General features: G+C 56.3%; 1 protein-coding gene and 4 long non-coding RNA genes across 9 annotated transcripts; 2 read left to right on the top strand and 3 right to left on the bottom strand.

The window, feature by feature from the left end:
* Positions 1-13,531: 13,531 nt before the first annotated feature.
* LOC139029953 (uncharacterized) lies at positions 13,532-26,596 on the top strand. Its single transcript, XR_011482296.1, has 4 exons — positions 13,532-13,786; positions 24,560-24,678; positions 25,100-25,159; positions 26,351-26,596. It is a non-coding gene; the product is annotated as an uncharacterized lncRNA (long non-coding RNA).
* Positions 26,597-27,977: 1,381 nt separating this feature from the next.
* On the top strand, positions 27,978-231,036 carry CMIP (c-Maf inducing protein). Of its 2 annotated transcripts, XM_020903714.2 has the most exons (21): positions 27,978-28,547; positions 156,260-156,385; positions 164,132-164,182; positions 186,181-186,342; positions 190,772-190,813; positions 195,222-195,284; positions 196,706-196,786; positions 200,972-201,075; positions 202,512-202,616; positions 208,072-208,425; positions 216,239-216,304; positions 217,522-217,548; positions 217,836-217,884; positions 220,323-220,430; positions 223,266-223,382; positions 224,461-224,601; positions 224,949-224,996; positions 226,006-226,152; positions 226,974-227,079; positions 227,397-227,467; positions 229,066-231,036. In XM_020903714.2, the coding sequence occupies exons 1-21, from the start codon at positions 28,251-28,253 to the stop codon at positions 229,117-229,119; spliced, it is 2,319 nt and encodes a 772-aa protein (XP_020759373.1). In that variant the 5' UTR covers positions 27,978-28,250; the 3' UTR covers positions 229,120-231,036. The 2 variants fall into 2 exon arrangements, with proteins under 2 accessions (XP_020759373.1, XP_070307593.1); XM_070451492.1 differs by lacking the exons at positions 27,978-28,547; positions 156,260-156,385; positions 164,132-164,182 and adding an exon at positions 180,908-181,047.
* LOC110143941 (uncharacterized) lies at positions 124,612-126,496 on the bottom strand. Its single transcript, XR_002315750.2, has 3 exons — positions 126,447-126,496; positions 125,786-125,860; positions 124,612-124,891 (listed from the first exon to the last, which is right to left on the bottom strand). It is a non-coding gene; the product is annotated as an uncharacterized lncRNA (long non-coding RNA).
* On the bottom strand, positions 144,041-146,817 carry LOC139029952 (uncharacterized). The gene is made up of 2 exons (XR_011482292.1): positions 146,420-146,817; positions 144,041-145,946 (listed from the first exon to the last, which is right to left on the bottom strand). It is a non-coding gene; the product is annotated as an uncharacterized lncRNA (long non-coding RNA).
* LOC110143942 (uncharacterized) lies at positions 210,610-219,115 on the bottom strand. 4 transcript variants are annotated; one of them, XR_011482294.1, is made up of 3 exons: positions 215,839-219,115; positions 213,183-215,252; positions 210,610-212,791 (listed from the first exon to the last, which is right to left on the bottom strand). It is a non-coding gene; the product is annotated as an uncharacterized lncRNA (long non-coding RNA). The 4 variants fall into 4 exon arrangements; XR_011482295.1 differs by having other exon boundaries at positions 213,365-215,252; XR_002315751.2 differs by having other exon boundaries at positions 210,610-214,705; positions 214,979-215,252.
* Positions 231,037-232,556: the final 1,520 nt, after the last annotated feature.

Below are 232,556 nucleotides of genomic sequence, written 5' to 3'. Positions count from 1 at the left end.
TTCAAATAATATCAAATAAGTAGGGGTAATAATTATAACCACTAAAATAATATTATTGCCGTTATCGTGGGCTATTGTGAATCCAGTAGCCGGTACAGAACACCCACTGAAAAAGAGTAGCAGTGATATTCATTAAAGCGGTTTTTAGAGTTTGTTTTATTTTTGGCTGTGCCAGCCTAGGTCTTCTTTGCGTTTCTCCAGCTGCAGAGAGCGGGGACTGCTCAGTGCCGTGGCCTCGCCCCTTCTGGAGCCTGAGCTCCGGCGCACAGGCTCTGGTGCGGCGCCGGGGCTTCCCGCCTCCGCACGGGCTCAGTCGCTCCAAGGCTTCTGCGATTTTCCTGGGCCGGCGATCACCCTGTGCCTCTTGCACCGACAGGTGGATTCTTTACCACTGAGCCACCAGGGAAGCCCCTCATTAAAATAATTTTAACACCGTGATTATCGTGGGCGACTGTGAATCCTAAATGAGAGATGTGATCAAAGACTTCCTGTGGCAAGGGTGGAGTCGGGGAGGGTCCCGCTCCAATAGCTGGCAGACCGCTATTGATGGGGACACAAAAATTGATATGAAAAGCAGGCCCTTCTGCCCTGGTCGGCTGGGGATCAGCCATCGCCCCTCTGTGACTGGCTCCCCTTCCCGACTTGAGGAGAAAGGAGAGCCTCTCTCTCCCCACGGGCGTGGCAACCGCGCTGCCACAAACACCCCAATACCCAATCCAGAGGCGGGTCCGGCCTCACACGGCGGACGATGGAAAACGACCAGCAGAGGGCGCCCCAAACCCGCAGGGCCGACGGCTTTGCTCTTGAGGGTTGCCCAGGGAGCCTTGGGGGGAGGGGCGGTTCTGGGTTTTGGCCTCGAGCTGGGTGCCGGGGCAGGCCTTCTACAGAAGGATCTCCGGACTGTGGACGAGGCTAAGGTGACTCGCTGGTGACGATGGAGAAGCAGGAAGGCAGGGGCGTTCTGCACCCTCGCTGGCCCCGATCAGAGCTGCTCATGACCTTGGGGGTGGTGGGAGGAGGGTCTGGTCCTTCCTCTGCGTAGGGGAACTGTGTCTACTCAGACAGGTGCTCTTGGCTGCACCCTCCCTGCTCAGCTGCCCTCCAAGAACACTTCCACCCACTTCTCAAGGAGGCAACTCTGCAGGGCGGCCTTCCCAGCGTGAGCAGGTTTGAGTTAGGGGCTGCGGGCTGGACAGAATATCCTGCATTCTTTGTTCCTGAATGAGGTTGGGCAGCGCCCTCCCCACCACCTCCCCACCCCACCCCCACCCCCGCCCAGATAAGTCCACCAATGCAGACAGCAGCCTTCCTTAGCACAAGTCAGTCATGAGACCTGGCCTTGCTGCCTCTGAAAGAGTCCTGGAATCTGAGAGTAGGGTCGCTGAGGTGAGGGGGGGGTCCCAGGGGGGGTCCCACCCAGGTGACTACCACAAGGGCTTAAGCTGTCTGTGTATCAGTTTCCTTGTGTGTAAAAATGACAGAGATAATCCTAATGGACCTGCCATAGAGGTGTGCTGGGAGGATGGGTGAGCAACGCCTGGCTTCAGCATGGGCTGCAAAAGGGCTGCACGTGCCCACTGCCGCTGTCATCTCCCTCCTGAACAATTCAGGCAACCTTTCTACCCCAAACTCTCTAGAGTCCTTAATCCACCTTCATCTCCCCCCACATGGCCCCCACTGTCTTCTCCTGCCCCCTAAACAATCTCCCCCTGCCAGACTCCCAACCTAGTCTTGAACCCTCCCACCCACCACCTACCCTGTGGCCAAACTGACTTTCCTAAAATGCAAATCTAGTCATGTTGCTCCCTGCATAGTATCCACCAAAGGCTCCCCATTAAATTCGGGATTAAGTTTCAACTCATTGACGTGATTTACGAGGCCTTTGGTCATCTGGCCAATGCCTGGGCTCCAGCCTCATCCCTGTAAGGGACAGCCAGGGTCCATCCATGGGGGTCCAAGGCAGGTTGGAAATTTGATACTTGATAGTTTTTAAATATTTGCACACTTTCCCAAAAGGAAACTGCATTTTTAAATGAATATTAAAGGCATCCCTCTCTCTCCTGGTAAACCCAGTGGCTTTAGATGCTGTCCTCTGAAGTGACCTGCCAGCTGATCTGGAGGTGTCTCATTTGACATTTCCTGCCCTCATTGGTGGGTCATTCACCCTCCTTAAAGGCTGACTGTACCTCAGGTGGATTTAGTCTCAAAGTCTTGTTTGCCATAAGGAACCTCTGCCTTGCTTCTCCAAATTGGGGCAGTGCTCAGAACCACAGTCCTTACCTAGATCATATGAGAACACAGATGGGTCAGTACCAGGCAGAGGTACTTTTGAAATCTCCACCTGAGGGCATTGTTTGGAGAGGATGGTACGAGGTTCTGATCCCCCGTCCTGACTCATTTCCACATCACTGACTCATTCCTGAGGTCTGCATGCTCCATGGTGGGTGCCCCAGGCGGGCTGGGCCCTCCACTCAGCCTGGATGACACCATCACAAAACCAGTTCCCCGTCTGTCTCCTCCTGACTCAGGGGCTCGCAAACATTCAGACCCAATGCTTCTTTTGTAAAACTTTTTACTTTGTAATGTGCCTCTATTTCCTGAAGTTGAATACACAGGTATGTAATTCACCTGTACCTGTGTTTTCCAAAACAGCAATATAATTCCCTCATTATAATACAAAGAAGGAGAATTAAAAGGAAGGTAACATGTCATAAAATCACACGAAGAGAATCAGAAGCTTGTCCTGTACCAGGATCACCAGGAAGGCAACAGCCACAAGTGCAGACGGTCACAGGTGTGCCCTGTGGGTGAGGCCGTTGGTGACGCGGTTTTCCAAAATGGTGACCAGCTCTTGGTTACTGTCCAAATGAAACAGAGAACAGCCTTCCCTTGATTGACACAGTGGTTGCACTCCTGGAAAATTCAGTGACTATTAAAATGGGACAGGAAAAGAAAATTTGCACTTACATGTTAGGTGAAGTTAGATTCTAGATGCAGATAATTTCAAGCCAAGTTTTCGCCTACATGAATGCCCGATGAGACTTTGGACTGTCATGGGGTGCGTGGGCTCATCTCTGTTATGGAGGCTACGGGACACTGCAGGACATCGGGCCTTCCCACGCACTGGTGCCTCCAAGTGCCAGTGGCTGCCCCACACACTTTCTGAGGACACACGTCCAACAGAGGCAGGGGCAAGTCTGCCCCCAGGAGCACGAAGGGCAAGTGGGCTAAGCCATCCCTTCCCAGGTCTTGGCTTATGTTGTTTTTTCCTTCTTATCATGAAGGGAGCATCTACTCTTCCTCCAGGAAGCTCGCCTTGATGCCACCAGGCTGGGGCAGTGCCCTTTCCTGCCCTAAGGCACCACCCATCAGACTTGGAGAACCTTGATAACTCCCACAATCAACCCATTCTCCCACCCACAGCAGCAGCTCCCTGGATATTCTGTATCTTTTTAAATTTAATTTTTATTTTACATAATGTAAATATATTTTATAAAATATACTTATATTTTATATTAGTGATTTTATATTACTATTTATTTAATTTTTATTTTATATTAGAGCACAGTTGATTTATGTTGTGTGTTAGTTTCGGGTGTACAGCTAATTTATTCAGTTATACATATGCATATATCTATTCTTCTTCAGATTTTTTTCCCTTATAAGTTATTAGAGAATATTGAGTAGAGTTCCCCATGCTGTACAGTAAGTCCTTGTTCATTATCTACTTTATTTATAATAGTGTGTGTAGGTTAATCTCAAACTCTTAATTGATGCCCCTTCCCACACTTCCCCTTTGGTAACTGTAAGTGTGTTTCTGAGGTCTGTGAGTCTGTATCTGTTTTCTGGATAAGTTCATTTGTATCATTTTTCCCTTTAGATTCCACATATAAGTGATATCATATGATATTTGTCTTTCTCTGTCTGACCTTCCTTCACTTGGTGTGATCATCTAAGTCCATCCATGTTGCTGCAGATGACATCGTTTCATTCTTTATGATGGCTGAGTAATATTCCATTGTACATGTGTACCACAGCCTTACCCATTCCTCTGCTGATGGGCATTGAGGCTGTTTCCATGTCTTGGCTATTGTGAATAGTGCTGCTATGAGGTTTTCTCTGAATATAAACCCAGGAGTAGGATTGCAAGATCATATGGCAGTTCTATTTTTAGTTTCCAAAGGAACCTCCATACTGTTCTTCTCAGTGGTTATACCAATTTACATTCCCACCAACAGTGTAGGAGGGTTTCCTTTTCTCCACACTCTCTCCAGTATTTATTGTTTGTAGATATTTTGATGATGTACATTCTGACCTAGGTAAGGTGATACCTCATTATAGTTTTGATTTGCATTCCCCTAATAATGAGTGATGTTGAGCATCTTTTCATGTGGTTTTTGACCATCTGTGTGTCTCCTTTGGAGAAATGTCTGTTCAGATCTTCTGCCCATAATTTGATTGGGTTGTTTGTTTTTTTATCTCGAGCTGCCTAAGCTCTTGTGTATTTTGGAGGTTAATCCCTGTTGGTTCTTTTGTGTGCGAATATTTTCTCCCATTCTATAGGTTGTCTTTTCGTTTTATTTATGGTTACCTTTGCTGTGCAAATACTTTTAAGTTTAACTAGGTCCCATTTGGTTTTTTTGTTTGTTTGTTTTTATTTTTATTACTCTAGGAGGTGGATCCAAACAGTACTATGTTGTTTTGATGACTAGCTTTGTAGTATAATCTGAAGTTAGGGAGCCTGATTCCTCCAGCTCTATTTTTCTTTCTCAGGATTTGGTTTGGCTGTTCTGGGTCTTTTGTGTTTGCATTGATGCAATGGACATGAACTTGGGCGGACTTCAGGATGTGATGAGGGACAGAGAGGCCTGGCATGCTGCAGTCCATGGGATTGCAAAGAGTTGGACACGACTGAGCGACTGAACAACAAGAAATTTAAAAACTGTTTTTGTTCTAATTCTGTGAAAAATGCAATTGGCAATTTGATAGGGATCACGTTGAATCTGTAGATTGCTTTGGATATCTGCATCTCTCTTATTTTTTCCATGCTCTGCGCCTTTGCCTGGGGAAACCCTTCCCTGACCCTTCCTTTCAAGCCTGGCACATCCCTGTTCTTCCTTCAAACCTTAACTCTGACCACCCTGCAGTGTCCTGGACCCCACCCGCTCCTGCATAGCAGCCCTGTAACTGACCAGGTGGTACCTGCTGTCTGTCCACCCGGCTGGCTGCTCCTGCAGGGCTCCTGTGCCCATGGAGAGGCTGCTGTCCTCACTGCCGTGGAGGCTGAAAGCAATTCAAGGTCAGCCCCAGTACCAAGTACCCATGGCAGGCATGGATGACACAGGCCCCCGGCTGGCAGGCAGACAGGCCGGCTGGCCACCAGCTCCCGGTGAGTGACCTGCTGTATGAAGGTGGGCCTGTCACTGACAAAACCCCATGTGCTTCTGGAAATTTCCCGGAAGTTTGTTGTACTGACTTTTTGTGCTGCACACAGATCTTTTTTGGTCACTCCTCATCAAAGCACTTTAAAATGAGGTGTCTAGCTCTTTATCAGAGAAGGCAGTGGCACCCCACTCCAGTACTCTTGCCTGGAGAATCCCATGGATGGAGGAGCCTGGTAGGCTGCAGTCCATGGGGTCTCTAAAAGTCGGACACGACTGAGCAACTTCACTTTCACTTTTCACTTTCATGCATTGGAGAAGGAAGTGGCAACCCACTCCAGTGTTCTTGCCTGGAGAAGCCCAGGGACGGCGGAGCCTGGTGGGCTGCCGTCTGTGGGGTCGCACGGAGTCAGACACGAGTGAAGCGACTTAGCAGCAGTAGCAGCGGCTCTTTATATGGGATCTCCTGTTCCCCCATAATTTTTAATCTTTGCTTTTAATTTTTTTAAGTGAAGGTTTAATTTATATAGTATAAAAAGAACAACTCATAAGGGTACACCTCCATGACTTTTTGCACATGTTCACTCTGAGAAACTACCCTTGAGATCAACATGTAGAACTTTACCCCAAGCCCCCAGCCCCCCTCCAAGGTAACTGCTAGTCTTGCCTCTACCACCACAGGTCATTTTTGCCTGTTCTTGAACTTCAGGTAAATGGTATTACACTGGGTGTCTTATGTGTGTCTGGCTTGGCTTTCACTCAACAACCATACTGTTTGTGAGACTCACCCATTCTGATGGATCACTAGTTTGTTTTCCTGAGCATGTGTTATTGTATTAATACACTACAATTGATTTTTTTCTACTCTGCTCTTGACAGAAGTTTAGGTTGAAATTTGGGACAATTATGAATAATGGTGCTGTGAATATTTCTGGGGCGGGGCACCATTTAACCCACTACCCACACCGACTGTGTGGAGGGGAGGTGAGCACCCTCCCACCCTTGTCATCCAGGCCCCCTTAGCCCTCCACAGAGTTCTCTCCTGAGACAGTCTCTGTGTGTGTAGGAATATAGATATATCTGAATGTGTGTGTGTCACTTCGACACAAATAGTCACATTCTCTACACACGTCTTCATCTGGCCTTTCTTACTCAATGCATCTTAATGATGGTCTCATTAACTACGGCTGCCTGATTCTTTTAAACAGCTATTGGAACTCCACTGTATGGATGTACCAGTTTTTATTTAACTGTTGCCCTCTTGATGGATATTCAGGTTGTTTCCTACCATTTGCTAGTTCCACCAGTGCCATAAAGACCATCTCGGTGATGTTTCTAAGCAGTTATATGCGCCTATCTGTGCGGAAAACTGCTTCTTTCTTGCTTTTGAAAAGATGATACAAAAAAAAAAAGATACAAAGGGATTAAAAACTAGCTTTAATTTTTGAAAATCTTCCCTTATCCCCACTACACCCACCGCTCTGCATATTCCCTTCCAGCCTGATCCTCAATCAAGCCTTTTGCCAAGTTGTAGACGCATCTTTGTTCCATCCCGTGAAACACAGCGCAAGTTGTCCAAGGTACTGCACAGCCCTCATGTTACAGCTCTGTGGTCCCGCAACAGTGTCCCTGGGCAAATGCGTCATGATGTACGAAGCCATTACCCTCTATGGACTGTTCAGGCTTATTTTCTCTTCTAGATAATATTGCAGGGAACATTTTCTTTCCGGTAGCTTTTTATTTATTTATTTTTTTGTTCCAGTAGCTTTTTAATGATAATAAAAAGAGAGATAATTTCCTTAGAATGGATTTCCCAGCATAGCATCGTTCAGTCAAAGGCTAGGAACAGTTTCACGGCACGAACTGCAAGTTGCCAAATTGCTTCCCAAGGAAACAGTCCTCTAGACGCCGACTCGGGTGGCAGCTGGGTCTACCCGCCTCACCAGCCCTGAGTCAGCGTTGAGCCTTAGCCATTCTCATCCCAAAGAGCTGTTGTGGGGCCTCGCTGCCCTTGATTTCTCTGTGCTGCTGTGAATTCTTTGAACCCTGTCTTGGTAACTGGGCCTTGATCTGACCACTTCACCTCTCTGATCAGATTTCCTCACCTGGAAAGCATAGGGTGACCCAACTGTCCCAGTTTTTCCAGGATGTGAGACTTTCAGTGCTGCAGTCAGGCATGTCCCAGGCAAACCCAGACAGGTTGGTCAGTCCAGTGATGGTCGGATCTTGCCAGGACCCTGCAGAGACTTGCTGTAAGTAGGAAACCAGTCGATTGAACGCACGGGCCCCCCGGGTTCCCAGAGCTGACGGGCACACACTGAGTGGCACTGTGTGTGATTCATGGATGGTTCAGATCCTGTGTGCCCAGGAGCTCTGCTTTTCCTGGTGCCCATATTCCCAGGACTGGGCGTTTTTAAAAAACTGGAAATAGAATAAAGTGGTGCTTTCATTGTTTCTGTGACAGTTACTCTGCTGCGGCTGAGACACCCACAAGTCATCTGTGCTTGAGACAGTCTCTGGGGAGCCCCCAGCCTCCCCTACATGGCCTAGTGTCCCCCACCTTCTTGGGCCTGCTCCCCATTGCTCAGTCTAGACACCTGGCCTCTCTGAAGGTCATTTGCTCCCTGTCATTTGTGAAGCCAGTGGGTAGGAACCCCCAGACCTGCCTCAGCCCCCAGGAGTCCCTTCAACCCCCTCCCCCATGTGTGCAGGGGTGGGGGTGGGAGTGGGGATTCTGGCTGCTCCTGAGGTTAACCATTTTCCATACATTTGTTTCCTGTTTGAATTTCCTCCTGGGCCTTTGTGGGTTTATGGCTTTGGGATTTGCATACCTTTTCCCGCTGGAAACTGGGTTTCTCTTGTCTTGCTGGTAGCTTTTCTCTTGGTATATTTTTGTTCTTGTTTTTCCTCTTATCATCCTGTGAAACACAGATCTGAATTTTTCTGTTTCTTTATGAAAAAAAAATAGAGAAAATTGCTACGTTGTTTTGTACCTTTTGAAGTCTGTGTGTTTGTGTGCATGCATGCTCACAGATGTGGGTAAGAAGCCACCTTCTGAAACTTACCTTGTGTGCTGTGCTGTCTGCTGGGGAGAAGGTGGGGGTGGATGCCAGAGAGGGGTGTGAATCAGGAAGCATTTCCCCAGACTCTTTTTTTTGCATGTAGTTTTGCATGGGTCCCACTCCTGCCCCTCACCTAGCAGGCACTCAGCATTCACTGAATGCATGAGTCTTACCTGATTTCTTTTGATCCTTGTAAAGAAATACTCCAGATGAGACCAAAGCTCCTATCTTCTGGGGGCCCTTTTGTATCCAGGTTTTCTCTTCCCTCCCGGAGATGTATCTCCACTATCTGTAGTTTCTCTTCCTATGCCTGTTTTCATACTGTTGGTGTTTGTTTATGCTTGCAAAAACTAGAGCTAGCATTTTGTATATTTCCCAACTATATGTAAATGGTGTGATGTTGTCCGTTTCACTCTGCAGCTAGTTGGCGCTGACTGCTTTTCATTTCATACAGGATTTCATCGGGTGGGTGTCCCACAATTAATGAGCCATTTTTTGGTTGGTGGCATTATGCCAGTAAATTTGGAAAACTCAGCAGTGACCACAGGACTGGAAAAGGTCAGTTTTCATTCCAATCCCAAAGAAAGGCAACGCCAAAGAATGTTCAAACTACCACACAATTGCACTCATCTCACACACTAGCAAAGTAATGCTCCAAATTCTCCAAGCGAGGCTTCAACAGTATGTGAACTGAGAACTTCCAGATGTTCAAGCTGGACTTAGAAAAGGCAGAGGAACCAGAGATCAAATTGCTAACATCCAACATTTGGATCATGGAAAAAGCAAGAGAGTTCCAGAAAAACATCTACTTCTGCTTCATTGACTATGCCAAAACCTTTGACTGTGTGGATCACAACAAACTGTAAAAAATTTTTCAAGAGATGGGAATACCAGACCACCTTACCTGCCTCCTGAGAAATCTATATGCAAGAAGCAACAGTTAGAACCGGACATGGAATAACGGAATAGTTCCAAATTGGGAAAGGAGTACGTCAAGAATGTGTATTGTCACCCTGCTTATTTAACTTATATGCAGAATACATCATGCGAAATGCCAAGCTGGATGAAGCACAAGCTGGAATCAAGATTGCTGGGAGAAGTATCAATAACCTCAGGTATGCAGATGACACCACCCTTACAGCGGAAAGCGAAGAGGAACCTGAAAAGCCTTTTGATGAAAATGAAAGAGGAGATGATGAAAATGAAAGAGGAGAGTGAAAAAGCTGGCTTAAAACTCAACATTCAAAAAACTAAGATCACGGCATCTGGTCCCATCACTTCATGGCAAATAGATGAGGAAACAGTGGAAACAGTGAGAGACTTCATTTTTTTAGGCTCCAAAATCATTGCAGATGATGATTGCAGCCATGAAATTAAAAGACACTTGCTCCTTAGAAGAAAAACTATGACCAACCTAGACAACATATTAAAAAGCAGAGGCATTACATTGCTGACAAAGGTCTGTAGAGTCAATCCTATGGTTTTTCCAGTAGTCATGTACGGATGTGAGAGTTGGACCAGGAAGAAGACTGAGCGCCGAAGAATTGATGTTTTCAAATTGTGGTTTTGGAGAAGACTCTTGAGAGTCCCTTGGACTGCAAGGATATCAAACCAGTCAATCCTAAAGGAAATCAGTCCTGAGTATTTATTGGAACAACTGATGCTGAAGCTGAAACTCCAATACTTTGGCCACCTGATGCGAAGAACCGACTCATCGGAAAAGACCCTGATGCTGGGAAAGAATGAAGGCAGGAGGAGAAGGGGATGACAGAGGATGAGATGGTTGGATGGCATCACTGACTCAATGGACATGAATTTAAGCAAGCTCCAGGAGCTGGCGATGGACAGGGAGGCCTGGCGTGCTGCAGTCCATGGGGTTGCAGAGACTCGGACACGACTGAGCGACTGAACTGAACTGTATTGGTTTCCCAGGGCTACCATAATGAAATATCACAGGCTAGGTGGCTTAAACAACAGAGATGTGTTTTCACCCAGCTCTGGAGGCCAGAAGTCTCAGATGAAGGTGTCGGCAAGGTTGGTTCCTCCTGAGGCTGGTGGCGAGAATCTGCTCCCGGCCCTTTCTTCCAGCTCCTGGTGGCCCCAGGCACCCCTGGCCTTGTACATGGCATTCTCCATGAGCCTTCCGGCTACTTTCTGTGCTTCTCTGTCTCTATGTCCAAATTTCCCCCTTCTTATAAGGATACTAGTTCTATTGGATGAGGGACCTCATTTTAACTTAATTACCTTTTTAGAGAACGATCTCCAAACACCGTCACATTCTGAAATACGGGCGTTGGGACTCCAGCATATGAATCTGGGCTGGGGCACAGTTCACCCCATGACACCAGTGGAGTTGTGGTGTTCCACCCTGGTTGTACCCACACAGGCTTGCCAGCACATAGACCTTCCTGCTTCTCAGGGTTCTCAGCTACTGACACAGTCAGAATTTTTCATCTTCTGATGAAGGCGCATGTCACTGTCATGTAATCTGTCCCCTCTTTTCACGTGTTGTATGTCTGCTTTGGTGAATCCCCCATTCATACCTTGGCCCATTTTTTGCCGCTGGAGTTAAGTGTGTCTTCCATACTGATTTATAAGGCTTGTTTGTAGATCCTCGATACAACCCTGCACTGCACAGCTTTTCAGCTGGTCTCTGGCTCATCTTTACACTCATTTATGATCTCCTTTGGTGCACAGAGGGTTTTTGTGTGTGTGTTTTTTTTTAAATCATCTCAATGTAGCCAAATGCTTCAAGCACCAATGTTTATCTTGTTTAAGAAATCTTCCCCTATATCACCATCATGGAAATGCTGTCTTATATTTTCTACTAAATAATTTCAAGCTTTGTTTCTCACATTCTGGCCTTGGTCAACCCGGGCTTTATTTGTGATGAATGAAAAAAAAAAATCTAATTTTGTTTTCCCCGTTGGATTGGCGATGGCTGGACCCATCCTAGCTGGTTTCCCTGGGGGGCTGAGGCCCCGGCATCCTGACCCCTGATGTCCACATCCATGGCACACTGGGATTTTCCTCTGGAGGGCTCAGTGCTCGGAGCAGGGCTGTCTGTGCCTGCTCCCAGGAAGAGCCCAGCTGGAGCCCACAGGGACGGCTGTGCCCTGCTGGAAGAGGCTGCAGAGATGGATTCTAGTTTCCTAGGGTGGTCATAACAAATGACTGCAAATTCAGGGCCTTGAAATGACAGACACGTTTTCCTGTCATAGCTCTGGAGGCCAGGAGTCTGAAGTCATGGCATCAGAAGTGTTGATTCCTTCTGGAAGCTGCAAGAGAGAATCTGTCCCAGGCCGCTTTCTGAGCTTCCTGTGGCCTTTGGAGGTTCTTGGCACTCATTGGCCAACGGATGGGTCAGTCCAGTTTCTGCTTCGTCTTACATGGTCTCCTCCTCCATGTCTGTGTCAGTTTCCCCTTCTCTCCTAAGCATTGTAAGTGGGTTTAGGGCCCACCCTAATCTGCAAGGATATCACCCTGAGATCCTGTATTATGTTTGTCAAAACCTTTTTGAAAGTCAGGTCATATCCACAAGTTCTAAGTGGACATGGCTTTTGGGGGCCACCATTCAACCCACTCTAGGTCTTATCTGTAGTGGGAAGGTGAGTTTCTACTCACTGGGGCAGCAAAAGTGGTCCTCCTTCAGCAGTTGCTTTCTCTCACCAATGCGCACTGCCTTCTGGATCCCTTGTTGGGTGATCTGGGAGCCCAGTCTGCCGTTTTTCTTTTGTTCCTCCCCAACTTCCTAGTCCAGTGATGAGTTATCCCACTTCTGGAAATGTGTCTTAAGGAACTGACTCAACAGCATGAGAGAAAAGATTTTGTTGTTGCCTTGTTGATAATACTGAAAAGTTGGACGTAACCCCCAGGAGAGGAGGTAATTACTTAATTATGTCAATAACACTTGTTCATCACCCAGACTAACTGAGAGACTTAGAAGCAGCTGGGGAAAGGAACGAGCAGGATAAGAGGGGACGGTTGCCGCCTCCCTGGTGAGGGGGATGTTCCACTTGTGATGACCCGGAGGGCCACATAATGTCAGTAAGGAAGTGGACACCCAGGGAAGTCTTGGGTGTGATAAGCTGTTCTGAATCCATGAGACTAAGCCATGAAGGATAAGTTTTCTCTGGTGGACCAGGCTGAGCCAGGAAGGAGGCTTCAGGAGGAGGGCAGCCTGCTGAAGTCTGCAGGAACCTCCTTACCTTGCTGGAACCCATGACCGGCCACCAAAATCACAAAACATAACAACACAGAAGGGTGCCTGATTAGATGAAAAATACGGCATAAAAATTGATTCAGGTAAGTGCCTAGAAAAGTAGAATTGCCCTGTGATCCAGAAATCTTACTTCTGGGCATCTACCCGTAAAGAAAAACAGGGATTCAGAGAGATGTGTGTCCATCTGTGTTCATAGCAGCATTGTTCCCAGTAGTCAAAAGGTGGAAAGAACCCAAACGTCCATTATCCCCAAATAAATGGATGAACCAAGTGTGGTCTATCTATGCAGTGGAATATTATTCAGAGTTAAAGAGGTAGGAAATTCTGACACACATTACATTGTGGATGAACCTTGACGATGTCACTCTAAATGAAGTAAGCCAAACGCAAAGGACAAATACTATATAATCCCCTGATATGAGGGACCTGGAGCAGTCAGATTATTCATAGAAACAGAAAGCAGAATGTGGTTGCTGGGGCTGGTGGGAAGGGGAGGGGAGTTAGTGTTTAATTTGGGAAGTTACAAAGTTCTGTACATGGATGGTGGTGATGGTTGTGTCACGATGAAAAACACAACACTGCAGAGCTTTGTTCCTGGAACAGGTGGTTAAGATGGAATGCATTTTATGTATTTCTCTACAATTTTTTTAGGGAAAGGATGCCTACTATAGTAGCTGACTGGCCGGGGAAAGGGGTGTTCAAATCCCAGCCACGCCTCTTTGTGCATTCCGTCTGGCTTTATTTCTCCTGCTCAGATGCTGTGTGGCGGTGGGGGTCCTCTGCCCTGTGGGAGGCTCTGGGCAGCAGGGGCAGGCAGGCCTTCACCAAGTCACACCATCAAATACGGGCATGGATTTCCTCTCAGTTATGAGGTCTGTGACCTTGCACAAGCTGCCTCTCCTTTCTGAGTCTGTTTCCTTGTCGGGAGGAACAGGGACAGTCACATGACTGATGATAAAGCATGAGTGTCCTCTGAATGGCCCAGGCGGGAATGCTTAGCTGAGCAGGCCCTCCACAGGGGTGAGTTCCTTTTCCGGAGTTCCACGTCAGAAAGAGACGCCTGTGGACAGCGCTGACATGATTCGTGTTGCCCATGATGGACTCAGGCAGTATATATCCAGGTATTTTAAGTCATGTACTATCCTTTTATATGCCCAGAAGGTCTGGCAGGATATTCACCAAGGTGTGAAGAACGGGTGATAAGATGGCAGCTAGGAATTTTTTTCCTTAATCTCAATTCAGGGAGATCTTGAGCAAATATCCTGACACCTCTAAACCTCAGTTTGGTTTTCTCAGATGCAAAATAAGAATGTGTTTTTCTTTTTAATGCTTTATGGTGGGGATGTTCAAGCCTTCGCCAAAGAAGAAGAAATAGTCTAGTGAACTCTACTACCCAAGAATGAAGATTTAGCAATAAATTGCCAGTTTTGTTTCATCTCTGCCTCCCCACCTTTTCTCCTGATGGTTATTTTTTTTCCCCTGATGGTTATTTTAAAGCAAATCCCAAACAAAGAAACTCTTTTAAAAAAATCACCACAATACCATTATCACACCTAAATTTTTTTTTTTTTTTTTGCTTAATTTTTTGGTCACACCACACAGAATGCAAGACCTTAATTCCCCAACTAAGACTGGAAGCCACACTCGCTACAGTAGAAGCTCAGAGTCTTAATTCACCACCAGGGAAGTCCCTAGGTAATTTAAGAAACTGATTTTTTAAAAGATTTTAGGCATAGGGACTTTGGTGGTCCAGGTTAGGGCTCCATGCTTCCACTGCAGGGGCGCAAGTTTCATCCCTGGTCAGGAACCTGAGATCCCGTATGCTGTGTGGTGTGGCCAAAAATTTTTTTTAAAAATAAGAAAATTTAAAAAAAATTATCTAATATCTAATCAGTGTATAATCATCCTTGATTGTCCTGTGAATGCTTTTTAAATTTGATTTGCTTGAATCAGGAGCCACAAGATCCACACATTACACTTGCTTGATATATCCATTTCCCCAGAGTTTTAATTGGACAGTTTTCAAATGTCCAGTGAAGGCAAAAGGATTTTACAGTGAGTGCATGCATAACACCCAGATTCAACCACTGACGTGTTACTGTCCCGTGCTCACCCATCTCCCTGTCTATTGTTAGTAGTACTTTTAAATCTTTTGACCTAAACACTATCTTTGCTCTCATGTTTTTTCCTTGCCATTTATCTGTTGAAGAAATCATATCATTTGTCCTGTAGAATTTCTCATTTGAAGATTAGATGCACTGTATGCATAGTCATAGGTACCTAATTAATATTCATTATTAATTGTTTTGTTCTTTATCTATATCTTCTGGTTTTTCCCAATGAAAATATATCCATTTTGTGTAAAAAAAAAAAAAAGGAGTTTTAAAAACATCCCTGGGCTGCTAGACTTTTCCAAGCTACATTGGTCTGTAGCCACAAGGGGGTCTGTCTTCACTTTGTTTGCTGGGCTTGCCCTGCCCCCTAGGCCCTCAGGAAGGACCGCCAGCCCTGGGCAGTGGAAGATGGCAGAATGAGGGAATGTGGAGGTGGGAAACAGAGCTGGAGGGGCTCAAAGGAAAGGTAGGGGGAAGTCTGGGGTCCAGCAACCTGGTTGGGCCCCTTCCCCTGGGCTGAGGGCAGTGACACCAGGAGGGAGGCCCAGAGGAAATGCTGCAAAGTGTGAAAAGCTGCAGAAATCCCGAAGAGCATGGAAGCAACAGCACACATCATTAGGACGCAGAGGGAGCATACAGCTTGGTTTCGAGGGGCTGGGGCAGATGGAAAAGAGAAAGATGAGCCTCTCTGGGGATCTGACTCTACAAACTCCGACACCAGGCAGACAGATGAGAAATACACAGGAACCGGCACCCCCCATGAGCCGCTAGAGGAAGAAAAGCAGACTGGTGGTAGGGAGCTCTAGGAGGAGGGGTCAGGAGCTCCAAGCCGGGATTTGCACTCCCCCAACACCCATCACCTGTGTGGTCCTGGGTAAGGCTCCCTCTCTCCCCTGAACCTCAGTTTCCCCCACCTGCAAAACAGGAGGGGTGAACCAGAAGCCCCCTAGAGGTTTCTTTTTGCTCAGGCAAGGCCAGTATCCCATCTCACTGACTGCTCCCTGGGGCTGAAGGAGGGGGTCATAGCTGCTGGGATCTGGATGTGTTGGTGACTCCTTTGGCACTTTTCCTTTCAAGAAGGTAAACAGCAAGTCCAGGCTCAAAACTGTGAGTCACCAAGTCAAAGTACCAAGTGAGCTCAGGTTGTAGCATACACCATCCTGGATTCCATTCCTCACCCTGCCCTTCCTGGCCTGTGATCTTAGGTAGCATTCCACAAGGGACTGGTGATGCCCGTCAAGGCTAAAGAAACGGGCCCAGCCGGCTTTTCCTGAACCCAGATCCCAGACTTCTGAAAAGCGGTTAATCCTTGCAGTAGATTTGGCTAATTCACCTCCAAGGAAAACCTGCTGAATATTTTTAGCCAAACCAAACCGAAAATTGAATAAATATAGAAATAAACCACTTGCCTGAATCCCTGGCCCAGGACCCAGCCACCTGTCAACCACCACCATTGTGAAACCACAAGGCCAGAGGTCACACCAGCCAACTTGCATGTGTGGGTCATTGTCATCCATGCTAATGAAATTCATGAGCCTATTGTGAGCTAGGTCTAGTGCTATTCAGGTCTAGTGCCTCTGAAGTTGCCTGATGACACTGGTGCATGGTGGAGAAGCTCAGACCATGGAGCCTGAGCACAGGTTCCCTAAGTGCCTCGCCCGGAGTTGAGTCATGCCCCACCCAGGGTGCCCCAGTGGATCCTCCTGAATCACGGCAGCTCCCTGGGAACTGCTCTCATGTGAGCTTGAGGACAGGAGGGCAGACTTGTGTCCATGCCCATTCCAGGGAAAACAGGATGAGCAATGCCCTCTGGGGCTGTAGGAGCCGGGAGTGAGGTGTTGTGGCGAGAGCTGGTTAGGGCAGAAGGTGGGAGCACTTAACGCGGCCCGCTTTGGGCTTTGTAATGGGTCACATTGTGCCCCTCCAAAAAGGTGGCCAAGGAGGGGTTCCCTGATGGACCAGTGGTTAGGACTCTGCGCTTCCACTGCCAGGGGCCCAGGTTCGATCCCTGGTTGGGGAACTAAGATGCCACATGCCACATTCATGGCCAAAAAAAAAAAAAGAAGAAAGAAAAAAAAACAAGTCCTAGCCCCCAGTACCTCCAAATAAAGACTGTCACTGTATTTGGAAATAGGTTGTTGTAGATGTAGTAAGTTGAAATGAGGTCATGCTGGAGTAGGGTGGGCCCTTTATCCAGTAAGACTGTGTCCTTATAAATAAAAGGGGGAAGGTGGGGGCACAGGCACGCGTAGGAAGGATGCCTTGGACCTGAAGGCAGAGCTTGGGGAGATGCCCCTGTGTCCAAGCCAGAGATGGCCAGCAAACCCTCGGGAGTGAGACGGGTGCAGAACAGACACTTTCCTTGGCCCTCAGATGACAGCAACCCTACTGAGCCTCCAGAGCTCTGAGAGAAGATGTCTCTGCTGGGCAAGCCCCCCAGTTCATGGTGCTCTGTGACAGCACCCTCGCACAGGGGTTTGGGTGGCGACGAGCCCGAATCTTGGGTTGGTGGCCTCATCTCTGGGAGCCCTGGGGCAGGTTACTTTCCTTCTTTGAGTCTTGGGCCTAGAACCCAAGGCTCAGGGGGCCCATCTGGATAAAGCCCAGCCAGGTCCCCCGGATGCGTTACCTGGACATCTGGAGGTGGTGGGAAACGGGAAACAGTGCCCCCTTGGCTCTGGAGACTGGACTGAGTTGGCCATTTTGGGCCCAATGCCAGACATACAGCAAAGGCAGCCAGAGTCCCATGAGGCACTGGAACAGAATTCCAGAGAGATCAGGACAAAAGACGGAGGAGAGAGGAGGCTTTGTGCAGACCCTGCCTCGACTCCTGTTCTTCCCGGGGCCTGGCTGTTCCGTGCTGGCTGGGTTCTGATGTGTATGTCCTTTCCGAAGACTCTCCTTCCTTGAGGTGTCACAGAACAGTACGCTAGCTGATCTCTTTGCCTGTCTTTGGAAGTGCTTTGAAAACTGTAAAGTGGGGAACACGTTTTCTCAGCGACAGCCACCTTATTGAACACCTGTTGCATGCAGGTAAAGAAGCTGTAAGTCCTGCCCTAGGTGGTCCAGGCCAGGGAAGCATCACAGGGCGGCATGGAGAGGCAGTGACGATGCTGTCATGCCTGCGCACCCCCCCGCCCCCGTCCGGTTCAGAATTTAGCAGAACTGCCGGCAGAGTTCCGGTGTTTTCTACTGTTGACTATAAGAGGTTTTGTGAGACGTCAGTGATGGCATTCATCCCCTTCCTCATCTTTTTCTCTCTTTTTGAGAAACGTGAGCTAACAGCAAAATTATGAAAAGCATAACTGGGGCTAAAACAGGCAGCACTGGGAACTCCCTGGCAGTCCAGTGGTTAGAAGTCCAGGCTCTCACTGCCAAGGGCCCGGGTCGGGGAACTAAGATCTTGCATGCCATGAAGCATGACCCAGAAAAATAAAATAGGCAGGGACTTCCCTGGAGGTCCAGAGACTAAGACTCCATGCTCTCAGTGCCAAGGGTTTAGGCTTGATCCCTGTCAGGGAACTAGATCCCACATGCTGCAACTAAGAGTACACACGCTGCAACTAAAGATCCTGCATCCTGTAAGATTCTGCACTCTACAGCGAAGATCTGAGTGCCACAGCTAAGACCTGACGCAGACAGATGAGTAAGTAAATAAATATTTAAAACAAGTAAAATAGGCAACATGGCAGGGTGGCTAAGAGAGGGAGTCTAGTACTAAACTGACCAGGTTCAAGTGTTACCTTGGGCAAGTTAATGAACCTCCCTACTCGTCAATTTCCTCATCCATACGATGGATACAATAAACCCCACCGCAATTTCGTGAGGATTATCTTAAAGGAGTCAGCACAGGCAAAGTGCTTACACCAGTGGCTGGCTCATAGTAAGACAAGTAGGTATTTGCTATTGTTAATAAAATAAATGCATAAGGTTGGGGAACACAATGAAAGAAGTGGTTATTATTTGGGATAAGACATTTCTTAGGGGACTGTCCAGCTCACAATGACCCACCTGACCATCCTCACCTCTAAGGAGTGGTCACCAGCATCCATATTCGGACAGCTTAGCTCAGACACTGGCTGGGGTGGGCATCTGGGCCACCTGAGCAACTAAATTCTTCCCTTAGAACTGGACCAAAGAAAGAACTCCCAGTAACTATATATAACTCTGTATATGTAATTTTTCAGGTCTCCTGGAAATGCGTTATCATATTTTCATAATTTAAAAGATAGAAAGAAAGAGCTTGTAGATTATTGATCTCAGTGGGTCTCTCGAGGGGTCCCCTTCTGTCGGGCTGAAGCGATACAGCGGAGCAAGTCTGGATGCAGGGTAAGAAGATGCAGAGAGAAGCAGGCACATGGAGCCGAGGGAAAGCCCCTGGTCTGGCTGTTTCTGAGACCTGCCTACCTTTATGCCCTTGGGGGTCCTGTGAGACAGTCTTGGTTCCTTCTAAGCCATTTCCACTCTTCTTGAGGCTACTCTGATTGGTTTCTGTTGCAGCTGGGGTCTTGGCGAGCACCTTGATGCTGCAGCCTGCCCTCCCCTCGTTTCTCTGAATCTGTGAGGGTCTGCTCACCAGAGCTACAAGAAAACGTCCACTCCTCTCCCTTCAGCCCAGGCAGACTGCAGTTTCAGTTTCATGGCTGCCATGAAGTTCAGTTTTGTGGCTGAAGAAAAAAGGAACCAGGAGTTGAGCAACCTGGCTTCCCTACCATGCATTGGGCACTTCTTCCTAAACCTTGTTCTGAGCACTTTACATGCATTGTCTCATTTGCTTGATTGTGACTATCAGATTGGATCTCTGTTTCACAGATGAAGAGATTGAGACTTCTGAGAAGTTAAGAGTTTCGGGTAGTGTCACCCAGCTAAGTCAGGTGGACCACTGGGATCCAAATCCAAAGTTTGTGCTTTCAGCCTCCTTCCCATCCCTCCTGGAGCCCCTGGATTCCATCCTCCTGTTCTTCTGCTCTGGGATCCTGGACAGACCCTTGATCATGTCTCGGCTGATGAAAGGGGGTGTGGCTAGGTTTTGGAAGAGCCACACATACTCCACACATGTTAACACGCCCCCGCCCCCCCATACTTCCTTTCCTTGCTTCTTAGCAACTGACTCAGAGCGGATGGAGGGGAAAGAAGTGAGGTCACATTTAAATTGGTCAATTTGAGCAGCTCACCGCAAAGGCTGGTGTGGGAGAGAGATGCAATTAATCTGAAAAACACAGTGGTTTTTATTTTTAAAAATATGATCCATGGCCTTCAAACCTCTGTGCGGCTGTGCCAGGCATCCATTTCCACGCGTCAGCAGCAGCCTGGCATTTCATAAAGTCCCTGTGAATTTTTAAAAAAATGAATGGCATTTGTCTTCTTTTTTCAAAAGTAAAACAAATCAATACATGCTCATTGTAGAAAATTTGGGCTTGGGGGGTGGGAAGAGAGTAGAAAGAGGACAACAGTATTTACCCGTAAGTGTTGCAGCCGTGTAATGGATAGATTAGTCAGCCACGAAAGGAACAGACCACAATACATGAACCAACATGGATGGATCGCCAAAAGTGTTACGCTGCGTCAGAGGTCAGACCCAAAGGAGGACGTATCTTCTGACTCTATTTATACGAAGTTCAAGAAGGGGTGAAACTATCTATAGTGACAGAAAGCAGATGGGGGGATGTCTAGGCCAGCAAGTGGGTGGCTGGGCTCAACAGCAGAGGAGCAGAAGCTTTGTTTGGGTTGTGAGAATGTTCTATATTGGTGTCTTGATTCGGGTGGTGGTTACCTGGTTGTAGACCTTCATCAACACTTATCAACCTGTTCTTTTAAAACTGGTGACTTTTATTTCATGTAAATTGTATTCTGATAATGTTGATTTCAAAAGACAAAAGAATGACTTATAATCCCACTCACTACAGAGATAACTGCTATTAAGTGTGTATATGTAAATCAATTGACTGATTGTGTGTAACAAAGATTAGTTTTAGATAAATGTTCAATCCTCTGTAATACATTTTTTAAAAAAAATTAACCTCAGGGACTTCCCTAGCAGTCCAGTGGTTAAGACTTCACCTTCCAATGAATCTGGTACAGGTTTGATTCCTGGTTGGGGAGCTGGGATCTCATATACCTTGGGGCCCAAAACACCAAAACATAAAAAAAAGAAGCAATATTGCGCCTCCAAATCCCCCAAACTAGAGGAGTAGGGGGTGTGGCAGGTCATCACTCAGCTACCCAGTATCACAGGCTGCTAAGTAGGAAACGGGGCTCCCATGCCCCCTCCCTCTATCCCCACCCATGAGCCTAGAAAATGGGCTGACTTCACATCAGCTCAGAAGCAAGAGGGGGATGTTCCCTGACTTCAGGTTGGAAACATGACTCCTCTCCTTATACCCAGAGAATAAGCACATTATTTGATCAGTACATTAAATGCCATCAGTACAGAGTGTGTGTTCTGTTATGCTGGTGTCTCATGCCTGTTAAAAATGAGGCTCAGGAATACTCTCCTGGATGATGTAATTTTGAGACAGAGTTTTCAATTGGAGCTTTGGGAGTGTTCCCCCAAAGCAGCAGTTCCATGGGGCAGCTATGAAATTAAGAACAAACAACTCTGCCTCTGGCACCGGGCGTATGATTACAGGCATAGCCTCATGCCATCAAGGGGCTCCAGAAACATGGCTCCAAACAGGCTGCATCTCATTTCATCCCGTGGGTTCCTGTGTTCCTTGACAGCCTGAAAAAGCTGGCTGTGAGTTTCCTCCGGCCCCTGGGAAGTGGCATCTGAGGAGGGACGTGCCGTTGCATGAGTGTGGACAATATAATCTCCCCCAGACCGTGAACCACAGGATGCCTGGGGAGCAGCCTGTACCGGCTGAGAAGGTGGGAAAAACATTTTCCTTCAAACCAGGTGTTCTCAATCAGGGCTGATTCTGCCTTCCCGGTGACACGCAGTAACGTCTCAAGACATTCTGTTTGTCACAAATTGTGTGGTCTTGGTATCTATGGGTTAGGGCTAAGCATGCTGCTTAACACCCTGCAGTGCCCGGGGCAGCTGTATGCTGCCAGAAACGATCCAGCCCTTAAATGTTCCTAGCAGCCATAGGTGACAACCCTGCAAAGACGCTGTATTGAGTGTCTGTGCTCCAGTTGTTGGGCAGCATGATCTTGAGGAAGGCTGTAATCAGGGCCTTGGAAACATGGGTTCAAAAATGGCAGTGGCAACATGAAAATACAATGCTTATTCTATGTGCTCACCCAGTGCTGGGCTGTGAGCTCATTTAATTCCTATGACTCTGGGAAAAGGTGCTGTTATAATCCCATTTTACAGTAAATCAACCAAAGATACACACATCTGGTAATGGAAGGGCGAGGAGTTTGTTTTCTTCTCGGCACACTTTTTTGAGAGGGCGAAGGGGGAGGAGGGGTGTCTGATTCCCCTCACTCAACTATGAGCCCTACGAGGGCAGCATCTTGTGTGATCTGGACCTACAGTCCCCAGCAAAGTCCTTGGCCCTCAGTAGGTGCTGACAGGGGTTTAATGGAATTGAATGAAGGCAGGCAGGAAGCAGGGCAGTGTTATCTAGTGGTTAGAATGTTGGCATTGCAGTTTGATTTCCAACCATTCAACAAATAACCGTCAAATAGAACTGCCATATGACCCAGCAATCCCACTTCTGGGCATACACACCAAGGAAACCAGATCTGAAAGAGACACATGCACCCCAATGTTCATCGCAGCACTGTTTATAATAGCCAGGACATGGAAGCAACCCAGATGCCCATCAGCAGACGAATGGATGAGGAAGCTGTGGTACATATACACCATGGAATATTACTCAGCCATTAAAAAGAATTCATTTGAATCAGTTCTAATGAGATGGGTGAAACTGGAGCCCATTATACAGAGCGAAGTAAGCCAGAAAGATAAAGACCATTACAGTATACTAACACATATATATGGACTTTAGAAAGATGGTAACGATAACCCTATATGCAAAACAGAAAAAGAGACTCAGATGTATGGAACAGACTTGTGGACTCTGGGAGAAGGCGAGGGTGGGATGTTTCAGGAGGACAGCATTGAAACATGTATATTATCTAGGGTGAAACAGATCACCAGCCCAGGTTGGGTACATGAGACAAGTGCTCGGGCCTGGTGCACTGGGAAGACCCAGAGGGATCGGGTGGAGAGGGAGGTGGGAGGGGGGACTGGGATGGGGAGTACATGTAAATCCATGGCTAATTCATATCAATGTATAACAAAAACTACTGTAATGATGTAAAGTAATTAGCCTCCAACTAATAAAAAATTAAAAAAACAAACAAACAAACAAAAAAAACAAATAACCGTCGTGCCGCTTCTATAGTCCAGAACAAGAAGGGACCTGTTGGAGCTGACCTGTGCTTGCCCATGAGAGCTGACTGTTTTTCAGGAATTTTGCAAGCTGGTTGTCAGAGCCATTAAACAGGATGGAATTAATATCAACTTACATTTAAATAAATTATATCTTTAAAAAGGTAATAAAACTCATCAGTTCAGTCCAGTTCAGTTGCTGTCATGTCCGACTCTTTGTGACTCCATGAACCGCAGCATACCAGGCCTCCCTGTCCATCACCAACTCCCCACTTCCTAATTATTTTACTAGCATTTCTGTTCTGAAGGTTATTTATGCCTATTTCAGGGGTCGCCAAACTTCTTCTGTAAAAGGGCCAGATAGAAATATCTTAGGCTTTGCGAGCCCTGAGCTGAGACCCCTCCGCCCCTGTTTCGTGTCCCCCGGAATGTTGTATCTGTAGGGTGGAAACACTCTGCAATGGGGTACATCTCTTCCCAACTCTCCACGTTCAGCAAGGCCTGCTGATAACCTGAAGATGGCCGTGGTGGGAATATTTCCACTAGGGAGATTGTCGAATGCTGTAAAGCAGCACTCCGCCGCCCCCCACCCCCACAAGCTGATGCTTGAACATTCACCAGCACACCGCTGGACACAGTGATGGGCAGAACTGGAACAGATCCTGCCCTCTTGGAGGATACAGTGTATTGGGTTTGTGAAGCATTTCGTGGAGAGGGGAGGAGGGAACTGGGCAAAGGACCTATGGGCGTGTGGTAGGTAGAAGCAGATGCCTAGGTGGCCCTCTCCCAGGGCTAGTCATCAACTCTCGTGCTCTCCTCCCCACTGGGGACTTTGCCACTTCCTCATGTCCCTTTGTGGGCTGCCAGGGCAGCAGGTCTGTCTTTCCCCTCTGAGTTGGCTCCAGGGGGTGACCTGAGGGACCTCAGGGTTGAGCTGCGAGCTGTTTCCTGCCCGCTCACTACATGCCCCCAGCATCTAGCAAGGAGTAGCATCTTTACCAACATGGCCCCGAGTGAACCCGTGGTATGCTGTCGATCCAAGTGGAAGAGGAACTTGTAGTGAGCGGGTGAGAGCAGAATGTTGCTCTTTGGGACAGGCTCAAACGAGGAGGGGCTGCCAGCAAAGATCGGAGAACATGGAAGCTTTGTCTGGTGATCTTTGTGAGTCAACCGGCCTGTGAGCCCTAGGAGTAATGGGGTCATGACCTTGCCTGTCATTCCTACTGCTCCATGACCCTTTCAGGTTTGATGCCAGGAGGGTGACCTCTAAGGGACATGCACTACTGCTGGCAGAATCTGGACTCCTGTGACACCGAGGATGACCTGGGTACCTGAGGCACTGGTGGAAACTCAGTGGGCTTGTGTCTCCTACAGAGGTTGGGGGGCTGCAGGGAGGGGGCTTCTGATGGAATCTGACAGCTGGACTTACTCATTTTTAGGTCAAGAACCCAGGCTATTGGGAGGCGAGGGACTCTGTGTATCACTGAGTATAAGCCAACCCATCTCCTCGCAGCCTCGCTCACTGACCTCGGTCTATGGCCTAAGCAACAGGGCACAGGTGAGTTTGACCACAGGTCACTGTGTATTTGCTTGCAAGCACGAGGGCTACTGTTGACCATGAACTCCTGCTTTCAGTTTCCAGGGAACTTCTTAAGAGTATCTTGTAGGCTCCATGTCACTGTCAAACTCAAACCAAGAAATATTATTGAAAGATATATTGATCAAATTCAACACTTTTCTTCCTGAGCCTCAGAAAACATTACAAAAGGAGTGGGAAAAACATGGTCAAACAGAATTTTGGGTCAAAATCTTGGCTAAGATCCTCATGTTTGTCTAAACCTCAACTTCCTCATCCTTAAGATGGGGATGGTAATTTCTATCTTCTGGGTTGGTTGAGAGGAAGAAAAGAGAACAAATATATAACACCTCCAGCATAGTACCTGGCACTTTATCATGCTGTTTCTATTCAATGCTTACAGATCAAGCACCGTATCAAGCAGTGCTGAGGAGGTCTGGATGAAATCTTAAACTGCATCCTGGTAAATCTCATTCTGCTGAAGTTCTGCCCCCTGAACGGGGAGAGGAGGGTCCACAGATGTCTGCCATTGAGCCTCCCCATTCATGATTTCCTGTTGCACCCCATCACCTCCATCCTGGGTACCTTCGGCAGCCTCTCCACTGGCCTCCCTGCCTCCAGGCTGCTGCTTTGCAAACCTTGCCCATGTCGTGCTGTGTGTGGCCAGTGGCCTGGATGGAGGTGACATCTACAAGTCACTCCCCTGGATGGCCCGTGTGGTGGCGTCCCACTGCTCTCAGGGGAGAGTCTGGTCTGTGGGCCTGCACTTCAGGGCACTGCTTGGTCTACCCCTGCTCACCTCTAGGGCCTTTGCCCTGCACCCCCCAGGCTCTCTGTATGCCGTGGCAAAATGCCTGCCATTTCCTGCACGGGTTGAGGGTCTTCCCTGCTTCCAGGAGCAGCTTTCCCTGATTCCTAATGACCACCTGGAGTCAGGACATGTCCACAGTGCCACAGCACATACCTGCAAACCTCTCCCCACCACCCCCCATTCCTGTAGTGCCATGAGCAGTATGGTCATTGTCTTTACATGGCCTTAGATGCTGAGCTTCGCACCTGGGCCAGGTCCTGATGAGCCACATGAGGCTGGCAGCCTCTCTGTATCCTTACCTGCAGGAGGGGATGGTGATGGGTCAACCCTGTGTCACAGTGTTGCTGTGAGAAAGAAAAGCTGTGTGCGTGCTTAGGACACTGGGAATTATTCCTGCAATTGGCAAATAGCAGCTCAATAAAGGTCTGAACAACAGATTTAACCCCTTTAAATGGGCTTCCCAGGTGGTAAAGAACCCGCCTGCCAATGCAGGAGATGTAAGAGACTTGGGTTCGATTCCTGGGTCGGGAAGATTTCCTGGAGGAGGGCATGGTAACCCACTCCAGTATTCTGGCCTGGAAAAATCCAGGGACAGAGAGGAGCTTGGCAGGCTACAGCCCAGGGGGTCGCAAAGAGTCAGACAGGACTGAAGCCACTGAGCACACACAAACCCTCTTAAAGCTACGGCCTGGGGCTGTGTCATCAGTTAGGGGCTCCGGCTTGACTCCTTGTTTGATGGTTTTCTTAAGGCTGCTGAAGTTCAGAACCTGAAGAAGAGAATTTGCCAGCAGGTTGTAGGGAGTCAGTGAATTCCCCATTTCCCCACCTCATTTGCCTCCCCAGGGCTCACGAGGGAACAGCTCTGTGCATCTATCTCCTGGGCAGCCTGCAGCTGTCTTCTCTGCGGAGGGACACACATCCGGCCCTGACTTCCACCCGGGTCGCAGCCCTGGCCAGGCTTGGGTGAGAGTCTTTTGGGGAGCCCTAATCTTGTGTGTTCTGGAGTGCAGGGGAGGGGAAAATCCCCACTGAAGGGCTGCTGTGGACAGACTTTGGCATTTATGATGCAATTAAACACATGCTGACACACCTGTGTGTCCACTTGCAGAGGCACCTTCACTAAACAAAAAGGCACAGATTGGGGGTTTTAATGCTGTTGACTGTAGAAGGGTGTGGATGTGAGGAACCCACCCCAGAGTTGAGCACTGGCTACCTCTCCCGATGGCACAAAGGGACCGTTTCTTGTTGCACAGCTGGAGTGCCCCTGTGACCTGGCAGTTCCTTCCCCGAGGGTGCATCCAACATGGTTCTCTCACAGCCCTGCAGGGCCTGGGGATGCAGAGAGAAATGCCCCGGACTGAAGGGGAGGCGAAAAGAGGTCAGGGCCTCTGGGGTGCAGGCAGAGGGGGCGCCCATAACGCTGGAGAGGGATTCTGTGTCTAGGTTCCTATTAGGAACTGATCAGACTCCAGGAGAAGGAAAGCAAGGGGGGATGGTGGCTGGGGAGCCTGTCCCCTCCCCGGAGAAGCTTGAGGACCCCAAGGGCAGACAGACATCTGTAAATGACCAGGAGCCCCGTGGAGTCCGACTGGTTGAGCCAGGGCTTGTGTGGCTCATTATTCGGACACTTGACGGGACATTTGCAATTCGAGGGAGTATCTGTGTCCCTTGGCCATCATCCAGGTGGGTGACCAGAGCTGAGCGGGGGTGGAGGGTCACCTGGCCATCCAGGTGGGTGGTCAGAGCTGGGTGAGGGTGGAGGGTCAGCTGGCCATCCAGGTGGGCGGCCAGAGCTGGGCGGGGGTGGGGGGGTCAGCTGGCCATCCAGGTGGGCGGCCAGAGCTGGGCGGGGGTGGAGGGTCACCTGGCCATCCAGGTGGGCGGCCAGAGCTGGGTGGGGGTCCCAGGTCGGTGCGGCCCTCCCCCAGCATCTCCGGCCCAACCTTCCCCATCCCCGGCCCCGGCCCCTCGGGCTGGCACCCGGCTGCCCCTCCGCCACCCGCGCGGACCGCTCTCGGGCCCGGGCCGCCTGGGCACCGGCGGCGGGGGGGGGGGGGGGGGGGGCGCGGCCCGGTGTGACGTCAGGCGCCCCGCCCCCGGCCCCCGGTTCCGGGCGGGGCGCCGGGGTCCCGCGGGCCAGGCCGCCCCCGCCCCCCGCCCCGGGGCCGCCGCTCCCGCCCGGCCGCGCCCGCCCCGCGTCCCCCCGCCGGCGGACCCCGCCCGCGCGAGGCCGAAGCCGCGGCGGCGGCCGGCGTTGCCGCCATTGACGTCAGAGGGCGGGCACATGACCCCCGGGGACCAATCGCGCGCGCGCCGCGCGGCTCCGCGAGCTCCCCGCCGCGCCGGCCCCCGCGGCCCCGCCGCACACTCGCCCGCGGACGGCCGCCCGGACACACGCACCGTGCACACGAGCGGGCGGCGGGCCCGAGACACGCCCGCCCGCGCGGCCGCCCGCCCCCGCCGCCGCCGCCGCCCCCCGCCCGCCCGCGCCCCCGCGCCCCCGCCCGCTGCCCGCCGAGCCGGTCCGGCCACCGCGAGCATGCACCCGACGAGCTAGGAGGAAGCCGGAGCCCCGCAGGAAGCCCCGCGCCGCCCGCCGCCCGGGCCCCGCCCCTGCGGGGCGCCCCCAGCCCCGCGCCCGCCGCCTTCCCGGGGGCTGGGGGGGTGCGGGCCGCCGCCCGGGGGGCCCCGCCGCCCCGGCAGCCCGGGCCAGCCCCTCTCCCCGCTTCCCTCCGGCCCGGCCATGGATCTGACCAGCAGCTCGGGCGGCGGCGACCCTCGGCAGATCGAGGAGACCAAGCCGCTGCTGGGGGGCGACGTGCCGGCCCCCGAGGGCACGAAGATGGGCGCCGTGCCCTGCCGCCGGGCCCTGCTGCTGTGCAACGGGATGAGGTACAAGCTGCTGCAGGAGGGCGACATCCAGGTCTGTGTCATCCGGCACCCGCGGACCTTTCTCAGCAAGATCCTCACCTCGAAATTCCTGAGGCGCTGGGAGCCGCACCACCTAACGCTGGCCGACAACAGCCTGGCGTCCGCCACGGTGAGTCGCTCTGCGCGTCGGCGCGCCCGCACCCCCGCGCCTCCCCTCGGGGCCCGGGAGGCGCCCCCTCCCACCGGCCGCTGCACCTGGAGCTCGGGGCCTGCCCGGCGCAGGGGGGGTGGTGGTGGGGGCACCGGGAGAACCGGGCACCCCTTTCCCCGGCTGGGCTCCCTGCTGCATTGTGGATTCTGGCGGGCCCCGGGAGACCCTGGAATTCTGGAGAGGATCTGGCCCTGTCCCCAGACTGAGCATTCGGGCACCTCCGGGCCCAGCGCTTGTGTTCCTTACGGCTGGGACCTTGGGATAGACCCGAGGCTGGGCCACGATGGTGGTGAGGGTTCCCTTTCTGAAGGCACATCTGGATCTGCGCCGGAGGGGAAAACAAAACAATTAAAAAAAAAGAAAAAGAAAAAAGCCCCAACAACCTCAAAAACCCAAAACCCAAAAAATTTCCAGAAGCCAGTTCCTTTCTTTGCTCTACCCGTCTTTTTCCTGCCGGGGCTGGCAGGCAAAACTGGGTGCTTCCCTTTCTGAGGAAAAAAAACACCTCGTTGGCAACACCGGGAGGGTGGAAGTGGAGGGGGAGGGGCGGGGGTCCCGGGTTTTCTCCTCCCCACCGAGGACGGTCAAGTTTCCCTGCGGAAGCTGGCTTGTGGGCTCTGGTGTTGCATTGTCTGTGTAGTATTTTGTACGTGTGTTTTGTTGCTGGAGGTTGTATTTATGTTATTGTTTTAAAATGTATGGTTGGGACTGGGTCACCCTGATGAGAGGGAGAGAAGTCGGGGATGGGTTTCTGAAATCAAATCTGCAAGGTGGAGAGAGAGGGCTGTGGTGGGGTCGCTGCGGGGGAGGGTAGCAGGCAGGAGGTGAACAGGATGCTTTGTGTTTTGAAACAAGGACAGTTTAAAGCACCAGTTCTGCTTGGGCCCGAGCCTTGCTGGGTGCAGGGTGGTGTGTGGTGGGGGGTGTTCCATCCTCTCTGGAGAGGTGGCAGGTCTTCCCCAGAATGCAGTCTTCCCTGGGGTAACCGTGATGCTGTTTACTAAGCCTGCGGGGTGGTGGGGGTGTGCTGAATCCAATGCCTGCCCACACCTGTGCCAAGAAAACCCAGCCAGGAAGCAGGGTGTCACTTACACGACATGTCACAGACGTGTAGTGTGTGCAGACGTCCCCCCGGCGTCCATGTTCCCTTGGCAGTGTGTCACAGGCCATGACACATGCTCCAAGGAATGGGGAGGGGGAAAAGTTAGCAGAAGAAACCATACTCCTTGAAACTGCTCCCCCCCCACCACTTCCCGAGAGCATTGAAACACATGAGGACTCTTATTCTGAATTTTGGGTCCGACGTGCTCAGAACACCTATTTTTTCTTTCCTGTGGGCACGCTGGTGCAATCTGCAATGACCGCCTTCTCGGGGAGGATCCTGGGTTGCCGTGAAGCCTTACAGCCCCAGTTTCAGGCTCGCGCACGTTCTCAAACCCCGTCCTGAGCCCCAGGCCGCGGCATTTGGCTTTTCATTTGACGAAGGGGGAGCCTCAGAAAACCCGCCAGCACACAGCGTTTTAGATTCAGCCCTTAGTGGTCCCCTGCCTGGAAGCCGCAGCCTCCAAATCTGGCTTCAGAATTTCCCCCTGGCTGGCAGGGGGTGGGGGGGGGTGGTCAGAGTGGGGGACTTTTATCTTTCTTTCTGCCACCCTTTATCATGAAGGGGAGCTGGGGAAGAGAAAGCGGCTGGGAGGCACAGTGGCACTCCGTGGGAAGGACCGGCCCAGCTCCTGTGGCCCCCTGGAGGAAGCCGGGCGCTGTTCTGTGCTGCCCCGCGGTTGGGGTGAGCCAGCTTGGGAAGCTCAGGGTGCCCCTCCCCCTCCCTGCCCTCCCCCAGTTTACCTCTGATTGCTCAAGAGGTGTGTTTTGTGGAGAGAGAGAGAGAGAGGGGAGGAGGCAAGGGTGAAGCCACTTGCGCTAGACTTCTCTAGCAGCCAGGGTGCCCTCACAGACCCCCCCCGCCCCCCGCCTCTGCCACCGCACCACCTTCCCCAGCTGAGGTGGATGGCACCTTCCCCTGCCCAGGCCCCTCCAGAGAAGAGCCGTGATTTTCTGGGCCTGGGGGCCAGGGGTCAGATGCGGCTCAGCAGAACCTTGCCCTGGCGTTGGGGCAAGGGGGGAGCTCCGGGCTGGTGTGCCATGGGCTGCCCCCCTTCTTCCCCTGTGAGCAGGCCCTGCTGGCAGGGGAGGGCTGTCCCTTACTTTTGCCATGGTGGGCTCCAGGGGGGTGCACGGGTCTCTGTGTGCCAAGGCTCGCAGGCACTGAGTGGGGTTGCTGAGGCAGGCCCGGCCACGGCGGCGGCCTCCAGGGCAGAGGTGGGGTTGACAGGCACCGTATCCCATCACCAGACACCTGGCCAGGGGTGGTGTCCAGGCCCCGGGGAGGGAACACAGCCCCCGGGGTTTCCCTGAGGCCCTGGGCGTTATGTAATCTGTCTGCGTTTTAGAGCACGGCCCTAGCCCTCGATTGAGAAACGTTAGCCCAAGTGAAACAAAGGTGAACTTGAGTGTAGTTCACTACGGTGGTGGAAAGCCCCGTGCGGCCCAGCCTCGAGCTGCTGGTGGGGCAGTGTTTCATATCGGTCTTAGCCTTCCATCAAATGTGCATCGTCCTTTTATTAAGCCGTCTACACAGCTCCTCTCAGAACCATTTGGTAATTATCTGGTTAACTGTGTGGGCTTCAGGCACAAGACTCGGAGTGATTGATCTGGATTCAAACCAATAAACAAACCAAATACACTCTTTGCCCAAACCCTCTTTGTAGTCTGTCTACACGATCCAATTAGCTGGATGGTGGTCAGAGATACAGACCAGGCGTCCAGGACCACAGCTGTCTCAGGCGGTGGGGGTGGGGGTGTGGGGGTGTGGGGTGGGGGAGGCGCCCAGGCTCTCAGTCCCACCTGGCGGCAGCTCCAGCCGGATACCCCCCGCCCCCCAGGTGGACGGCCCTCTCTCCATTCCCTTCTGGGGAGGTGGACTCAGCCCCGGGGCCCCCCAGGGGGGCGGCAGAGGATGGGGTGGAGGGTGGCAGCCTTCTCCCCTGGCCTGGCTGTAAACTTTGCCTTCGATGGGGTTAGGTTGGAGCTTGCCCCCGCGCCTATCTGCTGGGCCGGTTACTGATTAAATCCTTGCAGAGTCAACAGTGTGCCTGACATGGCCGGTGACAGCGTCAGGCCTGATGCACTGTGTGCAGGAGACTTTGGATCCGGAAGACTCATAAACAAAGAGGGGAACACAAAGGCGACAGTGACCCGCTGGCCGCCCTGGGGGGTGGGCGGGGGTGCTTGCGAGGCGCCTGCCCCTCCCTGGGGTACACATGGCCGCACCTTGCGGGGGAAGGGCCCATCTGCCCAGGCTGTGGCTTGCACACGGCGCCTCCTTGCCGTTTCATGTCCGGACTTCCCAGTCCCCCGCCTCCCTGGGCCTCTCGTGGCTGCTGCCCACGGCGTCGGTGGTAGCCAAAGGCCCGGAGTCCTGCAGAGGCAGGCAGGATTCGGGTCTGAGGTACCAGAATCCATTTTGCTGTTGTCTTGCCTGGGCTGAATTTGATCACCTGCTAGGCATGTTTGTCTGTGGGAAGAGGGCTTTGTCCCTCTGCTTTGTCTCCTCTGCACCAGAGAAGTGCAGATCAGCTGCTAACCTTTTATTCTACCTTTCTTTTTTTTAAAATAACATGTAGCATGTGGCATATCAGAATTGGGGGAGGTGGTCTAGAATTGGGGGAGCTGGTCTAGTCTGACCAAAGAGGGGTCAGAGCACAGGTTAACAGTGGCCTTCTTTATTCTTAAGCCTCGATTCATTGATGAGACTTGTTTTTAAATTCTCAGCCATTCTGCTGCTGCAACTGAAATGTCTCTGGGCTTTTTGCTGCAAAAGGGAAAAGAGGAGTCCCTTCAGTTTTCGTTGGTTTCTTTGGCCTGATGTTTTCTTCGGGGCCCGACCTTCTGAACTTGGACTCACACTTCCTAAGCACCTACTGGGTATCAAGTGCCAGGTTCGTCCGGATGGTGGTTTCTCTTGGGAGTTAAAATCCATGTCCTCCTGAGTAAGTCCCAGGTCCCATGGGAGCTTACCTGCATGTGCATGCACACGTGTGTTCATTTCTCCACTCCTGTCACTTGCACCTCCTCCTCGGGCCCATCCCGGCCTTTGATTTGTGCGATGCGTTTCGTGGCGTGAGTAAACACAGAGAATTCTTTTTTCTTCTTTCAGTGCCTTTTATCACAAGATTTTGGAGTATATCGAATTTGTTTCCCAGTAACTTGTCTGATTGGAGGCGGGGGGGGGGGGGGTGGAGGGGAGGGGCAGAGATAGAAGAGGAGTAGAAAATCTGAATTCTCTGTAAACAGCCCACAGGGTCTGCTCCCCCAGGCTGTAATAAATACGTGTGTTTTCAGGAGGGAGTAGTTTTGGTGCTGCCACTCGCCTGGTGCAATCTGAGGTGCCCTTTCTGGCCACAGGCAAAATTGCGCCGGTCCAGGTTGAAGTGTCAAGCCTGCTGCTCACAACTGGGCTGTGCTACTGAGCCAGCATGGGCTCCGTGCCCACAGGTGGCCATGCCCGGCGTGCCCACTCCTCTGTGCCAACTGGGGTGCCCGCTGACTCACCTGGCAGTGGGGGAGGGCATTTGTGGGGCACCGCATTCAGCCAGGCTTAGGGGGACCCCAGCAGCCAAGTCACCCTGAAAAACCGAAGCTTCCTGAGAGTACCTTTTTGCTGGCTTCAGCTTGGCCTGCGAGCGTGGTACCCACTTGGTAATGTGGTGGAATGCACCTCCAGACATGGTCAAGTTACACCTTAGATGAAAGGCTTAAATGAGATTCAGCAAGGCAGCCTGGCGATTCAGGCATCTCCACTGCAGAGCAGCACAGAAGGGTTTGCTCAGGGTCTGGATGGTAAACTTCCTGGCTGTGTGGCTTTGGGATGGTTGCTTTCCCTCGCTGGGCTTTGCTTTCCCCCAGAAGCGGGGATGATCCTCCCTCATTTGCAGGGTCCCTGTGAGCACTGGAGATCGCTCACATTGGCCCCTGGCAGGATGGCCAGCACGCAGCAGGGGTGTGATCCCCTTGGGCTTCTCGTTACCCTGAGAAAGCATCGTGAAACCCTGGACCGATGCAGGGGATGACCGCCGTTTAAAAACGGGCCGAGTCCAGAGGAAAGTCTCTGGGGACGAGCAGGGTGTTTGGGAAACTTAGGGGTATTTAGTGGATCTGGGGTGTATGAAGGAAGAGAAATTGTGGGAAGCAGTTTGTGAACAATTCCTCAAGGGGAACAGTCTAGTTTTTTTTTTTTTTAATACAGAATTCTCCCCGCCACCTTTTTTGTTTTTTCCCTGAAAACTGAAATACTAATACGCACGTCGAGTACCTTCTGATGGTACGGCAGGGCACATGGGGAAGATGACATGTCCCTGCAGCCCCCAGTTCTCCCAGGCTGGCCCTGCGTCCTAGCTGGGCGTTTGGGGCATCTTCACAGGGTCCTGTGCTGCCGTTCCTGGCTGGGCGGTGTGCTGCCTGTCGGTCCTCCTATATAGGCCCGTGCCAGCCGAGCTGCTCCTTCCTGCGGCATGGCAGAGGGGCACCGTGACGGTGTCAGTAGACCATCCCCCGCCACTGGACACTTAGCTTAGTCCCAGGCTTCTGCTGTTTCCAGCCAGACAACTTCCCATTTGTATGGAGTGGAGTTGCTCTGTTTTTATCATTTGAGTGCTCTTCGCCTGCTTTTCTGGCGAGTGTTAAATATTCAGGCGAGGCAGGGCCGTGCAGCTTGGGGTCACTGCTGTCTTGAGTCACGCCTGGGTCTGGCTCACTGTCACCGGCCTGCGCGCCTCCTGAGGGTCCGGCCGCCCGGCCCCAGCAGGAGCCGCTGACCTCCGCCCTGAGGACAAGGGTCTGCGTGGTCAGGCCGGCGGTTTCCTGCTCCACCTGGGAGCATCGTTGTTGTCCCCCGGCTTCCTGCTTCCCCAGGATGGAGGCCAGGCTGCCTGGCCCCGTGGTGGAGAAAAGGAGGAAGTGACAGTGTCTCTTCCCTGCTCCCGGCGCTGGGAACAAGGCACCAGTGCGTTCAGTGGGGCGCCGAGGGAGGCCTTGTGAGGCTGAAGCTTGGCTGATACCAGCAGGGCCCTACGAAGGGTGATGAGGCACACGCGTGTGCACGTGTGTGTGTGTGTGCGCGCGCGCACATGGGGGTGGTTTTTGTGTCTGTTGAGACTAAGGGGATCATGGAGGACATATTTTTTGGTGCGGAAATAGGTGGTTGTGCTGAAATTGAAAATGTCCAGTAGCTTTTATACCTGCCACATCCCGCTGTCGGGAGTGTCAGTGGGGTGGGTGGAGGGGAGCAGCCAGACCCAGCAGAGGGGTCAGACTGGCAGGCTTGAGTCCTGCCCCCACAGCGTCCTGGCTGGTAGGTGACCTCGGGCAGGCCACCTCCCCTCTCTCGTTATCTGTGAAATTCACATTACGGGGACTTCCTTCTAGCATGATGTCAGGGTTAGGTGAATGAAGGCTCAGTGGTTCATTCGGCAGAAATATCACTACCTGTAGGCACTTTGGGGAGAACCAGTCCCTGCCCTCCTGGAGTGTGTGTCGGTGGGGTGGGGGACGGACGAGAAACCACTGAGGAAATATAAAGTCTGCCCAGCCCCTGAGAAAACAGAGCAGCAGGCGGGCGAGCTGTGTGGGGCCCGGACCTTGCTGCTCTGCGTGCCCCGTTCAGGGCAGGAGGTGGTGTCTGGTGAGAGAGCATTCCTGACCGAGAGAACTGCATGTGCAAAGGCCCTGAGGCTGGCCTCAAGGCCAGTGAAGTGCCTGCATCTCAGTAAACGCTCTCCAACTGTTATCACCTCTGCCTTCCGGGCGCCGCTGTCATCTATTAAAAAATATCTGTGAGCGCCCAGGACGTGGGGCACGCTGGCAGCTCCCTGCCCCGGGAGCCCCTTCCTTTGTTTCTAGCACTTCTGGGGTGTGTGTGTTTTATTTAACCCGCTCCCTCCCTTAGTGAAGAATGGCAGTGCTCTAAGAGACTCTTAAATTATTCAGTACAAAACCCAGCCAAACTCTTCGAAACCAGCGCCCTTTGTCCACGCTGCATTACAGAGGTTCTCAGACCTAGAACCTACTAATCATTGAATTCGCCTCAGGCTTTTTTTCCGTTGAGTAAGCAGCATGTTGCCCAAAGACCCTTGCACTTGACTCAGCTGCTGGGCTGGAATTCACCCCAGGGGCTCCTACCTCCCAGCACCCCAGGCCGCTGCTGCTTGCTTCTCCTGCTCTCGGGTTGCTGTCAGAAAGATGTGACCGGAGAGTGTGTGCACAGACCAGGCTGAGCAAACTCCTTTCGGAGGGAAGGAGAAGGGCCAGGTTCTCCAGTTGCCTGCAGCACTCCACGGGGGCAGGGCAGCAGAGGCTCCTGGGGCTGGGGTCATCAGGGGAGAGGAGATGGCCCTGGCACGTTTCCTGGGGTCCTGGGCTGGTCCCCAGCTCTTCGAGGCCCGGGAGAGCTGCAGGTAGGAGCGCACAGCCTGGGGAGAGCCCAGACTGCCTCCCGGCCGTCTGCTGCCTCTCTCGGCTTGCTGTCCAGCCTAGGTGAGTCTGGTCTCCTCTGCGTGCCCGCGTGAGGCTCATCCTGCGGCGAGACCTCCCCATGGACGGGCCAGGGCGCTGTGGGGGGTGGGGGAGAGCCAGCCTGTGCTTCCCGCAGCACAGGTCCCTTCTGGCTCCTGTCCTGGGCCCGTGGGGGCTTTCTGCCCTGTCCAGGGCCTCACGGAGTGGGCGCTGGGGAGAGGTCATGAGCACCACGCGGAGGTTCTGTCTGAGTCTGGCCACTCTGGGCCACAGCTCAGTCACAGGGCGACCCCGGAGGGCGGGGGAGGCTGGGGAGCAGAGTCTGTCACACGCGGGAGACAGGAGCCCCTGGATCGATGGTGACTTCCGCCCCAGGGCCTTTGAGACGTGACAGTGGTCCGGGGGTCTCCAGGGCACCTGGAGCAGAGCTGCTGCCCTGGAAGGGAAATCCACATGACTTGGTCTCGCCTGGCTCTTGGGTTTGAGCGTGGGGGCCCGTCAGGAAAGTCTGCAGTTTGCTCTCTGGTGGGGAATAGAACGGGGTAGGTGAACCTATTGCACGGGCTGGAGCAGTACACTCATGATTACCGTGAGGCTTACCGTCTGTCCGCTGAGCACCAGGCACCGTGCTCATTGAATTTGCCAAACAACCCTGCAGGGCAGGTGTTACTCTTCCCATTTTACAGATGCTGCAGTGGAGACTCAAACGGGGAGAACTGGGGAGAGGCAGAGTTGCGAGGCAAAGGTGGGTCTGTGCCACACCTGAGGGTGCTTGTCCGTGAATGTCCGTGCGTCTGCTGGAGGTCCAGAATGACTTCAGCCTCTTGCAGAAGCATCTCAGTTGGGAACCAGTGGGCTTATCAGTTTCGTATTTGGCAGACATCCCTTTGCGAATTTGTCAAGTGAGTTCAGGGAACTGGTGTTGGAACGTGAATGCCAAGTATTTGCACAGAGTAAGCACCAGGTACTAGGTTTTTGGATGGAGTACCAGCTACTGTGTGTGCAGAGGGGTTTCCAGGTCCTGACCTTGGGAGCAGGTACCCCCCCCCCCCCCAGGTGCTGGGCAGACAAGGTGCGTGTTCACTGGTACCGCACGTACAAAGTCATGTGTTCCCCTAAAGACTCACAGTCAGATTGGGGTGCACTTCAGATGAGGGGGCACCATAGGAGCATGCCTCCTCAGAGAGATTTGTGCCTCGTCCTGCTGTTTGGAGGCAGGATGAGGTGCTGCTGCTGGAGGCCAGGGGCTTTCATGAAGGACTTTGTAGGAGAGACTCATCTCGATGGATAGGAGTCGGATTGGGAACCAGCAGAGAAGGGGGTGGGGGCGCGTTGGGGACACGGTGCCATCCTCCCGAGGTGCGCAGCATGAGAGCATGTGGGAATAAGGACAAGCAGAGTTGCTTCCCAGCGTGGGTTGGGGGGTACTCACTGGGGCGCGGGTGGGCCGGGAGGGCCCGGATCACGACTCAGGGGTGGCGGGGCCCGGCTGAGAGCCCAGGGTGCCCCCTGAGTGGGAGCTTCGGGAGAGTGGGGGTCTGCATCACCAGGGCAGGCTTCATCCCCAGCACGACTGCCAGACCACAGTCACTGCCCGGGGTTCACTTCCAGGAGCTGGGCTGGGTGGACATTGCCGTGACCCTCACACACCCCCACGCTGCTGTCACCCCTCCTTCTCACAGAGGGGGCCCCGGGGGCAGGCCTCTCGGCAGATGCTCTGTGGCTGAATGCGTGGATGACCAAGTGAAGGAAGGAGCGGAGGAGCTGGTGCAGGTGGGCCCTCGTGTGGGTGGGGTGGGGAAGACCGCCACCGTCCGAGTCCCTGCCTGTCTCCTTCGCCTCCAGTGAAGGGCAGCGCGTGCCCTGCAGTTGCCCCACAAAGGGCTGGACAGGCCTGTGTTTCCTGGCCCGCAGCCCCCAGGGCCCTCGAGTGCTTTCCAGATCCTGGGCCTGGGCTCTCCGCAGGGCACTGTGGCTCCCAGGGCTCCCCTTCTGGTAGCTGCCTTCCTGGAGGCCTCGGGGGGAGGCCAAGCCCGGCCCCGGGGCGCTGGGGAAGGGGGTCCCGTTGAGCAGAGGCTGGGCAGCAGTGCTGGCCCCCGGGGGCTGTCGTGGGCCGTCATGGACCCTCGGGCCAGCGGGCCGGGCGGTGGCGGGGGCAGGGCTGCTCACTGGAAAGAGGAATGGCGCCTCTCTGACGTCTGTCTCCGGCTGCCGTTGGTTTGTGTTTCCTGACCCGGTGACCTGCCTTGGGGATGGGAAAACTGGGGAGCTTGACCTGTTCCCGCCATCTGGTGACTCCTGCGCTTGGGGTCCCAGCAGGGTGGGCCTCCGGGGTCAGACGGCCCCAGCCTCCCTGGGCGGAGGGGACTGCAGGCCAGGAGTGGCGCTGAGCCCTTGGTGTGTCTGCGCGTCCAAACCAGCCCCCAAGGCGCCTGTTTGCACGTGGGGAAACCGAGACCCCGAGAGCCTCAGCGACACTGGGACCCAGACGGCCTGGCTCCACAGGCCCCTTCCTCCACGGCACGGTGCCCGCAGGGCAGCGAGGACCGCAGCTGGTGCTCACCCGCCTCAGTGCTGAGCCTTTCACGTACCCGAGCGGGTCTCTTTTTCTTCTTATTGCAGTATAGCCAGCTTGCAGCATTATGTTAGTTTCAGGTGTATCGGGTGCAGTGATCCAGTGTTTTGACAGCTTTTGCTCAGTTGAGCGTTATAAGGTAGCGGCTGTAATTCCCTGTGTCTTACTTGTCCTCCTTGCTCATCCATTTTATACTCGGTAGTTTGTGCCCTGTCCTGTCCTCACCCCTGCCCTTTCCCCACTGGCAACCACTGGTTTGCTGTCCGCGTCTGTGAGTCTACAGCTCTTTGGCTGTATGCATTCGTTTGTGCTGTTTTTCAGATTCCACACATAAGTGACATCATATAGTATTTATCTTTCTCTGTCTGATTTATCCCACTAAGCATAATATTCTCTAGGCCCAATCCCGTTGCTGCAAATGCCAGCATTTCATTCTTTTTTATGGCTGAGTAATAGTCCATCATACGCATGTACCACATTTTCATTATCTGTTTGTTGAGGGACACCTGGGTTGCTTCCATGTCTTGGCTATTGTTAACAGTGCTGCTCTGAGCATTGAGGTGCATGTATCTTTTCAAATTAGAGTTGTCCTTTTTTTCCCAGGTATGTTCCCAGGAGTGAAATTGCTGGGTCAGATGTAGGTGAACTTGTTTAAACTTCCCGACACTCCTGTGAAGTGCTGCCTTCATTGTGCCCATTTTGCAGATGGTCAAACTGGGGCCTAGAGAGATGAGGTCACTGTTCACCCAGCTAGTGGTGGTGGAGCTGGGATTTGCCTCCAGGGCGTCTGGCTCCAGAGAATGACTGCTTGCAACGGTGAGCAGGGCTCAGAAGCGGAGGCTGAGAAAGGCCCAGTATGATCAAGGCTGTGTGAGGGGGGTGGTGCCTGTGGAAGTGGGGGAGGGTGGAGACCGAGCGAGTGTCTCACCTTGGGTGGTTCACCGTCTCCCTGCAGACCTGTGGAGGTTTGCTTCTCACCTGGCCCTGGTAAGGTGTCCTGATCATGAACTCAACCTCTCAGAGCCTGTTTCCTCACCTGAGATGGCCTGTCCCCTAGAGCCGACTTTGATGGCTTGGTGGTGGCCAGCCTGGGGTCCAGAGCCCACCATGGAGCGTGGCTGGGCTCCCCCAGCCCCTGGGGCTCCAGCTTGGCCCCCGGAGCCTTCCCCGACTGCTGGTGGGGTGAGGAGAACCTTGGCCTGGTGCTTCCCCAGCGGGGGGACGATGGCGTCTGTGCCCGCCTGTCTTCTCTGTCAGCTGTTCGCCTCCACACTTGTAAAATAAAACAAAAATAATCCCACGGGGACAATGATGATCTTACAAAATACAGAAGGAAATGATTCTCCCATAATCCCGCCACCCAGAAACCATCCAGGTGGACGCTTTGGGGTAGAGGCATCTCTGCTCTCCCCTAGGTGATTCCATGTGACACACGCGGTCGTCTGCACAGCGAGCTGGGCCAGGCCTTCGTAGTCACGGGTGCTGAGCCATTCTCGTGCACGGCCTCAGAGTGTGTGCGCTCTGGCCCCGTGGTACTAGGGGCCCAGATGCTGCTTGCTGGTGGGGACTGTCCTGGGCCTTGTGGATGTTGAGCTGCGCGCCTGGCCCCGGGCCACTCGATGCCAGAGCTCTGCTCCCCACAGTTGGAACAGCCCCTGACGCCCGCAGATGCTGCCAGGAGTCCCCTGCGGGGCACACGGTGGATTGAGAACGCTGTGGTGACCCGGCGGAGGCCCCGTCTGCCCCCAGAGGTCCCACATGAGGAGCGGCCCTGGCTGCGGGCTGGGAGCCCCTGGCAGAGCTGGGAGCCTGCGCTCCCGTCTGTAGTCACTTTGCTCCTCTGGAACCTGGCACACGGTGGGAACCAAGAGCTAGCTGTGTGGGGCCGCAGGAGCTCTGACCCCGGCGTCTGTGGCGCAGGGCTGAGCCGAGGGCCCCCGGAAGGAAACCCCGAGCTCCCCACACCTTTGATCCCTGCTGCGGGGCACCCCCCGCTGTCCCTGCCTTCGCCTGATGACTCAGTACTTCAGAGATCTGGGTTGTTGGAAGGGGAATTGCATCACGCCAATAAAAAAAGAAGAGAAAATTGGCATTAGAAAGTTTTGGTGTGAGGAAACCAACTTTGAGACTCGCTTCTTGAATCCTGTCTAAGTTGTGTTTTAGGGGGACGGGGTGCAGAGAGGAGGGGGTGGGCGCGGCGGGTGGCCAGCGTGGCGGCTCTCCTGTAAAGGCCTCCTGTGCTTGGATCAAGCCCCACACGTGTCTGTGCTTTGGGTTCCCTGCTCTTTGGAGCCGGGTGACCACACCACCAGCAAGGATATCCAGAGGAAGCTTCTGGAGTCTTTGTGGGTCCTGCCGGCAGGTGCAGTGACAGGGTGAGGGTCTCTGGCCAGAGACTGTTGTGGAGGGCAGTGGTCTGGGGCCCTCTGATGCCCCCGTGGTGAGCAGGGCGCCCTCTGGGCTGGGACAGCCAAGCGCTGGTGGGTCTCAGCACCCAGCCAGCTGGTCCCGTGTCAGGCACGCCCCGCTCGGCGTTTACGGCGGGTCCTGATTGAAGGGGCCCCCGCTGCAGAGCGAAACCCGGGAAAGAGGTAGCCCAAGACCCTGCCTCCTGGGTCCGGCCTTCCCTAATGGGGATGCTCATTGTCTGCAACTGCTGCCCAGGGATTTTGGATCCAAGATACTTCTTAATTAGGCCATAGGAACAGTGGTGTGATGCAGCGCTCAGTATTCTTGTCTGTAAGCTGGGGCTAAGGGGGGCTGTCGCTGGGGTTCTCTGAAGAATGAAGGGACACGGCGCCTGCGTGGAAAGTGCCACGTGGTGTCACGCAGGGACCAGCGCTCAGCAGACATCCCCGCCTCGTCCCCTCCAGCTCCAGCCTGTCGCCGCCCTGCCCGCCGCCCTCCTGGTTCTGCTCGACCTTGAGCTTCTTGAAGGCAGGAGTCTCACCCAGCAACACCTGACAGTGTCAGCGCCAGCTTCTGGCGGGATCCAATCGCCTGACATGTAGAGGCCCGAGGCATTGCAGGCCAAGAAGGGATGGAACGGGTCTCAGGTTTTGTGGGAAGCCCCAGCCCTGCCTGGTGACCCCGGAGCTCTCGGGAGGACCTTCAGGGTGTGATCTCGGACCCTGGGACCTGGAATGGACCTCAGTCCTGGACTCAACCCCAGCCACCGTGTCACTAACTCGGGCAAGATGGGAACCGGCAGTTGGAAGGATTAAGCTATTATCGGTGGTTTTCACCTCAGCTTTCAGCAGCAGTGCTTGGGAAATAAGATTTTGATCTTGGAAAATATGATTTAAAAACAGAAATGAAAGTCGCTTTTATTTTCTCAACGAGATTGCCCCTGACACTTGCACAGGGCCTGAATGTTGGCATTGAGGCTGAGCCTGCCAGTGGGGGGGCCCCGTGCCGCCCTTCTGCGGGGCGCCCCTTGTGCACATGGCATAACCCCCGCATCCCGGCTTCCCGCCTGGGATCCCCCCACTTGGTTCTGCAGTGCAAGGGCGCGCAGTTTAGACAGGGCCTGGGGAGGCCCTTGTCTCTGGAGGTAGCTCACCGTGTGGTCTCAGCCTCGCCGACATGATCGGCGGTAACCCTGCTGCCAGGGGAGGGGGCACCTCCCTTGGACCCTGCCAAGAACTGAGCCCCTTGCTGAGTGGCTTCATAGGGCTTGCCTCTGGTTCTTCCCTCCCAGCGTGCCCATCTCAAAGCGGGCACTGGGTCCTCTCCCTGTCGGTTGAGGCCTGGGAGCTCTGCGTCCCCACTGGGCTTCCTTGGAGCCTTCTAAGAGGCGAGGTGTGGCCCTGGCAGCCCCAGGGCTGACACTCCACCTTCGTGCACGCTTCCACCTTTGTGCACTCTTCTACCTTCATGCACGCTTCCGTGTGTCAGCTCAGCCCTGGACTTCTGTGCCCTTGGCCTCCAGGTGGGTCTGGCCCATCAGTAGGGACCCTGGAGGGAGATGAGCCCTTCACCTTCTTCCCTTGGGGCTGCTGCGGGCAGGCAGAGTCCCTCGGCCACAGCCCCTGTCCCGTCACCCCCGTCCCGGCTTCTGCAGCTGCTGTTTTTCCATGTCCCTTCGGGCTGCAGGGTAGGAATGAGGCGGCCGGAAGTGTCCCATCCGTTTGCACTCGTTTCCTGTGTCCCAGGAAAGCCCCGGTCCCAAGCCAGTCAGGACAGAGGGTCACCCCAGGTAGAAGCCCCCTCGAGTGCTTTCCCCGTGTGCTGCCCACACCTTGGTGTGTTGTCTTTTTGTCGCAGTTTCTTCAGATGACAGCAGTTTGTGTCTGCCATCTGTTTCTTCCCGGGGCCCCAGCTGAGGCCCCAGCAGCTCCTGGAGGATGGAGCGGTTTGCAGAGCCTCTCTCCCCTTAGAGTTCGGAGTAACCAAAGGGGCTGTACTGCTTAATGTGGGGAAAGAAGTTACTCTTTTGCACTTAGACTTTTTTTTCCTGAAAATATGCCCCCTTCAAAGACAAGTGGTGGTGGTGGTGGTGGTGATAGCAGTGGCTCTTTGCCCACTTACTACGAGCTTGTTGTTGTGTTAAGAAGAACCCTGATGCACTCATGTGTTCAGTCATCATGACAACCCTCTGAGGCGCTTCCAGGATGAGAAAACTGAGGCTGAGTGAGGTGTAGTAATTTGCCTGGAGCTCAGGATGGGCCCAAGGTCGGGCCAGGGTCTGAACCCCAGAGGCACTCCCCGCGAGGTTCCCGTGCTCACTGGTGAGATGTTCTACAGGCCAGGCCAACCCAGGCAAGCCCACGGCTGCAGTCCTCCTGGCTTGGACGGGCTGGCTCGCTGGGTGTGCAGGCAGCAGATCTGATGTTTTCCACTTCCTCTCATGTGGCGGGGCTTGTGTGCATGGAGCACGCAGGACTGGCTGGGCGGCCGGTTTTGGCTTTGCTGAATTTAGCTATGGCCAATGTTGGAAAATGTTAGTCTGTTCTTTCCTTTTCCATCCCTCCCCCCTTTTAAAATTTTTGTAATTAAAATCAGAGGCGGCCAATATTGAAAGCGAGCCTGCAGGTCGTCTGGTTCTGGGATGGCAAATGTATGTGACACATGTGTCGCCCCTTCTCATTGCTTTGCCCCTGGTAGATATCGCTGATTGATGCTGGCAGAATCACTCCTTCCCTTTAAACCTGGAGATGGTCAGTACCAATCAGTCGCTGTTGGCATGCAGTGTGTGTCCCACTGCATACATTCGGAACCCAAGGCCCGGAGAAGTTAAATGGCCCTCGTGGGAGCCGCTGGGCTTGTGGAGCTCACGCTACAGGGGACTCGCTGGGAGATGACTTGGGAAAGCCTGCCGTCTAAACGAAGTGCAGTGTGGGGGAAGGACCCGGGTTTTGCATAGCAATGTGTGGGTCTGGGTTTAAATCCCGCTTCTGCTTCTGGCTGCAACTTGAGGCAGGTCAGATGGCTTCCGTGAGCCTGGGTCTCTGAAACTGGAAAGTATAGAACCTGCGCCGCAGGCTTGTGGGGGATAAATGATACGGAGGGCCCACTCTGCCTCCTGCAGATGCCGATTGAGGGCCCGGCTCTGGTCCCGGCCTGTGGTGTCAGCCCCATGGACGAGGCCCCGCCCTCCGTGACCTCAAAGACAAGGCCTGACTCAAGTAGCGCGGGTTTCTTCCTCTTCGCTTCTTGGAAGCCTGTGATATTGTACTGGTATGGTTATTTTTTTTTTTTTTAACAACTCTTCCGTCACATCCACTTAAATTTGGCCTGTTTATGCATCACAAGGAATTTATTTTTTCTTTCCTTCCTAGTTTCGTTTTTGTCCTTGTATCAAGGAGGGTTGGGTCAGGGAGACTGAATGGATATGCCAGGATACTAGGTCTTTTAGACTGTTTAGAGGGACACCCTCCTCTTGGATATCTGATGAGAGCTGTGGACCCTTCCTCAGGCAATAATGGACAGGAAATCTGATGAGAGCTGTGGACCCTTCCTCAGGCAATAATGGACAGGATCATAAAATTTGGCATCTAGAGTGTAGGCATTTTTAGGAATTGATTCATGAACCCCCCTCAGGTTATAAACCAGTCCAGGGGGCCTGTTAGACTCCACTAGCTGGAAATGGATCTTTGCCCAGAAATAAGCGTGTAAATGACAAAAGAAGGCCGTTTCATCATGAAAGGTCAAGGTTCTTATTTGGAGTTTCACTCTTTCGACTGGGCCGGTGGGTTTGTCCACGGAGCACTCTGTATGCTCTGTAAGCTGTGTTTAGTCTTCCTAGTTATGGTAAAACATTTTTTCTTTTATCCTAGTCTGGAGTTTCAAGGTTGGTACTTCTTGCCCCTAAAGTGTTTATTTTAAGGTTTAGTACAGTTCTTTACTCTCTGATAAGGCAGACAGCATCCCTGCAGACACACTGTGGTCAAGCCCAGGCCGATTCCGCTGGCATCGCAGGTGGTGGCCCGGCACTCAGCTCGCCCAGCGCACAGAGTGACCTTGGGCCCCCTCACCTCTCTGACCTGCGGAGCTGGGGACAGAATGACCTCAAGCCCCTGGAGGTCAAGAATTAAAGAAGAGTAAGCCGACAGTCTAGGCCTGGAGGACGTCCAAATAGGATGTAGTGGATTTTGCATTCACTTGCTTGGAATTTGGACTCAGAAGTATGGATCCTTTGCGCTGTGAAGGGTTGGTGTTTTTATATGATGGAGGTTGCCTGGCAGATTCAGCTGAAGGGAACTGAGTTCCTCTGTCAGGCGTGGGTGGGTACAGTTCGAACGCCTCCTCCCCTGGATATGGGGGACTTGAGGCAGGCTGACCTGCAGAGTGAGGAGAAGGCCAGGGTCTTCCTTGGTCGGCAGCTTGCAGAAGAGCCCCAGTCATGGGTTTCCTCATTGTCTTTGACTCTTGGATGCTGCCTCCCCCCACCTGGGTACCCTCTGAAGCATGATTTAGGTGACTAGAGAGAGAAGGTTCCAGGGGGGCATTTCACATGTAGACCTGGAATTTTGCCAGGCTGATTCCTTTGCCATGATTTTGCACTTGCGTGTTCTTACGCCAGAGAGAAGAGTTGAACTTTCCCTCTTGTTTGCTTCATTACTCCCACCACATTTGGCAGTTTGGGTGGGATGTGGTTGTGTTTTTTTATGACTCTCAGATTTGATTTTAGAAGTGTGCTGTGTGCCTGGAGGCCTCTCGCATCCTTGAAGATTTCGTCGGGAGTTCCAAACCAACTGTCCAGCTGGGCATAACAATGGAATCTGCCATTGCTTGAGCACTTGCTATGCGCCAGGCGCTTGGGCACGTGATTATGCCCTTGTAGCACCCCCCGCCCCTGGGTGGGTAGTGTCCCTATGTTACAGGGCTGTGGACAGCCCCTGGCCTCTGGACTCACACAGCTGTGGGCTGGGAGTCACACCCCGGTCAGGCTGGCCTGAGTCCGAGGGCTTTTCCCGGAGTCCCACGCTTCTCCTGTGACCTCAAGGGGCTTTCTGAGTGTTCTTTCTGTCTCCACCCTGGTAAGAGTCCATTGGAGGAATGATGAGTAGGCATCGGTTGCACAGCGAGGCAAGGTCTGGAGAGTTGTTTTTGCAGCTCAGGTGTGGCTGGGGTCGTCTCTGCCATCCAGCCGCTGGCCAGGCTGACCCTCTCCAAGTAACGAGCTCTGGGGTGAAGCTGGGGCTTCACCGTCTGCCTCACCTCTGTGACCTTCCCTGGCAGCCGGTGCTGGTGTGTAGAGAGGGCAGAGATCGTAGCTTTCCCATCAGTCTCCCTGTTCTACAGGTGACGTCTGGGCTCCGGGGGCCTGGCTTGGGCGTGGCCATGCAGACAGACAGATGGGAGGCCAGGCTGAGCCTGAGCTGTTCCTGGGAGGTGTGCACCGCCCGTTTACCTGGAAGGGATGCCTCTTGGGGGTTGGCGTCAGGACCTGGAGGCAGATACCTGCCAGCATCTTCCTCAAATCAGCTCTGAGTCACTGCAGGAAGGAACGGATCTGTGTGGTCACTCCGTCCATGTCTGGTCTGGCGGGACCATCTCGGCTGGTGCTTCCGTTTTGCAGTTGGGCAAACAGAGTCACCGTTCCTTCCCCAGCACAGCTTCTGGTTTTCTCTCTAGTTACCGTGTACCGCCTCAGTCTTATTTAGGCGTCTGAGTTCTGTGTGTGTGTGTGCTGTCACGTGCACACCCTTTATCATTCTAGACGTTTGTTGGGGTAATGGTGCCGTCACCACAACCTGCACCCTGGTCTTCACCACCCTCAGCATAAACCCTGCCCCTGCTCAGCTGTAACGCCCCCTTCCGCCTCCCCCCGGCTCCTGGCAACCGCCATCCCACTTTCTGTCTTTGAGGGTTTGCCTCTTCTAGGTACCTCATGTGAGTGGAATCCTGCGGCCCTTGTCCTCCTGTGTCTGCCATGTGTCATTTAGCTTAATGTTTTCAAAGTCTCCCCATGTCGTGTGCGCGCGCGCTCAGATGTGTCCGACTTTACCCCAGGGACTGTAGTCTGCCAGGCTCCTCTGTCCATTGAATTGTCCCAGCAGGAATACTGGAGTGGGTAGCCATTTCTTTCTCCAGGGGATCTTCCCGACCCAGGGATCGATCCCAAGTCTCTTGCATCTCCTGCGTTGGCAGGTGGGTTCTTTACCAGCTGAGCCCTCAGGGAAGCCCCTGCCCATACTGTAACATAGACCTAAATTCCATTCCTTTTCATGGCTGAGTAGTATTCCATGCTATGGGGAGGCCATATTTTGTTTATCCATTCACCTGTTGATGGACACTTGGACTGGTTCCATGAACGTTTAGTTCTATGACTGATGATGCTATGAACATGGGGGCAAATATTGGTTAGGGCTGTTGATTGCAGGTTCTTTTTTTTTTTTTTTCTTTTTTTTTAATGTTATTCACTTCAAAACTTTTATCAGAGACATGATTCTCTTCTGGGATGGGGTGTAGCCTTGACCTCCGGAGGAACTCTGATGTTTCCCCTTCCCCAAGCAGGACAAACCAGACCTCCTCCTCCTCCCCAGCAAAGGGACACAGGATGGAGGCCCAGGCCAGATCACGGAGGGGTCCTTGGGCCTCTGAGTGTTCACCGCAGATGGAAAATGCAGTTGATTGTTCACCCCAGATGGAGAGTGCGGTTGATTGCAGTTCTTTTGTCTCTGTATCTCGTTGTAGACGTTTATTATTGAAGGATGGTCATCTCCACCTCTCCCATTTCAAAGGGAACTCGGCTGCACTGTAGAATACTTAGTTGATATGGTCAAACAAGAGAAGAAATTAAAATTTAACCCAAACGAGAACATCCAGGAATGATAATTGACGTTTTTTTGGTAGGTCGGTCATTGGCATGTGCTGTTTTTTCCGTCCACATGGGATTACTCTGTATCTGCAGTCTTTGGTGCTGTGAATAGGTCTTCGTGCAGGGATGGGAAGGCTTCGGTGTGAGGCGCCGGGAACAGGGAGGAGGCGCCGGCCAGCTTCTGCCACCAGCTGAATGTACACTCCCTCCAGGAAGCGCCTCTCGGGGGACCCGTTCCTGCCCGTGACTGCAGGGCCTCCTTCACCTGTTCCCTTCCTGTCACCTGCCCCCTGGCCAGTCCTCCCAGCCCAGCGCCTGGTGGTGCTTCCTGTTCCGTAGAGAAGGGGCTGCATGAACGAGTGGGTGACACTGACAAGCCTGCTGACTTGGGGCTCACGGAGGTAAAGGGGGACCCTTCTGCCCGCACCCTGCACCTGGCGCGCTTCACAGCAAGCCGTCTCTCTTCTCTGTCCCTCTGCTGTGGATGCTCTCCCCCGAAGCTGCCTTCACACGGCCCATTTATTCCCCCTGTGTGTGTCCCCTCCCTACACACGTGTTTGCTGCAGGTCTCCTGCATATCAAGTGCCTGACTGGTGGCTGGGTGTGGGGTGGCCAGCACAGGGCCCCTTCAAGGACCTTATATTCCAGGGTAGGGGACACGTGCAAAAGAACATGGTGACTTCAGATAGTCGTTAAATGTGAAGAAAAGAACACATCCTTTTCTTTTTTTCTCCCCCCTCCCCACCCTTTCATTTCTCTTTATCTTAAGAAAGAAAAAAAAAAAGACTCCCATCTGGCAGTTTCTCGGTTGCTTGAGGCCAGGATTGTGTGCACTTTACTGGGTTCGAATCCCAGCTCCTCCTCTTGCTGGCAGTGCCCTCGGCAATGCCCTTACGTTACACTTGGCGAGCCTGCGTCTTCTCATCTGTGCACGAAAGATGGTGGTGTGTCTGCCTCCCCGGGCTGTGACGAGGCCCCCAGCACGCCGTGCATGGTGCCTGGCGTGCAGCTGCTCTCATCATGAACCTGCGATCCCAGAACCAAGCTGCCAGCTCTCTGGTTTTAAAACGACAAAACCAGCCCATCCAGAGCAGAGGAGCCAGAGGAGGGGGACTCAACACAGCTTCGCTTGCCTGGATGCTGAAGCTGCATCGCGTTTGTCCTGCCCGCCCTTCTCCCTGGGAGCAGAGACAGAGGGTCCAGCGTGACGGCCCCAGGCCCTCACCAGGCTGGGGAAGCCAGCGCCGGGAGTTCTGCGTCAGGGCCTGGCCCTTTGCCTCAGTTGGGGCCAGGGCCCTCTGGTTAGGTGGTTGGGATGCTCAGAGCATACAGGAGATAAGCAGAAGCCCCCGGAATGCCCTTGGAAGCACCCCCATCCTCACAGGGGGGGCATGGTGGTCTCCCTGTGTGCAGAGAGAGGTTTCTAAATTGAGCCAGTTGCCAGGTCGTCTGGCACACTGCTTGGTGAGATCGCAGGGTGCCCCCTGGCCCACATGGGCCAAGCCAGTGTGGCTGTCGGCCCTGAACCCGCGTGGCCCCTCACTTTGGGCCCCAGGTGAGCCCTTCGCTGTCTCTGAGGGTCCCACCTGCACAGGAGGCGCGGCACGGGGGTGGGGGACAGCGCGGCCCCAACAGGGGCGCCCCCCCTGATGTCTGCCGTGTGGATGCAGTCCCCTTGGGAGCACCACTTGTACCCCAGTTCAGGTCTGGAAAGAGCAGACCTAGGGGGCTTTGCTTCCTGGGCCTCCTCCTGAGGCCCTCTTCGAATCCAAGGGTTCCCGGGCCTCGGCCTGCCCCACAAGACTGTGAGGTCCACGCCGGGGCCGTGCGGTGGCTCTCGAGTCCGAGATGACAGGAGGGCGGGGAGGCAGGCGAGGGGTGCATGGGGCTCTGCTCCCTCCTTCCCAGGTCGGCTCTGAAAGACGCCCCGCTGGGCTCACCCCCTCCCCTCCCGCCCACCTCTCTGGCCCGGGCCACGGGTCTGTGCCAGCTCCCAGCCCTGCACCTCCTTCCTTCATGGGATGGAGCCTTCCACACAAGGGAGGGGGGAGCCAAGGGGGAAGACCCTCCCGCCTGTGTGCTGGGGGCTCTCGCTCGGCACTCAGGTGTCCGTGCCCGTAGCATGCACTTATGGAGCATCTGCTGGATACCAGAGAGAGCTGAGGACAGTTGGAGCTAACGCCCCATGTGCTGGGGGCTCGGGGGAAGCACCGGGGTGCCCCGAGGAGAGAGCTGCTGATCAGAGGAGTTGACTCTGGCCGGTTGGAGGAGGCAAGGGGCAGTGTTCCAGGCCTGGAGGCGCGGCAGGGCCAGCCCAGCTGGAGAGGGCGATGCTGCTTATGCTGGGACTGTGGTGAGCGGGGTGGGCCCAGGCGAGCTGTCCATGTGCCGGGCTCAGGACTTTGGACTAGAACATGGAAGCCCAATCTCTGGAATGTCCCTGAACATCTTGCTCCTTCGTGCTCAGCCTTGCAGGGACCTCGTTCTTTGCCCCGACTCGGTCATCCTCAGGCCTGAGAACCTGGGGAAAGCTGAGCTGGTGACTGGGGTGGGGCTCGATTCATTGCCAGCGAGGGAGTGGCCTTTCTCCCTGAACCTTTGGTGTTGGTGGGGAGACTCACAGGCCAGCCCTTGAGATCTCTCTGGGCCACAAACTTCTAGGCCCAAGACGGTGGAGAGAACTGCCTGGTATTTGAAAGGCCGGGATCAGTTTTCCAGGGCAAAGGGAACCCTGGGGCCAGTGATCAGAGCAGCAGGTCGGAGTTCTCCCCCCGGCTCCAGCTGTGTGACCTTGGGCAAGTGTCCTAACCTTTCTGAGCTTTCATTTCTCGTTGGTACAAGGGGGTGGCTCTCGGTACCAATCCTCTGGGCTTCAGAGAGGATTTGCTGAGAACAGCACACGTCCAGTTAGAGCTGTGCCCGGCACATAAATGGTGCCCAAGAAAAAGAGAGAATCTTACACTCCTGTCCCCAAGACTGAGGAGGGGTCTGACTCCTGCACCCCCGGAGGGAGGGGCCGAAGACAACTTCCCAGGGCAGGTAACTTGGCGCTTTGGGGACAGGCTCTGCCCTGTGTGTGACCCTGGGCAAGTCTCTGAGCTAAAATTGAGCATGTTATTTACAGCCTCATCCTCACCCCTTAGTCGTCTGGCTTGGAAAATGGGATAACAACCCTTTACTCCCAGGCCGCAGAGCGGGTGTGAGAGCCGCCAGGTTGAGGCTCCAGTCTGAACCACGTTTGAGGGGATGGCGTTGAGCAGGGCTTTCCGCAGCTCTCCCTGTCTCCTGAAAACCCCCTGCAGACGGTTGGGGGCAGGGAAGCCGAAGCTCAGCCCTGGTGGGAGCGCTGGCCTTGCTGACATTTCACCCAGAGCTGTGTGTTATCTTTTGCAGAAGTCATGAGCCGGAGGAAGGACAAACCACTTCCTCTACAGCCTTCAGATTTATCAGGCTCAACTTTTGACAGTTTCAGTTTGAAGAGAATTGAAAAAAAAAAAAAACGACGCCAGCAACGATGTTGAGAAGCTGAGAAGCGTTAGATAAATACAGTGGCCTCCAGCCTCTGCTCCCTGCGCCCCGCCTTTGGACAGGGCGCCTGTCTGCAGGGCTGCAGGAGGCTGCGGGGCTGCCCTCGGTTTGAAGGGCGCCCGAGTTGGGAGCCTCCTGTGTGCAGGCTGCTGGCTGAGAGGCCAGGGCTCCCAGCCTCTGCCCCGGTTTCTCATCCCGTGCGCCCTGGTGTCTCCATACAGACATCAGGTCGCGGAGATGATGTTCCAGAAGTTTGACCTCAAAGCAGCTTTTTTTTCCCCTCGCAGTGTCTGGAGAAAGTGCTGAAGATAAGCTAGGCCGCCCTGCAGTGACTGGCCGGCCCCCTGGGACTCTGGCCTGGGTGTTGTCCCCTCGGCCCCTGGCCGCCTGTGAACACTGCACACACGGGGTACTCTCGGGAGCCTGGGGAGACTGCAGGGAACTGCGACTTGGTGTCAGAAATGATTGAATATTGGTTTCACAAAGTTCAAACTACAAGTTTGCAAGTCAACTCAATTCCTGACTTTCTGGTGTCATTTCTTGGCTGTGGCCCCAAGACTCCTAAGATCGGTAACAGAAGGAGGCCCTTTCTTGGGGAGGAAAGGGGACCATAATGGTTGGTGTCCATATGTGTGTGCGTATACACGTGTAGATACACACGTGCGCATACACAGGCGTATATATACACAGACACCCACGGGTGTGTACACAAATGACACATGCGTGCATGAGCACATGCACCTATACAACTATACACACGCCTTCAAAGGCTGTCTGGCCTTTCACAGCTGTGTTCACCTACTGGGTGTCTGCGTGACTTGGGGCAAGTCGTCCAACCCCTGCCCTGAGTCCTCATCTCTGTGACGAGATGCGCAGTACTATTGATGACCCGGGATTGTGGTCAGGACGCAGTGAAAACACTCATGCAACAAGCTCGCAACAGGGCCCGGGGCCCGGAAGAGGCTCAGTGCAGACACGCTGCTGTGTTCCGTGTTCTTTCCGGGTCTCCTTGCCCAGCCCTCTCTGCTGTTCCCACGGCCCTCGGCCTGCCCACGGCCGGAGGATTTGGCCCATCCGGCCTGCGGTTCTCCTGGTTACACGCAGTGACTCTGCCACCCACTCAGCACCACCAAACGGCCGCTCCGTGCCTGGCTCTGTCCCAGGGCCACGCACGGCCTCTGCTCTCAGGAAGCTTAGAGTTCATGGTGGGGCTGTGATGACAGCAACCAAACTAGTCAGCATTCACCACGCTCCCTTCAGAGGTGCCGAGTGCTGGGGTAAAAACGGACGGGAGAGGAGCCACACTGGACAGTGTAGTCAGGGAGGGCCTCTCCGAGGCGGTGACACTGATGGTGAGCCAGTCCTGTGGGGTCTGGGGAGGAACGTTTCAGGGCTGGGAGCAGCGGGTGCAAAGGCCCTGAGGTGGAAGGCTCGTGGGGCAAGCGTGGTGACCCCTGCAAGGAGCTGGGATTTTGTTCCCACTGTCGTGGGGAGCAGGGGCGTGGTGAGGTCCGAGTCCTTTTTCTGAGGCTGGTGGTGGGACAGGGCCCGAGGGCGGCCCGTGGGTCCTGTTCTCCTGTGGCCCCTTTGGGCCTGCCTGGACCCGGCCACACGGCAGCTGCCTGGCGGCTGCTCTGGGCCACTGGAGCCCTCATCCTGAGGATTTGCGGACAGACGGTCCCAGGTGTCCGATGGGCCAGGCCTGTGTCCTCGGCGTCCTGACCTGTGCAGTGAGCCGAACGTGGGCACCTTCAGCCCCGTACCCCTCTGCCCAGGGGCCCTGCCCCCGCATCCTCTCCCGAGGTCAGCCCCGTGCCCGGTCTGTCCTGGGGGAGGGCGTCGCGGTGCATTCCTGCTGCGTGAATGGCACAGGGCAGGAGCATGTCTGCGCCGCTGCTCTGTAATTTTCATGTCTGGGACGGGCCCCGCGCCGAGCTGCTTTGCTCCGACAGGGCGGCTGTCGCCCGAGTCAACAGCAGTGCGTCCCCGGGTCTGCCTTTGTTGGTTTTCTTTTTTCTTTCTTCTTGTTTTAAGAGGTCTTCCCCCACCCCCCTGCCATGAAAAAAAGCTGGCGACTTGGATGTGGTGGGTAGGAATTAGTAGTTTCTGTCCTTTTGGTGTGGGAGGCAGGGGGCGGGGGGAGTGCTGATTTAAACATTTATTTCCCATTAAGAGGTTCACGGGCTGGAAGCTGGTGGTGGAAGTGGGGCGATCCCAAGGCCTGGCTGGTGGTTTGCGATGCCCACCGACCGGCCTGCCTGGGTGGGAAGCGGGGAGCCCGCCGCGTGGAGGTTATAGGCGAGGATCCATGGGCCAAGTCCAGTCTGCCGATCTGTTTTGTTTGGCTCACACAGTATTTTGGAAAAAAAAAGTCTCCAGTAAGTTGTCCACATTTAAAACTCGGGAGAGTTCCCCTAAAGAAAACCCGGATTTCCATTTTCTAATAACAATAACGAAAGCAAACATCTCTGTGTGGCTTACTGCGTGCGGCCCCTTGTCTCGGCTCCCCGGCCTCCCCGGGACGGTCCTGTGCTGCAGGCGTCTGTCTCACTGTTGGCTGCCGCCTGCAGCTGGGGTAGCCGAGGCAGTGACCCAGGCTGCGCCTGGTTCCGTGTGTGCCTGCCTGGCGGCCGTGGGCCCGGGCTGGAGGTGACCTGGGCACGCGCCCTCTGCTCACCCCAGCCTCGCCCGCTCTCTGTACTCAAGTTCCTTCCCTGCCCGGGCCAGGGCCTGGGGGTCATTGGACTTGGGCCCTCGAGCATGGAGAGGTCAGGACGGGTGCGGGGAGGAACGCTGCTCATCTCGGCACTGAGTCACTCATCACCGATCCGTCCCTCCTGCCCATGAGCTGGCAAGTCAGCCGCGCCACCTGGGCTGGCCGATCGCACACCACTGCCGCCCTCCCGCCCCGACCCCGGGGAGGTGCCCCATGAGGACCTCTACGGTGAAGCGGAGTCAGGTCCCAGGGATGGGGACCCAGCCTTCTTGAAGGGGGAGCCGGGAGGGTGGCCAGGAATCCGTGGCTCACCTGTGGAAAGAGCTGCATGGGGGCTGTGCTGGATTGGGGCACCTCCTTGTGGGGTGCCCCTGCCTCCCCCCCCGCCTCGGTGCCAGGGAGCAAGCCCAGGGCAGTGTCTGTCCCCAGGCCCCACCAGCCTGGCTGTCCTGTGTCCTGCTGTGGAGGGGGGTGGTGGCGGGGGACCACCACTGTTTGTCAAAACTGCCTGTGGGCGGAACGTGGTTCTGGGGTGGCCAGGCTCGAGCTGACTCATTCTGGAAGCTTTGAGATGGCATTGCACCTAAGGAGCCTTCAGCAACATGGAGGTGAAGTGGCCTTTTTCACAGAGCGCCTGTGGCTTCGTGGATGGAGCTGCTGTGGTCAGCGTGGCTAGCCTTCCCTGGGGCAAAGAGGAGCGTGTGTTGTGATGAGAAGCCACTGTGTTTGGAGGCCTTAACTCTTCCCTCCCTCCCTCCTTCCTATCCCCTCCACCCCCCGCCCTGCACTCTCCTTCTCTGGGTACATTAAAAAAAAAAAGCCTCTTTATTGCAGTGTAATTGGCATACAATAACTTGCACAGTCTCCCTCTCCTTATAAGATGCTGAACAGTTTCAGTGGTTTGAAGCAGTATGTAAAGTATTATGTGACTGTAGCCCCCCCAGCATAAGGGGTAAACCCTCTCAGCTTCAGCTCCCACTGTTGCCGTGTTTGGGAGCAGCCCCTCTCTGCCTTCCCTCCTTGGCCTTTCTCCAGGCCCTGAATTCTTGTAAATATCCCCCTTCACAGAGCGAGGCGTTTCCCCTGCTGATCCGTCCTCTCCTCTTCTTCCCACACCTCCCTTCCTCACGTCCGTACATCCCAGTGGCAGCTGAGTTCGGCCCTCTGGGCCTCTTGGAAATCTTCAGGGTATGGTGAAGAGTAATGAGAAGAGCTCCAGGCCAGAGGGCTGGGTCTTTGGACTTCATCTGTAACAGGGCTGTTTCCATCTTGTGGGGCTAAGATAATTCATGCGCAGTTGCGCAGAGCACCAGGGGCGTACAGTAGGTGCTTGCTAAGTAGTGGCTGGTTGTATTACTCTTCACTGGTAAAACCAGTCCATCCACTGACTTGGCAGAAACACGTCAACCTTGGAAACGCTGGCCCTGAATTCCCAAGGAGAAGATATTAGGGCATGGAGGGGGCTATATGTCGAAATCACATGGGCCTAGTGACTGGGGCTGCCCTCCCTTCCTGCTGAAGATGGCAGGGTGCTTGTCTTGTGTGAAGGCAGCCAGACTCTTTCATCATCTGCAGTAAGACTTGGTTTATCCTGCACTGGGATTCAGGGTTCATAAAATATTAAAGATCTCCCAGCAGCTTAAATAAACTGAAACTTTGTTTTTTTTTCCTCTCGTATAAAAGTCTAGAGTATAGGCTATCATAGTAGGACAGGCTATCATGTTAGAACTAGTGTGGTTGATCTTTGCTCTTCATGGACTCAGCTGCTTCTATCTTGCTGTTTCACTGTTCTTAGCACCTTGTCTCATGGCCCAAGTAGCTGCTCAAGTTCCTGCTATCACATCTGCATTCTGGTTTGTAACAGCAGGGAGTTGGGAGGGGGGAGAGTGGAAAAGGACTTCTGTTTTAAGGAGACTTCTGCTGTCATGTTATTGTTCATAGAGAGTCACACAGCACTTTGTAGCTGCAAGGGAGTCTAGAAAATAAGAGGAAGGCTTATGGTGAGCAGGGCACAGACATGCCCTTATGTTTCAGGCCATCCTTGGGAAACCTCACACGTAGAACAGTGGAAGGAACTAAGTCTTATCCTGGGGTCTCGGGATAAGCAGTAAGTTTTCATCAAGGGTAGTAGGCCAGAGAAGTAAAGTAGACCAGTAAAGTAAAGTAGTACTTTCCAAGTAAAGTAGACCAGAGAACTGTCTTATTCTTTATGGTATAAGAGAGTAGAGCTGAGATCCCTGAGAAAGGGCTGAAGGCAGAGATTTTGGCTTCCTGAGTGTGGAGGAGTAGGTTACCAGGTGAGGTAGTGAGCTCCCCCGGGAGAGGAAGTATGCAAGTGGAAGTTGAATGGGCATGTGTCAGTCAGGGAGGCCTCCGAGTGCGTCCCAGATCTGGGAGGAGGTTCGCTGTCCAGGGGATCTCGTCCAGGACTGGACCGCGCGTGCTCACCTCCCTCCCCCGTCCCACCCGCAGTGGTCATCCCTGGTCCCCTGGTGCCCCGCCGAGCCTTGGGCCCCCTGAGACCCCTCCCGGAGCCCCCTGTTGCTGGCCTTGGCTCAGTCACCTCTCCTGCAGGAGTCCAGTCTGTCGACTGAGGGCGCGGAGGGCAAGACAGGGCCATGACGTGCGCAGCAGTGCGCAGTGTGGGGCCAGCACACCCAGATTCAGGCCCCCGTCAGCCCCGCTGTCTGCCTCCTTGGTGCTTTACCTACCGGCCAGGAAACCCAGGCCTGCAAACACTGCCTCCAGCGGCTGGCGTGGCTGGGTCGCATTTGCCGGGGCCCAGTGCAGCCCCGTTCCCCCGGAGCCGGCTGGAAGGCCGCACCTGCCCTCACACTGAGGCTGGGCTGGACACCCGGACGCGGGGCGCCGGGCGAGCGGGAAGTGAAAGTGTATGCCGGCCCTTTTAGTTCTGCTACTGACCCGGCAGAGCCTTTCCTGGGGGGAGGGGAGGGAGGCACTGTTTTCTTTACTTAATCTGGCCTTGCCCCGGAGAGAAAACAAATGCACAGTCTCCATCCTGTTTGTAAAGAGGGCGTTTGGGCACTCGAGGTCGCAGGCCTGGAGAAGCTGGGACGGTGTCGCCCGGACAGAAGTGAGTTGTGTGCATCCACATCTTGGCCGGTCAGCTTGTGACTTCCGGCACTGTGGTTAACTACACAGGACATACAGTTTTTCCCTTCCAGCTATCTGTACATGTGTGCGGTTCTAAGTACATTCACTGGTGGTGCAAACATCACCGCCACCCGTCTCCAGAACTCTCTCCCTTGCCCAGCAGAAATGCTGTCCCCTCCAAACACTCTCCCCATCCTCCCCCAACCCTTCCCCAGCGCCTGCTCTCCCAGCAAGCGCCCTTCTGCTTCTGTCTCTGAATTTGACCACGTCAGGTACCTCGTAGAGGTGGAATCGTATATTGAACTGTGTTGGTCCTTGTGTGTCTGGATTATGATTTTTACTTTCTGGTGAGGTGAGATTGACAAAATCCAGCCGTGTTAAAGCGAACAGTTCTGTGGCATGTAGTGCATTCACCGTCTTGTACAACCAGCACCTCTGTCTAGTTCCAAACTGTTTCATCACCTCAGCCTCTGCCCGCTCACAGTCACTGCCCTTCCCCCTCCCCCAGCCCTTGGCCACCAGCAGGCGGTTTTAAACCTGAGTGTGCGTCTCTTAGACGTGAGCTTGGCACCCTACATACGAAATGTATGTTGAATGAATGAAGGAAAAGCCTTACCAGCTGATGAAATAGTGAGGAAGCTTGAATCTCCCGAGCACTGTCCATGTGCCAGGTCCGTGCAGGCAGTGGTGTTTCTCTGCCCTGGTTATGCCATAGAACTGTCCAGGCGGCCTTCATAACCTGGAGGTGCTGAGTGCCTTGGTCCAGGGGAGGCCTGAGCACTAGCATTTTTCAGACAACTCCTGGAGTGTTCAGTGTGAGACTGACCGATAATGCAACGTGTCATTGTGCTGTAGCACTCCTCTGGGGCTACGTACGATCTCCATTTTATAGAAAAAGAAACAGGTTCAGAGAGGTTAAGCAACTTACCTAGGCTCTCACAGCCTCCAGTTGTTGAGTCCAGAGCTCTGACCTGACCCTCTCTGCTGCCCCGCCTTCCCCTGATTAACCCTATCGTAGGTGATTTCAAAAGGGGGACCTGTAGCCACTGAAATGTGTACTATGGGCTAAAATAACTGAAAACTCCCTCACTAGCATCTTTGGAGCACCAACTGTATGCCAGACACTATGCGCTTTTCAGCTTCCCTGGTTTCACCCCTACGGGAGCCCCGGGCTGAAGAGACATTATAGTGACACATTTTCCAGGAGCTGGAGCTAAAGGGCATGTGATCTTCCGAGACACTCCTGGAGAGCCAGGTGGGACCCCGCCAGCTGTCACGCAGCTATCGGGGCTGGAGGGCAGCCTGAGCCCGGGCCTGAAGCCGGGCACGGCATTTTCACAGGAGGGCCTTGGTGGTCGATTTTCCCTCTGCCCAGTTGGAAATAGTTGGGGGCCATTGGCATCGACCCAGGGGAAGTCAACGTGACCTCAAGGGCCTGGCTTGGCTTCCTTCAGGAGCGTCAGGCCACGTGGTTTGTGTCTTAGCTCTTTTGATGCTGTGGGCCTCAGTTACTCATTCATTCATTCACCAAATAGTACTGAGGCCTGACAGCTTGGTGCTGCGGGGGGCTCTGGGGTGCATGGTGGGCAGGGCACAGTCTCCATTCTCCACAGACTGGACTAATTCCCGGGACGCAGATGGTCGTTGAGACCCTCGCCAGGTCTGGGAGCTGGGACCGTCTCCGCATGGGTTCTCACGGCCGTTGTAGGGACACGCTCTTGGAGTGGCTCCATGTGGGAGATGTGGAGGTGGCAGAGAAGTTGGGAAACCGTTTGCAAAGTTGCGCGGCTTGCGAGAGGTGGAGGCTGAAGCTGATCTGGCTGCCTGGCCTCCCTGTTCAGGCTCCCCACCGCTGATGGATCATTGTGAAAGAGGAAGTCCCCGGAGTGCCTGTGTGGGCTGAGACCACGCTGAGGGTGTGAGGGGTGTTGCTTTCTTATGGCCACTGTAACGAAGGACCACAAACTTGTGACTTAAAACAGAACCTGTTTATCTTCATATGCTTACGGAAGTTGAAAGTCCAAAAATGGTTCTTGTGCGGGCTGCAGGAGGTGTTTGCCCTGCTTGCAGCAGCTGTCGGGCAGTGTATTTCCCGCCTCTCCCAGGCCCTGGAGGCTGCCGGCGTTTCCTGGTCCCAGCACGGTTAGTCCAGCCCCGGCTTGTGTTCTCACTTCTCCTTCCACGACCTCCCGCCTCCCTCTTGTCTGGGCCCTCGCGATGACGTTGCAGCCGCCCAGGTGATCCCGGCTTAGTGACATCCGCAGAGTCCCAGTTACCACTGACAGTCACACGTTCCCAGCACAGGGACATCGCTGCTGTGCCTTCCACAGGCTGGCCTGGGGCCCTGGGGGAGAGGGGGAGCCTCCGCCCAGTGCTCTCTGGCCCGGAGAGTGGAGAGCTGGGGCATCGGTGTCCTGCGGGTGCCCGTGGTCTCCGAGGCAGGATGATGTCTGGCTCCATGGGGTCGGGCAGGCCCCCCGTGCTGCGTACGTCATCCGCTGCGACTCGCCGGGGCCTTGGAGCCCCGAGCTGGCTGGACGCGGGATCCGCCGCGTTCTAATTCGAGCCCATGGTGTAAAATGGGGGTGCGGCAGGGGCTGTCTCCCAGGGTCTCCTGCGAGCAGGTGCCAGACGAGGTGCATCTCGGGACAGCAGAGATGCAGAGCAGACGGGGCCCTGGGCCCCGCGGAGTCCCCCCAGCCACGGTGGGAAGGAGGAGAGAGCAGAGAATCCTTCCAGCTTCTGGAAAACATGCCATGGAAAAATGCAGCAGGATAAGGGTCGCAGTAGTGCTGGCTTGAGTGGGGAGGGGTCTGCGTGTCGTGGCACTTTAGATAAGGTGGCCAGGGGAGATGTGGGTGAGGGGACATCTGTGCAGAGACCTGAAGGGAGTAAGGGCACAAGCCGTGCAGCCGTCTCAGCACATGCCAAGGCCCTGGGGTGGGAGCTTGGCGTTCCCTGGTGGGGCCTGGAGGTCAGTGTGGTGGAGAAGCCTCAGCTTGTGGAGGGTGCTGGGCTTGGCGGTCAGGGAGGCCGTGAGGGGCCAGAGGGCCTAGGGCCCTGCGGGGAGAAGAGAGCCGTGCGAGAGCAGACGTCCGAGAACCCAGCAGCTCTCAAGGCCTGAGTGCCTGCCTCCCGCCCTCCCTGCCCCTCCGCGCCCCCTCCTCCACCGCCCGCTCTGCTGTGCGTAAAGGGCTGGCCCATCAAGGCCTTGCTCCGCTGAGCCGAGCCTCCCTCGCTCTCTGGTTTGGGGCCCTCACTCGGCCGTCCCTCCTCCAGCCAGCCTCTCACCCATCTGACACGGCTTTTGCTGTTGAGACAGCACGTGGTGTACAAGCTCTGCTTCTAGAACGTCACAGTCTCCTCCAGTACCTTCCCTCTCCAGGCACAGCACGGCGAGCTTTCTTCAAGTCAACGACTACAGAAAGACTTGTCTTCATTTCATGTTTCCCACCCATTATGTTTTCTCTTACTTGTTGGACTTGCAGTGGACTTGTGTAAGTCGCATGTGGTTTAGCTCAAGTCTGTATATAATCATGTCAAGATTACTGGATTGGTTAACGTTGGTTGAGCATCTACCCTATGTGCAGTTTTCTGGTAGATGCGAGATTTGACAGTGGACGGAAGGGTCCCTTCTCTTTTTCTGCCTGGCTTTATAGGAAGTGAGAAAACAAGTCAAAATAATTTTTGTCTTGTTTCAATGTCATCACCCCAATTCAGCTTGGAGGCCCTTCTGGCAGAAGCCATCCTCCCCTCGTGGACCCCGCTGGCCCCCATTCCTTCTGGCTGGCGGTTGCACTTGCCAGCCTGGGGCACCTTCTGTGGGTGCAGAAGCAGAAACTGCCGGGCAGCACTCAGCAGGCCTCCTCCTGGGCCAAGGTCTTGAGGGTGCCATTGCCATGGCTCCTTGCCTCCCTGAGGTCCCAGAGAGGGTGCATGTCCTCCTTGACTCTAGTGAGAAAGATTACTTGCTTCTAGAAACCCTCAGAATAAAAACCATCTCCCTCCCCCTTGGTCTGAGTGGAGCTGGAGGTGAGGCGTGTACACAGACCAGCTAGTTAAGGGCCATTGATCAGATTTTTGCAGACCTTTCAGTTCAGTTCAGTCACTCAGTCCTGTCTGACTCTTTGCGACCCCGTGGACTGCAGCATGCCAGGCCTCCCTGTCCATCACCAACTCCCAGAGCTTGCTCAGACTCATGTCCATTGAGTTGGTGATGCCATTCAAGCATCTCATCCTCTGTCATCCCCTTCTCCTCCTGCCTTCAGTCTTTCCCAGCATCAGGGTCTCTTCCAGGAGTCAGTTTTTCACGTCAGGTGGCCAAAGTATTGGAGTTTCAGCTTCAACATCAGTCCTTCCAATGAACACCCAGGACTGATCTTCTTTAGGATGGACTGGTTGGATCGCCTTGCTGTCCAAGGGACTCTCAAGAGTTCTCCAGCACCACAGTTCAGAACCTGTAAGTGATGGAGATGTTAGGCCGATCCTGTCCTCTGAGGCTCTGCATGCGGTTGAAGGTGCTAGGTGGCTTCTACAGCATGTGGGACTTCTCCCCCTGCTCCTGCTCCCCAGCCCGCGGGCCTTCAGTTGACTCCTGGCTACCTTCCTCTGTCCCCTCCTGGTAGTGCCCTCTGCTCAGGACATCCTCTTCCCTCCCCTCCTGCCTGCGGGCGGCCTCTGACGGCCTCCCTTTTCTGTCCAAGGCGGCAGCTTTCATCTTGGGCTGCCCTTCAGAACATCTGGGGGTTTAGGAGACTGTGCCGATGCCCTGGCCCCACCCCCAGGGACTGGGATTCCTGCGATGTTTGGTGGGTCCCAGGCATCGGTCTTTATGGTGACATCATTTCATTTAACAGCTGCAGCGTCGTCTCTTGCACGAATGTACCAGCATTGTTTCCTTTGACAGACATTTCAGTTGTTCTTAGAATTTCCAACTATAGTACCTTTTACATCCATCTTTTTCTGAGATCATGTCTGTCAAGAAACACTGTAAATGACTTTGAAATGGGTGGGGAAAAGATTCCTGGGTGTCTTGTCTGGCTCACTTATCTGAGCTATTTTCTGCCTTTCATTGTGTTCGAGCTATTTTACAACTCTATTGTAGAAAGCTGATGATAATGTAAATGATCCTTGTTCATAGACGTGCCAATTGAGCGTGCCCATGAAATGCAGTTGGTTACTGCTGGACACCATTGTTTGTAAACACGCCCCAGGTGACTTTATTGTGCATCCAGAGTGGCCATCTCCAGCTTAGAATGTTCCAGGTCATCTCCAACCACAGACTGTTGTCATCCCTCTGGCCCCGATGGGAACCAATGGCTTATTTCTTTTGCTGTAGGTTTTGACAGACAGTGGACGTAATAGTAAGAGTTCTCATTTGCTGAGCACTTAAACTACCCCAGACATTTTTGAGCATTTGGGGTATTGTCTAGTTATGTGGGTACCGTCTTACACAGGTAAGAAACGACCTGGTGAAATAGGTGCTCCCGTGACCCCTGGTGCAGATAGGGAAGTCAAAGCAGGAGCAGTGGCTGGAGGTGCTATCAGCCTTTGGGCCGCCGCACAGAGGCGGGGCCCTGGGGTCTGTCTGCGCCTGCCCTTCCTTCTGCCGGGTCACCCTGCTGCGTATGGGGCACAGAGCTCCCAGGCCTGCTGCCGAGAGGCGAGGCGTTGGGTGTGAGTCTGGCTCCGTGCCTGGCGGGCGTGGGGGCGCTCAGCCAAGGTCACGGTCAAGGTTGTCACCCTGTGTTCTCTGCCCGTTGGGTGTGCGTGCTCGTCCCCTGCCTGGTCAGAGCGAACACGTGTGTCAGGCCTCATGTGAGTGGGTGTGGGGGCTGTGCTCTGGGTCAGGCTTTCTCGGGGGCGTTCAGGAGCCCAGGACTCAGGCCGTGGGGTCTGGAGTGGACGGGCTGAGAAATGCAGGGGCGAGTGTGCTAACATGCTCTGCCGGGGCCTTGCATCTGTTTCCCTGTCTGCCCTCAGGACAGCCTTGGGGGTAGAATTGATCATGTCCCTTGGACAGATGCGGAAACAGAGGCCTGGGCGTTCATTCCCAGGTTCCTTCACTCATTCACCTCGCTGGACCCCTGCACACAGGGGCCACCTAGGATATGGCATTTTGAGTCCTTTCTGAGGTTCATTCTCCATTGGGAGAGGTGAGATGATTTGCCCCGCAGCCCAGAGAGGGCAGGAGAGGTGCCCAAGGCCACAGAGCAGGGAGTGCCCGGGTTGGGCCTGCCTGCCCTCTCAAGCCGCTGTGACGTGAGCACACGCTGGGACTCCAGGCACACCTGGAAGTCCATGCTCCCTAGCGAGACGGTTTCCAGGTGTCCTTAGCCCAGGGGGCCCTCACCCAATCCCCGGAGAGACCCAGGCTCCCCAGGAACTAATTTCTTAAGAGAACTTTATGGCTCTTAACTCCCTAAGCGGATCCAGATGCGCCTTGTGGCCGGCACTGCTGCACATGTCCTGGCCAAAGCCAGCTTGGTTTGGAAGCCCGGCCCCGGCAGCCGCCAAGTCTGGAAATGCAGTAAATGAGCGAGTTGTTCTTGGCCGTTTTCCCCTCATCTCAGCCCAGCTCAGATCAGGCTTGGGCTGTGACCTCAGGCATCGCACATTCCAGCCTCCCCCGGCCTCCTGGGGACCGGGGCACAAGGCAGCGGTGGCCCCGTCGGGGGCGCTGATTAGGGCGAGGGGCACGTCTGGAGGGAGCGTGGGACCTGGGGTGGGGGCAGCAGGAGGAGGCGAGGGGAGGCCCGCAGGGGGTCCAGGGAGAGTGGCCAGGCCCTCTCCGCTGGAGCAGAGGCAAGACCGCCTGAGTGGCCGGGTGTGGGGGCGCCTGGGGGCTCCCGTCCACACCCCCAGCATCTGCGCGGGAGCCCCAGCCCGACTTCCTGAGCCGAGGCAGTGTCCTGCTGCTCCCACTGGGCGGCTGCGCGGGCTGCACCTGGATTCCTGAGGTCCTGGGGAACCCGGTTTAAGCCTGGGTGGTCAGGGGTGAGCACGGCGCCGATTCCTCCACTCCCCGCCCTCGGCCCAGATCAGACCACAGCCCTCGAGGGTGAATCACTTTGAAGAGACGGGGTTCTGGGTCCCATGGCAGCCGAGGGGCCGACTGGGCGGGAAGGGGCACACGGGGCGGGCTTGTCCCTCTTGGCTTCCGGCAGCTCCTCCCCTCCATGGTGAAGGGGACTGGATCCCGGGGGCCAGGGGCCAGGCATGGGGGTCACAGAGGCTCCGTTCCCAGGTCCCTTCCTACCTGTGTGACTCCGGGCAGGTCCCTTGACCTCTCTGAGCCTCAGCTTGCTTCAATGTGCCGCACCTTCAAAGGAGAAAATCTACCTGAAGTGATTGGCTCCAAAGTTACAGTATGAAACAGTAGTTAGTGGGGGGAGGCACGAGCCACACTCCAGCTGACGTGCATTCCAGACAAAAAAAGGTGCTAGTTTTGCAGACAGCTCTTAGTCTTGTGATACCCCTCATCTCTCTGCCTTACTGCCTGCAGCCCCTCTTCTGTATACATTCTGGAGGAGCCGTTGTTGCACTGTTTTAATTATGACTGTTGTTGTTGGCCATGTGACCTTTGCACACTAAAGCTGAGAGTATTGTTAGATTATCGTGACCGTCATCTCCATGACCAAGCACCCTAAAGCTGAGAGAGACATCGACCATAGCGGTTACGAGTTCAGGTTCTGCGGCCAGCCTCCGTGGGTTTTAAATTCCTCTTCATCTGCTTCCCAGCTGGGTGACCTGGGGCCAGTCTCTTCGCTGACCCCTCTTGGTGGGCTCCTTCCCCCCCACCCCCCGGCCTGACCTCAGCGCTGGCGTGGCCCCTGGGATGTCCAAAAGTGCCTCAGGTGAGCCCCGGAGCCTCCAGACCCCGTTCTGGGAACTCTCCCTTGGGCCTGACTCAACCCTTGTGACCCAGAGTGATCTCCAAGGACAAGGAGGAGGTGACTGTCCAGTCCAGGTTGGCGCCGCCGTCGTGAGACACGGGCTCCTGACTCTGGGTGGCCGCCGAGGGCGGGAGACGGCCCCCGCGTGGTTCCTGCGTGTCGTTCCTGCTTCAGTCTGTCGTTCGTTCGTGGTTTTTTTTCTCGCTCTGTTCCCTCTTTTGCTCTCATTCACTCTCTTCATTTGTTCTTTCGTCGTCACTCACTCACCACCTTTCTGAGCGTCTGCTGTGTCCTGGCCTCACGCTCAGGTGTGGGGGCTGCGGGGATCCTCAGAGGCCGACTTGAGGGATCAGCGGAGGCTTCCTGGAGGAGGCAGCGTCTCAGTGGCTCCCCGGGGCTGGAGCTGGAGGCAGCCAGGTGAGGAGGGGAGGTGGCACTCGTTCCGTGTGGAGTGGGCCTTACTGCAGAGCCTCAGGGTCCCTGAGGCCAGGCCTGGGCTTCCAGAGCTGCAGGGGGCCGTGCTCTCCATTCCCCCATCACGAGAGGAACCACCGCCGGGTACCAGGGCTGCGGCGAGAGACCTGCAGGTGCGATCTGGTTTGTGGGTCCCTCACCCCCAAGATGCCACTGTCCTTCCGGGACGGCTCTGTCTCCAGGCCAAGCTGCACAGCGCCCCGCTCCCAGGACGCAGCCCCCAGGTGGCCTTGGGGGTCCTTTGCTCTGGGGTTGGAGCTCTGTCCTCTGTGGCGTGGCTCTCTAAGGTCTGCTCCGCGCCTGTCCACGCCAGCGTCGGGGGGGCAGAGCTGGGATGACTGTGAAGTGCCCGCACAGGGGAGGCTTCTGCAGATGCCAGCGCCCACGGGCCCGGTCCTGGCCTGGTGCCCCTTCCCCCAGCAGCAGGAGTCATGTGGGGGGCACGACCCCTGGGGAGCTCCCCCAACCATCCAGCGCCAGGGGCACGGCTTTGGCCTCCTCCGGGGGTTCTGGAATGCGGCGCTTGAAGTCTGTCATTCCCGCCGCAGCAAGGCAGCTTCTCATGTTTCTGGCCAGCGGGACTCGCGGCACCTTCTCAGTGGCAGCCTCTGGTCTGATGCCCTTTTGGTGCCTGGGGAGGGGGCAGGGAAGCAGAGAAGGCGTAGGGCCTGTGGGCAGTGTGGTGGCCTGGTCAGAGGCCTGCAGCGTCCGGGGAGTCTGGTACCCCTTGGGGGCCGTACAGGCGATGTCAGCCCTAGTTAAGTTGAATGTAGGTTCCTGTTTCTCTGGCAGAGTTATCACCATCCATGCTTGTTTCATCCTTAGCTAAGCCTCTGTTGAGTTCCTACTATGTGCTTGAAAGACACATCACAAAGAACAGGAACAATCTCTGTTCTCACGGTGGGCGGAGCCTGACCCTAACCTGTGAGCGCTCCACGTGTCAGGTGTGGATAAGGGCCACGAAGGAGACCGAGGCAGGATGCGGGGTAGACTCTCGGTGCCAGGGGAACCCTTGAGCCACAGAGAGGGCAATCACGCAGGTACCGTTCCAGACAGAGGGAGCATGTGCAAAGGCCCTGAGGCATGGAGGAGCACATGCTTTGGCCGGGCGTTGGCTTGGCGCGTGGCGCACTGCCCCCTTTCATCAGCGACCCTTGGGGTCCTGACCACGTTGCTCACGGTCACGCTGAGGCTCAGGGCGGCTCAGCAAGCGGAGGAGTCGAGACTTGCAGCCTCAGCTCCGCATTTGCGCCATCCTGCTCATCCGGCTGCAGGGCTGAGGTGAGGGATGCGTGGTGGAGGTTCCCCTGTCAGTCAGCCGCAGGTCAGCGGGTTACCTCTGTCGGCGGATGGGAGGGAGGGGTCTGGCTCAGAGTGGGGTCACGGCCAGAGACGTCCAGGGGCTGGAGCTCTGGTGTCTGAGGATGGGCCTGGAGGCCTGGTGTCGGGCCTGGCGTCTCCTCCTGCTGGCCCTGCTTGGAGCCCTGTCTCTGCCATAACGTGGCTGTGTGATGCTGAGGAAGTCACTCCGTTTCTGAGTCCTTGCTCTCATCTCGGTAAAAACCAGGGTCAGCAACTTCCCTGCCCTGCCTCCCCTTCCAGAGGACCAGGAGAGGGTATAGACGAGGACGCCCTTTGTCAGCCCTCAAGGTGACACGTGAAAATTCTGATGGTTTCCTTTATTTAAGAGCAAAAATGGTATCAAAGGAACATTAAAAAGAGTTTAAAAGGAAAAGAAGAATCCTTTACTTACAGTTCTACCACCTCAACATAGCCACGAATATCCCGTCCTGCCCAAACAGGCCCCAGCTGCGCAGATTGGGATGTGTTTTCACATAAATGCTGTATTTACCAAACTGCGCTCCTTACTATCCCCCGCCCAGAGCTGCACGGATTTCCTTTATCTGGTGTCCTCTCCCATCTGACCTGGAGCCAAATGGATTTGGCCATCAAGAGTTTCTTGTATCGATTTTCTAATTATTCCTCTTGGTTTCTCTGCATACGTGCCTGTGTTTTTGTGTCATTACAGGGCGAACACGCCAGCTTCCTTTTCATTTTTTCCTCCTCTGTTCCTGACATAGATGACGTTCTCACAGTCTCCACAGTCATTGTCATTGCACCATGTCTTTACGAAACCTTCTCCCTTTGGTTAGATGTTAAGGCAACTTCCAGCCGTTTTTCTTCACTGGAGTATGTCACCGTGCATATCTGCACGCTCCTACTTCTATCCCCCCTTTCCTTGTGATGATGAATAATTGTTTGGAAAAATTCCCAGGAGGGAGATTAGTTGGTCAAAGGAGTATGAGCGTTCTGATGGCTTTTGATAGCGGTGAGGCTCTGTCGCTTTCCAAAGAGCTGAACCCATTTGTAACGCCATCGGCGGTGACGCGTCCTCGTTTTTCCACAACCGAGTCTGCTCTGGGTGTCGTCGTTTTTTCTGTTTTTTTTTTTGGTCTTAAATTGACTTCAGGGTGGAAAACGGTGCGGTGTTGAGTGTCGTCAGCCAGCGGTCGGCTCTGAGACACCTGCTCGCGCGTCTCCGGCTAGCGTGCTGCCCGCCTTCCTCCTGCAGGTCGGTGCTCGGCCGTCAGCACTGCCGTGGGCGGCTGTGACCTGGACCCCCTCCCCTCCGCCTGCAGAGCAGGGTGGGTGAGGCACGGAGGAGAGGGCCTCCCATGGGGATCGCGGGAGAGGGTCTGGGCACAGTGGCTCCTGGGGAGGGCGTGCCAGGCAGGGAGGGCCCCGGGGAGACCCGAGGAGGGGAGCACAGGACGCCAGGAGTCGAGCCCTGAGCAGCAGCGAGGACCATGGAGAGGCGCGGGGCCAGCTGGGGTGCAGGCCGGACGGTGCTGTGGGATGGGCAGGGGGGTGGTTCCAGCGGGGGAGCAGGGGCTGGGGGGTGAGAGACAGACAGACAGACAGACAGACTGGCTGGGAGGGAGAAGAGAGAAACAGCGTGAGAAGGGCTGAAAGGCAGGGAGAGGTCTCAGCTGGGGAGACAGAAACCCGTCTCTCATGAGGTGGTCGCTTTCTCTGCAGGGGGTTGGGTGGCCTCTGAGCTGGGTGGGACCAGGGTGGGGGGCGGGGGGACGGGGCTGGGCACTTGGATGGGAAGCTCTGCGCCATGACTTGTGTCTGGGACCCGCTTTGCACCCCAGGCTGCCCCTTCCCAGGCATGTGATGCCATTCCCGTCTCCGGTGATGGCACCGCAGGGGGATGGGGCCCGTGAGCAGCTGGCACATGGGGACGCCTGCTTCAGCGTGACAGAGCCCCCTGCCAGGGGCTCCTGGACGCCCCGCCGGCATCAGAAGCCCGTCCGCGGGGTGGCGGGTGGGCGCAGGCCCTGTGGACAGGGTGCCTGGGCGCGCAGCACACTGTGGCTGCGGGCCCCCACCACACGGCGCCCATGCCGTCTGTCATCCTGCAAACCGTGGGCCTGACACACGAGCAGGCCGAAGCTCCAGGAGGTGCCTGGGCCGCTCCTGCCCCACGGCCACCCAGGGCTGGGACCCATGGGCAGGGTGCTTTCAGCCTTCCGGGCATTGATTTCGTCCCCAGGCCCAGAGCCGGTGAGCTGGAGCTTTTCAGGAAGGCTTAGGAGAGATGGTTTACCTACTGGCCATGTTTCGTGTTTTAATTTTTAAAAAAAGTCTGTGAGTCTGTGGAGCTGTGATTCCACGTGGGATCTGAGGGTGGAAGCCAGGGTTCCCGACCTGAGGGCTGCAGCCGTGCCCCCTCCGTGAGGAACGTTCCAGAAGCTTGTGTCCAGGCACCATCCTCAGTCGCCTGGGGATGCAGGGTCTGGTTGGGTTGGCACCAGGCTGTTGGGGCCGCCTCTTCTTGGGTCTCCAGCCCGTCTCTGGCCCCGACCTTGCACTCCAGCCCCCCGACCTCGGGCTGTGACACCCCTCCTCCCCGGCCCTGCGCTGGGGCACCTGCAGTGGGTCCGGTCATCCGGGGGTGTTTGCTGCCGCGTGCTGAGAACAGGGCAGGTGCAGGGGGAGGGCCCGGGCCGAGCTCCGTGCATGCAGAGGGCGGGAGGGGAGCAAGGCTGTAGGCAGGGCTGGCCCCCTCGGGAGCTTTCCAGGGGAAGGCCGAACGGCCCTCCTTTCACCCCGGGGAGGAAATGAGTAGGACGCACTTCCCGCAGGAAGCCAACATCAGAAGAGTGGGTTAGAGAGGGGCGCTGGCTGGTGTCCGCCCAGGCCGAGAGTTCAGGGCGGCCCCTGGTGCCCAGCCCTGCTGGTGTTTCTCTGCAGGGTCCCCGGGGCAGTGTGACCCGAGCAGCCCCCTCACCTTGCTCACGGTGCCCGGGACCCCGCGGTGAGGAGCGCCGAGACCAGATTCCAGCTCGTCATCCTGGGCGCTGTGTCCTGGGGTCCTCTGACTCCCTGTTGTTGCCCAGGTGCCTCTCGGTACTGGGTCCTCTGGTCCCCAGACAACACAGAATTGACTTCTGTTGTGAATATTCCTGTTCAGTTCAGTCTGTCAGTCGTGTCTGACTCTTTGTGACCCCATGAACTGCAGCACGCCAGGCCTCCCTGTCCATCACCAACTCCTGGAGTCTACCCAAACCCATGTCTGTTGAGTGGGTGATGCCATCCAGCCATCTCATTCTCTGTTGTCCCCTTCTCCTCCTGCCCTCGATCTTTCCCAGCATCAGGGTCTTTTCAAACGAGTCAGCTCTTCGCATCAGGTGGCCAAAGTATTGGAGTTGCAGCTTCAAAATCAGTCCTACCAATGAACACCCAGGACTGATTCTTGTTAAGAATAAATAACAGCTGCCGCTTATCCAGAGCCTGTAGACGTAGGCGCTTTCCTGCAGTCTCTCATTTATCCGCAAAGCCGCCCCTGACACGGGCCCCTTTATCCACCGTGATGCCTGAATCGCGTCATTAGCCATCCATCACCGAGCGGGTGTCAGAGACAGAGGGACGGGACCTCCCCCTTCTCTGATGACTGAAGTCCTGTCCCTGGGCACTCCAAGGCCCTGGGCAGGTCAGGTGACCTCTCTGAACCTCAGTTTCCTCTTCTGTACATAGGCCTAGCCCTGCCCCCTATGGCACAGCTCTGGATTCTGTGAATTAATACATGAGCAGCGCCTGGCACTGTGTCAGCTGGCATCTCTGTCGTCATCATCACTGTTACCATCATACAGGATCTCCCGAGGAATCCACACTGATGGTCAGAGTGGATCTCCCTGGCCTGGGCGGGGAGCAGAGGAGCACCCAGGGGTGTTCCCGGGCAGGCTGGGCGCAGTGGTGGTGGGGAGCCAGGCAGACCCAAGGGAGCGAGGCTCCTGGGGGGCTTGGGCACGGGTGGGCGGCGGAGGGACCTCCGGGAGAGCAGCAGACGGGCCCAGCCTGGTCACAGCTCCGTTTCCCGCGAGGAGGGAAGTTATGGGTTTCCGCCCTGGTGTCCAGGGAAGGATGGGACCGGCTGCAGGGGCGCGGTCTGTGTGGGGAGGACGGGGGAAGCCGGCCGTGCTCTGCCCTGCTCGTGGGCTATAGGGCCTGCCCCCACGCCGCTGCCCATAGGCTGGTGGGAGTCACAGACCTGCTCCTGGAGGGTGGGTCAGCTTTGCTCCTAGTCTCACACAACCTGGGCCCCCTTCCTTTTTGGGGGCTTCCCTCCTGGTGGCTCAGACAATAAAGAATCTGCCTGTAGTGCGGGAGACCTGGGTTCGATCCCTGGGTTGGGAAGATCCCCTGGAGGAAGGCATGGCAACCCCCTTCATATTCTTGCCTGGAGAACCCCATGGACAGAGGGGCCTGGTGGGCTACAGTCCCTGGGGTTGCAAAGAGTCGGACACGACTGAGCAGCAACTTTCAGTTCAGTTCAGTTCCCTTCCTTCAGTGTGTGTGAGGAGCGGCCGAGACCCCAGAGCTGTTGGCCCTGCTGTTCTCAGGCCACGGCCCGCTGCCCTCCCAGCTGGAGGAGACTCCGCTCCAGCCTGCCCATCTTGAGGTCCGCTGCCTCCTGGAAGCCCTCCCTGATGCTCGGTGGCAGGCACCCATTCTTCGTGGAGTGGGGTTAGCCCCACTCAGCAGCTTCACTTGTTTCCTTTCCACTTTGTTCCCCACCTAGAGAGGATGCTCCTAGTCGCACGTCTCCTCACCTCGGGACCTTGCACGTTTGCGTGACTGTTGCCCGCGCTCACCCCATCTCTCCTGCATTGAGGCTTGCAGGACCAGGGACAGTGGTGGGAAGGGGAGGGTCACGGGAAGCAGGGTCCTGTTCCCAGCACACGTTGGTGCTGGGCAAGAGAGCCAGCGACGGAAGGTGGGGGCCTTGCAGGCGCTGCGAGTCACCACTGTGGGTTCGCGCCCTTCGGGGCCTCGTGACCTGGCCAGCTTGGAGAGGTCGTGGCGCTCACTGGTCTTTCCTGTGACGTCCCAGCCCCGGCAGGGTGGCCAGGCCTTGGCAGCTGGAACCCGGCTAATCTGCAGTCCCAGGGGAGCCCTGGTGACCGGGATGCCAGTTTGCGGCACTTACACTGAGGCCTCGCTGTGCAGTTGCCAGGCCTGCGTGGGCTCTGGGCTGGTGGAGGCCAGCCCGGGAGCCTCCACCCGGCACAGGCTGCCTCCCCTGCTGCGTGGGCCCTGGGCTCCCGTCAGAACCACTGCCGGGAGCGGCCCTGTGCCCTTGTGGCTCCTCGAACGGGAGGTGCCCCGCGATGCCAGCCCTTCCCTTGTACCCGTCTCCTGGGTGCTGGGTTTTGGTTTCCTAGCCATTGTTCTTTGTTCATTCATTCCTGCTTGCGTGCGCACACTTGTTCATTCATGTTCACTCATTCATTCTCTGCTCAGAGCAGCCAGGGGCAGAGGGGGCAGGCCCAGAGCTCACAGAGCTAGCTTGGCGCCCCTGCTCCGAGCGGGGCATCTGGTCGCAAACCGCTCATCCCGGCGGGCGTGGTGCTCCTCCGGGGGCTGTTGGGAGGGTGGGGGGTTCTGGCGAGAGCGCGTCCAGCGGCCTGTCTGCGTCTGTCGTGTGTGTCCGTCCCCTGCTCGCGCGAGGCGCAGGGCCCCGTCAGCCTTACTGGAGCGGGTCCCGCCTTTTCCCGCTTACAGGTGGCCGACGGGTGCCTCTGGCCGCTCCTGGCCCAGGCCGCCCAGAGCTGCCGTCCTCACCAGCGTCATCAGGCCTTCACCCACCGCCATTCCCGCCGAGCGTGTCCACCTCATGCACACGTGCGCTCCCTGAGCACGCCTGCACACCCCCGCGTGCACACGGGCCCAGGAGCAGCGCGTCTCGGGCAGTCACACACACTTCCTCGGGCACCGTGGGGACACAGGACACACACGTGTGAGAACAGCCAGACGCACTCCACCGTTGCCCCTCGGGCACGCCCGCCCGTGCCTCCCTGCCCCGAGCACGCACGTGCCCCGGGCACCTTCTGCACCGCGCACCGCCCCGTGTGCACAGGGGCCCGTGCCCAGCTGTGTCAGCACCCACCCACAGGCCTGTGTTTGTTCTTTAACTCCCACGCAGGTCGCCTTTATTCAGGCCCTGTCTCAGTGCTTTCCAACTGGGGGTTGGCGCTCTGAGCTGGGGACTGCCAGGAGCCCCGTCCCCAGGTGAGGAAGCAGGCCTGGGAGGTTGGGAAGTCAGGTCGCGCGCCGGGGCACGGCAGGCCAAGACGCGGTGCCAGCCCAGCTCCCCCCAGGGCTCCGAACCCGCCAGGACGCTGTTCTCCGAAGGTGTGCGGCCTGCACTGCCTCCCTGTGTGAATGTATGCAGGCTGACGTGCACCCTCATGGTGGTGGTCCCACGTTCTCAAGGTCACGGGCGCACAGCCCTCCCGCGTGCATGGAAGGACTCGTGCTGGAGAACATGCTTGTGTCCGCACAGACACTCACTCTCACTCTCACACTCACACATACGTATTTTGCACCCGGGTCCCAAGCCTTGACCCCGTCTCCAGCTCCCTTTCCCAGCTTCTGGATTGTTCTCTGCTTCCTCCCACGCGCTGGGCTGGAGAGAGGAGCAATCCTGCAGGTCTTGACTCGCCCAGCGCGGTCCACCTGTGCTCCCCACCTCCTGGGCCTGTGGCCTCTGTACGGGAGGCGACCCTGTCCTGGGAGCCCTCCCGAGCACCCTGCGGCTCTTCTCTCTGCTAGGACCCCTCTTGGCCCCCCACGCATCCATCTTCTCGGCTGACACAGGAATCTGGGAACGTCCACGCTGGACTGGGCCGCGGACAGGACCACATCCCAGGAAGCAGGAGTGACAGGTCCAGAGGAAACTCAGGTTTCCTGCTTCCGGGCCTTCACTTCCTGCAGTTCCCCCCCGTCCCCCTGCCGCCCCGACCCTACCCCCCACTCATCCCCCACCCCCACCCTGCAGGGCCTTTGAATCTGATCTGACTGCCTTGGCTCCCGGCCCTGCCTGGGGCCTGCCGTTGTTGCCCGCTGTTCTCAGATTCAAGTCTGGGCTTGTTGGCCAAGGCGGGTCCCTCCAGTTTTGTTCTCATCAGAAGCATCCAGACTTCTGGGCCCTGAGCCGCTGGGCTCCCCGGCAAGGTCACCTGTCTCTGCACCTGGCTTGGCTGTCCCCACCCCCTCACCCCGCCATGGTGTGTCTCTTTCCTGCCACAGAACACCCCCAGCCTAGAAGGAGGGGCCAAGTGCCCCCCCTGCACTCAGCCGTCCTCAGCCCCTGACTGTCAGGGCTGGTGGTCAGTGCTGGCGCCGCTGGGCCCAGAGTTGATGGCTCTCACTGAGCTCGTAACTGTCCTCTTGGTGGATTTTGATTCTTCGTCCAGATGCCCATCCTTCCCCTCTCCCTCCGCCGTCCCCTCCCTCTTTCTTTCCATGTGCCCAGCACTGTGTCCAGCCCCAAGCACTGCCTCCCTGAAGCCCCACAAGTGGAACAACAGAAAGAAAACCCCAAGGAGCTAGGAAATCACTTGATTGTGCAGGTGCCCTTTGCCAATTGGTTAAAAAGTTTTTATGAGCAAATCTGGTGGTTATCCTTTGGAAAATAAGCAAAGGCAAACCACTTCCTGCCGCTTCCAGGAGCCCGGCCGCCTGAGCGCCTGAGCTTTCGAAGACCTACCAAGAATCTGAAACTTCAGGCAAGCTTCCTGCGTTTTCCTGGAGAACTCGGAGATTTGTGTTGGTGAAATTCCACTGGGCCTGATTGGGTTGGAGGTTGCATTTCAGTCTTGTCTTGCAGAGGAATTTCTGAACTCGAGTAATTTGGCTAGTGGAGGGGAAAGGGGAACTCTGGCTTGTGACTGAGGCGCAGTGCCCTTTCTACAGAAACGTCCTGTGGGACGAAGGCTGCTGGGCTTTGCAAATGGCCACCCAGCCTTGGGGGACCCAGGCCCCCTCTTCCGAGTCAGCCACCAGGCCGGGTGAGCTCAGGCAGCACCACCTGCCGTGAGTGGGTTCAGGCCTCCCTGCACGTCTTGCTTGACCTGTGTCCTGAATTCCCAGAGCGGGAGAGGAAGTGCTGTGCTCCCCACTGGGGGAGGGCGGGTAGGACTGCAGGTGGTTAAGACATGACCTGGGTCTCAGGTTCGACTCCTGAGACTGACGCTAACTAGCAGGCGGTGTACCCGCTCTGTGCCTTAGTCATCTTCTTGTTTGTCAGTGATGATTCGACTACGTCCCCTGGGAATGGTAGAACTCTGATTCAGCAAACACCCAAATAACGCACCTGCCACGTGCTGGGTTCTGCATCAAGGCCTCGCCAGTATTGACTAGTGGTGTCTTCACAGTGGCCCTCTGGGCGGCCGCTGCTGCCTAGCTCCATTGTGCAGGCAAGAGGTTAAGGGAGCCACGCGGCTGTGGGTGGCAGGGTTGGGCCTTAGGCCCAGGGTCTGGGCTGTTCCCCCAGAGCCCTCAGGTGAGGTGCTCTCCTTCAGCAGGGTGGCCCGTGTCCCGTTTCGCTTGGGACGATCCCACGTTGCACTCGCAGCCCGGGCATAACTACCACTTGTGCCTCGTGGCATCCCCGACTCGGGTGGACGTGAGTTTGAGTAACCTCTGGGAGTCGGTGCTGGACAGGGGAGCCTGGCGTGCTGCAGTCCGTGGGGTCGGCAAGTGTCAGACACGACTGAGCGCCTGAACTGAGCTGAGCTGTGCCTCATTTCACGTCATTCTCCAGAGTGTCCCGTTAGGAGGAGTGACGATGTGGTCAGCTTATGCGTGGGGCACTCCGTGCAGTCCCGGGCACTCGGCGGGAAGGTGACCCGGCCACCACCCCCCACTGGAGGCACAGAACAGGGGTGTCGTCCCCCATCGGTTCATCCAGCGGCCGTGCCGGGAATCTGTCACATGCCAGGCACTCGGGTGTCCTGCTGGGGAGGGGGTGCTGAGGCTGGAGGCAGACCGAGGGCACAGCCAGCAGCTCTGGAAAAAAGTCACGCCCAGGACTCGCCCTTGTAAGAAATGCAAAGCATTACCGTGGGGATCATACTCCCCTTGCTTTGTTTGGCAAATTGTGACAACATGTCACTGACCCAGCACATTCTGATTACCTATTGTTTGAATTTTTTTTTTTTTTTTTTAAAGAAGAAGCTGGCCAGAAGAATTGCTTCTGGTTATGTGATCAGTATTTAGAAGTTTCCATTCCTGAGCAGGCCTCAGGGCGGGGCCGTCCTGGCCCTGAGATGCCTGGTAATTGGTTTATCCTCAGTGTGTACCCACCGTGCCCTGTCTCCCTGTTCTCAGAAGTGTTTGCAGGATGTCGTGGGATGTGACTTTCCCGGTAGGTGTTTTATTAAAGACTTGGCGCAGCGCCGCACGTGCTAAATGCGGTGGCTCAAGAACACAGGCTCTGGGGCCCGGTGGCCAGCTCACCCATGTTTGCCCGCAACTAGCTCCCTTTTAAAACTGGAACTCCCCAAATCCCAGGAAAAGCCAGCAGTTGGTCACCCTCCTCTGGCGTGAAGCTATGCTGTGTGTGGGCAGATGCGTTGCTCAACCACTCTGAGCCTCAGTTTCCTCTCCTGAAGAAGAGGCTTATTGGCACCTGTCTCACGGGGTCACTGCGAGGTGTCAGAGTGACGTATGGCTCTGTACTGGTTATCCTCGTGGTGCTGAGGCAGTAGCTTTGTATTTGTTTATTTGTTTATTTTTGGCTGTACTGGGTCTTCATTGCTGTGTGGGTGTTTCTCTAGTTGCAGAGAGGTGGGGCTACTCTTAACTGCGATGTGCGGGCTTCTCATTGCGGTGGCTTCTCTTGTTGCAAAGCGTGGACTCTGGGCAAGTGGGCTTCAGTCGTTGTGGCCCCGAGCTCCAGAGCACAGACTCTAGCTGTGGTGCATGGGCTTAGTTGCTCCGCGGCATGAGGGATCTTCTGGATCAGGGATCGAACCTGTGTCTCCTGCATTGGCCGGTGGATTCTTTACCATTGAACCACCAGGGCAGCCCAGCTGAGGCAGCCATGTTTATCCTCTGGTCTTAGCGGACCCCCAGGAGGCCTGCCCAGTCCCCCTTTAGATGCCAGTGTCACCACCTTATCTCAGGGAGGGTGTCTGCAAGTGAATTCTGCATCTCAGCCCACTGCCTTGTCCTGGGAGGCTGCTTGCAGCCTGCGGCTCCGCCCAGACCCCTGCATCCGTCCCTGGGCCTGCATGTGACATGAGTGTCACTGGGGACAGGGCCGGATGTGCATGAGGAGGTGACGCTTACTGAGCCTTTCACACCTCGCATTGTGGTCTGTGCACTTCATCCTTAAATCCTCATGCGAAAATTCTTACCTTGCAAACGGAGACCTGAGACTTGGAAAGGTTGAACTGTATCCCCTTCATCAGAAAAAGGGGGAGCTGGGGCTTGAGCCCACCTTCGTTTTGATCCACAGGCAGGGTGGCCCAGGATCTGTGCTGCTCTGCAGGAGACAGTACAGTGAGTAAGCACGTAGACACTTTTCTAGCTTAACATTGGAATGATGTTTTTATTGTGTTTCCAAAAGTATCTGTCTGCAGCAGATTGGAAATTAAAGCTGAAAACTGGTCTCTCGCCCCAGGTATGTTTAGAAGTGCTGCTGTAGAATGTACTCTTTGACTCCTTGTATCAGCCAGTTAAACTAGGTTATGCCCCAGTAACAAACAACCCCGCCCACTGGTAGCTTTATGCAACTGGACCGCCAGTAGCTTTATGCAACTGATGTTTATTTCTCCTTTGTGCTAAACATCAGGGCACTTTAGCAGGGTTCTTGCTTACCTCTAGAATACTCGGGGCCCCAGGCTGGCAGAGGCCCCATCTAAATGTGCGTCTCCACCATCAGGAGAGGCAGGATAAGAGATGTGGCAACTTGCACACGGGCCTGCAAATGACACCCGTCCCTGTTCCCGTCGCACTGGCTGGAGCAAGTCACACAGCCACACCTACAATTTGAGGAGGTGTGGGGGGCCGGGGTAGGGGGAGTGGAGTCCTACTCTGTGCCCAGGTGAAGCAGGGGCCCTCTGTGTCTGGGGACCACACTGCTGCCCGCTCCCTTGCGGGGGGCCCAGTCCTCTGGGCCGGCTGGGCTCACACAGCCTCGGGGCTGCGGGTTCTGCCCCGCAGACTCTGTGCGCTGGTCCTCAGGCAGCGGGGTTTGTGAGCTCAGGGCATCTGCGGGGCCCTCTTGGGTTTTGGGCGTGTTGCAGGGGGGCTTTAGTGCTTTCTTGGTTTGGGAACTGAAAGTCTTGTCTACTTCCGCCAACCCCGTGTGAGGGAAGAGATGGTGAGCGGCATCAGGAAGCTGCTCTGACATGCTGGCCGAGATAATTTCCCTCCCCAGACCTTGGGGCTCTCCTTGCTGAGACGGGGGGGCGGTGTACACTGGGAAAAATATGAACTACCCTTTGTTGGGGGCTTCCTCTGTGCCAGTCAGCAGACTGAGCAGTTTGCACACATTGTCTCGGTTCATCCTCTGGCGACCGTATAACAGAGGGGAATGGTCCTCAGCCTCATTTTGTGGATGAGGTGATCGAGGCTAAGAGAGTTAAGGCACGTCCTCCAGGTTTCACGGCTGGCTGAACTGGGGTTGGGTCCTGGCCGCTGTGATGAGCTTGCACTCTGGGCTGATTCAGTGGTGTCCCAGTGACGGTGGGGGTCTCAGAAGATGGTATTGAGGTGGGCTTCACAGAGAAGTTTTCAACCTTTCAGAAAGAAAGCTTAGCGCAGTCTTGACGTTTATTCTCGAGACCTGGATTCTAGGTTCAGTTCAGCTGCTTTTTTTACACAGAGAATCCTGATCCTTTTATTGACATTTACTATTTTTTTTTCTTACTGTCTTTGTGTAATGGAAGTAACATTAGGAAATTGGAAATAAAAGGAAAATGAAAGTTAGTAATGGCTTAAGAACACCATTTGGGGCAGGGGGGGGGGGGTTTCCAAATACAAAGATTATTAAGCAGGAGGAGAATGAAGCGGGCCTTTGAAGCTGCAGCGGCTCAGTCTTTTCTCTGAATGTGCCCTGAGGCTCAGCCCCGTGGCCTGGCTCTTGGGGGTCTCGGCTGCACGCTCTGCCCCCCAGCTACTCTCACACAGCGTGCGTGTAGCCTCCCAGGAATCAGGAGTTCCAGAAACCACAGGCTGACTTGCTGTGTCTTCCCCACATACCTGCTTGACTTGTCAATTCAGAGGCTGATCTGCGATTGAAAACGTGACCTATCCTCTTGGAATAAGCATTTTACTTGAAGAGGGGAAAGGTTACATGATTTTACTGGTATGTAATTTCTAATATGGCACCTCTTTCTGGAAGCACCCATTTTAGTAGCAGACTAACTGGGCAGGGGGAAAGTGTAACCAGGGAGTCATCTAAAATATTAGTACACTGTTGGAGCAGGAGCAGGGATGGCGTGTGTGCTCAGTTGTGTCTGGCTCTGTGACCCAGTGGACTGTAGTCCGCCAGGCTCCTCTGTCCATGGGGATTCTCCAGGCAAGAATACTGGAGTGGGTTGCCATGCCCTCCTCCAGGGGATCTTCCCGACCCATGTCTCCTGTGTCTCCTGCCTTGGCAGGTGGATTCTTTACTACTGAGTCACCTAGGAAGTCACAGATATGGGGTGCAATGCAAAATTCATAAGTCTTCTTAGAAGCGAAGACTCGAGTGAGATTTCCTGGCGGAATGGATGTGGGTTAGTGAGTGTTTGCCCATTGTATGTGGGGTTCTTGGAGAATCAGGAGGCCGAGGTTCTAGGGAGGGTTTGTAACCACAGCGCCAGCAGTGCTGGGAGCGTGCCTGGGGGTCCTCTTGCTGCCCCAGACACCAGGCCGGCCTTGAGGGTCTCTGAAGGACAGAGTGATCCTTTCTCCAGAGGCGGTCTAGGTACACAGAAGCAAACGAATGCACATTTTTATTTTCTTTTTTGTTAAGCAAATGATGGAATCCCGCGTTCCTGTGTTGTTTTTTCCCACCCCCAGTCATCATGGCTTCCTCATTCTTCGTTCGCTGCTGCAGAGGATTCCCATTCAGGTTTACGGAACCCTTCCCTCTCGGTGGGTTTGTTTCCAGCCTCTTGCTCTTTCACATGCTGCTGTGGCGATCAGCCACGTACACAAATCTTTGAGACACGCAAGCTCATCTCCGGGATCGATTCCTAGAGGCGGAGTCGCTGGGTCAAAGATTGTGTGCCTTTGGAGTATTGATAGAAATTTCCAAATCGCCGCTGCCGGCAGAGGGTGCCCGCGAGGAAGGTGTCAGGACCATGGGGTGGCCCAGGGCGGCCCGTGGTACAGGCAGGCGCCAGGATGGGTGTGCCGGGTCCCGAGCGCCAGGGCCTGACATGTGCTCTGTCAGCCGAGCCCCACGGGCCTGGAAATGCTTAGAACACACGGCCCGGTCCAGAGCCAGCCTCCCTGGTCCTGCAGCCATTGGCTTGCAAAATTGAGCGCGTGATACGTGCATTCCGAAGAAGTGGAATTTGGATATTTGAGAGGTACAACCCTCTTCTTTTTTGGAAAGAAGTTCATCCCCCCAATGAACTTTTCCATCAAACCCTGGGTTCTTTTCACTTCATCCAGAGAGTGGCAACTTTCATGATGTGAAAGGAAATCACTGACTTATTGTTTTTCAAAGAAAGAGTGCCTTCAGGGAGAAGAGCCCCCAGGCCCCAGTGAAGAGCGGGCTCTGCAAGTCTATGAGGGTCACGCGTGCTCTTGGGGTTCCATCTCTGTCTGCCCCGCCGGGTCGGCAGCCTGCAGCAGATGGAGCGTGGCTTTGGAGATAGTCACTGGGTTTGAAGTAGAGGCTCCCCTGCTTCCTGCCTGCGTCACCTCTGACTTCTCTGAACTTGAGCCTCGTCAGCACTCCAGAACGGGAGTGGCTGTCACGATAGGGGCACCCAGGGAGTCGTGGACCGGCTGTCTTTCCCACCCTCTTGTTTGTCCATCTCCCTCTGGTCATCCTGAGCAGGTTGGGCCAGTGTGGCCCCAACACAGAGCTTTTCCCGTGAGTGGGGTGGGGCCACGTTTCAGGGTAGCTTGCAAACCTTGCCTGGGCCCCCCAAGGGCACAGTCTGACCTGCTGCACCTGCTCTTGGGGTGCTCCTGTCTCTGTGGCCGGGTCTCTCCCGGGCTCCAGGCCGCGGTCCCCCATCTCCTCTGACCAGATGGGCTGCAGCGCACAAGTGTGTTGGGAACACAGGGTGCAGGGCCTCCCACCTCTCTGCAGTAAGGCCATCTGCCTGGAGCTCCATCTGGCAGTCTTGCCCTGGAGGAACGTCTTCTCGGCCGGGTCCAGTGGGCAGACGCAGTGCGCTCTGATCAGTCGGCGTCACACTTGGGAAGGATGCTCCTACATCTCTGATGGGCCCTTTGGCAGGAGCCCGCCTGGCTGGGCTTAGATGATGGCCCAGAGTCCTGCCACCTTCCTGGTTCTCGGGGGCCGTCCGCGGACCAGCAGATGCTTGCTCCTCATGGCCACCTGGAGCTGCAGAGACCCTGTGTCCGGGCTTCCGTCTTCCAGGGTGAGGTCCCAGAGCTGAGGGTGGGCGTGTGCTCACGTAACCACCTCGTCTTTCATGTTCTCCCTCAAGGTGACAACGAGACAGAAAGCTGGTGGCGTGGCTGCTTAGCATCGCTGTGGGCCCTCGGAAAGCGCTTCATCTGGGTTGTTGTCTTCAGTCCTCATAGCAGTCTCCTCGAGGAAGCACTGTGGTGATCAGCCCCACTTAACAGGGGCGTAAACTGAGGCTTGGTTGAAGGGATACGTGCCATCCCGTGACCAGCCCCTGCCAGGGCCAGGCTTTTGGTCCTGGAGATGTGATTCCCGGGCTGGCTCTGGGCACGCCAATGCCACCCTTCTCTGCTACTACCCCAGATCAGCCTGGGATTTTTTTTTTTCTTCCCCTAATTAAAAAAGAAATAGATGAAAGCCAATATTTGGGGGAAACTTAAAAACATAAACTGACAACAGAGAAGAGTACAGTGACCCCCCGCGTACCCATCACTGGCTTTACCAACCCTGGGCTGGTCCAGTAACCCCTTCCTGCCGCCTCTTCCCTCCTCTCCAACCGTGAAATTATCTGGAAGCAGTCCCCTGACATCTTATCACGTCAATAGAAATGACTGAAACAAGTATCTCCAAAAAAATAAGGTATCTTTAAAAAGATACATATAAATGTAATACCATTTTCATGCCTAAGTAACTGACAATAATTCCTTGACATCAAGTGCTCAGTCACATTCCCCCAATTGTCCCATAAAGGATTTTGGTCGTGATTTGTTCAGTAAGAATCCAAACATGGGTTAGTACATCATGTTTGCTTGGTATGTCTCTTAAGGGTTTTTAAAACCGCTTTTGGAATCAGGACATGTAGCTTGTGGAATTTTCTGTATTCCCAGCCTTGCTGATCGCTTCCTCATGGTGTCATGGAACCCGTTCCTCAGTGCCCTGTAGTCCCTGAAAGTTTCCTGCTCATCCCACGACTTTCTGGTTCATCCTGCACCCGTGCTTCTGATGCAGCAGCCCCCAGCTGGCCTGCTGAGTTTTTAGTTGTCATCAACGACCATGCCTGGGTCCTGTATTAAATCAGGGTTGCAGAGCAAAGTTGTCTGAAGTCTACCTTTCCTTCTTCGTTTATTAGATGGAATTATTCTAAAGGGGACTTCGTCAACTGCTTGTTTGAACTGAAGCTCAGTTTACAAAGGGGAGGCAGGGAAAAAAGCTTTAGTCTTCCCCTTTATTGCTAAGTTTTAGAGCAATGAGCTGATTTTTATTTGATGTGTTTGAATCCAGGGTAGTTGTTTACTCTTGTTTCTGATGCCCAGATCGTCCCACCTGAGGCCGGTGGGAGCCTTTCGCTTTGATTTTAGTTCCTTACTTAGACCTTTTGTGAACGAATCTCTTAAGTTCTATCCTCTTTTCATTGGGACAAAGAGTTCCTTGCTTGTAGAAGGAGTCTTCTGTGGAGCGGGGACCGCCCGCATTCTCCGCTGCTCCAGGCTGAGAGGTGGGGGCTCCCTGCCAGCGGGCTATTCCTAGGTGCCACCTTCCCACCGTTCCCGCTGCCAAGGCCGCGGCAGGTGGCAGAGTGGCCGAGCCAGGCCAGCCCCGCTGGCTCAGGCCCCATGCGTAGTAGGTGTTCCGGAAGCGGCTGTCGGGTGGATGAAGGGCCCGAAAGCCGATCCGTCACGCCACCCGGCTGGGCTGGGCTCCTCTCCACCCAGGGATCCTCCCGGGAGGCCAGCTCAAAAATAGATCTGGCCCCCGCTTCCCCGCGGCCTCAGGACACCTCAGAGCCAGGCGCGCGGGGAGCAGGGGTGAAACCTCTAGGCTCACACCGAGGCTGCTGGTGTGGGAGCCACCTGCCCTCCGGTCCAGAGAGGAGGTGACGGCCGGCCCTGGACGCTTCCGAGACCCGGCCGTCCGGGGGCCAGGCCAAGCTGGAGCTGGTCCCTGCCCCACAGTAGGGCTCCTTCTGGGTGGGTTTCTGCCACCCCACCTCCCCGAGCCTCTGGGTTTGGCTTCGCCGCCCCGCCTTGCAGCCTCGGTCACTCGGTCAGCACTGTCAGTGTCTGCTCTGCGCCCCCCGCCCTGGCCGGGCTTGTCCCCAGCACCCACCACTGTTGTGGGCACCAGGAAGGCCCTGTGACCGGAGCCCTTGGTGGACCTCAGGGCTTCTGCCCTGGTTGCTGCTGCTCGTTTTAAAAACAAAAGAAAACAAAAAAGGGAAAACGCTGCCAGGTTTGTTGATGTCCAGAGATACTGAAATAATATGTTTGTTTATGGAGAATGACTTCATGTATTTACTAGACAAGAGGCTAGAATCCGGTGACACTCCTGGTCTATTTGAGGGTGGATTTGTGTTGGAGGGCAGGTGTTCCAGCCCATGCAGCTAAATCCAGGGAGGGCGTGCAGCGAGGAGGACCAGGAAAGCTTCCCCTCTGGGGAGGGGGGGTGTGTGACCACCCCCAGCGGATGAGGCTGAGAGAAGTCTCCGGAAATGGTGTGCGGAGAGCGGAAGGGGCAGCCCAGCCCGAACTTGGCAGCAAGGCTGAGCCCTCAGGCCCAGGGCTAGCTCAGGAATGAGACCGCGCGGGCCCCACGCTGCACGGCCACTTGTGAGCCGGTGACCCTGCACGGCGGCTTCACCTCCCCAAGCCTCCGCGTCTTCATCCACAAAGTGGGGAGCCCTCTGGTTGTTCTTGGCACATCGCGGGCACCCGTAATGGTCAGTGCCAGCGTGGTGCTTATTCATATGGGCTCTGGGGTACCTACAAACGAGTTCTGGCACCTCCTCCTACAAATGGTAAGCTCGTCGGTTCATTTCCAAATGTCTCTTGGAAAGTTCGTTTGGCACGTTTCCAACAATGCCTCAGTCTTCTCATCTGTAAAACAGGCGTGATTATATTTCCTGTCTCCCAGGCTCGTGAAGATTAAGTGCCTTAATAGATGCAAAGTCCGTAGGATAACACTTGGCACATGTCTGTGCTGGGTCAGTGCTGGCATTGTTACTCTGACTAATGAGGAAAAGAACTTAATTTTTCTCATCAGAAGTTTACATTTCTATTCTAACTCAATAAAAATACGTCTCCCCTACCATCTCTTTCTAATAACAGCTTCTACCCAAAAAGGCATTTAATCATTTAAATATCTCCTGTCCTTCTGTCCAAGGTGACTGCCGTAGTCCCACAACGGTACCCTTTGCTTCAGTAACAGGAAGTGCAGCGGACAGGTCACCCAAGGGTCACTGAGAACCAGGCACCATCTCAGTGAATTTCCCAACATCCCTGGAGGCAGATCCTACCCTTCCTGTTTCCCAGAGTTAGAGCCCAAGGCCTGGAGTGACCCATGGCCACCCAGTTGGTTGCTGGCAGAGCCAGGCAGCCCCAGAGCCCGAGGCCCTCTGCCCCTCTGTCTCGGCAAGCTTCACCAGGCCCCAGCGCTAGTCCTCCCTAGAACGAGCTAGCCTGCCTCCCCAGGCTGGGTGTCCTGTGGGTGGCGGGCACCCCGCGCTCACACTGGGCCCGGATCTGGCTGTGCACTGCTGAGTCCAGGGGCCCGTGACAGGTACCAAACCATCTAGGTGCCTGTTCCAAAGAAGTGCTCCCTCACGCGTCTAGAGACATGGCCGGGGACGTGTGAGGGAGCAGAGAGAAAGCTGGAGACCACCTGCAGGACTCAGAAGACGTCAGTCCGCTGGTTCTGCGGCCTGTGATGCATGGTAAAGAGCAGTGAGGACCATCCAGAATGCCTTGCCGTGGAATGATATCCAGAACGTGCTGTTGTATGAGACCCATTGTCACACCAAAGCATAAGACAAAAGATTTTTTTTTTTTTACATGCACATAAGTGCCAAGAGAATGACTCTAAGGAAGCACCTTAAACCGGCCCAAGGGGATTATCTCTGGGGAAGCCAGTGGGATTGAATGCAGGTAAAATTGTCTTTGTTGTTTTTCGCTTTTCATATTTCTTGGTTGTTTGAGTTTTTATGATGACATCATATTCACTTGTCAGCTGTGTAACTGTAAAATAAGTAGTGGTCTGTCAAGGGAAAGACAGCCCCACACATTTAAGCTAGTGTATCTTATCCTTAGAGTACCCCCACAAACAATGGGGGGAGCTTGGGAACATCTTCTCCAGAAGAAACATGGAACAGCCTTGACTCTTTGGGAATATGTCGGAAACAGTCCCATCCTATGGGTATGCCATTTTGGAGTCAGTTAGATCTTCCCTGGAGACTTGGAAGGTGCAGCCATGGCACAAAGTTGGCTTAAAACATGTCTTCAACCTTGACTTCCCACCCCAACAGTGGGAACCTCTTGTACCTGTTGGATTTTCTAGGAAAATGGGTGCCAGTGGGTCTGTGGAATTTCTTTGCCAGCAAAGTAAATGAAAAGCGTTGGCTTCGAGTGTCCCCTCCCCTCACTGCACCGTGGTTAGCCCTGAGTGTGTGTGTGCGCGTGTGTCTCTGTGCACACATGTGCACACACTCGCACGCTCTGGGAGTGGAGGCGGAATGGGTGATGCCGCTCTCGGAGGACGTGCCACCCTCTGGAGGACTGCAGTGGACGGGATGCTGTCTCCCGAGTCACCTTGGAAACTCCCGTGGCTAAAGCCAGTGGATCTTCTCACCCCTCCATTTCCTGTCTGGTGCTCTCTTTGGTCAGAAGGTCGCCGAGCACAGAGAAATCTGGGGTCATTTTTGAAAGTGTGCCTGGCCATCTGCGAAGGACTCCGCTGCTCCAGCCCACTGTGTGTCCTCTGGGCCTCTGACACCATGGACTTGGGGAAGCGGAGAGAGGTGTCAGGGTTGTGAATGAAAACAGTGGCTTTCTCATGGATGGAACACAGGAAATGCCTGGGCCTTTCAGGGAAAGAGGAGGGCACGGGCTTGGGAAAGGCTTTCTCCCGAAGTCCCCCACGGGACCGGGCTGGGCCGCCCCTGTCCAGCTTGGCGAGCGGTCCAGAGGCCAGCCGTGCACAGGAGAAGTACGCGCTCGGCGCCCCGCCCGCCCGCATCCCAGGCGCGGTGCTGGGCTCGCAGCTCCCAGGATGACGTTTACTTCCCCGCCAGCGTGTGCAGTGGGCGTTAGCACCCTCCCTTACTCACTGGCCAGCTGGGCTCTTAGCGACTAAGTAACTGCCTGCCTGCTTGCTGTGCTGTGGTTCAGTCGCTCAGTTGTGTGTGACTCTGTGACCCCATGGACTGCAGCACTCCAGGCCTCGCTGCCCTTCACCATCTCCTGAAGCTTGCTCAAACTCCTGTGCATTGAGTCAGTGATGCCATCCAGCCATCTCATCCTCTGTCGTCCCCTTCTCCTCCTGCCTTCACTCCTTCCCAGCATCAGAGTCTGTGTTGTGTGTCAATTGATACTGATCTAAAAAAGTGAGATTAAATCCCTGTAATCGCTGGTCTCACCTGTGTCCATGTGAGAGCGAGCTTGGATCCCTAGAGAAAGTCCTAGCCGCTGGCCCCCTGCGTCAGATCTTATGCAGCACAGCAGGTGGTTCCTCTGGTCTGTCTTTCCACTCAGTCCCACCCTCGCCTGGCTTCCCAGCCCCTGGGGCACTTGGGGAGACAGCAGGGCTTGGTGGAGGGAAAGGACTTTGAGGCCAGACAGACCTGGCTCCACTTCTGGAGCCCCTGCTTCCCGTCTCAGTGACCTGTTAAGACAGGTCATGTAACCTCACTGAGCCTCAGTTTCCTCATCTGTGAAGTGGGTGTGTGGTGAGGCTCAGATACTGAGACAAACCTTATGAAATTGCCAGCATTGAGCCATTTTTACTCTCTCATAAGGCAGTTTCATATGGCTGTCTGAATCTATGCAGCGTGGAAATAACCTTTGTGAGCTGCCGGGACTGACTAGACTCTAATTTCCTCCCTTCATGCCCTTGGCCTTGGGGGCTCTCTCTCCCTGGACTGTGGTGAATGGGAAGTGGCTTCTGAAATCGTTGCCTCAGGATGAAGAGGGAGCTCTGAAGCCGTGACCCCCTGGAGTGGGCCGTCATTAGGATGCACAGAAGGGCGCCAGGGACCCAGCCGTGGGCTGTGACCCACATGCTCCTGCGAGGCCAGGCAGGGTCTTTTCACCCGTGTCGTGGGGTGACAGGTGCAGGCCGAGCGTGGGGACCTCGGGAGGGTGGATGGATCCGTGCTTGCGTTTCAGCTGCTGGTGTCACTGGGGAGCAGGTGGCTGAGGGCCCGGCTCTGGAGTCTAGCTGGCCGAGTTTGAAGCCCAGGTTTTCCTCTGGCTTGCTCTCTGTGATCCCCTCAGGCAAGTCATGCCCCTCTCTGCACCTCACTTTCCTCTTCAGTAGTCATTTCTGCCTCATGGACTCATCAGCTGCCCCTTGTAAAGAATCTAGCACAAGACCTAGCACACAGTAAGCAATCGCTATGGGGTAGCTGTGAATGTTTATTGAAGATAATATTTGCTAAAATTCATCCATTAGCTGCCGTTATTAAGTAGGGCCTGATTCACTGAACACGGCATTGGAGATGATGAAGGTGACCAGACTCTCTCAGGGCGGGAGAGTCAGATCCAGACAGGACTGCCCAGTGTGCTGTGTGACCATACGCGGGTCCCTGAGCCTCTCTGAGCCTCATTCCTCTGTAAAACGTGGCTAGGAAATGGGACGTTCAGTTGATGAGCAGGGTTGTGAGGATGAAAGCAGGCGCTGCTTTTGGAAGGGCTCTCCCGGCGCCGGTCTGCCGTAGAGGCTGCTGCAGGGAGCCTGGGGTCTTACCCTGGGAGCCCCTGGGTGTCCCAGCTTGCTGTTGTCTCCGTTTGCGCTGTGGCCAGGTGTGGAGCGAGGCACCTGTGAAGTTCCTGTCTCAGGTGTTTTGCTCTGGAAATTTCTGCAGCTCAGGAACAGGAAGGTACTTTAGAAAGGATTTAATTTGGGGGGTACATTAGTTCCTGAGGAGCAGGAGGAGGGCTTTTAACTCCCAAGCTAGTCATTTCAAAAGGCTTCTGCCGCTTCCCGGCCCCCGTGACTGTGGACCGCAGGACCGTCAGCCCCAGGGCCCTGTGCAAGCAAGCCTTCCTGAGTGGCCTCTGCATCATTGCTTGCTGAGTGGATGGTACTGTGCGGTTGCCATGGTAGCAGCAGGATGTGGTTCCTATGGTGATGGTCGGCAGCGGCAGGAAGACAGCAGAGGTTTTAGTTATCCGGTGGCTCCGCGTTCGCCGCCCCCCGAGCAGCACAGCACGGACTGCCCCCACTGCCGCTCAGCTCTGCAAAATGGTTACTGCTGAGGTCACCGCCTCCCCGAAACGCCACTGCTGCTTCTTGGAAAGACGGGGTCGTGCCGGGGTGTTTCTGCTTCCAGAAGGGGAGGGTGCTCAGTGTCTGGGGCCCTTTCACTGGGGAGGGGGCTTTCTGCTCACCCCGAGTGTAGCAGGTAGGGCCTGTGGGGGAGCTGATAAGCCCCTCCTGGTGGCTTATCAGTGAGTTATTTCCCATCTGAGTCTGCCTTGGTTTTCAGGAGAAACTAGACGGTTTGGGAAACTCCCTCGGCACCTTGCACCCAGACTTCAGCACGGCCACACTGTGGGGGTCATTTGGGTTGTCGAGCCCCAGGGCAAGGAAGATGGTATCCTGAGTATTTCTCCCCCTCTGGTGTCTGAATCTTGCAGCTAGGATTTCTCCATAGAAGGGCGAGCGGATGACACAGACATAGCTCGCAGAATGTCACCTCTTTTTTATCTGGAGATGAGGGAGGCAGAGTGAGTAAGCAGGATTCAAGGGGCACCATTGCGATGCAAGAGGAAATCGAAATTTGGGAGCTCGGCGTGGGCGGGCACGGGGGCCGCCTGTTTCAGCACTGGGCAACGCGTCCATAAATTGCACATGCACCTTGATGAAGGCGCCCCGAGAGGAAGGAAGCGTCTGCCTCCAGCTGACAGCCCGTCAGCCTGGCGTGGCAGCATGGTTCGCTCATGCCGGCCAGCGCTCCGATTGGTGGCTGGTGCCGTCACAGGGTCTGCTGGAGCATGATTGGCGGAGGGGCCCCTGCCAGCAGGGGTGCTGTCCAGGTGGGCGCCCCTGGACTGCAGGCGGAGGCCTGGGGGCTCGGTGAGGCTGCCTCCACCGCTGGACACCCCGAGCCCCTCCAGGGTTCTGGTTGGGAGGACTGCAGTCTCGTGAGCATTTTGAAGGAGCACTCTGTGCTCTGGGAGACCTTTTCTTTTTGAATTTTGAGAATTAAAAATACAATTTAGGACACATACGATCAGGAAGATTCATTATTTGACCACACAGTGATACCCGGATGAGTTTCAGATTAGCCAATAATCGAACAAAGAGCATCAAGGACTAATAGTAAAAACCACATTTCTGTCACCCAGACTGACCACTGTTTATATTATATATCCTCTTTGATATAAGTAAAATGAATAAAACACCCCTGGAAAAGTGATAATTAATTACCTTGACCTCTGGCTCAGCACCGCCTCCAGGTACCCTTTATTATAAATCTGGTGTAGATCTTTCCGTAAGATGTTCAGTACTTTCACACACTTACGTAACCATAAGGAACCATAAACAGTATGTAGCATTGCTTCATGTGTGCTCTTAAAAGGTGCCTACAGCTTGCCTTTTCCCCTCTGCGCCATCTGCTCCCGGGTTTGGGGTCTGCAGCTGTTGGTTGCAGTTTACTTCTTCATTTTCCCTGATGCACAGGGGCTGTGCGCTTGCCCTCTTATGCAGATTCACCCCGTCTTATCTGTCTGTCTTTGCCTACGGTCACCTGGCTACAAGGTGTGCTGCATAACCCCCCACCAGCGCCCATCCCAGTGGGACCCCAAAGGCAGGGCGTCCCTCTCGCACCTCACACCTGCCTGGTGCCCGGCCCAGCGACAAGGAACCCAGGTCCCCGAGTCACCCAGCCCAGCTGCCTTGGCTGATTTAGGTCACTGCCACCCCCTCCCCTCGCCCACAGAGCACTGTGGCCCAGAACGCCGTCTGCACAGGAAACCCACTGACGTGCTTTTGGCAGTAGGGGGCCCAGCGCCCGCCTCCCTGACCACCCTCGTCCCCGGGTTGGGTGCCCTTGGCCTCGGGGTGGCAGAGGCAGCCTGGGGTGCCTGGGCCGCTGGTCGCCCTGGGCTGCCTCTTGTGCTGAGTCGCCGTCGGCGAACCCTGACCTTCTTGCTTAGGTGCAACCTCCTCATCCAGGGAGTGTGGCCGCAGGGCTGAGCTCGCGCCCTGGCGCTCTCGGCGGCAGGGCCCCTTGAACCACAAGCGTCGCCCTCACGTGCCGACAGAAACCCAAGGGCCGGCCCGAGTCATTGATGTCCTCTTGAGGTGTGCCTGGGCCGTCGCAGTGCGGGTGCGGCCCTGGAAGGGAGACAGATGTGGTTTTTTTTCTGTCCTGACTGTGGCTGACTCCAGCCCCACCTCTGCTGGAGGGTATCACAGCATATTAAAAAAGCGGAGACATTACTTTGCCAGCGAAGGTCCTTCTACTCAGGGCTATGGTTTTTCCAGTGGTCGTGTGTGGATGTGAGAGTTGGACTGTAAAGAAGGCTGAGCACCAAAGAATTGATGCTTTTCAACTGTGGTGTTGGAGAAGACTCTTGAGAGTCCCTGGACTGCAAGGAGATCCAGCCAGTCCATCCTAAAGGAGATCAGTCCTGGGTGTTCATTGGAAGGACTGATGTTGAAGCTGAAACTCCAATACTTTGGCCATCTAATGCTAAGAGCTGACTCATTGGAAAAGACCCTGATGCTGGGAATGATTAAAGGCAGGAGGAGAAGGGGACAACAGAGGATGAGATGGTTGGGTGGCATCACCCACTCAGTGGACATGAGTTTGAATAAACTCTGGGAGGTAGTGAAGGGGGTGTGTTGCAGTCCAAGGGGTCGCAAAGAGTCAGACATGACTGGGCAACTGAACAATGGCAGCAATCGCGGCTCCGCACAGAGACCGGAGCGCCCCGGCCCCGTGGTCGCCACTGTCCCGCACTTCATAGGGAAGCCAGTTTTGGGGCCAGACAGAACTGGATTCTTCCAGTCGCCGGGCAGGTATTTACTGAGCCTCCTGAGTGCGGCCCTGGGGACCGTGTGGCCAACGGAACAGACACGGGGTCTGTCGCACTGGAGCCTGCTGCCCGGCGGGAGAGATGGTAAACAAGCAGCAGGCAGATGACTGCAGCCAGACCTGGGCTCCTCTGTCAGCCTGGCCTTGCCGGCGACCTTGGGCAAGTTAGCTAAGTCCTCTGTCAGGGCAGGCGTCGTGCTACTAACCCCGTGGGGTCACGGCAGTCTCCGCACAACGGCGTACCCGCCGCCCTGCTGGCCTGGCACCCGTGCCTGACATGCCACAGCTGCAGTTGTGCCCGCGGCCCTCCTTCCGAGGTGGAAACTGAGACCAGAGCGGTGAAGCAACCTGCCCAGGGTGGCCCAGCAGCTCGCAAGCCCAGGCATGTGTGGCGGCTGGCCTCCAGCCACGGGGAGGCAGTTCCTGCCCTCAGAAAGCCAGTGCCTTCCATGTTCAGGGAATTTATTTACTTATTTATGAAAGTGGAAGTCGCTCAGTCGTGTCCGACTCTTTGCAACCCCACGGAGTATACAGTCCATGGGATTCTCCAGGCCAGGATGCTGGCGTGGGTAGCCGTTCCGTTCTCCAGGGGATCTTCCCAACCCAGGGATCGAACCCTCATTGCAGGTGGATTCTTTACCACCTGAGCCACAAATGATCGTGGTCAAATATGCATAACACAGAGCTCACCATTTTAGCTGTTAGTAAGCGTGCAGTTGAACGGCGTTAAGTACCTTCACCTCGTTGTGTGACCGTTGCTGCTGTCCATCTCCGGAGCCTGACTTGCATCTTCTGGTTCAGAAGCCCTGTCCCCATACGCCCTGACTCCCATGTTCTCCCAGCCCCAGGTCCCTGCACACGTTTTCCTTTCTGTCTCTATGAATCTGTGTCCTCTAGGCCCCTCATGCGAGTGGAATCAAACAGTATTTGTATTTTTGTGTCTGTCTGACGTCACTTAGCATAATGTCCGCAAGGTTCACCCGTGTTGTAGCATGTCAGACTTTCCTCTCTAAGGCTAAATGATATCCGTGTGTGTGTGTGTACGCGCGTGTGCACGTGCACACCACAGTCTTCATTCATCCATCAGTGGACGTGTGGGGTGTGTGCACCTTTCTGCTAATGGAAGTAACTGCTCTGTGCATGCTCGTGTGCAAGCGTCTGAGACCCCCTTTCAGCTGTCACTTTCTTTGTGTATACACGTGGGTTCAGGGAGCATTTTATCACCAGGAGTAGAATAAAGGGGACAAAAAGAAAACCCCCAGTTTCCAGTTCTTATCCTCAGGCCCATGGATAGAGTTCAGGATATCTGTGAACCTGGATGTGAAGAAACAACGACAGCTTTGCTGTCACTGAGCTGTGGCTGACTCACAGCGTTTCCTTCAGGGCTGCCCACCGGCGGTGCTGTTAGCCGTAACCGGGACCCGGCCACCAGCAGACAGCCCATTTTCCAGGCCCGTTCCCGCCGTTACAGACCATCTTGGAGTCTTGTTACCTTTGTCATTACTCCAGAGTTACGGTAGTTATCAGACCCTTGACTAGAGCTTGTTACTAAATGCAGTAAAGAAGTTGTCTTTTCCTGTTGCTCTACCACAGGTTTTAAGGAGTGTCTTGATAACCGTATTTCATTACAGTCAGGTTCCCTTGTGAGTTGTTCGTTTTTGTTGCCAGATCGTGTTTCGTCTTACAACTGTGCCATCCTACTAGTGGTGGGCACTCGGGTTGTGTCCATTCTCAGGAACACTTGCACACACCACTTGGGGATTTGTGCGTGAAGTTCTGTTGGCTTAGAGTTGAGAATGAGCTGGAGTCACAGGGTATGCATAGAGTCAACCTTTGTAGCTGATGCCAAGCCATTTTCCACAGTGGTTGTACCAGCTTACCCTCCTAGGAACAGTGTATGAAGTTTCCAGTTGCTTCACCTCCATGCCTGTATTTATTACTGTGAGTCTTTTAAATCTCGCCATTCTCATGGGTGTAGAGCAGTATGCAACTTTTCTTTAGGTTTGAAATTTTTCATAGTAAAAATCCCAGAAAAACACCATTCATACTCATGCAGCAACTTCACAGAAAAATTGTCTTTTTAAGGCAAGTGGTTGAAACTGGTGCATGCCTGGCCTTGATGTGAAGATGCAGCTCCTCATTGTTAATGGACAGGGCCCAGGCTGCCCTACGTCCTGTGATCCACCCCCCAGCCCCAGCCCCACCCCCACCCCCACAAGACACTGGCAGGTCCTGGGTAGCATTTAATAAAGCTGGATGTACACAGGGGTGGGGCCTGAGTGAGGCGAGGAGAGCTTAGAACTGTGCCCGCGCATCTAGTTACAGTGGCACAGGGCGGGGTGGGGGGGACCCCGAGTGGGTTTCTGGCCTGGAGGAGGTCCAGACACCTTCTGCTGGTCCCAGACAGGTGCGCTTATGAGTCAGCACAGGAACCTAGACTGGCTGATGGACTCTTGCAGGTTCTAGCTGACGGTGTCAGGGCCGCGTGCTCACTGGTGAGCTCTCGGACTCGGCACCGAGATGCCCGCGTCTTGAGTCTCTTCCTTAGGTTGGCCGCTGCGTAGCTGGGTTCTCCCGGCATCGGTGGTGCCCCCACTTCATGTCTTTTCCTCTCTTTCTCCCTCCGTCCTGGCTTTCTCTCCACAAATGTTTATTGAGTGTGTACTTTGGTGCCAGGTGCGGCCACAGTCTCCCTCCCTCCCTCTGTCCTTGCATCTGTCTGCCTGTCCATCCGTCCCATCTACCCATCCATGCCTCCACCCAGCACTGACTGGATATCCTGTGTAAGACAGGCCTCCGGATCGACCCGGATGAATGGACCGAGGTCCCCCCGGTAGCACAGGGCAGGGGGCACACGCCTGTTGGAGGAGTGTGACATGTACAGTGGGGTCAGAAAGCCGGCAGAAACAGGGTGTGGAGGCCAGGTAAGCAGCACCAGGAGGAGCCCCCTGGAGGTCACGGGGTTGAAGCTTCATCTTCACGGTGTCTTGGGATGGGCCTGGGGAGGGAGGGTGATGGAGTGAGTGGGCATTTGGCTTCCCTGGTGGAGGGACAGAGCCTGGGGCCCGGAGTGGACCTCAGGTCGCCCCTTGTGAGGTCAGGTGGGAGAAGGAGCTGACAGGGTCACAAGCAGATTAGTCGGGACCTGACGGTCCCAAAGGGGTGCTGGGGAAGTTTTACCAAGGGGTGGTAGGACAGACCGCTGCCCCCACCCCAAGGATGTCTGCAGCCTCACCCCCAGAACTGCGGCTGCGTGACCTGCCACGGCATGACGGCTGCTGAGATGTGATCGAGTCAGGATCTTGTGATGGGAAATCATCCCGGGTTACCCAGATGGGTTCCCTGCAGCCACAGGGGTCCCTTAGGAGAAGGGCAGGCAGGAGAGACAGGTCAGAGGAGGAGGCCGTGGGGGCAGAGCACAGGCGAGGGGATGCTGCTGCCAGCCTTGACGACGGATGGTGGGGCCCCAGGACCAGGGACTGGGCACCTCGAGAGGCTGGGAGGGCCAGGAGGCAGTCTCTCCGCTCGGGCCTCTAGAAGGACCGCAGCCCTGCTGCCACTGTGGGTTTTGGCCCAGTGAGACCTGTTTGGGACTTCTGACCTCCAGACCTGTCCGAGGACACGTTTGTGTTGTTTTAGCGCACGGAGTTATACTCATGCATTGCAGCAGCCTTAGGAACCTGATACGCTGGTGAAGTGTGGGCTCGTCTGAAAACCTTTGTACAAAGGTCTGGGTTAAGGGCGGGGGGCAGGACTTTTTGGCCTAACCCTGGCGGAGGGTGAGGTCATCACCATTACCTGGAAATGTTCTTAGAGAGTCCCTCTTCCATCCTGTGTTCTTGGTAGATAGATTGTGGTTCCACTCAAGTCCAGGGGGAGATTCACCTCCTTTAGGATCAAGGAAGACTCGCTGCTCCTGATACATTCTGCCTTTCGAGCCTGTTTCTAGGGGGATTCGGATAACACATCGTCCCAGGCAAATACAAGGTGAGCAGGGCCCTGCTCCGGGGCGAACATTGCAGGGACAGTGGCAAACCCCATGGGGGCCTTGCTGGGCGTCCTGTTACTCATCCTCCCGTCTGCTGAGCGGGAGGTGAGGTGTTTAGTGAGTATCACTGTAACCTGTACTTTCCTGAAGTCAAACAGATCTCTCTGGGTGGGAGTATCCTCTCTTGTGGGACGGGTGCAGCCCGTCTGACTCAGCGACTCCCCCAGCCGCACCCTCTGCCGCTGACACCCTGACAGTCGGTCCTCTTGCGTCTCCCGCTCACAAAAGCCTCCCTCCCCGGGAAGCAGAGCAGATCCTCTCCCGCCCCGCCCCCCTCCCACGGCTCTCCTCGAGCCATGCCTGTGTGGCTGCTACCCCCAGACGTCTGTGTCCCTGGCAGGATGTCAGCGTCACCAGCGATGGAGCCGGGAGCCTCCTCCCATCACCACCGAGGGCGGCAGCTCTAGGTGGGCCACATGCCAGCCGCCTTTCCATCCGTCACCTTGTTCAGCGGTGCACCCCCTGCCCTTCACATCCATCACTTTGTTCAGCGTTGCACCCCCCGCCCTTCACATCCATTACCTTGTTTAGCGGCGCACTCCCTGCAGTAAATGTTTTATCCCGACACCTCAGGGTTAATAATGGGGAGAGCCAAACCTGACACCCAGCACCTTTACCCGCTGACGGCCCTCACCCCTTCCACTGCTGAACTTCGGATGTTCACCGCTGGCTGAGGTCAGCTTACGCCAATACCGTCGTCACCGCTGTCGGTTGAACTGTGTCCCTGAAGCAGGTCTGTTCAAGTCTTTGCCTCCGGCACCTGGGAGCATGACCTTATTTGGAGGCAGGGCCTTTGCAGATACAGTCAAGCTCAGGTTCGCTGTCCGACCTTTGCTTGGAGAACTGAGTTCACTGGGTTCAAGAATTGCTCCCTCTCCTTACAGGCTAGCTGATTTAAAGAGGTCAAACCACGCTGTGGCTTTTCCCAGACCAGCTGATTCAAACTGTGCCACAGCCAGGAGAGAAAAAAAAAAGCCAACAGATTATTGACGAAGAAACATTCATTTCTGTTGAAAATTACTGGTTGGGGCTAGTTGTTGATTATCTCACCTCTGTTGCCGTTTGTATTTAGAAATGGCTCATAAATTTGCTTACGTGGGTCTGGTTTGTCCTCTACACGGAAACGGCTGCACTGCAAGTAGTTCCAGAACCATACTGTGATCCGATAGCTTCCATTTCCTGGCTCTCCAATGCTGTCAGCACAGCGTGGGTACTTTCCTTACTGTGTCTATGGTCTTCACAGTAACCTGGCGATGTCCACTTCACAGATGAGGAAACTGAGGCCAGGACAGCTAAGGAAGTTCGGATCCAAGGTCACGCACTTCACACGTGCGAGCTGGCTCCTAAACTGCAGTCTCCAGACTCAAGAGTCTGCCGTGCCCCGCCTGTCTTCCTGTTAACTGCGGGCAACTTCATAATTAGATGGCAGAGAAGGCAAACACAGGGTGTTCGCACTGAGATGTGCGCTGGGGAGAAGCGTGTTGTGAATGCATGTGTGTGCATGCTCCCGGAGGAGGCCACTGCAGACACGTGATGGTCTTCAAGAATGCCGACCGTCGTCAACTCGTTTGGAAAAAAAAATTCCACAAGTAGCCCTGCACTTCCCCAGTGACCAGGGCCGTCTGTCCTGCTCAGCCCTGCAGGTGCAAGGAGGCCCCTGGGTGTGTCCAGTGGCTGAGTCAGGAGGAGCGTCCCCGGGGCCAGGCGATGCTCTGGGACCCCACGCCACGAGGTGGGCTGGGGTGGGGGCATCGACAGGGCCCAGGGCTTCTGGCCACCAGCCCCTGAAGGAGGGTGGAGGCGGGGTGACCCCCTTCTCAGAGTGCCCTCGGCGTCTGGCTGGTATCTCCGTGATTCACCGTGTGACCTTGGGCTCAGCTCGCCACGCGGCCTCCCGGGCGGCCAGCAGAGGCGGCGTGGCCTGTGAGCTCACCTCGTCGCTCACCCTGGGACCGACCCGGCTGCACCCTGGGACACGCCCGGCGATGACCCTGGAGGCCTCTATCCCGGCTGGGCCCTTGGTCTGCGTCTGCCTGAGTAGCCACACTGCCCACTGCCTCACTTCCTTTTGATCTTTACTCAGAAGTCGCCTAGTCAAGTTTCCTTGGCTACCCATCTGAAATGTTGACAGCCCACCCCACCACCGCAGTGTTTTATTTCTCGTTCTCTACCTTATTCTCTCTCCTTAGCACTTACCATAATCTAACAGACTGTGCCTTTGTTATTTTGTTTATTTTCTCTTCCTGCTAGAATTTTATCTCCTCTCCTTCCCCTCCCTCCCAACTGCTGTATTCCCAGCATTTAGAACAGGGCTCTGTGCCTGTCGATGCCGGATAAATACCTTTTAAGTGAATGAATGAATCCATTTGACTTTGCAGGGCCTCACTTTACTCATTGGAGTGAAGTCAGCCTACTAAGTATGTGGTCGGCATTCCTGAAACTATAGACACTCGCTGAGTGACAGTATTTATGTATTAAGTGTTAAGTATTCTGTGCTTCACCTTTAAAATCGAGGGGCTGCAGCTGACGCCTCCGTAGAGACTGAGCAGGGGCTGTGTGCGTGCAGGACAGCAAGGAGCGCTAGTCTGGAGGCAGGGAGACCCCCTTCGTTCTCCCCTTGCCCATCGACCGTGAGCATCTCGGGCGTCCTCTGGGAGCCAGAGGGAGGGGAACATCCTGGAGACTAGCGTTTTCCTACCCCCCGCCCTGCCCGTCAGATTCCTGGCAGAGAAGAGGGGCCCCGTGGAAGCTCTTTTCACAACTCCGACGCCCCCCTTTCGTGGGCCTGCATGTCCCCACCAGACCGGGACTGGGGCTCCTGTCTCTGTCAGGGTTCCTGCACCTGGGCACGTCCTGGGCAGCCTGCGGTCAGCTGTGTCTCATGGCCAGGACTTTCAGGAATGCACCCTTTTGACCACACAGGCCAGGCCACACATGCCTGATTATAGTGAACTCTGAACTCTTTGAAGGAGCATGAACCTCACACGGTGCCTTCGTGAAGATTGGCCACCTTGAACCTCATTCTCTCCCCTTGCTCCATGAGTTCATCAGCTATCTGCATTTCTTTTGCGCATTGTTTAGGTGCCTACATATTTTATTTGTAATTGGAGAATATGCCTCTTTTTTTAATAAGAAAGGCTGTTTATAAGGGTTTTCATTTTTAATATAAAAAATCACTAATCTTTTTTCAAATCAAATATGTAATAGTTGTTAGCTTTTTCTACTTTTCCTCTGGCTTCTTAATTTCATATTAGGTATTTATTCATATGTAGATGTTTCACATTTTTTGGTGGTTGGATCTCAGTGCCTTTATTCATGGCTTGTTATTGACTTGTCTTAGTAGTTTATCAAAGTTCTTCCAGATTTCAAGCAGACATTCCCCATTTTTTTGGAACATATAACTGTAAAATTAATCTAGAATTAACTTTTGGTGTGAGGCAGGGCATAGTGATGTTCCAAATAGTTCACTGACTGTCTAGTATTATTCACTGAATAATGTTCCCTTTTCCACTGCTTTAAATTATCACTATATCATATACTAAAAATTTCAAATATGTGCTCGAGTCTCTCCTCTTTTAGGCTTTCTGTTAGTTCCTGCTGATTTACTGTCCTTGCTCCAGCACTGTGCTGTTTTGTTTATTGTAGATTCATAGTGGTGAAGAGTTAAACACCTTCATTTTTTAAAGATGAAGGAACTAAGGCATGGACAGGTCAAGTAACTTTCCCCAAATCTCCCAGCTGTTTGACGCTCCAAATCTCACATGCGTGTTATTTCCAGTATATTTAACCTCCTCGTCGGCCTTGTCTCATGATGCCTTCTTGAGCTTCTTAAATTATCGTCACTCTTACTCACAGTATAGCACTGAGATGTTGTTTTTTCCCTGCAGCCTTAGTTAGTCCTGTCTCCCCTAAGCGGAAGTAGCCATAAGTATCTGCCATGTAAAGTTACTAACAAGAATGAGAGCAGATGTGAATTTCATAGTACCATGCCTGGCACACAAAAGCCCTTAATCTATTAATAATAGTACAGTTATTTTTATTCCCATCAGTGTAATTGACTTTCTATAAGGTACGTTCTTACTTCTTTAAGAAGTAAGGGACTTCTCACACCTTTCACCTCTGGGCAGAATTCGCGGTAAATGCGCTGTAGTCACGTGTCCTTGACTCTAAAGGACACTCCCAGTGGCCAGTGTTTGACCCTGACGTCCACCTCCCTTTCCTCGAGCCAGTACGTTATTGAGGCGGCCCCACACTCTGAAGGGGCTGACAGGCTCTTAGGGTGATAAGAAGTCATGCTCTCGAACATTGCTGTGAGCTGTGGGCACTCCAGGTCCATCCGTGTCTCCCCCAGAGTGGTGCCCCCCAGGGGCGCAGAGAGCCTCCGTGACGAGGGTTCGCGTGTCTGCAGCGTCCCGGGCCCTTCTGGGCCCACAGGGTCCCTGTGCAGGCTGAGCTTGGGGGCCGGGACTCAGAGCACCCCCTCCCACCCCCAGGGTCTTCAGGGCAGTGTCAAAGGTTTGCACTCAGGTGGATGCTGGTTGCCTTCACACTGCACACAGGAGAGGCCCGCCCGTGAGATGGCTGCTTCCTGGAGCCCCTTTGCAGGGTGGCAGCCAAAGGCACTTGGAAGCGCTCCCCGTCCTTGTTGCCGAAGTCGCCGTCTTGCCCGTGGGCAGAGGTGCGTTCCCTCGGAGTGCCTGGACTCTGGAATGGGGACTGCTGTCAGTATTAACCATCGACAGAAGCCCCTTGCGTCAGGCTCTGGAGGAACCTGTGCTGGGCAGTTCCTTGGTTTGAAAAGAGGTGCCTGGTCAGAGAGGTGGTGTCCCCAGAGAGGCAGCCCACACAGGTGTGGTTGTTGAGTCTCCCGTCACCTCTGCCGAGAACCGAGACGTGGGGACGAGGCTAAGTGTCAGCACCCCGTCCTGCACTCACGTCCGGGGGTGAGGACAGTCTCCAGGAAACGGTTGTGAGAAGAGAAGTGAGGGCGAGTGTAATTAGAGATGTCAGGCGTGTCTGTTTGGGTGGCACTGCCCTGGACACTGTGTTGAGAGGGATTCTGAGCCTGGATTTCCGCTCAGCAGGAAAAGGGCTGAAACCTGTTTCCACGTGGAGAAGAGTGGCAGTGATGTCTCTTAGAGATGCAGGAATCCATAGAGATTAAAAAACAAAAATAAAACCAGGCTGAAAAAGACATTTTACGAAGGGGAGGAACTAGACCCTGAGGCACAATGGGTTGGTTATTTTCATGTAGTTTTATAATCAAGAAATATGAACGTAAAATATTCAAAGTGTCGAAAAGTAGAAAATCATCAGGATTTCTGCTCCCCAGAACAGTAAATGCTGTTTGTCTGTGACTCTTATTTCCTGCTCTCTGTCTAAATCCATGCCTATTTTAATGTACTTTTCCAAAGACATAAAAATTTGTACCCTGTTTTTTCTTTTAACAGCTATGGCTGTTAATTCGTTTTCCCATGCCTAAGGCAAGAGTTTTGAAACATAGACGCCCCAGGGTACAACCTGGTGCCTTTCCCTCCAGTCTTTACCTCTGGGGTATTAAAGATGGATCTTCAAAAAAAAAAAAGGATCTTCAGAATTAGGGTATTCCCTTATAGTTCATCCTAGCCCCTCCCTGATTGTGGTAAAATGCAGTGTAAAATTTGTAATCTTAACTGTCGTAAAGTGTGTAGTTTCATGGTGCTAAGTACGACCTCCCGGTGAGGTAGGTAGGATTTAGGATAGGAAGGAGAAGGAGGAGCTGCGCCGGCAAAGGCCTCTCCAGTAGGTCTGGTTACCTCCCTAGTCCCGCCCATTTTACAGATGGTGAAACTGAGGCACAGATTGTCATTCATTGCTTTTCTTTCTGGGGGGCAAATGTTATTGAAATATACATTGAAAAATGTGCGCATATACTGTACAGTTCAGTGAATTTTTGCCAACTAAACAGCTCTATAACCAGCATTCAAATCAAGAAACAGGCTAGCCTGTGTCCTCAACACCAAGCTAACCGCTCTCCTGACCTTCATTAGCATTCACTAGTCTTGCCTGTCCTGGAGCTTTACCCTGGTGCATCCAGCATGTACTGTCTCGTCTGGTGACTTTCGCATACGTGATGTTTGTGTGATTTATGCAAGCAGCTTACTGGAGCCCTCGGGGGCAGAGCTGGGCTGCAGACTCAGGCCGCTCCACTGGCCTGCCTTTCAGGGGGCATGCGGGAATGCCAGTTGGCCTGGGGTGTTGGGGGGACCCCAAGGAATAAAGTTGGCTAGATACGGCCAGATCAGGAGTTCCGTGAATGTTCAGCGGCGTCGGACACAGGTGTTCCAGAAACAGCTCCTGTCAACTAGGGAAGCGACCTGTGTTCTCGGTGAAGGCGAGACCCCGGCGTGATGAGAGCTGTGTGGAGGGAGCAGAGGGCAAAGGTCTATGAGAAGAGGGAGCGAGGATTCCCAGAGGAGCGTGGGATGAGTGTGGGAGTTGCGTGCGTCACAGCCAAGAGACCAGGTGTTCTGGATCGAACAGTAATAACTTTTAAAAGATGGTTAATTTATTCAGAGTGGTTGCTTTGTAACGATACTGTCTTGATTTCCTGTTGAACTTGCTTCATCTGTAATCATCCAACATTAGTATTTATCTTGTTCACTTAATCTGAAAGTATTCTTAAATTAAGTATTCCAGTATTCTTGCCTGGGAAATCCTATGGACAGAGGAGCCTGGCTGGCTGCCATCCACGGTTTCACAAAGCGTCAGAGGCAACTTAGCGACTGATCAACAAACAGCATTCTTAAAGCTGTTACTGCTGTTTGACTGAAGTTAATTCAGCCTAGACACCACCATGAAAATATCACAGAAAACATGAGTGTTACAGCTGTGATCTGGTTTAATAAACACAGTACTACAAACTGTTTTAGTCAATTAGCAAATAAGCATTAGAACGTGAGGAACGGTAATACTTGACCTTTGTCAGGGGTTGCCGTGTGCTGGACCCAGGACTGAATAAGCGTGTGACACGTTTTCCTGCCTCCCTGTATCCACCCTAGGAGGCGGGAGGTGTCATTGTGCCCATTTTCAGATGAGAAAACTGAGGCCCGGTGGGTGAGGTGACTTTTGCTAGATCAGATGTCCGCAAGGAGCAGACGTGGGGTCGGGGCGGTCTGGTTCTCAGGATTTCCTCCCTGACCCCCACACTCTGTGAGCTGCCCATGGAACTCATGGAGTAAAGACACGCAGGGAGTCAGCGATGGGCTTTCCTGCTTCCAGGAGCCTGAGCGCCGTGAACACCGAGAGAATATTCCCTGTCTGCCTACGGGGGGTTGTTGGGACCAAGTGGAAACGGTCAAAACCAGTTTCATCATCATTAGCAAATGTGCAGTGGGTTGGCTGGAGTTGTTTTCAGAGGATTTGCTTGAGGCTGGCATGTGTCTCCATGTTCTTATTTCATAAACGGAGTAAGTTGATAACTGCAATTTAAGAAGAGCCTGGTTTTGGAAGGAAGTTGATTTGATTACCGTTTTATAAGATTTTCTTGGTCTGGTCTTGATCCTGTGGATTTCTTTCGGTTTCGGTAATTTCGGGGTGGTGGCCTATCCCCTGCCGATTTGAGCCAAGTCCTGCTGAAGCCCAGTGTACCCAGAAGAATGTGCTGGGCTAGCCTCATTCCGAGGAAACAGAGGAGAGGCAAAACTGTGTGCCATCTCCAGCTAAGACTGTCATGATCTCGAATGATGATACAAGTCGTCTGATTCCACCACCACCACCGCCCCCCCCGCCCCCCCGCCACGGCAAGTTAGACTTCTTCTAAGATCATTAGTTTTATCCATATCCACTGGAAATTGTGTCCATTTTCAATTAAAAGTAATAGTGTTCCTCTGTTTTTGGAAACCATAATCTATCAAAGTCGATACAGTCAGTCTGTTTACCAGATCATCACAGGTCAGAACAACAGTATTTATATTCATGCACACAGGAAATTTGATTAGATAGAGCAGAGGAAGAGCACACACAGATGGGACGCAATTGCCCTGAATTCAGGCGGCCCAGATTTCTCCGGTTCACTCAAACATCCTATTAGCTGGGGAGATCCCCGTCGTGACGCAGAACCCCTGCAGCAGAACAGTTGGGTGTAGCTGCCTGCGAGGAGGAAACTCTTGCTTTGCAGCAGGGACCTTCTGAGCAGGCGTCTCCGCTGCACCGAGAAAAACTGTGGGAATGTTTCCTTAAGCCTGGTGGTCTGAGGATTTCTGCAGCCCCGTGAGTGGGCTTAAACCAGGCATCCTTGACCACGACGGGCAGGGTCAGCTGCAAAGGGTCCCGCTGTCCGTGGGGGCCCAACATGCACGTGGCAAGGCCCACGGTGATAGAAGAAAGTGACGGAAGAAAAAGGGGCCGTGCTGGCAACGCAGGCTGCAAAATCAGTGCTCGGCTAGACAAGGACGGCACGTGCATGGCGAAATGCCACCCTCCCGCTCAGGAACCCTGCTCAGGGTCCCCCAGTGCATTTTGGGAAAACCTGCATAGTTCCTGACCTGAGCGTCACGGCTCTGCATGCTGCCATCGAGACCCATCTCTTCCCACTGTTCACAGGCTGTGGAGTTCACTTCCCCGACCGTAGCCAAGGGGTCCTCTGCTCAGCCAGGCCAGCCTGCTGACCGCCCGGGTGCACTCTGACCTCTCTGCAAAGACTGAGTCTCTCCCCCACCTTCACTCCCCCCACCCCCCGGTTCTCACCAGGTCTCTGGCCGGTGAATGCCTCTGACACGCCTTTCACCTTCTCACCCTCACTGAAAGGCGGACAGCTCCTTCTCTGAAGCCAGTTGAATGTTCCCACTCCGATTCCCCTCCAGTTCTCAGCTTCAGGGGCCCCTCCCCCAACCCCCAGGTGTAGGCTAGGTCGTTATCCTCATGGGCTTTACACTGCGAACACTGTTCTTCTGGAATAGTTTGTCCATAGTTTTGGGTCCCTCTGTGCCGAGATACAAGCTCCAGGTTCACGGCCGGCCTGCGGCTCCGAATGCGGTGCCTCACATGAACGAGGGGCCCACACAGATCACTGGGGGTGAAGGATGGAAACACGTTTGCAGTGAAGGAGGCTGACAGTGGTTGTCTAACTCAGAATAATCTCTGCCGCCTTGAAAGCTCCCTTTGAGCGCCGCTTCTTGGTGGACTTGTCAGATGTACAGCATATCCAGCTAAACGGAGGAACAAATCAAGGGTCAACGCTGCGGCAGCCGAGCGCCACCAGTGACCTTGTGTCTGGTCTGAACCCTCTGGTTTGATGAATCTGCCGACTGTTACTAGTCCTGCCCATTGAGGACCTCTGGCCGGGGAATGTCGCTGACCACCCCATTCACTTTCTCACCCCGACTGAGGCAGATAGCTGTTTCTTTGAAGCCAGTTGAATGTTTCTTATTTTGAGTGTTATTTTAATTTCTTTTTCTAACCTGCATTCATATCAGGCTCTGGGCTTATTTGTCTAACGCGCTGTAGTTTTCTGTTAAATCTTGTTGCTTTAAAAAAAAAAAAATCCAATCATGTCTTTTAGAGGTAAATCCTTTTGAAAGACAGCACCTTACAGAAAAGAGTAATGTTCCCCTTCCTCTGCCAGCAGTCCCATTCCTGTTCCCACATCCCATCCTCCCAGTGTTTTCTGTAGGTTTACATCTAAACAGGTAGTTCTGTAGAGAGTATATAAACATAAGAGGAGTCCGATTGTATGTGCACATCTTCAGTTTGCCTCTCCTCCTCCTAAGACTGTGGGTATGTGTCCGTGTTCGTTCAGTAGAGCCGCGTGAACTGTGCTAACTGGACTCCTGAGTGTAAATGTCAGAAGCCTTGCTTAACAGCTTGGCAGGGGTGACGACCCCTCCTCTGTGGCTGGTGTACCCTGATAGGGTGATGCTCCGGGAAGCCCCCGAGCTTTTCTCCTGGCAGATCACGTAGTGTGTTTCCAGGAGCCGGTGTGTGTGTTCCCTGGCCTGATTATACTGGCTATAGGTGTTACCATAATTACCCAATTTACTTGATGTGAATGTGAAAGGAGAGTGGTTGTTGTTATGAAAGCCAAACGGGAATGCTTAAGAAAGTCTCGTTGAAACAATAGCTATTGTGATGGCTATTAAAGAGTGAGAAAAAGCCATAACAACCAGATGGCCTTGTGGAGGTCTTTAAAGAAACAGGAACTGCAAATTGCCAATTGCAAATTGTTTGGGGTTTATGTGAAGAAAAAAAAAACCCCAAACTGGGGGCACTTCAGGAGTGGGGGCTATCTTCAGGGGCAAGACCCTGCTGCTGCCACAAAAGATGGAGAACAGATACCTGTTTCATATACTTTCAGTGGAAATAGAATGTCTGTTTCATTTTATTGCGTTGGCAAAGAGTTTGTTCAGATTTTCCCCAAAAGACATTCTGGGAAAACTCCCAAAGAAGCTCTTTAGCCAACCCAAAGTGAGTCTCTCCTTTAGTCGTTTTGGGCTCATCACCCGACCACTGGTCCTGCTAGCTGTAGCCCTTTCTCACTGTTCCTTTCTGCTGTCCCCTTCCATAAACGGCCTTTCCTCCAGCCCCGCGCCCTTCTGCCCGGTCCTCGACGGCTGAGCGAGGGTGCTCTGGTCTCTTTCTCGTCGTGTGAGGACACTGGTCCGTTGTCGGGGGCCACCCTCGTGACTACACGTGATGGCCTGCTGAAGGTCCTGCTTCTCACCACCACCACACTGGGGGTTAGGGCTTCAGTGTGGGGGTTTTGGGGGCAAACACATTAAGTCCATCACACCATCCCTGGTGTGGTAGAACAAAGGAGGAACGTTATACTACAAAGGAGCAGAAAATGTATAGGCTCACTTGTGTCCTGCCTCTTTGCAGGGGCTGTGGATTTTCAGTCCAAGGCCTAGTGAAAGGTACATTCAAAGTGCCTTCCAGAGAGCATCCATCTGACTGCCTCCCCCCACCACGACTGGGAAATCTGTGAGGTGGGGCAGGCAGAGGCGTCACGGGACCTCTGGGTCTCTTCTGGTCCTGCCTTGTGCTTGCTGTGTGGCTTTGGAGAAGTTGCTTCTCCTCTCTGGGCCTCAATGTACCCATCCAATAGGCAGGCTGGGCCGGGTTCGGGGAATCTGTAAGCCATCCGGTCCCGAGATGGCACAGCGTGGCACCTGGCGCCAGGCCTCGCAGCAGTCTTTGCCCTGAGCATGATGACCCCCCGCCCCACCCCCGGTCACAGCCAAGGCCACATGACAACCAGAGAGTCCTCTCCGCTGGCCCCATGAGAACATTTGGAAACAATCATGTCCACCCCCGTAGATTGCTGCCTGTTGCTAAGACTGCGTTGGCCGGCCAGCCCCACGTCACAGTTCAGGGCCGCCCGGGACGCCATTGCGTCCTCATAGGCCCCGCGAAGTGCGCGTGCAGCCCGGCCTTGCCCCAGCGGAGCGAGAGGGCCCGGGGTGCCGGGACGGGAGGGCTGGGCCGGGGCGTGATAGCCAGGTGTCCTGGGTGCACACGCTGGCTTCTGCTCGGCGGCCTTACGCAAGTCACTTCCCTGCTCAGCCTCCTCACTGAGGGCGGTGGCGAGGATGCAACCAGCTGCCGTCTCAGAACGTGGACTTCCCGGGTGGCACAGAGATGAAGAACCCGCCTGCCAGTGCGGGAGACTCAGGAGGCTCCGGTTCCATCCCTGCGTCACCAAGATCCCCTCGAGGAGGAAATGGCAGCCCACTCCAGTACACTTGCCTGGAAATCCCATGGACAGAGGAGCCTGGCGGGCTACAGTCCATGTGGTTGCAAAGAGCTGGACACAACTTAGTGACCGAGCACACACTCACACACACACACACACACCCCTCTTGGAACAGCGCCTGGCTCCTGTGTCAAGCCTAGCGGAGATGGGGCTTAATTCTCTGAGGCGAATGTAAATCTTTATTTGGCTCAGGCAGTCTCTCCTTCCGAGGAAATAATTGAGTTTGAGTTCATTTTTTAAAAATTGACTCCCTCCAGTCTACCCTGTGAGGTCCCTTCCATTTCAATGTCTACTTTCTCTCTGAAGAAGAGGGTTTACTGAGCTCATTCCTGGTAGGGGCCGTCTTGCAGGGGCAAAGGTCTGTCCTACTGAGGACAGTGCCACTGTTTTAAGGAGTGTGAGCATTGTCTTCATTGCACCCACCTGCCACAAGAAATCTTCCTTGTGATTGAGCCCCCTCGGATAACCATTCTCCATGGAAAGCATTTCATCAGCTCAGGAGAGGGAGGAAAGGAGAGACCAAGTGTGAGGTCCATGTGGTTAAGTCCACCCCCCCCCCCCCCCCCCGCCACATCATTCCATCCGTCCTGGGGCCCCCACCATTCCAGTCCTGTACCCTAGCTCTGAGTTCCTGCAGACATACTCACACTCCCCTTTTAAATGTGGGTGATGGAGAAGGGAGGAAGCTTTGTTTTTCAATGAGGATCAGGCTGGAAATTTGTGCAAGGGAAAAAGTTTTTATTGTAAAGTCTCTGCTGCTGCATGTGGTCGCACTGACCTGCAAAGGCATCACATTGAATTTACCTTGTCTTCAGAAAGTGCATGTGCACATGTGGGTGCGCGCGCATGTAGGAAACCTCTTGCTATGAATATTTCCTTCTCTGAACAGCTTGAAGCCGGCCTCCCAATTCTCTAAGTGGTTCTCACAACGCGTCCTTTTGGCTGTATCTTGGTGCTTGAAGTGAAAGTGAAAGTTTTAGTCGCTCAGTCATGTCGGGCTCTCTGTGACCCTGTGGACAGTAGCCCACCAGTCTCCTCTGTCCACAGGATTTCCCAGGCAAGAATACTGGAGTGGGTTGCCATTTCCTTCTCCAGGGGATCTTCCTGATCCAAGGATTGAACCCCAGTCTCTGACATTGCAGGTGGTTTTTTTACCATCTGAGCCACCAAGAAAGCCCTTGGTGCCTGGGAGCTCCTATTTCTGCTCTGGGTCCAGTGCACGGGCCAGGACTCTGTGTGTGTGTGTGTGTGTGTGTGTGTGTGTGTGTAGGGTATGTGTGTGTGCGAATGGGGCCAGGACTGTGTGTGTGTGTGTGTGTGTGCGCACGTGCATGAGGCCAGGACCGTGTGTGTGCACACACGGGGCCAGGACTCTGTGTGTGTGTGTGTGTGTGTGTGTGTAGGGTATGTGTGTGTGCGCATGGGGCCAGGACTGTGTGTGTGTGTAGGGTGTGTGTGCACACACGGGGCCAGGACTCTGTGTGTGTGTGTGTAGGGTGTGTGTGCGTGCACAGGCCAGGACTGTGTATGTGTGTGTGTGTGTGTGTGTGTAGGGTATGTGTGTGTGCACACGGGGCCAGGACTGTGTGTGTGTGTGTGTGCGCGTGGGGCCAGGACTAGTGTGTGTGTGTGTGTGTGTGTGTGCGCGCGTGCATGGGGCCGGGACTGTGTGTGTCTGTGTAGGGTGTGTGTGCACCCACGGGGCCAGGACTCTGTGTGTGTGTGTGTGTGTCTGTGTGTAGGGTGTGTGTGCGTGCACGGGCCAGGACTCTGTGTGTGTGTGTGTGTCTGTGTGTCTGTGTGTAGGGTGTGTGTGCGTGCACGGGCCAGGACTGTGTGTGTGTGTGTGTGTGTGTGTGTGTGTGTGTGTGTAGGGTATGTGTGTGTGCACACAGGGCCAGGACTGTGCGTGTGTGTGTGTGTGTGTAGGGTGTGTGTGCGTGCATGGGGCCAGGACTGTGTGTGTGTGTGTGTTCCCAGTCTCCAGGGTTGAGTAACTTTATGAGTGGTGCTTAAAACCCTTCTGTCATTCACAGGACAAAGTTCAGCTCCTTTTTTTCCTGGCAGAGGAGGCCAAATTTGGCCCAAACTCAATCTTTTCATTTTCATCCCCTGCCAGTTCCTTACCAGGCACCCTCTGCTCCAGCCACAAGCAACCTTTTGCCGTTGCCCAAAGAGCCCATGATCTTGTGCACTCTGAGACCTTTGAGGATGCCAGGCCCACGGCCAGAGCTCCCCTTTCTTTCCTCCTTCCGGGGCCAGCTCACATGGGTGTGAAACCTCCCAGACCTGCCCGGATTGAGTCCTTCCTCCGCGGGACTCCTCAGCCTCTCTTATCCTCACGAGACCCGCTTGTCACGTGCACTGCTCTGTTTGATTCATTGCATCTGTCACTCCAGCAAGCGTCCGGCTGCCTGAGAACCGCTGCAGAGTCTGACCCGTCTCCGTGTCCCCGGCACCTAGTGGGGTGCCCGGCAGGGGCCCACGTTCAGTGCTGGTCAGAACCGGGGAGCGGAAGTTCAGGCTCTGTAGTGAGACACTCGTGTCGTGTGGCTGAAAGAGGCTGGTGGACTCATCAGCGTCGATAGTAATACATGTGTATTGAGGGCTGCTTCTGTTCTGGGCCCCTGCTAAGCCCTGTACCTCTGTGATCATATTTAGCCCCATACCACTCTGAGGGCGGGTTCTGGCATGACCACCCCCATTTACAGCTGAGAACACGCGGCCCAGTGGAGAGAAGTGACTTGCTCCAGGTCACCATGAAGTAGGGCCAGTTCCCACTCAGTCGATCTGCTTTTATTCTGGATACTAAACCTTCCTTGGCATCATTTGTCTTGTGACTATGGTTTTTGAGGTCCACACGTCCAACTTCCTTGGCTATGGGCAGCACCTTCCCATGTGCCCCAGGACCTTTGCACAGGATTTCCCCCTGCGGTTGAAGTCTGGGTGTTAGCGGAACATGGGAGCACAGCATTCCTATGTGCCCTTAAGAGAATTCCTGAACTTGCTTCAAGCATCCCCCCAGCCCCACCCCCAGCACACCTAGTGAAAGCAGGGAGCGTCCTCCATGACCTATGCTGGAGGGAAGTGGGTCAGCGGAGCGGGGGAGCGGAGCGGTGTCGGGGCGCTCACTGCCGACACTCGGAGATAAAGGATATGCTGTCGAACAGACTCACACGTTCACCCTCACTCTGCAGAGCTGGGCTTTTTCCCTGAAAGTTCCTGGGGGGAACAGTGCTGCCTGAGCAGGGACCCGTGGCCCCAGGGGAGGGAGGGGTCCCAGGCCCTTTCCTCTGAATCTGGGGCACCAGGCCTGGTGTTGGTGGGGAGGGCAGGGCACAGAGGAGGGAGGCCGCCCGCCGGCAGCCGAGGCTCGCAGGTGCCACCAGGGTGCGGCGGAGATGGGCACGGCAGCGGGCCGGAGGAACCGGTGGAGACACGTTCAGAAACCAGCCCAGCGGGACGGTTCTCCCTCTGTGTCACAGGGAAGGGAGCGAGGGACTGAGCTCCGGTTCATTCCTCCCGTGGATACTTACTGAGGTCGCAGGAAGCACGTGTTAATACGACACTGGGGATGTAGTGCTGAGTGAGAAGTTTGTCCTGTGCTCAGAATGCCCTCGGCAGGAGAAGACTGCCGTGGGGCCGTTACAGTGCGGGTCGGTGAAGTAGGATGATGAACGCTGTTCATTCATTCACTCAGTGGATGAGCAGGTACCGAGCACTCACCACACCCCAGGCACTGTTCTGGGCCTGCACTTCCTCTGTAGCAGCCAACGAGCCACGTGTGGCTGTTCACATCTAATTAAAATTAAGCAAAACTGAAAATTCAGTCTTTTAGGTGGCCATGCAGCATTTCTCACACTCCTCAGCCGTGTGTGGGCACCGGCTCCCGTATTGGACGGGGCACACGCGGACGGTCTCCATCACTCCAGGACGTTCTGTTGGAGATGCAGATGCCGGGCTGTGAAAGGGGGGCGCCCAGAAAGGCTCTGCCCTTGGAGTTGGCGGGCTGGTCGCGTGGTGCTGGATGAAGACCTGCAGGCATTCCCTTACGAAGCAGGGAGGTAGGCGCTGAGAGGTGGGTGTGCCGGAGCAGGGCAGCCCAGCCCAGCCCGGTCCCTGGAGGCCAGGCCTGTTGCAGTGAACCGTGTCCCGTGGAGAGGGTGTGGGGAACCGTGTGCCAGGACGAGGGAGGGACACGCGTCAAGGCCTGGGCTCGTTTTGTGCGGCTGGTTGCGCGCCCCGTGCGTTCTCATGGCCGTCAGTGTGGGGGGTGTGCAGACGGGCTGGTGGGGAGGTGGCTGACCCCAGGCTGAGCTGACTGTGTTGTGGGACCCTCTGTCACCTCTGGAGAGAGACCCCTCCAGGCAGGGGACGGTGAGAGGAGGGTCCGGTGTGCACGCCTGGGCTGGGCACCTTGCTCAGAGGAGCACTCTTGGCAAAAAGCTGGAGCGGCTGCTGAGAGGCCGTGAGAGGGAGGAGGCAGGCAAGGAGTCCGCTCTGGGCCCCCGGCCGGGTCCAGCCCCTGAGGACGTAGTGTGGAAACGGGCCGCCTCTACCTTGTGCAGCTGCCGGAGGATGGAGCGGCGGAGGGGCTGGCCCGCGATGCTGGGCAGGAGGGTGGGCTGATGGGCCGTGCCCAGCCCAAGGTGCCATGGGGGCAGGGACGCGGATGGAGCCGGGCGGCCCATGCAGCTCTGCTCCTGCTGTCGCCCGAGCGAGTCTCAGCCCCTTGGAGCCCAGCTTCCCTCTCTGCAGCCTGACAACGGTGGTGTCAGGCTGCCGGGCTGCTGGGACCAGTTTGAGACAATCAAGCAGTCGACATTTACTGGGGGCTTATCGTCCCATGTATTCTCACAGCGGCCCATTTGACAAACAAGGGACCGGCTGGCATCAGAGCTCAAGTGTCCATGCTGGGGTTGGAACCCAGGTCTTTGCCCACTCGGGCCTGGGTTAATTGGCCGTTCATGCTGTTACGGCTGGTCTGGATGGCACAGGTACAGCCAAGGCCAGGCATGTCGTAGGCAGTGGGTGAAGGCGCTTTGGATGGGCGATCGCTTGCTTGCTCAGTTGGTAAAGCAGGCCTCGACCTGCAGGTGCAGGGTGGGAGGGCAGGCTTGGCCCCCCAGTTGGTCCCTGACCCCTAGACCTGCAGTTGCGCCTGGGGACCAGCTTGAGGGATGAGGGAGCCACCGTTCTTAGGCAAAGATTAACCCGGTGGGGCTGGTCTCACATTTGAGAGTCAGAACTTGACCCTGGAAAGTGCCAGCCTTGCAGATGTGGGGCCATCGTTTCAGATGCTTTATTCATCGGCCTGTTACTCACGAGGTCGCGGGCAGGGCGGAGGGCCACTGGGCGCCTCAGGTGGATCCCTCCCTCCCTCCCTCCCCTTCCAGCTCTGGTCTGTCGCATGGCCCATGGAACTGTCCAGGTTGGGGTCTCTCAGGGCTGGGTTTTGTCAGGTGTGAGTGTGTGTGTGTGTAATGTATGGTGTGTGTATGTGTGTGTTTCCAGGACGTGTTGAGGAAGTGGCCCTGAGACCTAGGCCTGAGGCCTCCTTGTTTATTTACTGTCTTTGGAAATCACCATCAGTGATGAAATGCCCGAGGGCCAAAGGCAGCAAGGCCTGGCGTTTGCTAAACCTGGCAGCCGGGCCAGCAGGGCTCAGGGGACCACGTGTCCGCCTTCCTGTGTGTTGAGCTGCGTGTGTATGCACACAAGTGCTTGGGCATGCCTGTGCCTGGGGGACCGCGGTATGCACCTCTCCATGTGTGTGCGTTTGTGTGCACTTGCACACGTGTACACGCCTGTGTGTGCCTGTGTGTGTTTAAATCTGTGCGTGCACGTGTGTCAATGTGTGTGCATGCATATCGCACACTTGTGTGTGACATGACCTCTTCTACCCTCGTCACCGCACGTGGACAGAGAAAGACCTGGACTTGACACCCAGCTATGCCAGTTGCTTACTGTGTGACCTGAGGCCTGCCATGCATGCTTTTTGGGCTCAGCATTCCAGTCTGTGAGATGGGAGAATAAAAGCCAGCAACATGAGGAAAACCACGGGTGATGGGCGTGCACGTGGCTGGAAGCCTGGCTGGGAGCAGCCGGTAGAGGCCTGTGCCCCCAGCCTTGGGGAGGCAGGGACTATAGCTCTCTTCCCCGCCCTGGAAACTGTCCACATGGGGTCTCTCAGGCCCACCCGCAGCTCTGGAACCCCAGCAGCTCGGGCTGGGCTGTGTATACTCGATGTGGCCCAGTCACGTGGCCTCCAGTGCCTGGAGAGGCCGGAACTCAGTGGGGCTGTTTGTGTTCCTGCAGCTCTTCTGCTCTGGGTGAGAAGTTACTATGAGCCTGAGGTCTGGGGCTCCAGAGACCCTGACTGTGCCCACTGGTGACCCTCACACTGTCACTGCGATGTGAAGTTGCCACCCTGTCCCCTGGAGACTGCCTGCAGGGTTCTCCACGTTGGCCCAGACGTGGACAAAAAACATCCCATCCCCATTTTGCACACCCCTCCCCTCACCCGCCCCAGCTCCTTCAGATAAACCCAGAGGATTCTCAGTAACCATGGGCAACCCAGAGGCAAAGAAATGGGAGCATTTTCTCAGCCTGGATCTGTTTTCTGATTAGTCACTCCTGGCTAATTAGCATGTGATAGAGCGGACAGTCAAGTTGGGAAAACATCCACTGACTGCCTGGAGTCCCAGCCACGGGCCTGGCGGGCCTGGCGAGGGCCTGGCAGAGAAGCAAGGAGATGGGGAGGAACACGCCTGGGGCCACATTGCATCGGTCGTTCGGGCGTGGGCCCCAGAGACACTTGGGACACGCGTGGCAGGCTAGGGAGGCTCCGTCTCACCCTTTCCCCCCCGCACTGTCTGGAAGGAATGATTTCACATCATGGTCATCTGATGACTAAGGCGGACTTCCCCCATCCCCGGGGGAAGTTGTCGAGGGGACCCTGGGGACATTGCAAGGGCCGGTGGCGAAGCTTCCCAAGGTGGCCGGGAGCCCTTGAGCAGACAGCTGCAGCGACGTGGGAGAGGGGCGCAGCTGCTGCTACGTAGGGGCTCCCGGGGCGCCTGTCGGACGTGTGAGGTCGTGTGTCACAATGAAGCGTCCCCGACCCCAGGGCCTGAAGGCGGTTCCCTCCTGCCCAGTCGTGTCCGTGGAGCGTCCACGGGGACTCTGCCCCACCTGGGCGGCGCGGGGCCTCCCCCGCCAGGCGACGTGTCACCGCTGCGCCAGGCTTCCGGGGCGGGAAGGGCCCTCCACACGGTGCTTTGAGCCCAGAAGTGACTCCCGTCACTTCACGCCTTGTGTTCCACTGGCCGCTGTCACTCAGCTATGGCTTGGCTTCAGGGGGCAGGAATCTTCACCTTTCGGGTGCCCTGAGGAGGAGGAGGAGGCCAGGACTCTGGGGACTTCAGTACTGTCTGCCTGCCGCGGGTCATCGCTGGCTGCGGCCCCAAGAGCGTCCTCATGGGCGTCCTGGTTTCCTTTGGCCGCTGCGACAAATTTCCATAAACGTGTGGCTTAAACCCACTTACATCTATGTCTTGTAGTCCTGGAGGTCAGGAGTCCAACGTGGGTGCCCCAGGCTCAAGTGAAGGTGTCAGGAGGCTGTTCCAGGGGAGAATCTGGTCCCTCCCTCCTCCCGTCTCCACGGCCTGCCCACTTCCCTTGGCTCGCGCTGGCATCACCCTGACCCCTGCCTCTGGTCCTCCTGCCTCCGTCTGATAAGGAGCACGCCGTGACGTGCGGCCGCCTGAATGATCCGGCGTCGTCTCCCCACCTCGGGGATCGTGACCCCACCCGCAGGGACCCATGTGCCACGTCAGAGCACATACTCACAGGTTCTGGGGGTTGGGGTGTGGGAGTCAGGGGGACCATTACTCTGCTGACCACAGCGGGCCAGCCCTGGGAGGAGAAACCGGGTGTCCCCACCCCCCCCACCCCCCACCACCCTTGTTCTTCCCTTGCTCTTGGTTTCCCTCCAGACACTGTGCTGGGAGCTGGGGACGATGAAGTCCTTTTCTTCCTGGAGCCAGCAGCACCTCCCAGAGGGAACAGGCCTTCCGGTGGGCACCTTCTGGGGCTGGGGTGGAGGCAGGCAGCGCCTGGGCAGCTGCGATCTGAGCAGTGAGCAGGGCTCTGGGTGGTGGGTGAGCTGGGGGAGCACGTTCTGCAGAGTGCTTCCTTGGCTGCTCAGTCCCAGCACCCAGGGCCAGGGCCCCCTCAGCTTCTGGAGGTGGCTCCCCACTGTAGTCTGTCCTGCCCCATTCCCGGACCACCCGCCGCTCCGCCCACCACTCTTCTGGGAGGCAGGAGGGCGCAGACTGCCTCCCCCTCGTGCTGGTCCCCAGCCCTGGAGTGGCCGCCGGACTTGGCTGCAGGAATGTGGGAATTAGGACCCGGGACCTGTTGGCGGAAGCCCCGGTGGGAAGCTGAGCGGACAGGCTGGGCTCACTGTTTGTGCTGGGGAAGCGCCCGTCCCACGGATACCTTCCTCCTCCTCCCCACTCTCCAGGCCAGAAAGGGGGATTGTCTGCCACTCCTCTGATGAAGAACAGATACTCCAAACAAACCCCGCTGCCGTCCCGGTGCCAGCCTCAGACAGGGGCGACTGTACCGCGTGGCGGCTGCCCCCACGACAGCGGGTGAGGCTGTTCAGGCTGAGGGGAGAGCGTGACCTCTAAGTACAGCCTAGAGATGGAAGCTGGACACGCTCCACTGCCTCACACACACCTTCCCTCTCAGCCCTGCGCTGTGCCGTTGGCCTTCCCCCGCCCCGTGCCCTCGCCCCCTGCCAAAAGCTCTAGTGGTGTGGCCAAGATTCCTCTCTGGGGTGGAAAAATCAAAGGAGGAGACATGAGCTTCTAATTAGCAGAGGTGGACCCGTGGCTGGCCGAGGGACCACCCTGGGCTTCGTGTGCCGCAGTGTCCAGCAGTCTTTCCGTCTGGTGCTCACACTCCTCAGCCTTGAACACCCTCCTGGGCGCCGGACCCGACATGCAAGTGTTCCCAGTGGGCTGTGGACAGAAAAGTAATTTTCCACATCAGGATCAAATCCCTGCCAGGGAGGCAAGGACTGGCAGGCGTGATGTGGCCCCCTGCACTTTTCCACTGGAGACATTTAGACCAACTGCATTTAATTAAGTTGATGGTTTGTCTTCCTTGCTTAAAAGTAGTAAGGGCAGACACCCTGGAACACAGTGGGTGCCTAGTAAGTGTGCACTGCGTGGAGCCTACCTTTCCTGTAAGAACTGAATCTTACCTCTGAAATGCCAAGTGTATCTTTTTTTTTTTTTTTCCAAGTATGTCTTTTAATGTTCAGAGAAAATAGCTCCCTCTCCAAAAGCATTTCTGCCTGTTATTCTGTACTGAGCTCACTAAATACAAGAGGATGCGAAGGAGCAGGAAGTCGTCTCCAGCATCAGGAGAGGATGTGTTGTTGACTCGTGATGAGAAATGCGGCATCTGTTCTACAGTGTCCCACAGCCGTGCCCAGGGCAGACATCAATAATCAATCACTGCTCTCCTGTAGAGCCCAGATACCTGCTGCAGGATCCTTCACAACACACTCCCAGGCAGTCACCACCAGGCGCGTGAGATGTTTGCAAAATCCCAAACTGACAAACATCTCCGTTGTAATCTAATACATCTGTGCCCTACCTCCAGATTTCTACTTCCTGACAGGATGACCAGCGCACTTTCTTGTTTTTAATCATCGACTTCAATAGGTGTCTTTCTTCCCATGGCCACTTCACTGACCATGTGACCCTGGTCCAGGCTGCTTTAGCCTTGTGTGGACCACAGTTCTTGTTTGTAGAATGGAAATAATTATAACGTCTGGCAAGACTCCCCAAGACCCAAACAAAGCTTAGTGCATTTGGCACAGTACTTACTTGCCAGCATCTAATGGGCACTCAGGAAATGAGAGCAATTTAAAAAGACATTTGTCTCCCCTCTAAATCCTCAGCAGATTGAAGCCCCGGCAGCAGGTGGCCCTGGGCTGACATGCCCAGGGAGGCCTGCCCATCCCGGGTCTCTGGCCAGCCCCGCCTCAGCACACCCCTGCGGTGGGCGGGGGCACCCTCTCACCTGGATGCTGCACCCCTGCCTTCACACCTCCTGGCCCAGGGAACCGCCGCGCCCCTCAAGACCTCATCTCTGGTCTGTCGCACCCAATGCAAAGCCAGGGGGTAAAGAAAGCCTAAGATGTGTCTCTCCCCGCCCGCCCGCCCCCCCCCCCGCCCTTTTGGAAATCCACAAGAAACATTTCCGATGTTGTCATAGGTATAATAAGCAGCAGGCATCACTGAGGGATGGGAACACGACAGAGCAGCTCAGAAAAACAGCCCTCTTGCCCTTTTCTCCGAAGTGGTCTTCATGCCTCTGGGGAGATCTAGGTGCCCTGGGCTGGGCTGGGGACGTTTTCTTCTTCCTGACTTACCCCTTACCTTTGGGGAGCAGAGCTCTACACCCTGGCGGGGGGACACAGGGAGATGGGGACCCCCCCCCATAAAGACTTGCCAATGCCACTGCCAGGCCTCCCAGGGAGGTGGCCCCAGGCAGATGGGAGTAGAACCAGCAGGCCCCAGGTCAGGTCGCCGGGACGGACGGGCCTGCCGCCCCGCACGGGGATGGAGGGGGCCCCAGGCGGCCACCAAGGGCATCAGGCCCTGTGGCCCACGCGGCTGTTACCGTGCAGCGGCAGGCATGTCGCCGGGCAGGCGTGTCCTGTCCTCGCCCCCGGCCGGGAGCATGCAGCCTTTGCTGTGTGTGGCCCTCCATTCCGCTTCCGCTCGGCCTGCTGCAGAGCTGCGCCTGCCGGATGTCCAGGTGCTACACATAGCCCTGCAGTCCGCGTGCTACACACGAGTGCCCCCTCGCCGTGCGTGGCTGAGACCGACCTCAGAGACATGAAGCCACTTGCCCAAGGCCACACAGCTCCCAGGGGCGCTAGTGCAGGTGCAGCGGGGCTGAGTTGCCTCCTTGGAACACACCTGGGACCGTGGCTGGCACTTCCCACATTTGAGGAACAAAACGGGTGTCAGGGAAAAAACTCGAAAATTAATCAGGGGCCAAAAATGCGAGCTCCAGGAGGTAGTTTTGATGTGGATTAGGGTTGACAGAAGCGCTGTGTTCTTGGCCCTCCCCTTCAGCCCCAGGCATGGCCTCAGGACAGCTGTCCCCTCGCGCAGACCCTCGGCTTCTGTCCTCGGGGTCTCTGAGGACCCTTCCTGCCTTAATGCATCCAGCCTCACACTGAAGAGTCAGGGACGCTCCCTGGGGCCAGTTCCTCCATGTGGAGTGGGGCTGGTTACTCTCTGCCCTGATTGAGGCACCTGATTCCTGCCAAGTGGTTCTTCCCTCTGAGCCTCAGTTTCCTTTTCTCTGAGGTGGGTAAGTTATAATGCTACCAGTGGGGGCCTGTGAAGAGGATGGCCAGGAGGTTAAATCTTATCATCCAGTAGGTGCTTAATAAGCAGGAACTCCACTGTGGCTCTCATTCACTTTCCTCACAACTTGAGTACGGTCCCACCAAATAGAATCACCGCCTTCTCTTTCATTAATCTCTGTCTTTCCCTGAAAACCGCTGACCCAGAGATGGTTGGTGATGGGACCTGATCCTCCAGCTGGGGGCGGGGAACGTCCCCTTGACATCAGAACACACGGACCAGGCTGACTCCTGTGTGACCTCGGGTGAGGCGGATCAGGCACGCACACCTCAGCTGCCCCTGCGGTGAAACGGGCGGGGGGCGGGGCTGGCCGTTTTGTCCAGTGCTTGTTCAGCTCCGTGAGGGTGACGCTCGGCAGGCAGTTGCTCTCTCCCTTGGTGGCTGCTTTCTGTGACTTCCCAGGGGTGGGTGTGCTGGGGACAGAGGGAGCCTCTCTCCCCCGCCCTCAAGAGCCCCCGGCTGGCAGAGTCAGCAGTGCCGCCGGCCCAGTCCTGTCTCCTCCAGGCGGCAACTGCTGCCTGGGGCCCCGGGTATCCGCTCTGGCGTCCAAGCCCTGCCCTGGGATGCGGCCTCGGCCGGGATGTCCATGGCGGGGCCAGCTCACCTGGCCGCAGGCGGCCCCAGCATGCCCTCAGGGAGCCCGCGCTCTGTGCCCGATGCCGCTGGGGTGGGGATGCCCTGGGGAGGAGGCCGAAAGTAGGGAGATGGGGACACAGGCGTTGACTGTTCCGGGGGCGGGGCCCGTTTTAAAAGGAAATCAGTGCAGGGTGCTTCCACTTTCTTGGTATTATGAATAACGCTGCTATGAACACAGTTGTCCAAATACCCATGCAAGTCCCTTGTGTGGATTTTTGAGACCATATCCCTAGGAATGGAAGCGCTAGGTCATGCGGTGATTCCATGTTTGGTTTTTGGAGGAACCACTGATCTGTTTCCCACCTCGCCGGCTGTTTTGTAACACAGTCCCCTGTCTTCCCAGCACTTGCTGCTTTCTGTTGTTTTGATAATGGCCATCCTAACAGGTGTGAAGTGGCGTCTTGGTGGTGGTTCCGGTTTGCATTCAGAGACAGGGTGGAATGGTGGGCACCCCGAGGCGGGGGTGGGGGGTGGCAGGTGGTGAATGAGGAGTGAACGTGTCATGGGGGCGGAGTTCCAGCTGGGAAGACTGAGAAAGTTCTAGAAAGTTCTGGAGCCTGGTGGATGGTGGTGGGTGCACGACAGTGTGTGTGTAGTTAACGCTACTTAAAAACGGCTCAGATCATAAATGTTGCTCATATATACTTTACCTCAATGAAGAAAAATGGGATGCCCCACGGGAGAAACCCAGACTCAAGGACGTTCTGTAAAGCCCCTGAGCCATGCTCCTCAAGCCTGTCGAGAACCTCAAAGACGAGGCCCGTGTGAGTCGCTCCCCAACCTGAGGCGGTGAGGGTGGAAGGCACATGTAATCTGGGGTCCTGACCCGGGTCCCAGGGCAGGGCGGGGGCGGGCAGCCGAGTTCAGGTGAAAGGTCAGGTTAGCTGGTAGTCACGTCCCAAGGCCGGCTTCTTGGTTGTGACAAGTGCTCCATGGTCACGGAGATGTTCGCGTCTAACTAAAATGGTTGTAAGATAAAAAAGAGTTGTTAAAAGTGGGGAGCTGTCTGCGCTGGGTGGGTGTGGCTTCCAGGAGGAGGGGTGGTTAATGCGTCAGGACCCTGTGTGTGGACAGAAGGAGCAACACTCACGGTGGGCTTGTCCCTGGACGCCAGGCGCCACGGGAAGCACCTGCATCGCGTGTGCTCACTTAAACCCACGGCACCGCGAGGGTGGGTCCAGAGCGTTGAAACAGGGCTGCACACAGTAGGTTCTCAGCCACCCGAACCTGCCTCCCCTCCCCCTGCAGACACGTGCCCTGCGATCGTGATGCTGGTCCCCTTCGGCGTCGCTCCCCAGCATATTCTGTCCTTTCAAAAGCAAGGCGCAGACTCCGGCAGCCACGAGGGTAGATAAGACAGCCGTGTAAACACGCGGCGATTCCTGGTGGAACCCACTTGCCCGGGTTTGTGAGGGATGGGGTGTGACTGCCTGGCACCCGGGCCCACGAGTGCCCCCTGCTGCCCTCCCGCACGGCACGTCCTTCTCTGCGGGGCTTCCGGTTTCTTGGCACCCACAGGCGGGGCACGCGGGCAGAGGAGTAGGTGTCGTCCCCCCGTGGGCTTTTATTAAAGGGAACGCCAGGCCCGGCCGGGTGGGCCAGGCGATGTGACATCAAGCCCTGACATGGGCCGGTTGAGTTTGGAGCGAGAATGATGATCGCAGCGAGCACCTACTGTGCTCTGGGTACCTTAACGGCGCTTCTGCTCAACTTTATGTGCTGTGTGCCCAGCCAGGGCTGCTCCAGGCTCAGGAAACCATGAGCTTGACAGGCAAAGGTTTTGTGTCGGTGAATCTCACATTCTGGCAAGGAAGGAAAGAACAGACATGTGAACAGGTGATACCATATTTCAGGTGAACATAGGCGTTCTGAAGAAAGCAAGCTGGGGCGGGGCTGGTGAGGCACTGGGGACGCGGATGTCATTTCGTGGCATCAGTACAGAGCACTGAGTGAAGGGCACCAGCTGGGACGATGTTTAGGGAGTGTGTGTGTACACGGCACGTGCCAAGGCCCTGTGGCACGAGTGGGCTTGGCCGGGGTGAGCAGCTACAGGGCAGCCTTCGGGGTGGAGCCGAGCGAGCGAGGAAGAGGGCGGTGGGTGCTCAGGCTGCAGAGAGAGAGGCTGGCGGGTCACAGAGGGTCTCACAGGTAAGCGCCCGGGCTCTGCGTTTCCTTCTGAGTGAGAAGGGGGCCTCTGGGGGCTTTCGAGCAGAGTAGGCACACAGCCTGACTTTGCCTTTAAAGTCCATCCCTCAGCTACTGGATGGAGGATGGGCTAAGCCTCCAGTCTGATAGAGCGCCGCTAGACACAGGTGGCCATTGAAATTTAAGTGAAAAGAAATGAAGTCGAAAGTGCGGTTCCTCCGTCTCTGGGGCCACATTCCGCACACCTGGTGGCCAGCACAGATACAGAACACCTCCGCCGTTACAGACAGACTGTTCTGCCAGGTGTGTAGATGGGGCTGAGGACAGGGGTGGGGAGAGCGTCTGGGCGCCCGCGGGGGCTGCTCTCATAACCGGGGCAGAGTTATATGATGCTTGGTGGGGGCTGTGACCAGGGGCTGGCTGCAGGACCTGGCTGGCGGGGAAGTGGACGGGACTTGCCCGGGGTCGAGGGGGTATACACGTGCGAGGGAGGGAAGCTGAGGGCGGCTCGGGGTCGTTGGTGGGGAGGCACCTCCGAGATGAGGGCGTGGACGTAACCGGAGCTCACGGCTGGGCTGAGCTGGGGACTCCCCACGAAGGGCCGTGGCCTGCCAGGCTCCCTGGCTTGAAGCGCAGAGCATCAGACTTCAGCTCTGAGCTGCACACGCAGAGCTCCTCTCTGGTGTTCTCTCATCCCAGAAACCGCCTGCGAGGCGCCAGACCCTTTGCCCCCGAGCAAGGCCCTTCAGGGCCGACTCGGCGAGCCTGGCCTCTGGGGCCAGGGCGGTCTCACTGGGCAGTGACCCGTGACAGGGGCCGCCAAGCAGTCCTCCCCTTTCTCCCCGACGATGCCCTCTCTCTCATCACGGGTGTGTTGCCCCGCTGGGCCCCTGAGCACCTGCCTGGCTCGTTCATCTATGCAGTGTCGACTCTGTGCCAGCGTCAAGGGGCGCAGAGTTCATATTTCACAATAGTTCCGTGAGGGAGGGCGTTATCTCCCCCCTTTTCCAGTGTGGACACTGAGGCTCAGAGAGGTGCAGTCACTTGCTCAGCGTCACACAGCGGCCAATAGTAAAGGTGGAATTTGGACTCTGGACTGTTGGAGGAACGCAGGGCCGTGCTCTTCCTATAATTCACTGCCTCAGCCTGAAACACCGGGGTGGTGGAGGGTGGGGACAGGGCCTCTCGCAGCTGGCGGCACGATTTTCAGCTTTTCATTTTGGTCTTTGTCACGGCCAAGGGTCAAGTGGGCCGGGATCCCACATGCCTTGGCGAGGAACTGACCCACGCTGCCTAAAGGGCACCTTGTTCTTTGCACAAAGGCGTCCCCAGCTCGCCCGGCCGTGACCCATGCTGACTGAGAGGAGGGTTCATCTTCCAGTTCCCACAGCCCGGCTGGCACCCCAGACCCGGGCAACTGGCGAGAACGAAGCAAAGCCTAGAGGGCGCCTGGGGGAAGGCTCCCCCAGGGTGTAGTTACGCCCTGGGGTCCTGGGGCCCCCAGCCCAGGTTCAGATCCCGCCTCTGCGTCTCCCGCCTGTGGGACTCCAGGCGGACCATGAATTCTACAAGCTGCAGTTCCCTGTGTGTGGTTAATGTGGGAATGCTGGTGATAACCTCCTCCGTCTGGTCTGCCTCGCCTGGAAGTGTGCTGGGCACGCACACTGTCAGACCCTTCTCGAGTCTGCTGCATGGTGCTGGGGGTCTTCACTAGGCACGCAGGTCACCCGTAAACTTTAAAGCTAGCAGCTCAGGGTGAACCAGATGAGGTGATCGTGAAGCAGCAAGAGGCAGGCACATTCTGCCTCTGTCCCAGCCGGCAGCGTCAGGCTGCCTCTCTTATGCTCTTGCTATTCCCAGGCTTCATGGCGCAGAGATGAGGTGCCCTGGAAAACAGATCAATACCTAGAAAAGTCTCTGCCTTTGGCCGCGCTCCCACTGCTATCTGGCCGTTAACCTCGCCCAGAAGAGCCAGGCTCCCATCGCAGACCGCAGGCTGGAGGCCGACCAGCCCTGCCGCGGCCTGGCCGTCTCCAGCCAGCGGAGCCTCTGCCCAGTGGCCTCTGGAGCCGCAGAGCCCGAGGCCGGGGCCCAGAGGCCAGCCTCTCAGCCTCCCTCCTCGCTCCGAGCCTGCAGCTTTCGGACAGATGGACGTACGTGGTCTGAGAGAGCTCGGGGTGGGTGGAGAGAAGCAGGTGGCTGTTACATCACAGCGGAGTCTGGGTCTCAATTGGGCAGATGTGTCTCCCGAGAGAGAAGAGAATGTAAAGCCCCACGCAAGAAGGGGGTCAGCGGCTGGTTGGGGCACTTCCCTGGCAGCCCAGTGCTTAAGACCCCACTGCGTTTCCACTGCAGGGGGCGCGGGTTCCATCCCTGGCTGGGAAACTGGGATTCTCACATGCCATGCAGCATGGCCTAAAAATTAAAAATTAAAAAAAATAAAGGCCTCGTTAGCACTGGGGCCATCCGCACCGCCCTCTACACCCCCACTGAAGCCACCTTTCTTTGGCAGGGGGGCTTACCTAAGATGTTTCACGAAGCTCTCCAGACACTCCATTTAAAAGCAAATGTATACATAGGCACGGTTAAAAATAGAGATAGATCTTTGTGGTGGGTGCGTGTTGTATATTTAATGCTCTCAGAACAGAAATAAACCATAAAGCTATTAGAGAGGAATCTCGTCTCTGCGTCCTGGGGTTCTCAGCCCCTTCCTGGAATCTTTGAGGGTCACTGGGGGTGGGGAGGGGCAGGGCTCAGGGAGCCTGTACAGGAGCGTGGGGAGGGGGGCTGCGGGCAGCATGCCGGCGGCTCTGTATTTCAGATGTGCAGGCCCAGGCGGGCCTGAGGCTATGGCCCTGGGGGTCACCCTCTGAGAAACCGGGTCTGGGGGAAGAATCCGCACATTACAAGTGACTGATGAAAGGAGGCAGGGCTAGAGGAAGGAGTAAAACTCACACCCGGTGTTGGATGAGTATACAGATCATGAATTTGCCTCTGATAACGTGCCGAAGCAAAGCAGGGGAGCGCGCGTGCACGTGCGCGCTTGCAGTCGGGGTTCCAGGACGATGAGGGTGGAGCGGCGGCCTCCCGCCTGGTTTGTGCTCTGGAGAGCCCTGTGAGGTCTGGCCGATCCGGGTGGGAGCGCAGGACATCCTGGCTGGCGACGGGCTCAGTTCCGGGAGTGAGGCAGCAATGGCATGGTCACCGTGGAGTCTGTGGAAAGTCCCTACTTAGACCAAGGTTGGGGCAGCGGGTGAACTTGAGCCCGGAGTCCATGCCCCCGCCGGGTGTGCAGAGGGTGCGTCTGGCCACGTGGCAGACCTTCCACAGGGACGCTCGCGCCTTCGGGTGCCAGCGGGCTTGCTCAGAGGAGACGAGCCTTTCTCCCAGGCCTTCACAAGCTCCTGTGCATCCTCAGGACCCACTGAAAGGCGCTGTCCACAGTTAGCCTCCCGAGGGTCAGGCGTGCATCACGGCAGCATGGCTCAAGAGGCCGCAGGACAGCAGCACCCAAAGCCCCTCCGTCCCCACTTCCTCCCCCTTCGCTTCCTCCTCCTGCTCCCTCGGGCTGACCCATGGCCTCCAGTGTACCCAGCTTCCCCTGCTGCTTCTCCGTTGCTCTCACCCTGTTTCCAGATTCCCCAGAAAGGACCCCACATGGCCAGGCTCAGGGGCAGTACTGACCCCTGGACCATCACCGTGGCTGCCGGGCGGGGTCCCAGCCTACACAGGCAGCTGCCTGTGTAACCGTGGTGGCCGTGTAGCCCCTGGAGAGGAGGGATGTTCAGAGGGGAAGGTTAGAGTTTTTGAGAGTGGCGGAAGGGGCATGGAGCACCACCCCTGGGCGGAGTGCGGGGCCCTGCCGGCCTGTCTGATTCTGTGGCCCTTCACCCAGCCGGTCATGGGAAAGCAGCCTTCCGCACACGTGGGACTGTGGTTGTGTGCATCCCCCTCCGTGCATGTGAGTGCCTTCCGGCCCCACCGGCACCCTCTGTCGGCTCGCAGCCCTGTGAGGGGGCCAGCGGGATGGGCACCCATGTCACACAGGTGAGCGCCCCCCACCCCCTGCAGGTTTCAGACCAAGGACCAGACAGAGCGGGTGCTCACCGCCAACAGGAGGCTGCAGACGAGAAACTCGAGAGACCGGAGAAATAGTTGGTCCTTTGAAGCTGAAGGCGGGCCCTGGGGGACACGGGGGACCGTTGACTGTCATCTGTTTGCACAAGTGAGGCTTCTGCCACCCTGTCTCGGACACCCCGGGGAGACAAAGGCGCTTCAGATTGGAGGCTGCCCTCTTCCCAAGAAGGAGGGCGCGCCGGGCGGCTGGACGCCTTTGCTTCCAGATGAAATTATGTGCTTGGGGTTTGCTGGACTTAGGCCTCATTCATGCGTCTCTGTTTGCTCAGCCCTCCCGGCCCCATCCTCGGTCTCCCAGCCTCCTGGGGACAGAGTGGGGCCTTGCTGCTCTTCCAGGGAGTTAAGGAACCTTGTCCTCCCCTGTCCTCTCTCTTTCAAATCTCTCAGGGCATAACTGCCAGGTACCACTTAGGGCACCCACCCACGCGAGAAGGGAGCTGTACACAGCCGAGTGTGAGGCCCAGCTCGCTCTGCTCCAGCTGTGTGGCCCCAGGCAAATTACTTGACTTCTCTGTTTGCTCATCTGTATGATGAGGCTCATGTTGCCTGCCTACCAGGTCTTGGCAAGGATCCACTGTGTTTATTCTGCCTTCTCCTGATGCCCAGTGATCCTACTCTTAATAATACTCACCAAGAGACATGATCAAGAGAGTTCAGAGCAGCCAGAGTAACAGCCTGAAACTGGAAACGACCCAATAGTAGAATGGGTAAGCACATTATGACATAATCACACAGGGGAGTACTATACAGCCACGAAAAATAACAGACCCTGCAGATCAGTCTCACAGGCATTATGTTAAGCAACATAAGCTGGACACAGATGAATACATGCTGCACGATTCCATTTAAATGTAGTTTAAGGGCAGGCAGACGGAGCAGGCAGTGGCACCCCACTCCAGTACTCTTGCCTGGAAAATCCCACGGACGGAGGAGCCTGGTGGGCTGCAGTCCATGGGGTCGCGAAGAGTCGGACACGACTGAGCGACTTCACTTTCACTTTTCACTTTCATGCATTGGAGAAGGGAATGGCAAGCCACTCCATTGTTCTTGCCTGGAGAATCCCAGGGACGGCGGAGCCTGGTGGGCTGCCCGTCTAGGGGGTCACATAGAGTTGGACACGACTGAAGTGACTTAGCTGCAGTAGCAGCAGGGGCAGGCAGAAGTAGCCTGTAGTGATAGTTGTAACAGGAGTGCTTATTTCTGGGGGATGTTGCCGTGGAAGAGGCATGAGAGAGCCTCCTGGGAGCGGGGCAGTGGTCACATGGGTGTGTGCGTATGTGAATGTCCCTCCAGCCTGCGCAAGCATCAGAAGGGAACAGGGGTCCCCCACCCTCAGGTGAGGGGATGCTCCACGAAAACCCTGTAACCGCTGGGCCGCTGAGGCGCCATGCCTCGGGGTGAGTCACTCCTTCTCCGGGCCAGGCAGAGCTCCAGGGGGCAGGGGAGTGACCCCACCGAGCCAAGGCCCGGCCGGGAGGAGGCCCAGGCACGGCCCTCGGCTTGCTGGAGGAGGAGGGAGGGGAACGGAAACTTTTACAGTTGTTTCTCATGTGCAAGCCAATTAGCGGGGATCAACCTCAGATCAACAACGGCCCTGAACCTTGGCTGTTTCTTCTCGAGAAACCACAAAGGAAGGGAGAGCTAGATTTGGCTGCATAAGAAGTGACCCTCGAGCGTGGAGAAACAGTCAGATCCGCCTTACTGTAAATCCATTTGAAAGGCAAATGATGAACCGGGAAGATGCAGTTGCAGCATGTTTGGCAAATAAAGGATTAAAAAAAAAAAAACTTAATGTGCAAAACGTGTGTGTGAATCAGTGAGAAGGCATGACCGCCTCAAGGGGAAAAAGTGCAAAGACCAGGAGACATGATGGCCAGTAAGCTTGTGAGAAGAGGCCACCTCCTCCTGACAAGCAGAGATGCGCGTTAAAGAGGAAATGGGACAGAATTTTTCACCTGAAACTCGTGGAGAGCTGAACATGATAATGCATCCTCCAAGAAGGAGAGGCGCCTGAAGCATCGCTGTAGCGCCTGGCCTTGTCCTGTTCTCTCTGCCCTCTTGTTCCATGTCTGCTGAGACTTGAATAGCCACCACTCACGAGCACCTACTCTGGGTCAGGCCTTCTGCCCTTATTGTCCTGTTCTGGACAACCTATGTGGGATGGCCTGTTGCTCCATTTTACAGATGAGAAAACTGAGGCTTAGGACGGTGCAGTGACTTGGGGAAAGCCCCACAGTGGGTGGTGGAGCCAGAGTTTGAACCAAGAGGTAACCAGCCCCAGAGGCCACGCTCTCCTCCTCTGCCTCCCCGCTAACCACTTTTTGGCTCCTGCCTTTCTCAGAGGGAGATGCCACTGGCTGGAGCCCAGTTGGTCCTGGCGTCTCTGGTCTGTGTTTCGGCCTGGCTGCCACCGCCGCGGTCTGCAGGGGCTGACTGCACAGGGCAGTCCTGCCCAGGAGGCCGGTTGGCCGCGGGTGGGCATCCTTATCTATGCCACATGGCGCTTGGGGCCTTTGCTCACTGAGACAAGTCATCCCATAAGTATCTGAACTCTCAGTGTGGGAATGTGGGTTTTTAACAAAACTTGGGAGCCCTGAGGGGCAGAACTTCACCCCCCACCCCCCATCCCACACACACACCACCCTGTAGACACGTAGACTCATGCTCAGAGATCGGATATGGCCTGGTGGTGGAGAACACCGGTGAGAATTCTGACTCCCTGGGTTTGAATCAGTGATGTGCCTGAGAATCTGCTTTCTGGGAAGTGGTGAATTTTCTAGGGGGGGAAGACTTGATTCGTTTGCCAGTTTCCAGCGTAAATACCACCGGTGTACACAAAGCAAGACCATGGAGGGCAGAATTGGGCAGAAATGTGCCCAAATGGGCATCAGACCTCCCAACCAAGGGACCTTCTCCAGAACACTTGACCAGCACTCCTCGTAACCCCAGGTCATTAAAAACAAGAAGAATCTAAGAGGCCGTCACAGTTAGAGGAGCCTGAGGCGACATAATGACTAGATGCGATGTGAAATCCTGGAGCAGGGAAAGAATGTTAGGTTAAATAAAATAAGTAAAAACTAAGGAAATCAGAAGCAGGCGTGGACGTCTGCTATAATAAAGCATCCCTTTTATTTCACTTGTGGTAACAGAGGCATCGCACCAGTGTGAGTAGGGGAGACCACGGGAGCTTTCTTGTCTTCCCTATTGTCTGTAGATCTGAAGCTATTTGAAAAAAAAAATCCATTAAAGGGGGAAAAAAACAGGACTGCCAAAGAAATCTGTTAGCCCCCTCATCTTGAGCTTGCAAGTACTTAGAAATCACAGCATGGGCTGGCAGGCCTCCCATTCATCACCTTGGCTGGTCCCACCCCTGCCGACTGTGGCAGTCCCAACTGTGCCTCCCAAGCTGGCATCGCTTCCGAGCTCTGACCTGGGCAGGAAAAACCCCAGCCTCTTCCTGCACCGACAGGTGGGCTTGTGCTGAAACAACCTCTTCCCTGGTCCTCCCCACCTGGCTCCCCTCAGCCTTCCTCTCACAGGAGGAAGAACACTGGGAAGGGAGTCCCCCGCCGTCAGACCCTCCTGGATGCATCACTGGGAAGTCCTTGGCCCCAGCTCTGGGCACCAGCGCAGGACACTTTGATGTAGTGTTCTGGCTGGTCCTTGGGCCAGCTTCCCTCCTTCTCTGCCTGGGGCTTTTTTTGCGTGTTCTTCCCAAGGCTTCAGAAACCTTGAGCTCACCATTGAAGTGGCCATCTCTTTTCCTGGATCTCCGGAGTGGTGACTTCAAGCAGTCACCCTAGACTCAAATTCCTGTCTCTGCCATCAGATCAGCCTCCTGCCTGGCTCCCCTGTGTGCATTCTGACCCTGCTCAGAGCAGCATGTGACCCCGGTCGGCTCTCTCTGTGGACGGTGCGCATGACGTGAACCCCTCCCCCCATTCCAGGACAGGGCTCTGGGGTCTCTCTTGGAAAGAGTCCCTCCCGCTGCAGAAGATGGGATGTGGGGTGTGGGGATGTGAATTAAATCAAATATTTGAGTTCTTCCTTGCAATTATTCGGAGAAGTTAGTTCTTGTTCTTCTGGGCTTTTAACAGTGGCAGCAAAAAAGGGCAAGATCCAGTGTTGTATGAGCACCTGCTGTGCTTTTATTCCTTCTTTCTCCCCACAGCTGCCCTGGGAGGGGAGTCTCACTGTCCTTATCATACAGATGAGGAAGCTGGGGCTTCAAGAAGCTCCCTGCTCCAGGCGCCAGCTTGCAGGGGTGGGGCTGGGATCCGAACAGCCCCAATCTGGGATCAGTCTGGCTTCAAATCCAGGCTCCTCTCTTGGTGCCCCTGCTTGCCTGGGGGCGCCCCAGGTCCCTGGTGATGGTTGTGAAACCAGCCCCACGTTTCTCCTGGGAAAGCAACACGGGTCAGGAAGAGTCTGTCCCTCGTGATGGAGGTCAGTGACCCACTGGTGCCTTCTCCGTCCCAGCGTGGGAAGGCCCACATTCTGAGAAACTCCTCCACCCCAGGCAAGCCATGCGGTCATTCACATCCCAGTTTCTTCAGGTGTCAGTGAGCCTCAGGTCAGTGAGAGAAGTGTAGACAGAAGATAATGAAATAACATGGGGAAACGACCTCTCATCCCTAATCATCAAAGCCATAATAGAGAAATTCCTCTATAGGAACAGCCAGGATTTTAAATGAGACCATACCACGAGAACTTTCTTTTTAAAAGGAGTGTGCACCCTGCTCATTTCATCCTTGAGGCTTTGGGAGGAAGCAGCGAGGAATTGGATCGTTGGCGGGGGGGTGGGGGAATTTGCGGAGTGGGCGCCCCAGAGGTTGGACGTGGGAGGTGGGGAGTCCAGGGGTGGCCCCACATCGGGGTGTCAGTGAGCGTTGTGAAATCGAGAGAAGGAGATCTGCAACCCAGGGTCCCTGAGAGCCAAGGCTTTCTTCTCCTGGACTGGAGAGAGAGGGGTTTGAGGGGCGACGTGGAATCAGAAGTGCACTTTTAATCGGAGGAAGCATTGTCGGTGGAGTTATCCCTTTACGTGTTGTTCTGGCAAAGCTTCCCGTTTCCTGCAGATAGTGGGCCGTCTGAGAGGAACTGGACACCCCCTGAAGGCTTTCAGCACCCACCTCCCTCCCCCACACCTGCTCTGCACCCCTGTTTTCCAGATGCACAAAATGGGGAGAAAACCCACTGCACCCTGCTGCAGGAGGGCAGCTCGCTCTAGGAGTAGGGGATGTGGGTACGGTGTTGAGATTGGGTGCGGGGGCGGCAGGGCGGAATGGGGCTCTTAGGATGGGGGCTGAAACTCTGGAATACTCAGACCTGAGTTCAAATCCTTTGTCCCTCCAGCAGCACAAGCCTCAGCCCCTTCATCTGTGAGATGGGTGATGTCCCCGTGCTCACCTCCCCGGGTGACTTCCCTGGGCCCGCGTAAGTTAACGTGAGGGGCTTAACTCAGTGTCTGGGTTTGGAAACGCGAAGCATCAGTTGTCTGAGGCCCCTGGTGTAGAGAGGAGACCATGTGTCTATGAGAGCAGGGCCCCAATGTGCTTTGCTTCATCCAGCTGATTTCCAGGGGTGCAGCTTAACCTCAGGATCCCAGGTTGGACCTCTGGAGTTTCTACCTGGGCAGCCCAGTATGGTAGCCATTAACCCCAAGCGGTGGATTCACATTAATTACAGCAGACTCAACGTGTGAGTTCAGTTCTGCAGTCACACTAGGTGGCCTGTCGCCACTCCTGGCTGCCGTGTTGGGGCACTGATCCCGGGGGTGGGGTGGGGGTCGTTGGCATGGTCAGGGAGCCCGCCTGCCCACTTCCCCGTGCTCAGTGTCCGACTGCAGGCTGCGGGTGTGCCCGTCCTGCGGCTCCCTGGCAAGCTCTTGGCCTGTCCCGGCCACCTGGGTCCTGGCCCGGCAGCCTTCCCAGCGCCGGGAGTCCTCCTGCTGGCAGGTCCGGAGCATGGGGGGGTGCCAGGCCTGGCACCTGGCGTGTTGGCTCAATCAGACTGGGCAGGCCCTGTCCTGGGCTCGCGGTGTCTGCGCGACCCGCCAGGAAGGGAGGACGCTCTGGCGAAAGCGGAGAGCCGCCAGAGGAGTTCATCTTGGACGGACGGGAAAGCGTTGATTCACTGAAACATGGAGGGAGGGGAAGGTGAGGGGTGTTTCTCTGTAAGAAAGAGGCTTTGATTTTGAACTGAAATAGCCCTTGACCTTTGCTCTTTCCTTTCACCCGTCTGTTCGGTTTGGTGTGTTGGGTACTGTGCTCCACGCCGGGAGGTATGTGGGCGACCTCTGGGGGCCAGGTCGCCGTCCCCACTGACAGGGTCCCAGACCCTGGCAGGGACTGTGTGGTCCCCGGGCCCTGTGTGCAGTAGGAACTCATTAAGTGGTTGCCGGAGGAACTTTTTTTTTAACTTTATTTTCTACTGGAGTAGGATCGTTTCTCTAGGACCTTGTCACCTGCTGAAATCTCTCTCATGTCCTCCTCAGAGCGGGGATATTGATTGATCCCAATTCATGGGCTTCAAAGAGGCATGCCCCGCCACTTCTGGAGAGAGTTGCCTTACAGCATAATATTTAAGATGAACTTAGGCATACGCGCTTACTGTGTGCTCATGTGTGTACGCTAAGTCACTTTAGTCGTATCCGACTCTTTGAGACCCCATGGACTGTAGCCCGCCAGGCTTCTCCGTCCATGAGATTCTCCCAGGCAAGAACACTGGAGGGGGTTGCCATTTCCCTCTCCAGGGGATCTTCCTGACCCAGGGATCGAATCCACATCTCTTGTATTGGCAGGCTGCTTCTTTACCACTAGCGCCACTGGTACATGCTGAATGCTTTACCCTGATGACGTCCTTTAACTTTCACACAAACAAGGGACCTATTATTATCGTTCCTGTTGTACAGAGGTGGAGACTGAGGCACAGAAAACTTAAGGCACACAGCAGAGGAGTGGGGAGCCCTCCGTCTCCTCCGCAGCTTTACGAGGCTTGGAGCGTTCCCAAGATGCCAGCTTGGACTGCACTGACCCTGGCACTGAATTCCTTGCCCTCACCCACCACACTTGCGGTCACTTCCAAAACTGTCACCTGCCCAGTTTTTCTAGGAGACTCAGAGCAGGGCCCACACAGGGCTGCGGGGAACAGAGTTCTTTCCCTGCCGAGTCCAGCCAGCGGGTCTCCAGAGTGAGGATCTGAGCCCCAGGAAAGCAGGTCCCACGTGGAGGCTGAGTTCATCCATTAGTGCAAAGCGAGCACCGTGACTGCGGGCCCTCGGGGCTGAGCTGCGGCCCGGGACACAAGCCGCCCCCCCACCCCCGCCTCCCTGGTCCCCTGGGGAAGCCGAATTGCTGCCTGTGTGACAGCTGGGAAGCTCCGAGCCGGAGCTCTCTGAGCTGGGTGTGGCTGGGTTAGGCGCTGGTCCTGCCTCGGGCCCTTCCCCACCCTGCGAGCCTGGGGCCCGACCCGTGTGGGCAGGACTCTGCGGTGGTCTCACGGGAGGGGCAGTTACATCACTCAGCTAGCACTTGAACACGTTTTATAGACGGGCTGTGTTTCAGAGTGAGAGCAGATGCTTGACAACGCTTGCTGAGCGCCTGGGGCAGTAGATACTGAGCGCTCAGTAGATACTCACCTCATCCCTGGAATAGCTCTGTGGGGTGGGGACCCCCATCTTTCAGCAAATCCGAGACCGCAGCTCGTAAGAGACAGAATTCTCTGAAGCACTCTTAGAGGAGAGTGCACCCCAAACTTTACTATCACATCAGCTTTACAGGAGGGGATGAAATCTTTGAGTGGGTGAAATACACAGTTACTCTGTTCATTCTGGATGAGGGCAGAGAGGTGTCTGGACAGTGTTCAGAGAGGAAAGGCCGGGGAGAATGTTAAGTGCTCAATCCCAGCCTGGGGACTAATGGACCATAAAATTCGACTTGGAGAATAAGAGTGCTCAGGAGTTAGGCGAGTGCAGGGAGCAAGTAGGAGAAATAGTCCACCTGACGGAGTCCTTCTGAAGCACTAAGTGGAGACTTGGCGTGAGCCCTTCCATCCATCCTGCCAGCACGCCTGCGTTGGATCAGCTCAAGAGCAGGAAACCTCAAGAGAGGACTGAGAAGGGGTCCCAGCCTCTGTTTTCTCATCTGTAAAATGGGTACCACAGCACCGAATTCACTGACAGTCCCTCACCACGCTCCCTCTTCCTTGTGGGAAAACACGTATGTGATTTTCTTTCTCTTACCTCTGAAAAGCTCCCCCTGCCTGATATGCTCAGCGGATTGTTGTGTGCGCATGCTAAGTCGCTTTCGTCCTATCTGACTCTTTGCAACCCTGTGGACTGTAGCCCGCCAGGCTCCTCTGGGGATTCTCCAGGCAAGAACACTGGAGTAGGGTACTACGCCCTCCTCCAGGGAATCTTCCCAGCCCAGGCATCAAACCCGCATTTCTGATGTTCCCTGCATTGGCAGGCAGGTTCTTTGCCACTAGTGCCCCGTGGGAAGCCCACAAGATTGTTGCCAGGGCCTTTTCTGGAGGCTCGGGGATGCTGGAGGCTCAGCGGATTCTGAGCGGGGAAGCTTGGGGTCAGTGGAGCCCTCAGAGAGAAAGGAAGGGGAGGTGATACTGGGGAAACTAGCATCCAGTTGTCAAGGGTGTCAACTACCATCCTGAGGAGTTTGGGCTTGTTCTGAGCACAACAGCGTTGCATCAGAGTTTCTTAAGAAGGCCAGTGATCCTCTCCTTGTTGTTGAGAAGGACTTCCTTCCAAATAAAGAAACTCAAACTGCTCCCGCCCCTTTCCTGGTGGTGCCAGGCATATCTTTGCCTCGTGTTTCCTAGAGTGAGTTTTGTTCCATGATGTTAATAGGTGTGCCAACAAAAAGTAAGAGTAACAGCAACTGCGAAACAAACATACCCGAAGGTTCTGCAGTGTAAAAACGCTGTAGACAGGTGTTCTGGCTATCGGCCTTCTCAGTGCCTTTAATAGGTCACCGTGAATGGCAACCCTCAATGAGAACATCAGGGAGGCAGTTCTCCACATGTGTTTGTCTGTGAGACTCCTTCCTCGGTCCCTGTCTTCCTCCTTCCTTCCTACCTTTCCCTTCTGTCCAAAACCAGCCTCATCTCGGAGACCACGTTAGAGAGGGCCGTCCCTGTGAATTCCCCATCCCTTGCCCCGGGTCCCTTCAGCCCTGAAGGTGTGACATCCTCGTGGATCAGCTGACAGCAGATAACTTTCTGGACCAGTTAGATAGGACGCCCTGGGCTTTTTCATGTGGACGTCTCAGACAGCTGTGTGCAGGCACGCTCCATGGCTGTCTCTGGGGACGGTGGCCTGGATGCAGTAACACCTGCTTCCCGCCTGTGGTGGCTGCAGGTGAGTCAGAGCTGCCTCCACACCGGTCCTCGGGGGGTGGTGATGGCGGAGCCGAGCCCAGGCCACCTCGGGCCCCGAAGCCACGCGCTCTCACCCTGGCTGGCAAGGCCCAGCATCATCTGCTGACTTCCCCAGCCGGGTCTCTCTTACCTCTCTGGGCAGGCCGGGGCGGTAGGGTAGAAGGGGCGCTTGGCTACGAGTCAGGAGAGAAGTGTCCCTGGTCTTGCTCGGCTCCATCAGCTCAGGAGAGTGACATTCCTCTCCTGAGCCCCTGTTTTTCTTTGTGAGTTCAGCTAAGAGTTCCAGTTTACCTCGAGCAAGCACGCTGACCTCTGTGCCTCTGCTTCCTCTGCCCAGAAATGGTGGGGGTGCCCCTGCCTGATGGAGCAGATGGGCTTCCCTGGTGGCTCAGCGGGTAAAGAATCTGCCTGCAATGCAGGAGACCTGGGTTCGATCCCTGGGTTGGGAAGATCCCCTGGACAAGGGAAAGGCTACCCACTCCAGTATTCTGGCCTGGAGAATTCCATGGACTGTCTAGTCCCATGGGGTCTCAAGGAGTCAGACACGACTGAGCGACATTCACTTGCAACAACAAGCAGGAAGATGAGGGTGAGGGCCTCTGAGGTCAGCCGAGACAGGAGCCCTGATCCCCTGGGGCCGCTCGCCTCCCTGGGCAGCTTTCACACCCACCCCTCTGCCTCAGACCCTCCAGCCCTCGCTGTGTTCTCTTGAGACACCCACAAATGCAGCTGCTTCTCCGGGCCCCACGAGCAGCCCTCCAGACTCTAGAAGGCAGTGTCTAGCTCCAAAGCCCCTCTGTCCTGTTCTGTAAATGGTTCACCTTAAGCCTCCTTCTTGAGGGGATCAGCAGGAACCTGCTGGGTCACTCGGGGGGTGTGAGGAGAGGGACCAGGGCCGGGTGGGACAAGCTTGGGGGGCTCCGCCCAGGCCCTCCCCCACCACTCCCCCCCAGAGGTGCCCACCTTACCTCTTACCCTCTGGGACTCCGGGCACAGGTTGCATCTGGAAAAAGGGTCTGCTGCTTTTAAAAGAGATTCAACGGGTTTGCAAAGCACTTAGCTAAGACTTGCTGAGGAACCAGTGTTCGTTCCTGGTAGAACTGAGCCTGCATCTCTGGATTCGGAAGGGTTCTCTCTCCTCTTCGGATCCTTGTAAACAAGGAAGGTGTGTCTGCCTTCAGACACACCTTGTTTACCAGCCCCTGCACCAGGTCTCCATCCCATCCCTGCCTCCTCCGCCTCTCAGGACCCCACAGCATCACAAACTGAATGTTTTGGCCACCTTACAGGCCCCATGTCAAGCACCTGCACACGCCATCTCATTTCTTCACCTCAGCAGCCCCGTGAGGTCACAGCCATGCAAGATCCAGTTGGTGGACCGGTGAGGAATCTGAGACTCCGAGAAGGGAGCCGCAGACTCTCCCACTGCTGAATCTTTTGACACAGTGAGCTGTGTGCTGGGCACTGAGATGAGGCCTAAACTTTAAGGCTCAGGTGAGAGTCACACCACGTGAAATTACCCGTTGTAAAGGAACATGTTCAGAGGCGCTTGATACATCCTTGTGGTTCAGCCAGCACCTCTGTCTAACTCCAGGACGTCTCACCATCTCTGAAAGAAGCAGGCAGTCCCCATTTCCCCAGTGCTCTGTGCTCTGTCCTCCCTGTGGTTCTCTGTATTCTGGATGCTCCAGACCCGTGGAATCACACAGTATGGGGCCTTCTGTGTCTGGCTCCGTCTGCTTAGCCTGATGTTTTCAAAGTTCATCCGTGTTGCATTGTGTAACAGTCTGTTTTTATGGCTGTATAGTATTCAGACCACATTGGGTTTGTCCATCCATTGGCGGACTTCTGCGCCATTCCCACCTTCTGGCCACTGTGAATACGCTGCTATGCACAGTGATATGTAAGTATTTGTTTGGGTCCCTGTTTTCAGTTCTTTTGGCAACCGTACCTTGGAGGGGCATGTCTCAGCCTCGCGTTTTAAAAACCACGTCTTCTTTACTCCTCACAGTAACACTCTGAGGTAGGTGGAGATGTTTCAGAGATAGAGTGATGGGACCGCTTGCCTCACGTCCAACAGCTTTGAAGTGACAGAGCTGGGATTTGAACCCAGGGAGTCTGACTCCCAGAGCTTAGGGCCTTTGGCTCCTGCTCTCTGCCTCCTCCCTGGAGGGCCTGGGGACCCAGGGAGTGCTCCTCCCACACTGGCGCTCTGGGTGCTCTGTCAGCAGCACCCTGGAATTCCTTCCTGGCATGGTTATGTGCCGTCTCTGCAGGTCAGCCCCGTCTATCTTTCTGAGCCTGATGGGACCAAGGTGATACTTTTAAAAATCAGTCACCAGACCGAGCTTGAAAAGGGCAGGCGGGTCTGGACACGTGAGGACCCAGAAATCAAAGGCCCGCGTCCTGAAAAGCGGCGACTGCTATGCCGCAAGCTCACAGGTCTCATTCGCTCACACCCCGGGCACGGCCCCAACAAGTGTATTGCTCGGGTTCCCAAGACCACGGACTAGAAACAGTGACTGTGGGAGGTGGGACGTGGGGGGGACTTTCACAAACTGATATGCAAGTCCTCAGGGAGCATAAACACTTGGTGTGCTGAGGCTGGGGGAGGAGGGATAACTGACGGAAAGGAGATGAGCGTGCAGAAACGCACAGCGGTTAGGGCCACAAGTGCGGGGCCAGCTTCCCGCTCACCGCTGCATCCCGAGCTCCTGATGGGGGCAGTGTGTGGTCACGGATGCTCAGAATGGCAGTTAATGTCATCCAGAAAAGGGCAGAGGATATTCTGAATGGTCTGTTTACAGCAAGGAAAGAGGAGGCATTTCTATCTAAAATTATTTAAATTTTTCTAAAGGGCCTTGGCACGGAGGGTAAGCGCTGGCTGGTGTTGCCTCTGACCTTGGCTGCTTGCCTGGGCCATGAAAGAGGGAATTGTTCCTGGGGCTGCAAACAGGACCCTGCCAACATCTGGGCTGCCGTGTCTCCCCGCTGACGGTGATCAGCGTCGGGAGAGTCCCGAGCCTCTCGTCTGTGTGAACGTCCCCCACGTGTCACGAGTCCTGCCCCGAGGTCGGGGCCCGGGGCCTCTCCAGCAGCTGCGGTCCCAGCCGGCAGCAAAGGAGGCTCTGTTCCTTGACCCTGACTGCGATCGGCCACCAGTCTATTCTTGTTATTTGTGGAGCAACTGTCCGGGGCTAAATCTGAATTCTTTCTCAATCATTGCCCGATTTTGCTTCTTAAAAATAAATCATGGGGAATATTTGTCCCTGGGCAGAGCGAGGGACCAGCCGTCCATGAAAGTCGTCAATAGTTTCCCACAGTCGGGTCAGAAGTTCGGATTGGGGGTGGGCGGTGGAGTGAGCCCCCAGAGAAGGCCCGTTGTCTCTGAGTCCTTTTCACTGCTGCCCCCAGTTGGGGCTTGAGGAAATAACGTTTCTTTGGACCCTAGCTCCTCTCTGCTCTTAGACGTTGCACAGGTGCTCTAGACTCCGGGAGACACCAGAGCATCTGAGACACCTCACGGTAGCTCCTGGGTGCAGGGCCAGAGGGCTGGGCTCTTTTCTCTGTAGGCAGAGCAGGGCTGCCCAGGGTCACGGGGCCGAGGAGCCAGAAAAGCCAGTGGGTTTCGGGAGGAAAGCTCTGGGGGCAGCGTTCCGCCAGAGGGAGGTGGGGAGAGGAAGCTGGGAACGGGAGGTCCAGCCAGGAAGACGTTGCCGTGATCTAGAAGGAAAAGAGCAGACAGAACTGGAGGAGTGTGCCTGGGAAGGCAGGGGTCAGGTGGAGAGGTGAGCAGTAGCCGCATCTGGCCGTGGTGATGTACTGGCTTCAGGGCTTAGGGCTGGGAGTCAGGTGGAGTCAGTAGACTTGGCAGGAGGCTACCTAGGTGAGGTGCTGCCAGGTAGCAGGCTGGGGAGGACCGCAGGGAGACTCCCTGAGTGGGCACCGCTTGGGCGGCGATCTGGGGGAACCTGGAGGACATCAGGGGGTTGGTGCCCTCAGGCCACGGCTAGAGCGTAAGCCCTCCACCAAGGCAGAGGGCCCTGTTCCGTTCAATGACGTGTCCCCCGACACCCAGAACACTCTGGAAGCACTTTCGTGGCACACAGGAAGCCTTCAATAAATATTTGATGAATGAATAAACTGTGAGTCTGAAGCTCAGGAAACAGACTCTTAATCCAGTTTTGGGATTATTTATGTTGAGCAGAGTACAAGGCAGTGTGTCTGTGTATGCATGTGTGCACACATATAAAACCATCCTTCTCTCTGCCAAAAGAATGACCCTGTTTCTACCTCGTGTGGTCATAGAGTTTTCCATGGAAATCGATGAGGCCATTGATTTGGAGTTAAGAGCTTGTTGACATCAACTGATCGCAGTCACACACCGTGGCTCGGTTCGTCCTACCACGGCGGCCGGTGCTCCTGGAAATAACCATGGCTTCATCCTATACAGACCAGCCCGGCATCATCCATCATCTGAATTATCAACACATGATTCAATGCCAAGAGGTGATTTTCTGCTCTTGAGATGACTTCTGAAGGAGTCCCCTGAGACCCCCGCCCCTCCCTGTCCAGAGCAGGAGCACTGCTGGCCGCTGGGCCCAGACACCTGCACGTGAGACCTGAGAGGGAGCAGAGGTTCAGGCCAGCCGCTCCACCATCGCCCTCCAGTCTGAAAAGTTCTTGAAACTCATTACATTTATTCAGAACTTTTTAAAAACTGAAGCGAAGTTCACATAACATGCAATTAGCCGTTTGAAAGTATCCAGTTTGGTGGCCTTTCGTACCGTCACGCTGTCTTAGACACCCCGTTTATATGGTTCCACAGCACTCTCATCACCTCCAAAGGCACCCCGCCTCCCCCCCGACGCTCATTAAGTCACTCCCCAGCCCTCAAGAGCCACAGACCTGCTCTCCGTCTGTCTGGATTTACCCATTCTGGATGTCTCGTGTAAATGGAGCCATACGCTCTGAAGCCTCTTGTGTCTGGCTTCTTTCACTTAGCGTGGCGTTTCCAGGCTCATCTGCGTTGTCGCCTGCGTCAGTATGAGTTCACCCCGTTCTGTAGGGAAGTTCACGCCAAACCACAGAGTTTGCAGATGCCCTTCACTGAGCCGTGCTCAGGGCTCTTCCCTGGTCCCTGGCGGCTACTCTGCCCGGGTCTCCAGCCTGCCCGTTGCCCGCCTAGAGGCCCAGGACGCCGCCCAAGTCTGTAGCCAGGCCTTACCGGCCCAGCCCAGATCTCTCCCAGATCAGCCCAGGGCGGATCTTGGAGCTGCCCTGCAGTGACGCCCGCTCCCCACCACCCTGCAAGCTGCCCCAGACGCCTTTCCATCCTCTCATCCCAGCAAACTGCTAACTCGCTTCCCCAGAGTCAGCTTTGCAGAGCTGGTGGTCGTCCTCTCCTTCAGGCCCACGGGAGAGTCTGCACCCTCGTGCGGCTCTGTGCTGTCGCCCCGTGCCAAGCTCACCAGGCCCCCGTTCTCTGTGAGCTGCTGGAGGGCAGGGCACAGGGTGCTGCCGGCCTGTTGAGTGAATGAGGGGCCCAGTGAATGAGCAGCTGGCGTTCTGACCCTCGGCCGTCCCTGCCGCCTCTTACTAGCACCTGCGGTTCATCATTTTGTCATTTATGTGTGTCCCTGTCTTTCTCCAGAAGGGATTTGGGGTTTGCTGGGGTCTAAACAGCTGCTTGTGGTGAGTGGGGTCACCCAACACCTAACCTTCCGACTTAGGGGTCCCTCAGAGGTTGGATTTTGGAATCTATTGTGTTGAGTAGGGTGCTGAGCAGTAGAAAGTGACTTTCACACCACTGTTTTGATAACTCAGGCTTAGAAATGCTCTTGATGGACAAGGCAGACGTTCCCCCGTGGCCCTTTATTCCTGAGAGGGAAGGCCTGCTGGGACTGCTGTGCGGCTCTTCCTTGGAGAGGTGACGACTTGTGACTATTATGATAGCAGCGTCAATGACGGAAGGACATGGTTTCTTCATGGTTCACCTGGTTGCCTAGTTGCAGACACATAGCAACAGCCATCTTTGGGGGCAGCTTGATGAGTCACTCTCTGCAAGGCCTGCTCACGCATGTTGGTTTCCTCACTGTCTTTTGTGCTGGGGAATCAAATCCCACCTTCCTCAGTTGTCGTTTGGAATTACAACCAGACATCCAAGGAACTCCACAATCTGGATTGTAATAGTTTTTTCCAACTCGTCTCCCTCAGTCTCCCATCTCTGCTGGATAAACTCCCATTCACCCTTCAAAACCCAAGTCAAATAGCTCATAATTTCTGAAGGCTTCTTGAATGACCCTGTATTTGCATTGGTTAGTTCACCTTCCCCAGGACTCCCATGCCTTCATTTCCGCTGGTGTCATACCCATGGATTTCTGATGATGTGTCTGACTCCCCCACTCAACTGAAAGTTCCTTAATTCTAGACTTTTTTTTTCCCCTTGGAGCAGTTGCTTGACGGTGAATGAGGAGGTATCAGTGTGGGTGCTTTAAGTTGGTAAAGGAAGCAAGCAGATAGATGACCCATAGAGGGGCGATGGCTGAATTCTAGGGATTCCACATACATCCCTTGGGACCCAGGGAAAAGGGAACCGTCTTTAAGACCGAACTTAGAGAGTTGGTTGGTTTGGGGTTTTCAGTACAGTGTGTTCCGTTGGATTTGGCAACACCGGTGGTCCAGAATGCTGCTGGGTGGAGAGAGGGGGTCCTTTCTTGGTGAGAAGGGGGTTGTGCACGATCCATCCCCACGGGCGGGAGTCCCGTGGGCTGCACCTGGACACGGGAGCAGCTGCTTCCAGCTGGTGTCTGTTCTGATTTGTTCATTCCCAGGCTGTCTCGGCTGTTAAATATTTTTACTATTGCTTCTGTTTATTACGTCACAGATAGGTTTTGTTTGGTAGGGAGAATGCCTGAGGGTCAGATCATGAGGTGGGTACCCTGCGTCACGTCTGGACACGTGGGGACTGGGACTCGGCGCCCCACTTGACCTCTGCACCCCCGGCGCCACTGCATAGACAGTCCTTGGCTTCCTGAGCGTCCACGTAGACGTTGTAATCATCACGGTCCCAGTGACCGTCCTAGCAGCGACAGAAGGTGAGCTGGCCGCCCAAGGCCGCCCCACTGGTGGGCTGCAGAGATGGGACGAGGATCCAGACCTCTGGGGTTCCACATCGCAGATCATCGGGCTTCCTGAAGTGACCAGCCTCTTCTGCCAGGGGAGCAGGTTCTGGGGTTTTTTCAGTCTTCATTTTTTTTTTTTTTAAGAGCATTTTTAGGTTCACAGCAAAATCCAGGAGAAGGTACAGAGATTTCTTGTGTAGCTGTGCCCCGGCCTGTGCACCGCCTCCCAGTCTTCACCCCCCCGCCCAGGTGGTCCATTCATCACAGTGGATGGACCTGCACTGACACGTCACCCCAATCCCCCAAAGCCTGTCGCCTGCCTTAGGTGGGGAGGGTCCCTCCTGCTGTTGTACATTCTGGGGACAATTATGTAATGGCTGTGTGTCCACCACTATAGTATCACACAAAACAATTCTCACTGCCCTAAAAAAATTCATCCCTTCCTCACCCCTTCTCCCCGCAACCCCTGGCAACCACTGATCTTGTCACTGTCTCCAAATTTCTGCCTTTTCCAGAAGGTCAGATAGTTGGAATTACGCGGTATGCAGCCTTTTCAGATTGGCTTCCTTCCCTCAGTAACAGGCATTTAAGCTTCCTCCATGTGTTTTCATGGCTTGACAGCTTGTTTCTTTCTAGTGCTGACTAGTATTCCACTGTCCAGATGCACCACACAGTATCCACTCACCTGCTGGAAGACATCTGGGTTGCTTCCAGGTTTTGGCAGTTATAGAGAAAGCTGCTATAAGCACCACAGTACAGGTGTTCATGTGGACATATGTTTTTCAGAAGCAGATTTTTAAGCGATGGTCCTCGAGATCCCACCTCTGGGTGGTGAGCGAGAGCCTGCACTCGCCTTAGAGATGGTTCTGGCCCTGTGGCCCAGCTCCCCTGGAGAAGGGTTAGCAGGTCTGTGCAAAAGCAGCTGGCCTGTCCCACAGCCTGGAACCTTTGGGTGGAAGCCTGCAGCCCCCAGGCAGGATCTGAGGTAGAACAGTCAAGGATTTCCCACTTCTGATTTGCAAGGCACTGGCCGTGGCTGCCAGCCATGCTTCCCTGAGAGCGATGGAGCTTATTTGTCTACGGTTGTACCCTGCCTGCCTCCCGGAAGCTGGCGGCTTCTCAGAAGCTCAGATGCCGGCTGTGTGAGACGAGGCAGCTAAAGATCTCATAGAAGGGGCCCCTTGATCCCCGGAGACGCTGATCAGCCTGAGCCTCGTCTGGCTGCCCTGGCTCTCTGTTTAGGCGGAAAAATGGAAACGTTGCTTTGCATTGCTTTTGTTTTCTGACCAGGAAGAGCACGCAAGTCCATCTCACGGGATAGACCCCCCCCCCGACCCCCCCCCTCCTCTCTCTACTCCCCAGTTCATGGATTAAACCTCCCTAAGAGGCTGTAGGTAGGATTGTCAATCAATGGGGCCCCTAACGGGCTGCCTCCATGAACTCTGACCCTCAATAGGAGGAGCTGGTTAGCTTGGTCTTTCTTTGTCACCATCTGGGGGTCTTGTTTCAGGTTGGGGGTGGTTCACCTCGGGAACCGGCGGTCCCAGTGGACCTCCATGTGATGCTGTCTGTATTCTGAGCTTTCTTTAGAAACTGTGTGGCCACGCCAAAGCCCGGCCTCCCTCCCGCCCTGCTTTTGTTTCACTTGAACTTGTAGCCACTTGACACCCTATGTGTTTTGCTTATAATATGCCCGGACTCAGTCTTGCTTTTACACACATTTATATTCATAGGAACAGCATCTGCCCACACTGGAAATACCGTGCGCAGTGTGTGTACAGACAGAGCTTTTTCTCAGTCTGTGGGCTGTGCTGATGGGCAGGGGTGGGGCCACACGCCGTGACCTCCCCCAGCCCGCTGTGTTCCCCGACACACGCGGGCACTCTGACAAATGCTGCGGCATGCGAGGAGATGTCACAGTCATCCTGCCAGCCCCCACCAGGGTCTCTGCCCATTATCGGCAACCATCAGTCCAGAGGAATCGTGTCTTTCAAAGGACACCTTTTCTGTTGAGTTGTGTGAAATGCCTACAGAAAAACAGACGGGTCCTAAGCCTACACCTCAGTGGGTTTGCACATCGACCGTGTCCTTATCACTCTGCCCCGGCTCAGGCCAAGAGGATGAGCACTCCTGAGACCCTCCTCGGCCCCCTTCCAGCCACCCCCCTCCCCCAGAGGTGACTGCTGCCCTGTCTTTGGCCAGCGTCTGGACCTTGTGTAAATGGACTCCCGCGGTGCATCCTCTTGTGTTGGTGAAACTCATCACCCTGCTGCACAGACATGTGGTCTTCTGTGCTCACGGCTGTGTCGCTCTGCACGGGGTGAATACGCCTTCATTGCGCTGCTCGCTGTGGATGGGTGCCTGTGAGGTGCTGCTGTGACCCTGCGGGCAGTCCGGCTGGGCGGAGCTGGGAGTGGCGGTCCCGGAATGCAGAAGGTAGAGGAGAGTCGGCTTTCGCAAACGCTGCCAGCTGCTTTCCAAAGGGCTGGGACCTGCCCCTGCTCGCGCCAGCACTGCTGGTCTCCCTCGTCCCGCTGTCACGACGATTCTGTTTGCCCAGTGTTTTTTGTTGTGGTGGTAAAATATGCATGATGTAGAATTGACCGTTTTAGCCATACAGTTCTGTGGCGTCCGTCCAGTCACACGGTCAGGCCCCCATCACCACCATCCTTCTCCAGAACTCTATCTTGCAGAACTGAAAGTCCATACCCATTCAGCAGTAACTCCCACCCCCAGCCACTGGGGGTCTTTCTACTCTCTGTCTCTGCGAATCCGACTACTCTAGATTCCTCATGTAAGTGGCATCATACGGTTTTTGTCTTTTTTGTGACTGTCTTATTTCACTTGGCATAATGTCCTCAAGGTTCATACACATCGCAGCGTGTGTGCTAATTTCTGTCCTTTTTTTGTTGTTTTTTTTTTTGTTTGCTTTTTGGGATTTTCAAGATCTGTTTTTTAAAATTGATTGAAGTATAGTTGATTTACAATGCTGTATTAATTTCTGCAGTACAGTGAAGTGACTCAGTTTCATACACACACACACACACGCACACACGTTCTTTGTCATACTCTTTTCCATTATGTTTATCACAGGATATTGAATACAGTTCCCTGTGAATCTGGTGGACAAATATCTGTTCCCTGTTGGAGTAAGTACTTTCCAGTTGTTTCGGGTATATACCAGAAGTGGAATTGCTGAATCGTACGGTGGTTCTGTGTTTCATTTTTTGAGAAACCGCCAACTGTTTTCCACGGCAGCTGCAGCATTTTCTGTTCCTACCAGCCGTGCCCAAGAGTTCCAATTTCTTCATATCCTCACCAACACTTGTTCATTTTCTGGGTTTAGGTTTTAGTTTGATAGGGGCCATGATGTGTGTGAGGTGCTCATAGCGTCTTTTTTCAAAAAAGCCATTCTGGCAGGTGTGTAGCAATCCTTTGGTGGTTTTAATGTGGTTTCAGAAGCATGAAGGTGTAATGAATTTGTCCGGGTATCTGCCTAGAATGTTGATTATTCTACCGTGGGCTGTGGTAGCTGATGCTGGGCCGGTCATGGTGAGGCTGCTGGCACAGAGCACCGGCGCTCAGTCCTTGTTGAGAGAGCCAGCCACATGCTGGGATTCCGGGGGAGAGAGAAGAATCCTTGAACTGTGGAAACTTCAGAGCCACACTTGTCCCGACAAGTGCGGAACCCCCGCAACCCCCAGTCTGTAGGGTCTCTCATCTCTTTCTTTGCAGGAAAAGACCTGCTCACCTTTGCAGGTTCTTGTCCCAGATCGACTCACACTCCCAGATTCTGTGTCTCACAGAGCGTCGTCGATGGCAGTAACAGAACTACCGGGCATGCCCCCGGTGCAGCCCCCCTCCCGGGGACCCCAAAAGCACAGGCACCCTCCTGAGCAGCATGTGCAAGCCCAGCCTTGCAGCCCTGAACAGACAGGGCCACGTCCGCCTTGCTGCAGCTGGCACAGGGCAGCACCTTCCGGAAATGACAACCGACAGAAGAGCTGCACCAGGCCCTCCGGTGCCCGGCCTGGGCCCGGCTTGTACCCATGGCCCCCGCCCCCTACCCCTGAGGGTGTCTGACCTTTCTGTGTGTTGGGGGCCAGCACCAGCCACACATTTCCTCTTTGCTCCGTTTGCACGTCTAATCAGAGCTTTTCCTTAGGCCACTTGTTCCTGGTGCTGACGGGCACAGCTCCGGAGACTTCAGCAGATCTCGAGTGGGCCCCCGGGCCGGCCTGTGTAGTGTCAGAGCTGGTGTGCAGAACAGGAAACCTAGTGGCACCTCCTGCCTTGCGAACCCAGGGGCCTCTTCCTTCCTCTCTGTCCTCTCTTCCCTTTTCTGCAAGCCGGCGGCTGCTCCAGGAGCGTCTTTGTTACCAGCATCACAGGGCGGAGCAGCGATTCTGGGGATTAGACGAGTTGGGACCCCAGTCCGGGCCCCACTGCTCCCCTGCAGCTGACTTTGCCTCCTGGCACCTTGCAGGCCCATCCGTAAAATGCGAGGAACGGGGCTGTGCACCTCAGTGTGTTGATCGACTGATGCTTGCAAAGAAAGGCCTTTGCACCGTCACATAAAAAGGAGCCCAGCTCCTTCTCTCTCTTAGGCCAAGAGTGGAGTGAACTCCGGGCCTGGAATTCTATTTGAGGACAAAATGTAAGTGAAAGACGATTTCCACATGTGAAGGTCCTGTGCTGACATCACCCGAGAAAGAGAGGAGCGAGAACGGTCCACTCATTTTCTCCCATCCGTGTGTCCATCACCTGTTTATACTCCTCTTGAGTGGTTTAAGTCAGAAACAGCGCCAGGGCCACACCTGCCCCTGTCCCCTGCCCGTCTTTGTTAATAAAATTTTATTGGAATGTGGGCACGGTCATTTGTCTACTATCTGTGCCTGCCTTCACACCTCAGCAGCACTGTTGAGTTGTTAGCACAGAGGCCACGTGACTCACAAAGCCTAAAGGATTTACTGGTTGGCCCTTTGCAGAAAATGTTTCCCCACCTCTGGTTTAGATGGAAGGGCTGGAGTGCCAGTCCTGGCTGCACCAGTAACTGGCACCCTGGCTCGCGTGTGTGCTAAGTCGCTTCGGCCACCTCCGACTCTCTGCGACCCCGTGGACTGTAGCCCACCAGGCTCCTCTGTCCAGGCGAGAATACTGGAGTGGGCTGCTGCGTCCTCCTCCAGGGGATCTTCCCAATTCAGGGGTCGAACCTGGGCCTCCTATGTCTCCTGCATCGGCAGGTGGGTTCTTTACCACTAGCGCCACCTGGGAAGCCTGGCAGCGCAGCTTAGGAAGAGTTATTTCTCTTTTCTAGGCCTCAGTTTTCTTAGCTGTAACATGGGATCACAGTGACGCCCATCTTGTGGGTCCTTCTAAGGAGTCAGTGGGAAGACGACCTGTATGGACACGCAGACGGCCCTTGACCAGGACAGTTACTGCGGATGCAGGCAGGGGTGGCAGGGTCCCTGTCCTCAGGAGCACACTGCCCACAGACAGTGGACGACAGGGCACCGGGGTGGAGGGGACGCAGCCTGGAGGGCCCTAGAGCCAGGTGACCCTGTTTCCAGGCTGTCAGAGGCCACAGCTCTCCCCTGGCCCAGTTGCACCATCAACTAGCACGTCTGCGAGGACACGGCCGCGTGCCCTCCGGTCCCTGCCGACATCTTCCATCCGAGGCAGCAAGCGGAGCAAGGCCTGCGTGACAGCGGCCTCTGATCTGGGAGCTAAATTAACACTCACGTTAACCCCGAAGGCTTAGTTTTAACTCGGCGCTCACTCCAGTCTTGAGCAGATACGCCCTTCCCTCCTGGAGCAGCGTCCGTGGGAGCTCGGCAAGGAGACTGGGCCTGAAGGGAACAGGGACATCCGTTTCTGCCACGTGAGCCACGGAGAAAGTTTCTCGGCAGCCCGGCCACGTCCTCGGCGGCTCTGAGTCCAGCTTGGAGGAGGGTGCTGCCTCCTGCGGGTCTCAGAGGCCTGGGCGAAAGACTCCTGAGAAAACGGAGCTCCATCCCCACCTGATCCCACCCCCGAGACTCAGGAATTATGTTCTCCTTAAGGCGTGGGTACCTGAGAAGAGCAGCCCTTAGAGATGAGCTTGTGTTTACAGCAGACCTCCTGGGAACTCCCCACACACCGATGTTCTTGGACTTAAAGCAGTTTACTCGGTGGCCCAGGAGCAACCCCACTCCTGGGTATTTTCCCAAGTGGGAGCTCTTTTTCCCCTGCCTCGTCCCCCCCCCCCCCCATAAGTGCAGAAATGTTCCCAGAAGCTTCTGACACGGCAGCCACAAACTGGAAACAGACAAGGGTCCGCAGACAGCGGGGGCGCGTGGAGAGGAAGACGGCCCTGCGATCCTGCTGCCCGGCAGCAGCTGCGGGCACACGTGCTGCACAGACAGGATGCCGAGCAAGAGAACACGAGCGCGTGGGCTTTGTGCTTCCAGCTGTGGGAGCCCAGGGACCCACCTCTCGTGACAGATGGAGAAGGGCGGACACTGCCGGGCAGTCCTCCTGGGATGGGGCTCGAGGGAGCCCGCCTCGTGGGGTGTCACAGACGGTCCCTGTCTTGACCTGGGCAGGCTTGACTTAGGCTTATGCAGAAGTAAATGCAGTCAAATATTTGTGCTTATTGTGCTTTGCTGTTTATATGGTCTGCCTTCATTTAAAAAAAAGTGGGAGGGAGAGGGGGAATGTCAGAAATTAGAGGGTTGGGCAGTCAAGGCTGAGCCCTGCTCGGGTCCTGTCGCAGGCCTCCCTGGGAATCCTTGTCCTCCCGCCCTGTCCTGAGACCGGGGTCTGCACACTGCGGGCCCCCAGACCCTCCCTTCGCTCTGCTGGGAGTGCCTGGCGCTGCCCTGCCCACCCGGTCGAAGGTCGCCTCTGGGAAGCCTTCCCCAGTGTTGCAGAGCGTTCCTCCCCCCGGGCCTGCCCTTTGTACCTCACGTCTGCACCCGGGCGCTTATCACCCCGTTCTGTCATTAGCTGTGTGCACCCGTGACACACACCCCTCCCCCACCGCCCTCATCGAGAGGCGCCCTCTGGTCACCTTGGGGCTCCTGGGCCATCGCCTCACGGAACAGGCAGGGGACGTGGCACCGCGGGCCAGACCTGGCCTCTGAGTCAGCGACGTGGCCTTTGTGTTGAGCGGCCATGGCTGCCACAGGCCCCCCTCTAGTGGATGGGGGCGCCAGCCGCTCCCGGTTCCCAGGGGACTCGTGAAGAGTCAGTGTGGAGGCGACTGGGGCGTCTGTGATCCTTGGGACGTTTGCCCACCTGCTGGTTGGCCGTGTGCTGATCTTGCGTTTGGCCCTCGAGAGCCTCACTGGCTGCTCCAATCAAAGATGCCCCAGGGTGGCACGGCACCCCCAGGGCCCCGATTTCCATCTGGCTTCCCATGCCCACGCTGGTGGCCGGGGCTGGAAGGGTCTGAACGTGGAAGTATCAGCCCTCAGCTCTATTATTAAACTTCTTGAGCTGTTTGGCCATAAAAGGGGGCAGCTGCCATGGCTGGACTCGTGATTAATGAGCCCAAAAGGGCCTCCTGACTCTCTGTGGAGCTCAGTCCATGGAGAGCAGCCCTGGCCAGCCCCGGACTCCGGGCCTGCCCTCTCGGCCCAGCCTCTGCTCTGTCGAGGTCTTTGCAGCAGGGACCGCGGGCCGGTGGCTTTTCCTTCTGTCCCACAGATCCCACGGCCCCCTGAGCGACCCTGCCTGGCCCCCAGGGAGGCCTGGGCTACTGCGGGGGTGGTTGATGGGACAGGGCGAGGTGGGTAGGCCCGGGGCAGGCAGCCCGGAGCTCCTAGGGAAGACCCCAGACCAAACATCCGTAACTGATGAAGGCCTGCTTGGCGTTGGTCATCCGGAGCCGGCCAGTGACCTCCTGCACGCCAGAGTGCTCCTCTCTGATCCACCTTTTTGGAGCAATCCATGGTGATGCAGGGCCTTGGAGAATGTTTGTGCAAGAGGCCCTTTTCCTTCTTGTGTCTTAAATCAGCCGGGAGCCTCATCTTTGGGGCCTGCGGAAGTCATGATTCTCACTCGCCTCTACAGAAATCCCCATGGAAACCGGCAGGCAGGCAGCCCTGGGCAGGAGGGAGGGGTTCCCCAGAAAGGCAGAGGGGGGGCGGAGGCTGGTGACATCCTGCCAGCATTAGGGGCCGAGGTCAGAGGCTGTTGGGGGAGGGGGGAGGGGGGCTGTGGTCACCTTGCTCCCTGCCTCACGGGAAACCCGAGAAGGCACAGGGTTTGGAATGTCAGCTTTGAAGGCCTTTGGGGGTCCTTGGGGACCTTGATGATGTCTCTCCAGGGCCTGCTGCCTCCAGCAGGTCCAGGTGCTACGTGATCAGGGAAGAAGCTCATCTCAGAAACAAAAGCTGGAGCGGGGGCGGCGTCGGCGGGGGGGCGGGGAGGTGGCGGCCATGCTCTCTTCCCGGTCTGCCTACACCAGGGCCCCCACCTGGCCCCTCAGTCTCTGAAAGCAAAAGGACAGAGGCACCCCGACTTGTCCCCCAGCTTCCCCAGGAGCGAAGACCCTGCTTGCGGAAGGACCTCCCCCCCAACCCTACCCCACCCCGCAGAAGGACCCCCCGCAGACTTCTGAGCCACCAGCACGCCTTCCCTGCAGTTACACCGCAGGCCCACAGAGCCCAGGTGGGGCCGGAGCAGCGGCCCACAGGACCCAGTCAAGCTGGTGGCCCGGGGTGAAGGCCCCCGGTCTTAGCCAGGGCCCCCCAGCTCTCCTTAATTTCTCCTTAATGAGAGCAGTTTGGCAGCAACATAAAATATGCTCTTACCCTTTGTCCCAGTAATTCCATTTCTGGGAATCCGGCCTAAGGATTCTAAATTCTAATCCTAAACACGGGGCAGAAAAGCGTGCTTCACAGGGACGCCCATTGTGGCACTGTGTATGTTAGCACGGAGCAGGACCACCACGCTGTCTGGTGGGGGGGCGCGGCGTGGCGATGAGACGCGCGGGGTGGAATACTTAACAGCTCCTAAAATGGTAGCTCCGAAGATGGGGTGGACATATGCTGCAGCATTGTGTGGGAAAAGGCAAGTTACAGAACTATATGGACCTTCAAAAAGTGAGGTGTTAAAAAATAACACAGACGGTCTACCAAAGTGCTCGTGAGCGGTCTTGATAACGATTCTGAGAGATTTCGTCCTGTTCATCATCTCCCAAATTACCTTGAACGCTCGTGCGTTGCCTCTTAGTCAGGTTTGAGTCGTAATTTACATTCGGTGAGCTCCACTGTTTGCGCGTGTGCATCTGTTTACTTTGATGAGTGTGTGCGGTCAGTTAACCCCACCACCATTGAGACAGACTGTTTCCATTGCCCCAGAGGTGCCCCCACCCCCCTCCTCCGTGCCCCTCCGTAACCAGTCCCCTCGCCCCCCTGCTGGCCACCGCCGGTCTGAGCCGTCGCTGTAGTTCTTGCGTATTCCAGAATGTCATACAAATGGAGCTGCACGGTATGATAACTCGTAATCTGCTTGATGTTCTCTTAAGAACACCTCTTAGAGCAGGTTTTCACACCCCTCAAGCAGAGAATTTAATTTTTCCTTTCTATCTAACTCAGCCTTCCATGCAGGAATCTCCTCCGCCATAGCCCTGATCATCGTGTTCAGATTACCAGGGAATTATCAGTCCTCTGTAAAATTGTCCTGGCAGCGTGAAAGTACCTGGGATGAAGGAGGTCCTCAGTCCGCGCAGCCTCACACCAGCATCCAGAGAAGGGTGGGGGCTTCCAGTCCCGGCCTGCCCATTCCCCTCACAGACCTCAGGCTCCTGTCCAGGGTCTGTCCACAATGCTGGCAATAGTGTCAGCAGTAGCGGCAGCAGCAGCGGTGCACTTTTCTTAGTGAGCCTTTTATGTCAGGACAGTTTGAGATGCAAAGGAAAGCTGCAGGGACATACAGAGAGTTCCCATATACCCCACACCCCTTTCCCCCAGTTGTGTTTTCGTCTGCCGGGGTCGGGATTGACCTTGCTGTGGGACATGCAGAGTTTCAGTTCCCTGACCAGGGATCGAACCTACGCCCCCTGCATTGAAAGTGCAGAGTCTCAACCACTGGGCCACCAGGAAAATTCTCCACCCCCCCCACCGCCCCGCCCCCCCGCCCCACCAATTGTTAACATCTTACAAAAGCATGAGACATTTGTCACAGCTAATGAACTCATATTGATGTGCTGTTATTGAAGTTCACACTTTGGTTTCCTTAGGTTTCCCCTAATGTTGTCTTTCTGCCCCAGGATCTCATATGGGCCCCCAGTCCATTTAGTCATCATATCTGCATAGACGTGGAGGGGACAGATGCTCAGACTTACCTTGTGTTTGGTGCGCACCGCTCAGGTGTTTTGAGGACTATCACTCAGTTGGGGTTTGTTTGGTGTTTTTTTCTCACGATTAGACTAGAATTATGGCTTTAGGGGAGGAAGATCCTGGAGATAAAAAAGTTTAGTGTTTCTCACAATAGTTTATTTTTATTGAGTTTTTCATTGTGTTCCAGATGCTGTGCTGAGCCGTTAACAGATTGGATCCCCTTTAAATTCTATTTTACCCAATAAATTCTCATTTTACCATTGGCGGAAATGGTATCAAGAGAGGTGCAGTAACTTACACAAAGACCCACAAGTAAGTGGCTCAAACACAGAACTCACTAATTCTCCAAGTTTTGCTTTTTGCCAGTACTACTTCAAACAGCAATACATCTGCTTTTTTAAAAAAAACAGTATGTGTTTATTTATATCTAGTGTTTCCCGAAAATGCTTGTGCTGAAACTTCTAATCAAGGCCACCTTGAGACAGCTGCAGCCGGGTCATGAAAAAAGCAGGCACAGGTGGTCAGCTATCCCCCCCATCATACTAAGTCCCACCTGTCGTGGTCATCTGAAGTGTGTTCCCATGGGCTTGGTGTGGGGGTGGGCGCTGGGCAGCGCGGGGCCTCTCCACGTCTCAGTCTCCAGGAAGCCGTGGTGGGAAATAGAAGCGTCCAGGCTGTCTGCTCACGTGCCCAAGGTGCAATTCCAAACTGGCCGTTCACTTGATAATCAGATCTGCCCCGTGTGCTCACACCCGACTGCTGTGGGATTTTCTAATGGGTTTCTGTATCCGTCGCTGGGTGTGGCCCGGTGATTTTCTAGATGCCAAAGTGACTGCGTCCTAGCCCGCATTCTCTGGCTTCTCTGTGCATCAAGGGGACCGTGGGCTGGGGTTTAGGAACCAGCCAGACCAGGAAAAGGCAGAGATGTGGCTGTGGGCTGTCAAGGAAAGAAAGGCCTTCAGCATATCCAGGCATCCAGGCGCCATTGCTTTCTAAAGGAGAGTTCTTTAATTTATTTTTAATTTTAATTTAATATGTAAAACTAGTAACCACAGCCTCTTCCCAAGCATGTTATGTGTGGATGGGCATTTTTTTACTTAGGAAAGTCTTCCTGCATTTGTTAAGGAGGTATACCCATCACCTCCTAAACATCAGGCACGTGAAACAGAGCAGGTGAAAGTTCCCAGTCGCATTGTGCTGAAAACGCCAGCACGGAGACAGTCAGCGGGAAGCACAAGCCTGTTCACACGAATCCCCGAGGCCCCTGGTGCCGCTGGGCTTCTCAGGACAGGACGTGCGGTCGGGGCTGAGTCATTTATGCAGAATATTGAGAACGTGACAGCGCAGGGCTGTGGAGCAGGGCAGAGGGGCCATGGGGAGCCCACGTGTTTGCCTTTGGGATGCATTGTCAAACCGTCTTGGCTGGACATGGAGGCTGCCTGGGTTGGTGCCAGGGGGTGGGCCATGGGCCGGAGAGAAGGGCCGGGTGAACTTGGCTCCCCACCCCCGCCGCGGTCTCAGCGGCCTCTTGGCTCATCTGGCCCCGAGGAGGCGGCTCCAGGCTGTTCCTGTTTCCGCCTGCTCAGTCCATGCAGCAGAGTCCAGGGACGCTGGGAGAGCACCCCGCAGCCCTGCCCCTCCCGCCCGTGGGCACCCGTTCCCGGAACCCCGCCGGGCCTTCCCGTGCCTCCAGACGCAGCCTGCCCACCTCTCCACGGCCTTTCTCGCCTGCCCTACCTCACTCCTCCCCGCGCGAGCGCCCCCGGCCCTCTGCACTGGCCGTGGCCGGGCCGAGATGCGCTTTCCCTCCCTCGCTCCTCTGTGCCCGGCTCTCTCGCTCCCGACACTGCGGCGGTCCTGGCTTCCGGCGCAGCACTCGCCACACTCCCATCGCTGGGTGTTTGTGTCCGTCTGTCTGTTGTCTCTCTGCCCCGCCGGGCTTCTGTCTTGTTCACTGCTAGATCCCACAACAGCCAGCCCGCAGGGCCGGGAAGGTAACAGGTGCTCAGTTAAGTGTCTGTTAGGTGACTGACGGAGTGAGTGAATGAATGAATTGATCCATCAGTCCCCCTGACTACCTGAGCGTGGGAGCTGATCAGGGAAATTTGAGGCAGCTTAAGCCTTCAACTCTTTTCTGCTCCTAAACCACCATCACCACGATATCTCAGCTTTGGCAGACAGGAATTGAAAATAAACAACTTGGTGGGCAGAAACCAACACAATACTATAAAGCAATTATACTTCAATTAAAAAATTAAAGAAAAAGCCTCATGGAGGTCCCCAGTCCTTCGGGTGAAATTCTCTTGCTGGGCCCCAGATTTTACATTGCTTGTGTCAGAGCTTACTGATCAGGTTGGAGATCCCTGAGCCAGCGGCCAGGCGGCCTTGGGCCAGTCAGGTCCTGAGTCGCGGCATCCTCATCTGTGCAGCGGGGACAGCCCGGCACCTGCTCTGGGCACGGTCATAAGAGTCAAAGGTGCTAGCTCCTGCCGCATGCTCGGGGAGGCTCGGCCTGTGTCAGACTGTCGGGGGTGTTAGCTGTCCCCCTTCCCAGCTGGGCCATGCTCGCCTCCGACACTGCGGAAGTCTGGCTTCCCGGGCCCCGAGTGCCAAGGACGCGGCCTCTGGGTGCCTGGCACCTCCTCTCCGTGACAGAGGAGCTCACTCAGCCGTGAGCGATGGTGAATTTCGCTCGCCCCACCCTCCCCCCGGCACTGAGCCGTGATAACCCTCACCAGTCTCCCCCTTTTAACACAAGTCACTGGGTCCTTGCTGTGCGCCGGACCCTGGAGGCAGAGCGGGGACCCAGACAGACGTGGCATGACCTCACGGAGCCACGGCCTGGGGGAGGCAGATGGCAAACAGACGGCCCACACGGGTCACAGGGGTTGAGACGGATGTAGTAAGCATGCGGGGCCCGAGGAGGGGGGCAGCCAGGTGGGTTTCGGGGTCTGGAGAGGGCAAGAGGAGATGCCAGGGTGGGGGGTGACCCCCGCCTTTTGGGGACACGGCGCAGGCCAAGTGCCATCCGCAGACCAGTGTTGGGGTGCAGAGAGAGGTGGGGTGGGGCTGGAGTGGGCACGAGGTCAGACGCGGGGAGCTCGGGCGTGGAGTTCGTGGTTGGGTCACCCGGAGCCCCTGACAGATGCAAGCAGGGGCGTGGAGGGATCGAGTTTGCCGACTCAGAACGCGGCCCTGAGTGCCAAGCGGGAACATATGTCTGCAGGGGAGACAGGAGGGGAGTCCGGAGGGCAGGGGGCTGTGACCGCTTCCTGGGCAGGGGAGGGTGGTGGCTGGGACACGGTGAGGGGTGGAGCGGTCCCGGCTCCGGCCACGCTCGGCCCCGCCGACACTGGGAGGAGCAGTGCCCAGGCCTCGCACACCTCCCAACACACGTGGGTGGGTGTCCGCCACGGCCCCTCCCCTCCAGCTGAACGCCGCCGGCCAGGAAAGACGAGCTCCTTCGGTCTCCAAAGTTGCCAGGCGTCTGTACCAGCTCAGCGTGCTCATTGCTAAAGCGAGAATGTTTTCCAAGGCAGTTATTGTGCCTGATCTCATAACCAATGTATGTCTTTTCTGTTTTTTTTTTGCTGCAGCCAACTGGGTACATGGAAAACTCCGTCTCCTACAGCGCCATTGAAGACGTTCAGCTGCTGTCCTGGGAGAACGCCCCGAAGTACTGTTTACAGCTCACAATTCCTGGGGGAACTGTCCTGCTGCAGGTAGGACGCGTAAACATGAACGTGCACTTTTGGCTCCGTCCCTGCTCGGCACCCTCCTCCTCCCCCTCGGAGACGGCAGCTGTCCAGAGCAAAGACTGACTTGCAGTGGTTTTTTTTCCTCCGAGTACAGGAAAGGTGTAAATCGGGGCTCACTGAGGGAGCAGAAGAGGGAGTGTGCACAGACTGGGCTCCCGCCGAGGAGCTTCCCACGTTGTGTTTTGGTTTCTCCAGTTTCCTGGTCTCCCATTTTACAGATGAGGAAACCGAGGCACAGAGACACGGGCTTTATAAGGCTGTGAACACCAAGCAAGCGACAGATGTGCTACCTTCTGTTGTACCGCGAGTGAGGAGGTGTACACTTTTCATTAATCTTTTTCTGTTGAGGCCCTGATGGAAGTAGGAGCCCTCTCCTTGGGAAACAGTGCACGTTTTGTGTGTATTGGTCAGGGGCTGTTGGTTGGAAATGATGCAGATGTTGTTCAAATGATCTGAAGCAGGAAGAGAATTTGATGCTGTACCTGGGCAGTCCGAGAGTGGACTTTAGGCACAGCTGGGCCCAGGAGTCAGATGCACTAGTGAATGTCTGATCTCCGTCTCCTGGCTTTGCTTCTGTGTGCTGGCTTCGCTGTCAGGCAGAGGCTCCCCATGTGATGGGAAAGACGGACATCTGGCAGCCTCAGGCTGCATTCTTGGAGTCTGTAATCCTTAAAAAATGTGAAAGCCCACTTTCCTTTCAGTATTTTCCTATCAAGTCCCCTGGAGGATTCTGATTGGCTGGCTGTAATCTGATTCACCCCCCGGGGGGACACCTACTCTGTGTTGCACGCCCACCTTTAGCACAGGCAACCGTGTACTCTGACAGCCCTGCCAGGACCTCGTGGGTGGGGAGAGGCGGGTCCGCCAAGGAAGGAACTGAGGCAAAGCTAATGACACGGCTGCTGCAGTCCGTACACGTGGCACGCTCTGTCATTTCAGGGGGTCCCTGCCCCCGTGACTCAAGGGGGGTCTTCTCAGCCCCCTCCTGTCGGCTTTCAATGGGCTGCCACTGTCGCTTTCCCTTGGGTTTCCAACAGGGACTCAAGTCAGGACTGCTCGTCCAGAGGGAATGGACTCATCTCCTGGAGGACGGTCTTCCTTTGCTTCTCTTTCAGGAACGTTTTCTTTCTAATTCTGTCTCTCCTGGGAGACTGCTCTGAGCCCAGAGAGATGCTCCCTAAAACTTGTTTCAAGAGTGGCCACCAGGTTATTCAACGATGCTGGAGCCGAGAGGCACACAGTTTGGCCTCTGAGGAATGTCGAGTGCCGGAAGCTGAGCATAACAGCTCAGGATCCTGCAGGAAGACTCCAGCCGTTACCGTCATCCCTCAGAGGACACTGCCGTCTGCCTTCTTCCTAAATCTCTCACACCCTGCAGGTTTTCTCATAGCTGCCCTCCCCTTTTTCCTCCTAACTTCCAGCCGGCAGCGCTTTCCTTTCTATCCTTCCCGCCCCTCTGTGATGGTTGCACCTTCTGTGAAGGGAGTGGTCAGCTCTGGCCCCTTGGCGCTGGGGGGGAGCAGTGATGGGAGACTGGGGGCGAGGAGGGCAATACTCGGGGTCCATAGAAAGCGGAGAGGGAGGGGCTGAGAAGATCCCCTTGGAATCACAGAGCCGCGAGCCTGCTATGCCCTGTGCGGGTCGGGGCGGGGGGGAGGTGAGTCAGGCCCCTGGGGAGACGGAGCCACAAACAAACCCCCCAGAGGGAGCAGCTGAAACAGAGGCCTGTCCCCGAGGGCTGGGGACTCGCTGTCACCCTGGAGGCCCCAGGGAAGGCCCCCCATGGGTGGTGATGCTACAGCTGGGTGTGGAGGGGTGAGTAGGAGTGTGCCAGGATGGGATGCCCATGGTGGGCAGAGGGAGGACGGGGTGTGAAGCCTGAGAGTGTGGGTGTGGGGGTCCCTGCCGCGGACAGGAGGGGGTGGTGGTGCAGGCCCTAAACATGAGCCCAGAATTGTCGGGTTGCAGGCAGCCAGGCCCCACAGGTCATGTCAATCGAGCGAGGGAGCCATAGTGCTGTTCTGAGGGCCGCAGGCTGCCGCCGAGAGCTTCCGAGAGGTGGGGGGCAGTCGAGGGACTGGTCTGCTGGCCGAGCATACGGGGCATCCGTGAGACCCCCAGGCGGGCGGGCCCGAGAGGAGCCTTGTAATTGCCCTGTCCCTGGCAGGGGCATCTCCCAGTGCTCTGGGGCTAGAGCGGGCAGCGTCCTCCAAGGAGGGACCCGCAGACAGGGGCAGGGCGCTTGGAGGATGTGGGGTGCCGGGCGTTGCCCGAGTGTCCCTTTGATCCCGCGGGGGCCTCCCATTTGCGCTCCCCGGGCCTGGCTGACTGCGGGCAGGTGGGCTGAGGCGGCGGCCAGATGGGTGCAGCCCCGCCGTCCCCAGGGTCCCTCCCAGCTTGCTTCCCCCGTCATCCCCTCCTTCTCACCCTCCTGTGGTTCACGGGCAGTGAGCTGCCGCCTGGCTGTATAAGCAGTCTCGAGGCGCCGTGGGGCTGGGCTGAGGTCTGCGGGCCCGCGCGGTGATGGGGCGGCCCCCGAGGTGGCAGGCCGGGCGCCCGGCACCAGCTCTCCTGCTGGTCGGCGGGATCCCCTGCCGGGGGGCTTGTCCAGAGTCACAGGACGGGCCCAGAGCAGGGGTGTGACGGCAGTCCCCGCGTCCTGGCAGGAGTGGGGGGTGGGGGTCGAGCACGGCAGCAAGGGGCGCCGGGGGTCAAGGCCACGCTGCACCCGGGTGCCGCCACAAGCCATTTTGCCCCCATAGTGGCCTCCAGACGCACAGGGTCATCTGTGCTTAAGTCCAAGGTAATGAATCAAGAGGGCAGCTCCTCTGTCCTCCAGGCCTCGCTCTGGGTGCTCAGGACGTCCGGTGCCAGTGACTCAGTCCTGCAAACGGCTCCCATCTGCACACGGGGCTGAGACCCCAGGACTTCTCATCCCGACCCCTGCTGCCCCCGCAGGAACAGCCTCAGTGCGGGTGGCCTGCAGGCCCCCAGCGCCCCTGCCTTCCGCGTAGGAGTCCATCCTGCGGCGGGGCGATGTCTGGGGGTCCCTTGATGCACCTCACTCTCTGCTTCCCCCCCTGGGGTCTTTCTCCAGGACTGCCTCTCCCCCTGGCCCTTCTCTCTGCGTCCTGACCTAAGTCTCTCTTCTGCTCTCTGTTTTTTTCCCTCTCCGCTCCCTACCCCTCATCCTTACGTAGCTGCTTTGTGAGAATTTGAGCCAGTGCCTCACTCAGACCCCCTGGGAACTGACCTGAGTTCAGGGAAGGTTCAGGAATGCTCGCAGGGGACTTCCCTGGTGGTCCAGTGGCGAAGACTCCAGGCCCCCTAGGCAGGGGGACCGGCTTCCATCCCTCGTCTGAGAACTGGATCCTACATGCCATGGACTGAAGACCCCGCGTGCTGAAACTAAAAAAAAAAACCAAAAAGAGATCTTGCATGCTGTAACTAAGGCCTGGCGCAGCCAAATAAATGAATATTAAAAAGCAAAGGACAAGTGCTCTCAGGGAGATGGTCCTCCTGCCCTGCTCAGAGACACCGCGCAACATGCCTGCAAGTCCAGTCGGCAGACAAAGGCGCCAGCCCTCCAGCCTGGGTCTGACCGGCATATTTGTGGTTGTTTTGTGTGTTTCAGCGTGAGCTCCCTAATGGCATGTTATTAGAGTCCCCGGGTGCAGAAAGGACCTATTTATCTTCTTTCTTCTCCTAATGCTCTGTCTGCTGGCATTTCATCGTGAGGGGTAACTCCACAAGCCCATGAACAGTGCCGGGCAGGGGTGTGGGGCGTGCTCCTTGCCGGCCCGTGGAGTCGCGGAGCAGAGATGAGGACCTGGATCATCTCCCAGGGATCTCTGCCTCCTCAGTGGCTGTCCGGTCACTGATGAGAAAGCGGACAGAGCCCACTGCTCAGACAGCAAGGTTTCAGGCGAGACCAGGAGCAAGGGGACCCCCCCCGCCCCCGCCCCTGCCAGCTCCACTTTCTCAGGAGTGCTGCTGCTTTCTGGAACAGTTTCTAGACCGGCTCATCTCAGTGATGTTCTCGAAAGCCCCCGGGGAGGCCAGGCCACTGTTTACCCCAGATGCTGGCAGCTGAGGCAGGACAGGGCGGGCACCCTCCTTACTGGAAGCCGGAGAGAGAGACCTTTTCCGGCGGCACAGCACGTGCTGTTTTTTCCCCTAAGAAGTGGGGCGGGGAGGGCGAACCTGGGAACGGTCACCCGCCGTGCACCCTTGGCTGTTTTTCTCACCTCTCCAGACAATACAACAATGAGAGGGAACTTGGCAACTTTCAAAGAGGAAATTAGGCAGAATTTGCCTGGAACGAGGCCCTTGCAGGATTCGAAAGATTTATCGCCAGGAGAGGCTGGCGCCCGCCAGAGCCTGCTTCCAGGGCCTCTTTCCCAGGCTGGGCCCCACTCCACTCAGGACGCAGAGATGCGCCCTGGGTCCCCCGTGGTGGGGCTGGGAGCCGTCGTCCGGGCTGGGGGCCGTCGTCCAGGCTTGGCCCTCCCCACGGCAGCGTGGGGACTCTGTCCACTCTGAGCGCGCTGCCTTCCCCCGGACGGCGCCTTGAGATGCCCGCCCCGGGATTCCGGACGTCCCCGCACGGCCTCTGTCCTCCAAAACTCGACCAGCCGGAGGAAGGAGTTGGGGGGGCCTGCTCTTGGCGTGGCCTCCCTGTCTCCAGCATCGAGATGGGGGTTGCAACTGCGAGGGTGTCACAGAAGTTGCCTCCTCTTTCCTGGAGCAAACTTCTGGCCCACCCTTTTGTTTGCAGGGTGGGGGCCTTGCCCTGACCAGAGCCTCTCCCTTCATCAGCGTGGCGCCTGCAGGTTCCCAGGGGCCCAGCAGTACAGAGAGCAGGTAGTGGGGTCACACCTGCTGCCAAAAGGCAGAGTACCTTGACTGTGGTGGTTAACACAGCACAGGTTTGAGAATTCCCTGCTGAAGCGGGGGTTAAGACTTGGCTTTCCCTGCTCTGGGCCCGGGTTTAATCCCTGGTCAGGGAACTGAGCTTCTACAAAAAAAAAAGAGGCCAGCACAGATTTGTATCTTGACCATTCTGGGGATCTGAATTCAACATGTGTCCCACTGGGCTAAACTCCCAAGTGTGGGTTCATCTGAAGCCCTAGGGAGGAATCCATCTCTAGCTTCTCAAGGCCGCCTGCATCCCTGGGCTCATGGCCACGTCATTCCAAGCTCTGTTTACATCTCTGACTCTCTGACCTCCTGTTTGCCTCTTATATAGACTCTCATAACTCACCCAGAGGGGCCAGAGTAATCTCCCCACGTCAGGGTCCTTGACTTGATCCACGAAGTCCCTTTGCAACAAGGTACCACATTCCAACCAGTCCATCCTAAAGGAGATCAGGCCTGGGTGTTCATTGGAAGGACTGATGTTGAAGCTGAAGCTGAAATACTTTGGCCACCTGTTGCAAAGAACTGACTCATTGGAAAAGACCCTGATGCTGGGAAGATTGAGGACAGGAGAAGAAGGGGACGACAGAGGATGAGATGGTTGGATGGCATCACCGACTCAAAGGATATGAGTTTGAGTAAACCCCAGGAGTTGGTGATGGAAAGGGAAACCTGGCGTGCTGCAGGCCATGGGGTCGCAGAGAGTTGGACATGACTGAGCGTCTGAACTGAACACATTCCTGGGAGTTAGGACGTCGACAGTCTCTGGAGGCCCCTCGTTTGACACGCCACACCTCCCCTGTCCCCGATCACCTCGGTGTGTTGAAAAGCAGAGAAATGTTTGTGGGTCTGAATCATGTTGGAGTGGCTCATTCCTGCCTGTCCCAGCTCCCGAGAGCCACCAGGATCGTGCCTTAGCACTGGTTCAGGGACATGCCCTGGGAGCCTGGAATCAGCCAAGGGGCGTCCGTGTGGACGTCTGCGCCCACCGTGATTGGGGCTGTTCGTCCAGGGGCGCCTGCTGTTAGACGTTTATCAGCACAGCGCTGGCCGTGGCCGCCCCGCCCTGATCCCTGCTGTTGGCACACACGGGGCGCCGTGCTCAGTGGGCGTCTTCCACGGACGGTCTCATCGTTGGGGTCTTGCCCCGCTCTTCCTGAGTGTGGGCTGCTTTTGGTCACCCTGAAGTCCACAATCTGTCCTGAGACCACAGCTCGGTCAGCACCAGCAGGTGACCCCCCACGGGCCCTCCGCGGGGGCTGCTGGGCCTGCCCCGCACCAGTCAGGTGTCGCAGGCTTTGGGTCCTCAGGGGGCCTGAACCCGGGGCTTCTGGAGACTCAGCTACCGCAGAGGTTCCTGCGTCCCACGCACGTGCCCTCCAGCCTACTCCCCCGACTCAGAGCAGAAGCACACACTCACGTTGCCTCACGGTGCTGGTGTGGAGCTGCTTGGGGTGTCAAGTGCATCTCCGAGCTTGCCCGCGGAAGCCCGATTCCCAGCTCCACGGGCCACTGCACTGGTTCATTTTCTGCAGCTCAGAGACTTCCCCAAACTCTGGCCTGGGCGAGCGGCTGGGGTTTCATCTGTGGTTTGCCAGGGATCAGGAGAGGTCATCTGTAAGAGCTGAATCCTCTAGAATGAGGGTGACCCCAGGATGCACATGGTGGGTGCATTTGTGTCTGTGTGTGTGTGTGTGTCTCTGTGTGTGTGTGTGTGTCTGTGTTTGTGTGTGGCCCAGGAAGAGAAGGCAGGCATTCCTGCCTGGAGAGAGGCTCTGGTCTTTGTCAGAGTCCCTTGCCCATCAGGGTTGTGGCCACTCAGAACAGCGGGCTGGGGCTCAGGCAGGGGACGGGCGCTACATTTCTGCCTCGGGGGTGGCCAGTGGCAGACATGAGATGCCGTCACACTGCGGTTTCACCATGAGTCAGACCGCTAGGTCCAGGCACTGGCCCCCCTCCCCTGCTGCCTGTGAGCCCCTGGGGGATGAGTTCAATCTCTTGAGCCTCAGTTTCCTCGTCTGCACCGCAGCTGGCAGTGCCCACTCCCCAGGGTTGACCTAAGGAGAGGATGAGTTCATCCAGGCGTAGGGCCTAGCGTCCAGCGCCCGGCAGACCCACCGTGAATACTGCACTTGTCATCAGCAGACATGCTGGAATTGGGAGTGAGAACCATCCGACACCGAGTGGCCCGGAGGCTCGGAGCTGGCGTGGTGTCGGTCTTGAAAGGCCGAGCTCCCCGAACGGGGATGTGTAACATCTACTAGTTCTGCCTGAGGCCAAGGCCGCCTGGTCTCTACCGTGGCTGTCTGCAGTTGGCAGGGGGTGCGGTGGTTAAACCCACAGACTTGGAAGCCAGACTGCGGGTTTAAATGCGGTCAGTTGACGTGAGTGTTCAGGGTCTCAGTTTTTCCCTTGGTGAAACAGAGCATTGCCCACCTCGGAGGACAGATTACATGGATGGCAAATGCTTGGCGCCTGGAGCACCCAGGCAGCTCATCCCCATCACCCTCTCACCCCGTGCCTCTTCCCCACTCTTCCTGGCCCCTTCTCTGATCCTGAAGATGCTGAGATTCGTGTGCAGTTGAAGCTCTTGCAGCCACCAGTGTCTGCCCAGCAGAATAAGCGCTAGGCGAGAGCAGTGTCTTATTTCAGATGAGTCCACCAGGTGACCGCTTCCAGTTTGGTTTTACACACGAGGGGTTCAGCCTGGTGCGGGACCTCATGCTGGCCCGTAAAATGCTCTGAGATGCTGCAGGCTGGTGACTGACCCGCGCTGTCCTGTTCTCGTTGCAGGCCGCCAACAGCTACCTGCGAGACCAATGGTTCCATTCTCTGCAGTGGAAGGTAAGTCCTGGCTCGTTGCTCGTTTGAGGTGCTGCTTGGTCACCCAGAGGCTGGAGAGCAGGGGTCTCTCACCTCCTGGGCGCTTTGCCCCGTTGTCTGAAAGCCCCTACCTCCCTCTTGGATGGTTGATACTTTGCCCCCTTGTGATGCCCAAGCTGCGTCCCTGCCCAGTTGGCCCCTGACTTTGCCTGGGAACCCTGCGGCGTGCCGGCTTCTGGAAGGATCGGAGACCCGCTTGCTCTCAGAACAGGAGCTCACCTGAGCGGCTCCGGGGGGCAGGACTTGAGGGAGTCCAGGTGATAAGTTGAAAGTGACTTTCGAAGTTGGCAGCAGAGGAAAATTTATCAGAGATGCAGAAGTCCAGCTGTATTTCCGCAGGCTTCCCTTCCTTTCCGCTCTGTGGTTCTTTGGCCTGATTTTCGGGTTCTAGCTCTGTGTGGGATGGTCCCCAGCTCTCTAGCACAAATGCTGAATTAGTCCCTGACTGGTCGTGTTCAAGACCCAGGGGCCAGATCTGTGCGAAGTGTCCCCGCTGCCCCGGAGAGTCCACATTCTGCTCTGTGGCTCAGGACCACACCCTGCCTCCTGTCCCTCACCTCCTGACCTTTTAGTTAAGAACAAGCACAGGAGGCCTTGCAGAGCCAGCAGGACATGGCTAGGATGACCGGTGTGCATCCGAGCCGGCACCTTTGCGGTAAGCTGTAGTGCGGTGGGGCTGGGCGGCTGGCCCTGGGCGGGGTGTGAGGCCGTGTGTCGTATGGGGAGGACCAGGGGACACTCAGCATTCTTCTCACGCCTTTGGAGGGGCTCCCGTCGCAGCTGGGCAGAGGACAGAAGCTCAGCCCTGGAAACTGACATTCCAGGTCCCCAGACGGCCACCCCTCCTCCCCTCCTGACAGCGGCAGGCCTCTCGCTTGTGCCTGGGTGGCCGTCTTCGAGGCTGAGACTGAGTCTCCAAGCTGGGGCTGCACAAGGAAGGGACTGGCGTTTACCGGGCTCCTGCCTCATCGTGACTCTTTGACCCTTGTCAGGCTGCTCGTTATCATTGCTCCCATTTTCTCCGTGGGGAAGCCAAGGCCAGACCCGAGCCCAGCTCCTGCAGCCGGTAAGGGCCCGGGGCCAGGTTCAGACCCAGGCCTCGCCCATCCTGGGGCTTCCTGAATGTGGGCGGAAGGCCCTGGGAGGCACGCGTTTGTGGCGCCGGCAGGTGCTGCTCAGACCTTGATTTCTGCAGGGACATCCTCTCTGAGGCCTGATCTCTGCAGCCAGGTGTCCCGGGACAGGCAGGGAGGGTCTGCCTCAGGACCTGCCAGCGGGCCTGGGAGGTGAAGGCCAGACCAGCCACCAGAGAGGAGTACGGGCGGCATGATGTGGTCCCTGCGAGAAGGGGCCGCCCCACGGCCGGGGACGGCGGCGGCTACCCGCCCAGAGCTTTCCTCCTCTCCTCCTCCCGCGTGTGTCTCCCTCGTGAGTCCTCAGTGAGTGAGCACCTTGCTTTCTCTCGGCGCAGGATGGAGACTTACTACCCACCTGACAGGCTGGGGAGACGTCTCTGAACGGGTGGCAAGGCCAGTGTCAAGGAGGAGGTGGTCTTGAGTGGACTCCACTCTGCTTGCCGCCTTGCCCTGGTCCACACTGTCTCCAGCCGCTTTCTGGAATCTCAGGGAACTCCTGAAAGGCAGGACTGGTGACATGTGTGAATACTACGCAGCTACAAGCGATGACTAAGATGGTAGGCATGGAAAGTGGAGCTTCGGGAGACTGTGACAGCCAGAAGGGTGATTTAAAGCTGACAAGAAATGTACGAATTCAGGCACAAGGATTGCATGTGGGGTTCAGACAGTTGATTGAGCAAGTACCGAAATGGGGAACCCTGAGCTTCTAGCACTTCTCATCAAGACCTAGATGTCTGCTCAATTTCGGCAGTGGTTGGTTTGTTGATGGTTGTTAAATCACTTAAATTTTATTTGTTATTTTTCCATAGCATCATTTTATTTATTTGTTTGCTGGGTCCTTGCTGGTTATCCCTCTTAAATATAGCAGTATGTAGATGTCCATGCCAAAAAAACAAAAGCAAGCACACTCAGGTCAGAGCATCACGGAATCAGCAAGCGCCCAGCAGTGAGCGGCCCTTTTGCCAGGTGATGGATGGTGACCTGTGTTCTCACCGTTGAAGCACTTTTTGTCGTAGGCTTAGGAGCGTGTAGGGCTTCCCTGGTGGCTCAGATGGTAAAGAATCTGCCTGCAGTGCAGGAGACCAGGGTTTGATCCCGGGTTGGGAAGATCCCCTGGAGGAGGGCATGGCAACCCAATCCAGTAGTCTTGCCTGTAGAATCCCATGGACAGAGGAGCCTGGTGGGCTTCAGTCCAGGGGGTTGCACAGAGTTGGACACGACTAAGCACAGCACAGATGAAATGCTCGTAATTTTTCCCTTTTGACACCCCCGCCCCCCAATAATTCAGGTATGCTGCCACCAGGTGGCAGTGATCTCTCAGCATCAGCAGCCTGGTTTCATTCCTGTGACTCTTTGCCACTCAAAATTTGATGAGATGGAAGGGAGGCACTCTCCCCTTCCTTATAAAACGGCAAGGAGACACAGGTGTTTCTGAGGTACTGCTGGCTGGTGAAATGAGCCAGGAGACCTGGGGTTTGAATCCCGGCTCTGTAGCCGATCCATCTCACGGTTTGCACAGCTTCCAGCCGGAGTTCATTCAGTCAGACGCAGTTGCTAAGTACCTGCCAGCACATGGTGTGTCTGCACTTTGCTGTTCTTTATTCAGCACATGTCAGTGCTCAGAGGTCCAGCAACTTGTGCATAGTCACACTCAGATTTCAGTATGGATCCAGGGGCTGCCCCGCATCCTGCCCGATCCACCCACACCCGATCCCAAGCTTCAGCCTCTCGGCCCAACTCGGGATGTGTCCTGGTTCTCCTGCCTGATACCGCCACCCTCTCCTCCGTATTTACCACTGACCGTTTGGGATTTTTCTTTTCTTTCGTTTGCTTTTCTCTACCTTTAACTTAAAATCAATAGAACATCAAAATTAAGGACATTCGAAATCCCACAGCCTCGGCTTGAGTTTTTAAATTCTCTAAATGTTGTATTTCTCATTTTTCCCCTACACACAGTGCATGTGCGTGTTGTGGCTGCAGGACAACATAGGGAAAACTTTCTGCTTGTGAAGAATGCTACCTCTTACCTGCTGTGTTCCCGTAGCTTTATGGAGTCTTTACCCAGTAGTACTGGGACCCGCCAGGGCGTTCTCCACAGGTGTGGTACTGCCTCCAAGGGGGCCAGAATCGGTGTTTGGGGCTTAAAAATACCTAGTTATTCCAGTGGTGTGTAGAGAATGTAGTTCAGTCTACTCAACAGAATCTTGTTTTCTAGAATTTAACCTCAGTGGGATCAGGGCAGATTGGGATGGAGGTGTCTTAATAGGCTCCTTAGGGGAACCATAATGAAAAAAAATAAAGCTTGAAAACCACGGCTCTAGAATCGACCTCCAGTTGCGCTGTGGCAATGGGCAGAGCCTGAGAACAACACCCGTGCGATGCCCTCGCCTCTGTCCATCCTGGGGGTCCTGCTGCCCTTCCGGCCTCAGCTCTGAACTCCGGCGCCTGACCCAGCCCACCGGGGGCGTTTCCCCCAGGGGCAGTGGGCTTTGCATGTCGTCGGCTCACCAGATGGTCCGTTGTTGTTGATGTTTGCAAGTGAGGGACTCCGAGACACACTTGTCCAAGATCCCAAGGCCCCCAGAAGGGGACAGGGGGTGACCCTCAATGTCCCAGGCTCCCCCTTCCCTGCCCCTTCCTGTCTGCAGGCAGCTCTGCTGTTCCTGCCGCCTCCCGCCCCGGGGCAGGCAGGTCAGGGAGGTGCGGGGGGCCCGGGGCCCAGAGCAGGAGGACAGGATCGGGTTGGGGTGGCAGCCAGCCCCCCCACCCCCGCCAGGGTGCCCTGAAGCAGAGAAGTGTCCTTGGGGCTCCCTGGAGAGGCTGGCCCTGCCCTGCTGAGTTTAGGGGGTTTGGCCCCTGAGGCCGATCCCTGGGGATGTGGAAGCATAAACAGTTGTCCTGGGTTAATTAGGCCTCGTTTCTGTCTCAGATGCACTTGGAAGCCACGGCTTGTGGACACAGGCCTGTCCCTGCGTGTCAGGCTATGAGGGGCCAGGCTGGGTCTGTGTGATAGAGCCAGGGTGTGTTTACAAAGCTGGGAGGAGACGGGCCCGTCCCTGGGTTCAGGGCGAGAGGCCCGCTGCTCGAGCTGTGCGGGACAGGCCCTGAGGACCCAGCTGTGGGGAGACACGCCCTAAGCTGCCCTGAAGGAGCCCCGAGAAGCACGATATGCCGGCTGTGCAGCGGGCACTTCTGGTGCCTCCAGCTCTGAAAGACACCTTCTCTCTTCCTGAGAGGGGTTCCTGGGCCATTGCCCAGAAGTCTTGAAAACCAAGGTGATTTTCCCTCTGGGGGAAGCTGGGGAAATCCCAGTCCAGGCCCCCATCTTCCCTGGTCGGCCACCCAGCCATGCCGCTGGTCACCCCTGTCCAGGGCCTGTCCCTCTGCTGGACAGAGTAGGTGGGTCGAGAAGCTGGGGAAGCTCTGCATCTCAGAGACGGAGGCTGAGAGGTTAACACGCTTGCTCAAGGGCCCGCAGCCCTTAGTGGCAGGGCTGGGGCTCGAACACAGGTTTGAGCACCCACGGCACACGAGTGTGCGCACAGATGCACACACACACTCGCACCGGCAGCTCCCGCCTCATGTGCCAGGGGCCCTGGCGTCCTGTCTCCAGAGGCGTTTCATGAGAGCCTTACATTTTTCTCTGAGCCTCACAGCCATCACCGAGAGGATTGCATGAATTAACCTCTGACGTGGCAATCCCCTGCTTCTGACGGGAGAGCTGATTTTCTGGGACACGGCAGACCCCCTGGGCCTGGGCCTGGCCCCGGAAGGTCACGCTCACACACCTGCCCAGATACACGGTGTCCTCCAGGTCCCCGGACTGGAGCCTCCCAGCTGTCACCCACCTGCGCCTCGCTCCTGGCCCCTGGACCCTGCGCTCCTGGGTGATGCGCACTGGGCTCGACATGTCCGGAGGGAAGGCGGCGACCCGTGCTCCCCGCCTGCCGTTTCCACGCGGCCTGCCCCCTGCCCCACTGCTGCTGCCCTCTTTAGCGCGGTGAGAACACCCTTACGGCCACAGCGAGGCCAGGGACCGCCCTGCTCCCTGGTCTCACCCCCTGATGCCCTTCCAGGCTCTGTCTCCCTTTGCACAGCCTCTTGGCAGCTATCGCCAGGTCCTTAGACGTGTCAGCGTGTCCGTCACATCTGTGAGGAGGTCATGCACAGCTGACCACAGGGCCTGCTCTTGGGCATTTGGGCTGTGCCATTCTCCTCAGTTACAGACAGTGAAGTCATGACTATCCGCTGTAGCCAGGCTTTCGTTTCTTTAGAACTCCTCTTTCAGGACAGATTTCCAGAACAGTGGGTGCTAGGCAGAGAGCAGGGATGTATTTTCTTTGGTGACTCTTTCCACGTGTTGCTAATTCGCCCCCAAGAGAAACATTTCTAGCCCCAGACTGCCCAGGTTCCAACCCTGGCTCCTCCCCCACCCCATGGGCCGTGGGACCCCTGGAGTGGCTACTTTCCTCCGTGGACCTCTTTTTTTTCCTCCTGAATAAAGTGGGGGCCACGTTAAGACCAAGCCTCTTGGGTTGCTGTGAGAGTCACATGGGTTAATAGCAGTAAGGAACTTAGAAATGGCACATACCATGTGAATAAGCACTGGATCAGTGTTAATTATTCTTTTTTAATGATCAAGGTCTCTTTCCCTTTGTGTAGATAGTTTCCAGAAGACAGGGCTCTCGAAGAAAGAAGGCACGTGCAAACAGCACGCGTGTCACCCACCCCCAGAGAGCCGCTGGCAGGCGTCCCTAATCAGTCACTGCACTCAGCGCCCCCAGGGCAGACCCCTTCTCCACGCAGCCTGTGGGGGTCACCCCGAGTTGACAGAGGGAGTGACAGCTCCCCCTGCCCCCTGCCCCCGTGAACTTTCGGAGGAATCCATGTCCAGTTCCGTCAGCTGCAGCCCGTTTCTCTCTGAGGCTTGTTCACGGGAGCCTTTGCTGAGCTGCCTGGAGAGGGTGTGAGTGTCGGCCGTCCTGCCCCTGAGCGGGAAGGTGAAGCTTTGGGCGGGGAGCAGGCCGAGAACGGCCGGGAGTGGCCTCTTCGGTCCTTTCACAGGCCCAGCCACAGGTCTGCTTCCTCCAGGTCCAAGAGGCAGGAATTCCATCCAGATTAATTTCTGGCACTTGGTCAAAGAGGGCTTTGTGACTTCCTAAGAGGGATCAGAGGGATTCCACAGAGAACCGTGAAAGGGGGGCTCCCCCGCCGTGAGGCAGGGGGCCCGTCACCGTCCAAGACTCTGGGGTGTGCCCGGCGGGAGGTGCCCCCCGTGGCAGAGCTGATCCCGGGGAGCAGAAGCCCTTCCCAAGGTGAGTCCAGCCAGGCTGCCTCTTCACCTGCGCTCATCACAGCCCGCGGGAGGCCACGGTCTCCAGCGACTCGCAGCCGCAGCTCCTGGCCCCTGGTGGGTCATCAGGGGCCCTGAAACTAATAACATGGAAAGCTTCAGGGATTGAGGCTAACAAGTGGCAGAGGGCAGGGCGCCCTGGGGAGGAGAGCTCCGGCTCCCGTGGGCTTTCCTGCGGTAACCCGAGAGAACAGTCGCTAGGTGCCTCCTGGCGTCCAGGGCTGCTCTGGGGGCTCCGGTGGACGCTTTCTACCAGTCTTCTCAAAGGCAGGTTCGTTTGGAAGGGGGAGCGGAGACAGCCAAGGAGCTCGTCCACAGCCAGAACCAGCCGGAGCTGAGAGTTGAACCCTGGGTGGTTGGTGGGTCTCCAACCCGCTGCTTTTGGCAGAAAGCAACGCCTTGGGCATGGAGCGGGTGGGTGGCCTAGTCCCCTATCTGAGCCCACGGAGGCAGGGAAGCCCCAGTGAGCATCAGGCCCTTCCTCAACCAGAGTTCTCTTTGGAATCGACATAGAGCAGTTTGCTCTGTGTTTGAAGTAAACTTTTCATTGAAGCGATAGCATACATGCAGAAAAGTACACAGATCGAAAGGTACTACTGGCTAAAAATGCCACAGATGCTTATAGAATTGATCTTGTAACCGCCCAGATCGGTACAGAGAACGTGACTGCCTCCCTGGAACCCCCTCCCCACAGAGCTCCCCTGGTCCCTGTGCACCCCACCCCCCACCAAGGGACCCACTCCCCTCCCTTACTGCCGCGTGGGTTCGTCTGGCATGGACCTGAACTTCAGGTAACTGGAGTCACACGGCCTAACCGCCTGCGTGCCTGGCTCCTTCGGCTCAAAGTTACGTTTGTAACATTTATGTGTGCAGCATATAATATCCTGTGTAGTAGTGATTTATGCATTTGCTTCACTCAGTAGTGTTCTCTTAAATGAATAGACTTATTAATTTGTTCCTTCTGTTACGGACAGAGATTTCCAGGTTGGGCTATTACGAACAGAACTGTTATAAACACATCTCTTAGTGAACATGTTTACATCCTTTTGAGCTCAGGCCATTGGGCAGGCAGAGAGTCCCTTTTGGTGGACGCTTCCCGAACAGTTATCCAAAGTGATCCAAACCAGTTTATACACCTGACAACGGGATACAGGAGTACTGAGGTAGGACATTTAAAATTGCATTTATTAAGGTTTCCTCTGAATAGTAAAAAGGACAGAGAAAACTGGAAAAAAATGTGCTACTGTCCATAGACCTCTGTAAACACTTTTAAGTTAAAAAAAAAATGGAGCCGTAATTTAGACATAACAAAATGCACAAATCTGTTGGGTCGCATGGCTTTTGACTGCTGTACTCACTTGAGTCTCCAGCGCCCAGGTTCCCATCAGCCGGGACAGTTCCCTCCTGCCGGCTTCCCTTTCAGCCCCTCCCTCCCCAAATATCTGCTGCCAGCAGCTAAGACCAGTGACAGCTGTCCATGTACTCGGTCCTTGGGGAAATTCTGAAAGGTGTGAAATGCACAGTCTCTGCTCCCTCGAGTTCATTTTCCCAAAGGCCGTCCTGTTAGCTTCGTGGAGCCCTTCAGAAGGTTGTCATCAAAGATCCTTTCAAAGCAGCACACGGATTTCATTACCCACGCTGGGCGTTCCTTGCTCCCTCAGCATCTGTCACGTCTCGTGGCTGATCTCACACACCAGCTTGTTCGGCGCACTCAGGTCTACCTACCTCGTTGCTTTTTATGGTTTTGTAGTAGTTTGTTCAGACAGGGGTCAAGCCTGACAGGACCTAAATCTCTGAGTGAAACAGCGTTATTCAGACGGGAAGTTGAGTGTCTGAGAGAAAGGACAGGTGATGTGGGTGTCCACCCGTGGACCAGGGACAGTGAGGGGTGCCTAGAATAGCCTCACCCTTGCGGAGCCTAAGCATCACACTCGAAAGGTCAAGAGTACAGAGCCCTGGGGGGCCTGGAAGAAACACCTTCTTGAGCCCCAGGGCAGGAAGCAGGGGGTTGGGGTTTGCACCACATCCCGGGACCCCAAGCTGTCCCCTCCCCACGCTGCCCAGCTCTGGGCTTGGGGACATCAGACACCCCACAACGCCCGCATGACAGCCCTCCCCCGGCCTCAGAAGGGGCTAGTGACAGCCGGCTCGCCACACAGCCAGGAAAGAAGCGCATTTGTGGCTTGCTTTTCTCTCCCAGACGAGGAGGGGGCCCGGGGGCTCAGCATGTCATCCCACGCACGCTTTGACGGGGCTGATGACTCACCCCACCACACAAGGAAGCCTTCCACGTAAACGCTTTGCGGGTGAACTTGTTTTCTGCCGTTTAAGGCAGAATTTTTTTCTCTCCCTTTCTCTTTCTTCAAATAAGTCTGTAAAATGTAAATGGGAGGCTGTCTCTTGACCAGGAAGACCTTCTGTTCTACAGGAGTCTGTCTGTGGGGTGGGCAGCAAGCCCCCCAAGTTGGGGAGGCTGGCAGCTCTCGGCAGGGTGTGGGGCGCTGCCATTTTGGGTTTGCCTCCGAGGCTCCTGCCTGCTTGTTGGCTCAGAGATGAAGCCAAACAGAGCCTCCAAAAAGAGCAGCGCCTGCCCCCACAGAGGGACTAGGTCCTTACCTCACCCGGGGGTCAGAAAATACCCCAGGGGCAGCCCGCTCTCTGGATGGAAAGGGGTTTGGGAGGGAGGCTGGCTGATCCTGAGGCAAGGGCAGAAGCGCCACGGCCCCGGTGACTGTTGTCTGCACCTGCTCCCCTGTGGGCCCTGGTGCCCTCTTAGATCCCAAGGGTGGTTTGGCAGAAAATCCTGAAATGGACAGAGAGCCCCTGTCCAGGGTCCTAAAGCCACCTAGATGGAGCCTGCCGACCTTGGCGGCTGGAGGCCACCGTGGCGTGTGTCCCGGTGGGAGCTGGAGAGGTGGCAGGGACTGGGCCGTTGCGCAGACAGGACCCTTCGGCAGAAGGAGCCGACCTCTGGGCTGGAACAGATGATCAGGAGCCCATGGACCCTGAAAAGCATAGCCAGGAGGTCAGGGCCCAACTCGACATTGAGTGAAGGTGGTGGGCTGCTGCAGACCCTTGGCGACTGTTGGCTCTCAGAGCTTCTGTCAGCGTCTGCGATGAACTTTCCATCCAGAACAGTTTTTATTTCCTTCCAGGCCTCTCCACCACAGTAGACCCACCGTGGCTCACTGGTTCTCAAAGTGGGGCCCCCAGACCAGCAGCTCTGTGCGGTCTGGAAACTTACTAGCAATGCACAGCTCTGTCTCATGAACTGGAAGGTGGGGGAGGGGAGTAGCACTGTCTCCCAGGTGACTCTGGTACACCGCCCCGTCGGAGAGCCCCTGCAGTATCTTGAAGAAAGGGGGCGAGTGCAGCAGACACGTACTGCGTTCCCGCTGTTTTCCAGCCACTTCATCTGCTGCCCTGTTGAGACGGTACGGTGTCACTGGGAGGTAGGAGTCAGTTCAGTTCAGTGGCTCATGTGACCCCATGGCTGCAGCACACCAGGCTTCCCTGTCCATCACCAACTCTCGGAGCTTGCTCAAACTCATGTCTGTTGAGTCGGTGATGCCATCCAACCATCTCATCCTTCTCCTCGCACCTTCAATCTTTCCCAGCATCAGGGTCTTTTCCAATGAGTCGGTTCTTCCCATCAGGTGGCCAAAGTACTGGAGTTTCAGCTTCAGCATCAGTCATTCCAATGAATATTCAGGACTGATTTCCTTTAGGGTTGACTGGTTGGATCTCCTTGCAGTCCAAAGGACTCTAAAGAGTCTTCTCCAACACCACAGTTCAAAGCATCAGTTCTTCAGCATTCAACCTTCTTTATAGTCCAACTCTCTCATCTATACATGACTACTGGAAAAACCATAGCTTTGACTAGACAGACCTTTGTTGGCAAAGTAATGTCTCTGCTTTTTAATATGCTGTCTAGGTTGGTCATAGATTTTCTTCCAAGGAACAAGCGTCTTTTAATTTCACATCCCCATTTTGCAGACCAGAAAACTGACTCAGAGTAAAGAACTTTCCTCCATACCTGAGGCAGAACTCAGCCCCCGGCCTGAGGCTCCTCTTTGTCCCTCTCGGCTTGAGACCATTGAGATCAGGCGTGGCGGCTTTTGGTTGCTTCTGCCAGCATCTCCTCCACCATGTGGGCCACTTGGATTTCACAGCTGTGAATGCCCTTCAGGTCCCACCCCTGGATCTGCCTTGACCCTGCCCTGGGCTGGCCTGAGTGACTGGTGACTCCTGCTCCCCACAAGACCCCCTTCTCAGGAACTCAGGAGGACACCTCCCCCTTTGATTCGAGCACACCTTCATTGCCTGCATGGACATGAACATTGATGATCCACTGCAGGTGAATTAATTGGGGAGCTGGGTCCTTTTCCAGGGCGCTCATAAATTAAGGCTCTTTGCAGTAGGAGCTGTGGCTCCAGCCCAAGAGGAGGCAGCCTGGTGAGGCCTCGAGGCTCCCCGCATGAGGCCCGAGTGGATCGGATGCCTTTGAAGTCTCCTGCGAGCCCCAGATAAAGTTCTGAGTCAAATAAACAGCGGAGGCCCCTGTCGAGATGCTACCGCCTGAAGCCGAGCCCGGGAACTCCTTATTTGGGATAGAGAGTTCCCTTTCTCGGGCCCAAGGCAAACAGCCCCGTGCTGTCCTCTGCCTTTCAGGGGAGCGAAACTCACTCTGGATGTCTCTCCCACCCGACAGAAGAGGAGCAGCCTCGGTACCGTATTTGCATTTTTTAATTTATGTGTTGAGTCTACCGGGGGTGATTCCTCAAAGACAGCCTTTCCTGTTAGTGATGAACACACCCTGGGTTGAGTTTATAGTTATGGGGAAGCAGGACACGTCTCTGGGAACGCGAGAGCCTGGAGGCAGGGTGGGCTTTGATCCTGGGGACTGTGGAAGACCCTGTTGGACCGAGGGGTCTCTCGTGGGGCAGGCAGTGGTCCCTGAAGAAGAGCTCTGTAACAGAGAGTTCCTGGAAAGGCTGTCTGGTCAGGGGACCACCCTGCTGGGTCCCTGATGCGTGGCGGTCACAGTGCCCGATGACTACTGCCCAAAGAGGCTGCACACAGGAGTTGCCCAGAGCTCTGGCTGAGGTTAGGAGAGAAGACTTCTGTTTGCTTGATTTTCATTTTCTAAATGAACATGCTGCCTTTGCCCGGTGACATTTGAGGTGGCTTACGACAACACTCAGCATGGGAAAATCTATTCTAATCAATGTGGGGCCACTTCCACCCACAGGGTGTGGTTGCAGAGACCCATGTACAGTGCGATGCCCTTTGTGTAAACCGAACAACGAAGGCTGGGAGCAAAAACCAGCTTTCTGTACATTTGCGTTTGATTGCATGTGACCAGGGAGGACGATCGGAACTGATATCCCCGGGGGTTGACAGGCTGGCCCATCGCCTGTTTGTTTCTTTTTAAATAAGAGATTCAGGGGGGACCTAGCCGCCCCACCCTCACCCACGGTCATGCTACAACAGCAGAGCATGGTCCGAAAAGCCTGTAATATTTATCACCTGGCCCCTTCCCAGAAAACATTTGCCAACCATATGTCATGGTTTTGGCATGGGTGCTGGGGTAGGGTGCGGTGAGGGGAAGAGGTGAGGTTAAAAACAAGCCAGCCTGTACGATGTGGGCTGGATTCATGTACCCTTCTAAGGGGGGGAGGGTGTGCACTCAGAAAGAGAATCCGTGGAACGATGGACACCAGCCCACGACCGTGCCGGTGGTGAGCACTCCATGAGCCCTCCTGCTCTGTAGCACTCCCCTCCCAAATACTGCTCTGTCAGATTCTGGGTTTCCGATGAACGTCTTATCATTTCAAACACGAGGTGATCGAGTGGAACAGTGAAAAATCAAGGAGAACAGGATCTCGGATACTTTCCAGCTCCTTCTCAGAATGTGGGGTTCTGCCCAATTTTAAGGATTCTGTGGACAGGGGGACACCACCACCTCCATGATCCCAGTTTCTGAAATACTTGGGGGTGTTTCTCTTCACTGCTTTGAAGTTAAATGTGCAACACACTCTGGCTTCCTGCAGCAGTTTGAAGCGTGTCATGAAGCCGAAGCTCTTCCTCGGTGCCCCCCCCCACCCCCCGCCGTGGTCCTCCCCTCTCCACCTGTGTGTGCTCGTGTGTGCTCCTACACGCCATGTGGTTCGTGGGGCTGGAGTCCACGGCAGGGCTGCTGGCCGCTCTCCGTTCCTTTTACCTGTTGGCTGGTGTGATCTTGCATGTGGCCATGGTTGGTTCAGGCATTTCCCTGTCAACAGGCGTTTAGGGGTTTCTCATCACCTTTATTCTCTCTGCAGACTTAACTGTCTTGAATCAGTGTCCCACTGGCCTGATGGCTAGCATTTATTAAACACCTAGAAGGTTCAGTCAGCATGAAATATCACATTTAATCTCATCAGAGCTGCCAGAGGCAGGCTCGACTCTTAGCCCCATTTTGCAGATGAGGAAACTAAGTTTCAGAGAGGTGGTATGGTTTGCCTGAGGCTGCACAGCTCACAAGCAGCAGAACAGAAGTCTGAATGCAGAGATGCCCCACTCTGCACACACCTGAGGGCCGAAGCAGGGGTGGGATCAAGCCTGCCGCGTGACTCCTCTGTGCCCAGGACCCCGAGTCAGCCCTGTGCCGACGTGCTCCCAGGAATTCCCCCTGCAGCTTCCCTGGGTGTCCAGCCCGCTCCTCGCGACAGCAGAGACAGTGCGGGTGCCCAAGTACACAGGCATCCCCGCCCGGCCTCCCTTGAGGCAGCACCAGACCAGAGCTTCTGTGCCCAGGTCACCAGCTGGGGGTGGGCGTCAGCGAGAGAGCAAGAAAGAGACAGGGGGTCAGGCCTTTCCCAAGAAGAGAAAGTGAAAAGTGAAAGTGATAGTCGCTCAGTCGTGTCCGACTCTTTGTGACCCCATGGACTGTAGTCCGTCAGACTCCTTTGTCCATGGAATTCTCCAGGCAAGATGCTGGAGTGGGTTGCCATTTCCTCCTCCAGGAGATCTTCCTGACCCAGGGGTCGAACCTGGGTCTCCTGCATCGCAGGCAGATTGCTTATCATCGGAGCCACCAGGGAAGCCCAAGCAGAGACAGCCTAGCAGATTCCAAGCCGAGGGTAAGCTGGGAGAGGCTGCTGAGCGCAGGGGCCGCGGTACCACCTCCGCACGAGACACGGATGGGAAGGGCCAGCTCAGATGGCAGAAGCAGGACAGCAGGGAGGCCAGGAGCCAGGCTCCCCGGGGTCCGGCTTGCTCTCATGCTCGCCAGCCGTGTGAGTTTCCCGTGACAAAGGACCACAAGCTGGGAAGCATCAGACAGCACAAGTGTGTCTCTCGGACGTCAAGGTGTGGGCAGGTTCCTTCCTGGCCTCTTGCAGCTTCTGGGGGCTGCCGTGCTGCGGGGCATCCCTCTGCTGGTGGGAGCCTCGCTCCTGTCCCTGCCCCCCGTCCTCACCTGACCTTCTCCCTGTGTGTGTCTTCCCCTGACCTTTTTATGAGGACCCGCCCTGCTCCAGCATGACCTCATCTTCCCTTGATGGCGTCTGAAAAGACCTATTTCCAAAGAAGGTCACAGCCGCAGACACCAGGGGCTAGGACTCGGACATACCACGTGGGGGACATAACCCACGGCACCAGCTGCGTGACCTCAGGCCCCCTTCCATGTGTCACAGGGACCTAGCGAGCGTGCCTGCCCCCTGGGGAGGAGCGGACAAGTCCCAGGGGTCGGGTTCACGCAGCTCTTTACGTGCAAGCTGCTTCAAAGTGCAGACTCCCAGGCCCCATGGGCTCTGCTAAGTTAGAACCTGCCTTTTAACAAGCCCCCCTGCAGGTGGTTCCTGCGTTTGCAGTGGGCAGGGAGAGTTAAGGGTCTGGTGTGGTAGCTGATAATGGCCAACATGTACCAATATGAACAAAGCTCGTGGCAGTGATGGGATGTCAGCTAAGCTATTTCAGATCCTGAAAGATGATGCTGTTAAAGTGCTGTACTCAATATGCCAGCAAATTGAGAAGACTAAGCCATTTGTAGCTCTTTCTGATTCTTAATCTCCTCCCTTTGACAAATACTGAGAGCACCTTCCATGTGCCCTCAGCGGTTCCAGCCACCACACAGAACAGTAAGGAGACAGACAAGGCTTGACCCTTTCCCCAAGGAGCCAGAGCTGAAAGAGGAGAACAGCCACCTAGAATTTTCTCAGTGCAGTCAGTCGGATCCATGGGTTGATTGGATTTTGCCAAGGGTGCAGCAGTCCCCAAGAGCTAAGTAGGATGTGGTACCCAGCTGCCAGCCTGGCACCACGACCAGTTCACTGCCTCACCAGCCAGATGCTTGGTTTCCCAGGCAACCAGCCGATGCTCCGGAGACGACAAGCGGGACACTGTGCCCGCGTGTCTGCTGTTTCCTTGGAAGCGGTAATGACTGCAGGAGACCGCCTCCGGTGGGCACTCGGGGGGCAGAGTGCCAGGATCTCTCCCCCCGTCTCTCGCACAGATTGCCTGACTCCCCAGGCTTCCCGGGCAGATGTCAGCTAGGTGCGCAGCTGCAGCCAGTCTCCAGCTGGCCCTGGGCTCAGCTCCTCAACATGAAGGGCTTCTTGTTCGTTTCAGCAAGAGGCGGCAGCATCCATCAAGGCAGAGAAAGCACTCAGGCGTCCCCCTCAGAGTGGCGTGGCATTCGGGGACTCGGGATCCAAAGCTGGACCTGAGTCCCAGCTCCAGCTCTGGCTTTTACCAGTTTCTTGACTTCACCTCTCTCAGCCTCAGTCTTCTTCACTGTAAAAGGGAGCTGATCATGCCGTTCACATGGACATGATCGTCAGTGGGTGGGTGTAGCATGAATGCCAGTGAGTGGTTGCGGGAAATTGTAAAGGTGCTTTGCAGAAGAGGGGCTGATATATGGGGAGCCCTCCAAAAGCGAGGCCGGCTAGTGCTCTTGTGCCACTTGTCACAGCCCATCATCCTGGCACGCTGCGCCCGGGACAGGGGTGGCCGACACTGCTGGAAACAGGGCCTCTGGTAGGGTGAGAAGGCCATGCCTTCCCCTCAGCCCGCAGGGGAGCAACAGGGCTAGGCTCCAGTCTGACTTGGTGTCTTATCCTCTACTCCCTGCCCCTCCCGACTAGAGCCAAAGGCCCCGCCCACTCAGTGGGTGTCCTGACACCCATCCTCACAAACCCAAGTCTGGAGGGTGTACCTTGATTCATCCATCTGTTGTTGGTCGATCCAGCAGTAACAGTTCATAACCGTATTGGCTAAGCTGGAGTCTCTGTGGAGTCCACGGGGGGTGGCTGAGAGGGTATGTTGGTCTCAGGGTGACGATCTAGACTTGGGCCCAGATGGGCGATCGGGAGGTGACACATGTGGGCCAGTCACAGACCTGGGTTGATTCTGAAGGCAAAGGGATGGTGCTTCATGCAGAAAAGATTTAACAGAGGCTGTTCTGGAGGGCCAAAGAGAGGGTCAGAAACGCCCCCCACCCCGATGTCGGACCACGCCCACCTCCAGCCCAGAAGCACACTGGCTCAGCAGGGATGCTGGGCCACCTGGCACAGTCAGCAGGCACACTCCCTGCGAGTTCGGGAGAAATGAGGCCGTCAGAGGCCCGTCTAGAAATCAGGGAAGCCAAGGAAGTCACCCATGTGGTCGTTCTCCCTGGGCGTGCAGAAGACTTGAGGGGAGAGGCCCCTGTAGGCTTTGGAGGGGAGACCAGTGGAGCCCAGGCAGGCCGGCGGGGTGCTGCTCACACACCGGCTCTGAGGGATGGGAGGGGCAGCAAGCCTGTGGCTGGTCCTCCGGGGCAGGGGTGACCGAGGGGACACTTAAAGACTTCAGGACAGCCTGCTGCGCGTCCTCTGTTTGCAGCGTCCAGTGTGGCGGCCGCCAGCCCCGTGCAGCCGTGGAGACACTGAATGCCCAGCTGTGTTTCCTTTTAATTTGTTTCAGCCTAAGTAGCCACTCACTTTCGAAAGCTGGTGGCTTTCGAGCTGGGCAGCACAGCTTCGGGACGTCCCCTGGCACGAGAAAAGTTGTAGAAGCCAGCCCCGCTCCAGCCTGGCTCCTCCCCCGAGCCCCCGAGCGCCCCGGGCTGCCTCCCCTTCAATGACGGGCGGGGGAGCATGCGTGCTCGCGTGAGCCCAGCCTCGGAGGCTGCGGCAAGCGCCAGAGCGGCCGCCCCGTCACCGGGAGGCGTGCTCCCAGCCCCTTCTGAGTCACGCTGAGGGGCGCCTTCCCGGTGACAGCTCGTCTCCAGCGAAGGCGCCGGCAGGCTCCGCTCTCCCAGGCCGGAGGAGCCGGGCGTCGCGTTTGCTGGAGAGATGGCGGAGGTTGCCCAGGTAACGCCCCCTCCCTGATAAGCAGAGGGCGAGGACTGCAGTGGAGCTGCGGGCTCCGTGGTCTGGGGAGCTGCCGGGAGCCTTCCTCAGCCCTGCCTGCTCTGGGTCGCTCACCCTCGGGACTCGGGCGATGAGAATTAGAGCTGATGCTCAGCCAGGAGCAGGGCTGAGTGTGTGTATATATCACCGTCTCACGGGCTGGGCACGGCAAGTTTCTGTAGTGGTCGCCGTCAGCTCACGCTGCAGATGAGGCAGCAAGGTGTCAGTGACAGACGGTAAGCTCCGGGAGCACCATGGTCTGCCTGCCTTGCTCCCCACGGGCAACCTTAGCACTTAACTCCGTGCTTGGCAGACCGTACTAGATGGTGCCCAGCAGTACTGCTGGCTGGTTGGAAAGATGGATAAGGCTTGGCTGGAGAGGGTGGATGGGTGGATGAATGGAGGAGTGAATAGGTGAACGGGTAGATGAAGCAGAGCTCGGATCTGAAGTCTGCTGATTGCAAAGCCTGCACTCCTGGTCGCGAAGCCATACTGCCTCTGACTTTGATACCCTCCACCTGCATGGGTGGGGATTTTTTTTTTTCTTATATACCTTAACTGAGGTGTAATGTACGTGGCATAAGATTCGAAAATTCACCTATTGTGAGTGAGTGATTCAGTAATAGTAGTAAATTTATAGCTGTGCAGCCATCACAATGCAGGTTTAGAATATTTCCATCATCTGCAAGACGTCCTCATATCTGTTCGCAGTTCTAACCCCTGTTGCCACCTCCCAACCCCAGGCACTTTGTGTCTCTATAAATTTGCCTCTTTCTAGACATTTCCTGTAAAAGGAGTCCTCCAGTATGTCTGTTGTGTCTGTCTCCTTTCACTTAGCATATTGGTGAGGTTCTTCTGTGTTGCAGCACATATGAGCTGTTCCATCCTTTTTACTGCCAACTACTATACCATTGTCCAGGGAGACCACTTCTTGCATCTCCATTCATCAGCTAGTGGACATCTGGGTTGAACAATGCTGCTCTGCACGTTCATGTATGTGTCTTTATGTAGAGTCTGTTTCTGTTTCTCTTGAGTAGATTTCTAGGAACAGACTTGCTAGGTCATATGATAAATGTATGTTTAACGACTTGAGAAACTGTCTAGCTGTTTCCCAGTGGTGCTGTACTGATGCAGTGCCCAAGGGTCCCGCTGAATCCACACCCTCGCAGCACATGGTGGGACCTCTTGGCTCCCTCCAGCCTGATGGGTGCGGCGCGGCGTCTCTCTACGGTCGGAACCCACGTCCCCCCGATGGCCTCTCAGCTCGAGCTGCATATGCTCTGACTTCTCGCCTGGGTGGGCTTTTGACCCTTTCCAGCCTCCGGGTTAGCAAACTTTTTCTTGAAAGGGTCAGGTGGCAAATGTTTGGGGCTCTGCAGGCTGCATATGAGCCTGTGGCATATTCTTTTCTGTTCCCCGCCCCCCAACCCTTTAAAAAAAAATGAGACCATTCTTGGCTTCCTTGCACAAAAACAAGCAGGGAGGCAGCTCTAAGGCTCCTGTCAAAGGAATCCCTCGGCCTATGCACTCGGGACACGTCAGGAGGCCGCCCACCCCTCTGGTGAAGCGAGCTCGGTGGAGGGGTCCCCACGCAGCAGAGCCGAGGGCCCGGCTGCGGGGAGCCTGGGGGTCTGGGTTCCAGAGACGGCCCCAGCCCAGTCCCGCCATGATTCATCACCACATGAGCTCATCAGACTGGCTCCTGGGATGAAACGTGCCATTTTGTCACCCAAGGCGGAGCGACCAGGCCCCTGATCCTACCTCCGCCCTGCGGCTGTGCCCTGCTAGGGCTCAGAGCCCCTTCCGGGAACCGGCTGCCTGTCCACACCCTGTAACCGCTGCTGTCACAGCCGCCCTGCCCACGGCTGCTCCTACGGCCCCCAGAGCCCAGGAGACGTGTCCCAGGCCCCGAACCATTCCTGATGGCCTTCCTGACTGTGCCTCTAGTGAACCACCTGCGCTGGCCCTACGGTGTGATAAGACACTTCTCTGGTAGCTCAGAGCCAGTTCGTACTTGTGAATCTGCCCCTCTCTAGCTGTGTGACCTGGTGTGAGTCATGTCGCCTCCTGGCTGCAGTAGCCACGTGTGTCAAGGGGCTGCCAGAGCCCAAGGTGGAGGCGGCAGGCCCCCGCTTCTCGGCCTCTCCCTCCCTGAAGGCCGCTCCCTGTAAGCCTGGGCGACCCCCCCAGGGACATGTCTACAGGAGCACCCTGGCCTGGGCACAGGGCAGCCAGGAGCCCAGGAAGCTGGTGGTAGCAGCCACTGGTGGGGCGCTTGGCTGGGTTGGCTCCAGGGCGTGATCTGCCCTGGCCGTCTCGTCCCCGCGGGGCTGGCGGTGCCAGCTGCCTGGTCCTAACGCTTCACGACGCCCTGGCGACTTGCTGCCCGCTCCTCCCAGCCCCACTCCCTACCTTCTCTCCTGCGTTCTCCATCACCTGCCAGTAAATAAAGCATCTGCCCCGGGTGCTTGTCTGAGGCCCTGCTCCCAGGGCTCCTGGCAGGTCCCCGGCTCCTGGGGTGAGCGGGAGGATGGCACAAGCTGACTCCTGGGAGCGCCCTGCCCGGTGCCCGGTGGGCCGCAGTGCGTGCTTGGTAAACGTCAGCCCTCGTCAGCCCCTGGGAACTTCCAGCGGGGACGCCTCTCAGGCAGGGGCCCGTGGGAAAGCTGTCGTCCCCCCCGGTCTGTCGAGGGGGCTGTGTCTGTGAGCCCGAGGCTGGGCGTGCCTCAGAGGGGGCTTGTGGGAAGCTGGGGCACCCAGAGGGCCCTCTCCCTGGGCCATGTGTCCCGGAGTCTCGGTGACGTCCAGGTGTGGGTACCCGGGGAGGAGGGACCACACTCACGGCCACCAACCCCCATGGGCCAAGTATAAAGGAGAGCTGGCCGAAACGGCGTTCACTGAAGATTAATGATGGCTATTTCTAGGTGGTGGGATCTCTGAGGCCCTTTTTTCATTGACCCTTTCCTCTGTGTTTTTCAGCACAGTTTACATTTCTCACAGTGAGCATGCCCCGTTTTCACAAAAAGAATGAAGTCATTATTCTCTCCAAAATAAATAACCTGCAGCTGATTAGAAGAGAGGGCGCTTAAAGCCCAGACCGTAGGCCCATCTAGAATATACCAGGGGAAGACCTGCCTGTGCGTCCTTGTGGTTTTCTTTGGGGCTTAATATACAGCAAGTTTCTGCAACCATCTCATGGTCATTTTAAAAAGTAAGCGATTCTCTGGTCCCAGAGCTGACCCGCAATGTCCAGTACTCAAAGGAGCATTCATCTTCAGGGCTGGGTCAGGTTCTTGCCTTGCAAAGTGTCTCTGCTGCCTGAGATTTCGGGCGCTGTGTGTCTGCCCGGACCTGGCCACGCTCCTGGCTGACAGTCGCTGGGACTGAGGCTGGTTACTGCCCCAGGGAAGCCTCGGGAAGCTGGGTGCACCTCGTCACGAGAGAGCAGGCTTTGGTGAATACTGCCAGTCACCGTCATCCCCGTCAACGGTGTGTGCTGTTCAGTAAACACCCCCCACCACACGCACAGAGAAGTTGCCATGGTTTCTTCCAGCCCTGGTAGGGTCTAAGATGACTGACAAGTAAATGTCTCCACGCTGTTCAGTACCCCACTTGAGGAAACCTGTGCTGTCTTCTCGGCAGCAGCTGGGGGTGGAGAGTTGAGGGAGGTGGGGGAGGTGGAGGGTGTGTGGAGAGAGAGGGAGGGAAGGAGACGGCTTTACTTGAGAGGGCTGGGACGAAGACTGGGAGGTCCTCCCAGGTGTGAGGTGCTGATGGGCGTGATTAGCAAGGAAGAGGCTCCAGAACACCGCGGAGGGTGAGGGGGGAGAAGGAACATCAGGATGCTGTAACGTCTGGATCACAGTGGCTCCTGTTTCATCCCTTTCTAGTTTCTGGGGAGACCAGCCGAGTGTCTGAGTTCCCTCTCTGTTCCTTGGTTGTGCTTCTTGGACTGTGCTTCTGAGCACAACCCCGTCCAGAGAGGTGACTGCGCGGTTCCAGGGTTTGTAAGGCTCACACAGTGGACGAGGCCACAGGCCGTTTTCATGCATAATTTATAGAAGCGGAAACCGAGGCTTAGGAGGTGGAATGCTTTATGGGAAGAACCGGGTCTGATTCCACAGTTCTGCCTGGGGGTTTCCACCATGATGCCTCCCTCAGCACCCTGAGCTACTTGGGCCCATGTGGACTTTGTCCCCCAGATGTTCCGTTCTAGGCCTTGGGGTCCAAGACCCTTCATCCTTCTTAATTCAGAAACCCAGTGGTTGGGGGGATGCTGGAGGCCTGCGAGCTCGTCTCTGGGCCTCGGGCCAGGATGAGACCCTCTCCGCCTCCTCCCCTCGTTCAGACTTTGGCTTGGAGGCTGTGACGTGTCACCCAGCTGGCTGCTGGCTCCGTGACTTTAAAATTAGGTTTTCCCCAGGGAGCGGGGCACTTAATGAAGGAGTTTATCCAGTTAGAAAGAGAGGCTCCCAGGCAAGCCGGGCGGCAGCGAGGCAGGCAGCTGCTGGGACCGCGGCCTTCGGAGAGGGCTTCTGTTTCCATGATGTCAGAGGGCGGAACCAGCCCAGCCCCTGCTCCAGCCGCTCCCCAGCTCTGGGTGCAGAGGCAAGAAGGCCCTGTCTTACTCCCCACGTGCAGTCTGAGGACCACTCTGGGCTCAGTCTCTGCCTGGCTGGAGCTGAATTCCAGGCCCTGAGCCTGTCTGTCTGGTTTCCCAGCTGCTCACACTCTCCAGGCGGCCTCGAAGGACCAGGGTGAGCAGAAACATTGCCTCCAACACAAAGAAAGTACCTTCCTGCTCTGATTGCATTAGAATACTTGGGGAATGAGTTTGGCACAAGATGCAGTTCGAAGGATAACTATCTTCATCCTTTTCAAAAGGTCACTGGAAGCAGGGTAGAAATGACTCTCCTAGTGGTCAGGAGGCCTGGCTGTCTGCAGCTGCAGCCTTCGACTTGGGGCAAGACTCTGTTCTTCCCGGATGGGATTCTGATGGGGAGGGAGGGAGGCGTCCACCCTGAAGCAGTGGAGTCACCGATCGTGTTGTATATTTCGATCACCCACGTGGGTCTCTTTCTGTCTCCCAATCAGAAAAAGATTTACAAATACAAGAAAGTCCTGAGTAACCCGAGCCGTTGGGAGGTCGTCCTGAAGGAGATTCGGACGCTGGTGGACATGGCTCTGACATCCCCTCTGCAGGACGATTCCATCAACCAGGCCCCACTGGAAATCGTCTCAAAACTGCTCTCAGAGGTAAGGCCGCCCCTTGGCCTGATCTGGCTCTGCGCCACCTGCCCCCACCCCAGCCCCCTCCAACACTTTGAAGTTTTGTTTCTTTACGGGGTCCTCTGAGCTCCACCCTGTGCCAAGCGGCAGATGGAATTCGAGTTTGTGTTGTTTCCCCATCATGGGAGTAGGTGAGTTGTCCCCCAGTGGCACAAGGGAGCTGAGAAGGAGGTCAGGTCGAGGGGAGAGTGGTTGTCACCCCACCGTGCTCCAGGACCTGCTTTGGGCAGGACCTGGCAGGTGCTGGCCTGGACCTGAGCTGTGCTGGCGGCGGTGGTGATGGCAGCTGCTGTCAGAATCCTCTAGTTCATCCCGGGTGGGAGCGCATCTGTGAAGCCCCCAGACCGCCCTTCCTCTACCCCCGGCACTGGCCGCCTCCGTCTTCCCCCAACCTGAGCACTGGGGTTCTGGGCAGATGTGGCTTCCTGCTCTCTTCGGCACCCACAGCCCACAGCCACACTCTGTTTAGCTCGCACAGGGTTTTAAAAATCAAGAGGCTTCACTACAAAGTAGGACTTTGCAGGTTCTCTTTAGAAACAATCAGAACGCCTAGCAGCAGTTGGCAGCTGGCTGCTCAGCGCCACCCAGCTGAGCCTCCGGCTTCGCCAGGCAGCCCCAGGCTGTGAGCATGTGCCATGTGCCAGGCGCGGCCCCTGGCTCCTGGATAAAGGCGGTCTCCTCCCTCTTGGGGCAGGAAAGACGGTGGGATGTGAGGCTTGATCTTAGTCGGCTAAGCTGCTCGATGGAGGGCGAGGGGCGCCCGGGAGCATCTCACCATTTCCTCTGTCCCAGTGCTATTCTGAGCGCTTCACAGAGGTCGATACTGCCCTCATTCATTTGCTCCCTGGCCCCCAAGGGACCCTGGGGTTGATGACTCCTGGTCTCAGCTATGCATGGCCACCAGAGTGGTCTCTCTCTCCCTCTCCCCTAGGAGTGGCCCCGGTTCCCTGGGTGGCTCCTCCACCCCATCTCAGACCCTGCACAAGGTCCCTGCTACCTAGAACCTCTGTCCTGTCACAGACGCAGGCTGATTGCTGCCCATTGGTTCAGAAAACTGGCCCAGGCCTTCCACATCTGCTGAAGAGAGAGGGTCCTGCACCCTGGGGGGAGGTGGGGGCGGGCGGTGAAAGGTGCATGGCAGAGATGGCTGTGGGCAGAGGGTGTGACCGTTCTCAGGTGGGAGACCAGCCTCGTCCCATGGGAGCATCAAGACTCCGGCTCTGAAACAGATCAGTCATGGTCTGGGATGTGAGGCTGGCCGCCATCGGCCCAGCCTTGAGTCCAGCTCCTAGCCTGAGCAGGTGGGGCTGGTCAGCAGGCCTGGGCTGGTTTCTCATGGGAGACAGCAGGGCAGCTCATCCTCAGGATGCACCTCTCATGTTCCAGGTGGGCTCCAGGCACACAGCATTTCCCGAGAGAAGGGCCTCGCTGCCTCCATTTCACAGATGGGGAAACCGAGGCCCAGTGATACCGTGTGACCTGCTGAGTAAGCGGTGGGGCTGGAAATTCCACCCCGAAGGGCGGCCTGGCCCCCACCACACAGTCATTCTGACCACTTTGTTGGCCCCACCAGTCTCAGCCACCATCTCTAAGTCAGGCTCGTGGTCAGTGTGGTGGGGACAGCGGCAGGTGACCCCATGGCCAGCCTCTGCTGGGACTTCCTGCCCATCTCAGATGTGGTTTCATGTGGCCACGGGGTCACCAACTTCACATCACTTCTCAGGCTTTAGATCAAGGGACTCAGAGTCAGCTGATCCCAAGTGCTAGGATAGAGAAACGAAGGCATTTAAAGAAACAAAAATAGGAGAAGCTTGTATCTGCTCTGCACCTGCTGGGTGTCAGACAGGCAGGGGGCCCATATTGTCCCCGATGTATTGATGAGTGCGGCCGTTGGCAAGGGACAGAGCCGGGGCTGCAGCCCAGGCGGCATCCCCTCCAGTGAGATTCACGCCTCTGCCAGTGACACTGAGGTTCTCTGAGCACGTGCCCTGTGAGGATCAGGGTGGCAGGCATTTACCCCAGCCCCTTTACATTTCTCCCCAGGACCCTGCTTGGGAAGCACACGGAATCGCAAATGGAGGCTCTGCGGGGTTAGGTCGGCTGCCCAGGGTCACTTGGATGAGGGGTGGGCAGGACCCAGGCCCAGGTCTGCCCCACTGCGAGGCTGATGGGATGTTACCTGAACTGGTGGGGACTTTGGTGAGCCAGGGACCAGGCCCCTAGAGCTGCAGTGTGCAGAGTCGGCAAGTCATGGTCTACCCACAGGAGCTCACGGGCCTTACACAAGGAGCTAGGTCTCTCAGTGGGTTGACCTGAGATTAGCTCCCGTTTCCTAGTTAGGGATTGGGTATCCTCAAGTGTATACAGAGCCTGGCTCTGTGCCTGATATACAGGGACCAGTTGATAAATGCTCACATTTCTGTCATGGTGGGAGATGGCTGTGAACTTGACCTTTAGCACTGTCAGCTGGATACGTAGAGGGGATGGCTGGAAAAGCAAGCGCTCGCCACTCCTTGCCCTTTTTTGTTTAGAGCATATGGACTAGATTCTTTGTTCTCTTTACTCAAGTTGCTGCCCAAGCCTCCTCCTCTTAAGAGGCTCCAGGCATCATCACCAAATTGGCCTAAAAGTGGGCAGGATCCTGAGAAGGGAGAAGGAGGACAGGCCTGTGAAAGCCAGCATCCCCCGCCTCCCAGGCTTTTGTTGGGTCGAATGTGTGGAGGGGCCACTCTGTGTGGCATGCAAGTGTCCCCTCCAACGCAGTGGCTGTTAGTGAGCACTCCCCATCCAGGGTCAGGAGGGGCCTCAGTGGAGAGAAGGCTCCCTGAGAAGGGCACGGGCTGTCACCGGCAGCGGGGACCAAAGAGACACACCCGTGCCTGCTGGAGACTCTCACTGGAACTGTGCGTGGGGCAGTGAGGCCCGGTGGTCCCTTCGGCGTGCCCACGGCAGCCCAAAAGGGGAACTGGCCCTCATGTGGCCCGAGCCCCCAGCTCAGTGGTAGGAGGTGGGAGCTCAGGGACAGGGCAGACGGGGGTCACAGCCCCACTCCACCCCGTCATCCCTGCTGCTGGGCGAGCCCCTGGCTATAGAACCTGTCACAGGCGCAGGAAGCAGGTGGAAGGAGTGTAGCGGAGCCCCGACACAGTGCCTGAAGCGTGGTGAGCAGAGCAGCGAAAGCCAGGCTTTTTACCTGCCCTTGGCTGAGAAACGGCCGGAGGCTAAAAATCTTCCATCCACGGCTGCTCAGACGCCACCCACATCCACAGAAAGAAAAGGTGTTAGAGTCCAAGCAGCATGCCCCCAACATGGTCTGGACCCTGGGCACATGGGTCCGGGCGGTCGCCGTGGGGACCGGGATGCTCCCGGCGCTCACCCCGCCTCCCTCGGCGGCCAGCTGCCTGGACCAAAGCAGAAGGATAGCTCCCTCGCTTTTACTTTGCTTTGGCTGGTGTAAACGCATTGGATACCAGACACTCCTTAAACCTGTTCAGCCCGTGGGGCTCCTTCCAGAATCCAGGGACCGTGTCAGTCTTGCCATTTACTGCACAGTGAGGAGTTTGCGTTATGAACACCTGTTTGAAAGAAAGAGTTGACACCAGTGAAAGTCTGCATCCACGGAGACGCTCAGAGCAGAACACACCAGGATGCTAGCGAAACAGATGAGGCTCTGCTTGGGTTTTCTCACTGTCTCTTGTTTATTGCATATCTGTCCCTTTCCTCATTCACATCCTCATTCTTATACACAGGATGATGGTCACAGGTACCAGTTGTGTAAGAAAATTCCAGATGGGGAGGAGAGTAAAAAAAAAAACCCTAAAAATCTAGCAAGTTTAATCCATTCTACTTAATACTTTTGCAGGTTAGTCGCTAGAATTTTAACATAGCTAAACCATCTTGGGCCAACATCATGGAACACTCGTGTTCCTTGGGATCCCCTGAAATACTTCTCAAAGACTGGCTGACAGAGAGTCAAGACCCAAAAGTGTCGTTTTACGTGTTTATCACGCACCTGCCTCCAGGCTTCCAGGTGGCGTGTGTCGCCATGAGAAGGGCCAAGCTCGGGTTTAAGCCCAAAGTGGACCCCATCTATGAACGAAGAGACTGTCTCACTGAGGATTGACTCGTCCGAGGGCGTGTCAGTCCACTGGTGAAACAGGGACTTGGAACTCTCTTCTCTCTGCCCCAAGGCTGTGCGTCCTCCCACCCCCCACTTCCCGACTGTGACTTTGATCGGCTTCTGATCTATTTAATTAAGAAAAAGTGACAACCGTCTTCTGTCCGAGAGGCTGAAAGCGGTTTTGAAGCCGTGTGGACCTTTGAGATACCAGTGTTCCATCTTACTAACCGTGTGTTTTGTTCTGTTTTCCTCCCGCTCTCCCTGCTCGCCCTTCAGAACACAAACTTGACCACCCAGGAGCACGAGAACATCATCGTGGTAAGTCCCGGGCGGCCCCCTCCCTCGCCCCCTCCCGTGCCCGCAGCCCTCCCCGGGTTTGAGTGAATTCCTCAAGCACCAGCGTCATCTACCAGCACGGCGGCCTTGCTCAGGTTTGTCCCTTCCGTCAGGCCAGACATGCCTCCCTCCTGTCTTTGCACATGTCAGAGCCCCAGCTGATGGGAGGGGGTGGTAATTATCAGTCTCTGAGGCTTGTAGCAAATGTGTCTTAATCGCCTCCTCCTTCCTGAGTCTGCTGTGCAGAGTCAGAGGCAGGAGATGGCAGAGACCATATAATGTATTCTCAGCCATAACCCCATTAACTGAAAGGTAAACTTGCTCTTTCTTGCCCCAGGACCTGTCTCCTAATTAATCCACACACAGAGCCTGGATTTAATTCCCTCTGATGTGCAAAGTGAGGGATAGTCTCTGGGACTTGACTATGCTGTAAGCGTGTTTGAGGTGACACATCCTTCCTGGGTGATTCTAAACTATGAAGTGTGACTCTCACCAGAGAGAAGAAGGAAAAGAAGTTGCCCCTTCTGGGCACCAGGCCCTGTGCTGTGTGTTTGAATTCATGGATAATGAAGACAGCCCCTGCTCCCAAGGAGTCCTTCATCTATTAAATGAGATCATTGCAAAGATAGAGGGTTGTAATCTGGAGAGTGGAGTGGTGAACTCACCTAGGAAAGAAGCCAGAGAGCTTCCCAGAGGCAGTGAGGTTCTGGGCTGGGTTTTGAAGGATCAATAGGAGTGTGCCAGATGGGGGAAATAGAGGAAAGTCTTTCTAGAGAGAGAAAACAAAGTGTGCACAGAGATTTTAAGCTACACGGGGTATTCTGGACGCTTCAGCTTTGCTGGAGCCTGAAACGTTAAGGCAGTGGAAGCAGGAAGGCAGAACTTGAAATGGAAGCGAGAGGCAGAGCTCTGTGTGCCTGGGAACGGGTCTGGAGCATTCGGCTGCCCCGGAGGTCCCGTGGGTACAGCCTCTGACACAGGGCAGCATCCCAGACACCATGTCCCTTTGAATTGCATTTTAATCACGGGGTGTAAAGGCCGCAGCTTCTGTGGAGCCCCCACCGCAGAGTCACTCACCGCAGCTGCTCGCTGTGTGTCTGCTCAGAATGTAGAGGTTTTCCCCATGCTCTGTCCTGGCCACCCCTCACCTTCTCTTGCTAGAACAGGGGCAGCATTGACCTGGGCCTCCCCACCACCTCGTTTCTCTGGCATGCTATCAATTAATAATGTAACATAACAGACATCTGTTGACCCGTGAGGACAAGTATGTGCCGATGCTGGTCTCTGTTCCGCCGACAGAGCTGCCATTGAGGGGTTACTGTGTGCTGGGGGAGCCCGGCAGATAATCCAGAAATCACGCGGTCTGGGCTGGAGATGCATCCAGGGAGTTGGGGAGCACAGAGGGACTGGGAGGAAGATGACGGAGGACTTCAAGGAGGAGGTGAGGGGGCTGGCGTCCTAACGAGGGGATAGGAGGCTCCAGGGCACAGCCGTCCAGGGAGCCCAGCAGAGGCAGAGGCAAAGAGGCCCTATCTGTTGAAGCAGGCGGCGGCCGAGCAAGGCGCTGGCGTCTTTCCCTCCCGGCTGGCGGCACCCGGGTCCCACTCTGCACCTTGTCTCCCGAAGCGGGGTCAGGGCCTTGGACTTGGGAGGAGCCTGGGAAAGGAATTTTGATCTGAGAAATCCGGGCTGCGTTTATCCAGCTAATTTGGCTGGGCTGACCTCTTAATTGCACTGGGCTGAGTTTCCCTGCTCAGCGGGGAAGCCTGAGAACGGGAAAGAATGTGATCCCGAGGTCTGACCCCCAGCCCCCCGTTTTGCAGCCTCACCCGCGTTCCGTGTTCTCTGTGACCAGTGCTGTTAAAATGAGCACACGGCCTCTGTCGCCTTCGTCCACTCCAGCAGTTACATTATCTGATCTGACTTGTTGACCGTCTTCTCCCAACAGGAATTGGTATTAGATTTGTTTTTTTTTTTTTAATGTACTTAGTTTTCCGAAATACTTTCACAAGTAATTTGAGTTGGTTTTATTCAGCCCATCAGTCAGGCATCAGTGCTGTGGGTCATTGTTGGCCAGTAGCAGCTGGCCTGTTATGGGACAAGCGTGGACCTGGGGTCCAGACCCTGGCAGGGCTCCCATGTGCTGGTGAAGAGCGTGGGCTTAAAGCCGAGTATGGTTCGAGTTCAGAGGCGAGTGACCCTGGGCCAACGTCATACCAGCTGAGACCTTGGGCAAATAATGAAGAGCTTTTAATTTTACTTAAAATATCTTTAAGATATTCTTTACTTTTATAAGAATTTCATGAGTATATTTTTAAAAACAAAAAAGAAAAGATTTCAACCCATCCCAGCCCTGGGGCATCTCAGGGGGTGATAAACCCATACAGAGAGATACGGTTGTGTATTTATATTTCGTTTTTAACATTAATGATGTGAAGCTGAATGTGTTGTTCTGTGTTTGGTTTGTTTACTTGACAACATGTCTTGGAGATTCTCTTAAGCCCTTTCTTGCACGTCTGACCTGGGGTGTCTTGCCCTCAGCACTAGTGACGTATGTGCACGGATGGCTCTTCGTAATGGGGGCTGTCCCGCCCATTGTAGGACATCACAGCGTCACTGGCCGCGACCCCGAGTGCCAGTCACATCCCCCTGTCATGACAATCAGACTGTCTCCAGACATGCTAGTGCCCCCTGGGAGGGGGGCAGAGCAACCCCGGGGGGAGAACCCCTGGTCTGCCCTGTACTCCATTCAGCTACCTTGACACTCTAAGCCTCAGCCTTCTCATCTGTGAAATGGGTGTGAGCACAGTGCCTTTCCTGCAGGGCTGCTGGAACAATTAACTGGGAAAGATTCCACAAGAAACACCCTCTTTTTTTAATAATATGATCTAAAATGCTCACTACTGCATGACTGGGGCAGGGCTTGTAACAGCCTCCCCGCCTCTCTGTCTCTTCACCTATGCGAGTGGAAATCACTCCTGTTTGACCTCACAGAGTTGTCATGAGGCTCAAATGAGATAATAGCCACGGGAGCGTGGAGCCCCCGCCTGACACGCACTGTGGATGCTTAATCTGTTCCCACTCCTTCATTCTTTGCCTCATTCCTGTGAAGGGGGGGCCCAGCCTGATGGAAGGGGCTGGAGCCAGGGGGCTCCATCCTGCCTCAGGGTCCCCCCTCCCAGAGACCAGAGCGGGCAGTGGGGCTGAGGGCCAGGCCGGGACTCGAGGGCTGGGGGAGGCCCCGGCCCCTGCCCCTGCTGTGACCCGGCCTCTCCCGTGGTCACCCGCATGGGGAAGCGGAGCATCCCCGTCCAGCGGGCCGGGCACTGAGCTTCTGAAAACGAGGTGCGGAGCCCAAACTGTGGGCCTGGCTTACTTGGGGTCTCTCACTGCCCCCTTTTCCCTTCTCTGACACTGTCCCCAGACAGCTTGCCTGTATCCCGGTCCTGTGGAGCGCTCAGGCTGAGAAGTTGGCTGGTGAATAGCTCAGGTCCTTGGGTCACATTTGAGGGTTCAAATCTGGCTCTAGCACCTCCTAACCATGTGACCCTGGGCGGCAGACTTCACCTCTCTAAGGAAAGGGCAGGACGCACACCCGCCTCCCAGCGCGTAGTGAAGAGTGGGTGACGGGACACAGCCCGGAGCCCAGCACAGACAGGCGCCCCGTTACAGCAGCGGCTACTGTGATGTTGCTCATGGTGTGCTGGTATTATCACCAGTTCAGTGATTGGTACACGTGGCTGTGGGGGACGCCACGAGGGTGGTGGGCTCAGCCTTGCGGTCGGCTTGGAGCCCACCACCCCCTTCCCACACCGTGGGGAGAGCTTCCCGTGGTGATGGGCATGCCTTCTGCCTGCCCTGTACACGGTGGTGGCCGCTAGCTTCGTGGCACTGGTGAGCGCTTGAAATGTGTTTAGCACAACTGAGGAACTGTACTTTTATTGCCTTGAAATTATTTTCTTGGGGCTTCCCTGGCAGTCCAGTGGTGGTTAGAACTCTGCTTCTGCTGCAGGTTCGATCACTGGTTGGGGAACTAAGATCCTGTAAGCAACATGGCATGGCTAAAAAAAAAAAGGTTTTCTCCCGTGTCACTTAAAATGGTAAGATTCACAGGTGGCCAGTGGCTACTCTATTGAACAGCACAGCCCCAGGCAAGTAAAACCCTGGGCCCCCTCTCCGCCTGTGGGTCAGCCTGCCCGTTGCCACTGTGAACAGAGCCTCAGTCTCCATGGCTTCGTCTTCCACTGAGGTGCTCACGTAACTGGCCTTGTCTGCCCAGACAGCGACCGGGAGGTCGTGCTTTCCACTGTGAATCAACCCTCGTGTGTTGACACACCCCCTGCGATTCCTTCCGAGGGATTCCGACTGACGTGTGTTCCTCTTCTTCCAGGCAATCGCTCCTTTGCTGGAAAACAACCATCCACCACCCGATCTCTGTGAATTCTTCTGCAAGGTATGGCATCGCTGAAGCGGTTCTGTTTGCAGGAAGTAGCCTGTCTCCGTGTGTGCGTTGCGGGGGTTGGTTTTGCAAAATTTCCTGAAAACCCAAACTCAGACTCCTCCCTGAACAGATCAGGGCCCCAGACAGAGTCAGAGACGAGCCAGGCCCCCGTCTCCGCTACATGGGTAGTAAGTGAGGCCCAGGGTCCAGACCAACAGGTTGAGGGGAGCACTGAGCTTTTCCTGGGAGTATCTTCCTGGCCGTCTTGAGAGAAGTTTGCAGCACATCTTCTGGCTCCTGACATCAGAGCTGGGCTTTTATTAGCCAGGGCTCCTGTGAGCACTAGCCGGCCCACAGTGGGAGCATGGCCATGGGACTCCCTCAGCTGGGCAAGCGTTGGGGGTTTGGGGGTGCAGGTGAGCTTGGAGGAGCCTCGGAGCAGGATCTCTGCTCCCAGGGATCCAGCGTCAGCCTCGCGGTGAGAATTCACACAGAGTACGCCCAGAGCACGTCGGGACCAGTCATCCTTCACTCGAGACTGCACCTCGGCGACTTGGGGGCTGGACCAGCAGGCAGTCCTGCTTGGTCCCTTGCCGGGTGACTTTTTAACTCAATGATCTGATGTCCTTGGACAGTCGCTGGGCCTGGGTTTGCTGCTCGTCCAGCTCCCCTGGTCTTCCTCCTGCCGACCCCCTTCCCCGAGTTCTTGGGTGTGTGGTCTGTATGCACCAGTGAGACAGGTGCAGCGTGGCCAGGCGGGCACTGAGGGCCCACTAGTTCTTGAGATCTGGGGAGAGTTTATTTATCAAGGATTGTCCAGGAAAGCCCTGGGTTCTCATATCCCAAGTCCAGGCCCTCTGGAAATAGCGCCTTCAGGCCCCGGCAGGTTTAAATGTGTTGGAGCAGCGGGTCCCATCTGCTCCACCCGAGGGCCTTCAATTTCATTTTGAAAAACAAAACCCCATGCCAGTGAGATAAATACGCCAAGAGCCACGTGTGCCCTGCACATGGCAGCGAGCTTACTGTTAAAGCCCTCGACTAAAAAGTCACAGAATTTTTGAGATTCTCATGTCCAAACACCAGCCTCCAGTTTTCAAGAAACTCTTCCCATTGGACCTTCGTGCTACAGAAATCTCACCCTGTTAAATAGGACTGTGTGATAGGACTGTCCTGTTAAATAGGATTGTCTGTATCACCGGAAACAACTGCAGACTGTCAGATCAAAACAGAGAGCAAGCAGGAGGTCCCATCCCTACCCACTTCTCTTACTCTTCCCAAAGGGAACAGAAAGCCATACAGCAGTGTGGAGCAGGGGGTCCCAGGCAGCAGAGCTGGGCCCCCCCGCCTCCCCCACACACCGTGGTCAGGGCTTCCGGGGGCCCCAGCTGGACCCCGCCTGGTTCGGCCCTGACTGTGCCCTGCTGTCTCCCCAGCACTGCAGAGAGCGGCCCCGGTCCATGGTGGTCATCGAAGTGTTCACCCCCGTGGTCCAGAGAATCCTGAAGCATAACATGGTGAGTTGCCCCGGGCCCCCCACCGCAGAGCCCGCTGAAGGCCACGAGCTTCCAGTCTGTCACTTTTCCCAAAAATTTGTGGGATGGGGCTAGCAGCCAAGGGCCGGGGGACTGGACTTGGGATTGCCAGTTGGGGTCTGCATGCAGTCTGTCCTGCTCGGCTGTATGCTTTACAGATAAAAAGCGGCAGGAAGAATCTTTGCACAGTAAGAATGACAAAAATAACGTGGTTTGGGGAGAAGAGATAGGTCTCGTGTGTATAGCATCACAGATAATACCTGTGGAACCTTGGCCCTCAAGGAGGGGGCGTGAACCCCTCACTGCGTAGGAGGGCTGCCGATGGCAGTGTCCCTGGAAGCGGGGAGCAGGGCCGTGCAGTGCAGGCCCTGACGGTCGTGACCTCAGCCAGCTGGGCGAGGTCAAGGTCAACAGTGAGAAGTCAGAGTGTGGCAGGCAGCCTTTGTGATGTGAGCAGGAGGGCCCCGGCCCATGGGGGTCTTCTCTCTCCAACCCTCTGCCTCGGTCTGATCGTGAGAAAAGCCTCAGACCAGTCCCAGCTGAGGAGCGTTCCACACGACGGTCCTCCAAACGGCCACGTGCTCAAACTCAAGGAGAGTCTGAGAGGCGGTCACAGCCTCGAGGCCCCAAGGGACCTGACGACTCAGTGTCACAGGTGTTCAGGAGGGGATCCCAGGACAGGAAAAGGGCGTGCGTGAAACGCGAGGAGATCCGCGTTGAGTCTGCCCTGTAGTCAATTTTAAAAGCACAGAGGCAGCATTTCACTGCACACTCAGTGGTCCAGGCTCCCGTAACCCGCCAGCCCTTCTGCAGTCTCGCCTCGGTCCAGTGGGAACAGCCCTGGATGTGGTCGTTTTCTCTGCATTGCACGTGGGGAAACGGGCTGAGCAGCCTTGGCCGACTGGCCCCAGGACCACAGCTGGGAACCGGATCAAGTAACACCTGCATGCAGGTGCCCATGGAGCACCCCTCGGAGCCGGGTGATGCTCCAGAGTCCATGGGTCACTCTGGGACCCTGTGGGCAGGTGTGGAAACAGCTCTGAAGAAGGGTGACCTGCTCACAGTTTGATCTGGGAGGGCGCTTTCCTGCCTTGACACCAGGCCCCCAGAGAGGAAGATGCAGCCCACCCCCTTCCACAGTCAGGGTGGAAACACAGGACACGTGTGCCACGCGCCCCCGTCCCACACCCAGGGCAGACATCCTTAGTCGATCACAGCAGTCGTCCTGCGGAGCCCAGAGTAGCGTCGGAATCTTCCTCCAGGCAGCCATGAGCATGAGCCCATGCTGGTGCTGTGTGAATTCTCTCCGACTGACCGATCGCACACCGCCGTTGAACTGTCGCTTGTTTCAGAGCCCTCCTCTGTGGTTTGAGATGAACATGTTTTTCTTGTTTTTGGAACACAGCGGGTGGGTACCCTCCATCCAGTTTTGTCTCCAGGACTAAGAAAGAAACTCTGCTGGGGGGTGGGGGGTGAGAGGTGTTCTGCCTGATTGGGGCTTTAATCACTTCAAGGGCACTCTCCGGCTTCAGCCACCTGGGAGAAAAGGGTCCCTGACTGTTAACTTTAAAGTCACCGTGGATGTGGCGTGAAGTGAGGGCCACGCTGTCTCGGAGCCCAGAGCAAAGGTGCTGGAGTTCCTTTGGCAAAGGACCTCATCTCATCGCACTTGTCAGGGACAGAGCCACCCCCCCAGGGCGCCCCTGGCCAGGGTCCACCCTCCTCAGGTACAGAAGCACTTAATTACAGTTCTCTTAGGACGTCTGACTTCACAGGGGAAAACGTCAAAATTCAGGCAGCCTCCCAAGGCTTGACCATACAGCATCTCCCTTATGTCTGGTTAGTTTTATGGGCCTGGAGTGTTGACCATGTAATTTTCTGGATAAAAATCAGAACAACTACAGGGCAGACCCAGAATTTATAGCATCTGTTGTGGTCTGGCAGAGCCCGGGATCCCTCAGGCAAGAGCCCTCTCTTCATGTTTATAGAACTTACCCCCTGTGGTCCCAGCATCCAGGGATGCGGTAAAGCTTCACAGTCCTGCTCGCTCTTGAAGTCTGCTGATTACACGCCGAACTATGTGAGGAGAGCTGTAGGCAGGACCGGGTCAGGAGTGAGGCCCTCCTGCAGGAGAGACCAATGTGACTGTGGCTCACGCCCCATGTGGGAAGCTCCATGAGCCTTTGGTGTCACCCCCGTAACACCCCCTAAAGCTCAGTGATCAGCCAGGACACCGTTTGGGAGCTGGCATGGAGGGCCTGGTCACTCACTGGCCAGCGCGTGTGCCTAGCTGGCCGCCAGCCATGGACCTGTTAGCACAGTGTGAACCCCGACGGCTCTTCACCCCGTGCGCAGTGTCTCTGATTCAGGGGGCACTGGAGCGCTGGGGAAGTGGGGTGGGTCACATACCCACACACACACCTGCCCCGTGGTGCTTTGGGATTCCTAGTCTGCAATTCCTATACTGCGAGTATATCACGTGTCCCATCTCAGGGATGAGCAGACCAAACCCAGGTTAAGAATCTCAAAGAATGTTACTCCTGGGCCGCAATAAAAATTAGATATGGAAGCAGTTGTTAAGTGTGTTCCCCTGGAGATTCTAAACGGTGTGTTCATTGCATCCCTAAGAATGATCACAATCCCTGTGCCCACATGCCACTTACTAGCATGTTCTTGTAGACACGGTGGCAGGAGGATGTGGCCATGGTCCTAGTGGACTGCTGGCTGATCTGACCTCCTGCTTTCCAAGGGGAGCGTGTTTGACTTTGCCAAAGAGGCAAGATGTCCCTCACCCATGTGTTCAAAGGCCACCAGACCAATCTATAATGTTAAAAATGACCTTGACTATGCAGAAATCTAACAGCAGAGATGATAATGGCAGTTATCTTTAGCAGGGCTTAGTGGAAGCAGTTTTCATAGAATCATAAAACCTCATGGGTGGCAGGGTCCTGGAGATGAGTTCTTGCAGCCCTTGTTGCACAGGGGGGACAGTGGGCCCAGGGAGGGGCCTTCTCCCGGGGACTGTGGGCGTCCACCTCAGTGTGAAAGCGCGGTCAGGCTTCAGGCAGGGGCCCCGTCTTCAGGCCCCGTGCACATGTGTGCACGTAGGTACACATGTGCGCACACACGTGCACGTGTTTAGATTCCTCCTGCACTTTCTCCGTGGCTTCTGCTGCCTTCCTCACTCAGAGGCATAACTCTAGCAGTCAGGATGGGAGGAGATGAGCCCCCACCCCTCGGGGAACCTCATTCAGCCCCTCCCTGCAGGTGCAGAGCCCTAGGTCGCTCTGGAAACCTGCTCTGTGAGCTGGCCAGAGGAGGTGGCAGGCCACGTCCTACTCTGAGCTCTTTCCCCAGGGCCCGTGGGATCCATGAGATCCACAGGGCAAGTCCCCAGGGGCTCTATTTAGACTAGAGTTCTGGCCCAGGTTGCTTTTGGTTAAATGGGTTCCCCCAAGTGGGGGCCGGAGGAGAAGCCGAGGAGGCTGGAGACTGCCAGGCTCCCCCCCTCTCCTCTCCGAGGTCGTGCTGGTCAACCTCATTCCCATCCTGACCGGCCCTTCTGACTATTGGCACCCCAGCTCGTGGGTTTACAAGCCCAGCGACTCTGGGCCCCTAATGTGACATGGGATGGGATGCAGTCCTTTCCCGGCCCACACTCGCCTCCCCCGCTCTTCACACTGGACACATGATTCCTCCTTCCTGCCCCACCCCTGCTGGGCTGACCCCAGACTCACCAGCCACCTGCCTGCACACACTCTCTGTCCAGGGCACACACCTGCCTTCCAGGCCGCAGCGGGCCCAGAATCCCTCGGGGGCTGCAGAAAAGGCCTTCGTGGTCACGACTGGAGGCCGGCCGGCCGTCAGCGGGTCCCCACGCGGCCCAGCTGGGCTGTGTTCCCAGCATGTCTGGGTGGCGCGCTAACCCCTGCTCCCATCTCAGGGTGGCCAACCAGTGCCAAGGACCCTCCTGTGCTAGGTCGTCTCCCAGCTCCGCAGGCAGCCATGGAAGGGCATGAGCAGGCCCGTTCCTTCACGTGGAAGACGTGTGCTTCTAGGAGGAGGGCGTGGCTGGCGGTGCCCCGTTGCTCCCACACCCAGGGCAGAGTGGGACCCCCCCACCCCTTCTGGTCTCCCCCCAACCCCTGCCCTCTGCACTCCCTGCAGGACTTTGGGAAGTGCCCGCGACTGAGGCTGTTTACTCAGGAGTACATCCTTGCCTTGAACGAGCTCAACGCGGGGATGGAGGTGGTGAAGAAGTTCATTCAGAGGTGGGTCTCAGCTGGGGCCCCTCCGCTCCTGGCCAGCGTGCCAGCTATCCCCGGCACCGGAACTGTGCGCTCTGCTGACGCTACGAGAGGCGCTGCTGGCGTTCAGAGGCCCTTCTACCAGGGCCTCCTGGGTCCTCTTGACCACATGCCGCCTGAGGCACTCACTTGCTGTGTGACGTCAAGTCAGTTGCTCTACCTCTGTGATCCTCTTTCCTCTGTTATCTACCGGGATTGTTTGTGCAATTAATGAGATGATATCTGAGGAAGCCCCTAGCACAGTGCCTGATGGTCAGTAGGAACTTGGGAAATGATAACCATCCTAAGTGATAAGAGTATTGCTGGGGGTGTGGGGAACCATCTGGTAGCCCTGGAGAGTCCTCACCGGGGATCTGAACAGCTGCCTCCCAAACTTGGCCTCGAGGAAGTCAGATCCTCTGACTCACTTCTGGTTTCAGGGCGGTAGGGGAAGGGGGGTTGTTTCGCTCTGATTTTTTAAACTTTTCTCTGTGCCTCAGTTTCCTCATCTGTAAGATAAGGACTATGGTACTCACTTCATCCAGTTGTCGTGAAGACTCGGTGAACTCACACATGTAAACACCAAGAATGGGGCCTAAGTGTGGCAGGAACGTTAGTGATCATCGCCACAACTCTTCTCATTTTTTAAAGAAAATTGTGATAGCCTGTTCAAGCCACTTCCAAAAGCTACTCAGTACCTGGAACTCACAGAGCATTTCCAGACCCAGAGGACTGTCCTTCTGCCAGAGCCCTGGTGACCCCAGAGCCCCTTACAGCACCCAGTCATGGTTTATGAAACTGTTTCAGGTCAGGCCTTTTAGCCCCAGCAGCCATGACGTTTTTCCAGCAGTGTTTTGGGTATTATCCCCAGGCTCCAAACAGCACTGAGAGTGGGGGTACGAGACCTGTTTTACAGATGAGAAAATAGGCGCAGAGATAGTGGTAGTAAGTAACAGTGGCTGGCATTTGCAGAGGACCATGTCCCAGACCCCATGTCAGGCCAGGGTGCCGATAATAACTTCTTCTTTCAAAGCAGCCCACGTGGACAGGAAAATGAGGTGCTGTGAATACTCATTTACAGAACCACTGGGTATAAACGCGTCAGTCCCAGGCCGCCTGGCCCCTGTAGGTGACATCGTCCCCTGAATTAGAGAATTGGGTCCTGAAATGAAGAGAGGCCGTTGTCCTCATTCCAGAGCTGAGGAAAGAGTGGAGAGTTTACGAGGCTGGAACCCAGACTCCCTGAACCCGGGGTCCTCAGCCCGGAGCTTGGCCCTCATGCCTGCGCACAGCGGAGCCCAGGACCCAGGTCCCAGGGTTGCCACCTCCCCGCAGAGGACTCGGGGCTGTCCCGCCCCCCCCACCCGCCACGGGCAGCGCCCCCACAGCCGCCCGCTCACTGGCTCTCTGCTCTTTTCCAGCATGCATGGCCCCACGGGGCACTGCCCCCATCCCCGGGTCCTGCCCAACCTGGTGGCTGTGTGCCTGGCTGCCATCTACTCCTGCTACGAAGAGTTCATCAACAGGTCAGTGCCCTCGGCCTCGGGAGGGCCTGGGTAGGGCACGCTCTCTCCAGGGGCGGGGGTCTGCACACAGCTGGCCGGCCGGGAGGGTGGAGTGGCTTCCACTGGGGCTGCCCCCAGTGCGTCTGCCACACCCCCGTGCTCGCTGGTGCCAGGGCCCAAGCCCAGGATGTGGCTGGAGAAGCCGACACCGGAATCAGGGCTGGAGCCGCAAGGCCATTGTGTTGGCGTGACTTTAGGGACGTGTCTACTCTGAAGATTTCTCAGCCTCGGGCCTGTGTGACGGGAAGAGGGCATGACAGAGCCACTGTCCTGGGTCCCCCGGGGCTTGGGTGTGTTGGCTTGTGAGGGAGCTAACCCCCCGAAGGCAGTGGGAGAGAGCCCGGGAGGCCCCTGAGTGCGCCCTCGGGGACCTCCCGGGAGACTGTGCGATGCTCTCAGAGCCCTCCCCCTGAGGAATGATGACGCCAGGGTGGGTAGTAACCAGCTCCCATTCTTCCTGGGTTGAGGTTGGCCCCTAGGATGCAGTGACGTGGATGCCGTTAGTTGTATGAACTTTGTATGGTGATATCTGGGGTCATGAGGGCGCAGATGGCATCTGCTGCAGCGGCCCTGTGCAGTTGTTCAAGTGGTGCACTGCACAACTCCAAGAGGGCCAAATTGTGTCAGGGCACTGCTGGAGCCAAGACCACCACAGCAATATATTTCAGTCCTTAAAGAAGAGGCAGTGGAACATCATGAGTGGCAAACCTGAGTGAACTGGGCAACGTGAAGATTTCCTGCCGGTCATTCCCAAGTGCCCGTTTCATGCTCCACAGCAGCTTATGTTTTTTTTTTTAAAAAAAAAAAGGAGGAGGAGGTTGAGAGTAGTACACGGCCTGTACAGCCGTCCTCCGCTTCCCTGTGTACACACATGGTCACGTGCCCTTGACTTCGCACCCTCCACCCCTGGAGTTGATCCGCATGCATGTTAAACACAGGCCACCCCAGGAAGTAGGAGGAGCATCAGGAGTGTCACACACTCTCAGGCTCCTTTTGCTCCCGAAGCCTCTGACTCATCTCGCCCTCCCCGGCTCACTCCGAGGACACCTGAGCTGGGACTCAGGTCTCGGGCAGGAGCGGGAAACGGCACCTCCCAGAGTTTTCCCTCTGAGTCTCCATGGCTCTGCCCAGGTGCCCTGGAGCAGGGATTCCATGACTCAGGGAGGAGAATGGAATCTCTCTCCCAGATCCCCCCCAGGAGAAAGAACCAGAATTGCACAGATAGGGACCTGAAGACAACAATGGCCACCTTCTTCCTTCTCTCATCCATTCTCTCTTTTTGTATTTTTTGGGAGGTCTTTTTGGCTGTGCCACACAGCACACAGGATCTTAGTTCTCTGACTAGGGATCGACCCAGGCCCCTGCATTGGGTGCATGGAGTCTTAACCACTCTTCCCACAAGGAGGTCCCCTGTCCTTTCAACACTCGTTTAGTGAGGGTCCATGGTGTGCCAAGTGTTGATGCCACGAAAGTGAAGCAGCCGGTCTCCCGCCCTCCCAGAGTGGCTGGTGAAACAGTGGACGGAGTGGGCGGGGAGTGTGAAAGCGAGTGGTGAGGTCAGGGCTGTGATGAAACAAGCCAGAGGCATAACTCACGTGGTCTGCAACCCCGGGTGCACCAGTCACCCGAGAAGGCTCTAGAAACTGAAGCCTGCATGAAACTAAGCGTAAAGTAAACCCTGGAACGCAACTTCTCATTGCTGGGGTACCTCCATCAGAAGACAGGTAGGAGAAGGTTTATAGCAGCATTGTTAGTCACAGCTCCAAACTAAGATCTGCCTCGAGCCCAGCATCCAACGGCAGCCACGCGGATAAGCTGTGGTCTGTTCCCACAGAGGAATGCTGCAGGGAAGCGAGGAGCGAACCAGTGCAACTGGCAAGCCGGGAATTAATCTCCCAAACACAATATGGAACAGAAGAAGCCATAGAGTGTAAATCTTGTTCCTTAAAGTGCAAGAACAGGAAAACAAGTCTATGGTGATAGAGGCCAGAATAGTGGCTGCTGGCAGGTGGAGCCTGCCATGAGAGGAGCTTCTGGGTCCTCAGGAACGTTTCACGTCTTGACCTTGGTCGGTGGTTCTCAGGTGGGGGCAACTTTGACCCCCCAGGCATATCTGGCCGCGTCTGGGGACATCTTGGGTCGCAGAAGGAGGGGTGCTGCTGTAAGAGTGGGTAGAGGTCAGGGATGCTGCTGAACTCACTGCCATGCATGGGGTGCCCCCACCCCCAGCCCCCCAGGAATTACCTGAACTGTCTGGCAGCAAATGTCAGGTATGGAGGAAGCCTGGTCTGGTGGCTGTTACACCAGGGAACTTGTGACAGTCACAGAGCACTGCCTGAGATCTGTGGACTCACCTGGACTGAAGTCACCCCAGGGGTATGCTGGACCCCACAGTCAGGGGTGGCACATTGGCCGTTGCATCCGGTCATGGTGGGACTGTTTACTCCAAGAAAACCGGTAGGCACTACCCCTCAGGGCTTCTGTTCTGCAGAATTGGTTGTTAGGTATTTACCAACGTCTCACTGGTTATATCTTTAAAAAGAAAAAGAAGAAAGGGTGCCTTTGTCCCACCCACTGCACCTCTGAATAATTGGAATGCCCCTGGCATCAGGTTCTGTTTGGTGTTTTGGTTTTTTTTTAACACTTTAGGCAAATGGCGTGTGTGGGCAGAGCTGAGAACCCCTGCTCTAGGGGAAAGAGAGGAAGGGGTTCTGCGGAGCGGTGATGCTTAAACTGACACGTCCTGGCTGTCAGCAGGGCCGGAGGCTGGACAGGAGGACCCAGGCAGGGGGCCTGGCGGGGCAGGGGGCCGGCCAGTGGACACGTGTCCTCTGTCGGTGGTCCTTAAGTGCCTGCTTCACAATGCCCTGCACGGCTTACTTCAAATGCAGACTCCTGGACGCCCCGTCTCTGGGCCCGGCTCGGGAGTCTGCATTCTTGGCAAGCTCCATGGGGGATCTGCTTCAGGTGAAAGGCCCCTGCAGGGACGGCAGAGAGGGAAACTGAGTGTGACCCGAGCAGACAGAGGCACAGAGGCGGAAGACCAAGTTGGAGACGAAGGCCGGGCCACGGAGGGACTGCGCTGCTGAGCGTTCCCCACCTCCCACGCCGAGCTGCTCCCGGGGTCCTCCTCCCAGGCCCACTTGCCTGACAGACCCCCAGGGGTGGTCGGGGACCACTCTTTGAGCAGCAAGGCTGTGCCTGCCCTAGAGGTTTTCTTCTAAGGGCATTGTAGTCACCTGTGGGTTTTAAGTAGACAAAGGACTTAATGTCCATTTCCAGAATCCCCTCTGGAGTCCCCTCTGGCCGCTGCTGCAGAACCAGGCATGACCTTGGGGATACCATTAGGCAGCGGTTGCAACTTGGTGCCCAAGGTGGAGGCCTGGGGAGGGTGAAGTGGGCCCTGGTATCCTCCCCAGCCCACACAGGCGGCTCCAACTCCACGCTCAAGACAGCCCAGCGTCAGAGCCCAAAGTAGTGTGGGTTCTGAGAGCAACCGTGAGCCCCTCCAGGAAGTCACATCGTGGGCTGTGAGACCTTTCCTGGGCTCAGGTCCACCCACCCTGCTGGTCAGTCCCTGGAAGATAAAGTCCCACACCGCCCTCCGGGCCCATCCGCAGCGCTCTCAGTGGGTACACGATGTCCTCAGACACAAAAGAACAGACAAGCTGACCCAGGTTAGCGTAGCTCGCTGGAAAAGCACCCAGTCTGAGCCAAACAGCCTTGAAAATCCACTCCTAAATCCCAGCAGAGGCGGAGGGGATGGAGCTGAGAGCAAGTCAGCTCTGAGCCCCTGGAGTCAGCTAGCACGCCTCCCCCCGCGCCGGACCACACACAGTTTTCCATGAGCCATAGAATTCTTGGACTTCAGCTCAAGGGTTTTGTTTTTTTCCGCAGCAAAGCTTAGAGTGTATTTATCAAACATCCTTGGTGGGCTCTGCTCAGACCCGGCTCGTGGCATGTGCTAGACCCTTTAGGCCCTCCCAACGCGGTGGGTGTGCATTCTACGCCCGGCCCACGTGCACAGGGAGCGTGCATGTCTCTTTGGACACATAGCCGCATGCGTGTGGCCCATTTAGGGAGGGTTGGGAAGAGCAGCTGTTTGTGGTCACATCATTGTGCTCTGAGTCCCTGAGAGCAGCAGCCTCAACCTTGACAGCACACACAGAGAGCCCCAAACCTTACTGGTGTCCAGACTCCACCCCAGAGATTCCGACCTAATGGGACCTCAGGATATTTAGAAGTGCCCCAAGGGACACTGGTGTCCAGTCAATGGTGGAGAGCTCTGGTTCAGGGGCAGGAAGGGTGAGAACGGCAGGTGGAGGAAATCAGGGACGACTTCTTGGAGGAGGAGGACCTGCATGGGCTCATCCTGGATCTTAGAAGTGCAGGCAACAACCTCGTTTCACATCCCAGGCCCCCCCATCCCCCCCACCACCACCACCACTAACAAGCTATGTCATCTGGGTAGTCATTTGACCTCTGGTAGCATCTTTTCTCACCTGTAACGTGGAGAGAGTAATTCCTTCTCTTCAGAGATATCTGAGAATGTCTGTGTGAAAGCGCTCGGCACGGTGCCAGCCTAGGGGCACCAACAAAGGACTCCCACTGCTGGAGTTCCCTTCGTTCTGAAGCGCCACCTCACAGCTTTTGGAAGCACCCAGGGAGGGGGCGTTTTACCCCGACGACTCTGACAAGTCCTGCCGTAAAGAGGCCCAGCATTTCCCACTCACGTGTGACCTCAGTGATGCCACAGCGCCCTTTATGCAGCTGACACCTTTTAACCCTCTGCACACTCGTCATTCCTCTAGGCAGTGGAGAGGTTTTTCTGGGGACTTAGCCAAGAGTGGTGGGGTGCTGCAGACAGGAGTGACCTGCGGACCGCAGGGGACCAGAATCTGAAGTTTGGGGTACCTTGGAAGGGGGTTGCCCAGTGGAGGGCAGAAGCTGAGCTTTCTCAGCCGACAGGGATGGGGCGGCAGCAGTAGGGCTTGGGGCTTGTCCCAGGGACCTTGTGGCCTCAGCCAGAGGGGACAGTTAGATCACAGGAAGCAACTGGAAGCCAGATCACTAGGAGGTCTCCAAGGTGTGTCCAGAAGGCGTCTTGGTGGAGGTGCACATTGAGGGCCTAACGGGTCAGTAGAGAGATCAGCATTCACTTATTCACAATCATGTGTCAACCACCTGCTCCGTGTGGGGATGCCGGCACGCGCCTTAGCAACAGGTGGCCCGGTTCATATGCCATCTCCACCTCTCCGTGTCTGCAGGCCTTGAGCAGGCCTGTGTGCTCGCTGGTGGGTGGGAGCCAGCCACCACCCCATCCTGGGCCGCCGGGTCACTGAGTGGGTGCAGCCCCGCCTATGACGTCCAGGACCCCCCGGGGCTGCACTCACGACCCTCCCCGCCTCTCCCGCAGCCGCGACAACTCCCCCAGCCTGAAGGAGATCCGGAACGGCTGCCAGCAGCCCTGCGACCGGAAGCCCACCTTACCTCTGCGCCTTCTGCACCCCAGCCCGGACCTGGTGTCTCAGGAAGCCACGCTGTCCGAGGCACGGCTCAAGTCGGTGGTCGTGGCCTCCAGCGAGATCCACGTGGAGGTGGAGCCCGCCAGCACTGCCAAGCCGGCGCTGACGGCCAGCGCGGGCGACGACAACGAGCCCAACCTCATCGACTGCCTCATGGTCAGCCCCGCCTGCAGCACCATGAGCATCGAGCTGGGCCCGCAGGCCGACCGCACGCTCGGCTGCTACGTGGAGATCCTCAAGCTGCTGTGAGTGACCCCTCCGGCCGGGCGCCTGTGGGGGGCAGGGGCTCGCAGCTGGGGGGAGCTCAGCGTGTACATGCATGAGTGTGGGTGCACAGGATGCAGATGTAGGGCGTGAGGGCACAGGTTTGTGGGGGTGTTGGGAGTACAGGCCGGGCTCTGTGTGTGCGTGTTTGTCTGAGGGCCTGGACACTTGTATCAGGCATGGGCACAAGCAGGATGTCCACACACGTGTCCAGGAGTCTGAGAATGTGTGAGTGCACACTCCTGCCCAGGTGTGCTGCAGCACACAGTATCCGAGTGTGTCTGTGAGTGTGGGGACACCTCTGCGTGTGCATAAGGTGTGGGCTCATTCTGAGTTTGTGATCGTCCTCGTGTGCGTGTGAGTGCCTTTGGATGTATGAAGGCATGACAGCATGTGAGTGGCTGCCTCCATGTGTGTGTGACTGTCTGCATACACGAGCTGGATGTGGGTTGGAGGTGGATGCCTCTAAGGGGCCAATATGTGTGTTTCAGGTGCATGTACACAAGTGTCTGGGTGCTTGTGCTGCTTCTGTGCATGTGTAGCTCTTGAGTGCTCACATGTGAGTGTGAACACTTGTGCACAAGAGCTGGAGTGAGTGTGTGTTTTTGTGTATGTGTGCAGATGTGCCCATGAGCCAGCACGTGAGTGTGTTGCATGATCCACGCGTGCTTCATGTGTGTGGTGTGTACGTGCTGTTGTGTCCCGTAGCCTCATCTGGTGGGTGGGGAGCAGCGTGCCGTGCATATGAGGGTCCACCTGCCTGGCTGGTGCGAGGAGCCCTGGGCAGGAGCCAGGAGATCCATCTGCTCTGGGTGGTGCTTCTGAGCTGGGTGCTCCGGGTCGTGCGTGCCCCTCCCTGAGCCTCGGCTGTGGGACTCTGAGGAGCCCGTGGTGTCTGTGAGGGTGAGCACGGCATGCATACACAGGCACACACACACACACCTGTGCACAGAGACACACATGTGCATGCACACACGCACACATGCCTGTGCGCGCAGATACACGTCCATGTGCGCACATGCCTGTGCACACACATGGTGTGCACACATGCTTGTGCGCACACATGTATACCTGTGTGTGCATACGTGTGTGCACATATGCATACATGTTAGGCAGTGGCTTCTCGTGTTTGGAGGCGACTGGATGCAGCCCCCTCAGACTCTTCCTCAGCCCTTGCTTTGGCCCCAGAGAGGAGGCAGGTGTTTCCCAGGACTCAGCCCAGCCTGGCTCATGGTTCTGGAAGCCAAGGCCAGCCCAGAGTGCACGTGCATTTAGCAATGCCCCCACCCAAAGCAAATCCCAGATTCTGCCCAGAGAGCATCCCCCAGAACGCATCTCAGTTTGAGGCTGAAGAACTGTCCGCTTCCTCCCGGGGTGGCAGTCAGCCCTCCAAGGGACAGACCGGCCGCAGTCCCATCTCCTCCTCCGGCCGGGCCCTGGTCTCCTCCCCGGACCCCTGAGTCCGACTGTTTTCTGCAAACACCTGGAGCTCCCAGGCCTTGCAGTGGCCCAGGCCCTGACTCATATTTCTCATTAAGCGCTAAGGGTTTGAGTTTCATCATGCAGTTGACACTCATTTTTTTTTCCTTCTTTGTAAACACATTCATGAATGAAGACTCTGTTCTTCCTAATCTGCTTCCAGACCTCCTGCCTACCCGCGCCGCCCAGCTGCCAGGTCGTGGGTGGGGGTCAGGGGGCCCACTGGGCGGTGTTCCTGACCACTGCTCGGAGCAGCCCCTCCCACCGAGCCTGGGGGTCTCCACGAAGCAGGGTGCACACCTCCTGAAGCCCTTTTCACCGTGGGGGAGCTCAGAGCACGGTCGGGCCCTGTTATTCCTTCTCCTGGCTGCTCTCCTCCACTAACTCTGCCGCCTGCTTGAGTCACTGGCCCACCGGAGGGCGTCACGTCTGTCAAATCCGCAAACCCCAGCAGCTCAGGGCACTCCAAAGTGTGATCCATTGGAAAAAGCACAGATTCAGAGCCAGGCTGTTGGTCTCGGGGCTGGGGATGTCCGTGTCAGCTTGTGACCATGGGCAGGTTACCCGCCCTCTCTGAGTCATAGCTGCCTCCAAGCAGAGAAGGCACGGGTCTTCTCAAGGCACGGGTACAGCACAGAGCAAGTACCCCCCAGGCATAAATACTGGGCAGGTGGGGGTTACTGTACTTTCAGCAACAACAACAACTGTATTTCATCTATTTTAAGGTACTGTTGGGACTGAGACACATGATCTATTTAATAACAGCACTTTGGGAGGGGAAAAAAAATTGGGGGGATTCAATGCAGGCTCAGTTTGCAAGAAACGTGCATCTGAGAATTGAGGAAGTGCGGCCATAGGACTTAGTCTGCTGTGTTCTTGGGGCCTCGGTTTTCTCATCCATAAAGTGGGTGTTTTCCTCAGAAGGAGAATTTAGGACTTGGTGAAAGTAGACTACTGTGGTCAATAGGACGGCTCCCTAGATGAGAGTCATGTGTAGACAATGAAAGGACAGAGGCTCTTGTGTGAAATTGAGGGGTCTTGTCAGCACATTGTGGGGTCCAGAGAAGCCCTTCTCAGAGCCAGGGCCCAGCCTGGCAGACTGCAGCCACAAGGAGCAGGCACCTCTCTATCCTGAGAGAGTGGGCGAGGGTCCTGGTTAGTGGCCTGCCCACCGGAGGGCCTGCAAACCGCGAGAGTCTGACACCTTCAGAAAGGAACATACGCCACAGTCAGCTCCCCAGAGACTCTTGCAAAGGAGAATTGCTCCCAGCACAGGTCAGGGCTGACACTGAAATCACCGTGGTGTGAGACCCAAGCTGGGTGGGACAGCGGGACTTGGGAACATGGACTTGGGAGTCGGACAGACCAGCTTTGGCCTCTAGTCATCTGGAGTCCAGCTCTTAACCTGCTGGGCACGTGCAATTCACACATCTGTGTATCCATCTCTATGCATTCTTTCATCAAACACTGACTACACGCCCAGAGGGGCCGGGTTCTGTGCTAAATGCTGGGGCCCCTTTGCTCGAAGTCTCTGAGTCTGAGTAGTGCCAAGTGCTGAAAGCAGTGGCATCGCCCAGTGGGTTGGAGCGTGGGAATCTCTAGGCACAAGCGTGGCGGCAAGCCAAGGGACACCCTTCTGTCCAGGAAGAGAAAAGCTGCCGTCACGAGGGCTAGATGGACACGTTGGCCATTTTCTCATCAGCTCGAATGTCTGCCTCCTTGTTACTTTTGCAGACACCTGGATTTTGAAAGAGGCCTCAATGGGCTGGGGTTCAGCTGGAAGATGCCTCACCCCTTTGGGGCCCTTAGGGAAAACCCAGATGGATTTGGGGTTGTTCTAGTGACTGAGAAACATACTGGTGACTAGAATGTAGAAGGCAGGCGCTGGGGACATGGCCCGGGACAGCCCTCCTTGGTGAAGAACTTGGCTCGGCCAGACATGTTGGACGGTACAGCTCTGCCGAGGGGAAACGCCAAGGGTTTGGTGTGAGGAAGTAGGGAGACTGGAGACCCTGGCAGATAGGAATGGCTGAAAAAGCCTCCAGCAGGCTGAGAGATGGAGAGGGGGGCTGTAAGAGGCGAGGGACCAAGATGAAGCCACAGTCTGATGTGGCTCTGGGGTGCGGTGGACTGGAGCCCAGCCAGCATCCTCTGTCCTCACGAGGGTCCCCGGGCCCCAGACTCGAGCACTACCAGCTCCACCAGCCACTATCCTCCCAGTGAGACTCAGGATAGGGAGCTGGGTTCCCCAGGGGGCAGGGGTGGAAGGACCTCCTCCTTGGTTTCGCATCAGTCCGCATGGGGTCCAAACTTCCTCCCCTATATCCAACTCACGATACGCTTTAGGACTGCGAGTCTGCCTCTCTGAGCCTCGGTTTCCCAGTTGTGAACTAAGGATGATCCTCCTGGTCAGCGCATTCCGGCCCCCAGGGCTGCCTTGAGAATTCAGTGAATTCCTGCGTGCCTCATGTTGACCACAGCACTTGTCACCTGCAGGCTTGTGGCAAGGACGGGTACCCGGGCCCCACAGTCAGCATCTCTGCACGTGGGCTTCTGGAGGGGGTTTTAGATGTTGCCGGCAGAGCAGCAGAAATTCACATCTTTACGGGTATGCGCGGCGTATGTGTTCGAGTAGGTGGACCCATCTGTTTGGAACCTTGCAGATACAAATTCCTGGGGCTCGTGGCCGCTCTGTAGAGTCCAGACGCTCCCTGGTGCACCCAAGGCCAGTGGATCTGCCTGCAGCCCGGGGAGGTCCCCGGTGGGATGACGGGGCCGAGAATGGGGCTCTGTCCAGGTCGCCAGCTGCAGGGATAATGGCCACTCGTTTCTCACCTTGGATTTTAATCCCCAGGTCAGCTGGTCGGCCTGTTGAGGGAGCAGATACTTGTTCATGTGACGGCAGGAGTAGGGCAGGGCGAGCCCCCCGACATGCCCTCCTGGCACCCTGGTCTGCCTCGCCCCAGGTGCCCTGCTCATGGTCCTCCAGGCAGGCCATGAGCCTGCACTGGTCCCCCAGGCCTCGCTCGGCCCTAGTTCACCACCCTGCCTCGGAATCCCTTTGAGAACCCCCTCCCACCCCACCCCAGGGAGCCACCCTCCAGGGTGTGGCTGCGTGAGACCAGGGTTCGGGTCAGACGCTGCGTGCAGGCCACCATTAGGACCAGGCTTGCCTGATGCAGACCTGTGTGCTGGGGACCCGGCTTCTGAGAGGCTTGTGTGGCCCCAGTGTCTCTGGCTGGGGTGTCTTCCCAAGTACCTTGTCCAGGGGGCAGCGCAGAGCCCCGGTTTTGTAGCACCTGTCAAGCTGGGTCGCAGATCTGCCGAAGTGCACTGTCTCCTGCCAGGTCAGGGCGGTCACCCCACATCCTCAGAGCCACCCCACCCTCATTTCCTGCACTCCCTGCCTCACCGGCCCAGCTTGACCGTGGTGTTACCCACCCACCACCTTCCCACGTCCGCGAAAGGAAGTCCTCGGTCACGTAGGCGCTGAACCCCTCATGGAGTGGCGCGGGGCTGGAGGCCTGGGTCTCCTGCTCAGAGGGCCTCATTCAAGTGCAGCTTCTCCCTCGTCAGCTCCATGATCTTCCGCAGGTGTCCTGGCCTCTCTGGGCCTGTCTCGCCTCTGTAAGTGGGTTAGGGGAGTCATGGTGTGCTGTTTGGCCCCCAGGGCACATCAGAGGCCACGAGGATGTCGAAGGGCCCCTGGTCCACTCTCGCCTTCCTCCCTGAGCCTGGGGAGGCCTGGCTGTCCTGTGCTTCCTGGGGCTGGGCTCGCTCCTCCCAGCCCGGCTGGCAGCTCTCCCTGCACCCCGCAGGCCGGCCCTGTTCTCAGGTGCTCGTGACAGGCGCTCTGCTGACCACGGGGGTCCCACCCCCATCCCGTGGGCCTGGCCAGTCCCCGGGCTCCGTGCACCCAGCCTCGGCCCAACACTGCCACTGGACCCTCCAGACTGGTCACACTGGGCGTTTGGGGCAGGTCCAGGAGCCAGCCACAGACTCGGAGCTGAGCAGGGCCGCGGCCAGGAAGGAAGTCTGTCTGCCCTCCCCCTTGTCCTTCGCCCCTGTCCTCCTCCTGGTCTGCCTGAGCTGCCATCCTGGGCTGGGCACCCGCTTCCACCCAGACCCCAGCCCAGCCGCCCACTGGGCGCCAGGTGACGCATGCTGCTCACCAAGAAGTGGTGTGGACCTCCCCTTCCGTTCAGAAGCGAGCCCGGGCCAGGCAGGTCCTACCGGGAGCCCGGCAGGCACCCACACTCCCCACCCGACCCCGGCTCTGGGCCTCTGACACCCACTCTGGTCTGTGGTGGTTGTTCAGCCGCCCGGTCGTGTCCGACTCTTCGTGACCCCATGGACTGCAGCATGCCCAGCCTCCCTGTCCTCACTATCTCTTGGAGCTTGCCCAAGTCCATGTCCACTCTGATTATGGAGGATTTAAACATTGCTTAGAATTTTCTGTAATTAGCAGCATTTCCACACTGAGTGTTTTTTATTATCTTAAAGCACAAGAAAAACTAGTGTGTGCCCCCTTTTGAGAATGGGAATGGGCCTGCTTCTGCAGATGCGAACAGTGGGCCAGAGCACAGGCTCAGGAGCCAGGCTTCCGGGTGGCTGTGTGACCTGGGGCCTGTGCTCACCAAGACTCAGTCTCTGGCTGTAGAATCGGGAGCTCACCAGGTACCCTGGAGGAAGGCAGGTCCGATCCACACACGTGCCTGGAACAGCCTCTGGCTTGTGACGGGCACTGTCTACAGCGTTTGCACCAGTTATTCTTAAATTTCTCTGGAAACCATGAGTGCATCAGTGACTGGTGGGGGTTGGGGGAGGGGTTCAGAGGGAGACGAGGCACCTACCAAAATCGGCGACGGCAGGTCTGAGGTCAGAGGGGTTTCCATGTCCTGACGGGCTCCCTGAGCCCAGCCCCCCCGCCCCGGGCAGCGGATACCCAGCCTCGGGCACTGCAGTCTAAGGACCTGGCTGGGTATCCTTGCTCCCAGCCTCCCAGCCACCTGAACTCGGCCAGGCTGGCAGGCATCCCGGGCCCCTCTTCCTCACCTGGGGGGCAGGTATGATCCTCCCGTCCTCAGGAGCCTGTCCTGGGGACTCAGAGCCCAGCTGGGCCCACTCCGAGGACTTATCTCAGGCCCACAGGCCTTTCTGGGAATCCTTTCCTGTGCGTCCGGGGCTTGCGTTTTTCCTCAGCACACTCCAGGGTGTGCGCTGGACTCCAAAGGCTGCCGCGTTATCGCCGCTTTATGTGGAGGAAGGGAGGCTCGGAGCACTTCCGACCCGGGGGTTATCTAAACTGCTGGGTGAAAAGATCTTCCTCCTTTTTTGGGAATGAAGTACAGGCAGACACATGGCATGTAGACAGATACTGTATGCTGAAAGCGCAGTCAGGGGAAAGTGCTGAGAAAGCTCTTTGGGGCGGGGAACAGGAAGGCCCAACTCCGGCAAAGATTGAGAAACTAAATTCTGGAAATTCCCAGGGGTAGAGTCTGTGCTATCCCTGCTAGAGGCCCAGGTTCAACTCCTGGCTGGGGAAGTAAGATCCCGCAAACTGCAGGGTGCAGCCAAAAAAAAAAACACCCCAAAACTGAAAACCATCAAATTCTATACACAACGGAGTCCTCAGGCCATAGGAGCAAGAATTAGGTCTGGGCTCTGGGGCAGCCTCTGCCTAGGCCAGGCTCTCACAGAGACCCGGGGGCCTAGAAACAACAAAAGTGCATTTTCTCTCATTTCCAGGGGGCTGGCACTCTGGAATCTCTGTGTGGCTACTGTTGGTTTTGTCTGAGGCCTCTCTGCTCGGCTGGGAGGTGGTCACCCCTCTTTGTGGGCCTGTGTCCCGACCTCTGCTTATGGGGACACTGGTCGGATTGAATTAGGACCCGCCCCAGTGAGCTCACTTTTACCTTGATCATGTCTTTGAAGGCCCCACCTCCGTAAAGCTACTATATGGGGTCTCGGCGTTAGGCCTTCAACGTGTGAATCTGCGGGGGCACGTTTCAGCCCACAGCTGAATGGTGGTCTGGGAGCTGGCTGCAGCAGCTGGGAGGTGGAGTCCGGGAGCTGGGTGGCTGGCCCGTTCGGTGGCCGCAGTCAAGTCTCTGGACAGGCTTGACAGGCTCTGCCACCACGTTGCAGATAACAGGTGCTTGTCCCTCGGGGTCCCTGGGAGCCGAGGTGACCGAGAAGAGTCGGGGCCATGTGGTCCCTGCCTGACTCTCACCCTGTCTCTGACCCTCTGTGATGAGGCACCGTTAACCTCCCCGGGTCCAGAGCATACCTGACTGTCACCCCTTCTCTTTCCAGGTCGGACTATGATGACTGGAGACCATCTCTGGCCAGCCTGCTTCAACCCATTCCATTCCCCAAAGAGTAAGTCCCCCACACATCCCTGGAAACCTTTGGCCTAAGAGAACAACCTCCATCGTCCACCCTGGCCTTAGCAGGGGACTGGTCAGGTCATGGGACGCACCTGGGGACACCACAGATGACAGAGGGAGGTGGAAGTGTTGGTCCTCGGCAATGGGGCCCCTGGGAATGTTCACCTCCCCACCCTGAGAAATGGGGGCACCACCTCATTGCATGGTTAGATGGCTTTGCTGGGCCACGAATATAAAGCTCTCTGCACTGGCCTTCAGGCGGTCAAGTTAGCAGATGCTTAGGGAACATCAGATGGAGTTGGGTGCCTGCCCCTCCTGTCTCCAAGGGCCAGAGTGAAGATAACGCAGGTGGGACCACTCCGTCTGGGGTACAGCCAGACGCTGAGCCTTCCCTTGTTATCCCCATGACGGTGATCTCGCTCCACAGTGAGCTGAGCCAGTAATGGACCCTTCGGTCTCTCTGGACAGTGCTCATCCCAGTATCAAATTTATCTTGGGGAAAAGAGGGAGAAAGCTGTCTGGTGGATAATGGCCCGAGGGGAAGGCTCTGTCTCCATCACCAGGCCCTGAAATGCCTGCAGGCCTCTGTTTTGATAGATGTGAAGCAGCGGGCCCCAGGAGGCCACCGCGAGCTCTCTGCGGAGTCGATTAACGAGCCCCTGTTTATGAAATGCGGCCCTCCAAGGGGACATTACCCTCGGTAATTGCCCCATTTGCCGGCCTGGCTGGTCCCTGGAGCCCGCAGGATGTGAGACCGGAGAAATCCGACTCCCGAGGGCAGTGGCGTCATTGGCTGCAGCCCTGGCCCCATGGCCCGGGGGACGCACCTGACAGTGAGCCATGATGCAACGCTGTCCTGGGAACGGTCCCCGACCGCCGCTCCGATGCGAGCCGGTAATTAGCGCGGCCGTGCCTTAATGGTGGAGCGATTAACAGACACACCTGGGTCCCTGGTGCCCACGTGCAGACACGTGCACGTGCACCCCGCTGAGCACCGCTCCTCTTCACCGGGGTGGGCCCCAGGGGCTCAGCCTGTTCCCGTTCTGACCCACGTGCTGTCGAGTCAGGACACGATGTCCGTGTTGCCCGCTAAACTTCCTGTTCGCTCCTGGAACCAGGCCTGCCATCCCCAGAGGCAGGCCTATGGGTCACTGTGCTGTCGTCGCGAGCGCCCCACTCACTGCAGTCTTCCCCTTGTTTGTGTTCCAGAGCTCTCGCGCACGAGAAGTTCACCAAGTGAGTATTCGGGCAACACCCATTACCCCCTTCTGGGACACGTCCCCTGTCCTGCGGGCGTCCCCCAGCGACCAGCCACCCTTTTGGCTGGTCCTCTGCACTTGCGTCCGGGGAGGTGAGGATGGCGCCCCTAGAAGTTCTCCCGAGACCCGTGTCCATCCAGGTCCGTCTGGACGTCTCTTGATCCTGCCAGCTCAGCCAGCACCCCACCCCATCCTCAGCGCCCCCATGCTGGTCCACCCTAGCCAGGACCCCAGGCACGACTGTCCCTACGCCGTCTCTTTCAGGGAACTGAAGTACGTGATTCAGAGGTTCGCCGAAGACCCTCGACAAGAGGTGAGGCCGCCCTGTCCCTGGCGGGCACACCGTCCTGCAGCCAGGCGCCTCCTGGCCCCCTCGGGCATCCCGACAGTTCACATGGTCCCCCTGCCTTCGCTCAGACACAGCCCCTGTCCCGCGTGTCCGAGCCCAGCCTGTGATGCGAGCATTCTCCTATAAACGCAGGCTCACCAGAGGTGCTTCCCATCAGTGGTTTCTCCTTGGAGCACAGACAGGCCTCGCTTTAGGGCCAGGCCAGCACCAGGGCTCCTAACCGCATCTGAGGTCGCGGCACATCCTCTCTGCTGGTCTGAGGGTCAGCGGGCCGGGACAACACTGTGCTGGGATCTTCCTGGGCACAGTGGCTGAGGGTCGCCCCGAGGGGCCGCTCCCTGCCTCCAGCAGCTGGCCTTCAAGGGCAGCGAAGCCTTGCAGCCCAGAGCCCCTGTGTGTGAACGGGGACTCGGAGCGGGCTGGGCGCCCACCCCAGCCATGCTCCCATCACGTCAGTGTAGGGGCAACTGCCGGCCTTCGTGAGGGGCTCACCCCATGTCAGGCACACACGTGTGCTCATTTAATCCTCATAGCAGCCCTAAGAGTAGGTGTTATTGTCACCCCCATTTTGCACCAGAATCACCCTCCTTTCAGAGTTGAGAAAACCAAGGGTACCTGCCCAGGGTCACAGGACGGGTGCCCTGGCTGGGATGGGAGCTGCACCCTGGGAGTTGGGCTCCGGAGCCTGTGTAGGACCCAGCCCTGCGGTGCACACACTGGGTGAGGGGGGGAGGGGCTGCAGGGTCCGTCCCGGGGAGCTCAGGCCCCTTCTCCGCACATGGAGTCTGGGACATGAGGGGGACCTGGGCATCCCCAGCAGAGCCAGAGGACGAGGAAGGCAGAGGAGGCGGGGGTTATTTTCAGTGGGGCCAAGGCCACGCTGCAAAGCCTTGTTCTGGAAGGATCCGGGAGGATCTAGTTCTAAAGCAGCATGATCCCACCCTGACTCCAAAAGTGGTCCTCAGGCACAAGCAGCAGACAGAGCTTCTGAGCGTCCGGGTCCCAGGGATGGCCTCCACCGCTCTTAAACCTGAGCCGTTCCCTGCTGGAGGCAGTCTGAGTCCTCCCGGAAAGGCAGGCTTTATTTCAAACTGACTTTGATGTTGATGAATGAAAGTGGTGCCAGCTGCTTCCCAGAGCGGAGCCGCGGCCCGAGTGCCGGGAGCGGCCTCTCCCAGCCGGGGTCGCCCCTCGAGGACATGGCCCCCAGCAGGCTCACCCCGCCTCGCCTCCCTCTCCCGCCGCCTCCCCGGCTCTCCTCCCCTCTCCCCATCCCTCCGCCCTCCTCCCCCCTTCTCCATCCCAGATGGAGCCAGTGGCGGTTTTCTTATAAATCATTTGCTGGGTCTGCTGCAGAGAGTCCCGTACTCTGGATCTCTCGTTTCTTTGAAGTAGCTCAGTTGACGTTCGGAGGGGAAATGGGAGCCTGGCCTCCCCTGCATGCTGTTTACTTGTGCGGGGGTTGTGATCAGGGAACTGTCTGTGAGTAAGTGGCTCTTGGCAGCAGATCGGCCTTCACTCCTGAAGGAAGTGATGGGGCTCTCGCCTCCCTCTCTGCTGAGGAGGAGGAGGAGGAATACAGGCCTTTGTCTGTCTGTCTCTCTGCAGCTACAGCGGGGCCAGGGTGGGTGTGGGGTTCCTCCCACACACGCACACGTGTTTGCACACACGCACGCGCGCGCCCACAGGCGGACACACGGCACTCTGGGAAGGGAGCTGACAGCCACAGAGAGAGCTGGGGGCATGGAGATTGCCCGCGCTCTGCCCAGACCGTTTTTCCTAAAAGAGGGCGTCAGGGTCCCAGAGAGAGAGAGGGGGGTCAGTGGGGCAGCGCCCACACCAGGGGATGGCGCCCGTGAGGGTGGAGCAGGGGAGAGGCCGATCCCCAGGGTTGGAGAGACAGGTGCCCCAAAAGTGAGGGTGAGGAATGCAGGGAGCGGACACCCTAGTAGTGAGGGGGCGGGGCGGAGGTTCAGAAAGAGCAGAGTGCGAGAGCGGGGACTTGGAGACATGGGGGGTGTCAGAGGCCCTGACAGACAGAGGGAAGAGCAGCGTCCCCGTCAGAGGCACAGGAGAACGCTATGAAGGTCCCTTCACCTCTGCCCCGACTTGGCCCCAGACTGGCTTCATTCTGGGCGACTGGACTAGCCAGGGCGTGGCCGTCCATCTCGAGGAGCTGGTGGCAAATGGCTGGAGGTCCCCCGTGTGCGGTTATCAGTTTTTCCCTAAAGGCCTTCCCTGGATTAGGAGAAGGCTGGGCGTGTCTGGGCTAAAGCAGGTCGCACAGATTCCTGGAGCATGAGCGTGGGGCTCAGCCGGGCCTTGGGAGCTGGTGCGCATGGGTCCTGGGCCTCCATCATCACGGGCGCGCGGGACTGACCGAGCGCTCTCCTCTGCCGCAGGTCCACTCGTGCCTGCTGAGCGTGCGAGCCGGCAAGGACGGCTGGTTTCAGCTCTATAGCCCCGGAGGGGTGGCCTGCGATGACGACGGGGAGCTGTTTGCCAGCATGGTACGTGGGCCGGGGGGGGCACTGGAGCTCTGTGTGGGCGCTGGGTTCACCCCTTCTGAGCAGTGAGAGCTGCCCCGAAACTTCCAGGCCAGAAGGATGCTAGTGATGAAGGCGGTGATGGTGACACCAGCCCCGAGCGTCACCTTCCCGTGTCTCACCCGAGTGGGCACTGAGCCAGAGGCCCCCCATTTTACAGATGAGGTGCTACCTGCTCAAGCTACTGGGTTCACTCTGTGCCCCAGTGCCGTGTAGGTTCAGGGGACCGAGCGCTGACTGGTACAGGGGCCCCAGAAGTCGTTGCAGGTCCACCCGCTCGTCTGATCCTTGCACTGAGATGTCAGGGTCGGGATGAGCAGCCCACCTTGGAGATGAGGGCTCTAGAGGTCACCAAACCCATAAGCACACCCTTTTGGTGGCTTCTGGTCCTTATCCCCGCGCACTGAGGCCAGCGCTTCACCTGACCACGCACCATCTTTCTTCGTCTCCACGGCAACCCGTTCCCTTAACTACTTCTGTGTTGACAACAAGCACAGAGGGGAGCAGTGGCGTGCCCGAGGTCACACAGACCTCCCTGCGCCAGGCCCACGCTGTCCGGAGCCGCCCTCCTTCCAGCGGCACAGGGAGCCCAGGCGCCCCTTACCCAGGGCATACGCCCCTCCAGGCAGCCGGCGCTCTCACCGAGCCCGCTTCCTGACACAGCTCTGCTCCACAATCACGCTTGTCCCGGAGCGTGAGAAGGCCAAGCCGTGGCCAGGGTCGCAGCCCTGCCCTGCGCTAGCCTGATGACCTTGGACCAGTATCTTTCCTCTCTGGGCTTCAGTGTCCTCGTCTGTGAAGTGGGGATCGTAGTCCTGGCATCTTGGGATTACCTTGGTGATTGTGATATTAGATGCGTGGCGCCTGGCGCTCTGTCAGCGCACGCCAGTGATGGCTGTGGTTCCTCTCATCTCTGCTGGGCAGCTGGTTCAGCGGGGTGAGCAGCTTGTAATGCCCTCCGCCGTGAACTTAGGGTGGTGTTTGCGCTGTGATGACAGACCTCAGCGCTGCCTCTGGATCCTTGCTTGGAAAAGGGCTTATTTTTAGGTTCCTTTTCTTACCGCTCACTCACCATAGCTTGCTCACCTGCTGCCTGAAGGCTCCTTTCAGAGTGCCCTGTGCATCCTGGAAATGCCGGCCTTGCCTGCCAGCACCACCTCTCTCTCACTTCTCCTGGGCTCCTCTGATGTCACAGCGTCACCATGGCAACGTTTCATGGTGCTCCCCCCCGCCCAGTGCAGTGACTGTGAACGAGAGAAGCGGGAGCTGGCAGCTCCCCAGCCTGAGAGATCGCATTTGTGAGCCAGAATTGTTAATGATGGAGCGGAAAAGGGTCTATGTGGGGAAGGAAGCAGGCGGCCCCTGGATGGTGGTGCAGCGTTGCCATGGAGACACGTGGCTCGGACGCCGTCCCCTGGATGAGGCTGCCGCTTCCAGCCGTGGCCGGGCGTCTGCCCCACTGTGAAGTCAGGAAGCACAAGCCAGGTGGCTGGGGACCCTGACCCTGAGCCCCACCCGCGGGTGTGCTGGGAAGCAGCACAGACCCCTGTGCCGAGCGCAGGTGATTTACGGCATCGTGGTGCTTCCAGGGTGCAGCGAGGGGCGTCAGCCACACGCACACATATATCCACTCTTTCTAAGATTCGTTGCCCAATTAGGTCATTACGGAGTCCTGAGTATAGAGTTCCCTGTACTATATTAGCAGGTCCTCACTCGTTAGCTGTTTCATATACAGTAGTGTCAATCCCAATATCCCAGTTTGTCCCCCACCCCGACCCTTTCCTGCCAGTAACTGTGTTTGTTTTCTACATCGGTGACTCCTGTTTTGTATGTAAGTTCACTTGTACCCCTCCTTCTTATTAGATTCCACATATACGAAATATCACAGGATGTTTGTCTTTCTGCACCTGACTGACTTCACTCAGTATGACAATCTCCAGGTCCATCCAAGAAATACAGTTTTCTTAACGGCTGTCCTGCACGTAACCCAGACGGAGCAGAATTGACCAGTTCCGGGATTTCTGGGGCAGGCGCCTTCGGGGCCTCGGGGGCACTGGGGGTGGGGAGACAGGGCTCCACGACGTCCCCGGCCCTGCGCGTGCGGCCGGGCCTTGTGCACCCTGAGATCGGGCCTCCAGAAGTTCCTGCCAGGCGTGACCCTGCTGAGAACCCAGGGCGCCAGATGTCAGCACAGCCCCGAGGGCATCAGGAGAGGGGGCTCCTGTGTGTGTGTGTGCAGGGCACGGGTAAAACGCACATACCGTGAATCTTGCCACCTTAACCGCTTTTTTCTGTTTTACTGAAGTATGGCTGACTCACAGTGCTGTGTTCATTTCCGCCCGCCTGAACCCTTTCTACGTGTCCAGTCTGTTAGCAACAAGTGCCCTGACACCGTCCTGCAGTCATCACAGACCTTCATCTTCCCAAACTGAAACTGACCCCTGTCTACACTCACTCACTCCCCACTGGCCCCCGCCTGGCCCCACGCCCGCCCCCTTCTCTGTCTGCAGTCTGACTCTGCATCCCTCCCAGGACTGGACCCTGCAGGGTGTGTCCTAGGACTGGCTGACCCTAGGCAGCGGTGACCACAGGGTTCATCCCTGTGGGAGCCAGTGTCAGAGGGGGTCCTCTGAACTCCCGGGGAGGGTCTGGTGATGGTTTCAGATCTGCTGTCCAGACAGGGTGTGGGGTGCGTCTGGTCAGTATCTTCCAGCCTCACAGTCTTTGGGCCACAGGCAGGCGCCCCGGGGCACAGCCTGTGGCGGTCGCGCCCCTCACCTGGCCCGTGTCTCCTCACAGGTGCACATCCTCATGGGCTCCTGTTACAAGACCAAAAAATTCCTGCTCTCCCTGGCGGAGAACAAGCTGGGACCGTGCATGCTCCTGGCGCTAAGGGGGAACCAGACCATGGTGGAGGTGAGGAGCCGGCCCCACGCCCTGGCCAGGAGGCCGACTCTCCCAGGCCTTCGTCCTTGCTGACGCAGCACCTTCCAGGAGCTTCCAGGCGCCCAGAGCTGCTGCAGGAGCTGGGCCATGGCAGCAGATGAGGCAGCCCTCCCGAGCCTGGCGGGGCAGGAGGCCCTCGTCAGACTGTCTTGTTCATTTCACGTTCATTTAACTCGTGGTCGTCTGTCGGTCCCAGGGATTGGGCAGGTTTCTGTTCTGTCTGCCTTTTGCTGCAGAACAGACCGCCTCCAAGCGGGGGCTCCAGTGATGCTCATCTGTTTTGCTCCTGGGTCTTCAGATGGTTGGGCTCCACCTCATAGCTTCTCACTATGGTCTGTCATGGGGTGGGGCGGATGGGGGCGGGCGGGCTGAGTCTTCCTGAGGCTGCCTCCTCTGCATGTCCAGCGCCGTCCTGAGGGGACTCAGCCCACGGAGACGGAGCAGCTGGGGCTCCCAGGCCACTGTCTGCACTGCAGCCCTGGCCTAACCTGTCCACTTGCCAGCCCCGGGCACTCGGTCACCCCTCTGTTCCCCAGAGCCCCCAGCAGCCTGGGGCTCCCAGAGCCACTGCAGAGAGACCAGGCAGAAGCCACGTCTCTCCTCCGGCCTCTGCCTCAGGGTCAGGCAGAGTCACTTTCTAGCCACCAGAAGGGGGTCAGCAAGGCTAGACCCAGGGGCAAGGACAGGAGTTAGACTTCACCTGTTGGCGGGGAGGGCGTCAAGCAATTGGAAAGCCGAGGGGAGAGAGGGTGGTCTGTCTCTCAGGCTCCCCCAGCCCCCGGGCCCGGCCATATCATGCTGTGCGCTGTTGGCCAGGTGCTGCCGGGCGTGCCTATGACACGGAGGGGGCGTCGGGGCAGGCGATCCCCCAGCATCGTGCAGAGGGCGGGGGGAGGACAGGACTTCCGATCGCAGGGTGCCCCGACACCGGCCCTCCGCAGGCGCGTGGGGCTCTCGGGACAGGCTGAGGGTTGGGCACCCCCAGCCTTTGCGGAGCAGCCCTGCCCGGGGTCCCAGCCGGTGGTGATGCTCCTCCCGGTCTCGGCAGATCCTGTGCTTGATGCTGGAGTACAACATCATCGACAACAATGACACGCAGCTGCAGATCATCTCGACGCTGGAGAGCACGGGCGTGGGGAAGCGCATGTACGAGCAGCTGTGCGACCGGCAGCGGGAGCTGAAGGAGCTGGTGAGAGCGCGCGGCTCTGCCCCGGGACCCCCGCCCCGCCCCGCCCCACGGGCCTCTGCCTGCCTGACTCCTCTAATGTCCCAGAACCCCAGGGGCTGGCTGGGCTGACCGCCCCCTCTTCCTTCAGGGGCCTTCACGGTCTCAGTTCCCTGCTCTCCTGCTGGTGTTTCTTGGAATCACCTCTCTGATAAACCACCTGCACTTGGGCCTGGCCTCGGGGTCTGCCCTGAGACCAAGACCATCATGTTGTCTGCAGCTGCTGCCCTGAGAGGTGTTAGCTGGAGGTGGGGGTCCTGGGGGGACGCTCAGGGAAAAGTGGGTCCTAACCAGCTGGCTTCTCTTTGCAGCAAAGGAAAGGCGGGCCCACCAGGCTAACACTGCCCTCCAAGTCCACAGTGAGTTGGTTTCCTCCTGGGGGCTGGGTGGAGAAGGTGGGCTAGTCCTCCCTGGGGGGGAGCAGCAGACAGCCTGTCTTGGAGGTGATGGGGAGAGGGGGACAGGGACTCAGCCGTACTTGACAAGCCAGCTTTTCTAGGCTAGAACTGTGTTGCAGGAAACCAAAGGTGATAAAAGATTATTGTTAACATGTTACAAGTTATTCATAATGATGACAATAATAGCTCACATACATTGTGCATTCGTGTGCCAGATTCTGTGCTAATAGTTCATTTTATCTTGACACTAAGCCTATCAGGTCAGTGCCTCTTTCCCCATCTTATAAGGTCTTCAGGGATCTTAGTTCTTTCCTCCTACTGCCCCACTGTCCTTGGCATGTAGCTTCCACTTCATAGTCCAAAAGAGCTGCTGAAGCTCCAGCCATCTCATCTCCATTCAAGCCATGAGCAAGAGGCAAAGAACACCCCCCTTCCCTTTATGGACCTTCCTGGACGTTCCAAAGGACACATCTGCTTATATACCATTGTCCAGGTTTAGTACATGGCCCCATCTAGCTAGGATGTTAGCCTTAATTCAGGGCAACCAGTTGGCAGCTAATACTCAAGGATTCTATCACAAAGATGGAAGGGACCCTCAGCGACCTCAGAATCTAACGCTCACATACTCACTGATCCCCACAGGCCTTAGTGTTGAGGGGACCTCAGTGTTTGCAGGCAGTGAATGGGCCCAAGCCTGGGAAAGAAAGAGGGTCAGACACACACACACGCACACTGTGGGAGGGACGTGGCCTAGGAACCCCCAGTGGTGACTAAGGGGTGTGACTCAGCGCTCCCAAGGCTTTCTCCAGCCAGATAGCTGCCACCCACAGAGACATGGAGGCAGCCCTGCCCTCCTGGACAGCCCCCTGGGCCATGCTGTCCCCCCAGTTAGAGCTCTTCATGGGGAGGTGGTGGTGGGGAGGCCCCAGGCCTCCCCTGAGACCCCGCCTGCCCATTCACCCATCTGCAGGACGCTGACTTGGCTCGTTTGCTGAGCTCTGGCTCCTTCGGAAACCTGGAGAACCTCAGTTTGGCCTTCACCAACGTAACCAGTGCCTGCGCTGAGCACCTCATCAAACTGCCTTCTCTCAAGCAGCTAAACCTGTGGTCCACTCAGGTACGCATGGCCCACCCGCTGTCCACCGCGCCCTCCTCCGTGCCCGCCCTGCACCCCTGCCCCAGGCCTGCCCTGCACCATCCTCCACGGCCAGCTTTCTGCCCAGTACCCGTGGGTCCAGCCGCTTGATCCCCACGCCCCTCTGCAGCCCAGCACCCATCCCCCAGGATCCCAGGCCAGAGGAGGACTAGGCCCCCGTGAAGCCCAGCGGCCTGTCACAGTTGGAGCTGCCAAGGCCCAGAGCAGGGAAGGGACATGCCAGGCAGAGCCTGAGGGAGCTGACGTGGGTCTCAGGCCCCCGCCCGGGGAGTTGCAGGTGGCCTGTGGGTCTCCTCCGGATGATGATGAATGCAGGGCACACGGCGCCCTCTGTCCTGCCCACACCAGTCTGACTCTTAAGCACTTAACTCACCAGCACGTGTGGTCTCCACGCCCCTGTGAGGTGCAGGCCCACTGACACCATCTCACAGCCGGGGCCCCCAGCTGCCCCCCATCCTGCTCGGGGAAGGGCCGTCTCGGCTCCCACTCAGAGCTGCAAGTCGCTGGGTTCATAGCCTCCCTTGACAGATGGCAACACCGACTCTGGTGGGGGAGCAGGGCCCTTATCGGGGCCACGGCCCCGGCAGACCCGGCCTGGTGTGAACCCAGGTCAGGGAAGTGGAGTCTCCGAAATGACTGAGGGCAACCTGTGTCCAGCGGCATACAGGCCATGGGCCTCAGGCCTGGGCCAGGTCCCGTCCCCTTCCTCAGCTGCTGCCCCAGCCCTGGGTGCCCGGGGGAGGCCCAAGGCAGGCCCCAGACTGAGGGTGTCTCTCCCACAGTTCGGAGACGCCGGCCTGCGGCTCCTGTCGGAACACCTCACGATGCTCCAGGTGCTGAACCTGTGCGAGACGCCCGTCACCGACGCCGGCCTGCTGGCCCTCAGCTGTGAGTCCACACGCCCGTCCCCTCAGTCCTTTATCCATTCCCACGGCACACGGGGCACCGCGTGCTCGCCAAGTACCTCCTCTGGGCCAGGAGCAAAGCGGGGGGAATCTCCCTGCCCTCCTGGAGCTGATGTCGTTGAGGACAGAAACATGAGCGAGGCCCAGCCCACCCCCTCACATGGTCACAGCCCCGAGGGCCGTGGTCACAGCGGGATCCCTTTGGGCTGGTCTGCAGTGGGCAGCAAGCTCTGGGGACACTGGGGTACAGGTGCCCCTGGCGGGGTCTCACTGAACTGATGACTGTCCGTTCCCATACAGCCATGAAGAGTCTCTGCAGCTTAAACATGAACAGCACCAAGCTCTCGGCGGACACCTACGAAGACCTGAAGGTAATCCCTTCCCCCACTCCTTCCTGCCTTTGCACATGCAAAGGTCCTGAGGCAGAGAAGGGTCAGCATGTCCTGGCTCTGCAGCAGGTGTGACTAGAGAACAAGAGAACAGATTGGGGCCAGACTGCGTCAGCCCTTACAGATCGCGGCAGGACCCTGGATTTTCATCTGAGTTCAGTAGAAAGCTTGCAGAGGCTCCGAGAAGGGCAGTGCATTATGCTAAAAGCTTGTTCTGGCTGTTAGGTGGCAAACGGGGTTTCTGAGGGAGAGTGCAAGCGGGGGTAGCGCCTTAGAGCAGGTCTGTAGGACTGGAACAGTCACATGGGCGAGAGCTGGGACCGGCCTGCTGTGCTTGGCTGGCAACTTAAAACTGGGGAAAGACAGAGAACCTGAATGGTAGAAGGCAGACACGTTTGTTTGTTAAAAAAAAGCATGTCTCATCAGGGCCGGAGACTCCCAGGCCCAGCGCCCTGGGAAGGAAGGTCTGGGCCAGGAGACACAGTGCCGTGAGTGCACTGGCCCCTGGGCACCCTGGAAGCCCACCTCCAGCATGGCCCCTAGCCCCCCAGCTCAGTCAGACCCACAGCCCGGGGCTTACTCACTGGCCAAGCCTCCAGATGGCCTTCAGAGCGCCCACTGTGTGCCAGGCCCATGCTGAGAATGGGGGCAAGAAGGTGCAGCCAGTTTACCCCTACCCAGGAGAGAGCTCAGACCCAGCGGACAGACTCGCACAGCAAACTGAGGGAGGTCAGGGCTTGGGGGCCAGCAGGGAGGGGACCACCTACTCGGTTCATTGGGCTGAAGGAGCCTACACAGAAAGGAGGAGTTAGAAGTGCAGGAAGCTGGGGAGACAGGATCTAAAGGCAGGAGACCAGCAGCCTCTCTGTACAGCAAAGACTTGCAAAAATAAAAAAATGTCAACTGTTTATAAAAGAAGGCAGAGCAGGAGTACGTCTGGGCGGCAGGGGTGGGGAGCAGGAAGCCACTCTGAGGAGCTGCAGGTGGGACTGTATAGTCCAGTGACACATCCCGTAGGAGAGCCTGAGTGTGAAGGTTTTCTGCCGACCCCCAGGAACCTGCAACTTAGGGATCCTCCTTCATTCTCCTCGCCCAACTCCTGGCAGCCTTGAGGGCACATTATCATAGACAAGTGAGAACAGTCTGTGTGCTGAGCACGCAGCGTGGTCTCACACAGGGCGCTCTGGGTTTAGGCCCTCACCCCATCCTGTGAGCCACAACTGGACCTGGAGTCCCTCCACAGAGGAGGAATTCCGCTCTAGAGGCCCAGACTCTGCCCACGGGCACGTAGCCTGCAAGTGACAGCGGAGGGCGCACACCCCAGGCTTCCTATCCCCAGAGCTAGTGATTTGAAGCCTCTCTGGGCTGTGGACATGGACTCCCCAGCAGCTGTCACCTGCTATCCTGGGGCTGGCCACATCCCACCCACTGGGTTCTCCCCAAGGTCCCCCAGTTCTGGGCTTCGGAGCCCCAGGCAGTGACAAAGTGGGGAGGGCTCAGTGGGAACGGTAGTCACTGGTACAGGTGGAGCTCTGTGCCACCAGGTTCTGGAAGAGACCAGATCCTTCTTGCTCCCCCAGGCCAAGCTGCCCAACCTGAAGGAGGTGGACGTCCGCTACACGGAAGCCTGGTGAAGCTCCCGTCGGCAGGAAGCAGTTTGCAACCGCAACTCACAACTCCTGACTAATAGCCGTAGAGCAGCGGGTCTCGGGGTCCCACCCCCGTCCTGGCTGTGAGATAGATGGGGGAGTCTTTCTGGGGGCAGAGGGCGGAGGGGGGAGGGGTGGGGAGGGGGGGTCCGTAAGCACGCCCAGCCCCCGCCTGATTCTTGTAGCTTCATAATCGGAAACCTTGACCTGATCTAAAACGGACTTCGTAGCAACCGGAGAGTGGCAGTGGGTGGGGGAGAGGGTGGGGGTGGGGGCTTGGGGAAGGGGGACCCTTTGTGGATTTTCTTTGCCTTTGTGTTCAATGCTGTGTGGGAACAGTCAAGTCCGACCCCACATCACGCGACCCCACTGGGCCCAGAGGCTGAGGAAGGATGCTGTCCTCCTCCGAGGCCCGCCGAGAACTCGCCCCACCATCGCCATCAGACAAGACCCAGTCCCGTCACCCCACCCGTCCTGTGTTCTCGCCATTGCTATGCAAAGTGATTCTTGTTGTACATAAGATTTAAATAACGCGCCTATTTAAGAAATGTTGACAAATTGCAGGTCTGGGACCTGCCTGTTATTTATGAAGTCTTTGACCCGCCCGCCCGCCTGCCCGCCGGCCGCCCCTGGCGTGTAGTACTGTACAAACCAGTCAGCTGGTAGTGGTAGTATTCGTGTTATTTTTTTAAAGGAAACAAACAGACGGAAAAGAAAAAAAAAAGAACCTCCTTGGAAATTTAATTGCTTTTTTTGTAATGGATCCTGTCTGCTCATGCTCTCTTGTCCGTCCGTCTGTCCGTCCCCCTGCCCACCCCGCCACCGCCACCGTGCATTTCGATTCCAGAAGTCTCCAGCTTCCTCACAGGGTGGGGGGCAGGCTGGGGGAGGAGAAGTGGGGTCCCCACGTTGTCGTCTTGCTCCTCTAAGGCCCCACCTTCCTCTCGGCCCCCTTTTACGCATCTGGAGGGGTGGGGTGCTAACCTGTCCCCCGTCCGTCCCGTAAGACAGCTGCCCCCACCCCCTCCCCTTGAGCACTCCCGTCTGGTGGCCTCGTCCCCCTCCCGACTGAGCCTCTGCCACCCGCGGCCTCCCCGCCATCCTGTGCCTCCCGTGGTCCCCCATGCATGCCCGCCTCTCTGCATGGTCTCTTGGGAGAAGAGAGACGTCTCCTCCACCGGCCTGACTGCCCACCCCACCCCACGAACGTGACCACTGCAACGCAGACTCCCTCCCGCCCTTCTCCGCCCCCCCCCCCACCTGCCCCAAAGACATACCCACCTCCGTTTCTTTTATAAACAAGCCCTCACTGTACAGAACAGCCCTCATGGTTTACTTGGGGTCCCCTCTCCCCCAAGCCCCGTCTTCTGTTGGTTTAGCACAAATACTCCCCTCTTTCAGCACCTCCAGACCTAACCCCCAGTCAATGTAATTGTTTTATATATATTTAATCTTATTCAATGGAAACCATGCTTTTGTCGTTTTATACTTTGCTAGGTAGACTTTATTAGCCCCCCCCCAACTATGCCCTCATTTTTTTAAAAAAGGAAAAAAAAAAGAAATTGGGTTTCAGTCTTAATTCATTTTCTGTGCCAGGTTTGATTTCGTGCGTGCGTGTGAATGTGTTCTGTCTCGTGTTTTGTTTTTGTTGTTGTTGTTTTCTGTTGTTTGGTTTTATTCGCTCCCCTCTGGTCCCATACTTTACAGCACTCTGGTGCAGGAAGAAGCAGAAGCAAAAAAATAAAAAATCTAAAAAGAAAAAAAAAAAGAAGAAGAGCCGAGACATGCCACCTTTTCCCTTCGCACTGTTGCTTTTCCTGATGGTTAATACTACTGTCACGTAGCTGTGTTCAGAGATGTGAAAAACTTTCAGGCAAAAATAAACTGTAAGTGACTCATTGACATCTGGCCTTTCTGTGTGGCTTTGAGGGGGCCTGGTGCGGGGACAGGAAGGGCCAAGACCTAGGCCAAGAGTTGGGGGGCTCACAGCAGAGCCTCTACACCCTCTCTCAGTGTCCTGGGCTCCTCACCCTGCACACTTGGGAGCCAGATCTTTGTTGTGGGGCCACCCCGGGCATCAAAGCCAGGCCCCCAACCCCCACCCACTGGATTCCAGGAGCACCCACACCCACCCCAGCAGATAGAACAACCAAAAATGTCTCCAGAGGGTGCCCAGTGTCCCTGGGGGTCAGTCATCCCCAGGAGAGAGCCCGGCTGTCCACCTGTGCCGCAGGACCCCCAGGGAAGCTCTAGTCCAGTGAGGTGCCTGGGAAAATGCAGGGTCTGGGGTGGGGCCCCAGACCCTGCATTTCTGAGGAGCTCTAGGCTACATAGATGCCTCCACCCACCCTCCTCTGCCCCCTAATCCCCCTACACCATCTTCCAAGCCCTGAGGATGCTCTGCCTCGCTGCACACCTACTCTCACTTCCCGAGACCGTTTCAGCTGACCTGCGTGACGCCCTCTGGCTGATCAGGGAAGGCAGGTGCCCTGTGGCAGGCTCAGGACAGCCCGGACTGGCAGGGCCGACGGGCGCTTCGGGACCTCCGGTCCTCAGGCCAGATGGGCCGGGCGTCACGAAGGCCCGCTGCAGGCCGGGGTGCAGGGCCTCGAGGCACCTTAACCCGCCGCCTTCCCGCCCAACAGAGGCCCTGACTTAGCAGGTGCTCATCACCTGCCAGATGAAGCGGAGGACCCTGGCGGCGACCGACCTCAGCCCTCTGCGCTCCGCTGTCACCTCGGCTCCTCTGGCCCAGCGGGGAGAGTGCAGACTACCGGGCGGACGCAGGGCCAGCGGAGAGGGCGTTTCCTCCCCCGTGCTGTTCTGTCAGGAGCCGCCTCTTCCCTGAGATTTGATTCCAGCTGCCACAGAACAACCGCCACCTTCAACCTAGGCCTGGCAGGAACTGCGGTAGTCCCAGCAGCCTCACTTGCCTCAACCCCGCCCACCCACGTGCCTCAGAGAGCTCTAGACCCCACCCATCCACTTCCTCTCAGCTCTTGGCCCCGCCCACCCACGTGATTCACAGATCTTAGCCCCGCCCACTCCACATGCCTCACACCCCCTGAACTGGAAAGCCCTCCACTTGCGGAAACTGAGTTACCCAGTGTCTTCCCCTTGCCCCGGTGTCTTCCCCTTGCCTCGCTGACCTACACGTGGAAGCAGCCCCTGCCGCAAGTTCCTGGACCTCAGCATCCCTTGTCAGGTCGCTAACTGTAGCCATGCCCCACACACCCACCCCCCACCCCCCACCCCGAGTTAGCCCGTCCTCACACACTTCACAGCCCACCAGAGTGGGCCTTCTGTTTCATGCCAAGACCCTGCTTTCCTCCACCAACACACAAGCAACCTCTGCAGCTGATGTGAGCGCCCCACTGAGAGCCCAGTGGAGCCCTGGGCTCTTGACCTGGGGAGGGACGTTC

Source organism: Odocoileus virginianus, chromosome 20 (genome assembly GCF_023699985.2).
Source record: "Odocoileus virginianus isolate 20LAN1187 ecotype Illinois chromosome 20, Ovbor_1.2, whole genome shotgun sequence".
Lineage (NCBI taxonomy): Eukaryota > Metazoa > Chordata > Mammalia > Artiodactyla > Cervidae > Odocoileus > Odocoileus virginianus.
The sequence above is the reverse complement of the archived record's forward strand: the minus strand, read 5'-3'. Positions and strand labels throughout refer to the sequence as shown.

What these genes read in the sequence shown, in the direction of transcription:
- CMIP (XM_020903714.2), top strand. Translation starts at nt 28,251, where the DNA reads ATGGATCTGACCAGCAGCTCGGGCGGCGGCGACCCTCGGCAGATCGAG. An exon ending in CCCATTCCATTCCCCAAAGA is followed by an intron (nt 216,305 to 217,521) that starts GTAAGTCCCCCA and finishes TTTGTGTTCCAG; the next exon opens with AGCTCTCGCGCACGAGAAGT. An exon ending in TAAACCTGTGGTCCACTCAG is followed by an intron (nt 226,153 to 226,973) that starts GTACGCATGGCC and finishes TCTCTCCCACAG; the next exon opens with TTCGGAGACGCCGGCCTGCG.